Here is a 267,931-nt window from a genome sequence, read left to right as displayed (position 1 = left end):
CAGTTTGGGGGGAGGTGGAGGGGGAATCACACTTTTAGTGGAGTCGATTTTATTTTTTTGGCGAGGAAAGTGAGGTGCAAGTTCATTAGAACTCCTGTCGCCATCAAAGCAAAAATACTGCGGATGCTGGCAATCTAGAACAAAAAAAAAGCTGGAAAAGCTCAGCGGGTCTGACAGCATCTGCGGAGAGTCCGCCTGACCCAACGTCAACTTTTATCCCTCTCCGCAGATGCTGTCAGACCCGCTGAGCTTTTCCAGTTATTTTTTTTTAACTCCTGTCATGGTTGTGCCAAGCTCTGCGTGCATCACAAGACAAGACCTTCCTGAAGAGCAATGAAGCATGGGCAATAAATGCTGGTCCGCCGACTCATGCACCCTGTGAAAAGAACAAAATAGCGAGCGTGGGAAAGAGACTGAATCTGCGAGGAGCTGTGCTCTTCCAGTCACAGGTTCTGACTCACTGCTCCAGCTCCCTCAATGACAGGTTCCCTTCCCTCCTGCTCTTGTTGCTTCTCCAGAGACAAACCCTATGATTGGAGGGGCAATAGAGACGGGAGGGAAGGAGCCTGCGACTGGAGGTCTGGAAAGCAGTTATCCTGTCACCATGCAGGAGACTTTCGGTTGCATCGTCACTAGCTTAGACCCCTCGAGATCTTCCTGGTACAGGAGGACCGAGGAAAAGAAGCAAAGTACAAGATAACACATTCAGCAGAGTTTCATTGAAGCCACATTGCAATTCAAGGTTGTGTTGGGAGAACTGGAGAAATGATTTACTGTGTTACGATGAGGAGAAAAAAGATTTAAGAGAGAGGCAGAGACAGACGAAAGCAGTTTCAATAGAAGTAACAAACAATCTGTTAGTTACCAAATACAGGGAAGCCAAGCTTGAAAACTAGCAAAAGCTGACAGCTTCAAAACAGCTGGCACAGACAATAAATAGCTGGCATTTCAACAATGGTCTTGTTTCTCAGTCTATGACATGTGAATACAAGAAGTTCCATAGTCTTGTAATTTACCATGTAGGTATAATCAACTTTTATTGGGGGGAAAAAAACTATAAGTTCAATAAATCCTGAAGGGGGAAATCCAAATGTTGACGGCATAAAATTGGTGGTGAATCTCTGGGGTGAGGCAAGAGCGGTATGGGGAAGGGGCTCTGAGGAAATGTTCAGCTGTAAATTAGGAATTGTACTTAGAATCCAAATTTCATAGGAAACACCAAGAACTAAGGAAGAATTATATCTTTTATGTTAACGGCTTTGAATGACTGGGACACACTTAGTGAAAATGAAAAAGTAGCCCTGGATAACTAAATAGAAGGGGTAAGGCATCAGGTGAGGGAAGATGTGATAAATTAAAGAGAAAAGACAAGGCAAGAGAGCAAGGTAGCAATAAGGGAATTGATAATCTGAGTGTGACAGATAAGGACAGAGCATACAAACTCAAGAGTGTGCCAGCAGATAAGGCTAGAGATTGCAAAAACCATAAAGCCAATTAAAGGCATTCTATGTGAGTGCACACAGTGTTCACAACAAGGTAGGTGAATTGACAGCACAAATGGAAGTCAACAGGTATGATCTAATTGCCATTATGGAGACATAGCTGTATGGTATGAACATAGATCAATGTTGGGAACTGAAGGTTCAAGAATATTCGACATATAAGAAGGATAGGAAAAGGGGAGATAGCGCTGTTTATAAAGGATGTGATCGGTACGCTAGTGAAATAGGATATTAGATTGAAATATCAAAAACAGAATCAATCTGGGTGGAGCTAAGAAAGAGCAAGGGTTAGTAAACATTGGTAGGAGTTGTTTATAGGCCACCAAAGAGTAGAGGTAATGTAGGGCATAGTATAAATCAGGAAATTAGAAGTGCATGTAACAAGTGTCATACAGTAATCATGAGGAACCTCAATCTTCATATACACTGGGTAAAGCTAATTAGTGCTAAAGCTACGCAGAACAAATTCCTGGAACGTATACAAGATGGTATTCTAGAACAGTGTGTTGAGGGACCAACTAGGGAACGGGCTATTTTAGATCCAATTTTGTGGAATGAAAAAGGGCTAATTAATAATCTCATTATGAGGGAGTTTTGAGGGAAAAGTGACCATAATATGATAGAAATTTAAATAAGTTTGAAAGTGATGTAGTTCAATCCAAAACTAGGGTGTTAAATCTAAAGAAGGTAAACTACGAAGGTACGAGGGGAAAATTGGCTGTGGTAGTTTGGGAAACTACATCAAAAGGGCATGATGGTGGACAGGCAATGGCTAGCATTTAAAGATTTAATGCGTGATTTGCAACAAATTTACAATCCTTTGAGGCACACAAACCCAGCAGGAAAGGAGATCCAACCATAGCTGACAAGAGAAGTTAAAGATTGTATTAGATCAAAGGAAGAGGCTTATAAAGTTGCCAAAATAGTAATAAGCCTGAGGATTGGGAGCATTTTATAATTCAGCACAGGAGGACGAAGAAAGTGATAAAGAAAGAGAAAACAGAATATGAAAATAAACTAGCGAGAAACATAAAAATGGACGTAAAAGCTTCTACAGGTATGTAAAAAGAAAAAGATTAGCAAAGACAGATGTGGACCCACTACAGGCAGAGGCAGGAGAATTTATAATGGGGAATAAGGAAATGGCAGGGAACCTAAATACTTTGTGTCTGTCTTCACGGGAAAGGTATAAAAAAACCTCCCAGGAATAGTGGAGAACCAAGGGACTAGCAAGAATGAGGAAATGAAAGAAACTAGTATTCGTAAAAATAAAAGTAGTACTTGAGAAATTAATGGGACTGAAAGTTGATAAGTCCCCTGGACTTGATGATCTACGCCCTAGAGGTGCCTGTAGAGATAGTGGATGCATTGGTGGTCATCTTCCAAAATTCTATAGATTCTGGAATGGTGCCTGCAGATTGGAAAGTAGCAAATGTCACCCCATTATTTAAGAAAGGAGGGAGAGAGAAAATGGGGAAGCACAGACGTGTTAGCCTGACATCAGTGGTAGGGAAAATGCTAGAATCTGTTATAAAGGATGTGATAACCAAACACTTAAAAAATAATGGTAGGATTGGGTGGAGTCAACATGGATTAATGAAAGAGAAATCATGTTTGACAAACCTGTTGGAGATTGTTGAGGATATAACAAGCAGAATAGATAAGGATGAACCAGTGGATGTAGTGTATTTTGGTTTTCAGAAGGCTTTCGATAAGGTCCCACACACGAGGTTAGTAAGCAAAATTAGATTGCATGGAATTGAGGGTAATATACTGGCATGGATTGAGAATTGGTTAACATACCAAAAACAGAGAGTAGGAATAAACCGGTCATTCTCAGGTTGGCAGAATGTGACTAGTTGGATACAGCAAGGATTAGTGCTTGGACCCCAGCTATTCACAGTCTGATGTGTGGACCAATTGTAATATTTCCAAGTTTCGCCTTTGACACAAAACTAGGTGGGAATGAAAGTTGTGAGGAGGATGCTAAGAAGCTTCAAGGGGATTTAAACAGGTTAAGTGAGTGGACAAGAACATGGCAGATGGAATATAATGTGGAAAAATGTGAAGTTATCCACTTTGGTAGGAAAAACAGAAATGCAGAGTATTTCTGAACTGGTGAGAGATTGGGAAGCATTGATGTCCAAAGGGACCTGGGTGTCCTTATTCATAAAACACTGAAAGCTAACATGTATGTGCAGTAAGCAATTAGGAAGGCAAATGATATATTGGCCTTTATTGCAAGAGGATTTGAGTACAGAAATAAAGGACTCTTGCTGCAAATGTATAGAGCCTTGGTGAGACCACACCAGGAGTATTGTGTACAGCTTTGGCCTCCTTACCTAAGGAAGGATATACTTGCCATAGAAGGAGTGCAACAAAGGTTCACCAGACTGATATCGGGGATGGCAGGATTGCCCTGAGAGGAGAGATTGAGGAGACTGGGCCTATATTCTCCAGAATTTAGAAGAATGAGAGGTGATCTCATTGAAGTGTACTAAGTTCTTAGAGGACTCAACAGGGTAAAGGCAAGAAGGATGTTAACCCTGGCTGGTGGGGTCTAGAACCAGGGGACATAGTCTCAGATAGAATTCTCTACTCCAGAGTGCTGTGGAGGCTCAGTCATTGAGTATATTCAAGACAAAGATCGATATATCTCAAGGGAAACGGGGATAGTGTGGGAAAATGACATTGAGGTAGAAGATCGGTCATGATCGATTTGAATGGTGGAGCAAGCTCGAGGGGCCAAATGGTCTATTCCTGCATCAGTTTCCTTTGTTCCTATGTTCTGATGAAAAATAAAATGTAGCCCCTGACTAAATTAAGCTAGACGTAGTTTTTTTTCTAAATGAGACCTTGAAAAAGAATTGTTTTGAGCCCTCTTTAAGCGATATATCAAGTTCCTGGCCTCAATGACAGATTGAGTGTTGCTGACTCTCTTTTCTAACAACGTCAGCATGAGGTATCAGAGCCAAAGACCAAACAGACCTAACATAAAGTCCACAGTACAAATCCAACAAAATTCTCTGTGTAGCAATTAAAGATGCCATATAAATGCAAATTGTTGTATTGTTACAGGAATCTTGGATTATTCCCTCCCCTCCTAATTCTATGGTTGATGATGCCAATCAAAGCATTGGTACATATGAACCAGCTGCCCCAGTCCCCATCAGAAACTTGATCAACTCACAGAATGAACACATTTATTTGGGCCAGATATTCCATTCCTGTGCAAAACTGAGGCAAGAATGTTACCTTAGCTCAGCGATGCCTTTCTAGCCTCTAGGTTAGAAGCTTATCAGTTCAGGCTCCAACCCAGACTTGACTACATACACCAGGCTCACATTTAAGTACAATACTAAGGGAGTGTTGCGCTGGTGGAAATATTATATTTTGGATGAGCTGTTAAGTTGAGGGCCCTGTCTGCTCTAATGGGTGGATGTAAAAGGTCCCACAGAATGTTTGTCCTGGTCAATGTTTATCGCTCAATCAACACCCAAATTAGATTTGGTCATTTATTTGATTGTTGTTTGTGGTTTGCACAAATTAGCTGCCAGGTTCCCTACATGACAGCAGTACCTGATTATTATGTCTCAAAAGGACTTAATTTGACTGAAGAGTGCTTTTGAACATCCTGAGGTCATGAATGACACTTTATAAATGCAAGTCTTTCTTTCTAAAATTGGCCCCAATTAGTCAATCCAGAGATTGTGAAATAGGAACGAATTATTGCCAAATGAAATTCAATATCTCTAAAATGTACCCAGTACCTTTTATGTGGTTAACTCGTAAATCAAATGGACTTGTTTCCTGGTCAACAAATAACTCCATTTACCAGCAAGTTGAAAGTTGCTATTTTCCAATTCATCAATTCATAATTTACATCCAGCAATAAACTGAGCTGTCCCACATCATATTACAGTTTAACATCAACTTGACAACTTGTCCATTATACTGCTGTTTAGCTAGCACAATATCCCATAGTGAAGACACCTAGGCAGGAAGATTGAAAGAAGTTAGGGGAAGCGATCAAAAGTATAGCCAGCTAGTTAGATTTTACACAGAAAGACAGAAGGAGGCCACTCGGCCCATTGTGTCTGCACTGGCTCTCCAAATGAGCAATTCACTCCTTGCCACTCTCCCATCTTCTCCCCATAATCCTGCACGTTCTTTCTTTTTATATAGCTATCTAACTCCCTTTTGAATGCTTCAGTTAAATCTACCTCCGTGGCGCTCTCAGGCAGTGCATTCTAGAACTTAACCACTCACTGCATAAAAAAGTTTTTCCTCATGTCACTTTTGCTTCTTTTACCAGTTACTTTAAATCTGTGCCCTCTTGTTCTCAATGCTTTCATGAGTGGAACAGTTTCTCCCTACCTACTCTGCCCAGACCTCTCATGATTGAGGAAGCTTTAAAAGTTGTGGTGAGAAAGTTTAGGAAAACCATGTTGGAGTTTACTAGCTGATGGAGTAGGGGCAGAGTAGAAGCAGACTTAAGAGAAGAGGTTGGTGGGACATAGAGTTAAAGATTACAGAGGTGGAGAGGAGCAAGCCTGTGGGTCAATTTAAAAATGAGGTTTTAAATTTGATGCACTGTGGATGAGAGCCAATTGATGCTGTGACAATATGAAAATGCAGAACTTAGTATAGGATGCAGTGCTAGAAAAGTTGGCAGTTACATTACAAAGCTGATGCAGAAAGCATTGGAGAAATGAAGATGAACAGTGGCAAAGACATGGGAGATCAGTAATTGGGGATATGACAGGTCATAGAGGGGTGATTTGCAAAAATGGAAGTAGGTGATTTTATGATGAAAGGATCCAGGATTTGAAGCTCAGCTCAAGATTCATCAGGACACCAACATTGTGCACCATTTTGTCCAGCATAAATGAGTAGCTGAGAAGGGGATGAGATTGTAAATATCCAAGGATATACATCCTATTGAAAAGATAGGCAGGTTGGCAGAGGGAGTGGGGTTGCTTTGTTAGTAAGAAATGAAATTAAATCGATAGCAAGAAATGACGTAGGGTCAGATGATGTAGAATCTGTGTGGGTAGAGTTGAGGAACTGCAAAGGTAAAAAAACCATAATGGGAGTTATGTACAGGCCACTGAACAGTAGTCAGGATGTGGGGCACAAGATACACCAGGAGATAGAAAAGGCGTGTAGGAAAGGCAAGGTTACAGTGATCATGGGGGGATTTCAATATGCAGGTAGACTGGGAAAATCAGGTTTGATAGTGGATCCCAAGAAAAGGAATTTGTGGAATGTCTACGAGATGGCTTTTTGGAGCAGCTTGTGGTGGAGCCCACTAGGGGACAGGTAATTCTAGATTTAGTGATGTGTAATGAGGCAGATTTGATAAGGGAGCTTAAGGTGAAGGAACCCTTAGGAGGAAGTGACCATAATATGATAGAATTTACCCTGCAATTTGAGAGGAAAAAGCTGGAATCAGATGTAACGGTATTACAGTTGAATAAAGGCAACTACAGAGGCATGAGGGAGGAGCTGGCGAGAATTGACTGGGAGATGAGCCTAGCAGGAAAGACAGTGGAACAGCAATGGCAGGAGTTTCTGGGAGTAATTTGGGAGACACAGCAAAAATTCATCCCTAGGAAGAAGAAGCATACTAAAGGGAGGACGAGGCAACCATGGCTGACAAGGGAAGTCAGGGACAGCATAAAAGCTAAAGAGAAAGCATACAATGCGTCGAAGAGCAGTGGGAAACCTGGGAATTGGGAAGCCTACAAAGACCAACAGAGGACAACTAAAAAAGAAATAAGGTGGGAGAAGATTAAATATGAGGGTAAACTAGCCAGTAATATAAAAGAAGATTGCAAGAGTTTTTTAAGATATATAAAGGGTAAGAGAGAGGCAAAAGTGGATATTGGGCCACTGGAAAATGACGCTGGAGAAGTAGTAGTGGGGAACAAAGAAATGGCGGATGAACTGAATAGGTACTTTGCGTCAGTCTTCACGGTGGAAGACACAAGTAACATCCCCAAAGTTCAAGAGAGTTGGGGGGCAGAGGTGAGTATGGTGGCCATTACCAAGGAGAAGGTGCTAGGAAAACTGAAAGGTCTGAAGGTGGATAAATCACATGGGCCAGATGGATTACACCCCAGAGATCTGAAGGAGATAGCTGAAGAGATAGAGGAGGCGTTAGTGGCGATCTTTCAGGAATCACTGGAGTCAGGGAGGGTCCCAGAGGACTGGAAAATCGCTAATGTAACCCCCCTGTTTAAGAAGGGAGTGAGGCAAAAGACGGGAAATTACAGGCCAATTAGTCTGACCTCGGTCGTTGGTAAGATTTTAGAGTCCATTATTAAGGATGAGATTTCAGAATACTTGGAAGTGCATGGTAAAATAGGGCAAAGTCAGCATGGTTTCATCAAGGGGAGGTCATGCCTGACAAATCTGTTAGAATTCTTTGAGGAGGTAACGAGTAGGTTAGACAAAGGAGAGCCAATGGATGTTATCTACTTGGACTTCCAGAAGGCCTTTGACAAGGTGCCACCCAGGAGGCTGCTCAGTAAGATAAGAACCCATGGTATTAGAAGCAAGGTACTAGCATGGATAGAGGATTGGCTGTCTGGCAAGAGGCAGAGAGTGGGGATAAGGGGGTCCTTCTCAGGATGGCAGCCGGTGACTAGTGGAGTTCTGCAGGGGTCAGTGTTGGGACCACAACTTTTCACTTTATACATTAATGATCTAGATGAAGGAACTGAGGGCATCCTGGCTAAGTTTGCAGATGATACAAAGATAGGTGGAGGGACAGGTAGTATTGAGGAGGCGGGGAGGCTGCAGAAGGATTTAGACAGGTTAAGAAGTGGCAGATGGAATACAACGTGGGGAAGTGTGAGGTCATGCACTTTGGTAGGAAGAATAGAGGCATAGACTATTTTCTAAATGGGGAGAGAATTCAGAAATCTGGAGTGCACAGAGACTTGGGAGTCCTAGTCCAGGATTCTCTTAAGGTTAACTTGCAGGTTGACGCGGTAGTTAGGAAGGCAAATGCAATGTTGGCATTTATTTCGAGAGGACTAGAATATAAAAGCAGGGATGTGCTGCTGAGGCTTGAAAGGCTCTGGTCAGACCACATTTAGAATATTGTGAGCAATTTTGGGCCCCGTATCTCAGGAAGGATGTTCTGGCCCTGGAGAGGGTCCAGAGGAGGTTCACGAGAACGATCCCAGGAATGAAAGGCTTAACATATGAGGAATGTTTGAGAACTCTGGGTCTATACTCGATGGAGTTTAGAAGGATGAGGGGGGATCTGATTGAAACTTACGGAATACTGAAAGGCCTGGATAGAGTGGACGTGGGGAAGATGTTTCCATTAGTAGGAGAGACTAGGACCTGAGGGCATAGCCTCAGAGTAAAGGGAAGACCTTTTAGAACAGAGATGAGGAGAAACTTCTTTAGCCAGAGAGTGGTGAATCTATGGAATTCATTACCACAGAAGGCTGTGGAGGCCTGGTCATTGAGTGTATTTAGGTAGATAGATAGGTTCTTGATTGGTAATGGGATCAAAGGTTACGGGGCGAAGGCGGGAGAATGGGGTTGAGAAACTTATCAGCCATGATTGAATGGCGGAGCAGACTCGATGGGCCGAATGGCCTAATTTCTGCTCCAATGTCTTATGGTCTTATGGTTACCTGAGATGCAGTGTTTCTCGTGTAATTAAGCAGAATGGCTTCAGCATTACTGATATCAAGAGGTGTAAAGTGTTAGCTCATTCACAACTTGAAACAACACAGTCGCATTTGCGGAGTCTAGGATGGTGGGGGAGTAACATTGTTGTTATTACTGGAATTTCCACTATCCATTGTAATGAAATAAGTGACTCCTCTGCCACCAATGAGTTTAGCAAAAAAGACAATTGGCCAAATCTTGCAGGAGTCGATCACATTATGCCATACGCCATTAGTTAGACTTGTCCTGCACCTTTCAGGTCTCACACCTTAACTTGCTGAAAGTGTGAACTGATAATTGTGTGGTGAAGATAACAGTACATCTGGGACTTTAGTGAACACCAGGACCAACAATGTATCTCACAGTGTAACAGCCAATGTGATTTTAGGATTGAGAAAGAAACAGAGGAAGGACTGAGTAGAAGGGTGAACCAGAGAGGGAGAATTCAATATCAAGTCAGGTACATAAGGAAAAATAAAGAGACGTAAAAAAGATTAGATTAAGAGCGAAAGGAAAAGTAAGGAAAGAATTAAAATTGCAATAATTTAAAATTGTGAATGAAATTTACCACCTAAAGGAATGCAGTTGAGCTGTTGAAATTGTTCAATTTATGGGTCAGAGAGGTTGATTGGTGTTGCATTAACCATTATTGGCCAGATTTAATGTCAGTGGTGAAGTAACAGCCCTTGCTTCCGACCGCAAAGAAATTTACCAGAAAAGGTCTAGCAGTTTCTGTGGGATCACATTACTTTGATTCTAACCTCAGCTCTAGGGGATCTCAGAGAGCAGCAATAGCGATGTCATCAAGCAGACTAAACAGTGTCACGAAACTATAATCATTTTTATAATATTATTGTGGTTTATTGTAAAGTATGTTTAGATCTGAGTATAGGCAGAATTTTCTGTTAGACATGCGGAGACGGGTTCCACATGTCTGTGTGTAAAATGACGTGCGGTGACGTCGGGTGAGCGTCACCGTGCGTCATCACGATATTTCGCTGGGCGGGCGCGCGATGAAGTTCGACGTGTGTCGGCCATTAATTAATGGGACAGTTAAGGCCCTTTACTCTTCAATCGATGCTGATTTTTCGGCATCCGTGCGATCTTCAGGTCGGCGCACAGGTGCAATGGGCAGGCGGGTAGGAGACATTTGCATTAACCTCATCCACGGGCAGGATAAGAGGGCTCAGTGGGGTCGTGAACCTGCCCTGTGAAGTATTTATTGTTGAAAGTTTTTCAAACTTGCCTGTATGATCTGCAGTAGTTCAGAATGCATCCCAGTTGCTTTTTTTGGACTCTCAACCTTCAGGTCAGCATTCTGCAGTGAGGAATCTTTTCTGGGCCTGCAGGTTTCAGGAAGCCTTCCCTTAGCCTGGGAATGGGAGCTGAACTCTCCACTGGAGGCACCTCCTCTGAGGAGGAAGGGAGGGCTACAAGGGGGAGGAGGCCAGGATTGCACATTCAGCCTCCAGGGGAACCACCTTTGGGAGGAGAGGCACAGGCACAAGGGGCGCAGGGCCAAGGGGTAGTCCAAGGCCGAAGGGGCTGCAGAAGAAGCCACTATCCTGCTGCCAGGGTTTACAGGCAGTGAAGCAGCTACCTCAATATGTCTGAGGTGCAGTGTTGAAGGAGGCTCCGACTGTCAAGGGAAACAGTCACTATATCTGTCAGATGATTGGGCCTGAGATCTCCGCAAACTGTGTGGGTGGACACCCCATGCCAGTGGCTCTGAAGGTCACAGCTGCCCTCAACTTCTGCGCCTCTGTCTCCTTCCAGGGCTCGGTGGGTGATCTTTGTGGAGTCTCCCAATCAGCTGTCCACACTTGTGTCAAGCAGGTTACAGACGCTCTGTTCAGACGGGCATTGACCTTCATCCACTTCCGCCGTGACCAGGCAAGTCAGACACAGTGAGCCAGAGGCTTCGCGGCCATTGCTGGCTTCCCCCGTGTCCAGGGTGCTATAGACTGTACACATGTGACCATGAAGGCACCAGCGGGTGAGCCCGGTGCCTTTGTCAACAGGAAGGGCTTCCACTCCATGAACGTGCAGATAGTGTGTGACCACAGGATGCTGATTCTACAAGTCTGTGCAAGGTACCCAGGCAGCTCCCACGACGCCTACATCCTCAGACACTCCCAGGTGCCGGGGCTCTTCAGTGCTCCAGCCCGGCTGGATGGATGGCTGCTGGGTGACAAGGGCTATCCCCTCAGAAGGTGGCTCATGACGCCTCTCCGCCATCCAAGAACAGAAGCTGAGCAGCGGTACAATAGGAGCCATGGCACCACAAGGGCTGTGGTGGAGAGAGCCATCAGTCTTCTCAAGATGTGCTTCCGATGCCTGGACCGCTCAGAGGGCTCACTCCAGTACCCCCCAGATCGTGCCTCGGTGATAGTGGTTGCATGCTGCGCTCTGCACAATCTTGCGCTGGAAAGGGGGGATGCAGTGGGTGATGAAGATATTGACGCTGTGGCTGCGGCTGCACATGATGAGTCCAGCAGTGAGTCCGAGGATGAAAACGCACAGGGAAATGCTGAGGGGGTAGGTGCTGACCCGGGCAACCTCCAGGGAGGCAGGGACACCCGGGAGACTTTAATCCAATGAACCTTCAGCTAGTCCACCACAGATGGATCAGCAGGACAAGCCTGGGCTGTAGGCTCGATACTCAACACCTAAGTGCAAAATCTGCCAGGTCAGCAGCAGTAACTAAGGGCCTTGTTAATAAAGTTGAATGTCCAAAGAAACACTCGTTACACTTTTGTCAACCATACACATGCAGAAGAAACAAGGCACCCTCAGCCATGGTCACACATCTGCATTTAATGTGTGAAGCAAAATAACTTATCACAAAGAGAAAACAAGTGTTAACAATTAAAAAGAAATCAGAAGGACCTCATCTCGGGCCAACACAAAAGCACCAGTGATAAACCCATGGTGTGCCTGAGGTGCCTTATTCTTACGTTTCCAGGTGCTGCGTCTTGGTGCCGCCCCATCGCTGGGAGTGGCACTGAGCCAGCCTGCTGGCTCTGCTGTCCTGTTGGCCTCGATGACCTTGGCGGTTGTCCTCTGGCCTGTGGAGCCTGTGCTGGCCCTGCCTGGGAGGGACCTACCAGTTCCACAGCCGGTATCTCCCCAGTCGTCGCAGCCTCACCGGATGATATGGTCACTGGCAGAGGGACAGAGGAGCTGCCGCCCTCATCTGTAGCGCCCTGAGAGGAGCTCGCAGAGACAACAGGCAGCTGCTGCGCCAATGTGAGGTCACCTCAGATCTCCCTGCTCACCATGGATGGATGGGCACCGAGCGGGGAAGCTTGATGCCCAGACCAACTCCCACACTGGCACTGACCAGCTGAGGTCAATGCTGATATGAGTTACTTGCTGGTCAGAGCGCATCCCCAGGAAGCCCTGATGGGTCTCCTGGAGGAGCCTCTCCACGAGAGTCGCCACTCTCTCCATGGAGGATGCTCGCGCTCGGACATGTGGCTCATTGCTTCGGCGAGCGTCTGCGTAGACTCCTCCGCCACGGAGACCAAGCCAAGCATAGCCTCATGTATCTCCACCAGATGTTCCCGCACACCCGGCCGCATTCCCTGCAGCTGCTGCATCGCAGATGACTCCAGAGGCTCATCATCAGGCACCGACTGAGCATGTGCCTGGTCCCCTGCAGTCCTCCAACTGCTGGCACCATGGGCACTCTCTGTCTCTGCCAGCTCCTCCAGCGACTGTGAAGTGCCCTCTCCGCTGTGCCCTGGGACACTAGCGGACGATCTAATTCCCACCAAGGTGCTAGTATCTGTGCTGGTGCCTGCCTGGCAGAAATGGTGTGACGCTGGTGAGACTTCAGAGCCCTCAGGGGTGAGAGGGGGCCTCTGCTGCTCCTCCTCCCGGCCCTGCTCTGTTGATGCTGAAAGGAAGAACAAGGACAGTGGATCAGTTAACGTGGAGACAATGACAAAGTTCATCCCTGTCCCACTGGCTCATTATGCGCTCAACCTTCCGTAACCAATCACCCAGCAATGTTGCAACAATAACTGATCTAACAATCTTCAGTGCTATGGCTGTTGGGAGGATAATGCTGACCTCACTGTTGGGGATAAATACCTGGCCGTGGCACCCCAGCCTCACCGATCCCTGTAGGCCTGGGTGCATGGCGCCTCTCCAGTTCAAGGGCCTTCTGCTTGAAGCAGCTTAGTATGGAGAGCTGTGCCTGGCTGCCTCCAGCCCTCACACGCTCGGCTGTGTTCTGCACATTCTTCTCCTGAAAATGAGAGAAAAGCATCGATTAGGGCAAATTGCATATGGACTCTGTTCGCACACGGCCCACCCCAACCAGAGTGGGACATACCAGGCCTCCAGTGCCTCCTCACCCCGCTGCAGCTGATCACTCAGACAAAGATGCTAGGCCTGCTCCCCACCGCCCCCTTGGACAAATGCTGCCTATATCACATTAGGAACTACACGGCATTTCCTTCCATAGCAAGGAGGCACAAGCACGTGCAGCATAGCGGGCAGCAGATGGTTCGTTGCCATGTTAGCTTGAAGCTCCCCTTCCACCATCTCATCACCCTGACCAGGACATGTCCTGGAGTTCCAGCACTGTACCCAGGTGCAGCTCCTCCAGGTTGCCCCCAAACCAATCACATGGGACTCAGATCAGCATATGCTGCAGGGGAAAACTCATCTCCTCATGACCCACTCAGGCCGACCTCAGCATGGGCACTATCTGTTGGGCCACCAACAAAGGAAAAATGCCGACAATGATTCAATGCAGTCACGACACTGAGACTTGGGGGGAGGGGGGTGCTCAGAGGGTAAGGCTAGCTGCTGGGTTAAATGCCCAATGCCAACATGGTACTCACCCTGCCAGAGCGCAACAAATCGTTGAAGCGCTTGCAGCAATGGATCCAGGTGCATGGCTCACCACATGTGGGGCGGGCCTTCTCCTCCGATCCTGGGGGACCAACACCTCCCGCTGTGCTGCCATCTCCTCGAGGAGGGCAGCAAGGCAGTCATCAGAAAAAGAAACAAGGGGCGCATTGGCCCCCCCGCTGGCCTACCCTGCAGCCTGGCCTGCTCACCCGAACCCCTCTGCTGCAGCCTGGAACTGGCCATTGTGAGCAGCCTACAAAAGGCTGCCAGGCCTTCTTTTAAACAGGCTGCTGGGTCGCTGTTGGACCCAGTGGTCTGTGCGCACCCACCACCGCCCTTACACTACCGCTATCTTCGGGAGTTGGGAAATACGCTGGGCGGGCCTTAATTGGCCCACCCACGTAAAATGGCGGTGCGGACCCAATTGTGGGCAGCGATCGGGTCCCCCCCCCACCCCTCCTCCCCTGCCAGATGGAAAATCCTGCCTTTTTCCTGTATTGGCAACATGAAAGATTTTTATATTATGGATAAAGTACCATTTTCAAAGACATATAGAACAATGGAATTTACAGATTAAAGAGAGAGAAACATATATAAAGAAGGAAGGAAGGTGATCATGTGGGGCTATATAAGAACTAAAAGGAGTGTGTAGAACTGTCTCGGGGGAGCCTCCAGCCATGTTTGCAAACGTCTGCTGTATCCAGTAACTAAAGCTGGAGAAAAGCCTTTGGAATTCCCCTGTCGAGTGGGTGCTACGGTAAATTTGCTGGCTTGCTATTTAAATTTAAAATCTATTTTTGGACTGTTGTCTTAAAGAGGGTGCGTAGTTGGGAGTCAGTTTAATTAGGAATTTTGGGATTTATTATAATATTAAGTAACTGAAATCTTATGTATGCGCTTGAAATCTTTTCCTTTGTTAATAGATGTTTTAATTTTGTCTTTTAAAATCTCTAGAGGTGCGATTAGACTTATTACTTCTGAATTCAGTGCACAAATCTTCTCGTAATAAATACAAATCGCAGAGCTGTTGTGATAGCATAGCCAAGTTTCCCTTGTGGATTTGGTCTGCCTGACACATCTCACCTGCCACGTCATAGCAACAGTCTGTCACGCTGAAGAATTCTCACAGATAGAAAAAGCAGGAAGTTAAAAACTACTGATGATCCTTCACATTTAAAATATTTTACTCACAGCAAAATAATGATTGGGACATACATGTGGAATTAAGGTAGAAGGTGAAATATGATAAACATTTTTTTTAAACGTAATTTTATTATGTTAAAAATCTTTTTTTAATCAGGATGGGAAAATGTGACATTTCACAATGCAATAGCCTTTCACAGCCAAAGAAGATATTCAGCAATAATTATGAATTTAGAACACAGTTGAAAAGCCAAATACACCTTGTTCAACATAAAATTTCAAGGATTTTTACAACAAGACTGTTAGTCTAAAAGTAGAAGCTCACATCAATTACAGTGATTTTAAAAGATTTACATCTTCCGGGACTTCAACAGCACATCCTGAATCACAGCACACCCTGGATCCCAGCACATCCTGGATCCCAGCACACCCTGGATCCCAGCACACCCTGGGTCCCAGCACATCCTGGATCCCAGCACATCCTGGATCCCAGCACACCCTGGATCCCAGCACACCCTGGATCCCAGCACATCCTGGATCCCAGCACATCCTGGATCCCAACACATCCTGGATCCCAGCACACCCTGGATCCCAGCACACCCTGGATCCCAGCACATCCTGGATCCCAGCACATCCTGGATCCCAGCGCATCCTGGATCCCAGCACACCCTGGATCCCAGCACACCCTGGATCCCAGCACATCCTGGATCCCAGCACATCCTGGATCCCAGCGCATCCTGGATCCCAGCTCATCCTGGATCCCAGCACACCCTGGATCCCAGCACACCTTGGGTCCCAGCACATCCTGGATCCCAGCACACCCTGGATCCCAGCACATCCTGGATCCCAGCACATCCTGGATCCCAGCACATCCTGGATCCCAACACATCCTGGATCCCAGCACACCCTGGATCCCAGCACATCCTGGATCCCAGCACATCCTGGATCCCAACACATCCTGGATCCCAGCACATCCTGGATCCCAGCACACACTGGATCCCAGCACACCCTGGATCCCAGCACACCCTGGATACCAGCACATCCTGGATCCCAGCACACCCTGGATCCCAGCACATCCTGGATCCCAGCAACTTCTGCATTTCCACATTTAGTTGTACATCTGTGATCTGCAAACTTCACAGCTACGACAGTGAACTCTGACAGCTTCCTCATCATTACAACCACAAAATCCAGGCCATTATGTTGTTAAAGAGTGCTTATGCTCTTAACTTTCTTTGGTGTGTTTGATGGATAACTAGTGTGCAAATACAGCAAGCTCTTAAAAATAACAGGGGGGCTAAGGGCAAGTTGCCGTTTACGTGAAGTTGACAGGAGAGCGGCATAAATTAACCCGCAACATCTGGAGATTCAAAACTCGTGGCACAGCTCTTAATCTCCCGGACCTGCTAGCTGATTTGCACATTAATGATAATGTGCCTTGTTAACACACTGTTGTTTCTCCATTAAGAATTCGGCCTTATATAACACACCAGCAACAAGGACGATGGCTGGTTCTTCATCGTCTTCACTATACATTATGACCATTTGGTAGAAAAGCCCAAAACCTCAGGGCTTTCAAATGCCCTGAAACGTAAACTTGATCTGAAATGTGTGTGGACCTGTTACTATTCTGTCAGTAACGTGGCTCTCCTTGGCAACGTTGATGAAGCTGGTTGCCTTTTTAGCTACTTTGTTCAACAGGTGAAACCCAGAGGAAAATCATGAAAATTAATCAGTTTAATAACATAAAAATGAGACATAAGCTTTCCAAACATGTCTTCTTGCTGTTTTTGTTTCTGCTCATTATAATGGTTAAAAAATTACAAATTAGGAGCAGCAATAAAAAGCACTCTTTGGACAGATATGAGGTTGACCTTCTGATCATGATCAAACAAGGTGAAGCAATATTTGCATTGTGCAAGCATGCTGCAATGCTTAACATCGTACTCTCCAGCAGAAATTACCTATAATGAAAGAACTTGCATTTATAAAATCAATGAGGCTTCTAACCAAAAGAAACGAGAATAGTCTAACATTAAAGGGCTGCCATAGATTAGATATTGTGATAAGAAGTCATGATAAACTGTATACAAAATCATTTTTACAATAAAGAAAGCAACAGAACTCCTCAGGGTGGAAGACACTGAGATGCCAACATGCCCACTTGAAAATTATGCCAAGTCTCTTTTTGACAATAGCTTTGTACACGTCAAAGTTGTCACCAGTTGAAGTGTCTTGTCCTCACTTGTGTTAAAGTGTTAGCACTGCCAACACATCAGCCTCCTATTGCTTGTAGGTGATTTATGATGTTTGTATTTAAGTTAGTGTTGTCAGAGTTGTCTGTATGAATCATTATAGATATCTTCCCTTCTTCTCTCCTCAGATCGCAATCTTTCTTTTATTTTCAGATGAATTACTAATACGCAGATTGATGAATTGAAAAAAAAATCCATGAAATATGTCATTGTCACATAGCATTAAATGCATTTGCATCTTTAGCGGAGATTTTCTACTTAGAGGTGTTTTGTTTATATATTGAAAACTGAGCTTCTTAGGCTCATTCAGTCTATGTCTAGTCTATTTGTCAAATAAAATGATAATACAGCTAGGTGGTTACAACAGCATTTATGTAATGCCTGTAATGTAAAAAAATTCTACATCTCAGAAATCTACGCTGACTATCCCTGATTAATCCATGCCTTTCTGAGTGACAGTTTATCCTGTCTCTCAGAATTATTTCCAATAATTTGCCCACCACCGAAGTCAGACTGACCGGCCTATAATTTCCTGGCCTATTCCTCACACCCTTTTTAAATATTGGTACAATGTTCACAGACCTCCAATCCTCTGATACCTCACCTGTATCTAACGAGGACTCAAAAATGATCCTCAGAGCATCTGCTATTTCCTCCCTGGCTTCCTTCTGGGATACAATCCATCCGGCCCTGGTGATTTATCCACCTTCAAGGGTGCCAGTCCCTCCAGCACTTCCTCTCTCACTATACTTTTTATATCTAATATTTTACACTCCTCCTCTTGAACTAGAATGTCTGCATCATCCCTCTCCTTAGTGAAGGCAGAGACAAAGTATTCATTCAGAACCCTGCCCACATCTTCAGCATCAACCCACAACCCACATCTCTGATAGGCCCGACCTTTTCCTTGGTCATTCTCTTGCTCTTAATGTACTGGTAAAATGTCTTAGGATTTTCTTTGATTTTACCTATGAATATTTTTTCATATCCTCTCTTTGTTTTCCTAATTTCCATTTTTACTTCACCCCTATATTTTCTATACTCCTCTAGGCTTTCTACAGTATTAAGTCTTTTGTGAATGTCATAGGGTTTCCATGTTACCTTGGTCTGTCTGCTTCTGGATAACCAGAGGTCTCTGGATTTGGCAGCACCACCTTTTTCTTTGTGGGGACATGTCTACACTGTGCCTATAGAATCTCGCTTTTGAATACCTCCCACTGATTTGACACAGTTTTCCCTTCTAATCGCTGTATCCAGTCCTCTCTCACCAGCTCACCTCTCAGCTTTGTAAAATTTGCCTTCCCCCAATTTAGAACTTCCACTCCTGTTCTATCTTTGTCCTTTTCCATAATGATGCTAAATCTAACTGTATTATGGTCACTATCTCCAAAATGTTCCACCACTGCTACTTCGTCCACTTGCCCAGCTTCATTTCCTAAGAATAAATCTAGAATTGCGCCCCCTCTCATTGGGCTTGTCACGCGCTGGCTAAAAAAGTTCTCTTGAATGCAGTTCAAGAATTTTGCACCCACTGTGCCCTTCACACTGTTCATATCCCAATTGATATTAGGGTAGCTGAAGTTCCCAACGATTACTGCCCTATCATTTTTGCACTCAGGAATCCATCTACATATTTGCTCTTCTAACTCCCTTCCACTATTTGGGGAAGGAATTCCTAGTATTGTGGCTGCCCCATTTTTATTTCTGAGCTCAACCCATATGGCCTTAATTGATCTTTAATTTAGCATGTCATCCCTCCTCACAGCTGCAATTGATTCTGTAACCAATAATGCAACACCCCCACCTTTTTTATCCCCCTCTCTATCCTGCCTGAAAACTCTATATCCATGGATGCTGAGCTGCCATTTTTGCCCCTCTTTAAGCCAAGTTTCCATTATAGCGATGATATCATGCTGCCTTGTGGCTATCTGTGCCCTCAGCTCATCAGCTTTATTTACTATGCTCCTTGCATTTACATATATACCTTTTAACACTACCAAATTCCTGCGTTGTACACTTTTTAACCTGTGATGCTTCTGTCTTTCAGAGTCATTCACTAATTCTCCATCTCCCATTCCCTGCTCTGAATTTGCCCTCAGGTTCCCATCCCCCTGCCAATCTAGTTTAAACCCCACCCCCCACCCCCAACAGCACGAGCAAATCTCCCTGCCAGGATATTCATCCCAGTCCTGCTCAGGTGTAGCCCACCCAGCTTGTACAGGTCCCAGCTTCCTCAGAACCAGTCCCAAGGCCTCAGAAATCTGATGCCCTCCCTCCTACACCAGCTTTCCAGTCATCTGTTTAATTGATCAATTCTCCTCTTTCTATAATCACTTGCACGTGGTACTGGGAGTAATCATGAGGTTACTGCTTTAAAGGTCCTGCATTTCAATCTCCTTCCTAGCTCCCTAAAGTCTGCATTCAGGACCTCATCCCCTTTCCTACCTGTCACTGGGACCAACGTGGACCACAACCTCTGGCTGATCACCCTCTCCCAGAAGAATGTCCTGCAGCTGCTCAGTGATATTCTTGACCCTGGCATCAGGGAGGCAACATACCATCTTGGAGTCAGGTCTACAGCCACAGAAATGCCTGTCTGTTCCAATAACTAATGAATCCCCTCTTCTTTCTCCCCTCCTGTACAGCAGAGCCGCCTGTGGTGCCACAAACTTGGCTCTGACTGCAGCCCTCTGAGGAACCAACGCCCTCACCAGTATCCAAAATGGAAAACCGATTGGTGAGTGGGACCCCAGGGGACTCCTGCACTACCTGCTTAATTCTCTTGGACTGCCTGTCGGTTACCCATTCCCTTTCTGCCTCCAGGCTCCTAAACTGCGGTGTGACCACCTGTCTGAATGTGCTATCTACATAGCTGTCAGCCTCACAGATGTGCCACAGTGACTCGAGCCGCCACTCGTGCTCCGAAACCTGGAGCTCAATGTTCTGCAGCTGGTGACACTTCATGCACATGTGGTTGTCTAGGACACTGGTAGCGTCCACAGCTTCCCACATATTACAGGACACGCATTCCACACAATCAAGCTGGCTTCAATTTTCTTGCCTTGCATTAATTTTATTTTATTTTGGTTTACTTATGCAACTATATTTACCTGGCCTTAACATAACTTAATTTCCCCATTGCTTGTGTTTCTTACTTAAATGTAATTAACCCCTACTTTTAAACAGAATGTGTTTTTTAAATTCTCAACTACTTGATGATACTCCCGAACAACGGTTTCTCACCAACCAATAAACTTATGTCTCTCCTGTGATGTTAGGTGCTGCTGATTGCCTGGCTCAGGGTCCTCCTCTTGCACTCTCCTCTAGGAACTGCTGACTGCCTGTTCCAGGTTCCTGTCCAAGACAGTCAAGGAGGACCAGGCAGATGGAGCAGGAGTCCCCTGTGTGCATCTGGGTCTCTAACTGGTATTGAATACTGGTGAAGCGATGACTCCTCTGGAGAGTACAGACAGAACCAAATCCACAGCACCCTGGTTGGCTCAGCTGTACAATGGGGAGATGGAAGATAAGGAAAGCAATAGTGACAGGGGATTCAATAGTTAGGGGAACAGTTAGGTATTTCTGCAGCTGCAGTCATGATTCCAGGATGGTAAGTTGCCTCCCTGGAGCCAGGGTCCAGGATGTCACTGAGCAGCTATAAAATATTCAGTGAGGGGGAAAGTGAGCAGGCAGAGATTATGGTCTATATCGGTATCAATGACAAGAGGTAGAAAGAGGGATGAGGTCCTATGGGTCAATTTTTGGGAGCTAGGCAAGTGATTAATAAGAAGAACCTCTAAGGTTTTAATGTGCAGATTTCTCCTGTTGCCACACACTAATGAGTCTAGAAATAGGAGGGTAGAGCCGATGAATGCACGGCTGGAGAAGAGGTGCAGGAGGGCGGGTTTTAGATTCCTGGGACATTGATACCTGTTCTGGAGAAGCTGGAACATATATAGGCCAGATGGTTTGCACCTCAACAGAGCTGGGAAAATGTCCTGGGGCGGGATTGTTTGCTAGGGCTGTTGGTGAGGATTTAAACTAATTTGGCATGGGTGTGGGCACCAGGATGTAGCATGAGAAAGGGGAAACAAGGTGAACAAAGGATTGGGAGTGACCTATAGCACTAGCATAAGAAATAATAAGGCCATGGGGGAGCTCAGACTAAGAGAGAATACAAGAAGGTCTAAATTAAGTTTATAGGGCACGTGTGCTAACACACAAAACATAAGGTTCCTGAGTTGTAGGTGCAATTAATCATTTGGGAATATGACTAATATTCTCAATATTAGTCCTCCATGACAATAACAGAGACCTGGCTTAAAAAGGGTCGAACTAGATATATATTCCTGGATAAAAAGCATTCAGGAAAGAGGATGGGAAAGAAAGGGAATGGGGTAGAAGTATTGATGAAGGAGAATGTGACAGTGCTGGAGAAAGAGGATGTACTCGATAAGTCAAGGACAGAATCTATTTGGTTAGAGTTAAGAAACAATAGAAAATGCCATTGCATAACTGGATGCATTCTACAGGCCACAACTAGTGGGATAGATATAGAGGAACAAATTACAGGGAAATTGAGAGGTATTGTGAAGGAACTAAACAAGGAGGGTGAGGGATCAAGCTTAGGTAGATGTGGCAAATCAAGGGGTAGATTCAAGGCAGGGGACCATAATAGTGATATGGGAAATGAGGGCCGTAGAATAGCAGGAAGGGATGGAGACATTAAACCTAAGAATGCACCAATAGTCAAGACTAGATGTTACAAAGGTAACAAAAAGACAAAACTAAAGGTTGTGTATCTGAATGCATGTAGCATTCATGACAAAGTAAATGAACCAATAGTGCACATTGAAGTAAATAAATATGATCTTATAGCTATTATGGAGACGTGGCTGCTGGATGATAAGAATTGGGTCTTGAATATTGAGAGGTATTTGATATTCAAGAAGAATAGGGAACTAGGTAAAGGTGGAAGGGTAGCACTGTTGATCAAGGATGGCATTGTTTCAAGATGACCTTGGTTCAGGAGATCAGGATATAGAGTCGGTTTGAGTGGAGATGAGGAATAGTAGGGGAAAACGTCACTAGTGGGAGTGGTCTACAGGCCCCCTAACAGTAATCATATTATAGGACAAAATATACAAGAAGAAATGTTTGGGTGCTTGTGATAAAGGGACAGCAATAACCATGGGTGATTTTAATCTACATATAAACTGGAAAAATCATATTGGCAGTAGTAGCCTGGATGAGGAGTTCATTAAAGGCTTTCAAGATAGTTTTCTTAGAGCAGCACATTCTGGAACCACCCAGAGAACAGGTTATATTAGCCTTGGTACCGTGTAACATGATTGGATTAATTGATGACCTCAGAGTAAAGGCACCCCTAGGTAGAAGTGACCACAATATGATTGAATTTTACATCCAATTTGAAAGGGAGAAGAGCGGGTCTAAGGCTAGTATTTTAAACTTAAATAAGAGCAACTCTGCGGGCATGAAAGCTGAGCTAGCTGAAGTGAACGAGAGACTAGGCTAGGGGATAGATCAATAGAGAAACAAATATTCTGTGAGGGGGACTCATGCACTAGAACACCTAGATCCCTCTGCAATTCGGAATTCTGCAGTTATTCTCCACTTAAGTAACACTCTGCTTTTTTATCCTTCCTGCCACAGTCAGCAAATTCACACCTTTTGACATTATAATTTATCTGCCAGACTTTTGCCCACTCATTCAACCCATCTACATCCATCTGCAACCTCCTTATATCCTCTTCACAACATACTTTCCTACCTATCTTTGTGTCATTTAAGGAGATATTTCAGAATCCTCAGAATAAGTATATTCCTATTATAAAGAAAAATTCTAAGGGGAGGACCCACCATCTGTGGTTAATTAAAGGAGTTAAGGAAAACACCAAACTTAAGGGAAAAGCACATAACTGCACAAAGATGAGTGGCAGGTCAGATGGTTGGTCAGAATGTGAAGAATGGCTGAGAATGACTAAAAGGCTAATCAGGAGAAAGAAATTAGAGTAAAAGGGGAAGCCCGGTAGAAATGTAAAAACAGATAGCAAGAGTTTCTACAGGTATTTAAAAAGGAAAAGAGTAAGAAAAGTGAGTCCTCTAGAAAGTGACAGTGGGGAGTTAACAGAAGATAATAAGGAAACGGCGGATGAAATAAACAAATATTTTGCTTCTGCCTTCACTATAGAGGATACAAAAAACATCCCAGTGATAGCTGTAAATCGGGAGGTGGGAGGGAGAGAGGAACTTGGTGAAATTACAATCATTAGGGAAGTGGTACTGAGCAAACTGATGGAGCTGCGGGCTGACTGGTCTCCAGGTCCTGATGGTCTTCATCCTGGGTCTTAAAAGAGGTGCTAATGAGGTAGTCGATGCGCTGGTGTTAATTTTCCAAAATTTCCTAGATTCTGGAAAGGTTTCATCAGACTGGAAAGTAGCAAATATAACCCCTCTATTCAAGAGGGGAGGGAGGCAGAAAACAGGAAACTATAGGCCAGTTAGCTTGATGTCTGTGGTGGGGAAGCTGTTGGAATCAACCATTAAGAGGTTATAGCTGGGCACTTAGAAAAGCTCAAGGTAATCAAGAAGAGTCAGCATGGTCTTGTGTAAGGGAAACCATGTTTAACCAATTTATTGGAATTCTTTGAAGGATTAACATGCGCTGTGGATAAAAGCGGAATCTATAGACGTGCTGTACTTGGATTTCCAGAAGGGATTTGATAAGGTGCCACATTAAAGGCTATTACTGAAAATAAAAGCTCATGGTGTAGGGGGTAACATATTAGCATAGATAGAAGGTTGGCTGGCTGGCAGAAAACAGAGGATATGCATAAATGGGTCTTTTTCTGGTTGGCAGGATGTGATGAGTGGAGTCCCACAGGGGTCTGTGCTGGGGCCTCAACTTTTTACAGTTTAGATCAATGATTTAGATGAGGGAAACGAAGGCATGGTAGCTAAATTTGCAGATGACACAAAGATAGGTTGGAAAGTATGTTGTGAAGAGGATATAAGGAGGTTGCAGATGGATGTAGATAGGTTGAATGAGTGGGCAAAAATCTGGCAGATGGAGTATAATATGGAAAATGTGAATTTGTTTACTGGCAGGAAGAATATAAAAAACAGAGTATTACTTAAGCGGAGAACAACTGCAGAATTCCGAAGTGCAGAAGGATCCAGATATTTTAGTGCATAAATCACAAAAAGTTAGTATGCAGGTACAGCAAATAATGAAGAAGGCTAATGGAGTGCTATTCTTTATTGAAAGAGTAATTGAAAATAAAAGTCAGGATGTTTTGTTTCAGTTATACAGGGCATTGGTGAGACCACATCTTTTATATTGTGTGCAGTTTTGGTCTCCTTAAATAAGGAAGGATGTAAATGTATTGGAGGCGGTTCAGAGGAGGTTTACTAGATTGATAACTTGAAAGAACAGATTGCCTTATGAAGAAAGGTTAGACAGACTAGGCTTGTTTCCACTGGAGTTTAGAAGAGTGAGAGGTGACTTGATTGAAGTATACAAGATCTTGAAAGGTCTTGGCAAGCAGATGTGGAAAGGATGTCTATGACATCTTTGGCAATCTCTCCTTTGCCTCCACCTATCACTGGCCCTCTATCCAGCTTCACTTGTCCAACCCCCTTAAACAGTATATATTTCACCGCATTTCTATTTCTCTTTAGTTCTGATGAAGAGTCATATGGACTCGAAACGTTAACTTTGTCTTTCTCTCCACAGATGCTGTCAGACCTGCTGAGTTATTCCAGCAATGTTTGTTTTTGTTTCAGATTTCCAGCATCCACAGTATTTTGCTTTTACCCTGTTCCCTCATATTGGGGGGACTGAGGAGTTTCCCTGGAAAATTACAATCTAGCTAAAAACTAGTTGTAAATAAGTCTATCAGGAATAAGGTAATAATTCTGCCTGACTTCACTTCTTTAGCTGAGGTTCGAGGTTTGAGTTGGATTCAGAAAACCCAATGATGTGTCTTTGGGTCTGGCTCCCTCTAGCTGAAATGGAGGGAAATGAATCAGGAGGTGCATCGGAACTTGAACTTCATATGATCATTTAAGGTTGTAATAAGAACCATAGAGTAGTGATAATGGAGACTTCAATTATCCTAATATAGACTGGGATAGTAATAGTGTAAAGGGCAGAGAGTGGTAAGTGTTTCCTTTGTTCAGAAGAATTTTCTAGATCACTGTGTTTCTGTCCCAGACAAATTGGATTCAAAGAATGACAGGTAAAACTGTAGTCAAACATTGGGCTGGCTTTAAAGAGGAGATGGCTCAGGTAGTGTCAAGGTACATTCCCACAAAGGGGAAAGGTAGAGAAACCAAAGCCAGAGCTCCCTGGATGACAAAAGAGATAGAGGTTAAGATGAAACAGAAGAAGTCTGCTTATGTCAGGTGGATAATACAACTGAGAACCAAGCTGAATATAGAAGGTTCAGAGAATTGAAAAAGAAAATTGGAGAAGCAAAGAGAGAGTATGAGAGGAGACGGGTAGCTAATACAAAAGGCAAACCAAAAGTCTTCTATAGACATATATACAGGAAAAGGATGGTAAGAAGAGGGGTAGGGCCGATTAGGGACCAAAAAGGAGATTTACTCACGGAGGCAGGGGGCATGGCTTTGGTATTAAACAAATATTTTGCATCTGTCTTTACGAAGGAAGAAGATGCTGCCCAGGTCACGGTGAAAGAGGAGGCAGTTCAGACACTTGAAGGTTTTAAAGTTGATAAGGAGGAGGCATTGATAAGACACCAAGACTGAATAAGATGCATTCAAGAATATTGAAGGAAGTGGGAGTGGAAATTGCAGAGGCACTGGCCATAATTTTGCAATCTTATTTAGACTCAGCGGTGGTGTCAGAATACTGGAGAATTACAAATGTTGTTCATAAACATGTGATAAACTTGTTAAGTTTAAAACTTGTTATAAACCTTGTTCATAAAAGGGTGTTAAGATTAGCCCAACTTCTGTAGGCTGGTCAGTTTGACCACGTTGGTGGGGAAGCTTTTGGAAATGATAATTCAGGACAAAAATTAAAAGTCACTTGTGAAAATGTGGGTTAATTAAGAAAGGCAGCATGTATTTGTTAAGGGCTAATTGTGTTTAACTAACTTGCATGCATTTTTGTATGTACCAGAGAGGGTTGAAGAGGGTAATGCTGTTGATGTGGTATGCACGGACTTCCAAAAGGCATTTGATAAAGTGCCAAAAAACAGACTTGAGAGCAAAGTTAAAACTCATGGAATAAAAGGATAAGTAGCAGCATGTTTACGAAATTGGCTGAGTGACAGGAATCAAACATCGATGGTGGGCGGTTGTTTTTCAGACGAGAGGAAGATTTATAGTGGAGTTCACCCAGGGGACCCCTCCTCTTACTGGTATATATTAATGACCTAGACCTTGGTGTACAGATTGCAGATGATACAAAACTTAAAAGTGTTGTGAACTATGAGGAGGTTAGCGTGGAATTTCAAAAGGACATAGAGGCAGATGGGAGAATAAATGGCAGATTTAATGCAGAGAAGTATGAAATGATTCATTTTGGAATGAAGAACGCAGAAAGATAATATAAAATAAAGGGTAAAATACTAAAGGGGGTACAGGAGCAGAGGGACCTGTGTGTATATGTGCATAAATCATTAAAGGCGACAACATGAGAGTGCAGTTTTTAAAGCATATGGAATCCTGGCTTTCTCACTAGGGGCATAGAGTACAAAAACAAGGAAATTATGTTAAACCTGGATAAAACACGGGTTTGGCCTCAATTGAAGTATTGCGTCTAGTTCTGGGCAGCATACTTTGGGAAGGATGTGAGAGGGTGCAGAAAAGACTCATGAGAATGGTTCCAGGGATGAGGAATTTCAGTTACATCAAAAGATTGAAGAAGTTGATGCTGTTTTTCTTGGAGAAGGTTGAAAGGAGATTTGATAGATATATTCAAAATCATGAGGGGTCTGGACAGTTGATAGGGAGGAATTATTCCCATTGGTGGAGGGATCGAGAGCCAGAGGACACAGATTTAAGGTGATTGGGCAAAATAAGTAATGGTGACATGAGAAAAAACCTTTTCACCCAGTGAGTGGTTAGGATCTGAAATGCGTTGCCTGAGAGTATGGTGGAGGCAGGTTCAATTGAAGCTTCCAAAAGGAAGTTGGATCATAATGTGTAAAGGAGAAATTTGCAGAGCTATGGGAAAAGGCAGTTGAGTGGCACTAAGTGAATTGCTCCATCAGATGACCAGCACAGACACTATGAGCTGAATGGCTTCCTTCTGTACTGTAGCCATTCTATGTTTATGTAATTACACAACAGTGACTACACTTCCAAAAAAAAATCCTTCATTGGCTCTAAAGTGCTCTGAGACATCTGGTGGTTGTGAAAAGTACATACATACGAATTAGGAGCAGGATTAGGCCACTCGGCCCCTCGAGCCTGCTCCATCATTCAATAAGACCATGGCTGATCTGAATGTAACCTCAAACCCACATTCCTGCCTACCCCGATAACCTTTCACCCCCTTGTTAATCAAAATCCATCTAGCTCTGCCTTAAAAATATTCAAAGACTCTGTTTCCACCAACTTTTGCAAAGGGAGTTCCAAAGACTCACAACCCTCTGAGAAAAAAAAATTCTCCTCATCTCTGTCTTAAATGAGCGATCCCTTATTTTTAAACAGTGACCTCTAGTTCTGGATTCTTCCACAAGAGGGAACATCCTGTCAATATCCACCCTGTCAAGACCCCTCAGGATCTTAAAAGTTTCAATTAAGTCGCCTCTTACTCTTCTAGGTTCCAGTGGATACAAGCCTAATCTGTCCAACCTTTCCTCATAAGACAACCTGCCATTCCTGGTATTAGTCTAGTAAACCTTCTCTGAACTGCTTCCAATACATTTACATCTTTCTTTAAATAAGATGACCAGTACTGTACACAATGCTCCAGATATGGTCTCACCAATGCCCTGTACAACTGAAGCATAACCTCCCTACTTTTGTAATCAATTCCCGTCCCAAACAATGATAACATTCTATTAGCTTTCCTAATTACCTGCTGTACCTGCATACTAATCATTTTATGATTCATGCATTCAGAAACCCAGATCCCTCTGAACCTCAGAACTCTGTAATCTCTCAACATTTAGAAAATAAGCTTCTTTTTTATTCTTCCTGCCAAAATGAAAGATTTCACATTTGCCCACATTATACTCAATTTGCAAGATCTTTGTCTACTCACTTAACCTATCTATGTCACTTTGTAGCCTCTTTACGTCCTCTTCACAATTTACTTTCCTACCTATCTTTGTGTCAACAACAAATTTAGCAACCATTTCTTTGATTCCCTTCATCCAAGTCATTTATATAAATTGTAAAAAGTTGAGGCCCCAGCACTGATCCCTGTGGCACATCACTTGTCACACTCTGCCAACCAGAAAAAGACCCATTTATGCCAACTCTGCTTTCTGTTAGCTGGTCAATCTTCTATCCATGCCAATATGTTACCCCCTACACCATGAACCTTTATTTTCTGCAGCATGGTTACTAAATTGGCTGAGTGACAGGAAACAAAGAGGGGTGGTGGACGATTGTTTTTCAGACTAGAGGAAGATTTATAGTGCAGTTCCCCAGGTGACCCTCCACACCTGATATATATTAATGACCTAGACTTTGGTGCACAAATTTCAAATGATATAAAACTTAAAAGTATTGCAAACTACAAGGAGGATAATGTGGAACTTCAAAAGGACATAGAGTGCTATATAAATGCAAGTCTTTCTTTTCTTTTTTTATAGATACCCAATTGGCTAAGTGACACTAGGAAACAGAATAATGACAAATATTGTTTTGTAGACTGGAGGAAGGTAGGCTGGCGTTCCCCAGGGTTCGATACTAGGGCCACTGCTTTTATTGGTATATATTAATAAATTGGACTTAGGGCTACAGGGCACAATTTCAACATTTGACAGAAAATATGGAAGTATTGTGAACTGTGGGTATTGGGTTTGTACCTTTTGAAGAAGGACACAGATTGCAGGCGGCTTCGAAGACATTTTACCAAGAACTAAAATAAAACACACAATCTGCTGCTACAGGCATAACACCGGAACCCTCTCAAGCAGAATGAACAGTGGCCCCCACCTTCATACACTGTTGCAATACTGTATAAGGGAGCAATCAACCACACAACATATACTCTTAAAGTTAAGCAACAATAGTGATGGACTTCCAGACAGACTGCTGGAATGGGCAGACATGTGGCAAATGAAATCTAATGCAGAGAAGTATAAAATTATACATTTGGTGGGATGAAATAGAAGCAGAGGCAATATAAACTACAGGGTACAACTCGAAAGGTGTTGAGCAGAGACATTTGGTAGGGCAGGTTGAGAAAGTGTTTAAAAAGCATATAGGATCGTGGGCTTTATTGCTAGAGGTATGGAGTACCAAAGCCAGGAGGTTATGACCAATCTTTATAGAATACTGGTTCAATCCAGGCATCACACTTTTGTGAAGGCATTATAGAGGGTGCAGAAAAGATTTAAGAGAATGACTCTAGCAATGCAGAATTGCAGTTACAAGAATCAATTGGAGAAGCTGAGACTGCTCTACACAGAGAAAGTTGAGAGGCAATTTGATAGAGGTGTTCAAAATCATGAGGGGTCTGGACAGGCTTGATAGAATCTGTCCTCATTGGCAGAAGGGGTTGAAAACAAGAGTTCGCAGGTGATTGGCGAAAGGACCAAAAGTAACTTGAGGAAAAACTTTTTTAAGCAGCAAATGGTCAGGGTCCTGGAAAGCGCTGCCTGAGAGCGGGAGGCAGATTCAATTGTAGATTTGAAAAGGGGATTATAAGGGAGAAAAAAAAATTATACGGGGTGGGGGGGGAAGCATGAGGAGGCGAGTTGCTTTTAGAGGGAGTTTCTTTTGGAGGGAGTTGCTATTGGAGTGAGTTGCTTTTGGAGGGGAGTTGGTTTTGGAGGCGAGTTGGTTTTGGAGGGAGTTGCTTTTGGAGGGAGTTGACATGGATACAACAGGTGGGATGGGCTCCTCCTTGTTTTGCTGTAACCTTCCTATGATTCTATGTGAGTTGAGTTTGAACTGGGGCCACAGAGTGAAAGGGGCAGGAGGGGGGCATCCAGACTGGAGATGAGAACAGCCTCTATCCAGGTGAAGCTTGTATACAATACCCGGCGATGGAGCTGACCGCGGGGATGTAGCTCAGTGGTAGAGCGCATGCTTTGCATGTATGAGGCCCCGGGTTCAATCCCCGGCATCTCCATTTTAGTCGGGCTGCTGCGTTTTTTTTAATTGCCAGCGTGGAGAATTTTACATTTTCTCCAGGTAACTGCAGTATTTATTTTTGTTTTTTTATCCCGGCTCACACACACCATGTCGGCAAACAAGATCCCCCGACTGCGAGGGACAAGGGGAGGGGGGGGAAAGGACTCTGCGTCCAGCAGCGGAACCGCCGCCATTGCGGACGGAGGTAAACCGCGGGCAGTTTGGGGGCGCTACGTCATCGTGGGTTTGGATGACGTGAAGGAGGAGGGCGGAGGGAGGAAGGGGCGGGGCCGGACGGTCACCAGGGTAACGGCGGCGGATTGGGAGTCGGAGCAGAAACGAAGGCCCGAGTTGGACTGGGGAGGATGCAGCTGAAACACCTGAAAACCCTGCTGAGCCCCCAGGTACAGCCCGAGAGAGAGAGAGAGGCCGCAGCGGGACAGCCTCTCCCGCCACCACCCCCCGCGGCTCCTGTACCGGGGCTGGGGAAGGGGCTGCCTTTTAGTTTTGTGGCTCCGATTTTAACCGTTAATGCGGGTGATGGCAGCGCTCTGACCGCCGGCCTTCCAGAATGGGGGGGACAAGGAGGACTTGCATTGGTGTAGCACCTCTCACCGCCTCAGGATGTCCCAAAGGGTTTTTACAGCCTTTAAAAAAACATGTTCATTGTTGTTCGAATTAGTCACTTTCAGAGTTGTGCTTCACTCGGTCTGTGTGGATCTTTTTAACTCCCAGATTATGCTCTTTACTGATCAATCTCGCTTTTGTATAAAAGCAAAATACAACGAACGCTGGAAATATGATGAAACAAGTTCTTATGGAAGGTCATGGACTTGAAAGATTAAATATCTTTTTCTCTCTCTCTGTAGCTGCCTGAGTATTTCCAGCATTTCTATTTTTCCTTAGTTCTGTTGAAGGGTCAGACGGACTCGAAATGTTAACTGTGCTCCTCCCCGCAGATCCTGTCAGACCGGCTGAGTTTTTCCAGCTTTTTTTGTTTTTGTTTCAGATTTCCAGCATCCGCAGATTTTTTGCTTTTATTTGAGTATTTCCAGCATTCTCTGTTTTTATTCTGCATGTGCACAAATTTATTCACTTCGTTAGGTGAACACTTGTTCAATTTCAGGCCTGTTATATAGATGGTGAATTGGCTATTCAGTTTGGGAGAGAGTTGAGTTGTGACTCACAACTCGGCTTCTCATATGCCCTTATGTTTACTATCTCATTACTAAACCTAGAAAATTTACAGCATACACGAAGGTCATTTGGCCCATTGAAAAGGAGTTATCCAGCATAATTCCATTTTCCAGCCCTTGGTCTGTAGCCAGGTTAAGTTAAAACACTTCAAGTGCATGTTCAAGTGTCCTTTAAATGCAGTGAGGGTTTCTGCCTCTATCATCCTTTCAGACAGTGAGTTCTAGATCCCCACCATCTGCTGGCTGAAAAAAACCCCTCAACACTCTTCTAACAGTTATACCAATTAATGTTCTCCCAACCCCGCATCCTAGTTATTGACTTCTCTGCTAAAGGGAAATAGGTTCTTCCTAACCATTCTCTCTAGCCCCCTCATTTATTTTAGTGCAAGGAGTCTTGCGAGTAAGACAGATGAGTTGAGGGTGTTGATTAACACATGGGGATATGATATCATTGCTATCAAGGAGACATGGTTGAGGGAGGGGCAGGACTGGCAGCTCAATATTCCAGGGTATAGAATCTTCAGGTGAGACGGGGCAGGGGGGTTGGTGTAAAAGAGGAGGTGGCGTCGCAATATTGATCAAGGCGTTAATTACTGCAATGGGGGGGGGAATAATATCTTAGAAAGTTCCTCAAATGGGGCCATATGGGTAGAACTTAAAAAGGGGGCAATCATGTTGCTGGGAGTGTACTATAGACCCCCAAACAGTCAGGGAGAGATAGAAGGGCAGATATGTAGGCAAATCTCAGAGAAGTGTAAAAATAATAGGGTAATAATAGTAGGGGATTTCAACTTCCCCAATATTAGCTGGGATAGACAAAGTGTGAAAGGGGTTAGAGGGGCAGAATTGTTTAAGTGTATCCAGGAGAACTTTTTAAGCCAGCACACACAAAATCCTACAAGAGAGAGGGTAGTGCTGGACCTAGTTTTAGGGAACAAAGCCGGGCAGCTGGTAGAAGCGTCAGTAGAGGAGCATTTCGTTGATAGTGACCATAATTCAATAAGATTTAAGGTAGCTATAGAAAAGGACAAAGATGGACTGGAAATAAAGGTTCTGAATTGGGGGAAGGCCAATTTTAATATGATAAGACAGGATCTGGCCAAAGTTGTCTGGGAGCAGCTACTTGTAGGAAAATCTACATTAGAGCAGTGGGAGTCATTCAAAAAGGAAATAGTGAGAGCGCAGGGTCAACATGTTCCTGTAAAGGTGAAGGGTGGGTCTAACAAGTCCAGAGAACTGGATGTCAAGAAATGTACAGGATTGGATAGGGGGAAAGAAGGGAAGCTTATGGTAGATTCCGAGGGCTCAAAACAGCGGAAGCCCTAGAGGAGTATAGGAAGTGCAGGGGGTTGCTTAAAAAAGAAATTAGGAGAGCGAAGAGGGAGCATAAAAAAACACTGGTGGCTAAAATATAGGAAAATCCAAAGGTGTTTTATAAGTATATTAGGAGCAAGAGGATAACCAGGGAAATAGCAGGGCCCATTAGGGACCAAAGTGGCAATCTGTGTGAGGAGCCGGAAGACGTAGGTGAGGTTTTAAATGAGTACTTTGCATCTTTATTCGCTATAAAGATGATGTAGGCATATAAATCAGGAAGGGGGACTGTGATATAGTTGAGCAAATTAGCATTGAAAGGGAGGAGGTATTAGCGGTTTTAGCGGGCTTAAAAGTGGATAAAATCCCCAGGCCCAGATGAGATGTATCCCAGGTTGCGGCGGGAGGCGAAGGAGAAGATTGCAGAGGCCCTGACAATTTTCAAATTCTCTCTAGCCACAGGAAAGGTGCCAGAGGACTAGAGGACAACTAATGTGGTTCCATTATTCAAGAAAGGTGGTAGGGATAAACCAAGGAACAATAGGCCAGTGAGTCTGGAAACTTTTGGAAAAATTTCTGAGACAGAATTAATCTCCACTTGGAGAGGCAAAGATTAATCAAGGATAGTCAGCATGGCTTTGTCAGGGGGAGGTCATGTCTAACAAATTTGATTAAATTTTTCGAGGCGGTGACTTGGTGTGTAGATGAGGGTAGTGCAGTTGATGTAGTCCACATGGACTTCAGTAAGGCTTTTGACATATGGGAGCCTGGCCTAGAAGGTAAAAGCCCATGGGATCCAGGGCAATTAGGCAAATTGGATCCAAAATTGGCTTAGTGGCAGGAAGCAGAGGGTGGATGGTCAAAGGTTGTTTTTGTGACAAGCCTGTGTCCAGTGGTGTACCGCAGGGTTTGGTGCTGGGTCCCTTGCTGTTTGTAGTGTACATTAATGATCTAGACATGAATGTAGGATGTATGATCAGTAAGTTCACAGATGACACGAAAATTGGTGGTCTGGTAAATAGAGGAGGAAAGCCTTAGACTACAGGACGATATAGACCGATATAGGTCAGATGGGCAGAACAATGTCAAATGAAATTTAATCCTGAAACGTGTGAGGTGATGCATTTTGGGAGGACTAACAAGGCAAGGGAGTACACGATGAATGGTAGAACCCTAGAAAGTACAGAGGATCAGAAGGACATTGGTGTGCATGTCCATGGATCCTTGAAGACATCAGGACAGGTAGTCAAGGTGGTTAAGAAGGCATATGGGATACTTGCCTTTATTAGCCGAGGCATTGAATACAAGAGTAGGGAGGTTATGATGGAACTGTATAAAGCATTAGTTAGGCCACAGCTGGAGTATTGTGGGCAGTTCTGGTCCCCACACTATAGGAAGGATGTGATTGTATTGGAGAGGGTGCAGAGGAGATACACCAGGATGTTGCCTGGGCTGGAGCGTTTCAGCTATAAAGAGAGACTAGATAGGCTGGGGCTGTTTTCCTTAGAACAGAGAAGGCTGAGTTGTATAAAATTATGAGGGCCATAGATAGAGTAGATAGGAAGAAACTGTTCCCCATAGCGGAGGGGTCAATAACCAGGGGGCATAGATTTAAGGTAAGGGACAGGAGTTTAGAGATGATTTGAGGAAAAAATATTTCACCCAGAGTGTGGGGGGGTACAGGGACCTCACTGCCTGAAAGGATGGTAGAAGCGGGAACCCTCAGAACATTTAATAAGTATTTAGATGTACACTTGAAATACCATAGCATACAAGGCTATGGGCTAAGTGCTGGAAAATGGGATTAGAGTAGATAGGGGCTTGATGACTAGTGCGGACATGATTGGCCGAATGGCCTCTTTCCGCGCTGTAAAACTCTATCAATGATAATGTTATACACCTCAGTTAAATCTCCCCTCAGCTTAACATCTTTTCTTCAAAAGAAAACAACCCTATTCTATTCAATCTTTCCTCATAACTTGAGTTCTCCATGCCTATCAATATGCTTGTCAATCTTGTTATGATGTATAATTTTAAGTTGAATTTATAAATATTTGTGTGTTAAGAAAGGTAAAAATAGTTTCAGTTTCACTCAGGTTTTGCTTTTGAATCTTGGTGCCTGGGAGTCTGGATTGAATTGTGATTAAAACGTTTCAGGTCTTTTGAGTTTGTTTGTATATGTATATACGTTTGTAATAAGATTTTACAACCCCTGAAATTAAAGAAATGGGTTAAAAGGGGCTGGAAGTTCAGTGATTCTGGGAAAAGAAAACACAAAGTAGAAAAGTTTTACTGTTTCCTAGCGACAGTAATCCAGTGACACAGACACAGGAAAAAAGGCAGGAGTTGAGCGGGGGAGTGTTCAGTGTGTGTCAGAGAGAGAAGATTGGGATTTTAAGCTCTCTCAGAAGCAAAACAAAAGGCGACTGTAGTTAACTGAATAATCAGTTATAGGACTCAGTAAAATGATCAGTTTAGCAGAGGTGCTGCTGGAAGACTGAGTTTTGGGAACTCATTTGTTTGCTCAGTAGTTGAAGAAACAGTGAGTTTAGAGTGTTGGTTTTGGGTGTCTCGGGGAGAGATACGAGTTGGATGAGAAGCATCAAGTGAATGATCAAGAATTCACTGGAAGAAAGCCGTTTGCAACTGTGCCAGTCCCAAGTCAGAAGCCTTTGGGTCAAGCTAGTGGTAACTCTTCACCGGTAAAGATATCACTGGGGCAAAGGAGTAGTAGGAATTCGAATCGTTGTCTTGTGTTTGTATTTAGATCTGCCCAACCTTTTTTTGTCTTGTATATTACCTTATTTCCCTCTCCGCATGCATTACTACACACTTCTGGATTGAGTTCCATTTTGCAGTTTTCTGCCCACCTGACTAGTCCGTTGATATCTTCCTGCAGACTATAGCTTTCTTCCTCATTATCAACCACACAGGCAATTTATGTATCAACAGCAAACTTTTTAATCATGTCCCCTAAATTTAAGTCTAATAGTGCTATAACCCATAACTCATCCACAACTTAACATGCCGCTTCTACTATTCCCACATGCAAAAAACCCTCTGTTCAATTCTCCCAGCCCTCAACACTCTTCTTATAGGAGGCCATCACTGTTCACCTTGATCCCAGGACCACGCTTCCATTATCCTGGAACTTCTCTGAGTACTACCACACACTGTACCTGCAGTCTGCTTACTGCTTATCAGGCACTATTCAGATATTACACTCGTAAAAGTCAAAATCATCTTTAAAGACAAAGAAATCCAGACATGCTGTGGAAATTGACATTTAAAAGCAGGTTAAAGATTGGGAAGGGCTAGTTCATAACCAGCATCAGAATAAATATGAAGATGTTTAGAAGCTTCAGTGGATTGCCAGAGAGAGTGGTTAAGATGAGGACTCTGGTTTCATTTGAACAATTAGTGCGAAATTCTGGAAGAATAATGCGAAATGGGATTAATGCTTTTTAATGCAGTCCTAACTTGTGAACTTGAGCTTTCTTTCCTCTTCGCAGGATGGTGCTGCAAAAGTTACATGCATGTCATGGGCACCCAATAACTGCAAGTTTGCAGTCTGCACTGTGGACAGAGTTGTTCTTCTCTATGATGAAAATGGGGAAAGAAGAGATAAATTCTCGACTAAACCTGCTGATTCCAAGGTTAAAGAACATTTTCAAAAGAATTATATGTACTAGCTTAGTAAATATATAGTTAGCATATTCTAGAGAAGTGCCATTGACAGCTGTACAGTAGGATAGTAACATTGTTTACTGTAAGTAGACATTAAAAATAACCTCAGTGTCATGAAACTGATATTCCTTCAGGCGCAGTATTGTATGCGTTCTGAGCTGAATTATGACTGCTGAAAATTGACCAGACTTCTATTACAAGCTACTTGAATTGAAAAACATAGGACAAGGAAACTTATTTTGCAAAGACTAAAGAAAAATCACAGTTCTGTACACAGCTGTATCTTTTCATTCTGTACCTTTTCATTAAATTTGAACCTTGAAGTTTAGATGATTAATGATAAGTGGCAGGAATTTGTTCTTCTGTAAAGTTGATTTAAGAATGGTTTCACTAAGCTGTCATTGTACATCTCCCTTGTTTAGTAAAATATTTTTTCTTGCATTTATAATCTTACAAATGAAACTCCAATAATACTGTTTTAATTTAGTAGTTAAATATGACAAACATGTTCCACATCCAAAGCCTGGAGGTGTGTTTAACACCTTGTGAGATCAATTAGTACTGTACAAATAATGTCTTGTTCTATATGCACTGGTAGTATTGACTAGTTCATTTGTTTTTTGCAACCTGTGCTAACACTATTGACCCCTAAAGTGTAAACAGTAGTCCTCTGAATTGGTGTTTTGGAGACTACTTGTTCAGCACAGATCAGCAACCCATGCAAAATATTATCAATAGGCATAGGTTCTTTTATAGTCATTAGTCTAAAGTGAGGTTAGAGGCAATATAAGTTATAAATGATCAGCTATCTGGTGAGCTATACTTGTGAAATCATAAATTAAGTATGCTTATCAGTACTTATCTCTGTATTGCTCTAATAGAAATATTTGTGTTCTGTTCACACCGATTATTTCAAACTAATTATTTAAAACATCTGTGTCCCTTTTTCAGTATGGCAAGAAAAGCTATATGGTCAAGGGCATGGCCTTTTCACCAGATTCTACCAAAATAGCCATTGGGCAGACAGACAGCATTATATATGTTTATAAAATTGGAGAAGAATGGTAAGTTCTATTTTTGTGCGGCTTTTTTACACATACAGACCTATCATTATGTTTGCAAGTTTTAGTTCATGCTACTGAAAAATCTACACCTGTTACATTCCTCTTTTGGTGTAGTCCACTAATATTGGGCATGCAGAGCCACACAAGGCTTAATATGTGCAGAGGTGGTGCTGCAGTTTAGCCAGCTAAAAGAATACAATTTCGTAGACCAGGTCACTTAAATTTTCCTCTGCATGTCCAGCTAAAACTTCCCTACCCAATAGGACTTTGCACTGCATTATTATTTGGAGCTGAGTTTTTTTTAAAAAACAGTCTCCAGTGACATTCCTATGCTTCCAGGTTCCATTAGTAAGCTAGGTTGATCAGTATTGTGGGTAGTGTTGATGTTGTCCTGCCTGGTTCTGGTTTGCCTTTCCTTATATGTTGATTAAGTTCTACACTTAATTTGACAGATGTGTTGCCACAATTACAATGAGTCCCTCATTCTACCCCTGCACCCTCCAACCCTCCAAAGGCAGATAATATCTTTGGTTGTTAGGTAAATGTGAGTTTAAACGCTTGCGAGCTTGGCAGCACAGGCAGAGAACACCTCACGAGGAACAGAGTGAGCAGAACAACTCGACATGAAACATACTGTCACTATTAATTCAGTGTTGTGCATTTTTATTGCTTAAAACCAAATTTCAAGTACATTAAAGCAGAGATTGAATTAAATCCACAAGCAGATTTGTTGCTTTAAGCCATTTTATTTGAACTTGATTACTGATTATTATGGATTTTTTTCCTCTAGGGGTGACAAGAAGGTTATCTGTAACAAGTTTGTACAGACGGTAAGTGAACTTTCTAATATGAATGATGTGGAGCTTTCATTGATTTCTGTAATTAGTCCTCATTTTGTGCTGACGTGTTGGAGAGTATCTGTTTTTCTTGTGGCAGGAGAATTTATTCAGTAGATCAGAGTATGAACTTACAGCAACCTTAGAATCAAATTCTTCTGTTTCTGTCTTCATTATTTCTTTTCTTCTTTTAAGTAATAGAAGACATTTTAGTAGAAACTGTCATGCATTTAATGGGCCTTTGTTTATTGATGAGCATAGCAACAGTCAGGATATAATGCCAGTACTGGGAATTTTAGTAGCATTTTCCTTTCCTACCCATTTCGCAGAGACCAATGTTTGGCAGCCATCAATGCCACTCCAGTTGAGGCCAGTGACCTTGGCACAAACAAGATGCTGAACCTGGGACATTTCTAATCTGTTTTGTTCAGCAATGCAGTGAATTATATTGATAAGCATGGGTGATGGAGCACCATTTTACAAATTTGTGATTGCAAAATTATTCATGCCTGAAACTAACAAATTTGCATTTCACAAATTGGAGCTGATGTTCTATGTAGAAATACCCAATAAATTTAATCTTGAATCTGAAACCGAAGAAACTTTAACTAAAAAAGGACAAAGACAAAAAAAGAAACTGTGGCGCGGGAAATGGTTGACAATATTGCAGAAATGGAATGTCTCCTGTGTTCGTCATCCTTGATGAATAATATCCTCTATTAGGAATCCTAGCCTAACACCATTTTAGTAACCACATTGCATTAATCAAGTGCTGCTTTGACATAATTTTCACAAAAGAAGTACATTCACTAGACTCCAGCCAACCACCCTATGGTCTGCCCAAAAGGTTGTAAAATTCTATGGGGTTCATTTTCAATGTAATTGGGGTAGAAAACTAGTAGTAGCAGATCAGGCACCCACTATACAGCTTGCCTAGGAAAACTTGAGTGGGGTGTATAACAGATGACCGGTGCCCTAGTGCCAAAGTTGAAAATTAGGCCCTATATGTCAAGTCTCCAGAAGCTTTGCTGAGCTGAAAAGAAAAACACTTTATTTGTCAGATTCTTTTGTCATAATGCCAATTCTTATTTACATCCCTGGATTTATTGCTACTTTTCTGCTGCTATTGATACTGTGTGTATTGCTTGAACCCTTTTCTACTTTCCTGTTAAATTTCCTGTTGAAAGTCAATACCCACCCCCTCAATAATTAAATGCCATAAATATATGTGTAGCAAGTATAAAGTTTAATTTAGATGAACTTTTAAAAAGCTGTACTTGCCTTGCCAGATTAAGAAAAATGGCAGCGTCTCTAGAGGTTATACTTTGGGGTTCTGTTGAAAATTGATATGTGTTGGAGGACTGGAGAGCGATGAATGTATTATTCATTTTCCAAAAGGGTGATAGAGCCAACCCAGGCAATTACAGAGAAGTTAGCTTAACATCTCTAGTAGGAAAATCTTGGCATCTTTAATTAAAAATGAAAAATTTACATCAAAGATAAAGAGAAAATATTTGAAAGTAGCTATTACAGATTTCAGAAAGGAAACTTGTACTTGACAAACCTGATAAAGTTCTTTTGAGGAGGTGACGTATCGTGGATGAGAACAACTAAGTGGATGTACACGGAGCTTTTTAGAAGCCTTTGGCAACATATCACAGAGGAGATTATTGGAGAAGATAAAGGAGTATGGAATTAGTGGATGAGTAGCAAATTGGATTAAAACTGATTGAAAGGAGGAAACAGAAAGTAAATATTAAGGGAGGGTTCTGAATTGCTGGGGAGTGAGTAACAGTGCCCCAAAGAGTTCTGTTTTTCACATACTTCTGCTGATTACATACATCGGTGATTTGGATATAGGGCCAGAGAGAGTGGAGTACAAATTAGCTGATGATAGTAGAATTGAAGGACTGAAGAGGCTTGGTAAATAATTCTGAGAATCAAAGGAAGCTGCAAGGAAATATTGATAATATGGTGGAATGAGCGTAAAAGTAACAGATGGAATTCAATGCCTGTATTTGAGAGATGGCGCATTTTGTTTAAAAGAAACATGAAATCTACTTTGAATAGGAGAACTCTTCAGTGATGTGCAAGAGCAAAGGGGTGAGGCATTAGGTTTACAAGATCGTGGAAAAAAAGCCTTATGGGCAGAGACTTGGAATATAAAGTTAAGGTTTGCGAGTTGGAAAAAAAATTGCACTTTTATAGTGCCGTTTACAACCTCAGGATGCCACAAAGTACTCCATGGCTTAATGAAGAAATCCTGAAGTGTTATCATTTTAATGTTGGGGGCAAAAAGGAAGATAGTTTGCACACATGCCTCAAACAGCAATCAGAAGAAACATTTTTTTGGCGTTGTTTTAGGGAAATACTGATCAGAATACAAGAAAAACCTCTATGCTCCTTCTTTAAATAGCGCCATGATATATTTTACATTTACCATAGAGTGCAGGTGGGATCTTGGTGTAATGTTTCGTTCAAAAGATGGCACGTCCCATGGTGCAACGTTCTCTCACCACAACATTGTAGTTTTAGACTAAATTCTGCACTTGAGACTCTGGAATGGGGCTTGAACCCACAATCCTCTGACTTGGCGATGGGAGTGGATCCCTATAAAACCCCAGTGAGACCACAGTTGAATGCAGTTTTTGGCTTCATGCTATAGGCAGGATGTTGAGGCTATATAAAAGGTATAGCATAGATTCATTGGATGTTGCCTGAAAATATCACTATGGAAAAAGGCTTTTAAAAATTGGAGCCGTTTTTGTTCGAACAGAAAGGATTGTGGATGATTTTATGGGGATATTTGAAATTATAAAAGGATCATAAAGTATAGAAATGGTCTATTTCTGTTGGTTAAGAGATATGGAATGAGGACACAAAGTTCTAAGATTAAATGTAGGTAATTTAGGCTTGAGAACAGAAGAAACATTAACCTAGAGGAATGTGATACTGCGATACAATGACAAGTTAGCGATTAAAGCAGAGTAACTATGTCAACTTGTAAAGGTAGATTAGAAACATGATTGAAGGAAAGGGGGAATAAAGGGATATAGGAATAGGATTGGCATGTGGAATTGGGACTACTTTGGAGGATAATTTTTTTCATGGGACGTGGGTGTCTCTGGCAAGGCCAACATTTGTTGTCCATCCCTAAATGCCCTTGAACTGAATGGCTTGTTAGGCCATTTCAGAGATGCTGTTAGGAGTCAACCACATCGCTGTGGGTCTGCAGTCACATGTAGGCCAGACCAGGTAAGGATGGCAGATTTCCTTCCCTGAAGGGCATTAGTGAATCAGTTGGGTTTTTACAACAATCTATGATAATTTCATGGTTACTGTTACTGAGACTAGAGGTGGAATTTTCCGTGCCCGCTGGCATCGGGCGTGCTACGCAGCGTGAACAGACAATATGGCGAGAAGGCCAGAAATCAACTTCACAACGTCATGAAAGCAGTTTGCGTTCAGCCTGTCGATGGCGAGGAACGCAGCCTGCCATCGGACGTCGGGAACCTCATTGCAATACATCTGCATATCATTATAAAGCCAGTCCGCCGGAATCACAACACCACCACTGGATCAGCCAGCCACTTTGGTGTGATTGCATGCTGGTGCAGAACACGCCTTGACAAGTGTGACGTGCAGAAGTTGGGACTTGCTGCCAGGGCCTTGCTCACATCGTGGACATCCGAGGAGCAGAAGATGCTGGAGTCCGACAGCAAAGGCACACTGGAGGAATGTCCATGACATGCTGGGTGGATTCTCATGGACATGGCTCTGCCACGGAGCAGCCCACCGAAGGTGGAAAGCCACAGCTAAGGGCCTGCTCACAACGGATGATGGTTGAGGGGGTGGAGAGGAAGGACCAGCTGTGTTCGAAAGAGGAAGGTGGACCAGGGGGTGGGAGAGGAAGGCCTAGGATCGACTGAGAGTGGAAGAGGTGTCAGGGTGGGGTGAGGTTTGGTGGTGGGGGAAGGAATGAAGGTGTCAGGGTGGGCTGCGGTTGGGAGGGGTGGATTGAAGGTGCTGGGGGAGAGAGTGCGGCGGTGCAGGAGGGGGTAATGGGGAGAAGACAGCAACTGGGGAGGTAGGCATTAGGGGAGGGGTGGAATTTGTAAGGGAAGGAGTTTGGAGGGGGAAGGAGTGTGGAGAGGGGAGGGAGGGAACCCAGGGGAGGAAGGAGTGCGGAGGTGGGGAGGGAGTTCTACCAGCTACCATGGTGGGATTTGAACCCATACCCCCAGAGCATTAGCCTGGGCTTCTGGGTTACTAGCTCAGCCACATTACTATTTCACCACTATCTCCCCAATATAGCTTTGTTGACCAGAATAGCCTGTTTCTGTAATGTGATTTCTGTGTTACTAAGATTCCTCAGGCCGGATTTTTATGGAGTAAGTGGGAAGGTTGAGTAGGGAACTTCCCAATCCGGCAGACCCTTTAAAAAGGCCCCCGCCTGCTAAACTTTCATTCCAAGGACGATGGATTCAGGCCTGATGCCTCTGGAAGCAGGCCAGAGGCGGCACTGGAGACAGACAGATGGCAAGGCTGGCAGGTTGGAATGCCCAGTTCTGTTTACTGGAACATTGGCCCAGTTGTAATGATGTCAGGCCCCCAAACCCTCACCCCTCCACCCATGACCCCTCCATGCTCCAATGTATCCTCCATATTCATCACCCCATATCCACAATGGGCAGACCTCAGGAGCTATGTCTTTGAAATGGACATGAAAAAAAAGCTTTTGACAATTCTAGAACTCTCACTCAAACGTACTTCAGACTGAAAAAAAGCATTCAAAGAAGCCATTCATAGATAAGTTAAATCCCCTCAAGTGGTCAATCTGTTGTAAAATCAAACACTTATTCATTAACCACATCAAAGGTAGATAATCCTTTAAGAACCCCTAAAACTGTCAGTCAAACTGTCTACACAGCCCTCTACAGCGATGGTTCTGTAGCTTTTGAAATTCAGCCAAGAATTCTTCATGACCCGAGTTATCAAAACAAAGCATTACGAATAGAAGCAATCAAGACTATTAAAATTGCAAGAATAGATGGCTGTGGTTTTTTTTCCTAAGTTCGACCAGATGCCATATCAATCAAAGTAGTTCAGGAGTAAGTATCTTTTTTTTTCTCTAAGTGAAAGCTGCAGGCCAATTTTTATTTTCAAATTTAAAGCACAGTGGATATTTAAATCACTTCAGATCATGACAGTAGACTTCTGAAGCAGTGTCTTATTCAGTTTTGAATACTTAATACCACTTTATCCATGAAAAAGTACTCTAATGCTTGCATCTGAGCACATAAGAAATGCTGATCAATGTAATGGTCAACTTACCTTTGCAGGGCATTGCCCTATAAACAATCACTGAGGTAAAAACACATCTAACTTGCAACACAGCAACTAACTATTGAAACTGAAAGAGCAGTTTTTTTTTTTAGATTTCAAAGCTTGTCAATTAAAGAATTCCAGGAGCAGATAACTGATTTTTTTTGGTCCCCTATTTGGAATGAGGGTTTCTCCATTGTTCATGACTCTTCTGAGAGGTGTGAACCATGTATTCTTGTGGAAGGGCCCAACTTCTCAAAAATTGGAGGGAAATTTGAACTGCCCACACCCCCAATGGAGTAGGCAAGGTTGGGAGTGCTGGGTGCAGACTCACTACCCGCACCCTTAACCTGTGTCAGCGAAAATCGTTGGAACAAGAATGGGGACGGGAATCCCGGAATCAGGTCCCACTTGGTGTTTTTTAAAGGGTTTCTGAGTCAGTGAAAATCCAGGCCCTCGTGTCCAGAATCATTTGGTTGTTTGCCTCAATGACTGTGAGCAGAACTAAGCTCGCTACTCTGTACGTGTATGTCCAACAGGTTTAACAGAAACTCAGAAACTTATTAATGTTTTTAACTGCAATTTATACTAAAATGTATCAGTTTGTTAGCTTAGTTGACATGTTGGTTTGATAAGCAGTGAAGGCTTCCGTCACTATATTCATTATTGCTTTTCAAATTATAAAATCTTATGTTTTATATTTTAGAGTGCTGTTACATGTCTAATCTGGCCAGCAGATCAAGCAATTGTTTTTGGATTGGCTGAAGGAAAGGTATGTTCCACTGTACTGTTCCCCATCAAGAATAAAAATAAATAAATAAAAGAAGCAGATAGTATCATTACATTTAAGGCGAGAATTGATGCATGCATGAGAGAATAGAGGTATGTGTGTGTAGGATAGGAAAAGATAATTTGAATGGATGGAGGCTTTTGTGGTATGTTATCTCGAGGGAGGCCATTAAATTTTAAAGAAGAAATTCGAACACCCGGTTATTAACTGAAAGAATTTGGCCACAAGGCTTCACATTTTAAACAAAAACTGTTTTTGTACAAGAATTAGACAAAGCAAGAATTTAACACTACATTTCCTAAATACTTATTCTTTAAACCTGATTATCTCAATGGGTCACTCCCTGTTCTACTTTTATTTCCACCCAAGAGTTCCCCTATATGTTCAAGGATCTTGAGCGTTCCTTCACTTCTCCTGGAACTAAACCAAGGTGTGCTGCAGCTTTCAGGGATTCTCTTTGATTCTCCTCAATGTTCTGGCTGTTATCCAAGGTATAACATTTCCTGAAGTCCTCCTCCTGGCATTCAGCTAGGCGAACCTTCAACTCTTTTTTTTTTAAGCACCGCCCAATGGTGGACACCCCAGCCCAAGCACGGGCCTCACTGCTTTCTTGATCAGTGACTCCAACTCAGAATACCCCTGATTTCTAAAAGCCCTTTGCTTCAAGTCGGCAGTTCTTTTACAGCTTCTGGCAGATTCGCTCTCTCTCTCTCTCTCTCTGCCTGTTTCCAATCTTTCCCAGCTCCAGATGTAAACTACTGTTTCAAAGCTGCTCTGTGAGAAAACACACAGGTAAACCTAAAACAAAATGCATAACCTATTTCCTTACAATGTGGCATACCTGTGATGTCCCAGATAGAGAATTAAACCAATTACCTCCAACTTTAAGATAAAAACAAAATACTGCGGATGCTGGAAATCTAGAACAAAAACAAAAACACCTGGAAAAACTCAGCAGGTCTGACAGCACCTGCGGAGAGGGATACAGTTAACGTTTCAAGTCCGTATGACCCTTCATCAGAACGTCAACTGTATCCCTCTTCGCAGATGCTGTCAGACCTGCTGAGTACCTCCAACTTTAAACCTGTCCTTTGAGCTGAAAAGTGTATGGATACTTTCAGATCTTCCCTTGTTTACCCATTGCTTTCAAACCTTTCTATGATCTGGGACCCACATGAATAATTTAAACCTCTCATGAAGACAACTTTAGACATCTTGCCTCCGCCAAGAAACTCATAAAGGGGCCATCCATTGTTTAATGTTTTCCCCTTCCAGCTGAGTTTATTAAATAAACATAGGTCACCCTTTGAATGGTAATGACTCTAAGTATGTTTACCAGCCTTTCACCAGGAGCAGAATTTAGCCCTTGTCGGATGGGCTCGGCGGGGGCAGTCGGGAAGCTGACCACCGGCCGTGATCAGGGCCGGAAGGCGATTTCACGCTGGCGGGCCAATTAAGACCCGCCCAGCGTGAAACGCGAATGGCAGCACTCAGCGCTGCCTGTGTGGGCGGGGGGAGGAGGGTGAACTTCATGCATGCGTGCGAGTGCCACTCTTGAGAATCTCCCTGAGGCACAGAGTTGCCTCAGGAAGATGAAGAGTTTTCAAAAAAAAACAATGATATGAAAATTCCAGTAAGACATGTCCCCTCATGCGACTCTGTCACATGAGCAGGGACATGTTATTAAATAAATTTTTTATTTTTTATTTTATTTTTATTTGCTTTAGGACACCTCATCCTGCCTGTGGATGAGGTGTCCTTAAAAAGTGCAAGGTCGCTTGGCCTTTTTGCCTGCTAGCCAGCCGTAAAGTTGGACGGGCAGCAAAGAATGTCAGTCAATTGATACTGGAATGGCCTTAACAGGCCTTTTAATTGCTGCCGATTTCTGCGCGCACCGGCCGACCAAAATATCGCTCGACTGTGCGTTGACATCTGGACGCGCACCCGACGTCAACACAGGTCATTTTACACTCGAGTGGATTGGGCACATGCCCGCCCACCTACCGAGCTGAAAATTTTGCCTCGGGGTTTCCATTCATCTTACATTTAAAAACTTCCATCCCCTAACTAAAAGCCATACTCCTAAAATCTATGAATCCTGAAATTAGACATTTTCGCAACAGTTTCAACATTGTCATAGAGCTGTGGGTGAAATAAGCTCTTTCTGTGCTGTAGATTTCGATGTAGCCTGTAATTATATTAACACTATTACACTAAGGTTTGATTATACTGCCACCATTGTGTTGTGAATACAAAAGTGTTAGTATGACCTCCGACACTTCCTTTCCCTTCCATGACTTTTTTGTTTCTATTTCTGGTGATAGACTGTCTCCCAATATTCATTACAAGCCCATCGACTCCCACAGCTACCTTGACTACACTTCCTTGCACCTTGCTTCCTGTAAGGACTCCATCCCATTCTCCAAGTTCCTTCGCTTGCCTCACATCTGTTCCGAAGATGCTACCTTCTAAATTGGCGCTTCTGACATGTCTTCCTTTTTTTTGCGCTGAGGTTCCCCCCCACAGCCGTTGACAGGGCCCTCAACCGTGTCCGACCCATCTCCCGCACTTCTGCCCTCACCTCTTCCCCTCCCTCCCGGAACCATGATAGGGTCCCCCTTGTCCTCACTTTTCACCCCACCAGCCTCTGCATTCAAAAGATCATCCTCCGCCATTTACAGCAACTCCATCATGATGCCACAACCAAACACATCTTCCCTTCACCTCCCCTGTCAGCATTCCGTAGGGACCGTTCCCTCCGTGACACCCTGGTCCACTCCTCCATCACCCACAACACCTCACCCCCTTCCCATGGTACCTTCCCTTGCAATTTCAGAAAGTGTAACACCTGCCCCTTTATCTTCTCCCTCCTCACCGTCCAAGGCCCGAAACATTCCTTTCAGGTGAAGCACTGATTCAGTTGCGCCTCCGTCCATTTAGTCTACTGTATTCGATGCTTACAATGCGGTCTCCTCTACATTGGGAAGGCTAAACGCAGACTGGGTGACTGCTCTGCGGTACACCTGCACTCAGTCCGCAAACATGACCTCGACCTTCCTGTTGCTTGCCATTTCAATTCACCATCTTGTTCTCACGCCTACGTTTCCATCCTTGGCTGGCTACATTGTTCCAGTGCAGCCCAACACAAACTGGAGGAGCAGCACCTCATCTTCCGATTAGGCACTTTACAACCTTCTGGACTTAACATTGAGTTCAACAACTTCAGACCATGAACTCTCTCCTCCATTTTATCATTTTTTTCTACTTTTTTTCCCCAACCCCCTCCCCCACTGTATACTGCAAATGTGTAAATTTGGTGGATACTGTAGGAAAAAGATTGCAGTAGAAAGAAAAAAAGAAAGACTTGCATTTTTGCAGTGCTTTTCATGACCACTGGCCACCTTGAAACGCTTTACAGCCCATAAGTACTTTTTTGAAGTGTAATCACTGTTGGAGTGTAGGAAACGTGGCAGCAAAGTTGCATTCAGCCAACACTCTCGAACAGAAACATGACAATGACCAGATAATGTGTTATTTGTATGTTATTTGAGGGATAAATATTGGCCAGGACACCAGGATTAATGCTCCTACTGTTCTTCGCAATAATATCACGGGATCGTATACATCAACAGAAAATGGCAGATAGGGCCTTGGTTTAATGTTTCATCTGAAAGACTGCACCTGCAACAATGCAGTGTTCTCTTAGTACTGCACTGGAGTGTCAGCCTTGAATTTTGTGCTGCAGCCCTGCAGTACAACTTGAATCCAGACCTTGCAATTCAGAGGCAAGTGTGCTACCAACTGAGCCGTGCCTTGTACTGGACTATCTTACCCAGAGGTCATGAGTCAATTGGTTTGCTCATATTGCTCAGTGAAGGGAGCTTGCTCGTTTTACAAGGGCTGGCCGACCTAAGTGTAGTTCTGGCCCGAACTAAATTAGACAGATTCTTGATAGACAACAGAGTCAAGAGTTATGGAGGGTAGTCAGGAAAGTGGAGTTGAGGCCACAACCAGTTCATCCATGATCTTACTGAATGACAGAGCAGGCTCGAAGGGCTGAATGGCCTACTCCTGCTCCTAAGTCCTATGTCCCTAACTGATTGACTCTGAATACCCTTTGAAATAGCTTAGCAAGCTCCTTCGCTCCAGAAGTAATTGGTAGAAGGCATTCATCTAATTTTGGGATCCAGATGATGGTTGTAAGGTACTCAAGCTTAACTTTTATGATGATCACCTGATTGCCTGAAATTAGCTATTACAATGAATTACCTCCACGTATTTTTTGTTGTGTAAGAGACAATTTACAGCTCCTGCAGTGTGAATAGAATGCATGTTTGTAAGAGATATTCTGTGAGCTTTTCCAGACAGCTGCGCGTGGAACATTTAAATTAACTTTCATCTTAATTGTTACTAGCATAAAAAATATTTATACAAACCTGTGTAATTGGTCATTCTTAACACAAGCATAATTCTAAAATGAGAAAGCCTAAATTAATCAAGTTTTGCCTCAAAGTGGTGTTTTGAAAATAATCATTTTTGTAATCCTACTCCTGAGTAAATGAATAAGATCTTGTAAATATTCATGTGTTCTTAAAATCAATATTCTTAAATGTGTTTTTCGACCCTCAATTAATATTATTTTTGCTTAACATAGGTTCGTTTAGCTAACACAAAAACAAACAAGTCTTCAACTATTTATGGAACTGATTCTTATGTAGTTTCATTGACTTCAAAGTAAGTATTGTTTTCCATGTAACTGCCAGACATTCTATCATGGAGGAGTGCTTTCGCTTTGTCATGCATTGTAAACTTCTTTATAAATGGGAAGATGATTTTGTTACTGGTATTGCACTTCCCTACTGTGAGCCTTGCTTCAGGTTTAACATTTGACCTGTGATTTGTTAGCCTGTTTTACAAGCCACCTGGTTTACTTTTCCATTGACTTCAAGTGGAAAATAAACCAAAGTGCACAATGGGCTGCTGATAGGCCAGATCACAAAATGAGCAATAGCCAAAAATGAATTTATGCCTCTTGATTCCCGTACAATTAGCATACATTCTTGAACAGGTAAAAGTATGAATTATTTATAACTTTCATATGTTCTTTTCTCAGTTTATCAGGTAAAGGGATTCTGTCAGGTCATGCAGATGGCACTATTGTACGCTACTATTTTGATGATGAAGGGGCGGGTGACTCACAGGTATTGTATTAATTCAAATGGCATGAATAGTCATAAGATAGTATGTTCAACTTCCAGTGGGCTTTACTGTTTTTGTCAATGGTGACAGCCCAGTTACTTATAAACCTGTCAGGGACAGGTTCATAAAATGATCTGAATGAATCTACATTTAGTAGATTTCAGTAAAAGATTTTAGGCAGAATATTAGCTGCAGAACATCTCCATCACACACCACCACTCTCCTCCGTCTGGCTGAACTTGTTCTCTCACTGAACTCCTTAAACTTGCCTCACTTCCTCCAAATAAAAGGTGTGGCTATGGGTACCCGCATGGGCCCCAGTTATGCCTGTCTCTTTATGGGGTATGTGGAACATTCCTTGTTCCAGTCCTACTCCGGCCCCCTCCCACAACTCTTTCTCCGGTACATTAATGACTGCTTCGGTGCCGCTTCATGCTCTCGTCAGGACCTGGAAAAATTTATTAATTTTGCTTCCAATTTCCACTCCTCCATCATTTTCACAAGGTCCATCACTGACATTTTCGTTCCTTGACCTCTCTGTCTCAATTTCTGGTGATAGACTATCCACCAATATTCACTACAAGCCCACCGACTCCCACAGCTACCTCGACTACAGCTCCTCACACCCTGCTTCCTGTAAGGAGTCCATCCCATTCTCTCAATTCCTTCGCCTCTGTCGCATCTGTTCCGATGATGCCACCTTCCAAAACAGTTCTTCTGACATGTCTTCCTTCCTTCCTTAACCGAGGTTTTCCACACACGGTGGTTGATAGGGCCCTCAACCGTGTCAGGCCCATCTCCCATGCATCTGCCCTCATACCTTCCTCTCCCTCCCAGAACCATGACAGGGTACCCCTTGTCCTCACTTATCACCCCACCAGCCTCCGCATTCAAAGGATCATCCTCCGCCATTTCCGCAAACTCCAGCATGATGCCACCACCAAACACATCTTCCCTTCACCCCCCTGTCGGCATTCCGTAGGGACCGTTCCCTCCGGGAAACCCTGGTCCATTCTCCATCACCCCCTACACCTCAACCTCCTCCCACGGCACCTTCCCATGCAATCGCAGGAGGTGCAACACCTGCCCCTTTTGTTCCCCCCATCCTCACCGTCCAAGGGCCCAAACACTCCTTTCAAGTGAAGCAGCGTTTCACTTGCACTTCCCTCAATTTAGTCTGCTGCGTTCACTGCTCCCAATGCGGTCTCCTCTACATTGGAGAGATTGAACGCAGACTGGGTAACCGCTTTGCGGAACACCTTCGGTCTGTCCACAAGCATGACCCAGACCTTCCTGTCGCTTGCCATTTCAACACTCCACCCTGCTCTCATGCCCACATGTCCGTCCTTGGCCTGCTACAATGTTCCAGTGAAGCTCAACGCAAACTGGAGGAACAGCACCTCATCTTCCGATTAGGCACTTTGCAGCCTTCCGGACTTAACATTGAGTTCAACAACTTCAGACCATGAACTCTCTCCTCCATCCTCACCCCTTTTTGATCCCCTTTTTCTAATAATTATATATATTTTTCTTATTTTTATGTTTTTTTTATTATATTAAATATATTTTTCTTTTCCCACCAATTTATTATTATTTTTAAAACTTATTTCCATTCATTGTTTTATATCAACCTTTTTAGCCTCTTTCGATCCCCTCCCCCCATCCCACCCCCACTTAGGGCCATCTGTCACTTGCTCATCCTGCTTTCCACCCTTAATATCACTGGCCCTCTATCCAACTCCACCTGTCCCATCCCCCTTAAACAGCTTATATTTCACCATATTTCTATTTCTCTTTAGTTCTGATGAAGAGTCGTACGGAATCGAAACGTTAACTCTGTCTTTCTCTCCACAGATACTGTCAGACCTGCTGAGTTTTTCTAGCTATTTTTGTTTTTATTCCATCACACACACTGCTCAACCAGTTCCTATGTAGATCACTACCACACTGAACTTATCTCATGGCCTTATTCCAAACTGGTTGAGGGGTTTATTAAGTAGAATGATACTACATATGAGTATTCAGTCCATTGTACCCGTGCTGGCACTTTTGAAAGAGCTATCTAATTATTCCTGACGTATCCCCATCACCCTGCTAACTCCACACCTTCAGTTATTTATCCAGTTCTCTTTTGAATGTTACTCTTGAATCTATTTTCACCATCCTTTCAGACAGCACATTCCAAATCATAACAACTCTGCTTAAAAAGGAATTCATCTCTGGTTTGTTTGCCAGTTACCTTAAATCTATGTCCTCTGGTTTCTGATCCCTATGCCACTGGAAAAAAATTTCTCCTTATTTTTTCCAGTAAAATCCTTCATGATTTTGAGCACTCTTAATCTTCTCTTTTGCACAGGAAGTTTAAGAGGATAATACTAATTTCTCTAGTCTTTGTACATTACTGAAGTCCCACATCTTGGTGCCATTATAGTGAATCTCCTCTGCACCCTCTCTAAGGCCTTGGCATTCTTTCTAATTTATGGTTTCCAGTTCTGGAAACTATATTCCAGCAGGGACCTAACCAGAGATGTATTGAGATAACCTCTGAAAATGCTGACAGGCCTCTGGGAAAATTGCCCCAGAGGCAGGGCCACTGACCCAACACATATTTCTCTTAAATTCTTCTAAACACCACTGAGTATAGGCCCAATCTACTCAACCTTTCCTCATAAACAACCTGTTAATCCCAGTAAGCAACCTAGTGAACCTTCTCTGAACTGCCTCAATGCAAGTATATCCCTCCTCAAATAAAGAGGCCAAAACTGTCGGCAGTACTGTAGGTGTAGTCTCGCCAAACCTTGTAAGTTGTAGCAAGATTTCCCTACTTTTTTTACTCCATTCCCCCTTGCTAGTTTTTTGTGATTCATGTAAAAAGTCATCCAGATTCCTCTGTACCAGAATTTTCTGTTGTCTTTATCCTTTTAACTATTCTGGTTTTTTTTATGCTTCCTACCAAAGTGGACAACCTTACATTTTCCCACATTATACTCCTTCTACCAAACTCCTATAAAGCCATGTTGACTCTGATTGTACTATGATTTTTTTTAAAGTGACTTGCTGCTACTGCGTTATTAATAGGTTCTGGCATTTTCCCAATGACAGATGTTAGGCTAACTGGCCTATAGCTTCCTGCTTTCTGTCTGCCTCCTTTTTTGAATGAGATGGGGGCGGGGGGTTACATTTGTGGTTTTCTAATCGGCTGGGATCTTTCCAGAATCTAGGGAATTTTGCAAGATTACAACCAATGTATTCACTAACTTTGTAATAATTTGGCATCTATTGGGTAAAGTAGTACCCTAATAAAATTATGAAATGCAACTTTTTTTCAGGGAAAACTAGCTACACACTGTTGTCCACCTTATGCCTTAGCTTGGGCTGTAAATAGCATTGTGGCCGCTGGATGTGATAAGAAAATCATTGCCTATGGAAAGGAGGGCCATGTTATCCAACAGTTTGATTATGGCCGAGATTCCACGGAAAAGGAGTTCACTGTAGCTGCCACCAGCCCGAGTGGTCAGTCTGTAGTCATTGGCAGCTATGACAGGTAAAATGATAATGAAAGTAAATATATTGATGAGATGTTTTGGCATTTGTTCTGCAAGATTGTGTCAATAAAATATTTAAGTAAAAATCCTGACTCTGGAAGTTATATAAAATCTACCAACCATTTCTTCCCCATGTTGAATTGGTGAAAATGCTGAGCTCGGGATGGGGGAGGTGAGAATGCTAAACTATTGTGCTTCCCAATTAAAATTGCCCAAGTTCCTATCCACATAGATGAATGAATATAGGCAGGTTAGTGAAATTATGACTGTGATATGTTACTCCATTCGAGTTTAACTTCCTTTCTCACATTTTTTCTTCAACTTTTCCTTTTCTGAAAGCAATGACTCTGGTTCCTGGCCCATTGGACATTCTTTGTATGTGAACGTAGACAGTGGGATTTAAATGAGGGGGAAGCATCACAGCCATGTTTGCTTTTTTTTGAAATCCATGCATGTGCTTTTTCAGTCAGTTGTGCTGAATAATGATCAGAAACACAGCTGACACTTTTTCCTAGCATGGTTGCTTACCCTGTTCATTCAGGTCAGATACTCTGTAAAAGGGGTGCACCATTTCCATCTTGCACCTCCAGCAACTTGCAGTGAAATATACTATCAATATTAAATGGACAAGGACACGTCTAACCAACAACGGGTGCCATTTGTCCTGTCACACAAAATTTGACCAATATGTTTGAATTGAGCTAAGTTTATAATGTTGTACAATTGTCTTTTATTCAAGTCCATTTTCCACTTCATAACATTCATAGGAATCATTAGAGAATACCAGGAATTCCTAACTCTTGTGTTCAGTGATTTAGCAATAACAAATATAGTAGCAAAAAACCCACTTTTTTTTTTCTGCCATATCTTTCAACTAAAAAGGTGTTTTAAATATAGGAACTTAGGAGCAGGATTAGTCCATTCAGCCCTTTCAGCCTGCTCCACCATGCAATAAAAATAATTTCCAATAGCAGAATTTTAATGAGTTTAGAAAACATTCTTTGTTTTGGCGATGATTCATAATGCTGCACGCGCATTTTTTCTGAGTCAAGTACAGCTGTACAATTGTAATATTACATCATCTTGTATGCACGCATGACCCAGTTCTCATAGGTATGATATCAAATGCTGCAAGACTTTATGTACAATGTGATAGTGTGGCATTCTGTATTCTCTTTATATGGTAACAATTAGTTTGAAAGGGACAGCATGATGGATAACTGACATTGGTTAAAAAAAGCACAAAAAATGAACTTTAAACAATAGTGTGTTCAAGGCAGACATAGATCCATTTATTTTCTCTGGCTGATCCATTTATTTTCTCTGGATAACACTTATGATTTAGATTACAAACCATCACTGAACACAGAGTTAGGAATTCCTGGTATTCTCTAATGATTGCTATGAATGTTAGATCACATCACTTCAGAAAATGAATCATGCCAGGCACATCAAACACTGTTGACTTTAGGATAGAATGTTTGGCAGACTATACTACATTTTGGCATTTTTCTCATTGTGGTTTTGCATTTACTTGTTACGGCAAAATTCCATTCAGTAGAGACAATTACACACCGGATTTGTTCAATTTTATTGTGAAAATGGTTTTTTTTAGTTAGGAAAAAACTTGCTATAACTTTTGGACATTGTGAGGTATTAATTTATTTCTAGTCAGTGGCCTAAATTGGGAGCTTTTTTGCAGGCTCAGAGTACTAAATTGGAGTCCTCGTAGAAATGCGTGGGATGAGTCTAGACCAAAGGAGATTCCAAATCTTTACACTATTACTGCCTTAGCTTGGAAAAAGGATGGTTCCAGACTATGTGCGGTTAGTATTCAAAAATAAATCTACTACATTATGAGCTTTTAAAATACAACTTTAAGTAAATCCATCTTTATATGTGAAACTTAAATGCAATGACTAAATGATTAGTTTAAGACAAATGCTTAACTTCCTACTATAAGATATATTTATGATGGGACATATTTTTGGGTTTTAGCAGTAAAAAAAACCATGTATTTCCCATTTTATACTTGTTAGCTGTTTTGTTAAAACTACAGAAGAGAAAACATTATATGCCCTATGTGTTTAATTTTTCAGGGCACTCTTTGCGGAGGTGTGGAACAATTTGATTGCTGTCTGCGTAGATCTATTTACAAGAACAAGTTTGAAATGACGTATGTTGGCCTCAGTCAGGTAGGTAGCAAAAATTGACTTCCCTTTTACTATTGGTGTAGTACAAGAGGTGAGTGTTGGAATTTGTATTTATGAGTGAATAGTAAAAATAATTGTACATTACTAATAATTTTAACACAAAGTTATAACAATATGTAATCAGCCAAGCCCTCTTCCTCTCATATTGTCTTTCGAAAAGATTATTTTTGAAATATTTTGTTTTTCATATAGGTTTTGGTTATACCCAGCCTCATAGCACTGTTTCAATGACTTGAGCACAAAAATCTAGGCTGACATTCTAGTGCAGTATTGATGGAGTGCTGTACTGTGGGAGATGCCATCTTACAGATGAGTCATTAAAGCAAGGCCCTGTCTGCCCTCTGAGGTGGAAGCAGAAGTTCCAGTAGCACTATTTTGAAGAAGAGCAGAGGAGCTAGCCCCACATTTCTGACCAACATTTATACCTTAACCAACATCACAAAAAGAGATTAACTAGTCAATATCAGTGTTGTTTGTGAGAGCTTAATGTGTGTAAATTGCTGCATTTGTTTTTCCTTCCTTTCTTTCGTTGAAACATTCGAATTAGGAGCAGGAATAGATCATTTGGCCCCTCGAACCTGCTATACCATTTGGTAAGATCATGGCTGATCTGACTGTGGCCTCGACTCTACATACCTGTCTACCCCTATATTCTTGACTCCCTTGTCAATCAAGAACCTATCTAAAATAAAAGCAAAATACTGCGGGTTCTGGAGATCTGAAATAAAAACAAAGTGCTGGAGAAACTCAGCAGGTCTGGCAGTATCTGTGGAGAGGGAGAAACAGAGTTAATGTTTTGAGTCCAAAGAGTCCGAAGAGTCATATTGGACTCAAAACGTTAACTCTGTCTCTTTCTCTCCATGGATGCTGTCAGACCTGCTTAGTTTTTACAGCACTTTCTGTTTTTATTGAAGAACCTATCTAACTCGACCATAAAAATATTCAATGACCCTGCCTTCACTGCTCCCTGGGGAAGAGAATTCCACAGATTAATGACCCCCTCTGAGAGAGAATTTCTCCTTGTCTCTATCTTAAATAGGAAACTGCTAATTTTTAAACTGTATCCCCTAGTCCTTGTCTTTCGCATAAGGGGAAACATCCTCTCAACATCCACTCTGTCAAGTCCCCTCAGGATCTTGTCTGTTTCAATAAAATCACCTCTCATTCTTCTGAACTTCGATGGACACAGGCCCAACCTGTCCAGCCTTTCCTCATAAGATAACCCCCTCATCCCAGGAATCAGTCATGTGAGCCTTCTCTGAACTGCTTCTAATGCATTTATATCCTTTCTTAAGTAAGGAGACCAAAACTCTACACAATACTCCAGATGTGGTCTCACCAACGTCATGTATAGCTGTAGCAAAACTTCGCTACTTTTTATATTCCGTTCCCTTTGTAATAAACAACTTCCTTTTGCTTTCCTATTCACTTGCTGTACCTACGTACTAACTTTTCATGATTCATGTACCAGGACACCAAGATCCCTCTGTACCATCAAGTTCTGCAAAATCTTTCCATTTAAATATATATTGCTTTTCTGTTCTTCCTGCCGAAGTGGTCAAGTTCACATTTTTCCACATTATACTCCATCTGCCCACTCACTTAACCTATCTATAATCCCTTTGCAGACTCCTTATGTCCTCTTCACAACTTAATCTCCTACTTACATTTGTGTCATCAGCAAATTTAGCAACCATATATTTGCTCCTTTCATCCAAAGCCATTCATATAAATTGTATATAGTTGAGGCCCCAGCACTGATCCATTTAGCACTCTACTGGTTAGAGTTTGTCAATCCGAAAATGAACAGTTTATCCCTACTTTCTGCTTCCTGTTAGCTAACCGATCCTCTTTCCATGCTAATATGTCCCCCCTGTCACCGCCCCCCCCCCCCCACCTTCTGCTACACACATACACACGCACACACATATGCGGCAGCATTTTCCTGTTGGCGAGCAGGGGCGCGAGGCCCGCTCGCCGATGCGTAAAATGATGCACGGTGAGATCGGACGGGTGTCTCGACATCACTGTACATCATTTAGATTTTCAGTTTGGTGGGCGCATAGCCAACTCGGCTGCACGCCCGCCGAACTGTCAAAGGCCTATTAAGGCCATTTAAAACCTAAGTAACTCAATTTAATGAGCTGCCCATCCAACCTTAAGGTCGGCAGGCAGGAGAAGAGCCCAGGCGGCCTTCGCATTTTTCATAAAACCTCACGGGTGGGATGAGGTTTCATGAACTGTTTTGAAATCTAATAAAAATTTATTCTTTGACATGTCCCAGCTCATGTGATAGTGTCACATGAGGGGACATGTTTTAAAAGTTTATAAGTCCTATATTTAAAAGTTTAACACTGAAATAAATCTCCCTGAGGCACATCTGTGCCTCAGGGAGATCTCTGCACATGCGTGCGAAAGAGCACAGGGAACCACTCAGGGAATCCTCCCCACCCGCACAGGGAGCGCTCAGCGCTTCTGGGCGCATGTCACGATGGGTGGGCCTTAATTGGCCCGCCCATGTAAAATGGCGGTGCGGACCCGATCGGGTTTGCGCCTGCCCCTGCACAACCCCCCTGACTGGGGGGGGTGGGGGAGGAGCATTTCTGGCCATGGAACTCTTATTTTGTGTAGTGACCTTTGATGTGACACCTTATCAAATGCCTTTTGGAAATTCAAGTACACCACATTGACATGATTCCCTTCATCCATGTTGCTTGTTACTTCCTCAAAGAACTCTAATAAATTAGTCAAACGTGATTTCCCTTGCACAAAACCATGTTAATTCTGCTTGATTGCATTGAGATTTTCTAAGTGCCCTGCTAAATCGCCTTAATAACAGACTCCAGCATTTTCCCTATGACAGATGTTAGGCTAACTGGCCTGTGGTTTCCTGCTTTTTGTCTCCCTCCATTCTTGAACAGAGGAGTACATTCACAATTTTCCAATCTGATGGGACCTTTCCAGAATCTAAGGAATTTTGGAAAATTACAACCAATGCATCTACTATCTCAGCAGCCACCTCTTTTAAGATCTTAGGATAGAATCCATCAGGTCCAGGAAACTTGCCAGCTTTTAGTTCTAATAATTTTCTCAGTACCCTTTCCCTGGTGATTCCAATTGTTTCTCTTGATGGGATGTTATTTGAATTCGATGGTGAAGACAGACGCATTTTCGTGCGCATGCGCGAAAGAGCGCACTGTCGATTTTAGGCACTCCCACCCGCCCGCACAGGGAGCGCATAGCGCTTCCCTGCAGACGTCACGCTGGGTGAGCCTTAATTGGCCCGCCCACGTAAAATGGCGCCATGCCTCCAATTGGGGGCGCCGATTGGAAGCGCGCCCGCATGCACCCGCCCATCAACTTCTCCCCCCAATGGGGGGAAAATTCAGCCTTTATCTGTTTTTACATTTCCATCTAGCTTTCTCTCATACACTAATTTCTCCTTCCTCTTTTTTAGTCATTCTTTGCCGGTTTTTAAATTCTGTCCAATTTTCTGACCTACCGTTAATCTTTGCAGAATTCTACACTTCTTCTTTCAATTTGACGCTATCTTTAAGTTCCTTTGCTAACCATGGATGATGCATCCTTCTCCTAGAGTTTTTCTTTCTCATTGGAATATATCTTTGCTGAGTGTTATGAAATATCCCCTTAAATTTATGTCATTGCATCTCTACTGACCTACCCTTTAACCTCATTTCCCAGTTCACTTTAGCCAGCTCTGTCTACATGTTATGATCACTGCTACCGAGAGGTTCCTTTACTGTGAGGTCATTAATTAATCCTGTCCATTGCACGTTATCAGGTCTAGATGTAAAACATGCTGCTCTAAGAAATTGTCTCAAAATACTCTGTGAAACTCTTTTTCCAGGCTACCTTTGCCAATCTGATTTGTCCAACCTTTATGTAGATTAAAATCACCCATGATTATTGCTGTATTTCCTGCCTCCCTGCCATGATTCTTGGGACCTAATGCTTGTACTGTGCCTTTGTGATTGTAATTAATTCCAGTGTTGCATCTTAAAGTATTGTCTTACATAGTACAAACATCAGGTCCTATGAATCGTACCTTTGAAGTTATTGAATGTCCCAATGAATTGTGTAAAGTGGAAGATATTTTGCATTACTTTGACCTGTAAAGATACCTGCGTATTTCAAATACTTCATAAATTAAGCAAATAAAAGAAACTAGAAACATATTATTGTCTTTTTATCCCAATCAGGTTATAGTAAGGAACCTTTCAACTGGTACCAGAGTAGTGCTGAAATCTCACTATGGGTATGAAATCGATGAAGTGAAGATCATGGGTAAAGATCGATACCTGGTGGCTCATAGCACTGACACGTTACTTCTAGGAGATCTGGCAACCAACAAACTTAGTGAGGTATCATGCAAGTTCAAACATGGGTTTTGTCATATTTGCCAATTTTTAAAAACTTGTCGGGGTATATTGCATTTCTTTCAATCTGCATTACTTGTCATTTGTCTTGTTGTATTGCACACCAAGAATCAGTTAGCACTGAAGTTAGGTTCTTTTCTTCTCTTCAGAATCATTGGGACTGAGACTAAGAGTTGTGCCACATGCTTATTTCTGCCCCGGTACCCAGCATGGACTTGCACAGAGGATGTGCCTGATCATGTCAATGACCGTGGACCTGTGGCTGATTCTCAGACTTATTAACTGAAGCACATTTCTGTGACTGTGTGGCTCATTAGAGAAAGCCTTGATTGTCTGTTAATTTTTTAAATTTGATATTCCAAATTTTCAGCTCTCTCCTGAAGATTCTCATTGCTGGGTGGCAGTTCCATGGGAACCAGCAGCTCTTTGTTACCATGTCTATGTAAGGCAAGACGGTGTTAGCAGAATATTTAACTATAAGGGACATTACAACATCAGCCTGATTCTCTTCTCAGTCTGTTTCCGCAGAAGAATGATTTTCTACATTGGATAGAAATAGAATGGAGACTGTAACTGAATTAAACAGGCTCATTTACAACAGCATTACAAGAGGGCTGTTAAGTTCTGGTTTCAGTATTTGAAGAAGGAATACATTTATTTCCATAACAGAAATTGAAACAGGCGGCTCACCACCACCTTTCTCAAATGCAATTAGGGTTGGGGCAATAAAAATGCTGGCCTAGCCAGTCATGCCAACATCCTATGAATGAATATGAAAAAAGAAAAAAATTAATACAAAGCCATTAAGTGTTTGCACCAAAGGGCTGAATTTAGTCAGGCTGGCTGAGGTCCCAATGACAGGTTCGAAAGCTGGGAGCAAGCCCACCTTGGCCATTTAGGAGATCCTCAGCTGTATTTTAGACCCACCCGGCAACTAATTAGTTGCTGGTAAGACTTAAGTTCCTTTCGGGGACGAGAGCCTCCAAGAGTTGTCAACCTAAGGGAGGGACTGCTCCCAGCTGAAAGGACATAGCTGTTGGTGAATTGGTGAACGGGGCCTGGGCCAGACAGGCAGCCCCTGGCCTGGGAGGGTTGGAGGGGCTCGTTGATGAAGTGTGAGGATAACCACGGTGAGGGCAGGAAGAGATGTTGCCATGAGGAGGCCGTTGCTGCTAGGGGCATGTCCAGTGGCCGCATGGTGCTCGATTAGGAGGGCCTGCACCAAGCCCATAGGGAGGCTGCAAAGGTTCAGCGGGCAGTCTCCTGACGCGGTGGAGGGCCCAGTGTAGCTCGTGCTGCTGGCAATGGGGAGAGGCCTTTAATTCGCCACTTAAGTGATTCAATTGGCCTCTGGGTGGGAGGGCAGCCCTTCACCTTATCCATCGCTGCCATGGCAGAAAGAAGATGACGGTACTCCACACCCCTAACCCCTCCTTCCATCACCGATTATGGGGGGGGCCCCCCTCTGCTGCCTCCCAGCCTGTCTCTAAAGGGCTGGTAAAATCCAGCTCTAATATTGCAAGTGGTGCTTCCAAGGCGATATCTTGTTCACCTTTCTATGAAATATCATATCTGCAAAATCCCCTATGGGGTTAAAAGTTTGGTGATCATCTAATTTGAAGAGAAAATGTTTATGACTTCTGATTTGTTTTAGGTTGCTTGGCAAGGATCTGGTGGAAATGAAAAGCTTTACTTTGATAATGAAAATGTAAGTTTTGCTTCCTTTTGAAATTGTGTTAAATGCGTATTTGGTAACAAAAATATAGGGCTGAATTTTACGTTCCGCAGGCGGGTGTACGCCAGACCCAATTGGGCGTAAAATCGCACGAGAAGATGTCGGGCGAGCGTCCCAACGTCATCGCGCACTTGCACGATATTTCTCTCGGCGGGTGTGCACAAAAGTCAGAAGCGTGCCCGCTGACAATTAAGAGGGCAATTAATGGCGCAATTGTCTCCGATTTTTCATGGCCTGTCCAACCTCACGGTTGGTGGACGGGCGAATCGGCCAGGCAGACTTTGTATTTTCCATCAAACCTCATCCAAGGGCAGGATGAGGTTTCTATTATTAAGTAAAATAAAAATCTATGGACAGCATTTTTAACATCTGTATGTTCAGGTGCCTGATTGTGATGCTTTGACATTTTTTTTCTGATTTTCAAAACTTTATTTCATGGTTTTCGGGTCTGCAGCTCCCTGAGGCAGCTCTCTGCCTTCAGGGAGCTTTCTCTCAGCGCTCACCCGTGCCTGTGGAAACGTCATCGCCCGCCCTCCTCCCACCCCCACCCCGGTAGCGCTGAGCTTTTCAGCGCTGCTTCATGGCTGGCTGTCCGTTAATTGGCCAGCCAGCGTGAAATTGCGATCGGGGGCTGATTGCGGTCAGCGGTCTGTTTCCCAAGCGCCCCCTGGGCCCGCCGATCGCGCCTGCCCGCCCAGCTGAAAATTCAGGCCATAATCTTTTTCCTTACACGAATGAAACATGTTATTCTTGTTAAGCTTGTAATGAGAAGATGCTCCTCGAAGTTGAATTGATATGCTCGTTTTCCACTTCAAAATATTTGGTAATCATGTGCCTTAAAATGGAGGGAAAATTGTAATCTCAGGAAAAATTTGCTACTTACTCCATTTGGTGGCATTAAGTTTTGGAATCAGAAAAAGGCCATTCTACTGGTATATGAAAATGTAACCAGAATGGATACTTAAATTTGACTCAAAGCTGAATTTCCAGCATGGCTTCATTCACAGCAAGCATCTTGTCCAAATTAAATGGCTGCAGCGGCAGGAATCTGTGGACCTTAATTTTCATTTTCATTATTTTTAGCTGCTGTTGTCATTTAAGTAGCCTAAATTAAAGATGTAATTTAGAAGCTTTTTTTTGTAGCAGTAAACCATACCTATCAATTATTTGCTCCTCTCAAGCAGTCTAGGTCAACCTATAGTTTGTCTTCATCCTCCACTATCTTATCCACTCTTGCTACTTTAGTGTCATCTGCAAACTTTGACACAGTGGTACCAGTACCTTCTTCCAGATCATTTATAAAAATGTTAATGAATACAAATTTCAACACCAAGCCCTGCAAGACATTAGTCACCAGTCACTCCAATCCAGAATACTTCCCACTCACGCAGCCTGGGTGGAATCGTCCCAGATTTGCACTAAGTGGGGTAGCGAGCGGGTAAAATGATGTTTCACCCGCTGGCCGCAATGGCGGGCTTTCACACTGTATCATCCCAAACCTGCCACATGAGCTATGTATTCCCAGGAAACACACCGTTTCGATGGTGGGCAGGCTCTCATTCGCCTGCCACCCCATCGCCTCATTGCTTCATCAAGCCAAGTGCCATATTTAAAGTCCAGCCATGTACTCACACCTCAGTGCTTCCAGCCCACAACTACTGCAGGGAAGATGTCCAGGAAAGGCAAAAACACTGCAGACCCCAGGTATAGTGATGCGTCACTGGAATGCCTTTTGGATGCCGTGGAGGCCCACCTACCCCTGCTTTGGCCGCAGGATTATCAACCAGGCTCGAGAAGCAGTGGCTGTGGTGATCAGTGCCAATGCTGCACAGAAGAGGTTGACCTTCCAATGTGGATAGAGGATGGGTGATCTCATCTGTGCAGCCAGGGTATGACAACTATTTCATCATTCTAAACTCATACACTCAAGCCATCACACATTCACTGGCATCTCACTCACTGCAGACTCAAGGGACATCACCACCCATTCTCACACACATACCCTCACATCTCCATCTAGCCTCATCAGCCCTCACCATCTTGAGGCCCCTTGCACAGATCAACATGTGCTCCCACACACACCCTGGGTTACCCTCCTTACTGAGTATAGCCCTCGTCCTGCAGCCTCTTCCCTTGCCTGAGGCCACTTCTTCCCCTTCACCAAGCAAGCCCTAGCCCTGCAGCCATTGAAAAGCCACCCATATATGGCTGATCTGGTAGGTGGAGACCCACCCTTGAGCCCCGCCAGAAGTGATGTGGTGTCGTCTGTGAAGCCTGGCGCTGATGACTGCGAGTGCTGACCGAAGCAAGTAGGTAAATAAACCTTGAAGTCCCGAGCGAAATGCAGCCCCCAGGTGCATGTCGCTTATGTGCTGTTGTGTTTTCCCGCTGATGTGGGTGGACGATTCAGTGGGGCGGGGATGGGAGGGTGTGGGCGATTCTGGCGGGCAGGCCTAATAATTATATGCTGATGTTTACAATGAGGTTCCCGATGTCCGATGGTGGAGATCGCTGAGCGGACGATCGGGAACTGGTTTCATGCGCCATATTGTCCGCTCACGCCACCGAACACGTCTGAACCACCAGGCACGGAAAATCCCGGCCACCGACTCCTGTCATCCAAGTGCAATTGATCCCACTTCACACTAATCCCAATGCCTTTTCTGATAAATTTCTCCAATACTTTTGATGAATTACCTGATTAAAAACTTTCCCAAAATCCAATTATATTGCATCTGTATTCTCACCCTTATTTACATCATTTGTTATTTCATGTATTTTGCTTGACTGACCTCAAAAGTAGTGCATGCAGATGTGTGGAGGACAGCCTTCTCTGTGCTGTACGCTTTCAAGTTGCCATTGTGAAGAGTAAATCCGCCATTCTGCTACCACCTGTACTGTCCTTTTATTGGTTACATTCAGCCAAGTTTTTGCTGCAGGTCGTGCTCTCTGGGAAACCTTTTCATGTGCCAACAGCCAATTCAAATAAGACAGGGGGAATTCCTAACAAAATATTTGCACTTCAACTGTATGTACCATTGGCCAGCTCAGTGCAATTTCTGCCAATTTTGCAAAATCAGATCTTTGCCAAAGAACATCAAGTGATCATGATTTTGGCTTTTACGCATTAACAGCAATGACCTAAGAGCCATAAGCACAGTATCCTGAAGAAGCAGTTCAAATTATGAGCAAACATCAATACTTATAAAACATTTTATTGTAGGAAACCTTTTTTGCATCCGACATTGGAAGTTGTGTAGTTCATGTTTAAAGTGCATTCTTCTTACAGGTGTGCATGATCTTCAATGCTGGTGAATTGACACTTGTGGAATATGGCAACAATGACATTTTGGGATCTGTTAGAACAGAGTTCATGAACCCTCACTTAATCAGGTGCGACTTGTATGGATTTTTAACCCCAGGTTTTCTGTTTTGTCTCATTAAATGAGCTTTTTAAGCTGCTATTATTGTACTAATTTGTACCTCTTTGGAAAAATAGGGTAACAGATGATTAGATCTTTTAACTTTTCCAGAGGATCTTTTAACTTGCAGAACTTTAACCAGACTGGCTGGTTGGAAGTAAACCCTCACAATTAAAGTTGATAAGAATGCTGCGATCTTGGGCTTTTTTGTTCAACATCTGAATTGATACAGCTGTCACCTTTTAGCAGGTTTATGTTTCAGCATCAGACTTCTGAGATTTGAAGCTGCTGCTTTATCTTTGAAGCGTGAGTGGCTGTGTAGAATGTTGCAGATACGCATGTTGTAAAATTGACATTAGTGGTGGTGTTAATAGAAGGTATGAATTTCTGACTATATCTTGTAAACATTTCAAAACTGAAATGAATTGGTTTTCTCTTTCACTTCATTTTATAGCGTTCGGCTGAATGAACGCAAACAAAGTGGGGTAGAAGACAATAAGAAACTGGCATATCTGGTAGATATTAAGACAATAGCAGTTGGTAAGTTCTACATAAAGTATAACTTATGGCATGATAATTAACCAACTGCAATTTATTTCAGGATGCTGTCCTATTTATTTCAACGAATAAAGTAAGTGTTGTGTGTCCCCTAATGCATGACTGTTTTACTAAAATTATGGCCTGAATTTGAAATGATAGAAGTGACCTATAAAGAATTGGCTGTTTGGCCCATCAGGTTCATTACTTCCACAGGCCTTTTGTCTATCGTAGATTCTACCCAATGATAATCAGCCTTCTGAGAGGGACAATCGACCAAGTGCAGGTGAAACTATTAAGAAAATTAAATTGTCTTTCTGAAACCAGAACTTAATCAGGTAAAATTGAACTAGCCTCGCTTTCCAGCCCACAGTTTCCAACTCTGGTCTGCTACACCTCCACAGATATATCCATGTTTACATAAGAAATAGGAGCAGGAGTAGACCAATCGGCTAATCAAGCCTGCTCTGTCGTTTAATTACATCATGGCTAATCTTTGGTCGTAAGTCCACTTTCCCGCCTGCTCCCCATAACCCTTGATTCCCCAAGAGACTAAAAATCTTTCCATCTCCGCCTTATATATATTCACCAATGGAACATCCACAACCATCTTGAGGTAGAGAATTCTAAAGATTCACAACCCTTTGAGTGAAGAGGTTTCTCCTCCTCAGTCCTAAATGATCAGTCCCTTATCCTGAGACTATGCCCCCATGTTCTAGATTCCCCAGCCAAGGGAAACAACCTCTGTGACCACCCTGTCAAGCCCCGTCAGAATTTTATATGTTTCAATGAGATCTTCTTTCTTCCTTTAAGTTTGTCTATAGGCCCAATTTACTCAGTTTTTCAACATAGGACAACCCTCTCATCCCAGGAGGATGGGATCCATGCTCCATATTTGACTGCCTGTACCTCTATTTTAACCTTCAGAGCGATTCTGACTTTTTTTAAAATTTAGTCAATCAACATTATATAATTGCTTTGGTAAAATTTTTAACATGGCCCAGAAGAAATGTTGATGAAACTGTCAACATTTACCATCGTTACGACTATGATACTGATGTCTAATTCTGGTGTCTGCACTTGTGGACTTAAATGTGGAATCCCAGAATTTCCTGTCAGTGATTCCCTGCTCCTCCACAGGGTGTGTTGATGAAGTCCCTGCATGGTAATCTTATAGAAATCACTGAACTGTTGAGAACTTCCTCTTTCTCACTGTAATATCACTGCTAAAAGTCACAGAGAAAGCTATGTCTTGTTAGTGAGGTGTAACTAGATTTTTAACAACATACTAAGTCAAATATTGCTGAAGAACCTTTCTGGCCCTGAAAATTTGATTTTATTTGTGTAATATCAAATATTTCTATTATAAAAATTCCATTCTTTTAAATATTTTCTGAAGTGTGTTTATGACGTTTCAGCTTCTAACATGTCTGTCCCAAATTTACTTCGCGCATTTTTAAAATTTATAAAAAATGAAGGATATTTGGTGCATTTTACTTCCTGGTTTGCTGTTTGTGAGAATATTTCAGTGTGATTGGTTGCTTACCCTGCTTAATGACAGTGCTGTTGCCGGATTCCTGGAGATCCTTTTAACTTGGTGCCAGATTCAAATTAATGCCAAGAAAGGTGAAATCCACACCACAGAGATTGCTAGATTTTTCTGGTTAACTTTCTTTATCCAGAGGTCAGTAGTGAGTGCTGCCACTGCCTTGCTGACCATAAAATCCAGGCCAATATTTTATGGTTCCTTCCTTAATTTACTACTTGTGTCCTTTAGTCTATGATCACAGTATAAATCAAATAACCTGCTGACATCTATTTTAACCATTCCCATCATCATTTCTAAGGCATTGAATAGTGATTTGGTTCCACTGTCTATAATGAACAACAATCGAAAAAGCCTTCCTTGACCCTTATGTTGCAGCTTTATTTTTAATCTATTTAAAACCACAGCAAAAATATGGTGCAACCCTGCCAAGCTATTGATTTTAAACAATATTTTATTACTCTACATTGTCTGCTCACACCACACCAAAAATGGTTTCTAATGCAGTTTCGATGCTGACAAATAACTCATTCACTATTGCTTTCCATAAGCGCTTTCCATCAGTATTTTGTAGGATAGAATAACTGCACAAAGTATTCCAGTAAGCCTTGTTAATGAGTTGTAATGTGTTAAAATAACTCGTCATACCCTCAAGATGGATCCCAATACATCATTAGAGTTGTCGATAATATGGCTGTACTGTATTGATGGAATACTTTCAATGAATACTTTATAATCACTCCCAAATTCTTTTTCATCTATCTCTCCAAATTTTCAGTTCACTGAAGAGAAGCTTATGGGACCAAAATATGTAAAAATAGATTTTAAAAAGTGACGTTTACAGTGGCAGTTATAATTTCAAAAACAATTGAAGGCCCATTTTTCTTATATACATCCCAATACTATTTTGGGACAACATATATACATTGTACTTGTGACACAGCAGACTAAAAACCTTTGCATAGCATTGACACCAAAGGCACCATATATGCCTACATTAAAAATGGAGAAGGATGTCTTTCTACAGTTTTTACTAATGTATCAACAAAGTGACATTTTCAAAATGTTAACCAAAATGATAGAATTAATTTATGAAAATTTATTACAGCTGGGCATTCTAACTTCATCAGTCCTTTCATTTGTTAAGTTATAAGCATCATGTTGAGATTCCTCCTCTTCGTTTTAACAAAAAAAAAATCACTGAATACAAAATAAGAAGCCTTTCTTTGTATTTTGTTTAGGTAAAATTAGCAACAGAAGGAATTATATTTTATGTTTCATGAAATATTGGGGTTGATGCAACAGTGATTGGTTGGGAATAAATTGAAGTTACTAGAAAGAAACAGATTGTTTGGTCCAATCAATCCATGTCAGTGTTTATCCTTAGCATGAGCACCATATCGATGTTGGGTCACTGATTCACAGAAAAAGCAGGCATTCTTCCATTTGCCTTTAAAGGTGCGTTCTTTACTTGGATAGAGTTAAAGGAATTCCATGTGTGTGCACATAGAATTTATCCAATACTTTTTCTGGATAACGAGATGAATATGCCATGTGAAAGGACTCAAAAAAATGCAGGCCTGCTTATGTTAGTTGGCATTATCACTAAACCTATCCTGAAAAGTATTTTAGAATTATGGCCAAATAATATCAATTACTCACTCAGCTAATTTGCCCAGGTTGCCATGTTTATGATACAATCTGATGCCGATTAATTTTCAATTGTAATTGCCAGCTTGGTCTTTCTCTGGAACTTAAAAGAAAGCTGGGCCATTCCCTACAGTTACTGAGTACAAGAGGGAGAAGAGTGTAACAAAAGAAATAATATGTTACATCACTGAGGAAAAGATGGCGTTGCAGTTGTTGGGTGTTATAGGGTTCAATTCTACCATATTTACAGATGAGAAGTGCAAGGAGGAAAGTAATTAGATGCTGAAATAACTTGGAGGAGCAAAAGGTTTCAAAAATAATTACATAATGTTTCTTCTCTTCCCAGTGGATCTATTGTCTGGTTATAACTTGGCAGCCATTGGTCATGACACAAAGATTGACTGGTTAGAATTGAATGAAACTGGACACAAGTTGCTTTTCAGGGACAAAAGACTTGGTGTAAGTTCTTGCAATTTTACTGTAGAATATACAAAATGCGATAATGTCTTGTACGTTTCAAATACTCGTATAACTTTTGCAGATTCTGTATCATCTTAAGATGAGCCAGCTTCAGTTAATTTATGGCTTTTATGAATAAAGAACAGTGCCCGTGGAAGAGGTTTCCTCAAAAATCAAAAGGCCGCTTGGCCTATTCACCAGCCCGCCAACCGTAAGGTCGGATGGGCAGGGAAAAATTTCAATTGAATTAATTTATTAACGGGCTTAACAGCCCTCTTAATTGTCGGTAGATGCGCTGCCGATTCTCTCGCGTGTGCCCGCCAACCGAAATATCACGCGAGTGCGTGATGATGTCGGGACACTTGCCCGATGTCATCGTGCGCTGTTTTACATTCGTGTGTGTCGGACGCGCACCCACACGCCGAGGTGAAAATGAAACTCATGGTGCGCATGGTCCCCAGAAATTAATTACATGTAGTTGACAAGGTGCGGTTTTGACAGAGCAGCAATCTTATGTTTTGGAACAAAAAACTACTGCGGCTGCTGGAAATACAAAACAAAAACAAAATTACCTGGAAAAACTCAGCAGGTCTGGCAGCATTGGCGGAGAAGAAAAGAGTTGACGTTTCGAGTCCTCACGACCCTTCAACAGAACTGAGTATAGTTAGGAGAGGGGTGAAATATAAGCTGGTTTAAGGTGGGGGGGGGGGGGGGGGGGGGAGAGAAGTTGAGGGTGGGGTGGTTGTAGGGACAAGCAAGCAGTGATAGGAGCAGATAATCAAAAGATGTCACAGACAAAAGGATCAAAGAGGTGTTGAAGGTGGTGATATTATCTAAGAAAATGTGCTAATTAGGAATGGATGGCAGGACACTCAAGGTACAGCTCTAGTGGGGGTGGCATGTCCCCATGCCCACGCAGAAGATGCAACACCTGCCCCTTCACTTCCTCTCTCCTCACCGTCCAAGGGCCCAAACACTCCTTTCAAGTGAAGCAGCATTTCACTTGCATTTCCCCTAACTTAGTCTACTGCATTCGTTGCTCCCAATGCGGTCTCCTCTACATTGGAGAGACCAAGCGCAAACTGGGCGACCGCTTTGCAGAACACCTGCGGTCTGTCCGCAAGAAAGACCCAAACCTCCCTGTCGCTTGCCATTTTAACACGCCACCCTGCTCTCTTGCCCACATGTCTGTCCTTGGCTTGCTGCATTGTTCCAGTGAAGTCCAACACAAACTGGAGGAACAGCACCTCATCTTCCGACTAGGCGCTTTACTGCCTTCCAGGCTGAATATTGAATTCAACAACTTTAGATCTTAAACTCCCTCCCCCCATCCCCACCCCGTTTCTTCCCCCTCCCTTTTTTTTTCAATAATTTATATAGATTTTTCTTTTCCCACCTATTTCCATCATTTTTAAATCTACAACTAATACCTTGTCAGTCTTTCCACCCCACCCCCACTAGAGCTGTACCTTGAGTGTCCTGCCATCCATTCTCAATTAGCACATTTTCTTAGATAATATCACCACCTTCAACACCTCTTTGATCCTTTTGTCTGTGACATCTTTTGATTATCTGCTCCTATCACTGCTTGCTTGTCCCTACAACCACCCCACCCTCAACTTCTCTCCCCCCACCCCCCCCCAGCTTATATTTCACCCCTCTCCTAACTATACTCAGTTCTGTTGAAGGGTCGTGAGGACTCGAAACGTCAACTCGTTTCTTCTCTGGCGATGCTGCCAGACCTGCTGAGTTTTTCCAGGTAATTATGTTTTGGAACCTTTGGTAATGCATGGGAAAGGGCTGACTGAGAAAATGAATGTAACCATGTGTCTTGACACTGAAGTGAAGCATCACCATCAGAGTCAAGATAACAGGCGTTCCTTAGATCAGTACTTCTCACAAAATTCTTGTAATTGAAAGAAGTGGGTAAAGGGAATGATTTAAATTCCATCTGAATGTGCACCAGATGCTTCATTAAATCACAACAAAAGCTGAAATATTGAAAACTGTCGCCTTAAATATTTTTTTAAAATATAGAGTTGAGAATAAAAACCATTCTGCTCCTGCAATAATTATTTCTTCTATGCTATAGTTGCACCTTTTTGATATAGAAGACAACACAAAGACAACCATCCTGAATTACTGCACTTATGTTCAATGGGTACCTGGCAGTGATGTAGCTGTGGCCCAGAACCGTGGCAGTCTTTGTGTTTGGTACAATATTGATGCTCCAGAGCGAGTAACAATGTTTCCGCTTAAGGTAAGGAAAAGGATAGGAAAAAAATGACATTGTATCAAAACAACTGAGTAATACCCTATAATGTTAACAACATAAGGTTGTGATTCAATAGGAAATTGCATTGTAAATTTTACAAAAATATAAAATCTTATAATCTTGGCTGCAATCCCCTGTTTTACAGTTGACCTTGTTCCATTCTTAAAAAGATTCAAGCAATCCCTCAAAACTTAAAGTAAATCAAACCATATTGTTTTATTCATGCTTCAACATCAAATTGTTGACAAAAGAGACATGTCTAAGCTTTTTGTCTTGCACTCATCAGGACACTCACAAGAATACCAATATAATGGGGGAAAACAGCAGTTTATACTGTATGTTAAGAGAGTGCTGATTGGTTGGCAAGTAGGCCATACGTCCCAAAGACTTGCAGATCGTATCGAATAACATGTCCCAACCACTGCAACGGACAGGGTACAGACTGTACCCAACCTGCCCGTGCTAGCAAAACTCAAAACACAGTGTCCAACATTAGATATGATTCCACGATTGGACAACATTTGCTAAATAATCCTCAATGTGCCAAGAATTATGCTGACAACCAATTTAAGGTTGTCAGTCGGGCTCGCAATATGGCACATCTGCATGCACTGGAAGCTACGTATGTTAATGCACTACCTATTCTTTGCAGACAAAACATGCACATACACTGCAACTGTTTCAGCTAAACAAAATAAGTGACAGCAATCAGTCCTCAGGGAAATGCCTTGACCAATCAGGGTCAAGCTGCCTGGTTTAAATTTCAAACAATGTTTGGCAGTTAACTGTCAGTCACCATCAGTGGTGCACTAGCCATGGCAACACCACTCGCCAACCAATCAGCATTCTCTTCAAATGCAGTATAAATTGTTGTTTCCCCCTTATATTAGTATTCTTGTGAGTATCCTGATGAGTGGAAGATGAAAAGCTTATAGGCATGCCTCTTTTTTCAGCGATGCTCAAGTTCTGTATTACCAAATGACAAATTGTTTTAGTTGTAATCTGGATATATTTTTACGGTAAATAAGATTTATAGATTTGGACATTTCTCAGAATTGAACTGGGAGAAAATCAAAACAAAAACAGCATTAAATTAAAAGTCCTGTAAACTGTCAGAAAGATACAAAAATTCCAATAACATTATTGTGTCTGTGTGTTTGTGTGTGTGTGTAACTTAATTGGATTAAAGGCAGCTGGTCCGAAGGCTTTAATGTGTTAGAAAGATAAGCTGGGTTTGAAATGTTAAGTAGATAAACATGGGGAAAGTTTAAAATGTAAGGTATGAAAGGACATTTGCATTTTTAAATAAACCAGGCTAGATTGTTGAAATGTGTCACCTAGCCAGTTGAAGTTCAGAAACAGTTGTCTGGATTTTCCACACCTGCCCACCGCCGCAATCTTCCAGTCCCGCCACAAGTCAATGGACTTCTGGCCAGGGTGCTGCCTCTCCCATGGTGGGTCCCACCCACAACAGGGCTGGAAAATCCCAGCCAGTGCATTTATTTTTCCCAAAGATTACTGGTAAACTTGGTACTATGTTAAATTTTTATGATCAAGGAGGTAAAGTCCAAAGACATAGAGCACAATTTTCCCATTGGCCCCGCACACCAATGTGTAAAATGACGCGCGGTGACATCAGGCATACGTCCCGACTTCACTGTGCGCCATCGCGATATTTCAGAAGTCTGGTGTGCTATGAGTTCGGAGGCGTACCCGCCATTTAACGGGCCAGTTAAGGCCCTTGAGGCAGCAATTGAATACGATTTTTCGCAGCCTGTGCCATCTTCAGGACATTGTACGGGCGCAACGGGCAGGCGGGTAGGAGACATTTGTATAAACCTCATCCACGGGTGGGATAAGAGAGGTGAATGGGGTCATGAATGTGACCTTTCAGGCATTTAAGTGTGAAAGTTACTTCTGCTTGCCTGTGTGAGCAGGAATACTTCAAAACTTTCACCAGCTGCTTGGACAGGAGTAAAAGCCTTGGTCTGGACTCTACAGTAGAGATCATTTCTGGGGTCTGCAGCTTTCAGGAAGCCTTCCCTTAGCCTGGGAATGGGAGTTTTCCCCCCCACTGGAGGTACCTCCTCTGAGGAGGAAGGGAGGGCCAAAAGGGGGCGGAGGCCAGGAGTCCACATTCAGCCTCCAGGGGAGCCACCTTTGGGAGGAGAGGCGCAGGCACAAGGGGTGCAGGGCCAACAGGGAGTACAAGGTGGAAGGGGCCCCAGAAGATGCCACTATCCTGCTGCCAGGGTTTATAGGCGACGAAGCAGCTACCTCAATATGACTGAGGTGCAGTGCCGAAGGAGGCTCCATCTCTCAAGGGAGAGTCACCTCCATCTGTCAGATGAGAGGCCCTGAGATCTGCGCCAACTGTGTGGGTGGATACCCCATGCCAGTGGTTCTGAAGGTCACAGCTGCCCTCAACTTCTATGCCTCTGGCTCTTTCCAGGGCTCAGTAGGTGATCATTGCGGAGTCTCCCAGTCAGCTGTCTACACTTGTGTCAAGCAGGTGACTGACGCTTTGTTCAGGCGTGCATTGACTTTCATCCACTACCGCTAGGACGATGCCAGACAGACAGAGCGAGCCAGAGGCTTTGCAGCCATTGCTGGCTCCCCCCGTGTCCAGGGTGCTATAGACTGTACACATGTGGCCATCAAGGCGCCAGCAGGTGAGCCTGGTGCCTTCGCCAACAGGAAGGGCTTCCACTCCATGAACGTGCAGATAGTGTGTGACCACAGGATGCTGATTCTACAAGTCTGTGCAAGGTACCCAGGCAGCTCCCATGATGTTTACATCCTCAGACACTCCTAGGTGCCAAAGCTCTTCAGTGCTTCAGCCCGGCTGGATGGATGGCTGCTGGGTGACAAGGGCTATCCCCTCAGAAGGTGACTCATGACGCCTCTCCGCCATCCAAGAACAGAAGCTGAGCAGCGGTACAATAGGAGCCATGGCACCACAAGGGCTGTGGTGGAGAGAGCCATCAGTCTTCTCAAGATGCGCGTCTGATGCCTGGACCACTCGGGGCAGATTCCAATACCCCCCAGATCGTGTGTTGCTGACCGTGGTTGCATACTGCGCTCTCCACAATCTTGCGCTGGAAAGGGGGGACGCAGTGGACGATGAAGACGTAGACGCAGTGGCTGCGGCTGCACACGATGAGTCCAGCACAGCACGCACAGGAGAACGCTGAGGGGGTAGGCCCTGACCCGGGCAACCTCCAAGGAGGCAGGGACACCTGGGAGGCTTTCACCAAAGAACTTTAAGCTAGCACACCACAGATGGACCTTCAACACACGCCAGGGCTGCGGGCTCCACACTCAATACCTGAGTGCTAAATCTGCCTGGATAATAACATTAACAAAGGCCCTTGTCAATTAAGCTCAATGTCAAACAACTCACTCATAACATCATGGCTTCCCGTCCACTTGCAGAAGTAAGGAATCACCCTGGGACATGGCAACATGTCAAAATTTATTGAGGAAACAAACGTAACTTCATAAAGCAAAGAAAAGGTCTTCTAGAAGTTACTATGGGCCAACGTAAGAGTACCAGTGAGAAACCCGTGGTGTGCCTAAGGGGGCTTAAATTTATACTTACGGGAGCTAAGTCTAGGTTCTGTCCCCTCACTGGCACTGGCACCTGAGACAGCCTGCTCACTCTGCTGTCCTGCTGGCCTCAATGACCTTGGCGGACGTCCTTTGGCCCGTGGAGCATTTGATGGCCCCGCCTGGGAGGGAGTGGCCAGTTCCACAGCTGGCTTCTGCCCAGTCACCGCAGCCTCATCAGATGCCACGGTCACTGGCAGAGGGGCGGAGGAGCTGCTGCCCTCATCCAGAGCACCCTGAAAGGAGCCTGCAGCGATGACAGGCAGCTGCTGTGCCAATGTGAGGTCGCTTCAGACCTCACTGCTCACCGTAATTGGATGGGCATTGAGCTGGGATACTTGGTGCCCAAACCATCTCCCACACTGGCACTGACCAGCTGTGGCCAATGCAGCTGTGAGGGCTGCAGGTCCGAGTGCAACCCCAGGAGGCCCTGATTGGTCTCCTGGAGGAGCCTCTCCACGAGAGTCGCCACTCTCCATGGAGGGAGCATGGTGCTCAGTCATGAGGCTCATTGCATTGGCAATGCTCCACGTGGACTCCTCAAGCACGGGCACCATACCACGCATTGTCTCATGTATCTCCGCCAGATAGTCCTGCATACCCTGCTGCACTTCCACGGATGACTCCAGTGAGCAGGTTATTGCTAAGCATGTACCTGGCTCCCAGCAGTCCTCTGACTGCTGGCACCCTGGGAACTCTCTGTCTCTGCCCGCACCTCAAGCAAGTGTGAAGTACCCTCACTGCCATGCCTCTGGACACTAGCCAAAGATCTAATTCCCACCGAGGTGCTAGTATCTGTGCTGGTGCCTGCCTGGCTGAGATGGTGTGACGCTGGTGAGTGAATTTCCTCTGGGGCCTCAGGGGTGAGAGGTGGGCCCTCTGCCTCCTCCTCCCGGCCCTGCTCCGGTGATGCTGAAAGAAGAAAAAGGACATTTGATTAGTTACAGTGCAGACAATATCAACTTGTTCCCCCGGATCATTATGCGCTCATCTTTCCATAATCAATGTTGAAGGAAAGTTGCTAACATCAATCACTGAGCATTCAGCAGTGCCATGGCTTCTGGGACACACATAGTGACGTGAGCGCTCGCCAAACATACCTCCCCGTGGCACCCCAGCCTCACCGCCACCATTTGACTTGGGGGCATGGCGCCTCTCCAGATCCATGGCCTGCTGCTCGTAAGGTGTCAGGATCGCCAACTGGGCCTGGCCTCTACCAGTCTGCATCCGCTCTGTGGAATTGTGCGCAGTCTTCTGAAAAGGAGAGAGGAGCATTGATTAGTCCAGCCTGTACCTGAATTCCCATCGCATTCCTGCCAACCCAGCCAGAGTGGGACATTGCAGGACTCCAGTTCTTCGTCACCCCACAGCTGCCGCACACTCGCCCAAACACGCCAGGGCTGACCTCGCCCCCACCCCCACCCCCATTGCCCAAATGCTGCCTCCATCACATGTGGCACCACAAGGTGTCACTTTGCTAAACAAGGAGGCACAAGCACATGAAGCACAAACACCAGCAGATGGATTGGTGCCCTGTCAACTGGAAGCTCCCCTCCCAGCATGTTAGCATCCTGACTCTGACATGCTTCCCAGTTCCAGCTCTCTGCCTAGGTGCAGATCTTTGACATTCAACCTCATTCTATACTCTGCGTGTCAGTTTCATACATGCTGCGGATGCAGAACACATCCTAGCTCAGCTCTCTCAGGGTGAACTAGGCATGGGCAGTATCTGCTGTCACACCCAGCGAGGGATACATGACATGAGGGATTCAATGTCGTTACTATACTCAGAGTTGCGGGGGGCGGGTGACGGCTGAATTAAGTGACCTGAGGCAACATGGCATTTCCTGAGCGCAGGAGGTCGTTGAATATTTTGCTGCACAGGAGCCATGTGCGCCGCACCGCATCATGGGAGCTGAACTCTTGGTCACCTCCTCCCACGCACATTTGGTCAGGTGGGGAGGCCTCTGCCTCCCGTCCCTCGGAAGAAGGACCTCCCACCGCACTGCCACCTCCTCCAGGAGACACGAGGGGCACACTGCCCTGCTGGCCTATCCTCTCCCTGACCTGCCCCGATGGCCTACCCTCCGGCCTGGCCTGCCCCGATGGCCTACCCTCTGGACTTGTGTCGTGCACATCGCCCCTCTGAGGTGCTCTTCTCCCGGCCATTGGTCGCACCCTTTATCTTTACTGGAATATGTTGGCCCTGTACTGTCCCTGTTTCCTTCTTGAATGAGTCCCACTGCTCTGACGCAGATTTACCTATAAGTAGCTGCTGCCTGTCCACTCTGGCCAAATCATATCTGATCTTATTAAAATCGGCCTTCCCCCAATTTAGAACTCTGATTTCTGGCCCATCCTTGTCCTTTTCCATAACAACCTTGAATTTAATGGAATTATGATCACTATCTGCAAAATACTCCCCAACTGATACCTCTACCCATTGCCCGGCTTCATTCCCTAAAATTAAGTCCAGGAACCGCCTCCTCCCTTGTAGGACCTTCTGCGTACTGGCTTAAAAAGCTCTCCTGGGTGCATTTTAAGAATTCCTCTCCCTCTAAACCTATCACACTATGACCAATCCAGTTAATGTTGGGGAAGTTGAAATCCCCCACTATTACCACCCTATCATTTTTACACTTCTCTGAAATTTGCCTACATATCTGCTCTTCTATTTCTCTCTGACTGTTTGGGGGCCTATAGTACACTCCCAGCAATGTGATTGCTCCTTTTTTGTTTTTCAGTTCTACCCATATGGCTTCATTTGAGGAGCCTTTTAAGATGTCATCCTTCCTTACTGCTGTAATTGATTCCATGATCAATATTGTGATACCCCCTCCTCTTTTACCTCCTTCCCTGTCTCACCTGAAGACCCTATATCCTGGAATATTGAGCTGCCAATCCTGCCCCTCTCTCAACCATGTCTCTGTGACAGCAATGACATCATACTTCCATATGTTAATTTGTACCTTCAGCTTATCTGCCTTATTCACCAGACTCCTTGCATTAAAATAAATACCATTCAACCTTGCCAAACTCCCTTGTGCCTTAACTGGCCTATAATTTCTATGCCTTCCAGACTCACTTGCTCTCTCTTCTAATTTTGGCTGTGCATCTCCCCCTGCTGAAACTCCTCTCAGGATCCCATCCTCCCGCCAATTTAGTTTAAACCCTCCCCAACAGCACTAGCAAACCTCCCTGCAAGGATGTTGGTCCCATTCCAGTTCAGGTACAACCCGTCCACCTTGTACAGGTCCCACTGCCCCCAGAAACTGCCCCAATGTCCCAGAAATCTAAAGCCCTCCCTCCTGCACCATCCCTCCAGCCACGCATTCATCTGGATTAACCTCCTATTTCTACACTCACTAGCGCGTGGCACCAGAGGTAATCCAGAGATTACTACCTTTGAGGTCCTGTTTTTTAATCTGCTTCCTAGCTCCCGAAATTCTGCTTGCAGGACCTCATCCCTCTTTCTACCTATGTCATTGGTACCAATATGCACCACGATCTCTGTCTGTTTGCCCTCCCTCTTTAGAATGCCCTGCAGCTGTTCAGTGACATCCTTGACCCTGGCACCAGGGAGGCAACATACCATCCTGGAGTCATGCCTACGGCCGCAGAAACGCCTGTCTGTTCCCCTTACTATCGAGTCTCCTACCATTACTGCTCTTCTCCTCATTCCCCCCACACCCCCCCCTGCCGTGCAGCTGAGCCACTCACAGTACCATGAGCGTAGCTGCACTCCCCAGAGGAACCGTCACTCTCACCATTTTCCAACACAGAAAAACGGTTCTCGAGTGAGATGCACCCTGGGGATTTCCTGACTACCTGTCTGACACCTTTCTTCTGAATGATGGTCACCCATTCCCTCTCTGTCTGCACTTCCATTAGCTGTGGGGTGACCACGTCTAAAACGCTATCCACAAAACTCTCAGCCTCGCAGATACACCTCAGTGCCTCCAGCTGCTACTCAAGTTCCGAAACTCAGAGCTCAAGTAGCTGCAGCTGGTGGAACTTCCTGCCCATGTGGTCGGTCAGAGTGTAAGGAGCGTCTAGGACTTCCCACATGTTGCAGGCGGTACATAACACAGGACTGAGCTGCCCTGCCATGCCTCTAGTTAAAAAAAACCCCTTACTTTAAGTTAAATACAGTAAAAAAAAAGTTAAATTATTTATGCACTTTAAATGAAAACTAGAACTCTTCCCTTTCCTTAGCTTAATCTATTTTAAACTGGAGAAAAACACTTACCCGCTACTCACCAATCAGCTCTCACCTTTGTGCTGATGTCACTTTTTGAAGCTTCCCCACACTCGCACTGGTTCTGATCTCTCCGCCGCTCTCTCGCACTGTCTTGTGATGTCACTCTTGTTATTTTCAACAAGAACTGACTGCAGGTCACTCTTCCCAGACTGCTTCACCATGATGCTGACTGCAGGACACTCTTCCCAGACTGTATCGCTGCGATGCTGACTACAGGACACTCTTTCCGGACGTTGTAATCAGCAGGAGGTTTCCTTGCCCATGTTGGCCTAATGGAATGAGGCTTCATGGGAATCAATGTTGAGGACTCCCAGGGCAATTCCCTCCCGACTGTTTACCACTGTGCCACCAACTCTGCTGGGTCTGTTCTGCCCTGCCGGTGAGACAGGACATACCCAGGGATGGTGTTGGTGGTGTTTGGGACATTATCTGTAAGATAGTCACCCCCACAGAATCCTATGTCAGGCTGTTGCTTCACTAGTCTGTGAGACAGCTATCCCAATTTTGGCAGCCCCAGATGTTAGTAAGGAGGAGTTTACAGGGTCGAGTTTGCCGTCATCGTTTCCAGCGCCTAGGTCAATGCTGGTTTTTGAGACTTTGATAGTGGCTTGTTGGGCCATTGCAGAGAGCATTTAAGAATCAATCACGTTCCTGTGGGTTTGGAGTCACATGTAGGCCAGACCAGGACATCAGATTTCCTTCCCTGAACGGCAATGGTTTCATGGTCATTAGACTTTTAATTCCAGATTTTTATTCAATTCAAATTGAATTCATCTGCCATGGTGGGCTTTGAATCTGGGTCCCCAGAGCATTACACTGGGTCTCTGGATTACTCGTCCAATACCACTACACCATTGCCTCCTTTTGAATTGGATTGTTCAGGGTTTCATGTTTCTTTGCCTTGGTCTTTTAAAATCTATGTATCTTATGTCATGAAGCTATTAATGTATATAATATTTTCACAAACATTTTTCTTTTAAAATAGAGGTTTAGTCTGTGGGTGTGTCTTAATTGGATTAAAGCCAGATAGCCTGGGTGCTTTGATAGGTACTAGCCTTGATATGTAAGAGAGATAGCGTGCATTTACATTTTGTGAATAGAGAATTCAAGAAATGGGGTTAAAACTGACACCTTTCTAGCAGATACCAAGCCATATGTATATATTACTAATAAAGTTGGTACTATGAAAGAGGTTTTATTGTTAAAGAGGTTTAGTTCAGAGTTTGTTGATACGATGAGAATTACATTCAATGGGAGTTGTAGGTATAACAAGACAACCATTTTGGGTGTGCAGAGCAGAGGCAATGTGAGATCAAAAGCAGCTGTACGCCTCTGACTGGCTCCGCAGCAACCAAAGGGAAAAGAACCTCATTTTGAATTTGTAAGGTGAAAATACTTTGCCTGGTTAAGTCAATGGGCTGCTGTTGCCTTAATGGAAATTAATTTTGGAATTTGTTAAAAGTTATGATAGTAGTAATTTGTAGCTATGTGTGTATATATATGTATATGTATTTTTGACTGGTGTAAATTAATAAAATGTTTCATTTAGCTTAATGTAAAGCCTGAAGAACTCATGGTCTGATTCTTGAATTTAGAGTCGCATCTCAAACATAACACTTAAAATTATAGGTTATGACAGTTGTTTAAAGTTTCCCTCTAGGAATTTTAAATAACTCCACTTTACCAACTGCATCGGTCATAACACTTCCTGTTGCCTTAATGGAGGTGTAACTGGGAGTCAGATTAATTAGGGGATTTAGAAGTTGTTATAGTAGTAATTTGTAGACATATGTATGTGCTTAAAACCATTTCTCTTATTAATAAAACTTTTCTCTAGTTTTGTAAAAACCTGTAAGGCTTCGTGGTCTTATTACTACTGAATTCAAAGCCCACATCTTGAAACATACAAATTGAAAAAATAGTTTTGGCAGTTGTCTCAAGTTTCCCTCTGGGATTTGAACAACTCAGCATTTACCATCGGCTGTGCCATAACAAAACGCCTTGCTTAATTCTATGTTACAGCTTGTATTATGATATTGGCCATTTCACTGCTATTGAGGGCCGCAATGGAACTAACAACTTCCCTCAGTGACTATGACTACTGTTTTACCATTTCTCCGCCGACTAATGCTGGAACCCAAAGTTGTGATTCGCCAGATAAATCTTTGGCATATTCAGAAATATTGTGAGCTTATAGTATGATTTGTTTATTATCATTGTTATTGAGCAATATCTAGCCACTTAAAGTTGACATTTCAGGTAGCTTGTTTTGATCTCTCAAATTCAACAATAGTTTAAAAAGCATATAAATTGGGACATTGGTACGGAAGTGGAGAGAGATGAAATAATTGAACCATAGAAACTTTGTTTGATATATTGCCCTTTCTATATTTTAAAATGTTTTGCTGGTTGACCATTTTATTTTTATTTTCATTTTCTCTACAGGGTGATATTGTAGATCTGGAGCGGAGTAATGGTAAAACAGAAGTCATAGTCACTGAGGGAGTGAACACTATTTCTTACACTCTGGATGAAGGACTGATTGAATTTGGCACAGCAATTGATGATGGCGATTACAACAGGTTGGTACTGAGCATTAACGTTTCAGTTATTTGATATTGAAAATCGGCCTTATGAATTTTGGGCATTTTTAAAAAAAACTAAAACCTCAGCTCCCTCTCTTTATATTCAAATCAAAATGAATTGATATTTGATATGGAATTTGCACAGCTTTCTGCAGCAACAAGTAAATAATATCATAAATGCAATCTTGGGAAAAAGTTCTGCTTTGATACATTTTTATTATTTTCAGGTGTTGCACAATAGAATTTATTTTTCTTTGTTCTTTCATGGGATATGGATATCGCCGTTAAGACCAGCTTTTGTTGCCTATCCCTAATTGCCCTTGAACTGAGTGGCTTGCTAGGCCATTTCAGAGGGCAGTTAAGAGTCAACCACATTGCTGTGGATTTGGAGTTACATGTTTCTGAGTAAGGATGGCACCTTTCCTTCCCAAAAGGGCATTAGTGAACCAGGTGGGCTTTTACAACAATCGGTGACAGTTGTCATGGTCGCCATTATTGAGACTAGCTTTCATTTCCGAATTTATTGCATTTGAATTCCACCTGCTGTCGTGGTGAGATTTGAACCCATGTCCCCAGAGCATATGCCTGGGACTCAGGATTACTAGTCCAGTGACATTGCCACTAATGCCGCAGGCTCCCCCGATTTATTATGTAGATAGACATAATACATAATTTGTTTAAATAAGAGACATTCTTTTCAAGGTATGGCAAATGATTAAAGCATTGCACTAATAAAAACTTTGGTGTGGGGTTCCTTTTTTTTTAAAGACCTTCAAAGAAGAAAAAATCAGAGGGCAGACTTGTAAGCATAATCAAAAATTTAGCTAATCTTCCCATTGTTGCTCAGTTATTATGTTCATTTGGCGTAAATTCCTACATCATAAACTGCAAATCATACTTGATAAACTGATACAAACACTAGATTAGTGCTGGTCACATTATGTGAAGTGTGATTCTGTGATGTGCATTGGCTGAGTTTACCCCTCTGGCCTAGAAGCATGTTCTCTTCTGGAACAGCGGTGTTCAAGAGGCAAAATCCTTTCACTTAGTCTGTGGATCCTGTCTTCTCCGCACACTCGTGCGTATTGCAAACATTCAGCCTCAGCTTTTGGAATATTCTCAGGCTTGAAGGAGTAGAAAAGGCTGTTTCCTGAATGGTGAATTTAGGTAAATAATGGTGCAACATTTAACGTGAATCAGGAATTAAGTGTTAAAGAGTTAGGAAGCTTCAAGAACTGAGGTTGAAGCTTCCAAGCATGCAGCTGTCTTCTGGCTAAAGTTGGGAATGTTGGCAGAGGACACAGAAGGGAATGGTGGTTTCAGCAATGACAGTGGTAGTAGAGTGAGCAGAAAAGGTGGCACCATGAGCAGCAGGAAGCAAGCAACAACCAGGATAGTGGGCCGTGGTTGACCAGGCCAGTAAAAGCAAAATGCTAAGTAAGATATAGATTCTTAGTGCAGAGAACCTTGGATAATAACTGTTTGGCGAAGGCTTGACAATTTTTGCTTTTGAAGGGACTTGCATTTCTGTGCTTGGGATACTTGGGATTCTTTGTGAAGTGGGGTGGGATTTGCCTTTTAATTTATGGTGCCCCTCCATTTGATGTAACCATTTGCACTCAGTGTTTGTTACTTCCTGCTCCAAGAAGCTGGACATCACTATTGAACAAATTGATATTACTAGTCGAATGACAGGAAAGAGAATGTGATGTACACTTCAATGTTCTAGATTTCTAAGATTTAGAGGACATTATTTACCATTCCATACAGAAAAAAGCGAGCTCCTCATCTCCATCTGTCAAAATTCACTTCAGAAAATTAATGTTCTAACTTTTTGATGCCAGTTATGCTGCAGAGCCCAGGTAGGGAGAAGGGTGAGAAACACCCGCCAGACTTCGCTTCCTTGAAAATGTTCATTTCAGTAACTGCATAAGAAATACCAGAGCCACTGAATGTGTATTACATTTTTAACTGATAATCTCCTTGGGTTCAAATTAGAGGAAAAAAATCAATGTGTGGGGGAACACGACACTGCTTTTCTTTCAGTGCAATGAGTGTAAATATTGATTTTTTTTTTCCCAGGGCTACTGCCTTCCTGGAAACATTGGAAATGTCATCAGAGACTGAAGCCATGTGGAAAACATTAAGCAAACTTTCATTGGAAGCCCAACAGTTACATATTGCAGAGAGGTAATAATACGTGGCTGTACTACTAGGGAAACTAAAGAGGACAAGTTTCTTTTGTATTGTACAATGAAATAAATGGGTGGGTCTGATACTTGCACTCATTAAGAATTATATTCTTGTGACTTTGGGCACTGCTGCCCCTTTACTACTATAGTGTGACTGAATAGGGTATAAAATAAGAGTGACTGGCTGTAGATTCACAAGGCCCAGTTCCCTTGTGTGCCTCCCCCAAGAGGTCTTTCAAGTATGAGCCGAGATGGTGACTGCGTGCAAGCTGTTTGACCTTGCTGGGGGAGGCATTACTGTCAAACCCAATACTGACATCAGACTTGCACACACATGAGCTTGCAGCAGGGACCGCTTGATAGCAATTAGAAGTGCAAAACCCTGTCGATTTTGCTATTACCCCACCCAGGTTGCTAAATCAAATTATGATTCTTTTTCTACTGCCACCACATATGGGATTAGATAATGCGAGCAGATTTGATCTACATAGCTTCTCACAGCTAAGCTAAATAGTGAGCTTCATATTCTCTATCCTTTATTACACAAGCAAATGATGTAACTCTTTCGAGTTATCAACAGATCGCATGTAACTCTTTCGAGTACATTCACAGTTCTTGGTTTCCGGGAGTGGGACATGAACCCACAACCTTCTGATTCAAAGGCGAGGGTGCTATGAACTGAGCCACAGCTGACACCTCAAGCAAATGATGTAGGTGGACTGTGTGCATTGCACAAATAATGGGATTTATCTGGTATATAAACATAAATTATCTGCCTTCAAACGTGTTCTGAACAGCTTAATGACATGACAAATTCAAATGATCACCTTATTCTAAATATACAAAGCACAATAAGAATTACTGTATCAGATCCTTCAAAATAATCAAGAAATTGTATTCCCATAATTCATAGGAAAACCACTCTTGTAATTGAAAGTGTAAACATTTGAGAATTTAACTCAATCCATGTTGTAAAGTGAGACTTTTGTTTACTTTGTATGGTTGTTCTAGAATGGGAAAAGTCCAGTAGTTAACCATCACCAGGCAGGGTTTGCTGCTGATCTCCTGGACATGTTACTGAAAGCATACTCGGGTATGATAAAATCTTTCTCGGGTCTCAAGCTAACAATAGATATTGGCTTGGATTTTTCAATAACAATAGCAGTGACACTGTCAGCATTCACCATGATTACAGAGTAAATTGGGCACCAACATCCGATGTCCACACATGCGTGGTTAAACACAGAAATCCAGAAGTTGCTGCCAGAGATACTCCACTCCTCCACAGGGTGCACTGTTGCAGTCCTGGCCAATAGATTCGGCATTGAAATGACTTCAACAATGTCAACTTGGGATACTTGCTCACTAATTCTGCATTAAAAGCTGCTGAAAAAATTAGGGCTGGTGCATTCAGGAGTGAATGAGTTTTTAACAGCATGCTAAGTGATGATTACTGCTGAACAAGCTTTCTAACCCTAAAAAAGTAATTTTATAGTGTGGAGTCTCATTCTTTCAGAAGAAAATTAGTGTTGGAGATTTTTACAAAAAATCTATCTTTAATCTCTCTCCCTTAATTGCATCTTTACTTTCTGCACATAATTTAAATCTAATTTATATTTCCTATTTTATACTTTCTGGTTTGGACTCTGTGTCTCAGAACTCAGTGAGGACTCTTCAGTCTGGTTGAAAAACCTTGCTGTTTCTTGTCTGCTCACAGTAACAAGTAACATTTGTGCCACCCAAGTGCCAGGTAATGACCAACAAGAGGGACTCTAACCATCTGCCCTTGACATTCAATGGTATGACCATCGCTGAATCCCTCAACCTCTTAACATTCTGTGGGTTATGACTATTCACCAGAAACTGAATTGCACTAGCCATATAAATACTATGGCTACAAGAGCAGGTCAGAGGCTGGCAACCCTGTGATGAGTAACTCACCACCTTACTCCCCAAAGCCTGTCCATTTACAAGGCACAAATCAGGAGTGCGATGGAATACTCTCCACTTGCCTGGATGAATGCAGCTCCAACAACGCTCAAGAAACTTGACACCATCTAAGACAAAGCAGCCTGCTTGATTGGCACCCCATCCACCACCTTAAACGTTCACTCCCTCTACCACTGATGCACAGTGGCAATAGTGTGTACCACCTACAAGACACAAGGCAGCAACTCACCAAGGCTCCTTTCACAGCACCTTCCAAAGCTGGAGTCTTTCACGCCCAGAAGGACAAGGGCAGCACCTGCAAGTTCCCCTCCAAGCCACACACCATCCTGACTTGGAACAATATTACTGTTCCTTCACTGTCGCTGGGGCAAAATCCTGGAACTCCTTCCTAACATTGTGTGGGTATACCTACACCACATGGAGTGCAGTGGTTCAAGAAAGCAGCTCACCACTTCTCAAGGGTATTTAGGGATGGGAAATAAATGCAGGCCTAGCCAGCAATGCCTTCATCCCATGAATGAATTTTAAAAAAAAGATGCCACAGATTCCCTTTGGAGAGCACCATACTGGAAAAGACATCAGCTTAGAGGAAACCTACACTGTGAAACCTACAAAAACTGCGCAGGTGCCAGCAAGGTGAATGGCGAGAATCACTCCTTTGCCACTGACAGAAAATCTGGGCTATTATTTTACATTTTGTTCTTGGGATGAGGGCTGAATTTGTAAGGCCACATTTATTGCCCAGCCCTTATTGCCCGGTGAAGGTAGTGATGACCCCCACCCCCCTCCTTGTATTGCTGCAGTCCTTGTGGTGATGGTGTTCCCACAATGGTGGCAAGTAGGGAATTCTAGAAATTTATCCCAAAATCATGAAGAAACAGCAGTGTACGTCCAAGTCAGGATGGTGTCTAACTTGGAGGTGATGGTATTCTCGTGACGTTACTACACTTGTCCTTGGTACTAAAGGTCATGTGTAGGAGATGCTGTCAAAATGAGATTGGTAAGTTGCTGCAGTGTATCTTGTAGCTAGTACATAGTGCAGCCACAGTACACTGGAGGTGGAGGGACTTCAGTGGTGGTACAGCAATCATTTTGTTCAGAGTTATGGTAAACACCTTAAGTATTGTAGTCCCCACACCTAACGGGGTGAATGACAGATATTCCATCAAATTCCTAATTTCAGTCTGGTGGGCAGGAATTAAGGGGTCAGGAGATGAGTCACTTATTAAAAAGTACCTTGCTTCTGCTCTGCCCTTGTAGTCACAATGTTGGTGTGGCTGGTCCAGTTAGTTTTCTGGTTAAATATGATCCACAGAACCTTGATGATGGGGAGGCTTCTTGGTGGTAGTGTGATTGAAAGTCAAGGGGAAGCCTTTTCTTCTTTGGCATTGTTATTGCCGGGCACTTGTCAGCCCAAGCCAAGATATTGCCCAAATCCTTCTATAGGCTTTGTTATTGGAGGATCTATGAGTGGAATCATCAGCAAACAGCCTCACTCTGGACTTTTCCACAAAGGGAAGGCAAAGGCATTTGGTGAAGTAACCGAAGATAGTTGGGCTATCAGGAGCTTTACCATTGATATAATAGGGTTGTGATAATTAACCTTCAATAGCCATGAGCATATTTGGTCTTTGTCAGCTCTTATTCCAGGCAATGGAGGGTTTTCCTTTTTATTCATTTACGGGATGTGGGTGTCGCTGAGAGCCCCTCATTCTCATTGGATCTCTTGGTGTCAATGTAATCAAAAACAGTCTTAATGTCAAGGGGAATTACTGTCACCTTTCTTCTTGTTTTAGCTTTTGTGTCAATTTATGTCGAGGTATTGACAAAGTTTAGATCCAAATGATTTTGGCCATATTCAAACTGAGTATCAGTGAGTAGGTGAGACACTTAGGTGAATAAATGTGACTTAATGGCCCTATTGAAGATTCATTCATCACTTTGGTGATTGAAAGGAGATTGATAGAGCTGCAGTTGGGTGAGTTACATTAGTTCTCTTAGTGGGTATTTCATATCTGGGCAATTCTTCACCTTGTCAAGTAGATGCCAATGTTGTAGCTTTGCTGAGGGTGTGGCTAGTTCTGCTGTGCAGCCCTTCAGCACAATACTAAGGATGTTGTCAGGACCTAGAGCCTTTGCTGTGTCCAGAATACTTAGTTGTGACTTAATGTCACACTAGCAGTAGAATGTGCTAGAAGTGACCCGAACACACAAAACAAAACAAACAAAAAAATAGTGAATTGAGTCCTTAATCACTTCACATGTATCCCTGTCTTTTAGATGCTTTGCTGCTCTTGGGGATGTAGCTAAGGCTCAATTTCTTTGTGAGACTAACCGGATTGCAGACCAAGCAGCAAAAGAATATGTAAGTATTAAGTAAAGTTATTAACAGCAGACAATAAAAAAATGGAACATCAATCAATAGATAGAAAACAAATTTATTCAGATAAAAATTTACATGTTTAAAGAATTCAATAAATATTTCATCATATTGTTTCTGCTTTTATAAAAATAAGTGTTATTCAGTAATTGTAATAGTAATAGGGAGAGGTGGTGGCATAGTGGTATTGTCACTATTTCAGAGACCCAGGGTAATGCTTTGGGGACCTGGGTTCGAATCCCACCATGGCAGATGGTGAAATTTGAATTTAATAAAAAAATCTGGAATTCAAAGTCTTATGACAACCATGAAACCATTGTCGATTGTCATAAAAACCCACTTGGTTCACTAATGTCCTTTAGGGAAGGAAATCTGCTGTGCTTACCTGGTCTGACCTACATGTGACTCCAGACCCACAGCAATGTGGTTGACTCTCAAATGCCTTCTGAACAAGAGCAATTAGGGATGGCCCAGCTCAAGTGACACTGATACACGAGAGGACATACAGAGCACATGTTGTAAAAAATTTTTTTTCTTTATTAAAATTTTTGACAGTCAAGCAGAGCTGCCTCAGGGAGATTTCTGCACTCTTTCGCGTGCATGCGTGAAAGCGTGCAGGCCCTGACTCAGCCTACTCCCCCTGCCCGCACAGGGAGCGCACAGTGCTTCCGGATGCGCATCACACTGGACGGGCCTTAATTGGCCTGCCCATGTAAAATGGCGGCGCGAACCCGATCCCTAATTGTAAATAGTTGAGGTTCCAGCACTGATACCTGTGGCACACCACTTGTTACATCTTGCCAACCTGAAAAATACTCATTTATGCCTACTCTCTGTTTCCTGTTCGCCAGCCAATCCTCTATCCATGACAATATGTTCCCCCTATACCATGAGCTTTTATTTTCCGCAATAACCTTTGATGTGGCACTTTATCAAATGCCTTCTGGAAATCTAAGTACAGTACATCCACCGGTTTCCCTTTATTCACTGCACATGTTACTTCCTCAAAGAACTCCAATAAGTTGGCTAAACGTGGGAGAGAATTTTCTTATTAATCTTTTAGTCATCCTTTGCTTTTCCTTATATTCTGTCCAATCTTCTGACCTTCCACCTATCTTTGCATAATTATACACTTTTTCTTTAAGTTTGATAGAATCCTTAACTTTTCTAGTTAACCAAGGATGGTGTGTTCGTCCCTTGGACGTTTTCTTACTCGTTGGAATGTATCTATTCTGTGTATTCTGAAATATCCCCTTAAATCTTTGCCACTGCACCTCTATTTACCTATCCCTTAACCTAATTTTCAAATTCATTTTAGCCAGCTCTGCTCCCATGCCCTCATAATTGCCCTTATTTAAGTTTAAAAATATAGGGCAGAATTGTCCCGATTTGTACCAAGTGCAGTAGCAGGTGGGTAAAACGATGTTTTACCCGCAGGCCGCGATGGCAGGTTTTCACGCCATATCATTCCAAACCCGCCGCATTACTTATGCATTACTGGGAAACACTCCTTTTCCATGGTGGGCGGGTTCTCATTCGCCCACCACGACATCAACTCGACGCTTCATCACGCCGGGTGCCATATTTAAAAGCCCAGCCACGAACACACAGCTCAGTGCTTCTAGCCCACAACTACTCCAGGGAAGATGTCCACAAAAGGCAAAAAGACTGCAGCCCCCAGGTTTAATGACTCATCACTAAAATGACATTTGGACAGTGTGGAGGCTCGCTATGATGTCCTCTACTCCTGCTCTGGCCACAGGACGGGCAGCGGCATCACCAATCCAGCATGGTAGGCGGTGGCAGCAGTGGTCAGTGCCAGTGCTGCACGTAAGAGGTTGGCCATCCAATGCTGAGGATGAATGATCTCATCCGTGCAGCTAGGGTATGGCAACCATTTCATGACTCCAAACTCTCACACTCAAGCCCATCACACATTTACTAGCTCTCTCTCACTGCCAGCTCAGGGGACGTTACCACCCATTCTCTCACAGGTTGCCGTCACATGTCCATCTGGCCTCATCCCCTCTGGAGACTGCCTCCTCAGCCTTCACCATCTTGAGGCCACTTGCAGGATCAACCTGTGCCCCGACACATACCCTGGGATACTCTCTTACCCCAGTACTGCACTTGTCCTGCAGCCTCTTGCCTTGCCTGAGGCTACTTCTCCCTCTCCCCCAAGCAAGACCTTGCCCTGCAGCCATTGAAAAGCCACCCATATATGGCTGATCTGGTAGGTAGAGACCTATCTATGAGCCCCGCCAAAAGTGATGTGGTGCTGTCTGTGAAGCCTGGCGCTGATGACTGCAAGTGCTGACCGAAGCAAGGTAGGCAAACAAACCTTGAAGTCCAAAGCAAAGTGCAGACCACCAGGTGCACGTCGCTTGTGTGCTGTTGTGAAACACGTTGGCGTGGGTGGACGATCCAGCGGGGCAGGGATGAGTCCGGTGGGCTGGCCTTATAATGATTTGCTGATGTGTTACAATGAGGTTCCTGACGTCCAATGGCGGGAAATGCGGCGGAAGATCGCAAACTGGTTTCATGGCGTTGTGAAATCGATTTTTGGCCTTCTCGCCATATTGTACGCTCACGTCACTTTATATGCCCGACACCAGCAGGCATAGAAAATCCCGGCCATAGTCTCAGACCCATTCCACTCTCCCTCAAACTAAATTGTAAAATTCAATCATATTATGGTCGCAGCTACCAAGGGGTGCCTTCACTATGAGATCATTAATTAATCCCATCTCGTTGCACAATACCAGGTTCCAAGCTCCCATTATTTCTTCCTTTATGCTCCATCCTACCATATGGTTACTATTAGGGGGCCTGTACACAACTCCCACAAGTGACTTCTTGCCTTCATCATTTCTTATCTCTATCAAACCGTTTCCACATCCTGGTTTCCTGAACTTGGGTCATCCCTCTCTATTGTGCTAATACCAACATTCACCAACAGAGCCACTCCTCTCCCTTTCCCTCACTTCCTGACATTCCTGAATGTACTATACCCTTTAGTACTCAGGTCCCAAACCATGTCCTCCTGCAGCCATGTCTCTCTAATGACTGTCAAATCGTACTTATTTCCATGTGTGTTCTCAGTTCACCTGTTTTGTTTCTAATGCTTCATGCATTCAGATACAGAGCCTTTAGTTTCATCTTTTTGTTCTTCTTATAACCTCTAATCCTATCTGTTGATTTCCTGTTAGATTTATACTCTCTGTCCCTTCCTGTCGAGGTCTGTTTTTCAATTCCTGTAATAACACCTTTTTTTTTGCCATGTCCCTACTCTTTGATTTACCACATCTTCCCTTGCCCCCACTACTTAGTTTAAAACCCTTTCTACTTCCCTAGTTATAAGGCTCACAAGAACACCGGACCCAGCACAGTTCAGGTGTAAACTGTCCCAACGGTCTACAGATCCCATTTTCCCCAGTATTGGTGCCAGTGCCCATCGAAACGGAACCCACTTCTTCTACAGCAGGCTTTGAGCTACGCATTCATCTCCCTGATCTGATTTGTCCTATGCCAATTTGCATGTGACTCAGGTAATAATCCAGAGATTATGACCTTTGAGGCTCTGCTGCTTAATTTGGTGCCAAGCTCCTCATACTGACTATGCAGAACCTCCTTTCCCCTGCCTATGTTGTTGGTACCAACATGGACCACGACTACTGGGTCCTAACTTGTCCACTGCAAGTTCCTTTGCAGTCCCGAGCAGATGTCCTGAACCCTGGCACTGAGCAAGCAACACAGCTGTCTGGACTCATGCTCTTTGCTGCAGAGAACAGCGTCAATCCCACTGATGATACTGTCCCCTACTAACACTACATTCCTTGTAACTCCCCCCACTTGAATGACTTTGTGTAACACAGTAACATGGTCAGTTAGCTCACCAACCTACAGCACCCATTCTCATCCAAACCTGTTGGACAATTGCAAGGGCTGAGACTCCTGACCCCTGGGTCCCCTTACCTGCCTTGCTTGCAGTCACGTCCTCCTGTCCCTGACCACTAACCAAATTAGAACACTCTATCCTAAGGGGTGTGACCGCCTCCCGGAATGAAGTGTCCAGGTAACTTTCTCCCCCCACCACCCCCCTGCCCAACCTGATGTGCTGCAGTGTCTGCAGCTTGGCCTCTAGCTCAATAACTCGGAGCCGAAGTTCCTGCAATCGCAAACACTTTCTGCAGACGTGTTTGCCCTGGATCACACCTGCACCCAGAAGCTCCCACACCCTGCATTTGCAGCACATCACCTGCCCTGCCATCTCCAATATGTGTTAATTAATAATTGCTAATTAATTAATTATAATAAATAAAGCCTGCACCTCTCAATAGGTTTCGGCACTGCCAGTAAACTTTACTGCTAAAACAATATAGTGCTTAGAATACAAATAAAACTAATAATACCAGTTGCCCTTGAGAAGGTGGTGGTGAGCTGCCTTCTTGAACTGCTGCAGTCCATGTGGTATAGGTACACCCACAGAGCTGTTAGGAAGCGAGTTCCAGGATTTTGACCCAACGACAGTGAAGGAACGGTAATATATTTCCAAGTCAGGATGGTGAGTGACTTGGGAGGGGAGCTCCCAGGTGGTGGTGTTCCCATCCATCCGCTGCCCTTGTCCTTCTAGATGGTACTGGTCGTGGATTTGGAAGGTGCTATCAAAGGAGCCTTGGTGAATTCCTGCAGTGCATCTTGTAGATGGCACACACTGCTGCTACTGTGCGTCGATGGTAGAGGGAGTGAATGTTTGTGGATGTGGTGCCAATTCAAGCGGGCTGCTTTGCCCTGGATGGTGTCAAGCTTCATGAGTGTATTGGGAGCTGCACTCATCCAGCCAAGTAGGGAGTATTCCACCACACTCCTGACTTGTGCATTGTAGATCGTGAACAGGCTTTGGGGAGTCAGGAGGTGAGTTACTCGCTGCATGACTCCTAGTTTCTGACCTTCTCTCGTAGCCCCAGTATTTGTATGGCTAGACGAGTTCAGTTTGTGGTCAATGGTAACCCCAAGGCTGTTGATAGTGGAGGATTCCGTGATGGTAATGCCACTGAATGTGAAGAGGTGATGGTTAGATTCTCTCTTATTGGAGATGTTCATTGCCTGGCACTTGTGTGGCATGAATGTTACTTGCCGCTTGTCAGCCCAAGCCTGGATATTGTCCAGGTCTTGCAGCATTTGGACATGGACTGCTTCAGTGTCTGAGGAGTCCTGAATGGTGCTGAACATCGTGCTATCATCAGCGAACATCCCCACTTCTGACCTTGTGATGGAAGGAAGGTTATTGAAGAAGCAACTGAAGATGGTTGGGCCGAGGACACTACCCTGAGGAACTCCTGCAGTGATGTCCTGGAGCTGGGATGACTGACCTCCAACAACCACAACCATCTTCCTTGGTGCTAGGTATGACTCCAACCAGTGGAGAGTGTCCCCCCTAATTCCCATTGACAACAGTTTTGCTTGGGTTCCTTGATGCCACACTCGGTCACATGCAGCCTTGATGTCAAGGGCAGTCACTCTCACCTCACCTTGGGCATTCAGCTCTTTTGTCCATGTTCGGAACAAGGCTGTAATAAGGTCGGGAGCTGAGTGGCCCTGGCAGAGCCCAAACTGGGCATCAGTGAGTAGGTTATTATTTAGCAAGTGCTGCTTGATAGAGCTGTTGATGACCCCTTCCATTACTTTACTGATGATCGAGAGTAGACTGATGGGGCAGTAATTGGATGGGTTGGATTTCTGCTTTTTTGTGTACAGGACATACCTGGGGAATTTTCCACATAGCTGGGTAGACGCCAGTGCTGTAGCTGTACTGGAACAGCTTGGCTAGGGGCGCAGCAAGTTCTGGAGCACAAGTGTTCAGTACTATTGCTGGAATATTGTCAGGGCCCATAGCCTTTGTAGTATCCAGTGCCTTCAGCCATTTCTTGTCATCACATGGAGTGAATCGAATTAACTGAAGACTGGCATCTGTGATGCTGGGGCCTCCAGAGCAGGCCAAGATGGATCATCCACTCGGCACTTCTGGCTGAAGACTGCTGTGATTGCTTCAGCCTTATCTTTTGCACTGATGTGCTGGGCTCCCCCATCATTGAGGATGGGGATATTTGTGAAGCTGCCTCCTTCAGTAAGTTGTTTAATTGTCCACCATCATTCACCACTGGATGTGGCAGGACTGCTGAGCTTAGATCTGATCCGTTGGTTGTGGGATCACAGCTCTGTCTATCATTTGTTGCTTATGCTGTTTGGCATGCAAGTACTCCAGTGTTATAGCTTCACCAGGTTGACACCTCATTTTTAGGTATGCCTGGTGCTGCTCCTGGCATGCCCTCCTGCACTCTTCATTGAACCAGGGTTGATCCCCTGGCTTGGTGATAATGGTAGAGTAGGGGATATGTCAGGCCATGAGGTTACAGATTGTGTTCGAGTGCAGCTCTGCTGCTTCTGATGGCCCACAGCGCCTCATGGATGCCCAGTCTTGAGTTGTTAGATCTGTTCGAAATCTATCCCATTTAGCACAGTGGTAGTGCCACACAACACGATGGAGGGTATCCTTACTGTGAAGGCGGGACTTCGTCTCCACAACGAGTGTGCAGTGGTCACTCCTACCGATATTGTCATGGACAGATGCATCTGTGGCAGGCAGGTTGGTTAGGCTGAGGTCAAGTATGTTTTTCCCTCTTGTTGGCTCCCTCACCACCTGCCGCAGACTCATTCTCGCAGCTATGTCCTTTCGGACTCGGCCAGCTCAGTCAGTAGTAGTGCTACGGAGCCACTCTTGGTGATGGACATTGAAGCTCCGCACCCAGTGTACATTCTGCGCCTTTGCCACCCTCAGTGCTTCCTCCCGGTGATGTTCAACATGGAGGAGCACTGATTCATCAGCTAAGGGAAGTCTATACGTAGCAATCAGTAGGAGGTTTCCTTGCCCATGTTTAACCTGATGCCAATGAGACTCCATGATGTTGAGGATTCCCAGGGCAACTCCCTCCCGATTGTATACCACCATGCCACCACCTCTGCTGGGTCTGTCCTGCTGGTGGGGCCAGACATTATCTGTAAGATATGATTCCATGAGGATGACTATATCAGGCTGTTGTTTGACAGCCTGTGGGACAGCTCTCCCAATTTTGGCACCAGCCCCAGATATTAGTAAGGAGGACTTTGCAGGGCCAACAGGGTTGAGTTTACAGCTGTCATTTCCGGTGCCTAGGTCAATGCCGGGTGATCTGTCTGGTTTCATTACTTTTTTGAGGCTTTGTAGCGATTTGATAAAACTGAGTGGCTTGCTAGGCCATTTCACAGGGCATTTAAGAGTCAATCACATTGCTGTGGGTCTTGAGTCACATGTAGGCCAGACTAGGTAAGGACAGCAGATTTCCTTCCCTGAAGGACATTAGTGAACCAGGTGGGTTTTTACAAAAATTGGCAATGTTTTCATGGTCATAGTTAGGTTTTTATTGAATTCAAATTCCACCATCTGCCATTGCAGGATTCAAACCCGGGTCCCCAGAGCATTATCCTGTGTGTCTGGATTACTAGTCCAGTGACAATACCACTACGCCATCACCTCCTCTTAAAGTACTTTGAAGTACTAAGTTCAATTTTGCACCTCAGGAATGATGCATCGGCTTTGGAGGTGATGGCGTAGTGGTATTGTCACTGATTCTCCGAATTGCTATGGCGATTTAGAGGATTAAATTGCGATATAGGTTGCATAAACTTGGCTTGCATTCCCTGGAGTAGAAGATTAAGGGGTGAACCAAAATGTTAAAAGGATTGGATAGGGTAGATACAGAGAAATTATTTTATCTGGTGGAGGAATTGAGAACAAGGCGACATTGTCATAAAATTAGAACCAGGCCATTCAGGAGGATATTAGGGAGCATTTTTTCATACAAAGGGTAGTAGAAATCTGTAAGTCTCTTCCTCCAAAAGGTTATAGATACTGGGACAATGGAGTTTTCAATACTGAGATTGATAGATTTTTGTTAGGTACAGACATCAAGGTATATGGAGCTAAAGCAGGTAAGTGGAGCTGAGATACAGATCAATTATGATGTGATTGAAAATTGGACAACACTTGAGGAGCTGAATAGCCGAGTCCTGTTCCTATGTGTTGTATTTAATGGGAATTATTGTACATGATAAAATGTAAAATTGAATTTTATGTTTACAACACCAGATGGCAGACTTTATTCGCCGTGAATTGTTTTTAGGTTTGCTCCTTCCTTCCAAGAGTGAAAGCATTGACATTTAAGTCCTCTTGTGTTATTTGGTTAGGGAGTTGAATTGGCAGACATGTGCTCTCCTTCTCATTGTTTTAATTAATAATTATTCTCCCATTCTTCTTCCCAATGAGGTTGTGATTTATCCAGATTATTCCAGTGAGGTGGGAAATCGGGGTCTTAAACCTGCATGTTCCCATTTATAGCATTGACTGTCACCTAATTGTTAATGCTGGGTGACTTCATTGTTTACACGTGTAGCTGTAATTTATACTAGATTTCATCTGAAATAGCATTTAATAGAAATTATAGAGTCGAGTGCTTATTATTTGAACTGCAGCAGTTCAAGAAGACAATTAGGGATGGGCAATAAATGCTGGCCTAGCCAGTGACACCCACATCCCATGAATGAATAAGAAAATTATATGAAGACTTCAGTATTTCTGAAATAATTGTCTATAGCTCTGATGTTATATTTACCAAATGATTCGCTGTTGTGTGATCAGCAGTGAACCTTAGGGTTGACAAAAGAAGTTAAGTACTGACATCATGCCTGTTAAGGCAGATATGGAGTATCACAAAACCTAAAAGTTTCACTGTGTTAACCCGATCACTACTAGATGCTGCTTTACTTCCTGCATGGTCAATACTTCAGGAATTGAAAATTTGCTGGGGGACCAGAGATTTGTAATTATGCAAAAAATCATGCTTCACACACATAAAAAGTGATACCAAAAGGCAAGATCATGCAAAGTTCCAAATTTTCCCCCTTCTTTCTCTGCTCATCCTTCTCCAACTTTGTCCTGATGTGCCCTCCTTTGAAGCTTAACCTTTCCTCTGCCCACACCTTTTACGGTTGTACATCTTCAAACCGATTCTATTTTCTCCAATGATATTGTTGCATTTTTACCTTTTAAGATGTGAAGATGTTTCTTGTCTCTTTTGACCTGCCTATTTAACATTGCTGCTTCCATTTCAATCACAGGTAATGCTGGGAATTTCTCAGTTCCTTTACAGTACCTAATACGGGTCACTACCAGAGCCCAAAGTCCATGATATTGTGGGCCATAGGAAAAAAGCACATGCTGTCTCAAAATGCACCTTCAGTGTGCTGCACCCACAATTGCAAGCTGGGAGATGAAGATCAATTCTAGCATGTATTTACACAAATGAACTGTAAAGGAAACTCAAACAGTTTAGATAAAATGCAATTATCGTTTTTTGGAAACTGTATTTGCATGTTTTGTAACGCACACTCAATCAATTATTTTGATAGTTTAAATGTGTTGTAATATCAGTGTTTAATTATATACTTTTGTTTAGATATAGACTAGCATTTAATTGTTCTTGATAAAATAACGAAACAGCATTCTCATTTTATCTTTGTTAAGGGAGGTGATGGCACAGACAATTACCTTGTTCGTGCGCGATTGGCTATGTTGGAGAAAAATTACAAATTAGCAGAAAGTTACTATCTGGAACAAGTATGTGTGCAAAATTATTAAATAATTTAAAGTTATTATTAGAATAATATTGTGCAGCACCACTGAACTTTATTTATACATATACTGAAACTTGTACACATGGACAATTTTAATGTTGCTTAGTATATTTTTCCTCACTGTAGTCAGTACTCTCTTTTAATACATAATTTTCATGTACCTTCAAAATATTTTCATTAAATTATTACTCTATTGCATAGATTTGTAGGTTAATAGTTGGCCTAAGCAATAGATCTTTAGATAGGAAATGTGCGTCTCTGAATTGTGTTGTGTCATCTTGAATGTTATACAAAGACTGTGTCTGTGCATATCCTGACATATTTTAATCATTTGTTTAGGAATTTTACTGTTTAATATTGTTTAGCGGCTGTATTCTACGATATTACAGCCCACTGTAAATGATTCAAAAAAGCGTAAAATAATGTAATCGCGGGGAGGGATTCAGGTATTGAACTTTTGAAGGCCTACCTACTTTTTACTGCAACTCTTTTTTTGCCAGGCCTTGTGACAGAACATCGCACAAGTCTGAGATCTGCATCATTTTGATGTTTGAACTTTATTTGCAGTGCACTGGGGAGTTTCCCATGTGTTTCTGGTGGTAACGGGCAGCTCCCTTAATCCAAGTGTGGGATTTCCGGCAAGCCCACTGCCCATTCAAAGAGCCACTGCAATTCTGAACGTGTGGTGTCATTCGATTTAGTGCAAACCCATACTGCTATTCAGAGGTTTCTGGAGAACAATGTACCTCAGGCAAGCATGCCTTGATTCTTTGATAGCAGTTGAGGTGCTTCTGGAGTAGGTGAGGTCATTCTCCTCTGATGGCAGGAAAGTACCCAACAGATGCTGCAACAGGTCTGGGGTGAGGTGGTTATTAATGTCAATGTGCGCAGCATTTAATCATTGCATTGATCTCCTTCAGTCCGCTCTCCTATAATCAGTTTAAGTGATGAGCGGCAGTGCCACAGGAGTGCCAGTGGTATGTGAGTAGCACATGTTTTCCTCTCTCTAGATGGCAGTATGTCTGCTGCTTTGTCACTCCCTCGACCATAGCCAGCATGCTTTCAGAAAGCCAGAGTATATCGGCAGCTGATATGCTGCAGTCATCAACTGGTCCTTCCCTTGCTTGGACTCTTAAGGTCATCTCAAAGACCTTCATGAACATCTGCAACCTTCCACTATCCATGCTTAAATCATTGAGGGAGTACCTCATAGTAGTGGTAGAAAGGGCAAGAAGTCACTTAAGAAAAGGTTAATACATGAACAAAAGTATGATAATGGTTCTTGTGGCAGGCATGAAAAATCACAGCTTTTGACTTTACCACTTTGTCTTCAGTGTGATTTCATTCTAGTCACTGAGCCTGCAAGGTCAAGTGGCATGTATATTAAAGTTGGTCAGAGATTGGCAGTTCCTTAGTGCAGTAGTGAAAGAGTATTGGAGGTGGTATTTAGGAGTGTTAAAGTGGCAGTGGGTGATGAGGTAAGGGAGAGGAGTAGATCAGTTGGGCAGTTAGCTGTTGAATCATTTGTTTGGCTGCAAACTGATGTTGTTGCTCCTCCTCTCCCAACTTTTGTTGAACTGTGTAACATCAGGATAGTACCAAATCAACATCTTCTGCCATTCCCAATGTGAGCAACATTAATAGGTTACACAGAAAACAATTGAGGAGCATTCTGCCCTTGGGTAAAGGCAACCAGAGCGCTGCTTCTGAGTTTCACACGCATGAACCCTACAATCACAGTAAGGATGCCTATGAGAAACCCTATTCGCATGTGGTTTCCTCATAGTGTCAACTGTAGCTCCATGAGGTCCCTTAACCTACTATGACTGCTCCTGTTGCTCCAGTTTCTTTAAACACAGTAGATTGACCAGGATGACTTCTTGGGTTAAGTCTTGGATTTCTTGAAAGTTTAGAAGCAGAAGGAAAGTAAAATCAAATGACTTCCAATGGAAAGACAAGTGAAGAAATCCTGCAGATCAATTACACACAGATAGCAATAATCTGCCAACAATTGAGTGCCTATTGAAATGACGCTTCCAACTGCTATTTAATGCTCATACCACCCAGTATTACTTGGTTTGTCCAGCATTACTTTTGCTTTAGCGAGTGAAAATGGCATCACGGTCCTGTTGACATCATAAGACTTTGATTTAAATAACGTAATGAGTCTCATGTCTGTTACAAGTAAACAGCTGCTGCCTTGGTGAAAGTCTCGTCGAAAATAACTGCTTCACTACCGTGTACTCAGTGCAACACTGATTTAAAGGCCTCTGCCACCATATTCTCACTATATGGTGTGAGTTAGTGTCCATCCTCGTGTGTCTGCTATCCTTTGAAGTTCTCGACTACTTTTCAGTCTACTTTCTCCCAAGTATCCAGAACTTTTATATCATGTAATAAAACTTCTTCCACATCATTTTTAATAAGTTAACTGTGAAAGAATGTTTGCTTAAAAACTTAGAAGCCTTTAGTGGGCAGATATTTCTTGAATGAAAATATCATGCAATAACATCGTTTACAATAAAATGGAAAGTGCCAGTCAACCTACAGTTTTAATTTTAAAAATGTATATCACATTTACATTTTAAAAATATGCTATAAAGCATGGAGTGCTGTTAGGCCTTTTTCTGTATTGTTACGACGAGGCTTCCACAATTTGTTCACAGAAGACATTAAAATTGATGCAATAATTTTCTTGGCGCTTTGGTACTTGTCTTTAGAATATTGTTTAAACAAATATCAATCTTTTCCTAGAATGCTGTTGATAAAGCCATGGATATGTATCAGGAGCTACACATGTGGGATGAATGTATTATGGTCGCTGAAGCCAAGGTAATTTGTTCTTCAAATTGACCAGCATGGTGAAATCCTGATTTTTACAGTAGTTCAGGTTGGATATTAAATTGCTGGATGAGTAATGACTGAATATTTATCCAGAAAAGAATATGGGCAACATAGTGCAGAGCAACAAAAGCAAAATACTGCAGATGCTGGAAATCTAAAATAAGAACAGAAAATGTTAGAAACACTCAACAGGTCAGGCAGTATCTGTGGAGAGAGAAATGGTTAATATTTCAGGTCTGTGACCTTTCATCAAAACCTTGGTGAAGAAAAATGTGTTTTGAATTGCTTGCGCTTTATCTTTCTTGCCAAATATGAAAACATTATCATCATTGAATCAATATTTTATACTGCATTTAAGGCTGCATTGTCAGAAGTGGTGTCTCTCAGATGAGACATGAGACTGGGACTTCACCTGTCACCTCAGGTGGAGAAGAGCAGGGGAGTTTTCCTGCCTCCCTGGCCAATATTTTTTCTTTCAATCATCCTTCACTTCTTAAAAAAAAATCTGGTGATTTATCTTGTTGCTGTCTGTGGAACCTTGTATACAAATTGGAACTTCTAAAATGAAATGCAATGTGTGTATTTTATTGGATACTTACAAACATGTAATAAATTTAGGGACCTAGCCTGTCAGTGTAACAAACTAAAAGTTGTTATGAAATCTGTAAGTTTAACAGAAAAAGCAATCATTTTGTGCTGCCATGTAATATTAAGCAATATAAAAGCAAAACCAGAAATTGATCTGGCAGTTTGAAGGACCAGAGTAAGTAAAATACCAACTTTTTCCCAATTATAAAAGTCTTGTTTTAAATACTGAAAGTCATGCATATTATAAACCATTAAAATTAACAGTATTTTTGCAAGGTGCAATTTTCCTCCCAAAAGCTGAGTCCTGATTTTAAAAAATGTTCTTAAATAAACAGTGGAATGAGGATTTGAATTATCCCATCCCTTCGAGAGATGTCTGTGACTAATTGAAAGAGCTTTAAGGGAAAACTGCAGTAATTTAATTTACTATCTGATAATGTGCATTGAAAGTTTATCTTTTATAACCTTTGATTCCTTTTATGGCTGTAACAATAAATGCAAATAACATCTAAAAGTAAAAAAATGTGGCAGCATTTTTATATTGATATTTTTCATATTAAGGAGAACTAGTAATATCTCTTCATTTTTAGATCTTGCTCAGTGCAACCTTGTGTGATCTTTACAGCTGTTTTGTCTCTTCCTTTAGGGTCACCCTGAATTGGACAATCTTAGGCGGAGTTATTATAAGTGGCTGATGGAGACAAATCAAGATGAAAAGGCAGGAGAAGTGAAAGAGAATGATGGAGAATATGCTGGAGCTGTTAATCTCTATCTGAAAGCTGGCCTTCCTGCAAAAGCTGCCCGTTTAGCATTGAGTAGGAATGAACTTATGACAAACAGTGATATTATCAATAGAATTGCTGCAGCCCTAATTAAAGGGGATTTTTATGAAAGGGTGGGTATTAAGAATATCCTGTAGTTTTTACTCTGTGTTTTTATATGTTAGTTGTTGTATAAAATGCATGCCAAATTCAGGAAAATTTAGGAGTTAACTCCCAAAATCTATTAAACACTTATTTTCAACAGTTCTCTGGTTATATGCAGTGAAAAATATCTATCCAATATGTTACATTTAAGATTTAATACTTGTTTGACTGTCTTTGTGGGCATAGAAGCCATGTAATTCATGGAATTTCAGACAGGAAACTGAAACTTCATTTATAGTTTTTATAGTTTGGTATGAACAGATCTCCTGTAATGTTGCTCGTGGCAAGTTTGAGGGTTTATTAAAAAAATGCCAAGTGTTATTAGCAAGGGCACTGACTTATCTGTACTAGGATAGCTCTGAAATGTGGGAGCATTGGAAAGAGAACCCTGTTATATATAGAAGTACTGGAAAAGGCTCTCAGCTGTAAATTGAAGGGTGACCCAGAGTTTTGGAGTACGAGGGTGGTATTTCTGGGATCAGTGGAGAACAAGGTTCTGAGAACACTTTGGTAGTGTGTGGGATATGAGATCACTGCAAGTGGATCTTGGTATTTACAAGAATTGGGGAGGAGGTCTCAGTATGGGTGCGAAGGAATAGTCCTGGGACTAGAGGGGTTTGAAAGCACTTGATCTCAGGTTCTTGGTTGCTCTCGGGGAGATTGGCCTAAAGAAAGGTGTTCTGGGCTCACTGGAATTTTTATTATACAGAGTATTGGGTGTGAAATCTGGCAGCATTGGAGGGTTGGGGAGGGAGGCAAATGAAAATGGAGTCTCAACAGTTCTTATTGCTTTTTAGGCCATGTGTTGCTATTATATCACCATGTTCCTGGTGATAAATCTAATGTTGTTTGCAGCAGGCCAGGCTGACTATCAAAGTGCCAGATTGACTGAACATTTATTAACATAAATTGATCTTTTAATTAAAGCAATGTTTTAAACATACAAAACGGAAGGAAGGAAATGATCCTTTTTGTAGCTTACAATATCATCATATTGTCAAGTGAATACTATAAGTCATACTATAGGGACTGTAGTTCTATTTTAACAGGGCACTTTTAACTGGCACCATGGTATTGAAGTAAGCCTTGTTGTGTTTCCCTACTGTTGGAAAATAAATAAGGAAAGGGACAACTTAGTATCACTGCTGGGAATGACATTCAGGGAGGCTTGTAACCATGAGTTATGTGTTTGCTTAAAATTGCAGGTGAAGGAGAGATAAGCCTTAAAAGAAAAAGCATGGACCAAGTTATGGCTAGAACTAAATTAAGTGGAGAATACAGACATAAATATAGTATTGAAATGAAAGCAACCAGTTCTATTTAAGCGGGTATTACGTTGAGTACTATAGTGATGAACCATGTGTTACCAAGATATAACACCAGTTGCATACCAGATGATCAGTGCATCCATAATTTATTTTTTTTCTCTCTAGGCTGGAGACCTCTATGAAAAAATTGGAAATTACCAAAGAGCATTGGATTGCTACCGTAAGGGCAATGCCTTTAGGAAAGGTATATAGTTCTCCTAATACTTGGATCAGTATTTTATGGTGCATTAAGAATCACTGATCTAACCTAGTTAGATAAATCAGATGGTGATGATATTAACCAAGGAAAGGCATGGTTTGATATGACTCTGCATAAAATTGCACAGAATTTATAGGGAAGGAAAAAAAAACATTCGGCCCAACTGGTCTGAATAGGTCTTTATATTTCACATGACCTCCCTCCTGTTCTGATGACCTCATGCCATCCTGTCCCATATCCCTCTATTCTCTTCTCAATCGTCATGTAAGCATTTGTATTTCCGTTTTTATTCTAAATAATTACTATATGTTATGGTAGAAATTACCTTTTTAAGATAGCTTGAAGGTTCATTTTATGGTCATTTTAGTAAAATGATCAGTTTGTGCTGTTACTTTGCCTAAAGGCTTTATCAAATTTAATTCATCTGATTTCAGCGGTGGAGTTGTCTAGAACTGTTTTCCCATCAGAGGTTGTGAAGTTAGAAGAGTCCTGGGGAGACTATCTGGTACAACAGAAACAGCTGGATACTGCAATTAATCATTACATTGAGGCCGGGTAGGTTCAACTGCATGAATCTAAAAGAATACTTTCTCTAGTTTTCAGGACCCAATGTTTATTGGGGTGGGATTCCCAAGAGGAAGGAGGAATTCTGGGTTCGAAATCTAGAAGCCAGGTTCCACTGAACTCAAATGTGTGTGTGATTTTTGACAGGCTCACCCACCCGGAAGTCAGCCTGATTGATAGGCTTGTTTCTTTGTCGGCAGGGAACACTCCAGAATAGGCTGCAACCCAGGAACAGATAGGTTTCCAGCTTTTTGGGATAACAATCATGAGAAGGCTCAAAGGGAAATCAGGGGCAGAGATGAGGGTGCTGGGTGATCACAAGCCATCGATTCAATCATGGGAGAGTGGGAACAGAGGTGCTGGACAGGTCTGATGGTAAGATAGAAGCAAATTAGCTTGGGTCCTGGGTTGGGGATGGGTGGAGAACTCCTGCTCCTCCAGTCCTGCGGTTAGTTCTGGAAAAGCACTTATCTTTTCAATGCAGCTCCCTCACCTGCTTTTAGCTTTCAGGTTTCCTGAGGTCTGGGAAATTGACAGGCCAACTTTAAAGCTGGAACAGAGATAAAATCAGAAGCATGCAGCCTCATTCAAATATATAAATGAGTGATCTGCCTTCTGGAAGTGAGTTGCCTGCCTCCATTAAAACTGGGTGTGGTCTGTTCGAGGTGGTCTGGTTTGGGTTTGAGATTTTTGAAATGTTATTTTCTCATCCTATTTTGTGGGTTAAAATTACCCTCTCAGCCCAGGTATTTCAAAGGTTGGAAGTTGTCTGTAGTAACAACTCTTAGATCCTATACCAATATGCCTTGTAAATTTGTTTTTCAGATGTTCTATAAAAGCGATTGAAGCAAGTATTGGAGCTCGGCAGTGGAAGAAAGCAGTTCATATTCTAGAGCTTCAAGATGACAAAACATCTTACAAATACTATCATAAGATAGCTCAGCACTATGCCTCAGTCCAAGAATATGAGGTCAGAAAGCCACCATAAACATAGTTTTCTTCAATTAGTATATATAAGTGGTTGTTGTAAACAGTGGGAGTAGAGTTTGTCAGCTGTAGTTTCTTTAGTTAATGCGTACCTGCACTAAAATTTAATCCGCAAGGTAATTTTAAAGGAGGATTAATAGATTTATATGCTGTTGTTCATGACTAGAATTGCAATTCTGGTGGGGACTGCTGTGGAAGCATTGGTTGAGTTTATCGTGCAGTAGGAAGTTGGTTTAAAAGTAGTCAGTCTGGGCTTGAAATGGCGAGAATCAGAAATGAATGGTCACCACAAAGTTGGCAATTCAGCATTGGGCCATGAGATCATTCGAGAGGGTTGAGGGTCATGTATCCTTGATATTTCTCTGGGATTGATTTTTCAGAAGTGATTGTTTTATACTAACTATATGATGTTGTTCACATGGTCACCACGATCCAATCAAAATCTAGATTCAGTGCTTAACAATCGTATAGATACCAAACCTTTTATATGCATCTACCGTGACTACCTTTGACCTGGAAGCAATACAGTATGGAAAATTTGTAATTTCTTTAAGAGGCCTGTGGAATCTGTAATTGTTTTAAGAATGTTTGAAAAAGACATTTTTTATATCAATTGTAAAGGTATATTATTGAATAATAAGAAATATTGGTCCTTGTGACCTGGCGACCCTTGAACTGGAAGCAGTAGCAACAGGAAGAAAATTAAAGGAGCCATGTGGTTGGCGCAGACAAAGGAGAGCTACAAGCAGAGCAGCTGGAGAGGGATGCAGGTACAAAGAGAAAGCAGAAAGAGGAACACAGAATTCTTGTGAGGAGAAGAAGCTTACTATCAGGAAGAGGTCAGTTTTTCTGTTGGGCAAAAGAGGAGACACAAGCTCTTGGAGATATTGTGTGAGCTGGCTAAAAAGGTCCAAAACCTTGAAAGCTGTGCAAATAACTTGGAGATGCTAAAGAGCTGGGTGTTTTCCCAGGGGTTCCGAACCAGGGTGTTATCGGTTGCCCAGTTAAAAAGGAACCTTGGAAAGCTACACCATCATGCCGGGTAGGTCCGGAGTACTATCCAACAACTGCTTTCACCTTCGAATTTCATGGGTATGAGGGTAGGATTATCATCAGCGAGGCACACTTCAATGACCCCTTGCTTCCTCGGGTCACGACAATCCTCCCTGGTGCTTGGAGTAAGATTGGTTATCTGAAGACCGCTTTGGTCAGGTGACGGCATGATCAATAGTTCTGTTGTCCTCCTAGAATGATGTGTAGTTTGAAGCCATTGCTACACAATGTGGGGAGGGGGTGTCATTCACACCTACTTATGATTTAACTGGTTTCTGCAGCTGTCTTTGTTATGTATCGAGCTCAGGGAGCAGTGGGCCTGACATCCAATGATTTCAAGTTTTGGGTAAGTGCACAAGCAATAGGGGAAGTGTGAATTCCACAAATGATTTTTGTCGTGATATGTCCATTTAAGGGAGGCACTCCACCCATGTACATTCAATTAGGAACTTCCTGGAGAATTGAGATACTTTTGAGTCTATGCAGAAATCAGAGCATCATCTTAGCAGCCTCTTAATGTGCGTTGTTAAAAGAAAAGGCAGCTCCAGAAACTTTTATATTGAATACAATCCATGTTTAAAGTTATGAATATGACATGCCTTTATTGGGCATGACAATAATTTGTCAGACATATTTTCCCTTTCTTAAAACCATTGTCTGATCATACTGTGGTTTTCTAAGTGCATTGTTAAGAGTCCCTTGAGAATAGATTCCAGCACTTTTCAGACAACAGATGTCAGACTAATGGGGCTGTAGTTCCCTGTTTTCACTCTCCCTCTCTTGAATAGCAGTGTTACGTTTGCTAACTTCAAATCTGCTAGGATCATTCTAGAAACTAGGAAATTTTGAAAATTATAACCAGTGTACCCACTATGTCTGCAGCTACCACTTTTAGAACCCTAGAATGTAGGCCATCAGGTCCTGGGGGTTTGTTGAATTTTAGTCTGTAAGTTTCTCCAATGCTTTTTCTCTAGCTAGCCTTTGCTACCTGCTAATTCTGGTATTTAATTGTGCATCCTACTGCGAAGACAGCCACAAAATATTTGTTCACTGTCTTTGACATTTCCTCATTCACCATGATAATTTCTCCTGTCCTTGCCTCTAAGGGACCAAAGTTTATTTTAACAACTCTCCTTTTTTATATACTTGAAAAACACTTTGCAATCTGTTTTTATATTCCTGGCTAGTTTACCCTCATTCAATTTTCTTCTGCTTCGTATCAACTTTTTGGTGTCCATTTGCTGGTTTCTAAAACATGCCCCATCATCAGGCTTACCACCAATTTTTGCAGCATTATAAACCTCTTCTTTTAATCTAATACTATCCATAACTTCCTTAGTAAGTGACGGATGGATCTTTTTTTTACTAAGTTTTTGTTTTTGATTAGAATGTACTTTTGATGAACATTTTGAATTGTTTCCTGAAATATGTTTCTCAGTGTTAATTTATTATCATATCTTTTAGTCTATTTACCCAATTACCCTTAGTCAGCTCTCCCTTCAGCTTGGTAATTGGCCTTGTTCAAGTTTAAGATTCTTGTTTGAGACTGAGTATGTCACTTCCAAACTTAATATGGAATTCAGTTGACCCAATGGTTTACAATGAGATTACTAATTAACCCTGCCTTATTGTACAATACCAACTCTAAAATAGCTTTTTCTCTCGTTGGTTCCACAATGTATCGTTCCAGGAAACTATCACAATAGCATTCTACAAGTGCATCTTGCAGAGCACCTTTGCCAATTTTATAGGTCCAGTCTTCATGAAAATTAAAGTTCCCATGGTTATTTCATTGCCTTTGTTACAAGCTCCAATTATTTCTTGCCTAATGCTCTGTTCAACAATAGAATATCTGTTAGGCAATTTACAAAATATTCCCATAAGCACTTTCTGACCCTTGTTGTTCTTAATCTCCACCAACACTGATTCTAATTCCTGATCTTCTGAACCAAGATCCTTTCTCACTACTGCCCTTATGTCACCCTATCAGGGCTACTCCTCCTTTTCCATTCTACCTGTCTTTTCAAAATATTGTGTACTCTGGAATATTTATTTCCCAACCTTGGTCACCTTGTAGCCATGTCTCTGCAGTGGTGATTAGATCTAAATCATTTATCTCTATTTGTGCCAGTAGTTCATCTATCTTACTATGAATGAAGAGCCTCTAATTTTATTCTTTTACTACTATTATTCTCATGGACCTTATTTACTGATGTATTAATACCATTAATCTCACTGTCCCATCCTGCCCCACTTTGCTTGGCTTTACCAAAATTGCTACACCATTCTATTGTCTTTACTTTACCCTTTAGATTTCTAAATCTCCCTTCATCTGAATCCTTTCCACCATCTTTTAGTGTAAAGCCCTATCCGCAGTTAAAGTTATACAATTCTCCAGGACACTGATCCCAGCCCAGTTGAAGTGGATCCCATCCCAGTGGAACAGTTCTTTCCCGGGTGCTGATGCCACTGCCCCATGCATCGAAACCCCTTCTTCCCACACCAGTCTTTGAGCTGTGAAATTTATGTTCTAATCTGCTTGCCAATCAAGAGATCATTACCTTTGATGTTCCACGTTTTAATTTGGGCCCTAACTCCACAAACACTCTGAGCAGAAAATCTTTCCTAACCTGTGTCATTTGTTTCCTGTACGTACTGTGACAACTGGAAACTCCCCCTCCAGTTGCGAGGACCTGTCCTTAACCCTGGCACCTGGCAGGCAACACAACTTGTTCGTATGTTTGCAGAAAACAGTGTCTATTCCTCTATCCGTGCTGCCCCCTATCACTAACACATTCCTTTTCACTCCCCCACCAGCTCCACCAATTTGAATGGCATCCTGTATCATGATCTGTTTGCTCATATACCGGGCGGCTCTTGTTCCTATCCACATAAGCAGCAAGTACCTTGAATCTGTTGGTCAAAGTCAAGGGCTAAGAGGCTCCTCCAAACTACGTGCTGGACCCCCATATATGCCTGACTTGCAGTCACGCCCTGTCGTTCCTGACCATTGACCAATTTTGAAGTTCTACTAACCTCAGGTGTTACTTCCTCCAGGAATAAAGTGTTCAGGTAACTCTTCCCCCTCACTGACGCTCCGCAATGTCAGCAGCTCAGATTCCAATTTAGCAATTCTGAGCCAAAGTTGCTCAAGCATACAAGACACTTACAGCAGATATGGTTGTCTGGGACTGCAGGACGTTCCACAATTCCCACATGTTGTAGCTACAGCACGCCACCTACTTGATCAGTTAACTAGTTACTAATTTAATAAAGTAATAACAAGTTCCAGTCTCCTAGCTTTAATACAAAAGAAAACACTCACTAGCTAAGTATTGTCCAAATAACATCTGCTGCATTGTGTGTTACATGGCATAAGTCCTTTGGCTCACAATGAACAATATCACACATGATCTGCTGGTAATACATGTTACATTTCCTGTGACACTTGCTCCATCACATTTTCCCTGTCATATTCTGTTGATAACAGAAAAAAGTGTATCCTCCACCTCACCATGTACAATATCATGAGGCAATAGCTACTTTGTGCATATATCTATAGAGTAGTATGTAAATAGATATGAATTAGATAGTGAGTAGCCTTAATTTATGGAGTAATCCATTGGGACCCTTGCTTTTCCTGATATATATTAACGATTTAGACCTTGGTGTGCATGGGACAATTTCCATGTTTGCGGATGATACAACACTTGGGAGTGTTGTAAACTGCGAGGAGGACAGTGTAGAACTTCAAAAGGATATAGACAAGTTGGTGGAGTGGGCAGATAGGTGGCAGATGAAGTTCAATGCGGAGAAGTATGAGATGATGCATTTTGGTAGGAAGAACATAGACAATATAAAATAAGGGGTAAAATTTTGAAGGGGGTGCAGGAGCAGAAAGACCTGGGTGTATATGTGCATAGATCATTGAAGGTGGCAGGACAGGTAAGTTTATATAGGACACTTGTTAGACCTCAGCTGGAGTATTGTGTACAGCCCTGGGTGCCACATTATAGGAAGGATGTGATCACATTGGAGAGAGTGTAGAAGAGGTTTACAAGAATGGTTCCAGGGATGAGAAATTTCAGTTACGAAGATAGATTGGAGAGGCTGAGACTGTTCTCCTTGGAGAGGAGAAGGCTAAGAGGAGATTTGATAGAGATGTTCAAAATCATGAGGGGGCTGGACAGAGTAGATAGGGAGAAGCTGTTCCCACTCATAAAAGGATCAAGAACGAGAAGGCACAGATTTAAATTGATTCGTAAAAGAAGCAAATGTGACATGAGAAAATACTTTTTCACACGACCAGTGGTTTGGATCTGGAATGCACTGCCTGGAAGTGTATTGGAGGCAGGTTCAATCAAGGCATCCAGAGGGCATTAGATGATTATTTGAGTATAAACAATGTGCAGGGTACGGAGAAAAGGCAGGGCAATGGCACTGGTTCATAATGCTCATTTGGAGACCCAGTGCAGACGTGATGGGCTGAATGGCCTCCTTCTGTGCTGTTAAAATTCTGTGATTCTTTGATTCTGATTCATTGCCAAACCATCGTCTCCCAGGAACTGTGCATTAGTACCAATTGCATCATTCCATATACCTTCAGATTACACATAGCTATTTTGTCACGCTCCTTGGGCTACAACCCTCCTAAGAATGCAGGCAGTTAATATAGTCCCAGGTTCCCATGAATACAACTGCTCAAAAATTACTGTATATTGTAATGATTAATTGCTTCCAACGATTTTAAGGTGTTCATTTATGAAGTTCACAAAATCATAAAATAATTATGGTTCAAGAAGACTATTTGACACATGTAAGTTCAGACAGACACTAAATTAACCCAAATGCACTATCTAATTGTTTCTCAAATGATTCCAGAGATTTCCCCACCACAATTTTATCTGGAAACGGACCCCACATACTCCAGCCTTTTGTTTTTTAAAGTAATTTTCTGAGTTTATCTTTTCTTTGTCATTTTCTAACTTTTGTACATCTCTGTATGAGATCACCCTTGAATGCCTCCTCTGAGCTGATAAGACCAAGTTTATCCAATTTTACCTTATAATCCAGCCCTTTGTCTTTTTAATAATAGGGATTAGTCTTGTGATTCTTCCCTGCACTCTGCCCAGCACTTGAATATCTCGCTTGTGTCGCAGAGACTAGAATTCAAGATGTTTGACCAGAGAAATAGAAAGTTTGATGATGAGTTGTTCTTTCTTGTTTTCAACAGTTTTAGCTTTGTTCTCAATATTCTGTTGGCTTTGGTGATTGCATTGTTGGATGTGCTGCATGTCAAATCTACAGATTAATAGAATTTTTCATCCTATGCTATTACAACACCATCCATGGAGGATGAGTGTTGAATATTTTTCTCTCCTATGTGCAATATTTTAGACTTGTCAACATCATTTGCCATTGTTCAGTCTACTTATAATTTTGGTCAAGTTGTTTTGTAATTTCTGAGCTACCTGCTCTGGTTCTATTGCCCCTTTTGTTTTGGTGCCATCTGCAAATTTGACCAATTTGTCATGACTTCCTGAATCCAAGTCATTGATGTAAATGAGAAACTAAGTTGCTCCAAACCTGAGATGCTGTACTTATTGCTTCCCCCCACAAACATATTATAGCTCCTTTAATGAGTCCCCATTATCCTTGAGCAACTTATGCATTCCCAAAATTTACCTTGAATTCTCTGCTTTGCCATGCAGAACTTCCAATTAATTTATATCAAAGTCCCTAATTTTGTCTGCATCATCTCTAATTGGGGAGGGCATATTGCTCATGTCTTTCTATGAGAATATTTGAAGGAAACAATTGTTCAGAATTTTTATAATAGTGCTCATTCTCTGTTTCAAGTCTGTTTGCATCTTCTGTGATTCTCACCCGTTCCCTGACTGCCCTCTTACAATTCAATAGAAGAGCAAAATTCTTAATTTGCATTTTGCCTCCAGATATGCTTTTCTGGTCATCCTTTTAAATTGTTTCTGCATGTTCCTAGATTTATCCCAATGAGAACCTTCCCCTTTCTCCTTGAAATTTGTAGAGGTCAATTTTTTCCTCTTTAGTAAATTAATCTAAAATGAAATAATCAAGTTCTTGCCAGCATTTATGCTCTACTTGAGCCTTTCCTCATCTATATCTAAATCTATCAGCATAACCTTCCATTCACTTCTCCCTCATGCTTGTTTAGCCTCCGCTTAAATGCACCTTTACTATTCACTTTGACCGTTCCCTGTGGTAGTGGATTCTACATTGTTACCGCTCTTTGGGTAAACAAGTTTCTTCTGACTTCCCCATTGGATTTCTTGGTGACTATCTTCTATTGACAGCCTCAACTTTTGCTCTTCCCCACAAGTGGAAACATTCTCTCTGTATCCTCTATCAAAAGCTTTCATAACTTTAAAAAAACTGTATTTAGATCTCCCTGAAGACAGCCTCAGCGGTTGGCTCTTGAGTGCATATGCCTTGTCCCTCAAGACCTGGTTGATGACCACGGTGAGGAACCCCACACAGAGGTATTGGAGAGGTACAACTGGAGCCTTATTACCATCATGGCCCCACTAGAACAAGCTATTAGCTTGCTCATGCTGGAGCATCCAGGATTAGCACACTCATGCTGGAAGTGGACACCATTTTCTGTGCAATGGTGCACACTGCCTCAGGAAATTCTGACAGATGCACTCTCATTTCCCATTGCTGCTCCACAAGTACCCATTTGGAGCCATCCGCGAGGCTCAGCACCTGTGTCCTGTATTCTTAGACGGGGATTCTCTTCTGCTGCCTCTACCTCCAACACCTGGTCCTGCTCATATGTAATGAGCTCCTCACCATTAGCCAGCCTATCTAACTGAGATGTTGGATCCATCAAGGTGAGTGTATCTATACTTAGGTGTGGGTGTGCATCCTCAGTGCCAGTCCTCCTCTGACGACTCCATGGGCTCATCCCTCATCCTCTGCACTGACTCTGGCAATGCACCTAAGGGTGATAAAAGACATGAGTTAGTGGTGAGTGTAGGTGAAATAGGCTGGCTTAATGCAGATGATGACATTTCATTTATTGGCGTCACTTAATTTGTTCTAGGCGGAGGTGAAGCCTGCTTCGTGCATGATTTTCATACATCCTATAATGATTGGGTTTGTCCATGTGTGTTGTGGGGAAGGCACAACAGGGAGGGCCATTTTATTGTGGCTCATTGTTCTTGGTGTTTAGCGATACACCAACAGACATTGGCTATTTTTTTGTATTGCATTTTTCATTGAAGAAGAGTGTATTAGTGTGTTTGCAGGGTGGGAATTATATGATCGTATTTGACAACGGGGAGCTTTTCTGACCATGTTTCATTGAACCGAGGAAATAATTAAACATTTAATTTTTTTTTTTGAGTTTGTATGTTATATACCTATTTATAAATACTTAAAACTACCACACAGTGTAATTTTATAATTTGGAAGGACATGATAACTGATGCAGACTCAGGGGGAGCTGGTGGCATAGGGGCTAGTGGGGCACTGGGCTAGTATTCCAGAGACCCAGGGTAATGCCCTGGGGCAGATGGTGAAATTTGAATCCAATAAAAATCTGGAATTAAAAGTCTGATGATAACCATAAAACTGTTGCTGATTGTCGTAAAAACCTATCTGGTTCACTAATGTCCTTTAGTGAAGGAAATCTGCTGTCCTTACCTGATGTGGCCTACATGTGACTCCAGACCCATAGCAATGTGGGATGGGCAGTAAATGCTGGCCGAGGGCAGTGACTCCCACATCCAGTGAATAAAAAGAAATCATATGACCTTTTAAAACGCAATGCCAACAAATTAAACAAATTAACAAATTAGAATTGTGTAAAAAATCTCATTAACATATTTAGATTTTATGTAAGCACACCGAATTATTGAAGAGTTTTATGTTTTTTATGGCTGAGTAACTTAAATCAACCTATTTTCCTTCTTATCTTCAGGCTGCAGAACGGATGTATGTTAAAGCTGACCGAATCAAGGATGCCATCGACATGTACAAACAAGTGGGACACTGGGAGCAGGCCCACAAGGTTGAGTGTTGACTTCTGATTAAGAATGGAAATCTTTAAGAAGTATTTTTCCACAGTTAGTACACACTATACAATTCAATTTACCCTAATTCACAACTCAAGCGCCACTTAGCCTGGTAGAATGTTTCTTTCATGGAGTGTGAGGGGAAAAATTCCGGCGCTCAGCACCCCCTTGCTCCCTGGAACCGGCAACTTGTGCTGCAGGGTGTAATATAGCACATGTATCAAGATTGACATCCTAGTTTTACCCCATGTGACACAGGCACTTGTCATTGGCATGCTAATTAATGGAACCTACAAAGTTTGGTGGGCTCAGAGACGGAGATCTGAGGGGACACATCCCAGCACTTGCGTTAGGATATGCCACTTTCCAGCACCCATGTGCTTGGCACTCCCCAATTCCCATAATCTGTGACCTTAAGGGCCAACATGACAGTATTGAGTGACATTAAAGTTCTATGAAAAATTAAATTTGAAAATACTCTGGCTGGGAGTATGTTTTGATGTTTCATATCATGATTGATTAACACAGCAAATTTTCAGTGGTATTCACCTTTAGACTGTCTGTTCCACCACGGTTATAAACTCTGACACATTTGTGTCTGTATACAAAAGTCCATTACACAAGATAAACCCCAAAATCCATTATATACAGCAGTGTACAGTGTAGAACAGTGTACAGTGCCATCTTAATTTATAATTCATAAAGACATGGTTATAATTCTAAAGTGAAACTTTTCTTTTTGAACTGTTGTAGTTGGCTATGAAGTGCATGAAGCATGAAGATGTGGCTGTTCTGTATATTAATCAAGCGCAAGAACTAGAAAAGAAAGGAAAATACAAGGATGCTGAAAGGTGACATATTGAATATTATGCTGTTAGTAATAGAGAATTACCAAGCTTGTTTACTTGTAATTTTTGTTTGGCATAAGAAGTCCATATTAGTGCTAACCTTCCACAAAAACAGTAATCGCAATTCTATGTACCCACACACAACACCCTACCTGTTTTCCACCACCCCCACCTTTAATATCCATTTATCGCCCGTTCCTTCAACCACCTCACTAACTTATTCTTAGAATCATAGAACCAGAGAAAAGTTATGGCACAGAAGGAGGCCATTCAGCCCATCATGTCTGCGCTGGCCATAAAAAGAGAAAAAAATAAGCTAGCTGCTCATCTTTAATGCCACTTTCATCACCACTAGCCTTACAGGTTACAGCACCTCAGGTGCATATCCAGGTATCTTTTAAATGAGTTGAGCGTTTCAGCCTCAACCACCAATTCAGGCAGTGAATTCCAGACACCCACCACCCTCTAGGTGAAAAGGTTTTCCCTCATGTTCCCTCTAATCCTTCTACCAATCACCTTAAATCTATGCCCCCTGATAATTGACCCCTCAGCTTGGGGAAACATTCTTTCCTGTCTACCCTTTTTATACAACCTCATAATTTTGTATGCCTCAATTAGGTTACCTCTCAGCCTCCTCTGTTCTAAGGAAAACAACCCTAGCCTATCCACCCTTTCTTCATAGCTGCAATTTTCAAACCCTGGCAACATTCTTGTACTCTCTCCAGAGCAATTATGTCCTTCCTGTAATGTGGTGACCAGAACTGTATACAAAATTCCAGCTGTGGCCTAACCAGCGTTTTATACAGTTCCATCATTGCATCCCTGCTTTTGTATTCAATACCTCGTCCACTCCAAGGTCTCTCACTTCCTCAACCCCTCTCAACATCCTCCCATTTACTGAGTATTCCCTTGCTTTTTTGCCCTCCCCAAATGCATTACCTCACACTTCTCTGGATTGAATTCTATTGCCATTTTTCCGCCCCCTCAATCAAACCATTGATATCATCCTGGAGATAACAGCTATCCTCTTCACTATCAAGTACGTGGCCCAATTTTGTGTCATCCGCAAATTTCCCAATCAAGCCTCCCACATTCAAGTCCGAGTCACTAATATATACAGCAAACAGCAAGTGCCCCAATACTGAGCCCTGTGGAACACCACTGGGAACCACTTTCCACTCGCAAAAACATCCATCGACCATTACCCTTTGTTTCCTGTCACTGAGTCAATTTTGGATCCAACTCGCCACCTTCCCCTGTAGCCCATGGGATCTCACTTTTCTGACCAGTCTGCCATGTGGCACCTTGTCAAATGTCTTACTGAAATCCATTTAGTTAATGATACATTTACTGCATCACTCTCATCAATCCTCTTCGTTACTTCCTCAAACAATTCTTTTAGGTTAATAAGACATGACCTTTCCCTAACAAAACCATGCTGACTATCCCTGATTAATCCATGCCTTTCTAAGTGACAGTTTATCCTGTCTCTCAGAATTGATTTCAATAATTTGCCCACCACTGAAGTCAGACTGACCAGTCTATAATACCCTGGCCTATTCCTCGCACCCTTTTTAAATATTGATATAATGTTCACAGACCTCCAATCCTTTTATACCTTACCTGTATCTAGTGGGGATTCAACAATGATCCTCAGAGCTTCAGCTATATCCTCCCTGGCTTCCTTTAACAACCTGGGATGTTCAATGGCATTAGCATCACTGAATCCCCCACTATCAACATCCTGGGGGTTACCATTGGCCAGAAACTGAGCTGGACTAGCCATATAAATACTGTGGCTACAAGAGCAGGTCAGAGGCTAGGAATTGTGCAATGAGTAACTCTCCTCCTGACTCCCCAAAGCCTGTCTACCATCTACAAGGCACAAGTCAGGAATGTGATGGAATACTCCCCACTTGCCTGGATGAGTGCAGCTCCAACAACACTCAAGAAGCTGGACACCCGTCCAAGACAAAGCACTCTGCTTGATTGGCACCAGATCTACAAACATTCACTCCCTCCACCACCGACGCACAGTAGCAGCAGTGTGTACCATCTACAAGATGCACTGCAGAAATTCACCAATGCTCCTTAGACAGCACCTTCCAAACCCACGACCACTACCATCTAGAAGGACAAGAGCAGCAGTTAGATGGGAACACCACCACCTGGAAGTTCCCCTCTAAGTCACTCACCATCCAACTTGGAAATATATCACCGTTCCTTCACTGTCGCTGGGTCAAAATCCTAGAACTCCCTAACAGCACTGTGGGTGTACCTACACCACATGGACTGCAGCAGTTCAAGAAGGCAGCTCACCACCACCTTCTCTAGGGCAATTAGGGATGGGCAATAAATGTTGGCCCAGGCAGCAAAGTCCAATTCCTGTGAATTAATTTTTAAAAAAATTCTCAGAGGCTATGTGAAGATCTATGGAGTGTCCTCACTGCATGTCGTTATCATCCTCCTGCAATCAAGCCACTATTAGGGCCTCCACTGCATCTCCATGACAGGAGCATTCTCACAGAGGGTATGTGCGTTGCCATAAACTAGACTGGAGTCAAACGTTCATAGATACAATGTGAGGATCTATTGTGTCTCCTCACTGCATGTCGTCATCATCTTCCACAAATCTAGCATCCATGATGGCCTTCTGAGTGCGCCTGCCTCGTCTGGCCAGTGCAAGGGCCTCATCGCCATCATCGTCACCTTCGAGGACCTCCTCATCCCCGTGGACATCCTCCTCGTCAGAGTAGAAGTGCAGCTCCTACATCGCCTCCTCATGCAGCTTCTCCCTGTTGCAGCGCCAGGTTATAAAAGGCGCAGCAGGCGATGACGATGTGACACCCTCCGTGGACTACACTGCAGCACTCCACCATACTGGTCCAGGCACCGGAACCTCATTTTTAGCATCCTGATGGTTTGTTCCACCAAGTTGTGAGGTGCAACATGAGCCTTGTTACACCTTCGCTCTGCTGCAGTCTGAGGCTGCCACACGGGTATCATCGGCCACATCCTCTGTGGGTAGCCCTTGTCCCCGAGTGGCCATCCTTGCAGCTTCTGTGGACCCTGGAAGGTGTCAGGGATCTGTGATGGACTGAGAATGTAGGAGTTGTGCGCACTCCCTGGGAACCATGCGCAGACCTGCAGGGTGCGTTTGTGGTGGTCACACACCAGCTGCACATTCAGTGAATGGAATGCCTTGTGGTTAACATAGTTGACCGCGCATTGCGACAGAGATCTGAGCGTCACGTGAGTGCAGTCAATGGCAGCCAACACCTGTGGGAAACCTGAGATCTGGGCGAGTCCAATTGCTGTTGCATCCTGGCTGACCTGATCCTGGGCGAAATGCACAAAATTGTGTGCCATCATTAAAATGGTATCTGTGACTTCATGGATGCGTTTATGGGGGAGGCTTGTGATATCCCACAGAGGTCACCCGTGGAGCTGTTAAAGGAGCCACTGGCATAGCAATTGAGTGGAGCTGTCATTTTCACAGCACTGACAGTGGATGCCCTCCATGTCCCCATGGCACCAAATCCTGCAGCTGTGACCACCAGTTCCGTAGACCTGTGCAGTCTTCGGCGACACTGGTTCACGATCATCTGCAGGAATGAAAGGCAGCATCTATAGACCCTGGGTCTAGCTAAGCGCTGATTAGCGACAGCTCGCTGTGGCTCTTCGGCAACATGTGCAGGAGCATCAGCCGCCCCTTCTTCCAGAGGGTGCTCCTCCGTCTGCACAGCCAGGTAGCTCAGTTGCTCTCTTGTCCATCGTCTCTGCTCTCTGTAAGCCATGAGGCATACACTGGTTCACCAGGTTCCATGCTCCTAATGTTGTACTCCTGCAGGATGAAGGAAAGGGATGCGTGGGTTAGCATGGGTGTACTAAGAACCTCTCTTGGTTAAGTCTGAAGGCCCCTTAACGCATCCTGGAGAGTTCTGGCCACCACTTGGATGGCCAGAGTTTAGTGCGCTGCTTGGCTGCCCAAAACCCTACCCACCTCCACCCCACTCCACCCGACCGATTGGCAGCAGCTTTGTCCATTGGACTGTGTGCTGTGCTCTCAGCTCAGGCACAGGCATTCTCCTAACCCGCACTGAAAGGCTGCACTGTTAGCTTGAACCTTGGGGGAGACTGGTCCAAAGCAGGATGATGACATTGCAAGGGGCTGAGCACCTCCACAGGTGACTGCTACATAGCCAGCTTTTGCAAGGAGATTGTACAACATGCCCAGTTATTCAATTGTTCTGCAGTCCATCAAAACACTCATTAGTTTGCAATCTGTGCCCGAGGGGTGAAAGGCTCTGGAGCACTTGGTGGTACTTTGATGCCTCTGTGTTGCTTGAGTGGGCAAAGAAGCTCGAGGCCTGACTCCAATCATATCAATTTGGCAGTGCCTGAATTGTCTCAGCTACAGAGCATTGGTCACTTTAGACAAGGTATGCCTAATGCATGGCTGCTTCCCTCACCCACCACCCCTCTTAACCCCGCATGTGCTTGTGTGCTACCTTCAGCCGCAGGGCAGCCCTTGCACCACCCCCCCATGCACCTCAACCTTGAAGTTCAACAGGCGACCCGGGCGAGCGCTGTACAATATTACTGTGTACTCGCATCCAAGTTCCCCTCAAAGTGCAGGCCGCCAAGTGCACACCTATATACTGTTGTGAAGCATGTCAGCGTGCAATCACACCAATGTGGATGGTCCATCCAGGTCGGGGGGAGATGATCCCGGTGCGCTGGCATTATAATGATATGCTGATATATTACAATGAGGTTCCTGATGTCCAATGGTGGGGAAGGCGGCCCGCCATTGGCGAGCGGAGCAGACAGTCGCAAACTGGTTTCACGATGTTGTGAAAGCAATTTTTGGCCGCCTTGCCATATTGTCCGCTCATGCCAGCGGACATGCCTGATGCCAGTGGGCATAGAAAATCCCAGCCTAAATCTAAAATTGCACCCCCTCTCGTTGGGCTTGTTACGTGCTGGCTGAAAAAGTTCCCTTGAATGCAGTTCAAGAATTTTGTGCCCTCTGTGCTCTTCACACTGTTCATATCCCAATTGATATTAGGGTAGTTGAAATCTCCAGCTATTATTGCCCTGTTATTTTTTTCACTCAGAAATTTGCCTACATATTTGCTCTTCTAACTCCCTTCCACTATTTGGGAGTCTATAGTACACCCCTAGCAGTGTGGCTGCCCCTTTTTTATTTCTGAGCGCAACCCATATGGCCTCATTTGATGCTTCATTTAGTATATTATCCCTCCTCACAGCTGCATTTGTCCCTTTGACCAATAATGCTACAACCCCACATTTTTTATCCCCCCTCTATCCTGCCTGAAAACTCTGTATCTAGGGATGTTGAGCTACCATTTTTGCCCCTCTTTAAGCCAGGCTTCAGTAATGGTGATGATATCATTCCACCACGTATCCATCTGTGCCCTCAGCTCATCGGCTTTATTTGCTATACTCCTTACATTTACTTGGACACCTTTTAACACTGCCAAATTCCTGTGCTGTACACTTTTTAACCTGTGCTGCTTCTGTCTCCCAGAGCTAGTCACTAATTCTCCATCTCACATTCCCTGCTCTGAATTTGGCCTCAGGTTCCCAGCCCCCTGCCAATTTAGTTTAAACCTCCACCTAACAGCACTAGCAAATTTCCCTGAGAATATTCGTTCCAGTCCTGTTCAGGTGTAGAGCATCCCGCTTGTGCAGGTCTCATCTTCCCCAGAAGCAGCCCCAATGCCTCAGAAATCTGATGCCTTCCCTCCCTACACCAGCTTTCCAGTCACGTGTTCAATCTCTCTGTTCTCCTATTTCTATACTCACTTGCACGTGGGACTGGGAGTAATCCTGAGATTACTGCTTTAGAGGTGCTTTTCAATCTCCTTCCTTGCTCCCTGAAATCTGTTTTCTGGACCACATCCCCTTTCCTACCTGTCACTGGGATCAGCGTGGACCACAACCTCTGGCCGATCACCTTTCCCCAGAAGAATGTCCTGCAGCCGCTCCGTGACACCCTTGACCCTGGCACAAGGGAGGTAGCCTACCATCCTGGAGTCACGTCTGTAGCCACAGAAATGCCTGTCCGTTCCCCTAACTAACAAATCCCCTAACACTACTGCTCTTCCCTCCTGTACAGCAGAGCTGCCTGTAGTGCCACAAACCTGGCTCTAGCTGCACTCATCCAAGGAACCAACGCCCGCACCAATTTCCAAAACGGAAAACCGATTGGCAAGTGGGACCCCGGGGGACTCCTGCACTACCTGTCTAGTTCTCTTGGACTGCTTGGTGGTCACCAATTCCGTTTCTGCCTCCAGGCTCCTAAGCTGCAGTGTGACCACCTCTCTGAACGTGCTAAGCACGTGCCTCATGGATGCGCCACTGATTCCAGCCGCCGCTCAAGCTCCAAAACACGGAGCTCAACGTTCTGCAGCTGGTGACTCTTCCTGCACATGTGGTCGTCTAGGACACCGGTAGCGTCCACGACTTCCCACATATTACAGGACACACATTCCACACGACCGAGCTGTCCTGCCATTGCTTCAGTTTACTTCCCTTATGTTAACTTTAATTTACTTTGGTTTACTTACACTACTTTATTTTACCTGGCCTTGACTTAACTTTACTTCCTTATTGCTTGTGTTTCTTACTGAAATCCAAGTAGCTCCTTTTAAGAAGCATCTGTATTTCTAATTTTCAGCTACTTGAAGACCCTCCCTAACAGCAGCTTCTCACCAACCGATGAACTTGTGTTCTTCCTGTGATGTCATTCCTGGAGGTTTTCAAACCTCAGCCCTGTCATTCAGCTTTTCAACTCCTGTCTCCTGCAGGCTGAGAAAGATAGAGAAAGAATAAGAGAAGAGGACCTCCCTCCCCTCCTCCCCAAACTCCCTTCTCATCAAACTTGCAGCAATTCCACTTTGTAAAGACATAAGATTTTGAGGTTTTTGGCGAGAGGAGGGAGACAGAATGGAAAGTGAGTGGTTCGTTCGCTCCTAACCTGGCGCCCCCCCCCCCCCCCCCCCCCCCCCCCCCCCCCAGCATGGTGAATCAAGTGTCGGGATTGCCAATTAGCAACTGCCTGTTGGGAAGACAACCAACTAGTGATGCAAAGGGGGGCTCCGTGCCCAATTAGGTGTCTAGGCTGGGACATCATGTAGGAGAGTGTCAGTCATGGCCATCAATTTAAAGGCCCCCTGACTGCACAATCTTCTTATTTCTTATGGTAGGCCCAAAACAGTGAATAAATGAAGTCAGAAAACATACAGATGCTGCCACCTGCACCAGCAGACTCTGTTGCCACATGCAGCCATGATCCCATTGTCAGGCCTTTTCTTCTACCCTTGTGCTACCTCCTTATACCTGGCATAAAGTACTGTAAATGTTTTCACCTCCAACCCCTGAAAAATGGAGTGGGCAATGAAAAATTACATGGAGTTGGGTCTTTAACAAATTCAGTAGCTTGCATATAAATTGCATATTAAATGGCAAGACACAACCAAGACAGATCCCACTATTTTCTCAGCAGCCCACCCAGACGTCAGTGATCACTGTGAGTTACGAAAATCATTCAAACAGCCTTCCCCAACAGGGGTTTCAGCTCCTGTCCTTCAAGGATTTGGCCTCTGATTTCCTTTCAATCAGTGAGTTATCAGGCAACAGGACTCAAACTCAGAATGCCCCAATGACTGCTCACCTCTTAACTGCTAAATCTCTTTGCCATGACTGCATCCCACTGGTTTTACAAGGCTGTGCTGCAGCATCTAATCACTGGCACAATTCCAGCTTCCTGGTTTCACTTAGCAAAAAACCCACACCTCCTGGGTTTTTCTTTGCCCAACTCCCAGCTTCACGAAGCAGACAGCCTCTACAGCTTCACTGAGCTGACACTGCTCCCAGGCTTTTCTTGTGCCCCAGCCCCCTGGCTGCACTGCTGCCACCCTCCTCGGCACACACCCAGCCCTGTGGTCATGTTTTGGTGCTGCACAGCAGGTCATGTGAGCAAGGTGTTTGTGCCACCTCCCCATGCAGATGCACTGCTGCCTCTGGCCGAACCCTTCAGCATCTGTTCTGAGGCAGGGCCTGGAAGCTTATGCTCGCCAACTGTCACTGGAACTAAACACAATGTCATTGAGAGGTCTTCAGCAAAAACAAAAACACTTCAAGCCATCCCCAAGCAGCTGTCAACGAACACCTGGACACGAAGCATGCATGGTCTGTACCCTGTCACACACTCTGCTTGTGCCGGAGCCCCAGGCATCCTGGGAGTTGTCATCCTCGGTCTCCGTCCCAAAAAGAGACAAAATTTAAAGAGAGGTTCCCTCACACCAGTGCCTTCTCAGTTTTCACCCTTACTTTCCTTATCATCCTAGGCTGCATCCCATCAGTTCCTGGTTGCTTTATCAACTTTAAGTACAGCCAGCCTTTCTATTCCTACTCTTTATCAATTTTTAACCCATCCAGTATCTCAATTACCACCTCTTTCACTATGACTTTGGCAGCATCTTCTCCCTTGCTAAAGACAGGTGCAAGTATTCATTTTGTATCTCTGCCATGCTTTGTCTCCATGCATCGATCCCCTTTTTAGTTCCTAATAGCCCCAACTCTGCTCTTGGTAACATTTTATTATTTACCCGCCTAAAAAAGGTGTTTAGATTTCTTTTTATGTTAGCTGCCAGTCTCTTCTCATACTCCTTTTCCTTTTACACTTTCCCACTGAACTTTCTGTATTCAGCCTGGTTCTTACTTGTATTTTCAACCTGATCTCTGTCACACAGACCCTTTTCCTGCTTCATTTTACTCTCTAGCTTTTTTGGCATCGAAGGAGCTTTAAATTTGCTTGCTCTACCTTTCCCCCTTGTGGGAATGTACCTCGCTTTACCCAAATGATCTCCTCTCTTTAAAGTCCACCCATTGTTCCATTACAGTTCAGACTGTCAGTTTTTGATTCCAGTTTATACGGGACAAATCTGCTCTCACCTTAGTGAAATTGGCCCTCCTTCAGTTAAATATTCTGGATTGCTCCTTGTCCTTTCCCATAGCTAATCTAAATCTAGCGTTGCTATGGTCACTGTTCTCTAAATGCTCCCCTACTGACATTTGATCCACTTGCCCCACCTCATTTCCCAGAATCAGATCCAGCTTCTTCATTGGTCAAGAAAACTTGCTTGGATACACTTCAGAAACTTTTCCCCCTCTCTGCCCTTTACACTATTACCATTCCAATCTATATCAGGATAATTAAAGTCCCCCATTGTCACTAGTCGATAGTTTTTGCACATCTCTGTAATTTCCATGCAAATTTGCTCATGGTGTCATTCCCTTTATTTGGTGGCCTATAAAATACGGCCAGTATAGTGTAATGGTACCCCTTGTTTCTTAATTCTAGCCAAATAAATTCTGCGCTTGATCTTTCCAGGCCATCCTCTCCCTCCAGCACTGTAATATTCTCCTTAATCAATACTGCCATCCCCTTCTGTTTTTTCCTTCCTTGAACACCTTGAATCCAGGCATAATTAGTACCCAGTCCTGCCTTTTTTTTTGACCAGATCTACTATTGCTGCAACATCATATTCCTATGTGGCTATCTGCATTTGGCAGCTCACCAACCTTATTTATCATGCTTCTTGCATTCATGTATGTGCTCAGTAAACCTAATTTAGACCTTATTACATTCGCTCTTGGCTGACCCCAGCTTACTATTTCTTACTCCAGTGTTTTGTCCTTCTACTCTATTTCTTACTCCAGTGCAGTGTCCTTCCCAATCCTTTGTGCAAGTTATTTCTTCTTTCTAATGTTGCATCCTGTTGCTGATTCCCCTGTCAAGTTAGCTTGAGCCCTCCCCAACAGCAATAGCAAGCCACCCCATGAGGACATTTGTCCCAGCTCAGTTGAAGTGCAACCCATCCAACCTCCCCTAGGACCAGTCCCAAAGTCCGAGGAATCTAAACCCTCTCTCCTGCACCATTCTCCGGCCATGTATTCATCTGCTCTATTATATTACTGTACTCACTAGCACATTTCTGCAGGAGTAATCCAGAGATTGCAACCTTTGAGGCCTGCTTGCTAGTCTCCTTCCTGTCTCCCTAAAATATGCCTGCATGACATCATTTCTTTTTCTACCAATGTCATTAGTACCAATATGGACCATGACGTCTGGCTGTTCACCCTCCTTCCTCAGAATGTTTTGCAGCCATGCAGTGACATCCTTGACCCTGGCCCGAGGGAGGCATCATATGCAGTGGCAGATTCACCTGCAGTTCCGTACTATTGTTTTCCGGATCTTCCTTGCCCCCTCCGCCCCACCTGCCCCACTCCTGTATGGCTAAGCCACCTGTGGCACTATGGTGCTCTGGCTGCACTCTCCTGGAGAACCATCATTCTTCCCTGTATTCAGGACTTGGTATACTTGGGAGACTCCTGCACTACATGCCTGATCTTCCTGTTCTGCCTGTTGGTCATCCATTCACCCTATGCTTTGCACACCCTTGAGCTGTGGGGTGACTGTATCTAGACATGTGCTATCCATGTAGCTCTCGTCCTTATGAATACATGCAATGATGCCAGCTGTTGCTCAAGCCCTGAAACCCAGAGCTTGAGCTCAGGTTCCTCCAGCTATGGTTGTCCAGAATACAAGAAGTGTCCTGGAGTCTCCACATGGAACAGAATGTTCAATCCAAGGGACTGAGGTGCTCTCCCAGCCTCTGTTTATTAGACTACTAACTAAACCTTCCAGAAATGAAACTTAAGACTCAAATATTCACCAGCTACTCACCAATCTGCTTTCCTTGTACTGACATCACTTTATTTTGTAGGGAGGTTAACTTAAATGCTTTACTTAGCTCATACCTAGAGATCTCATGTTTTAATTTAATTAAAAATTAGGAATTCTTTAATGTTACCAACCCTCTTTATTTAATTTTAACTTCATCCCCCAGATCTGATTAATTAATTAAACACCTGATTGTATATTGCATAATTATCATGTTATGATATATACAACATGCTAAGTTAAGGTTTATGTATTTAATGAAATTGGCTTACTTTTCATTTTTATACTAATTGTGGTTTAGGTTATGTTATAGGACGATCAACTTGTACTTAAACTGTGCCCACGTCCCACCCACCTCATCTCCTTCTGCAGTGATGCCACAATGTTTCACTCTCTCTCTGAAAAAAATTGCAGAGACCACTACACTGCTCCCAGTCTTGTTTTCTATACGGCTCCGCTCCTGGCATAGCTCTTTATACTCTTAAGTGCCTGTATCAAAATTCCCTGTATTCTCCTCTTTCCTAATGAAAACAGGCTCAATTTTTAAAGATTGCCTTAATATTTGTATTTCTTCATACCAAGCAGCATCCTAGTCAATCTGCACTGTACCCTCTCTATTGCCTCAACATCTTTCCTATACTATGGAGTCCAAACCTACACATAGTATGCCACCTGTGGTCTTGCTAAAGTTTTATCTAGATTCACCATTACTTTTAAATTTTTATATTCTTTACCTCTTGCCATAAAACTCAATTGCATTTGGCTTTTTTTATGGTCCTATCCACTTGAGGTACTATTTTATTGTTTTGTGATCCTGAACCAACAAATCTCACTGCTTTAGCACATCACAGAACAGACCAGGCAGGTCAAGCGGAGGCGATGGTGCAGTGGTATTGTCACTGGACTAGTAATCCAGAGGTTTGAATCCTGTCATGACAGATGGTGGAATTTGAATTCAATAAAAAATCTGGAATTAAAGTCTAATAATGACCATGAAACCACTGCAGATTGTCGTAAAAACCCATCTGGTTCACTAATGTCCTTTAGGGAAGGAAATCAGCTGTCCTTATCTGGCCTACACGTGACTCCAGACCCACAGCAATGTGGTTGACTCTTAAATGCCCCCTCAACAAGACAATTTAGGATGAGTAATAAATGCTGGCCTAGCCAGCAACACCCATACCCCATGAAGAATAAAACGACATTCCAATTTCTACTGCATGGTTTCTAGTACATTATTTTTGATTTACAAAGTCTCTTCTTTAAATGTCTTGCTTTCTAAACCTGTTTTAGGTCCTGTTTATTATCTCTTGCACTCCTAGGGGATTCCTATAAACTATGAAAGTGGGTAGTTAGTCTTCAGAATGATGTATAGATAGTATCTATTCACAGTGCTTCCCCGTTTGAAGGTCACAAAATGTGTACTTGCATAGTGCAGTGCTTTTCTCCACCAGGTATGAGATGGATGTACCACTGAATGAACTGGCTAAGAACTGAAAATAAACCTAGTCTAGAAGGTTTCTTCTGAGTTATGTATTGTTAAATTGTAAATACCCTTTTTACAAAGGTATTTAAAATTTTGCCACGCACAGTACATGGAGGAAGGTTTCTCCATCTCTTTTCCATACACTGTTGGATATCATGTGATTAGATACCTGCAACCACAGGAGTACGTAAAAGGCATTATAGCCACTGTGCTGAAATGTAGTTCAAAGATTATTGCATTTGTATCTGATGTTCTATGCTAATATGAACAAATCAACCAATTTATTTCTATGTTGTTGATGTAGTGACAATTTGATTTTGCTGCAGGTTGTACATTACAGTGGATGAACCTGATTTAGCAATCACAATGTATAAGAAGCTTAAAATGTATGATGACATGATTCGACTTGTAGCAAAATATCACAAGGACCTACTCACAGACACCCACCTTCATCTTGCAAAGGTAGGGGTTAGTGAATGAATACAGGTTTACTATATTCTAGATTTACCTTTCAACAACTGGCAGCGCTAGCTCACTGCAAAAGTATACGGGTAGGGTGTTATAGTGTCATATAGGTCTGAAAACTGTAACATAAAATTGCAGTAAAAAGACAACTTATTTTAAAATATTTTATCTCCTATTTTTAAAAGAAAAAATATGGTTTTGCTATAGTATGCTCATAATCAGGTGGTTGACTGTGCTACAAACGCTTCAGATATATAAAAGATGGCATTATAAGGATTGAACCCATAAATGTATACTTTTAGAAGTAACAAATTCACATTAAAGCCTTTGCAGATGCAGTTATCCAAAAAAACTAAATTCAGAATTCAATTTCAATATTTATCTGACAATCTACAATTGTGTTGTTATAGGAACTGGAAAGTGAAGGCCGTTTTCGAGAAGCTGAGTACCATTACTTGGAAGCAAAAGAATGGAAGGCAATCGTGAACATGTACCGTGTCAATGACATGTGGGATGAAGCATACAGGGTAAGAAGATCTACTCTATATACCAGTATGGCTAAGTTTTATGTTCCTCACAAGCTGGGAGTGACGGGGTCTGGTGTGGGGTCTGGTAGCTCATGGGAAACCCGAAGTAAGCGCAGTGTGTCTGTCGGTGGCTTTTTAACCCAACCACTGCGTTATCACGTTATTTCCAATTTAGCGTGAGTGGGTCTATTGACAACCCACATGAGTTGATTTCAACCCTTGTATTGAATGGGACACTCCAAATATTGAATTTGATGGATTTTTGGAACCGGATGTGTAACAGAAGGAATTGACAGAATGGAATCCAGATGCTCAAATGCTGTGCCTCACTTTAGTGTAGCCTCTTTGTGTATGATGCCAAGGGCTGCAAGGGCTCACAAGAAGATTTTATTCCCTAATTACAGGAGGAAGAAGTATACTGGTGAAATAAAGAAGGCCTGACTGGAGGTTGCCCATGAAGTTAGCAACAGGAGTGTAGTGCCATGTTCATGGATTCAATGCTAAAAGCAGTTTAATGACCTAAGCAGGGCAGGAAAGGTCAGTCCTGTGGCACATTTACAGAGATCCTGGTGTGCGTATCACCCCATACTCTGCCTACTCAAGCCTATCCCAGTACATCAGTCTCCTCACAAATTTACCTTGCAAGTACACCCATCCCTCTCTGTCTACACATTTCCCTACATCTGTCTGTCCACTTGTGACATTTGCTCTCATCTTTATACAATGTCTTTCCCTCATAATCACTCTGAATGAATGCTCTCCATCCATCTGTTCAATATATGCCATTGTTTTCACTCTTTTCTGGCTTGTAGGATATAAGGGCACAGGGCACGAGGGAGAGGCAGCGAACTAGAGGTGGTCATCCAACCATCTCTCAACTAACAGCTACAAAGGAGGAAGCAGTAAACATCAGTGGTGGTTTTGCATGCTTGACTGTCTGAGATGGGGGCCTCCCAACCAGCTGGTAATAGAATTACATTTTTCGTATGGTTGGGAAAGCAGTTATAGTTCCATATCACTTAATCCATTCAACAGTTTCAGCTGGTGCAGTGTGAATGGTTGTGATGCCACCAAGAATGGACCTCTCAGGGCATGAGTTCACTATGTGGGAAATGGCCTGACTTGGATGACCACAATCACAATTTGAGCTGTTGGTTATGTTCCACTTGTGGAGTAAGTGGCCACATCTTCCCTGGCCTGTTCTCAAACGGTTGAGGGTTGCCCAGATTTTCAATGGAAGGTTGAAACCTGGACTTCGCTGCCCATGTCAGTTACCAGTTTGCGATTGGTGATGTTTGTAATCACCCAGGAGGTGGAGTTGTTATCAGATTATAGAGTGTGGAGTGTGTTCCAGCAGGGACTATAGGATTTCAGACTGGTGCATGGGCTTATTTTGAGGTCCTGTGTCGGTGGGACTGCTTCATTAACTGTCAGCCGATCGTGTTCTTTGAGGAGGATGTTTTACCTGTGGATATCAGAAAGTTCAATGTGATAGCGCAGGGAGTCACTTGAGCTATGTTGGTCTCAATGTTCCTGAAATAATCCTCGACTTCCCAAAGGTGGTTATCTACCACGTTTGTGAGGCGGCTCCTGAGCCAGGTTGAGCAGCAGTACTCTGCTATTGGGTAGCCCAGGGCGAGCAAAGCAGTGCACAGTGTATTGGTTCTGCTGCCCCAGGTGGTATCTGCCAGTTTCTGTATGAGATTCACTTTTGTCTTGACCCTGGCTGTGATGTTCTGGAGGTGTTGCTGATAGGTCAAGGTGTGGTCAAGAGTGAACTTCAGGTATTTTGGTGTTGGATCGTGGCTGAGTGATCGGCCATTACTCGGCCGACTGGACATTAAATTCTTCCCTGGCCTTTGAGTTCCTTAGATAGAAGGCTGAAATGGCACTATTGACAGCATTTGGTCGAAGTCTCCATTTTCTGAAGTAGGCTTCCAGAGATCTTCAATGAATGCTTTCTCAATATTCTGGCGTTCTTTAGCTTAGGAAGCCAGGGCCAAGGTGCATACGGAACTGTCAGTTGCTGATCATGGAGTTAATCAGTTGTAGGATTTTCACACAGCAGATGATTTTGCAGAGTTTCAGCAGCATGCCCATGTGTCACACTGTGTCATAGGGCACAGGATAAGTAAACAAAGGAGGTTCCTGTCTTCAGGCCTTTCTGGAAACCAGCATCAATGTGGAAGGTCAGTTTCAGGACCTGCTCTGAGCTGTTGTGGTCTGTGTGAAAATCTGCCTGTTGGAAGTCGCCATCGTTGCTTTCAGGTGGGCCTCGGTCTGTTTAGCAGGAGGTGTTCCGGGAGCTTACATGTTATTGAGAGCAGGCACCAGCCCAGAGAGTCAAACTTTGATGGTACCGGTACAGCACATGAGTTTTAACCTGGTAACTCATGAATTACAAGTGAGCAAGTGCAGATGGTGGGTCAGGGACAGTTAGTGGAGAGGATGTGGGATGCTTCAAGCTCTGTTCAGCTGGACATCAATGTACAAGGTGCAGCATCTATGAAGGGGAGAATTCTGGAGCAGCCACAATGCGCACACTTGCAGAGAGATTGGAGAAGTCTGTCTGGAGCATGAGTAACATGATGCCTCAAGCCTTTGCAATGATGTCTTCATGCATTTTAAGAGTAGCCACCTGCATGGAGCATCAAATGCTGCAATCAAATAAGCGCATGTAGGCCTTTACCAATGACTTACAAATGCCATCTTAAGTAGGATCGATGATACCCTAGCCTTGGCCGTTCCTAACCCCAGTGATCTGCAGCGGTGTTCTCCAGCTCATTCTAGCAGGGAAGTGAGGGTAGACCATGAGAGGGATGATGGTGAGAAGTGACATGGAAATGAGGACTTGGCTCAAAGTGCTTCCCACTTCTCACCCATTAACCCCTTCACAGCCAGTACCCCACATGGTGTCTTGTGTCTCGATGGTTGAGTCTGCACCTGCAAAGGTGCAGGTGGAGTAGCCTTTAGTGAGGCCCACACTGGCTCCAAAATACAGAGGATGTCAGCCCAGAACAATTCAGCTGCCAGGGCAGGGATCTAAGCAGCCTGCCTCTGCCTCTGCCTCTACCTCTACTGAAGCCACAGGGGTTACACCACATAGAAGAGCTGGAAGAGAAAGTAAAGATTTGTAATTGCACATGGATGCGTTACATGACGTAATATTAGTATATTTCTGTTTGATTTTTGAACCATATAAATATGGGCCCAAATCTTCTGAGCAGTGGCAATGCAGAAGGTTCTCACGACCCTAGGCTGCTGTGCATTTCTTCCAGAATCTTCCAATGACATACAAATGCCATCTTAAATAAAATTGAGATTCCCTAGCCTTGGCTATTCGTTACTCCATTGATCTGCAGGAGCGGAGTAGAGTCAGGGCAGACTGGACACGCCCACTTTCCACGGCACTAGCTGCCATATTCGGGAGTATGGGATCCGGACTCGGAGTTTGATTTGGTCCACTTAACAGCACATATATGCATTGAATTTCTGGTGACGATGTAACTATTCCAATGATTTTCGAGGACCCATTTCAATACGTGCTTTTCAAGGTCAGGCCCGTGGCAGGTTCTTGTTCTCATGGCATGTTTGGTCTTGAGCATCATCTTCAGGGTGGACTCCTCCTTCCATTCTTGCTCCAGTTTTTTACTAACATTAAATACCCTCGTCGCAGCAGAGCTATTTGGCGAGTTTGCAAACGTTAAGGCTTTCAGTTTGAAAGCAGCTTTGTACTTTGTTCATTTTGTTGGAGGACCCATCCCTGGTTGTCACTTGCCATATGATGTGAGCTGTGCTCTGTGTGAGCGTGTCTTCAACTTCCACGCATCTTCTTAGCAACACAACCCGTATCTGCTTGATCCCATGTGCTGACTTACAGTAAGTAAGTAATGTAGTGTAAGTAAATTGTGCATTTCTGGGATGAAAAATTGAGGTTAGTTACTAATGTGAATATAGCATTTCATAGCTGAAAACGATGGTTGACTTATATGTCGAGTAGGTGCAGAAAAATGGGGTCATCTTGTATGCCAATTGACTTATACGCCACAATTAGTGGTCCTGGTAAGCAAGCTATCAGCCAGGTTTCTTATGCATTTGTGGGTCATGACTGCAAGATCCTGCAAACGCCTCTGGCAGAACCCTGGAAGGAACCAGAGACAACAAAGTTGAGGGCAGTGATAACTTTGACAGTCACTGGTAAAGCATGGCTTCCAGATCCACTTGGCAGCAGGTCTTGTTTTGGCAGGTTGTAACTGTCTTCCACCATCTGACTCCACACCCTGATCCTCTTGAGACATTGATGGTCTAACACATTAAGGAAGCTTATCCTATGCCTGTAGATCCTGTGTGCCGGGTTTAGCCTCCTTTCAGCTACACGACTTTGCAGATCCTCCCTCTCCTGTGGAATTGCAGGTCTGTGAGCAGGAGGCAGTTGCTGTTCCTGCTATGAGTGAGCCAGAAAGTGGTAAATGGCATATAATGTGGGCAAATGTGAGGTTATTCACTTTGGTAGGAAGAGCAAAAAAAACTGAATATTCTTTAAAATGGTGAGAAACTATTTAATGTTGGTGTTCAAAGGGAACATTTGGATGCCCCTCTACATGAAACACAGAAAGTTAACATGTAGGTGCCGCAAGCAATTAGGAAAGCAAATATTATGTTGGCCTTTATTACAAGAGTAAGGAAATCTTGCCACATTTGTAAAGAGCTTTGGTGAAACTACATTTGGAGTACTGTGTGCAGTTTTGGTCCCATACCCAAGGAAGGATATACTTGTCTTAGGGAGGGTACAATGAAGGTTCACCTTGGTGTACAGGACACAATTTCAAAGTTTGCAGATAATACAAAACATGGAAGCATTGTGAACTGTGAGGAGGATAGTGTAGAACTTCAAAGGGGACATAGACAAGTTGGTGGAATGGGCGGACAGGTGGCAGATGAAATTCAGTGCAGAGAAATGTGAACTGATTCATTTTGGTAGGAAGAACATTGTTATGAGGGTGGCAAAGTTGTTACTATTGATAGAGTTGATCTGCAGACACTTCCTGGGTGGAAACATTAAGTTTATTTACAATGTACTCAGCAGCAACTACACATGTGCTTTCAACTCCAACTCAACCTGTACACACACTAACTACCGAGGTAGCTCGCGCTAATCTCCAATTAGTTACTACAGATCATGTGACCTTCCTTAACTAGCATTATTCTTAGAGGTACATTACACACTAAATAAAACTATAATTACTACATCCCTCCCCCTTTAACTCGGCTACATATATTGTATTTACAAGTACAAATTTTTCAAGACAGCATAATATTTACACTGGGTAAGGAATTTGCAAGTTCAGCCTTTGAGGGGGTTTCCTGATATGTGTGGAACATCGCAGCTTCACAACTTCAGATGCTTTGTCAGGAACCTCATTTTCCGGAGTTGCTGAACATCAGGTGCTTCGGTGGGCACTTGCAGTTCTGTATCCCCAACTCTTACAGGAACATCAGACATGTCTGTCCTGGGTTGAGGATCCTCAACAGGAAACGCAGACCTGGTCATGATCACTGGTGGAACCAAATCTTGGTGAATTGGCTCTCTCTTCCTTAAATGGTTCACATGTTTCTGGATGATCCGGCCTTCCACCTCCATGTGGTAAGATCGAGGTCCAGTCACCACTTATTTCACCCAGTAACCACTTTGGTCCTTCTCCGAAGTTCTTCATGTATAGCATCTCTCCCACAGTAAATTTCCTCTCTCGACTATGCCAGTCATATCTAGTTTTCTGGCTTCCCTGACTCCTTTCCATCTTCCCCTCTAAATTCGGCATTATTAAGCTCAGTCTTGCCCTGAGACGGTGTTTCAACAATAACTCTGCAGGTGTGACACTTGTTATGTGAGGCTTAGTCCTGTAATGAAAAAGAAAGCGTGCTGGCTTGGTTGCCAAGGAATCACTTTATTAGCTTTTTCATGCCTGCCTTGAACGTTTGAACTGCCCTTTCGGCCAGTCCATTTGAGGAAGGGTGGTACGGTGCAGTTTTCACATGAGTGATACCGTTGAGGCTGACAAACCATTGAAACTCAGCACTCGTAAATGCCGTGCCGTTATCAAAAATGACTATTTCTGGTTGTCCGTGAATGGCAAAACTTGACATAGTTTCTCAATTATAGCAGCCAACATTAGTGACTTCACCTCATATATGTCCAACCATTTTGTTTGGGCATCGACAATGAACAGAAACATTGTTCCCAGGAAAGGTGCAACATAATCAATTTGTAACCGCGCCCAGGATCTACCTGGCCATTCCCAAGGGTGTAGCGGAGCTGTTGCTGGCAACTTTTGCAGTTGCTGACATTGCACACAGTGCTCCACTAAACACTCTATTTTGCCATCCATCCCAAGCTCCATAGATAGCTGCATTCTATAGTCTTCATTTGAGAAATTCCTGGATAGGCACTGTGTAGTTCAATTAAAAGTGGCCCCCTTCCCTTTGGAGGAACTGTGACTCGTGCTCTCCACAATAGGATGCCACCCTGGCTTTTATTTCATGTCTCATGTGAAGTACGGTTTCATTTAATCAGATACGGGCTCCTGTGACCAACCATGCAGCACTTGTTCTCGTACTTGAGATAGGACTGGGTCTCGACTTGTCCAGTCTCTGATCTGGTGAGCACATACTGGTGAGGGATCTAAGAAATTTAACAGTAAAACAAGTTCCTGTGGAACTGGGACATGCTCAACATTTTCTTGTAAAGGAAAACGACTAAAGGCATCAGATTTTGCAATTTGATTGCGAGGCCTATGTACGAAAGTGTATTCATATGCTGCCAGAATTAAAGCCCTATTACTATTTCTGTATCTTCTTTCTATGTGCCACCTTCTTTCTAGAGTAGACTTTAATCTTGGCCTTCTTTTTGACTTCACTATGGCCAGACTTCTCTCGGATGCAAGCACAACTTGTCTGAACTCAGTGGCTGAGTCTCCCAAAATTTCATGATCAGTCTGCTTCTTGGAAAATTCTGCGACTTTAGCTTCCAAAGCCTCTTTGGCTTCATTTAGCTGATTCTTCAGCTCTTCCATCTCTTTTTTGTATTTGTTTGCTGCCTCCTGGAAAATTGAGCATTGTTGTGTCTTCCCTGCCAACTCATTCTTCAGTTTGTTCAGAGAAGTGCTGAATTTTTTCTGTTTCTCTTCGTACTTTTCCAGAGGTACAAACTCTGACCTGATGGAATCTTGTAGCGTGTGAAGCTCTTTTCCTGTGAAGGTTGCTCACCTTGCCTCGACCTCTCTCATCAAGCAGAGTTTCTTTGAGATTCTTTTGCTGTTCTCCTAGGTTTTGGCTTAAGACAGCCTATATTTCTTCAGGTTGTTGAGTCCTTACACTCTCCTTTTTCAAAACAGGAATGCTTCCAGCTTCCTTTTGGAATCTCTGTGACCAATCAAGGTTGATTTCCCTTAGCCAATTTCACCCTAGAAAGCTTGGTCCTCTGCCTCTCAATACCAACACTGGTAGCTGTGCTGACTGGCTTCCTTATGAAAATTTACTCTGCTTATGCCTTTTACTTGAATGTCTTCACCCATATGTGTTTTGAGATTGGCAACTGTTTCTTCTAAACCTAATTGATGTTCACCATTATTCAGATACCTGAAGGTATGTTCCCCAATTGCTGTAGTGGAAACTCTCATGTCCACTTCCATTCTAACAGGTTTGTCATTTACTTTCACTGTGAAAAATATTGGTTCTGTCTTTCCAACTTTCAGATTAAACGAGTAAATGTCTGAATTTGTTGTTTCAGGCTCTTCTACATTGTAGATTTCAGTGGGCGGCTTCTTTTGTTTACAAGCTTGCTTGAATCTTTCCTTGCACTGCCTCGTCATATGTCCATTTCTGTGACAATAGTACCATTTTGTTTTTTGAAACTGCCAATCGGTAAAAGACTGCTTGTTTCCACCTCTGTTGAAACTATTCTTCGATTTCGCTGCTTAGTTTTTTTTTATTCTTCAGCTAGCAGGGGCAGGCAGAGTCTTGCATTTTCGTGCCCTTTTCGGCTGGGGTTTCCCGCCCGACATGGAGGACGGTGCCATTTTGCACACCCTGTATTGATTTTGAATCTCTTACTGCGCTTTCCATAGCCAGTGCTATCTCTAGCACCTTCTTGAAATTCAAACTCACTTCGGACAATAATCTTTTCTGAATAGTGTCTTCATTCAAACCACACACTAAACGATCTCTAAGCATGTCGTTTAGAGGTGTACCAAACTCGCAATGTTCCCTTATCTGCTTCAAATTTGCCGTGTAGCATGCAATTGTCTCACCTGGGGCTCTATTTCGCGAATTAAACCTGAACCTTTGCATCGTGACTGAGGGCTTTGGTTGGAAATGACTCTCCATGAGGTCCACCAATTCATCGAAATTTTTCGAACCTGGTGCTGTCAAACTTCAAATCAAACCATAGGTTTTACTCTCACAGATTCTTAAGAGGATTGCTTGCCTCTTCTCTTCCCCATAATCTTGTTCGCTGAAAAAAGAACGTGAGGCATTCTATGTAATGAGACCAGTCATATCTGGCTGGTTCAAAAGGATTAATTTCCTCAAATTTTGAGAGATCATAACTTCATTTCTAACAGAGTTTGCTACTTACAATTACTGGCTGAGGTACAGTGCCAATTTCTTTCTAACTTGATTTCTTCTATTCAATCCTGTTTTATTCTCGTCGCCAGGGTGGCCGAGTTGTTGTAAGGGTGGCTGAGTTACTACTATTGATAGAGTTGATCTGCAGACACTTCTTAGGTGGAAGCCTTAAGTTTATTTACAATATACTTAGCAGCAACTAAACGTGTGCTTTCAACTCCAACTCAATTCTACACACACTAACTCCTGAGATAGGCCGCGCTACTCTCCTATTGGTTACTACAGCTCATGTGATCTTCCTTAACAAGTATTATTCTTAAAAGTACATTACACACTAAATAAAACCATAATTACTACAAATGTGGAGAGACTTTATAAAATAAACGATACAACTCTAAAGGGGGTGCAAAAGCAGAGAGATATAGGTTTACATGTGCATAAATCATTGAAGGTGGCAGAACAGGTTGAGAGAACAGTTAATAAAACATACAATAACCAGGGTTTAATTAATAGGGCATAGAGTACAAGAGCAAGGAGGCTATGTTGAATTTGTATAAGTCACTTGTTCGGCCTCAGCTATAATATTGCGTCTAGTTCTGGGCGCCGCACTTTAGAAAGGATGTGAAAGCATTAGAGAGGGGTACAGAAAAGGTTTTTGGAAATGGTTCTGGGGATGAGGAATTTCAGTTATGAAGATAGATTGGACAGGTTAGGACTGTTTTCTTTGGAGAAAAGAAGGCTGAGAGGAGATTTGATAGAGGTATGCAAAATCATGGGCGGTCTGGACTGAGTAGATAGGGAGAAACTGTTCCCACTCGTGAAAGGATTGGGAACTCGAGGGCACAGATTTAAAGTAATTAGTAAAAGAAGCAAAAGCGATATGAGGAGAAACTTTCTAACGCAGCGAGTAGTTAAGAGTTTGGAATGCACTGCCTGGGAGTGTGGTGGAGGCAGGTTCAATTGAAACATTCAAAAGGAAATTAGACTGTTATCTGATAAGGAAGAATGCGCAGAATTATGGGACGAAGGTGGGGGATTGGCAATAGGTTGGCAATCGGCCTCCTTCTGCGCTGTTGATTCCTAAATTATGGGATGAGAGGTTTGTCCTATGCGTAGAGAAAACTCTTACTCGTTCGTTCGTGGGATGTGGGCATCGCTGGCTAGGCCCCTTGTGGGGTCTGGAGCCACATGTAGGCCAAACCAGGTGAGTACAGCAGATTTCCTTCCCCAGAGGGCATTTATGAACCAGATGGGTTTTTACAACAATCGACAGCGGTTTCATGGTCATCATTAGACTTTGAATTCCAGATATTTATTGAATTCCACCATCTGCCATGGTGGGATTCGAACCCAAGTCCCCAGAGCATTACCCTGGGTCCCTGGTTTACCAGTCCAGTGGCAATTCCACTACGCTGCCACCTCCCCCCTTGAGTTTAGAAGAATGAGAGGTGACTTAATTAAAATGCAAAAGATTCAGAAAGGGCTTGACAGGATAGCGACTGAGAGGCTATTTCCCCTGGCTGGAGAGTCTAGAACTGGCGGCATAGTCTCAGGATAAGGGAAGATGGCTGTTTTGGACTGAGACAAGAAAGAATTTCTTAACTCGGAGGGTTGTGAATCTTTGGAATTGTTTGTCCCAGAGGGCTGTGGATGCTCAGTTGTAGAGTATATTGAAGATTTAGATGTCCCAGCCTCTAAATGAATTGAGAGATGAGGATTGAGTGGGAGAGTTGAGCTGTGGTCAAAGATTCACCTTGATCTTATTGAATGGCCAAGTAAGCTTGAGGAACTGTATGGCCTACTCCTGCTCCAATTTCTTATGTTCTGCTGATGCTGCTCCTGCTCTTGCTGATCATCATGTTCCTAATCTAAGGTCCAAAATAACACAACATAAGCAGCATCCATGCTGATCTGATAGACCCAATCTAAGTTGTCAAAGATACTTTCAAAGTTGTCAGATTAACTTCTTAGCACAAGTACTATGAACAAAGCCTTTCACACGAACAGGCAAGAAAGCAGCTGATATTTCAGTACTTATTGGGCTATTTCCCTGTCTCAACCCTCTCAGTTGCCTCTATGTTCTTGTCTAGCTTTCACTGGTGATTCCTGGGAAGTTCAGAAAACCTTAGGACCCACAGTTCAATTGCACAAGTCATGTTGATATTGCTGTAATCAAATGATTAACATATTGAAATTGACAGCCTGCCTCCCCTGATGGGATTGGTTGCACCCTGCCTAACACGCCATTTAACAGCCTGACAAGCTGTCAGTTTCTGCTCCCAAATCCATGTGCTCATGCACATTAAAGTTCAGCCCTGGCTAGTTGTTGTAAAATCAATGGGGCCTTTTTGCCCTGCTGTTCCAATCTCCAATCTTCCTCACTGGCTCGTTGCTGCCCCAGTCTAGTTCTGCCCTCTGTTGGCCTCCTGCTATCTGGATTGTTCTGACCAGTAAATATAATTATATAAACTACTGTGTTTTTCTTGCATATAATATATATTTATGCATTAAATAATTTAAAAAACAATGTAAAATGTATTCAGCAGTAATCCTTATTCAGCTGGATCATCCTCCTTTCATTTTGTCTCCACTTTATCCCCTTAAGAAGGCCACCTACAAAAATTCAAAGTGGAAGAAGGTAACCAGACATGGTATTAAAGAGAAATAGAGAAGATGTTTTGCTTTGGCACCAAATAGAAGTGTACATCAGAATTGAGCGCACACTAGCCCATGCTTTTCCATTCATTGAAATTAACAGATCATTAGCTGGGGTGCACAATTTTCTGATATGTACTAAAGTGAAAATTTCCACCTAGCATACCTAAACGACTTTCCCATTTGAGAAAGTAACAATTCATATTTCTAATTGGTCAAACTTTTTCATTCAAAATTTAAGGATGCCCAAAGCAGGCATTTTATTTTAGTAGGTATGGCATAATCAAATGTTTTGGTTAAAAGCTGATTGAACAGGTGATGAGATCAAGGAGCTACTTGTGAAATAGATGCATTATATGTTCTTCCGGACATTTAACAAAAACAGTTTAAAGAAAGACTCATGTGGAAGTAGCAGTGGACATACAGAAGTAGGTCAAATGTTATTGTTTACACAAAAAAATTGATAGCGCATTTGTTTATTGCAATAGTATACCAAAGCAAATGCTGCTTAAATTGTCAAATTTCTTATTTTTGTTAAACTTTATGTAGCTACAATTTGAAAGGCTTGAATTTTAGAAAACTCATTTTTTTCTTACAGGTTTCTAAAGCCCATGGGGGTGCAAATGCCCATAAACAAGTGGCCTACTTATGGGCTAAGAGCCTGGGAGGAGAGTCTGCGGTTAAGTTACTAAATAAGTTTGGTCTTCTAGAAACAGCAATTGACTATGCAGCTGATAACTGGTGAGATACACTTCAACAGAAATGACAATTTAAAATAATTTCACTTTAAATTATAATTTCCATCTTTCCTTCCTATGTCATGCCCTGGCTGACAATAGCTAACATACTTAATTGGGATGGATACACCCAACTTAATCAGAGCAAAACCCTGAAGCATTGGAGATAATTGGTAAACACATTATCACACACAGCTCACTTGGGCAACCTATCCTACGTTTAAAAGCAGCAGCAGAGAGATTTAGATCCCAAGACCCCTCCCTAGGGGAAGATATCTCCTGAACTTCTGCTCAAGAACTGTTGACCCTGTAACTCTATCTGATCACTCACAGCTCTGTGCATCATCCTGTGTGATCCCCTCTGACTTATACTCAGCAGACATTAGAATGTATGTCTTTGAGCTGGTGTTTGTTTGGGAGAAGTGGAATGTAGTGCTATGCTGAGAGAACAGGATAGGTGTCAGATGAAATTTAATTTGTAGGACCTGAGGTATTGCATTTTGAGAGGAGGAATCAGAGAAGAAATATACACAAAATGGTAAAACTTTAAAACTGAATAGTGGAGCAGAGTGAGTTAGAGCTCAAATTTGTAAACTTAAGAATGGAAAGGCGAGTTGATAAAGATGCCTTTTTATAAGAAAAAAGGAATGTGGAATTCTATGTTTCATAAATGGAGGCACTGAGTACAAATGCAAGGCGGCAATGTAAAACTTATACAAATTATTGATTGGACCTCAGCTATAATATTGTGTCCAGTTTTGGGTGCTTCACTTTCAGTGAAATGTTAGAGTGATGGAAAGGGTGTAGAAGAGATTCACTCCAATGCTAAGGATAAGAGGCTTCAGTTATGAAGAGAAACTATCAAAATAGGATTATTTTCATTAAGGCAAAGAAGCTGAAGAGGAGATCCATTAAAGCTGTTCAGCATTATGAGGTTTTGATGAGGTGAATTGTGGACAGAGGCCATAAATTTAAGATCGTCAAAGGGAGAGGTTAAAATATTTTTTTTATGTAATATGTTATTAGGGCATGGAAATGCCTTACCAGAAAAAGTGGTGAAAGCAGAATCCATAATTGCTTTTACAAGGCAAGTGGGTAAATATTTGAAAAAAAAACACACAAAAAAGTTTGGGAAATGGGATTAAGTTGATAGCTGTTTTAGAGAGTGAGCACAGACATGATGGGCATATTTACCTTCTGTGCTGTAAATTTCCTGATTCCAAAATTCAGCTCATTTATTGCAATTCATAGTTTCTATGGAAAATCAAGAAACCATGTAGGTACACACGCAATAATCACTTACACTATGGCAAAATTCTGTTTCAGCTCTTTCGACTTCGCTTTTGAACTGTCACGATTGTCAATGAAAAATAAAATCCCAGATATACATCTGAAGCATGCAATGTATCTGGAAGATGAGGTAAATGGTTACTTTTCTTTCTGGGTATTCAATTAATTTCAGGTCTGCTAGCACATCTGGATCCCATTTTTGATTGTGTTTGTAACATGGCATAAAGAGCTTGATCTAATGCTATAAATCAGATGGCTGAAGTAAAAAGTATTGTCAGTTCTGTCAACTAAAATACACCTAAGAGATTAAAAAGTCCAAAATTATTTAATATTATGTTACTTACTGACTTTTTCATTTTTTTGAAGTTTGATTTTGCATGCTTGCAATTGGGCATGGATTGCCTATGATTATGGTTAATACATTTCTAACTTATTAGCTGTTGGTGAGAGGAAAATAACATCCCATTATTTTTATTTCTGGATTAAATCCATACTTAAGTACCCAGAATTATTGCAGTTTATTGGTGTTTTCCTTAAACTTTTGATTATATTGCATCAGAAAATATCATTATAGGAATAAATTGAAAGCATATGAAACAAATTTAATAGGAAGGAAACGAGTGGGTCTGACATTTTCTTGGACTACCTACAGAGCATCACTAATCAATCAACCATTTCAAAAATACTTGCAAATCTTGTATAAATGAATGGAAACATTTCATTTGAAGAAATTGAATAATGACAAATGCAGGAACATTTTGCAGGAATGTTAAGTTCTGCTAATTTTTGAGTGCTAAATTTATCATATTTCATGTTTGTAGGGTAAATTTCTAGAGGCAGAAGTTGAATTTGTTAAAGCAGGAAAGTCAAAGGAGGCTGTCCTCATGTGAGTCTTTCTTTTATAATAAATAGTATATAATATAAAAACAGAAAATGCTGGAAAAACTGAGCAGGTCTGACAGCATCTGTGAAGAAGGGTCATCCAAACTCGAAACGTTAACTCTGTTTCTCTCTCCACAGATGCTGTCAGACCTTCTGAGCATTTCCAGCATTTTCTGTTTTTATTTCAGATTTCCAGCACCTGCAGTATTTTGCTTTTACCTGAGACTTTCTTTTGTTGGATACCTGATTATGTAAACTGATACTTTTGTGTAATTTAACGTCCAGTTTACTTTTGAAAGGTATGTACATAACCAGGATTGGGATGCAGCCCAAAGGGTGGCGGAGGCTCATGACACAGACAGCGTAGCTGACGTCTTGGTTGGCCAGGCACGCTTTGCCTTTGACCAGAAAGAATATCAAAAGGCTGAGGCTTTCCTTCTGAGGGCTCAAAGACCAGAATTGGCTGTCAAATATTACAAGGTCAGAATTATTTTTTTGTCATCACTGATTCATCAATGAAAACCATACTGAAATTTAGCTGGGAGTGCCAGTAGCTCGTGACGGAGGTAATCTTGTAAGTCCCATTGGTAAAGTATGATTGTTTCATATGTAAACATTCTTTGTTTAACTTATGAATTTAGGAATTTAAGACAGTAACTTGAACCTGAAAAATATAAGCAGTACATCTTTCTAGCGTGTGAAATCAAAGAATTGGTACAAAGAGTTACCCACGTTTATCCGACAAACAGCAGGACATGTCTTATTTTGTTTTTATGGATCATCATTGAAAAATAAATGTTCACTCTGCTCTTCTTGAAAATAGTGCATGGGATCTCTTATGTCCACCTGAAAGGCAGACAGGGTCTCAGTTTAACATCTCATCTGAAAGATGGTACCTCCAACAGTGCAGCACTCGCTCAGTACTGCACTGAGGTGTCACCCTAGATTTTTGTGCTCAGTAGGGCTTGAACCCACAACCTTCTGACTCAGACAAGACCAGTTGAACCACAGCTGACACCAAAAATAAATAAAAACCAAAGATTGTGTTTTCAATGTGTTAAAACCATTTTTACTTAATTTGTTTGTTACAGGAAGTCGCAATGTGGAGTGATGCAATTAGAATTTGTAAAGAATATATCCCTAACAAGCTGGAACAACTCCAGGAAGAATATGAACAGGAAGCAATTAAGAAAGGAACAAAGTGAGCAAATTACCTGTATGAAGTGAAAATGCTTCTATTTGTAATTATAAAGGTTATTACCAGTTGGGTGGCTGTAAAAAAAAAACAGGATATCTTCAAATCTTAGGAGGAAGAATCTATAAACTATGATTATGATTTTTTGCTATAGAAGTGTTGGTTATAAACACCCTGAGAGGGAAAATTAACGCTGTAACTTTTTCCTTCCAGTTTTACCACCTTTTCCTGCTGAGAGAATTGCTCATGACTTGTTTGAAGGCCTTTGCTAATGCTAATCTGAACCAAGATGCAAGTGAGAATAGTCATAGGAGACCCCATCCACTGATATTTTTTTCTGCCTCCCCTCATTTGACTCACCACTTGATTTTTCCATTTCTACCTTAAAAGGCATTTCTTAATGCTTAAATGGTAAAACAATTGAAAATATAAAACATTCATAAAATCTCATTTAGATGCCCACTAACTGCAGAAATCTTTCACAGTTCAGTAGCCGTGTTCAACGTGAATCCTATGCATGCCATGTTGCAGAACATTGCAAACAGGCGAAGAAGCCCCATGCCAGTGATCCTCTGCCTCTTAAATGTACAGGCGACTAGTTTGGTTCAACCTGGGAATTATTCAGCAGGTGGTTTCCTGAATTGCCTACAGGATATCCAGCCTAAATAAGGTGTTATGAAATTTAGAAAAAGTAACTAATTATAAAGTTAGAGTCTATAGCATTTGGGACAAAAATTCTAAAATGAAGTCCCTGGTCCAAATTGCACCTTTGTAGATTTTGCATGCTTCTTTGAACCATACATATTTCATAAAATAATGTGACACCCATGCAGTGATTGTTCTTCATTATATGCACTTTTTCACATATGTAGTTCAGCCATTGGGCTTGCTGACAATTTTTATGATGAGCAGAAATTGGATTGACATAACTAATGTATTTTGCAAAATTTTAAATATATTGATTTTCTGCACTCATTCATAACTATATCATATAATCACAGAGCAGAAACAACTTGTATCATTCATTCCCTGCAAAGCACTGAACTGTTCATTTAAGCATTAACATATTTTCTATCGTGTTGACCTAACTCTTGATTTCATAATTGTATCTCACAGGGGAGTAGAAGGAATAGTTGAACAGGCCAGAGAATGGGAGCAATCAGGAGAATATGTCAGGGCTGTGGAATGTTACCTTAAAGTCAAAGAGACGAATAATCTGGCTCTAATGGAGAAATGCTGGATGAAGGTAAGATGTGTGCTTCAAATGTTGCATTTGCATCAAGAGAAAAGCAACTCTTTAGGGCAGAATTTTGAGGTCGGCATGCGGGTGCGCAGCAGACCTGATTGGACACGAAATTGCACGGGATGACGTCAGGCTAGTGACCCGATGTCATCCCATGCTCGTGTGATATTTAAGTCGGTGGGTGTGCGCAAAAGTCGGAAGCGCACCTGCTGAAAATTAAGAGGCCAATTAGTGCAATTAAAGTTGTAATTGTCTCCGATTTTTCGTGGTCAGTCCAACCTTACAGTTGGCAGATGGGCGAATCGGCCAGGCAGACTTTGCCTTTTTCACGGAACCTCATCCAAGGGCGGGATGAGGTTTCCATTATTAAATAAGGAAAAATGTAAGGACAGTATTTTCATTGTGTACATGTTCGGGTGACTGACTGTGATGCGTGGACGTTTTTTTCAGAATTTAAAAAACTTACTTTATTGGATTTAAAGTCTTCAGCTCCCTGAGGCAGCTCTCTGCCTCTTCGGGGAGCTTTCATTCAGCGTTGCCCATGCCTGCACCTGCATCAGCGTCCAGCCTCCTCCTGCCCCAGCAACGCTGAGCATTTCAGAGCGTGCTTCACGCTGGCTGGTTGTTAATTGGCGACAGCGTGAAATCACGGTCGGGGGCCAATTGCACCTGCACGGCAACCTAAAAATCCTGCCCTTAGTTGAAATAGATCCAATAGCTGTTGCCTATCAAAATGTTCCCTAGACTACCAGATGCCAAATACCAGAACACAAGTATCTTCCCTTGGAGAATTCTTCACAGTAGTGAATGGCTGCTTTACTAATCATTGAATGAACTGCAGTATGCACATGATAAAAGAATTCAATATCATGGTTTTGAGACTTCTAAATTTTAAATACATGCAGGAAATGCAGAAAGCTTACCCGCAATCAGACGACTGCATTATTTTTAGTAGATTATTCAATTTGATGAATGAGTAGTTGTCTGACCACCAGAAATAGACATTGGGCTGAATTTTCCCAGAATTGCACTAAATGCGGTAGCAGGTGGATAAAATGGAGTCCTACCCGCCGATGAAAATGGTGGGTTTTCACGCCGTATCTTCCTGCGCCCACCTCATTATATATTCACTCCTGCAAAACACACTGTTTCCACGGCGGGCGGGCTCTCATTCGCCTGCTCGCCATCACCCCGCTGTTGCGTCACGCCAGCCGCCATCTTTAAAAGGCAGCCGCCAGCAAAGCGCTCATTGCCACCAGCTCATCACCGCTGCCTGGGAGACATGGCCAGCAAAGTGCTCATCGCCACCAGCTCACCACCGCTGCCCGGAGACATGGCCAGCAAAGGCAAAAAGACCCCCGCTTCAACGACGGCTCCCTCAAGCGACTGCTGGATGCCGTGGCGGCCCGCCGGGATGTGCTCTACCCTCGCTCTTGCCACAGGTTGGGCAGCAATGTCACCAACCCGGCTTGGGAGGCGGTGGTCAGTGCGAACGCCCTACAGAGTAGGACAGCCACCCAGTGCCGCAAAAGGATGAATGATCTCCTCCGTTCCGCCAGGGTAAGTCACTCTTTTCATCATTCCCAACTCTCTCACTCACAAACTCATCACACATCCACAGGGCCCTCACTCATTCCAGTGCAAGGGACATCACCATTCGCTCTTGTCACACACACCTTGCCCTCATCCTGTCCATGGGACCACTCACCACCCACACAGGCCAGGCATACTCATCATCTGGCCCGGCAGGTGTCCCGATACGCTCTCCCCATCTCTATCCATGCAGGACAAACTGGCTCATAACAGGGGGGAAAGGTCGCAGACAGGTGGAGGGATGCCGGAAATCAAAGTTCTGACAGCATTTGAAAACAGAGCCATCCAGCTGGCCGGCGATGACTGTGCTGACGGTGAGGCCAGCGCTGCTCTACCAAGTGAGGATCTCCCCTTATCTCCTCTTGCTTCCGCAGGCACATCTGGGAAGCAGCCGATGGAGTCCACAACCCAGAGCCTCCAAGCAAGCTCCGAAGAAAACTCTGAAGAAGAATCTGAAGGCACCCTCCCTGAAGTACCATCACAGCGCTCACCCACACCCTGCACCAGCGCAGAGACACACACCTCGGTGGGACCTAGCTTTAGAGTTGCCTTGGGACCACAATCTGGTGAGCACATCGCACTTTCTAATCCACAGCAGGTGAAGGCAGGGACTTCCCAGGTCCCCGGCACTCGGAGGACTGCTGGAGGCCAGAACGTTGCTGAGTCCGAGTCAGATGATGAGCCTCTGGACTTGGTCATGTCACAGTTGCTGGAGCTGCAAAGGCAAGCTCGGGAACATCAAGAAGGGATGTCCGCTGATCTACGGGGACACCTCACCTCATGTCGTCATCATCCTCCACAAATCTGGCAGCTATGACAGCCTCCCAAGTGCACCTGCCTCGTCTAGCCAGTGCGAGAGCCTCATACCCGGCATCATCACCACCGAGGACCCCCTCACCCTCATCCCCATCAGTGTCCTCCTCATTGGAGGAGACCTCTAGCTCCTCCATCTCCTCCTCAGCCAGCTCCTCACCCCGTTGTTGTGCCAGGTTGTAAAGGGCGCATCAGACGACGATGATGTGTGACCCCCTCTGCGGACTGTATTGCAGGGCTCCACCAGACTGGTCCAGGCACTGGAATCACATTTTCAGCATCCCGATGGTCTGCTCCACCAAATTGCAGCACGAGCCTCATTATGGCGTCGCTCTGCTGCGGTCTGAGGCCGCCACATGGTGTCATCAGCCAAGGCCTCTGTGGGTAGCCCTTGTCCCCAAGGAGCCAATCCTGCAGCCTTTGTGGACCCTGGAAGACTGCAGGGATCTGTGAGTGACTCAGGATGTAGGCATCGTGCACACTCCCTGGAAACTGTGCGCATACCTGCAGGATGCGTTTCTGGTGGTCGCACACCAGCTGCACATTCAGTGAGTGGAAGCCGTTGTGGTTGATGAAGTCCATCGAGTGTAGCGATGGAGACCTGAGTGCCACGTGAGTGCAGTCAATCACACCCTGCACCTGTGGGAATCCCGAGATCAGGGTGAATCCAATGGCCCTTGCATCCTGGCTGTCCCAGTCCTGGCGAAATGCACAAAGTTGTTGCCATGGAGAAGATGCATCCGTGACCTCATAGATGTATTTGTGGGTGATGGATTGTGAAATCCCACAGAGGTCACCTGTGGAGCCCTGAAAAGAGCCACTGGCATAGAAATTGAGCACCACAATCACTTTCACAGCCACTGGCAGTGGATGCCCTCCATGTCCCCTTGGCGACAAGTCCTGCAGTAAGTGGCAGATGTGAGCCACCAGGTCCCTAGACATGCGCAGTCATCGGTGACACTGGTTCTCAGTCATCTGCAGGAATGGCAGGCAGCATCTATAGACCCTGGGTGTCACTAGGCACTGACCAGCCACGGCTCGCTGTCACTCCTGGGCAGCGGGTGTGGGAGCCCCTGCTGCCCCTTCATGAGGTTGCTGCTCCTGACTTTACGCGGCCAGGTGTCTCAGTCGTTCTCTCCTCCGTCTTCTACACTCTCTGTAGACCAGGCACACAGCTATGTCACCAGGATCCATGATCCTGATATGGTCCTCCTGCAGCATGAAAGAGTGAGAGATGTGGTTATCATGGCTGTACTTATCACCTTTCTTGGCCCGGTGTGACCACCCCTTAATGCTTCCTGGACAGTGCTGGTCACCCCTCAGATGGCCATAGATGAGTGCGCTGCATGGCTGCCCTGTCAACCTGTGACTTGGTGTCACTGGTCCAAACCAGGATGCTGAGGTTGCAAGGGGCTGTGAACACCTCCAGCAGTGACTGTTACATGGCCAGTGTTAGTGAGGAGATTGTACAACATGTGCAATCCAACTGCTCCCCTGTCCAATAAAGTGGTGGCGGACTCGAAGTCTGTGCCAGGGGGTGGGGGGTATGGTATGGAGTGCTTGGTGGCCCTTTGGTGCCTCCGCGTTGCTTGCATGGGGGGCCAGGCTGGGAGCCTGACCCCAATCATATCACTGTGGCTGCGTCTGATCTGTCACAGTTGCTGAGGCCTGGTCAGTTTATACAGGTGTCCATAATGTGTGGCTACTTCCCTCACTTACCCTGCTCCTCACCTGTGTGCGGGATGGAGTGCCAGGCTAGCACTTGACACCCCCTTCAACCAGCAGTTGCCTCCGAGACTGGCCAGCACTTGCCTCCCGACGCCCCCCACTCCTTAGCAGTCATCTGCGGGGCCAGGTATCAGTTACCCCCGCCACCCCTGAGGCCATCTCTCACCTCAGTTCCCCCAAAGTGAAGGCCGCCAAGTGCACGTTGCCTGTGTGCTGTTGTGAAACACATTGTGTTTTCCGGCCGGTGTGGACAGACGATACAGCGGGACTCCAAGAGCCTGGCGGGATGGCCTTTTAATTATATGCTAATGTATTACAATTAGCTCCCCGCCGACCGATGGCGGGAAACACGGCCCGCTGTCGACGGACTGAGGGGAAGATCGCGACCTGCATGAAGTGGGTCCTGCCATATTTCCCGCGCACGCCTGCCACCAGCGGGCTCACAAAATTCCGCCCATTGAGTCATTCACAGCACAGAAAGAAGTCATTGGGCCCATTGAGTCCATGCCAAAAAACAAAATGCGAAGCAGCACCAAAAATTATTTTCATTCCTCCCACAAGTGATATTGTGATAGTGTTTTAAATGTTAAAATGTGCGTGGTCGATTGAAGATGTGTAACAGCGCACACTGTTGTCAAGTGCAGTAGTCACAAAAGCTAAGCAACTGCAATTGATGAGCATGACCCATTGAATCTATCAAGGTCGATCACTTTACCAGAAAAAGGACTGAAAGGAATAGAGATAGTAACTGAATAGTTTAAACGTAATTGTTCGTTGATATTGATTGACCCGCTCTGTGTTTCCAATTTTTTCTATTTTTTTTCAGCTTTACAACATTCACATTTTTTTTTTGATTATCCCTTTTACATCTGCTTGAATTTCTTGCCTGGCTATTATCTGTGTAGCAAAATATTGTGAAGCTCTGTCTTATTGGCAGACGTACTAAACCTAAATCCACCTGTGCCTGATAGTCTTTTGTGTTTTTTGGAGTGCAATTTTTTTCACAAGGCCTGACATAAATATTAATGGGCTCTTTGCATTCCAGGCTGCTGAATTGTCCATCAAGTTCTTAAATCAGGATAAAACGCTCGAGGTGATTCAGACACTTGGTCCTCGGCTGATTGAAATACAGAAATACAGTGCGGTATGGATTTGGATGAATCTAAATTGTTTTGGTTCTGTTATATCTGCCGAAGTAAATATACTGGAAGTAACTTTTAACTCAAATCAGAAAATGCTTAAAATACTCAGCAGATCTGTCACTGTCTGAAAGAGAAAAGATAGGTTAGTATTTTGGAAGGAAGTCCTTCATTAGTTCTGACAAAGGATCTCTACATCAAATGTTAATCTACTTTCTCTTTGTCTATCGGCATTTTCTTTTTTTTTGTTTCCATTGTAAATAACCCTTCATCGGTATGATAGCATAGCGATTAGGATACTGTACTAATAATCCAAGAGTGAGAGTTCCAATCACTTCATAGCAGTTGGTTAATTTGAATCATACCTGACAGATAATGTCCCAGGCACCACTATCACCATCCATGGTTATGTCCTGTCCCACCAACAGAACAGACCCAGCAGAGGTGGCAGCACAATGATACACAGTCGGGAGGGATTTCCCTGGGAGTCCTCAACATTGACTCCGGACCTCATGAAGTCTCATGGTATCAGGTCAAACATGGGCAAGGAAACCTCTTTCTGATTACCACATACTGACACCCCTCAGCTGATGAATCAGTGCTCCTCCATGTTGAACACCACTTGGAGGAAGCACTGAGGGTGGCAAGGGCACAGAATGTACTTTGGGTGGGGGGACTTCAATGTCCGTCACCAAGAGCGGCTCAGTGGTACCACTACTGACTGAGCTGGCCGAGTCCTAAAGGACATAGCTGCTAGACTGAGCCTGTGGCAGGTGGTGAGGGAACCAACAAGAGGGCAAAACATACCTGACCTCATCCTTACCAACCTGCTTGCCGCAGATGCATCTGTCCATGATAGTATCAGTAGGAGTGACCACTACACTCAGTCCTTGAGGATATAAGTCTCGTCTTCACATTGATCATACCCTCCATCATGTTGATGGAGGCACTACCACCATGCTAAATGGGATTGACTTTGAACAGATCTAGCAACTCGAGACTGGGCAACCATGAAGCGCTGTGGACTATCAGCAGCACTAGAATTGTACTCCACCACAATCTGTTAACTCATGGCCCAGCATATTCCCTGCTCTACTATTATCACCAAGCCAGGAGATCAACTCTGGTTCAATGAAGAGTGCAAGAGGGCATGCCAGGAGCAACACCAGGCATACCTAAAATGATGTGCCAACTTGGTGAAGCTACAACACAGGATTACTTGCATGACAAACAGCATAACCAGCGAGTGATTGACAGGGCTAAGCAATTCCACAATGAGCAGATCAGATCTAAGCTCTGCAGTTCTGTCACATCCAGTCATGAATGGTGGTGAACAATTAAACAACTCACTGGAGGGGGAGGTTCCACAAATACCCCCATCCTCAACGATGGAGGATCAGGAGCACATCAGTACAAAAGATAAGGCTGAAGCATTTGCAACAATTTTCAACCAGATGTGCTGAGTGGATGATCCATCTCGACCTCCGCCAGAGGTCCCAAGCATCACAGATGCCAGTCTTCAACCAATTTGATTCACCCCATATGATATCAAGAAATGTCTTTGCACTCAATACTGCAAAGGCTATGGGCCCTGACAATATTCCGGCAATAGTATTGAAGACTTGTGCTCCAGAACTTGCGACGCCCCTAGCCAAGCTGTTCCAGTATAGCTACAACACTGGCATCTACCTGGCAATGTGGAAAATTGCTGAAGTATGTCCTGTACACACAAAGCAGGACAAATCCAACCCAGCCAATTACCGCCCCATCAGTCTGCTTTCGATTGCATGTGACCGAGTGTGGCATCAAGGAGCCCTAGCAAAACTGGAGTCAATGGGAATCAGGGGGAAAACTCTGCACTGGTTGGAGTCATACCTAGCATAAAGGAAGGTGGTTGTTGGAGGTCAGTCATCTCAGTTCCAGGGCATCACTTAAGGCCCAGCCATCTTCAGCTGCTTCATCAATGGCCTTCCCTCCATCATAAGGTCAGAGGTGGGGATGTTCGCTGATGATTGCACAATGTTCAGCACCATTCACCACTCCTCAGATACTGAAGTAGTCATGTCCAAATGCAGCAAAACCTGGACAATATCCAGGCTTGGGCTGACAAGTGGCAAGTAACATTCGCACCCACAAATGCCAGCAATGACCATCTCCAACAGGAGAAAATCTAATCATCACCCCTTGACATTCCGTGGCATTACCATCACTGAATCCCCCACTATTAACATCCTGGGGGGTTACCATTGACCAGAAATTGAACTGAACCAGCCATATAAATACTGTGGCTACAAGAGCAGGTCAGGGGCTAGGAATCTTGCAGTTCATTACTCACCAATTGGCTCCCCAAAGCCTGTCCACCATCTACAAGGCACAAGTCAGAAGTGTGATGGAATACTCCACACTTGCCTGGATGAGTTTAGCTCCGACAACACTCAAGAAGCTTGACACCATCCAGGACAAAACCGCCCGCTTGATTGGGCACCCCACCCATGAACATTCACTCCTCCCACCACAGGAGCAGCAGCGGTGTGTACCATCTACAAGACGCATTGCAGGAACTCACCAAGCCTCCTTGGACAACACCTTCCAAACCCATGACCACTACTATCTAGAAGGACAAGGGCAGCAGACACATGGGAACATTACCACCTGTAAGTTCCCCTCCAAGCCACTCACCATCCTGTCTTGGAAATATATCGGCCGTTCCTTCACTGTCTCTGGGTCAAAATCCTGGAACTTCCTCCCTAACAACACTGTGGGTGTACCTACACCACATGGACTGCAGCGGTTCAAGAAGGCAGCTCATCACCATCTTCTCATGGGCAACTAGGGATGGGCAATTAAAGCTGGCCTAGCCAGCAACACCCAAATCTTATGAACACATTAAAAGAACTCAGTTTGGAAAAGCTGGCACCAATAAAATTAATGTTGAAGCTGTCAGATTGCAACAAAAACCCAACCAGTTCACTAATGTACTTCAGGGAAGGAAATCTGTTTTCCTTATTGTTTTGCTGGCAGACTTGCATGGTTAGCTCTTAACTGCCCTCTTGGCCTAGCAAGCCACTCAGTTGTATCAAACTGCTCAAGAGGGACAACTTAGGGACAGGCAATAAATGCTGACAACGCTTACATACCAAAAATGAATTAAAAGAAATCTTAGTAGAAATGACATGATTTGGCAAATAGACAGATGTCCCTCTGATTTTCAAATTACACACCTTTCCTTATCAATGGTATGTGGGGATCTGCTAACAGAATGAGAATTACTGCATCTAAAATGCACTCTCACTTTTTGCTGGTAGGAGATCAATGTTTTGTCTTGGAAGTGTTTCTCATGGGCTTCCCTTCTCCTTTAACTCTAATTTGTTTAATAGTTTTGGTACGTAGCAGAGTAGCATGGTGCACCCTATTAGAAAAAGACACATCTGGACTATACATCTTATCCTATTTTAACATCCTTATAAACCTGTAAACTTCATTCATAGTATTTAGTCCAGACTGTAATAGTTACTGTTCTGTCTGAATTTGATTCCGGGGTAATTTAAGGAAATACTTAATTAGATTATTAATTGGAGCATTATAAATTCTGATGCAGCAGATCTAGCACTAAATCAAAGCAATATCACCTTCAAGAGTTGAAAAATTATGATCAAAGTCATACTTTAAAGAATAGGAAAAAGCTTTGAAAGTTGTTCTTGCTTGTGTGTAATTCAGTGGCTAAGAGGTGTTCTACTGATTTTAAAAGGGAAATTGGCCGAATATGATGGGGAGAGATGTGAGCAGCATTTCACTTGGTACTTTCATCGTCCTTCAGTGTCTTGGCTTTCCTAAAAATGAGGTATTAACAAAAAATGGCCAGTGCCATCGACAGTCCACCTATTTGGAAAAAAAAAGGATTTACCCTGAAAATGATGGTGCAGTTAACATAATTCATATGACAATTCTGAAGAATTATCCTGTTATACTTTGTTAGCTGCAAATATGAAAGTAGAATATTAATAGTGTACATTACAATGTGGAAACTTTACCATTTGTAGAACTAAATGATTGGTCATAGACGTTACTTTTATCTTGTTCCAACCTGTGTGCACAGTTCTAGCTAAAGAAATCTTTCACCATAGATTTCAAAATGTTTCCCTTTTAAAATCAAAAAGACACCTCTTGGTTACTGAATTACATACGAGCAAGAACAACTTCCAAAGCTTTTTCTCTATTCTTTAAAATGTCACTTTGATCACAGGAACAGCTTTTATATTCACAAGAACTGATGGGCAAACTCTTCAGTGTGATATGTACTGTAAAATCTTAAATAGAAGTTAAGACATGTTTAAAATCTTTGACAAATCACAAATCAACTAAGCAGGTCATAAAATGTGTATTAATTAATGGCATATCAACCAATTTTGTGGGAAGTGTTTATCCTATTTCCCATAGGAAATTCTTTAATCCCCTGTAATTGTGCAACATTAAACATGACATTTTAAAAATCAGTGAAACATAAACTGCAATCAGACAATTTAGAAAGAATTAAATACAGTGAAACCTGTACAACCAGACACTCCTTAAGAAATAGACAGTCTCAAATAAGTACAAACTGCCCCTTGAAACTTCAGATAATTGCAAATTATGAACTAGAGATAGCCTTGAAGGCACCAAGTCCATTTATAACTTAAAACAGGGCTCCAGAATTAGGCACATCCCAGGTAAGGATCATAAAAAGGAGAAATGTCACAGGAGATATGATCAGTCCCAGGATATTTGGTTCATCCAGTTTACTATACATACAATAGCTATTTTAAAGATAAGGACACCTGCAAACAAAGGATGCATGATGCAAGTCCCTTAGGTGGCCCTAATTTACAGGTTTCACTATACATGGGAAAAACTTTGAAACTGAAGCATCTACGTGATCAACCCATATGCTTTTAAAGTAAATCCAGCATTTATTTCATTAAAAAAAAATTATAACCACTTTTTAAAGTTTGAAAATTGGAATAAATATAATAACATAGCTATAATTTATATTTTAAAAACTTGTGAATCTAATCAAACTGCATTTGTAGTTTTATCACTTATATTTTGTGTAGTTAGTTCAACTCCTTTTAAATGTAAAATCACACTGGGAACTCTTTGGGCTCCTGTACACTTAAGTTTACCAATATAACGCAACATATGAACCATTTTTCAGACAGTAGTCTTGACTATTATTATCATTTAATTATCTTGTAATGCTGTGATTTTCCAGGCAGCTGAATTGTACCTTAATATCGATCTCATTAAAGAAGCCATTGACTGTTTCATAGGAGGGGAAGAATGGAACAAAGCGAAACGTGTAGCAAAGGAGCTTGATCCCAGGTAACGACTTTCTAAGTTGCATTATATTCAGCCCATCATCAAGAGGTTCAGTTATAATGAATAAACCATTGTCTAGATTTTCTGGCCATTGATTATAAATAAGTCTTTCCCATGAGATCAAAGTTTAATTAGTTAGTTACTCATCTGAGTTCAGAGATAAGATTACATTGACTAAATACCATTATGCACAGCTATCCCAATAAGAAAGGCTTAAGCTTGTAGTAAAATTTTATTAAAATATTTTTATATTAATTTGTATATTATGGAGTTTGAATTACCAGATTTGCACCATTTGGAACCTGATATTTTGTACTTTATTCAATGAATGGATATGTTGTGGAGCTACACAGACTACTATACTCCACATAGTTGTTGATCTGCAGTACCCATATGGAAGGACAACAATTTTTGAGATTTTTAAAAATTTATGAATAAGTCTGATCAAAATTCATATTAACAGTGCATTATTTTCAAAACATATTCTCCATTTCTTTCTGTGGCCTTGTACGTCTGTCATTTGGTTTTCCAACTGTATCTTATTCACATAAATCTTAGCGATATCTTGCATTTGAAGTTATTTATTTAAATTGGACAAGAACTTACAAAAGAGTGTTTTTTTTCTGCAACTGTTATTGTTACCAGCATTTTACTTTTCAAATATCATATGCTATAAAGCGAAAAGAAAAATACATTTTGTATATATTCCAAATTTTAACTTTTTAACTGCGACTCTTACTTTTCTAATTCTGTATTGCTGCAGAGAAATGCAGTACTAAATTCAAGCCAAATAGTAAATCTACTAAAAATGAAAGGATTGACTTTGTTATTGCCTATGGTAGCCATAGAAAACAAGCAAAGGCTGGTCAAAAAAAAAATCTTTAAACTTAGTTTAACCCTGAAGGTGGTTTAATTTTGTAACTGTATCAAGCAACATAACTAAAATAAATTAACATTACATATATTTTACTGCTAAATGCCTTTGGCTCCGCCAGACAACCAGGTGTTTGCAGACTCAAGTTCCACTGTAAGACTGGAACGCATAAGGGGAGAAATTTGTTCACATAGAGTCGCTTCTAGTGGTGCTGTACTCACTATATCGATTTCCCACGAGCAGACAATGCTGCAGGCCACGCAGGTAGTGGCCCACTATCTGTACCCAGGGAACCAACATAGTCTGGGTAATGTTGCTTTGAACCGGAGCTACACAAATTAATTTTTCCCCCAAATCTAAAAAGCTGTAATTGGTGCAGTACTGAAGGACACTACATTATTAGCAGTGCTATTTTCAGGTTGTTCAGTCGAATGTAAAAGATCCCATGGGAGTTCTCTCTGTGTCCTGGCCACAATCGATCCCTCAACCGATACTACCAAAACTGACTTTGTACTTTTTTGTAATTGATGCGGCTGTGCTCTGTGCATATTGGTGTTTGAGTTTGTATACAAAGCACCAGTGACAATGCTTTCAAGGTAAATCATTTTTTGTGAAGAGCGCTGGGGCATTCTGAGAACTTGAAGTGTGCTGTTTAAAATTGAGTGCTTCTTTCTTCCTCTCTTCATTATTTTATCCAGATACGAAGACTATGTTGATCAACGCTATAAGGAATATTTGAAAAATCAAGGCAAAGTGGATTCAGTAAGAATTTCATTTGATTTATGCAGTAAACTGGCATGACATTGTTTATTATTATACACACCTGGGCAGTGTTTGCTTTGGAGGTTGGAATTGGAGTCTGATGTTTTCTTTTTTGAGAAAGAAGTTTTAAAAATGTAATTGAAGAGATTTGAAGAAATATATATTTTGTAATTTTTTAAAGATTAGAATGCCTTCCCTTTTGTAATCTCTTTATACCAAAAAGGGGGGGTGGAGGGGGAGGGGGGGCAATTTAACAAAATTGTGATCCCAGCAAGGAGCCTCACCTCTTATGAGTACATATCAAGAAATTGCCGAAATCATTGGCCCAGATCTTCCAGTCAGCGGCGATGCTGGGGCATTCGCAGCTGATAGTGAAGATGGCTGTGCCCTTACCTTTTTGTGTTCTTCCATCCGGGACTTGCTGTCCTGGCAACAGCAGCGATGCTTCAGTGCAGCCATTCACAGGGAGGAATGGCAAAGAGGAGCAGCAGAGTGGACATGCCCTATTTTTATTACATCGGCTAGCTGTACTCTAGTAAGCGTTTAAAGATCTCAAAGGTTTTCAGTGAGTTAGTGGATGGGTGAGTGGGTGGATGAGTGAATGGCTGCAATGCTGGGGCTGGGATTATGGACTAGGTGGAAGTGAAATGATCTATTAATTTTAACTTTGTTTCATCCAGTTTGTACTGGTACTCCTTCCATATAATTCATGCATATTTTTTATTCAAATGTTTTTTCAGCTGGTTGGAGTGGATGTGATAGCCGCACTTGACATGTATGTTGAACGAGGACAATGGGAAAAATGCATTGAAACTGCTAATAAGCAGGTAGTGCAGAAATGTTTTTTTGAGAGTATTTCTCATATTACTGACCGGAATTCTACATCTATATGATTAATATTACATTTGCACCTTTGAATGTTTCTTAAATATTTTGAAATTAATTTTTACAAGCTATAAGCGCTGGTTTGTTTATACAACAATAAATTCTCTTTATGTATATGAGTTTCAATCTGAAGAAATTGGAAAGTATTGCCTTTGTGCATTTTAATAGTACTGACTGGTACTTCATCCACATTGGATGTTTTATGAAAAATGCAATTCACTCTTGGGAAAATTATGTCACCATAGTTATTAGTTTTAAGGTTGTAAACATGGGGCAAAATTTTCCCCCCATTGGGGGGGGGGAAGTGCGGGCGTGGGCGGGCGGCCCTCCAATCAGCACCCCCAATCGTGAGGTCCACAGGGAAGCCCTATGCGCTTCCTGTGTGGGCGGGGGGAGATTCCTAAAATCGGAAGTGCGCTCCTTTGCGCATGCGCACGGAACAGCACGACAATCTCCCTGAGACTAAGTGCTGCCTGAGGGAGATCGGTTCCCAAAGTAAAAAAGTTACTGCAGTGAAAATTTCATTCACCATCCACGTACCCTCATCTGACAATGCCACATGAGTTGGGACATTGACATAACGTTAATTAAAAGTGTCTCTTAATTTTTTGATTCAGCAATGAAACCTCATCCCGCCCGTGGATGAGGTTTCACGCTTTTTCAGATGGCCGCCAGCGCTCCCAACCTGCCCGCCAACCTTAAGGTTAACCACTAATGAGCTTAATTGTTTTTTGAATGGCCTGAATAGGCCGTTGACAGGTCAGCGGGCGCGTATCCGATTTGGATGTGCGCCCGCCGAACTGACAATCTAAATGACGTGGGGTGCACGCCCAACATCACCTTATGTCATTTTACAAGTCGGCGAGCAGGCCCCACCCCCGCTTGCCGACCGGTGGATGCTGGCCATGGTGTCCTCTGAGTAGTCTCATACAGAAAAATAAAAACAAAAATTACACATTTATGTGTACCAAAATTTGTGATCTGCAAACTAATAGAAATTTCCTTGGGTTATTGTGGTTCTAAAATCATGTCATTCTGTCATTTAAAGCTTTGTAATATCGGGCTAGTTCTTTGAAGACTTCCTGAATCAACAACATTATAATTTTTATTATAGTATAACCTTTGTAGTGGTAGCAATGTTTTAATTCCACAAGCACTTAATAAATGGTCTCTCTTTCCTGGGGCCCTTGTTATTGACTCTATTTGAAGTGTTATGGAGGTGTGTACTTCCTGTAATATTATAAAATAGTTTTGGAAGAATTGTAAGTGACAAATATCTAAATAATTAGAGCAGCTTTAAATTATTCCTCAAGAAACCACTCTTCCTACTGACACTATTGTTGTATTCAGTTTTAGCCCCTGGGGGGGCTGGGTGGGGGAATAGATTATCATAGTGGGAATAAAAACACCTGCATTGACCAACTGAGACGATTGGCTTGTTTATGTGCTAAAAATTCTGTGTAATTCCAGGTATATTTGGGAGCCAAAGATGGAGTGTTGGAAACATATATTTGTATCAGCAAGTAAAATGTTTTTAGCTTTTTTACGTTGCGTTTTCAACAGTTGTGACTACACACTATAACTTGTACTAACTGGCCTGTCTGTTTTAGAATTACAAAATTCTCCACAAATATGTGGCTCTATATGTTACATACCTTATCAAAGAAGGCCACTCAGAAAAGGCCTTAAATCTGTATGTTCAACACGGTGCTCCTGCTAATACACAAGTAAGTGAAATCACAGATTAATTTTGTCATAGCAATTGTTTTTTTAAAGTGTCTTCTGTGAGGTGTTACTGAATGAATGTGAATAGTGAATGCTGTTAGATATTCTCTTAGGCTAAACTAACGTATTAAGGGAAGTAGAAATGTGATGAAATTTATACTGTTTAAGGGGGATGGAGCAGGTGAAACTGGATAGAAGGCCAGCGATAGGTGGGGGCAAAGGAGAGATTGACAAAGATGTCATGAACAAAAGGACAAAGGGAGTGTTAATGCTGGAGGTAAGGGCTAAAGAAAGTGCTGATTGTGGGATAAAGGTCAGAAAGCAGAATGTGTGAATAGGAAGAACAAGGGTAAGCACTCTGAAAAGAACAACGTGAACAAATAACAAATGGCCCTAGTGGGGGTGGGGTGGGGTGAGGGGAAAAAAGGATCAAAAATGGGATAAAAAGGGGGATAAAACAATAAATAAAAATAAGTGTGTTTTAAAAAAAAAAGAATTTTGGATACAGTGATTAAAAAAGGGGTGATGGAGGAGAGAGTTCATGGTCTGAAGTTGTTGAACCCAATGTTAAGTTCGGAAGGCTGTTAAGTGCAAATCGGAAGATAAGGTGCAGTTCCTGCACAAGGGGGGAAGGGAGGAAATTAGAAATTGGCGACCCATTTCACTGTTGAATGTGGACTATAAGGTTCTGTCCAAGGTCATCGCCAGTCGGGTCAAATCCGCTCTGGAATTGGTGATTCACCCTGACCAGACCTGCACTGTGCCAGGCAGGAAGATCTCTGACAGCCTCGCGCTGCTCAGGGATACGATTGCCTATGTACAGGACAGGGGTGTGGATACCTGCCTCATCAGCTTGGATCAGGAGAAGGCCTTTGACAGAATATCGCACACCTACATGGTGGATGTGCTCTCCAAAATGGGTTTGGGGAGGGAATTCGAAATTGGATCCAACTGCTCTACACTAACATCAGTAGCGCAGTCTCAATCAATGGGTGGGAAACAGATAGCTTTCCGATTAAATCTGGAGTCGGGCAGGGCGGTCCTCTCTCGCCTGTTCTTTTCGTGTGTTGCATAGAACCCTTTGCCGAGTCCATCAGGAAGGATCCGGGCATGAGAGGAGTGACAATCCCAGGCAGTGGAGGCACTCAGGTAAAAGCCTCCCTGTACATGGACGACGTCGCCGTCTTCTGCTCGGATCCGCTGTCGGTGCGCAGACTGATCCACATCTGCGACCAGTTCGAACTGACCTCGGGAGCCAAGGTAAATCGTGGGAAGAGCGAGGCCATGTTCTTTGGGAACTGGGCTGACCGATCTTTTGTCCCCTTCACTGTCAGGGCTGACGGCCTGAAGGTGCTGGGGATATGGTTCGGAGGGACCAGGGCATGCGTTAGAAACTGGAAGGAGCGAGTGTCTATGGTGAAAAGGAAACTGGGCATGTGGGAGCGACGCTCCCTCTCCATTGCGGGTAAGAACTTGGTCATCAGGTGTGAAGCACTCTCGCTGTTGCTGTACGTGGCGCAGGTCTGGCCCATTCCACACTCCTGCGCGGTGGCGATCACTCGAGCCATCTTCCGCTTTATCTGGAGGTCAAAAATGGATCGTGTCCGCAGGGACGCGATGTACAAGCCTCTGGATAAAGGGGGAAAAAACGTGCCCAACATCGCCCTCATACTGATGGCCACCTTTGTGTGTGGCTGCATCAAGCGGTGCGTAGACCCTCAGTACGCAAACACCAAGTGTCACTACATGCTGAGGTTCTACCTGTCCCCGGTGTTGCGAAGGATGGGTCTGGCCACGCTGCCGCGGAACGCTCCAAGTAGTTGGACCGTGCCGTACCACCTGTCCCTCGTGGAAAAATTTATGCAGAAAAACACCTTTGACCACAAGTCCATCAGGCAGTGGTCAGCACGTAACGTCTTAGAGGCCCTGAGGGAAAAGGAGAGGGTGGATCCTGTGGGATGGTTCCCCGAGCAGACTGTCAAAGTCATTTGGCAGAATGCCTCATCGCCAGAACTTTCCAACAAGCACCAAGACGTGGCTTGGCTGGTGGTGAGAAAGGCCCTCCCCGTCAGATCCTTCCTACACGCCAGGAGTCTCACCCCCTCTGCACGTTGCCCTCAAGGTTGCTGTGGTGGGGAAGAGACCGTTGTTCACCTCCTTGTGGATTGTGCCTTTGCAAAGAAGGTCTGGAGAGAGATGCAGTGGTTGCTGTCGAGGTTCATCCCGAGCAGTTCTGTGACACAGGACTCTGTGCTCTACGGGCTGTTCCCAGGGACACACACCGAGACAAAAATCAACTGCAGCTGGAGGATCATCAACTCGGTGAAAGACGCGCTTTGGTCTGCCCGAAACTTGTTGGTCTTCCAGCGCAAAGAGTTGTCCCCGACCGAGTGTTGCAGACTGGCACAATCCAAAGTCCAGGACTACGTGCTGAGGGACGCACTAAAGCTTGGGGCAGCTGCCGCAAAGGCGCAATGGGGAAGGGTCGCTGTCTAAGACCTTTCTGCCACAGTGCACCGAGGGACTGGGAACTGTTTAAATCCCCTCGGGCTGTACAGCTCAAAATGAAAGGCTGTAAATGATTGTAATATTGTTTGTACTGATGCACCTGGTGATACATTTTGTAAAAGTTGAACCAGATTGTACCCTTGTAATGGTGTTTTCGGAATGGTTTGGAATGTGATTGAAGATATTTTATGAATTAAGTATATTTTTGCAAAAAAAAAGATAAGGTGCAGTTCCCCCAGGTTGCATTGGGCTTCACTGAAACATTGCAGCAGGCCAAGGACGGACATGTGGGCATGAGAGCAGGGTGGTGTGTTGAAATGACAAGCAACAGGAAGGTCTGGATCATGCTTGCGGACAGACCAAAGGTGTTCCGCAAAGCGGTCACCCAGTCAGTATTTCTCTCCACAGATGCTGTCACACTTGCTGAGTTTTCCAGTATGTTTTTCTTTCAGATTTCCAGCATCCGCAGTATTTTGCTTTTAACATACTAAGGGATTTCAGGTCCCCTATCAATATGTGAACACCTTACTTTAAAATGTTTGGGCTTATGAATGAATACAATAGAATTGTATCCTTTAACAAACTATTACCAACTACTGTTGAAAAAAATTTACTGTGTGAAGTGGTATGCAAAAGTTCCTGTAAATGGTAGCAATGGTAGGGAGAAGTAAATTTGGGTAATGGAAATATGAGTCAAATTTTAATGCCCTATGCATAGCAGAAACCAGGTGGAAAGGCAGTTAAAGTCCAAGCAGGGTACTTGCATCTCTTTTACTGCCCCATGGTTATTTTAACACTTGACTCAGGCTGGATCCCCATGAAGAGATATAAACCGGGGGTCCCATAATGTGCATAGGACCTGAGAACTATATTAACAGCATTCTGGGCAGAGTATCCATCTTGGACACTATACTAATGTGACAATTAGTTTTGCGCTCCCAGTGCAGCAGGAGTGCCCCTGTGCATCTCGGGCAGAAATTTTGAGCCATTACCACCCTTCTGTTCTCTCCCGTCTGTATTCACAAAGTCCTCCAAAGCTTTTCCAATTATGTGCATCAGTCTCAGCGGGCTGACCTCCAAGCTCCCTGATATTTGCTGGTCAGAAGCTATGAAGCTATCTTAGTGCATCCCTGTCATTAATATGGACTGAACATCTCACAGAACCTCCTGGGCAGCAGGCTTGTGCATTCTGTTGGCAGAGCATCAAGGAGTTAAGATCTGAAGTATTTTGCCCTTAAGGTTTTCTCATTGATAGCCTGTGCTTAATAATTTGAGTCTCAGTAGCCTTTCCCGTTCCTGTTTATTCCTGTGACAATCTTTGAAAAATTAGGAAGGTTCTCAAAAATGAACATTCTTTGCATGTTTCAGTTTTGTGATCTGCTTTATCTTTTTCCTTTTGTGTGCAGAATTTTAACATATACAAACGGATTTTTATGGATGTTGTAAACATGCTAGATAAGAATAGTGCAGATGCGTACAGGACATGGGCTGATCTTCGCGACGTGCTCTTCAATCTGGTTAGTATAATACAAACTCAATTATGTATATGAGAAAAACAATATTGAAACAAATTGAGATTTATACCGAGATCTGCACGTCAGAGGGTGTTCTTTATCCTCCAGAACCTAGATAGAAAATCCAGACAGTTGGAATTAAGATTCTTGATATGTCTATTTTTGAAAAGATTTTGGGTGGAACAAATTCAGATCTGTACTCTGAAAAAATCTGAACAAGAATCCAGAGTAAAAGACCACAGTGAGAATTGGCATAAAATCAATACTGCATTCTTGCTTGTGTGGGCAATCCGGCTACATTGGCATAAAAGGATGTTCCTCTAAGATATAAGGATGGGACATTCCAGGGCTTTTTCAGAAGAAATACATTTCACCTTTTCCATACATAAATGTGAGATCATTTTGATCTCCCCAAATCGAGAAAAATACTGTGGCTTCTGCACAGACTGTTTATCTGCATTATGATTCAGCTGTCTTGACCTTTGTTTGAGCCCAGATCATAGTGTTCTCACATACTGCACTAATGGCGAACAGAAAAATTTCTCAATCCTGATGCAGCTTGTATTTGTGACCAATGCGCAAAGATAATTTGTTCTTCAAACACAACATTGATTCAAAAAATTACAAATGTTTTAAATGATTTTGATTATACTGCACCTACAATGATAATTTTGAATATTTTATTTTTCTGGTTATGTTGGAATGAAGCATTTGCATGTTGTCACTAACAATTGTTCTGTAAAGTAACATATAATTTTCCCTTGACACTAGAGATTTGACCTTTGTAGCTAAGGCTGAGTGCTAAGGGTAGCTTTGACACCTCTAATTGTCCAAATTATCTTCTGGGAAAAGGGATAGGTTGGTTCAGAAGAAAAGAATGAGGAACAATATAATATATATATTATATAGAAGAGCTGACATTGTTTTCAAAGTTTTGCCACACATTTTATGTGAACCTTTCCCGAATTATTTTCTGCTATTTTTGTCCTGGACTAAAATTTTGTAACTTGATACATATTTCTCAATAACATGATTAAACTCAACAAAGTGATTCTCTTTTGTCTTTTAATGCAGTCATTAATGTTTTGTTAGAAGGTCTCGCCCTCTCCCAAAAACATAGGCTTGGAGTTCAGAATTTTGCCCAGAGTTATGAGCTGAATTTGGATTGTGCGGTCTGAGCATGTACAGTATATCTAATTTGTCAGGATGCATCAGCACCATTCAACCAGCTGGTGCAAGGAATCTTTTCCCTTTTTTTGTAGCAATTTCAGCACCAAAGCTTTTTAAAATATTGGAAAAAGATAAAGAGGACAAATTTCAAAAACTTTACTGAGGTATAATTCAGTTTATATGAGGGGAAAAAGATGACAGCATTCCAATTGCTCACACAAACATCAATTAGTGCAGAAGTGAAAGACTGGGGTTTAAGTGACAGGAGCGAGAGAAAGAGACTGGGTCAGAGAAAGGGCATCGAAGGGAAGAAATGTGTTTTCATGTTGCGTTTTGAAGCCAACTTACCTATGATTTGTTGATAGTTGGAAAAGCTCAATGCTCATGGCTTATAGCTTTGAGATACAGATTCTAATTTCTAATATCTGTGAGACAACAGGAGAGAGAGACACAGATGGGCCTGGATTTTTCAGTCGGCGTGCGGGTTGGGCCCAACACGCCGGCGTGTATCCCGACGTCATTGCGCTGTCTCGCGATGTTTCATTTGGCGGGCACATGCCGGAGTAGGCTGTGCGCCCGCCGATAACGGATAGGCCTGTTAAGGCCACTAACAAATTAATTAATGTCATTGTTGACACTGCCCGTCCAACCTTAAGGTTGACGAGCAGGCGAAAAGGCCAAGTGGCCTTCACGCTTTTTAGGAAACCTCATCCATGAGCGGGATGGGGTTCCCTAAAGCTTTTACGAATTAAATTTTAAAAATTACTGAAATATAAAAACATGTCGCATCTCATGTAACACAGTCACATGAGGGGACATGTTTAATTAAATTTTCAATCCAGTTATTTATTTATTTATTTCAAAAGCTCTTCAATCTCCCTGAGGCAGCTCAGTGCCTGCATGCACGAAAGAGCGCTGGCCCCAACTCTCCCTCCTCCCCCCGCCGGCACAAGTAGCGCTCGCGTCTTACGCCGGGCAGGCCTTAATTGGCCTGCCCGCGTAAAATGGTGGCGCGGAGCCGATTGCGGACGGCAGTTGGCTCTGCAACCACCCCCGCCCGCTCCCGCCGAGCCCGCCCAACGCTGGAAAAATGAAGGCCATGGACAGAAGGGCAGACAGACAATTTCATTCTTCGTTCCTGACTTTTAAAAAAAGACAGTTTGAATTTTAAAGGCAAACAAAGGCTCTTTGATGGAAACAATTAGGAAAGGATGGTTTGGGGGGGGTGAGAGGAAACCTGGTGCTGACCACTTGCTACTGACCACTTAAGGGAGTGAGTGGACGTGTTGATTGGAGGATTACAGGTGGATTGGGTGAAGGGAAAGTGATGGGGTTATGGAATCGTAGCTGCAGATTTTATTTTTAAATTTAAACTAGATCAAAATGCTTTACACTGTTATAAATTGGAGAGTTCTATTTTTTTTTAGCTTGGGTCCAACTTATTTAACTGTAGAAAAAGATTTTCTTCAAAATGATCAGATTCCAGTCATGTACCAGTTAAACATTCTGTGGCTATAAATCACAGTTCTCATTTTTAAAACTTAAATTTAATAATTGGATAACTTCAGTTTTTTATTTGCTTCAGCTATCTGGCTTAACACTTGCAATCAAAGGGAAGATATGAGGTCTGCTCCTAGGCCATCAGCAGTGAATTTTGTAGCTGGCTACCTGGATGCAGTAAAGACTACCTTTCGGGACTCTATCCTCCCAATTTCCACTTGTTTCCTTCTGGGACACATTTGCACTTTGAATCCCCCAGCTTATTGTGCTCAGATCAGAAACTGAGCAGGACTTGAATCTACTTATTCCATAAATGTTTCCTGGCTCTGACCAGACCCCAAATGAATTTTATTCAATCTAAAATATGGCCTATTTAAAGTGTGCAACCATATCCGTGTTATTGTAGATAACATCTGTAATGTGTTATCTGCAGTCCTGTGATCTGTTCAGTCTTGGTTTGCATAGTAGATAAAAACAGTGTTTATTTTTGTTATGTTCTAGTGTGAAAATCTTGTTAAATCTTCGGAGGCTAATTCTCCTGCCCATGAAGAGTTTGAGCAGATGCTGCTGATTTCACACTATTATGCCACTCGTGCAGGGTCACTGGGAGTCAACCAGCTGGTAAGCTTCTGTTTCTGTATGACTACCCTAATATAGTATTTAACAAAGTTTTATGAATTACTACGCCCTGACACAGATGGACTGGTTTTTCTTGTTACATCGATTAAAAAGTGACTTTTCATTAGTTAAGTATGATGAATAATTGCTGGTTTATTGGGCATTGCTGTCTTGCATTCTGCTGTACTGTGGATATGCTACTTTGTTGTTGAGTAATTTGGCTTGTAACACTGCAATTTTTCAGTAAGAAAGGTGATTTTTTATACCTAAGCGGACAGGATCTCTATGGCTCTGTAACCAAGTTAGCTATTGTCAGTGCGTTATCTATCATAGAAGTGGCATTTATAAATTAACAAAGAATCCAATTATCGGTCTATTCAATGTTTGCTTTTCGTAATGGCAGTTTAATCGTTTCTGTGCTCTTCTTGATGTATTCTGAAATTGAAAATTGCAGTGTTTTCAACAATGAAATGCAAATGGAAGAATCGCTTTTATTGTAGGCAGCCTGATTACTAGTGTTGGGCAAGTGACTTGTTTACAGTAATCGGAAATTTTAAAAATCTGTTAATCTATTGTATGTTTAAACATTTTAAATGATTCTTGATTTCAGGACATGGTTGCAGCAAAATTATCCATCTCTTTGCTGCGGCACACAGACATTATCCCTGCTGACAAAGCATTTTATGAGGCTGGAATGGCGGCAAAGGTATATATTCTGTCTTCACTTATGATTTTACTTTTAATGGCAATATCACTATATTGTAGGGTTGCTACAAATAAATTCTGCTGTTAATGAATTTTAAAAATGAAACTGAAAAATACCAGATGCCTACAAAATTCCTCACCTAGGTACTGTTGAAAAATAATGCTTCCTGCACAAACAGCAGCTGAATTTTTTTTCAATTCAGTTAATTTTCCAACAAAGGAAAGTAATGGTATGTTGCTATTGTTTTTTTCTAACAAAAAATGAAATTTGTTAATATTCAAACTACTTTTAAGAAGTTTGGCTGAACATTTTTGGCTACTGTACATACAGTGACTGTACCTCAAAAGCAACCTTGTTGGCTTTAAGTACTTTGAGGCATCCTGAGAGCATAATGAGGCACTTTATAAATGCAAGTTCTTTATTCAGAGGAAGTTTACTTTTAACTTTTCTTCAGTATGCAAGAACTTTAGCCTGAGACTATATTAATTAGCATAAGCAGTATCATTTGACTATGCCTAACTTGGTTGTATTTAAAAAATCCATTGGGGGTCAGATCTGTGATATTATTTCTGATACAGTTATCTTTAATGATTTTAGAATTCAGGATCAGTAATCATTCAGGTTTCAGCCAGATGTGAGGTGGGAGAAAGGATTTTTCATAGTAAGTTGGAAGGAGAAACTATTTTTTAAAAAAAACAAAGAGCTAAAATAAAATCTAATGAACATAGTTAAATGCATTCAAACTAGGGTTAACTTTCTTCTTGGTCCTCAATTATCCAAAAGACCCTTAGATAAAAACAAAAAACTGCGGATGCTGGAAATCCAAAACAAAAACAGAATTACCTGGAAAAATTCAGCAGGTCTGGCAACATCGGCGGAGAAGAACAAAGTTGACGTTTCGAATCCTCATGACCCTTCAACAGAACTGAGGACTCGAAACGTCAACTCTTTTCTTCTCCGCCGATGCTGCCAGACCTGCTGAGTTTTTCCAGGTAATTCTGTTTTTGTATCCAAAAGACCCTTCCCTGGTGACGATATGGAGTACAACTTTTTTGGTAAATCAAAGAGCAAATATCTGCTTTTAACTTTAACTTTATAGAATAAAGCTTTCAGGAACACAAAACCTCCAATAGAAATTTGAGGTAACAAAGCACCCAAGGGTTACTATTTAAAATTTGGATAGTAAGACTTAATTTTGTACATTTTATTCCTGTTCAACTGCTAATGAAAGTTTCAGCTTCTTTGTATTTCTGTCAATTCATGACACTGTAACTAATTCATTGCTACAGCAGATTGGATGTGGGAGTCAGACTGCCCAGTGAATTTAATGGCAGACTCTGGAGCGAGAATTGCAGTGAGTCACAAAACCAAATGGGGATATTAAAGCATCATTCAAAACTTTCTCCTCACAGTCCCCAGGTTTTGACATCCATGCAATTTTGGTCAGTTGGCAGCTATACTTAGGTGAACTAAAAAATGTTTTTTTCCATAATAAAACAGGCACTTGGTTGGGAGAACATGGCTTTTATATTCCTGAATCGTTTCCTGGATCTTTGTGACGTAAGTGCTCTAATCCTCTAACTTCAATCTATTATTCATGTTGTTTTTAAAACTTTTCTCTGCAGTTCAGCAAAAGTAAGAAAAAAGAGGTGGCATTTCAAGCATTAGCTTCATAAACCTAATATTTGTATTCCTAACATTTTTTGGCAGTGAAATTTGTTGGATCATTCCAGTGGATTACTGGTGTAATTGCCTAGACACTGCACCAGGACCTGGATGAAGCAGGTCAAGGCCTTAGGTTGGAATTTCCAGGGGCCTTGTTTGGTTATAGAAACCCCGTACAGGCTTCTGACATAGAGGCATAGGGCTGAGAGTGGGAACCCCCCTCAGTGATGCCTAGCATATGGTATGAGGCGTGTATGCCAACTGAAATGAAGCATACCTGAAGGGTACAAAGTGTGCTGCATTAGGGGAGAGGACCAGATTGGGGTTGGGTGGGGGAATTGCAGGAGATGTGTTTTAATCAAATAATTTAAGTGACACAGACACGGGGACACCAACTACCACTTTCACCAGAGGAATATGATAACATCCACCTCCCCACCCCTTAACATTGTAAGGGTGCTTTATTGGGTCTTTAGTGGGAGAGGTTCTGCTAGCTTCTCCCCTGATCCTGTGAGCTTTAGCAGTGTGAACAGCAGAGTTCCACAGCGGGTGTAATCAGAGCATAGCAGCCTGAATCACACCCAGTGGGTGGGATCTTCTCAGAACAGGTGAGGTCTTTACTTCGGGGAGCTTTTCAGGTGGCCGGCACGCATGGATGGACGGTGAGGCTTCCCCTGGGAAATTGCCAGGAGGAGTCAATCAAGAACCGGTAGGCAGGGGAGGTGGCCGAGCAGCCTTCCACACTGCCGGCCCAATCAGAGGGTTGGCAGCACTGCAGCCTCATCCACACCACCAAGACAGGTGCTGCTGCTGAGGTAGCAAGGGAAACGTGAGAGCAGCCCCATTTTGAGGCACCGTCATAGAGGTGGCACAGAGTTTATTTTTGCCGGGGCCAAGTAGGCAGGCCCTGGTGATTGGTGGGGAAGCCCCTCCAGCGGCAGCATTGGGAATGTGAGGCTGGCCTATGCTGCTGGCGGTCACCACTTTGGGTCATAGAGCCTCCGGATCCAATGCTCCCAGGAAGCCGCAGAGAGGCCTCCCATTTGCAGGTTAGGTGGGGGGTGGCGCAGATCAGCCGCTGGCAAAATGCCATCAACCCAGGAAAATGGCTCTTAATGGAGCCTTTAATTGTCTAAATTCGTCCCCCGCCTCCATTTGTTGGGCAGCCAAGATGCTGCCATTCTTGCTGCTGGGTAACCTCCCCGGTGGCAGGATGCATCAAGAAGCGGTCCCAACATGCCCCAGCATTTCCCCAACGAGCAGGAGACCACATGTGAGCAGAAACTACAGTGTACTAAAGTGAAAGAGGTGCAAGTAAGCTGCTTTTTTTTACCTGTATGGAGTGTTCAGGGTTCATGCTTATACTCGCATGAGAAGGGAAGGGATCGTAGGAGCAGAACTAAGTATTCAGCCCATCAAGCCTGCTCCACCATTCAATTAGATCTTGGCTGACCTTCTGCCTCAACACCCTTTTCCTGCACTATCCCCATATACCTTGATATCTTTAATATCTAGAAATCTGTTGATCTCTGTTTGAGGACTGGACCAGAGTGTCATGCGGGAAATTGTCCTCATCAGAATACTGAAAGGGGAGGGGAGGAAAAGCTGTGTTTGGTGGTGAAATCACACTGAAGGTGGTGAAAATGGTGGAAGATGGTCTGTTGAATGTGGAGGCTGTTGGGGTGGAGGATGAGAACAAGGGCGACCCTGTCATGGTTCCGGAGGGACGGAAAGGGGTGAGAGCAGAGCATGGGAAATGGAACAGACATGGTCAAGGGTCCCACTGGCCATGGTGGAGGGGAATCCTTGGTTGAGGGTAGACATTTTGAAATCACAGGTATGTAAGGTGACATCATCAGAACCAGTGCGACAGAGATGAGAAACTGGAAGAAAGAAATAGAACCCTTGCAGGAAATGAGGTTAGAAAAAGTGTAGTCAAGGTAGCTGAGGAAGTTAATAGATATGGTTGATAGTCTATCCCTGGAAATAGAGCCATAGGTGTTAAGGAAGGAAAAGGAAATGGAACATGTGAAGGCAAGAGAAGGGTAGAATTTGAGAGCAAAGTTGATGAAATTTTCCAGTTCAGGGTGTTGCAAAATCTGGTTCATAACTCATATGTTTTAGATTATAACTTTTAGTTTTAGGATTATAACATTAATGTTGGAGGTTAAAGTGTTAAATGTAAGATAAGTGGACATCTGATTGAGAAACTGGTAATAACTCTGATGTAACTGCAATTCAAACAAGTCTGAGTTTATTACACTTAAAAGGTAGCCTATGTTTATCTTGAAATGTTATGGGTAGAGCTGCAAAAGCAAAAAACAATAGTTTGGTAGAGCTAGAAGGCCTGTCCTTGCTTCAATAAAAGATTTGAACTATGTATGTAGTTCCAGCTAACAGGAAGCTGAAAGCAGTTTTACAAACATGGGGTTTCTTCATTGACCCAGGAGGTCTGCAGAAAGGGTCATAAAACTCCTTTAGCAATATAAATTATTTGTATGAGTTACACAATCAGAGTGGCCTTGAAGGCAAGATAATTTGTTTGAATTTTTATTTGAACCATCCTTAAACATGCCACAATGCAGTAGAAATAATGATTCAGGGTGGAGCCTTGGTTCAAAAGCTCAACAAAAGAACGTGTCTGTGTGTGTTGGCTGACAGAAGCAAGCAGTTCAGTTTGGTAACAGACAGAGACAGTTGTAGCTTTGCTTTGGTATAGGATGCATTCACCCAGATTCAGGGAACCATCAGGAAATGATAGTCAGTTATGCCTGCACATCAAGCAGAGAAAATACTCAATTCGTCATTCACCACATGGAATGTAGGTGGGGCTCTATCTCAGTTTGGATTTCATGTGGAAAAGCAGCTGGAAGATTTGCTCTAGCTTGCAGCTAGTGGAAGTAATCTACAGTGCTCCTCACAGAGCCTTATGGCAGAAAGCAGTCAGCAGAGTTTTGGAAAGCTGTGGGAAGGCAATTGGATGTCTGCCAGCAACCTGAACAAGGAGCTGAGGCATCCACAGTCATGCAGTCGGTAAAGGAAAAGATGGAGAGTCGCATAGCCAAAAAGCTAATAGAAGGACCCCCATAGAATCTTATCTTGGGAGACAGCTGGAACACTGAGGAGAATTAAAATAAATTCTGGAGGCTGTGGCACACTTTTTTTTTATTTGTTCATGGGTTGTGGGTGTTGCTGGCTAGGCCAGTATTTATTGCCCATCCTTAACTGTACTTGAGAAGGTGGTGTTGAGCTGCCTTGCATCTGCTGCCCCTTGTCCTTCTAGATGGTAGAGGGCGTGGGTTTGGAAGATGCTGTTGAAACTTTTGGGTTGGTCTCTAGGTGGAAGTAAAAAGTAAAATTGAGTTTATAATGTACGTAGTTTATAGTGTTAAGTTAATAATGCTTACTTTGTTTAAATCTTTTTGATATGCAATAAAGTTTGTTTTTGTTTAAAAACGTGAAGCCTTGTGGTGTAGTTCCGTCAGTTAATTGGTGGGTGTTCGGATTTCTTCTTTAAATGTTAACGTTCCCTAACAGGATCGTAACAAGGGCAAGAACAGGAAATGGCACCAACATCAATGTACTGGAAAAGGAGTGAAAGAGGAAGCTTGAGTAGGAATGGAACAAAGAATGTTCTACAAAATCCACGAAAATGCATGCATAGCTAGGACCACATGGTTTCCCATATTAACCCCTTTTATTTAGAATTGACCTCCTAACTTTCCTTTTTGGGCACTAAGATAAAAGCAAAAAACTGCAGTTGCTGGAAATCCAAAACAAAAACAAAAATACCTGGAAAAACGCAGCAGGTCTGACAGCATCTGCAGAGAGGAACACAGTTAACATTTCGAGTCGGACTCAAAACGTTAACTGTTTTCCTCTCTGCAGATGTTGTCAAACCTGCTGAGTTTTTCCAGGTATTTTTGTTTTTGTTCCCTTTTTGGGCCTTGTATTAGTTGATATTGGTGACAGTTCCCTCTCTTCAGGTACTGTTTCCCCCCACCGCCCCCCGCAGCCCTAAATCTGTTGACACCACACCTCTCCTCAAAAAATCCACCCTGATCCCTCTGTCATGGCAAACTACTGCCCTATTTCCACCCTTCCTTTCTTCTCCAAAGTCCTTGGACATGTTGTCACATCCCAAATTCATGCCCATTTTTCCAGCAATTTGTTATTTGAATCCTCCCTGTCAGGTTTCTGCCCTGCCTCAGTACTGAAATGGTCATTATCAAAGTTACAAATGACATTCTTTGTGGCTGTGACTGTGATAACCTTATCTATCCTCATCCTTCTTGTCTTATCTGCAGCCTTCGACACAGTTTACCACACCATCCTCCTCCAATCCTTCTGTCGTCTAAATGGGTGGGCCTACTTCCATTCATATCTATCGAGTTGTAGCCAGAGATAATGTGCAACCTCCCACTTCCTCAACGTTGCCTCAAAACCCTGAAGGATCTATAGAAACTATCCTTGGTCCTGTCCTATTGCTCATCTAAATGCTGCCCCTTGGTAACATGTTTGGAAAACGGTGTTGGTTTCGAAATATATGCTAATGATAACCAGCTCTACCTTACTGCCACCTCTCTCAACCCCTCCACCATCACCAAATTGTCAGACTGCTTGTTTAACATCCAGTACAGGATAAGTAAAGATTTCCCCCGACTAAATATTGGGAAGACTTAAGACATTGCTTTTGTTTCCCACAACAAACTCCAACATTCCAGCAATAGTTATGAAGACTTGTGCTCCAGAACTTGCCACGCCCCCCTGGCCAAGCTGTTCCAGTTCAGCTACAACATTGGCATCTTCCCAGCCATGTGGAAAATTGCCCAGGTATGTCCTGTACACAAAAAGCAGGACAAATCCAAACCAACCAATTACCGCCCCATCAGTCTACTCTCAATCATTGGTAAAGTAATGGAAGGGCTCATCAACAGTGCTATGAAGCGGCACTTGCTTAGCAATAACCTGTTCACTGATGCCCAGTTTGAGTTCTGCCAGGGCCACTCAGCTCCTGACCTCGTTACAGCCTTGGTTCAAACATGGGTAAAAGAGCTGAACACCCAAGGTGAGGTGAGAGTGACTGCCCTTGACATCAAGGTCGCATTTGACCGGGTGTGGCATCAAAGAGCCTGAGCAAAACTGGAGTCATTGGGAATCGGGGGGAAAACTCTCCACTGGTTGGAGTCATACCTAGCACCAAGGAAGATGGTCGTGGTTGTTGAGGGTCACTCACCTCAGCTCCAGGACATCACTGCAGGAGTTCCTCAGGATAGTCTCCTCAGCTCAACCAGCTTCAGCTGCTTCATCAATGACTTTCCTTCTATCATGAGGTCAGAAGCGGGATATTTGCTGATGATTGCACAATGTTCAGCACCATTCACGACTCCTCAGATGCTGAAGCTGTCCATATCCAAATATGGCAAGACCTGGACAATATCCAAGCTTGGGCTGACAATGGCAAGTAACATTCACGCCACACAATTGTCAGGCAATGACTATCTCCAACAAGAGAAAATCCAACAATTGCCCTTTGATAAAAACAAAAATAAAAATACCTGGAAAAACTCAGCAGGTCTGACAGCATCTGCGGAGAGGAACACACTTAATGTTTCGAGTCCGTATGACTCTTCAATTGCCCCTTGATGTTCAATGGCATTACCATCACTGAAACCCCTACTATCAACATCCTGGAGGTTACCATTGACCAGAAACTGAACTGGACTAGCCATATAAATACTGTGGCTACAAGAGCAGGTCAGAGGCTAGGAATCCTGCGACGGATAACTCACCTCCTGAATCCCCAAAGCCTGTCCACCATCTACAAGGCACAAGTCAGGAATGTGATGGAATATTCCCCACTTGCCTGGATGAGTGCAACCCCCACAATACTCAAGAAGCTTGACACCATCCAGGACAAAGCAGCCCACTGGATTGGCACCACATCCACAAACATTCACTCCCTCCATCACCGACGCACAGTAGCAGCAGTGTGTACCATCTACAAGTTGCACTGCAGGAATTCACCAAGCCTCCTTAGACAGCACCTTCCAAATCCACGACCTCTACCATCTAGAAGGACTAAGGGCAGCAGATAGATGGGAACACCACCACCTGGAAGTTCCCCTCCAAGTAACTCACCATCCTGACTTGGAAATATATTGCCGTTCCTTCATTGTCACTGGGTCAAAATCCTGGAACTCCCTTCCTGTACCTACACCACATGGTCTGCAGTGGTTCAAGAAGGCAGCTCACCACCACCTTCTCAAGGGCAACCAGGGATGGGCAATAAATGCTGGCCCAGCCAGCGAAGCCCACATCCCCTGAATGAATAAAAAAAAATTTAGAGAAGGAAATCTGCCATCCTTACCTGGTCTGGCCTACATGTGACTCTAGACCCACAGCAAAGTCGTTGACTCTTAACTGCCGTCTGAAATGACCTAGCAAGGTTAGTTCAAGGGCAATTAGGGATGGCCAAGAAATGCTGGCCTTGCCATTGACACCTATACCCCATGAAAGAATTAAAAAAAAAATTCTAGCCACTGAGGTTAAACCAGAGTGTTCGCAGACTTGGTGTCATATTTGACTCTGGGATGAGCCTCCGACCACACATCTGCGTCATCACTAAGACAGCCCATTTCCAACACCATAAGATTGCCTGATTCCACCCCACCTTAACTCACACAGAATCTCTCAGTGCAGAAGAGGCCCTTCGGCTCATCGAGTCTGCACCGACATGTGAGAAACACCTGACCTACCTACCTAATTCCATTTACCAGCACTTGGCCCATAGCCCTGAATGTTATGACGTGCCAAGTGCTCACCCAGGTACTTTTTAAAGAATGCGAGGCAACCCGCCTCCACCACCTTCCCAGGCAGCATATTCCAGACTGTCACCACCCTCTGGGTAAAAAAGTTTTTCCTCACACCCCCCCCTAAACCTCCTGCCCCTCACCTTGAACTTATGCCTCCTTGTGACTCATCTGATGGTGAAATCCGCACTCATGCCTTTGTTACCTCTGGACTTGACTATTGCAACACACGGGCCTCCACATTCTAAACTGCAGAAATTTGAGGTCAACCAAAACTATGCTGCTCTATTCACACATCACACCTGTTCTTGCTGACCTAGACTGGCACCTGGTTAAGCAATGCCTTGATTTTAAAATTCTCATCCTTGTTTTCAAATTCCTCCATGACCTTGTCTCTTCCTATCTCTAATCTCTTCCAACCCTACAATGTTCTAAGATATTTGCTCTCCTCCAATTCTGGCCACGACCATCGCTGGTTTTAATCACTCCATCATTGGCAACTGTGCCTTCAGCGGAGAGGCAATTGGCAGTGGAGAGCCAGAGCAGATGAGAACCCAGAGGCAGTAACCTCACCTAGAAAAGCGGGCAAACAGAGGGCCCAGAGACAGCGATCAGCACCTAGAAGAGCTGGAATCACTACCTGGTGGTTACTGCCTGGAGTGGTGCAGCATGGGCCAACAGTGAGATCACGAGGCCACCACTGCTCTTTATGAATCCCAGGGAGAGAGGTCCTGTGGGAAGGAGAAAAGAGGGAGTGGGAAAATGTGTGTCTTTATATTCTAGGCCCACACAGTGGAGCCTGGCCTCCAGTCATCTTGGACCCCCTTGCCACTGGACCAGTGCTTTGTTGCATGAAGCCCGTGTGGCAACTGATGTGCACAGCCATCCCACGTTAAAAGAACACACAGCAGGCATCTTCCACCCCGTTAAAATGAAGTTTGGGACCTGAAATGTAAGGACACACATGGACAAACCCAACAGTGACAGACTGGAACAGCATACTCCCATGTTGCCCGGGAGCTCCGACATTTGGACATTGACATCGCTGCCCTAAGTGAGACCTGGCAGGCAGGGGAAGGCCAGGTCAAGGAACGAGGTGGTGGCTACACCTTTTTCTGGAAAGGTAAAGCAGTAGAAGATCACCACCTCCACGGGGTTGGCTATGCCATTAGAAAGGAAGTAGTTGGCCATCTCAAAGACACCCCTTGCAGGATAAACGAGTACCTCATGAACCTTCGGCTCACCCTAGACCAGAACCAATGCGCTACAGTCCTCAGCGCTTACGCCCTAATACTGGGTGTTACAGACGAGCCCAAAGAGGAATTTTACTCCAGCCTTGAACAATCCCTGGACAGAGCCCCAATGGATGATCAGTTGATCCTCCTTGGCGACTTCAACGCCAGAGTTGGGAGGGACACAGACCTCTGAGGAGATGTAATCGGCAGAGAGGGGGGGTAGGGAAATCTGTCACCAATGGCACCCTGCTCCTGACAAAATGCCTAGAACATGGCCTTGTCATTACCAACACCTTGTTCCGTCAGAGAGACAAGTACAAGGCTTCATGGCAACACCCTCACTCCAAGCACTGACACCTGCTCCTCTCTGTCATTGTCCGAACGCGGGCGTGTGTATCGCCCACTCCATGACAGGAGCCAACAACTGCTGGACGGCCCATTACCTAATTCACTCTGTCATCAACATTAGTGTAGAAACAAGTCATCCTCAACCCCGAGGGACTGCCTGAGAGAGAGAGAAACTCTTTGGAATTTCCTTCCTCAACTCACCATCTCACTATCCCCCTTTTCTCCTTTAAAATGCTTCTTAAGACCTACCTTTTTGACTAAGCTTTTGATCATCTGCCTTGATGTCTCCTCATGTAGCTTAGTGCCGAATTTTGTTTGATACCGCTCCTATGAAGTGCCTTGGGTAGTTTCAGTATGTTCTCGGTGCTATATAAATGCAAATTACTGTTCCTGTTGTTAACCTTGTTTCTCCTTGAAGTTAAAACACTAGAGTCAATAGACCCTGTGAACAAAATAGTCTTCAAAGTGCTGACTAAAGATTATCATAATGTTCTTGCACATCTTATGTTTACAGGCGATTGAGGAGGGGAATCTTGATGCACTTGATCATTCTGATTTTCAAGATACAGATATTCCATTTGAAATACCTGTTCCTGTAAAACAGCACGTTTTGGTAAGTTCAAAAAGAAATTTCATGGGTCTGTGTAATATGTGTCATGTCTATTGGCAATAATATCATGTGAATCCAAATCCATATCCTAGATCTGAATCCTGGATTGGAATTTTTTAATGAGGTGTTTCTTTTCTAGTGCAGCCTTAGTTTGTTTTTGAGTCACAGCTGCCCTGTTCAAAAGCCCCTAAGTTGAAGAGTATTTGGAATAGGTGACTTTTTATTCATTTGCAGGATGTGGGCTTCACTGGCTGGGCCAGCATTTATTGCCCATCCCTAGTTGCTCTTGAGAAAGTGTTGGTGAGCTGCCTTCTAGAATTGCTGCAGTCCATGTGGTATAGGTGCACCCACAGTGCTGTTAGGAAGGGAGTTCCAGGATTTTGACCCAGTGACAGGGAAGGAATGGGGATATATTTCCAAGTCAGGATGAAGAGTGGCTTAGAGGAGAACTTCCAGTTGGTGGTGCTCCCCTCTATCTGCTGCCCTTGTCCTTCTAGATGGTAACAGTCGTGGGTTTGGAAGGTGCTGTTGGAGGAGCTGCTTTGAGTTCTTATTAAATATGTGACTATTATTGTAATGAGAAAAATGGGCACTAATATAAAAAATGAATTTATCTAAAAAGCAGATTCACTCAAATAACAACTGGTAACATGAGAACAGCACAGCAGTTTTATCACTATGTGAAAAGAGAAAAGAGGTTAATTTCCTAGGTGTCAAGGTGACTTGGAGGGGAACTTCCAGATGGTGGTGTTCCCATCTATCTGCTGCCCTTGCCCTTCTAGATGGTAGAGGTCGTGGGTTTGGAAGGTGCTGCCTGAGGAGCCTCGGTGAATTCCTGCAGTGCATCTTGTAGATGGTACACACTGCTGCTATTGTGCATCAATAGTGGAGGGAGTGAGTGTTTGTGGATGTGATGCCAATCCAGCGGGGCAGCTTTATCCTAGATGGTGTCAAGCTTCTTGAGTGTTGTGGGAGCTGCACTCATCCAGGCAAATGGGGAATATCCCATCACACTCCTGACTTGTGCCTTGTAGATGGTGGACAGGCTTTGGGATGTCAGGAGGTGAGTTATTCGTCGCAGCGATGGTAATGCCATTGAATGTCATGGGGCAATGGTTGGGTTCTCTCTCGTTGGAGATGGTCATTGCCTGGCATTTGTGTGGCGCGAATGTTACTTGCCATTTGTCAGCCCAAGCCTGGATATTGTCTAGCTCTTGCTGCATTTGGATACAGTCAGCTTCAGTATCTGAGAAGTCGCGAATGGTGCTGAACATTGTGCAATCATCAGCGAACATCCCCACTTCTGACCTTATGATGGAAGGAAGGTCATTGATGAAGCAACTGAAGATGGTTGGGTCTAAGACACTATCCTGAGGAACTCCTGCAGTGATGTCCTGGAGCTGAGATGTGTGACCTCCAACAACCACAACCATCTTCCTTTGTGCTAGGCATAACTCCAACCAGTGGAGAGTTTTCCCCCTGATTCCCATTGACTCCAGTTTTGCAAGTGCTCCTTAACGTCACACTTGGTCCAATGCAGCCTTGATGTCAAGGGCAGTCACTCTCTCCTCACCTTGGGAGTTCAGCTCTTTTGCTGATCTTTGTGTGCTAGAGGGCCTCCCAATGGCCCTGCAGAGTTGGGAGCCTACTCACCTTCCCTGAGTGGACACTGATCCCGCTCTTTGGTCTTGAATTAGCTGAAGATTTGAAACTCCCTGTGGGCATACCTAAAGCGCACTGCATGGGGTTGGGTCCCGCAGCCAGCAGCCATGCCTGGTTCCTGATTGGAAAATCCAGCCCCAAGGTTGCCTCAGACGGTGGCCATGCAGTGGGATGGAGTTGCTTGATATGAAACAGAGCTCGTGGTGGGGGATGAAGACACCAGCTTGGATCTTCCTAGTTGGAGGAAATTTGTTCTCATTCAGCACTGGTGGACAAGTGTGAGAATTTAGAGACAGTGAGGAGTTAAGAGAGGTAGTGGTGAAGTTGAGTTGAGTGTCGTCAGCATACATATGGAAACTGACACTATTGTTGCAGATGATTCCACTTAAGGGTAGCATGGAGATGAAAATAGGAAAGGTATTGGAGGAGACCAGAGGTAACAGTGAAGTAGTGGGAAGTGAAGCCATTTTATGAGGGGAGGCGATGGCGTTGTGGTATTGCCACTGGACTAGCAATCCAGAGACCCAGAGTAATGCTCTGGGGGACCAGGTTTTAATCCCGCAATTAAAAGGTGGATTGTGTGGTGGAATTTTAATTCCAGATTTTCATTGGATTCAAAGTCTATTGTCGATTGTTGTAAAACCCATCTAAGGAAGGAAACCCTTTAGGGAAGGAAATCTAGCCTACACGTGACTCAGTGTGGTTAACTCTTAAAAGTCCTCTGTAATGGTCTGTATCAGTCAATGGCCTGTATCAGGAATGAAACCGGACGGACCACCCGGCATTGACTTATGCACAGGAAACGACAACAGAAAACTCAGTAATTGTCAACCCTGCAATGTCCATTACTAAGAATGGCTCAGTAGCAACACTACTGACTGAGCTGGCCAAGTCCTAAAGGAGGTGGTATGGGAACCAACAAGAGGGAAAAACATACTTGACCTCATCCTCACCAACCTGCCTGCTGCAGATGCATCTGTCCATGACAGTATCGGTAGGAGTGACCACTGCACAGTCGTTGTGGAGACTAAGTCCCGCCTTCACATTGAGGATACCCTCCATCGTGTTGTGTGGCACTACCGTGCTAAATGGGATAGATTTCGAAAAGATCTAGCAACTCAAGACTGGGCATCCATTAGGCGCTGTGGGCCATCAGCAGCAGTAGAATTGTCTTGAACACAACCTGTAACCTCATGGCCCGGCATATCCCCCACACTACCATCAAACCAGAGGATCAACCCTGGTTCAATGAAGAGTGCAGGAGGGCATGCCAGGAGCAGCACCAGGCATACCTAAAAATGAGGTGTCAACCTGGTGAAGCTATAACACAGGACTATTTGCATGCCAAACAGCTTAAGCAGCAAGTGATAGTCAGAGCCAAGCGATCCCACAACCAACGGAGCAGATCGAAGCTGTGCAGTGCTGCCACATCCAGTCGTAAATGATGGTGGACAGTTAAACAATTCACTGGAAGAGAAGGCTCCACAACTATTCCCATCCTCAATGTTGAAGGGGGCCCAGCACATCAGTGCAAAATATAAAGCATTTGCTACAATCTTCAGCCAGAAGTGCCAAATGGATGATCCATCCCGGCCTCCTCTGGAAGTCCCCAGCATCACAGATGCCAGTCTCCAGCCAATTTGATTCACTCCACGTGACATCAAGAAATGGTTGAAGGCACTGGATGCTGCAAAGGCTAATGGGCCCTGACAATATTCCAGCAATAGCACTGAAAACTTGTGCTCCAGAACTTGCTGCACCCATAGCCAAGCTGTTCCAGTACAGCTACAACACTGGCAGCTACCCGGCTGTGTGGAAAACTGCCCAGGTATGTCCTGTACACAAAAAGCAGGACAAATCCAACCAGGCCAATTACCACCCCATCAGTCTACTCTCGATCATCAGTAAAGAAATGGATGGGGTCATCAACAGTGCTACCAAGCGGTACTTGCTGAGCAATAACCTGCTCACTGATACCCAGTTTGGGTTCTGCCAAGGCCACTCACTTCCTGACCTCATTATAGCCTTGGTTCAAACATGGACAAAAGAGCTGAGCTCCCAAGGTGAGGTGAGAGTGACTGCCCTTGATGTCAAGACAGTATTTGACAGAGTGTGGCATCAAGGAGCCCGAGCAAAACTGGAGTCAGCAGGAATTGGTGGGGGGGGGAACTCTCCGCTGGTTGGAGTCATACCTAGCACAAAGGAAGATGGTTATGGTTGTTGGAGGTCACTCATCTCAGCTCCAGGAGTTCCTCGCCGTAGTGCCCTCAGCCCAACCATCTTCAACTGCTTCATCAATGACCTTTCTTCCATCATAAGGTTAGAAGTGGGGATGTTCGCTCATGATTGCACAATGTTCCGTCCCATTCGCGACTCCTCAGATACTTAAGCAGTTCATGTCCAAATGTAGCAAGACCTGGACAAATATCCAGGTTTGGGCTGACAAGCGGCAAGTAACACATGCGCCACACAAGTGCCAGGCAATGGCCATCCCCAACAAGAGCGAATCTAACCACCGACCCATGACATTCAATGGTATTACCATCACTGAATTCCCCCACTACCAACATCCTGGGATTACCATTGACTAGAAACTGAACTGGACTAGCCATATAAATACTGTGGCTACAAGAGCAGGTCAGAGGCTTGGAATTGTGCAACGAATAACTTACCTCCTGACTCCCCAAAGTCTGTCCACCATCTACAAGGTACAAGTCAGGAGTATGATGGAACACTCCCCACTTGCCTGGATGAGTGCAGCTCCCACAACACTCAAGAAGCTTGACACTGTCCAGGATAAAGCAGCCCGCTGGATTGGCACCCCATCCACAAACACTCACTCCCTCCACTACCACCGAACAGTAGCAGCAGTGTGTACCATCTATGAGATGCACTACAGGAACTCACCGAGGCTCCTCAGGCAGCACCTTCCAAACCCATGACCACTACCATCTAGAAGGACAAGGGCAGCAAATAGGTGGTGGCGTTCCCATCTGGAAGATCCCCTCCAAGTCACCTTGACACCTAAAAAATTAACCTATTTTCACATAGTGATAAAACTGCTGTGCTGTTCTCATGTTACCAGTTGTTATTTGAGTGAATCTGCTTTTTAGATAAATTCATTCTTTTTGTTCGTGCCCATTTTTCTCATTACAATATATAGTCACATATATTTAGTAAGAACTCAACAAAGCTCTTCCAACAGCATCTTCCAAACCCACGACCACTACCATCTAGAAGGACAAGGGCAGCAGATAGATGGGAGCACCACCCAAGTTCCCCTCCAAGTCACTCACCATCCTGACTTGGAAATATATCGCCGTTCCTTCACTGTCGCTGGATCAAAATCCTGGACCTCCCTTGCTAACAGCACTGTGGGTGTACCTACACCAAATGGACTCCAGGGGTTCAAGAAGGCAGCTCATCACCACCTTCTCAAGGTCATGGGCAATAAATGCTGGCCCTACCAGTGAAGCCCAAATCCATGAATGAATAATAATGAAAAAAATATGATTCTCTGGCTACGACTGAACTGGTAAGAATGGAGCTCAGCGAGAAGCAGTCCCATGCTACTGAATATGGTGGAGAGGCGTTAGAGGACAATGGTATGGTCAGCTATGCTAAAGGCCGCAGACATGTTGAGACAGTTGAGGAAGGATGGTTTACCATTATCTCAGTCACAAAGGATGTCATTTGTGTCTTTGATAAGAGCAGTTTCAAATCCGCAGCAAGGGCAGAAACATATTTGATCTTTCACATCTGGTTTGTTACCTGGCTCATCTGGTGTTTATGTATACTGCAGACCTTGAACCTTCATCATTTATCTAGATTACTAATCGCTTCCCAATTATGTGTTAATCTTCCTTTATAGATATTAATGAGAAAATGTTCTAAACGGAGATACCAAGTAATGTCTGCTTGAGATCACTCCTGTAACTTTTAGAGCAATGGCTAACCCATATTACAGGTTGAAAGTTTCAACCATTTATTTTAACATATTTTCTCTTCCAAACCTCATGAGAACTTCAAGGGGTGAATTTTCTCCCCGTCAAGGGGGGTTGTGCGGGGGTGGGTGCACATCCGATCGGCACCCCCGTTTGGCTGGGCACCACTATTTTATGTGGGTGGGCCAATTAAGGTCCACCCAGCGTGACGTGCGCCCGGAAGCGCTATGCACTCCCTGTGTGGGCGGGAGGAGGAGGGAGAGTCAGGGCCTGCGCGCGAAAGTGTGCACAAATCCCCCTGAGGCACAGAGGTGCCTCAGGGAGATTAGTTTCATGTATAAAACATTGAATAAAGGGAGAAAAAAATTTTAAGGACGTGTCCCCTCATGTGAAACTGTCACGTGAGTTGGGACATGTCCATTAATGTTAATAAAAAATTTTCCGACACTTAAAAACATTCATGAAACCTCATTCCGCCCGTGGATGAGGTTCCATGAAAAATGCGAAGGCCGCCTGGGCTCTTCGCCTGCTCATGAACCTTAAGGTTGGACGGGCAGCTCAGGTCAATGATTTAATTGATTGTTAAATGGCCTTAATAGGCCTTTGACAGTTCAACGGGCGCACAGCTGAGCGCTGAACTGAAAATCTGAATGACGGGCAGTGACATCGGGACGCACGCCCGACGTCACCCTGTGTCATTTTATGCCTCGGCGAATAAGGGCGGGACCCGCTCACTGAGCAGAAGATTCTACCCCAAGTGTCAGTTGTCTTGGTCAGAATGTTATCCTACACATGTGTTCTGATATTCTGAGCTAACTGCAGCTGATCAGAAACAAATGCTGAGGCTTTCTGAACTCATTTTACTAGCAGTAGTTTGGCCCTAAATTAATGTTTTATATCACGGTTCCTTGCCTAGCAAATGTAGTTGAACTCTTTTTTTTCCAGGATGATAAGCGAGAGGAAATTAGGGACTGGGTTCTCACTGTGTCAATGGATCAGCGTGTTGAGCAGGTCCTACCAGCAGATGAACGAGACACTTATGAAGCGTCTTTATTGGCCGTAAATACTGGGATACGCTCTCTTCCTTGTGTAATAACAGGTGATTATTATTTTATGTTAAGCACAGCTGGGGGTTAATTACATTTCAATTAGTTGAGGGATAACAATGATGGGAAAATGAATACTTATTTGGGGGACTTATCATCCCCATTGCTTCTTCCATAACGATGGTTGGCAAGTTGACCCATTGGCTGAGACAGTCAGCACCCTTTTCTCCTGTAGTATAAATTGTTGTGATTGTTTGAAATTTGGCATTCTTATATTTGTCCTGATGAGTGCGAGACAAAAAGCTTTGGCAACATGTCTCTGTTTTCAACAATATTTAGGTTGTATTCTACCAAGTGACCACTTATTTACACTTCTTCATCTATTAAACAATCCTTGGCCATTTATAATCTGGCTTAAAAGCATGGTAAAAATCTACTGTCTCAATTTCAACATAGCCTTAACCTGTATTGCAACAGTGAGAAATTTGGGTTTTGTCTTCTTATTTAGTCACATAACTTGCTGATACTCATTGTATAGATGCAAACATTAAAAGCAACTGCTTGGGCAAGCTGCCAGATGCCTGCCAATGCCCAATGGTAAGCTATATGTGAGAACTAGCTGGGACTAAATTGGATACCTCCTACCCTATGCCTGGGTGCTGTAGTGCAACCTCAGACTTCTCTAACGCAAGCTCAGCTTCATTGTTCAAAAGAAAAGCAAAATACTGCGAATGCTGGAAATCTGAAACCAAAACAGAAAATGCTGGAAAAACTCCTTGGAAAGAGAAACAGAGTTAATGTTTCGAGTCCTTATGACCCTTCTTTGAGTACTGCAAGGCTCTGAAGAAGGGTCATATGGACTCGAAACGTTAACTCTGTTTCTCTCTCCACAGATGCTGCTAGACCTGCTGAGTTTTTCCAACATTTTCTGTGTTCATTGTTCAAAAGCTGCAGGGTGTCACAGCAGACCAGCAATCCTTTTTTTGTGGAAAAATATACTTTATTCATAAATTATCTGAAAGAACATTACAAAACATTTCAAAATGGCCATCACAAAAAGTGCAATCTATTCAACTTTTCCACATTGATTGTATCGAAGCACTTCATGATCTATGAATATTACAAACATTTCAACATGGTCATTACAGACAGTGCAATGGTATTCAAGTTATCGATATAGATCATGTTTCACTCTGAGGTGCTTCAATACAATTATGATACATTTAGTATTCACTGTATACATTCATTGTGAGTCATACAGCCCGAGGGTTCTATACAATTTCCAGCTCCTCGGTGCCCTATGGCAGAAAGGTCTTAGACAGTGACCTTTCCCCTTTGGGCCTTTGCGATGGCTGCCCCAAGGTTTAGTGCGTCTCTCAGCACGTAGTCCTGGACTTTGGAATGTGCCAGTCTGCAACACTCGGTCGGGGTTAATTCTTTGCACTGGAAGACCAAGAAGTTTCGGGCAGACTAAAGAGCATCTTTCACCGAGTTGCTGATCCTCCAGCTGCAGTTGATGTTTGTCTCGGTGTGCGTCCCATAGACCACAGGGTCCTGTGTCACAGAACTGCTTGGGATAAACCTCGACAACTACCACTGCATCTCTCTCCAGACTTTCTTTGCAAAGGCACATTCCACAAGGAGGTGAACAACAGTCTCTCCCCCACCACAGCCACCTCGAGGGTAACGTGCAGAGGGGGTGAGACTCCTGGCATGTAGGAAGGATCTGACGGGGAAGGGCTTTCTCAGCACCAGCCAAGCTACGTCTTGGTGCTTGTTGGAAAGTTCTGGCGATGAGGCATTCTGCCAAATGAGTTTGACAGTCTGCTCAGGGAACCATCCGACAGGATCTACCATCTCTTTTTCCCTCAGGGCCTCTAGGACATTACATGCAGACCACTGCCTGATGGACTTGTGGTCAAAGGTGTTTCTCTGCATAAATTTTTCCATGAGGGACAGGTTTGTTGAAATCCTGGCCGAGATCAGCCAACTCATCAGAATTGAACCCATGACCTTCCTGCTCTCAATGGGTCAGTACCATACCATGTGGTGCATATAGCCACTTTGTCATTGGGATTTAAATGGAAATAATAATTATGGCTTAAAAACCTAAGGGAACCTTTTGTCCCTGTACATGTCATGATATCTCTGCAAACAGATTACCTCAAACAGTTCAGAACTTAAGTAAGCTAACCACTTTCATACACTGAGTAACCATTTATTTCATGATAACTTAGGTTATCCAGTACTTCGTAACAAAATTGAATTCAAAAAACCTGGAAAAGCTGCGAACAAAGATGACTGGAACAAATTTCTCATGGCAGTGAAAGTAAGTAATTGCAAAGTTCCTAAATATTCAGGATAAAAGCAGTAAGTAATAAAATGTGTAGTGGGTCTCAAGAAGATTTGAACTCGCGCTTAATGCAATTTGTATTAATTCAGCTCCTGTTCTCAGTCCACCACAAAATTAAATAAAACATAATCTAGTCTTGGTAATTAAGCTGGTCTACATGAGAAGAGAGCAATTTTTTGGCTAATAAGTACAAGTTTTCACAGGAAGTAGATAATTGACCTCTTTTGGCTTGAGTTTTACTTGAGTTCCTATATTTTCACTTGTACAACCGCAGGGGGGAGTGTATTGTTTAAAGTACTTACAAAAAAGCTGACATGCAGGCAAAATCATTTGTGCAGAATTCCTCATAAATCAACATAATTCAAATTTAAACATCTTGATTATTGTACAGCAAAAAGATGGTCAATCTATTTTAATTTATAATTATTAAATATTTTATTCCATTTCTAGACAACCCACAGTCCAGAGTGTCAGGATGTCCTGAAGTTTGTCAGTCAGTGGTGTGGAGGCCTCCCTAGTGCTAGCTTCTCCTTCCAGTGAAAAAGACTAAAGAAAATGATCGCTATATTTTCTACATTTCTATAATAATCTATGGACTCACCATAATATGACCAAAGGTCTGCATCATTATTTTCTTCCATTTTGAGGACTTTTATTTATTTGCAACTCTGTGAATAAATACAACTATTAACAACAAAACTGTGTACTGTTTGTCATTTTGAATTTGTGCAATTTTGTATCATTAAAAATACCCGTCTGTAATATTTTTGTATGTGTATGCAGGCAGTTTTCAGAATTTTTCAGATTTTCACATTGGAGCTTGGAAGTGAAACATTTTTAAATTCTCTTAATCCATTTGAGTGTTATTGGTAATTAGGCTCTGGTAAATGATTAATTCAGGAAAGTAATCGTTTGGCTAAAAAAAATGGTACAAATGTTTTAGCCAATAATGATTCTCGCAGAAACACTCAAATGGCGTCTTGCTCTAATTTAGGTTGCTGGGGGATATCAGTTATAGGATAGCGTGCTAGACAGATTCATTAGGAATAATTCTGGTCAGAAGGGGTTAAGAGCAAAACTTAAGGCCTGGCTGGGAACCAGACTGAAGCCTCCTGATGCTGGAAAACCCTGCTCAAGGCTGAAAATCTCTTCCATAGCCTCCGGGGCGGAGTTTTCCGTGCCTGTTGGTGTCAGGCGTAATGGCGGGCATGAACGGACAATATGGCGGGAAGGCCAAAAATTGGTTTCAGGACATCATGAAACCAGTTTGCGCTAATCCGCTCCGCCCATCAATAGCAGGCTGCCTTTCCCACCGCCAGATGTCGGGAACTTCATTTTCATACATCTGCAGATCATTATAAGCCCCGCTCTCTACAATCATTCCCCCCTACGCTGGATCCTGAGACATGTTTCACAATAGCACTTAAAGGCATGCGCCTGGTGAGCAGCCACTTCGAGGGGAACTCTGAGGTGAGTGCACATTAACATGGTGCAGCACTCGCAAGGGTTGCCTGTTGGACTTCAAGTTGAGGCGCAGCGCATTCAGGCGAGGGCACAGGCAAGTCGCTTTCTCCTGCCTGGCTGACAGTGCGGAGCCGGGGCAGGCTGCATGCAGGGTGCGGGGTCAGTATGGGGGGCAGGGGGCGGCCATGCATTAGGGAAACCTACAAAGTGACCATTCCTCTGCAGCTGAGACAGTTCAGGCACACACACGTTGACATGCTTGGAGTTGGGTCTCTAGCTTATCTGCCCACTCAAGCAACGCAGAAGCATGGAAATGCCACCAAATGCTCCAGAGCTTTTCACCCCTCGGGCACAGGCTGCAAACTAATGAGTGTTTAGTGGACTGTAGAACAATTGGATGACTGGGCAAGTTGTACAATCTCCTTGCTAAAGCCATGGAGCAGTCACTGGTGGAGGTGCTCACAGCCCCTTGCAATGTCATTATTCAGGTTTGGACCAGTCTCCCCCATGGTTCAAGTGAGCAATACAGCCTTGCAGTGCAGATTAGGGGAATGCCTGTGCCTGAGCTGAGAGCACAGCATGCAGTCCAGTGGGCAAAGCTGCTGCCAATCGGTCGGGTGGAGGTGGGTGGGGTTTTGGGCAGCCGCGCAGCGCACTAAACTCTGGACATCCAAGTGGTGGCTAGCACTCCATGGGATGGGTTAAGGGTCCTTCAGATTTAACCCATGCTAACCCACGTGTCTCTCTCACCCTGCTGGAGGCGCCTGGCTGGACAGAGGGAGGAGCAGCACCCTCAAGAAGGGGCAGCTGGGGCTTCTGCACACACCAGTGAAGAGCCACAGTGAGCCGTCGCTGACCAGCACATAGCTAGACCCAGGGTCTATACACGGCACTTGTCGTCCCTGCAGATGACCAAGAACCAGTGTCGCTGAAGACTGCGCATGTTCAGGGAACTGGTTGGTCACATCTCACCTGCTGCAGCGTTTGGTGCCGCGGGGCGGGGCATCCACTGCCAGTGGCCATGAATATGACCACGGTGCTCAATGTTAATGCCAGTGGGTCCTTTCAGGACTCCACAGGTGACCTCTTTGGGATATCGCAAGCCTCCACGCAAAAAAGGAATCCAGGAGGTCACAGATACCATAATCGCGAAGGCACCCAACTTTGAGGATTTTACCCGGGATCAGGAAAGCCAGGAAGTAAGAGCGCTGGGATTTGCCCAGATCTCAGGTTTCCCAGAGGTGCAGGGTGACTTCGACTGTACTCGTTTGACACTCAGATCTCGGTGGCAACAAGCTGTCAACTGCAAGGGCTTCCGCTCGCTGAATGTTCAGCTGGTGTGCGATCACCACAAACACACCCTACAGGCCTGTGCCCATATCCCCAAGAGAATACCAGAGAGGACCCCACTGCCCTTGATCCTGGGGGTGGGATGGAGGTGGATGTGGAGCTGACTGGTAGCTCCGAACTAGCCCCCCGTAATCGATACGGGGGATGGGTTACAAGCTGGAGGTGATGACCTGGAGGAGGACGACTTAGAGTCGTTGTCGGGTGAGGTGGAGGATCGCCTGGTGCCCTCCACCGATTCTCCCATCATCACTTTACGGGAGCTCCAGGATTTTTTAGCGCATAATCGCAGTCACCGAGACAGGGTCCAGTCAGCCATGGACTGGTGGCATTTCTTTTTCTCTTGCGTTCTGGTCTGCCTGCGAGGCCCTCAAGACTCTTGGGCTGGACTGGAACGCAAAAAGGAAGGTCCACATGTTTCTCACTGGGCTCCTGAAGGAGAGGAAGGATTAAAATGGTGCTCTGCTTCTTACGCTAGGCATGGTGATGGTAGCACATACTGCTGACAATGAAGACTACCGTAGCAAGCTTCAACCACAATGGCAGCAGGGACGCACAGCGCAGGTCCCAGAACTTCTCGGTCCTCAGGGACAGTGTACTTCCTGCAGGAAGCTCATTTTGTTCCGGGAGACAAAGCTACGTAGCACCTGGAGTGGTGAGGGGGTGTCTACATGAGTCACCTAGCCTCCAATTCTGGCGGGGTGGCTACCTTGAACAAAAACAAAAATACCTGGAAAAACTCAGCAGGTCTGACAGCATCTGCGGAGGGGAACACAGTTGACATTTCAAGTACTTGAAGGGGTGGCTATCTTGGCCCCACATTTTCAGCTGGAGATCTTGGTGGTCAAGGAGCTGGTGCCAGGCCGGTTGCTGCACCTGACTGTGCGCCTGGAGGGCACGGCGCTTCACTTTGTGAATGTTTACGCTCCCCTGGGCTTGCAGCAGCAAGCGAGACTCTTTGAGGAAGTGTCCACTCATCTTGGCTCCATCGACGCGGGCGAGTGCATCGTCCTCTGGGGGGGGGTGGGATTTCAAGTTAGGGTTAGGACAGGGACCCTCTCGGTGCCCAGTACCGCTCGATAGGTGTGAGTAAGTTGCGGGACCTGGTTGGCTCCTTCAACTTGGTGGACGTCTCTCGACATCTCCATCCTGACTCCGGCGTTTTCACTTTCGTGACACCTGGAGTCGGAGCGTCCGGACTCAACCGCCTCTATGTTTCCAAGGGGTTCGTGTCCTGCGTTCCATCAGCTTCTGTGCGGCAGATGCCATGCTCGGACCACCGTCTGGTGTGGGCGGAGCTCGCTCTGTTCTGCGCTCGGACGGGGTCCGCGTATGGGCACTTTAACAACCCGCTGCTGGAGGATGAGCGGTTCCTGGACTCGTTTCGTCATTTCTGGGCCGGCTGGAGAAGGAAGTGGGGAGGCTTCCCCTCCTTGAGGCTATGGTGGGACGTGGGCAAGACTCACGTCCGAGTTTTCTGTCAGGAGTACGCGAGGGGGTCGACAAAGAGGTGGAAATCCAGGATCGAGGAGTTGGAGAAGGAGGTGCTTGACCTGGAGACACGTCTCCGTCAGCTCGAGGCAGACCCGGCCCTGCGGTCGGTGTACGATGAGAAGAAGGGCGCGCTGCGGGACCTGCAACTCGTCAGGTCCCGCGTCGCGGATCCAGTTCCTTCGAGACCTAGACCATGGCTCCCTCTTCTACTCGCTGGAAAAGAGGCACGGGGTCTGTCAGCAGCTCCTTATGCTGCTGGCCGAGAACGGACCCCTTGTCTCGGACCCCTTGTCTCAGATCCAGAGGGCACCAGGGCCATTGTCCGAGACTATTACACTGCCCTGTTCTCTCCGGGGGTCCTGGGAGAGAGTATCGCGACCGGGGAGATGCCCCTCTCGTGGCACAGGGCTGTGATTGCCTTGCTGCCAAAGAAGAAGGATCTCCACCACCTCAAAAACTGGTGTCCGGCCTCCCTCAGCACCGATTACAAGATCTTTGTCACTGCAATGTCTTCTCACCTTGGCACCATGATCCACCCTGACCAGCCCTACATTGTCCCAGGTCGCACAACCTTTGATAACATCCATCTGGTCCGGGACATCATCCACTTTTCCCAGGGGACTGGTCTGTCGAGAACCTTCCTGTCTCTTGACCAGGAGAAGGCGTTCGACAGGGTGGATCACGAATATTTATTCAGGACTCTGCGAGCATTCGGGTTCGGGACACATTCTGTCGCCCGGATCCGACTTCTGTACACTGCCACGGAATGTCTAGTGAAGGTTAACGGGTCCCTGACAGCGCCCCTACACTTTGGGAGAGGGGTACGTCAGGGCTGCCCCCTGTCTGGCCAGTTGTATTCTATCTGCGCGGAGCCTTTCCTGCGCCTCTTGCGGAGGAGGTTGTCGGGATTGGTTCTGCGCGGGCCGGGCATCAGGATGGTCCTCTTGGCTCACGCCAGTGACGTGCTCCTCATGGTCACTGACCCAGCTGACCTGGAGGATGCACGAGTGCCAGGAGGTCTACTCTGCCATGTCCTCTGCCAGGATCAATTCGGGCAAGTGTTCTGGACTCCTGGTTGGTCAGTGACAGATGGATCCCCTACCCGAGGAGCACAGGCCTTTGACCTGGAGCAGGACCAGTCTCCTCTACCTGGGGGTCCATCTCTGCCCTGCTGAGGAATCCTGGCCGGCGAACTGGCAGGAACTGGAGACGAAAGTCACCGCTCGCCTGCGGCGCTGGACAGGACTGCTCCGAGTGCTGTCTTACCGGGGTCGAGTGCTGGTCATAAACCAGCTGATCGCCGCCATGTTGTGGTACCGGCTGGTCACTTTGACCCCTCCCCTGGACTTTGTCACAAAAATCCAGAGAATGCTCATCGACTTCTTCTGGGACAAAAGGTTGCACTGGGTCGCTGCTGAGGTTCTGAGTCTCCCGCTTGTGGAGGGCAGTCAGGCGCTGGTGTGCCTATGCATCCAGGTGGCGACTTTCCGCATTCAGGCCCTGCAGCGATACCTTTATGTTGAGCCTCCTCCGAGATGGTTGCCCTGGCGACGTATTTCTTCCGCCAGGTGCACAGCCTGAAATATGACCTGCAGCTCCTGTTTATAGACCTGAGGGGCCTTCGTGGCTCCTTGCAGGCGTTGCCCATCAGGACCTGATCAAAGTCTGGAACGTGGTCGCCTCGCGACGCAGCTCTCCCCCGTCAGGAGTGGCGGCTATCGTCAGAGAGCCGCTGTTCAGGAATCCGCCCCTCCGTCCTTTTCAGTGACTGGCGGAGAGGAGGGCTGTGGCTGCTGGGGTGACTAGGATCGGGGACGTGCTGGGTGGCGGAGGAGCGGGCTGGATTATTCCACAGGAGTTGACGCATTGCGTGTCTGTGGACGTCCAGCTCGTGGCCAATGCCATTCAAGACCTCAGGATGGTCGTGCTCGGCCCTGACCTTATACTGGGTCTCGAGGTGGCTCAGGTACGCGGTGGTCTTCCGTCCGAGCGTACCCCTGTCCGGACAGAATTCCACATTGGCCCCAAGCCCCAAACCCTCCCTCGGGAGCCGGTGCCCTGCAACTGGAGTCACCTCGGGGAAATGCCCTCCGTGCCCTTTAGCACGGCGAGGAGGGGTTTCCTGTACGGGCTGCTGCTGCACACCCTTCACTTCCTCACCCTCGCCCCCCCGCCCGGACACGCCCTGTGCCTTGTTGCCGTCCGGCGGCGGAGGTCCCCAGAGGAGGGGCCCTCTACGCAGGTGACCTCCCACTTTTCACTGGGGACCTTGGGGGTAGGCAGTCCCCTACAACCATAGGATGTGTCTGTTCACGAACTCCCAAGATACCTGAATCTTTTGCAGCCTTGTGGAGTCTGTGGACCATGCCTATATAGGGTGTTGTAGGCTGCACTCCCTTTTCAGTTATTTAAAAAACCTTTTTCTGTTGTTTTGTTTGCACTTCAGCCCCACGCTCCTGATCTACGGGTACCCGGTGCGGAGGAGGGAGGAGGCTCTCCTCGTAAACCTGCTCCTGGGCCTGGCCAAGTTGGCCATTAACAGGTCCAGGCAGCGGGCGATCAAGGGGGTCAAATGACCTGACTGCCTGCCCCTCTTCCGCGGCTATGTTCGCAGCCGGGTGTCCCTGGAGAGGGAGCACGCGGTGTCTGCCGGCACCCTCGAGGCCTCTGTGCTCGGTGGGCACTGTGGGGACTGGGGTGTTTTATAGACAGTTTTGCTCACATTTTGATAAGTTTCTTTTAAATTTTGTCTTTGTTTTTGCAGTTTCCCTTTAAGGGGCTGCTTTTTACTTTGTCCCTGATTTTGTTAATTTAGTTTATTTGGTTGACTCAAAAGAGTTACATCTTCTTAACCTTCCTAACCCTGCCGCTACCTCTTGGTGCTCCCCCGACATCCACAGCGGAGGTGGAGGCAGCCTGCTGACTGCTACGGCCTGTCTGTAATGACCTTGAGGGCGTCTTCTGGAGGCTGAGACCTGGATCTCGGAGTCCTGCTGGGTGGCAGTGGCAGCCTCCTCCGCCTGTAGAGCTGAGTTTAATTGGGTCACAGGAAGAGGATTCGGATGGGCCAGACACTCCCGGAGTCACCAGGGTGAATGGCCCTGGGGTGTGCACCTGCTGATCCTCCTCCCTATGGGTGCTGAGGGCCTCTGACACTTTGAGGAGAAGAGGAAGCTGGAGTGAGATTGAGCTGCCTTGCACCCCTCTTGCATGGACACGTTTGGAGGCCAACTATAGCAGCGATGGCGTTGAGCCTGCGCAGCAGTGCAGGAGCGATGTCCTGGACCAAAGTCTCCATGGCAGCCGTCATCCTACCAGTGTTGACCTCGATGCGTTGGCATTGCTGGCACTATCACCTCAGCCTGAAGGTGGATGGACTCCTCCATCGTGCCTTGCAATCCGAGGAGTGCAGCGGACATCCCTTCCTGATGTTCCCGAGCTTGTCTCTGCAGCTCCAGCAACTGAGACATGACCGAGTCCAGAGGATCATCATCTGACTCGGACTCAGGAAATTTCTGGCTCCCAGCAGTCCTCCGAGTGCCGGGGACCTGGGAAGTCCCTGTCTCCGCCTGCTGTGGATCAGATGGTGCGATGTGCTCACCAGACTGTGACCCCACGGCTAATCTAAAGCCTGATCCCACTGAGGTGTGTCTCTCTGCGCTGGTGGAGGGTGTGGTGCTCAGGTGGGTGAATGAGGGGAATCCCCACCACCGACCCAGCGTATTTCCCAGGAATGCATGATTAAAGGGGTGGAATTGGGACAATACAGTGTGAAAAGCCACCATTGCAGCCAGTGGGTAAAACATCCCTTTTCCCCACTAGCTACTGCACTTATTGCAAACCTGGGACAATTCCACCCGTGGTCTGAGGGAATCAACTATCTCCAGTAGGATTATCAGGCCAGCTCAAAGACACAGACAGAGCGGGTGGAGTTTTTCATGCCCGCTGGCGTCAGGTGTGCTTGGCGGCATGAGCGGACAATATGACCAGAAGGCCGGGAATTGGTTTCACAATGTCGCGAAACCAGTTTGCGATTGTCCGCTCAGCCTGTCGATGGCGGGCCATGTTCCCCACCATTGGACTTCGGGAACCTCAATTCTCACATCACAAACATCTGAGGAGCAGAAGATACTGGAGCCCGACAGCAAGGGCACACTGGAGGAATGTCCATGGCAATGCTGGGTGGATTCTCATGGACATGGCTCCGCTGCAAAGCAGCTCACGGAAGGTGAAAAGTCACCATTGAGGGTCTGCTCACAACAGATGATGGTCAAGGGGGTGGAGAGGAATGTCCAGCTGTGTTTGGGAGAGGAAGATGTACCAAGGGGTGAAGAGGAAGGTCTAGGATCGGCTGGGAGAGGAAGTGGGTATCAGGATGGGGTGAGGTTGGGAGAGGGGGAATGAAGGTGGCGGGGGGAGGGACTATGGGTGAGGAGGGGGTAACGGGAGAAGATGGTAACTGGGGAGGTAGGTGCAAGGGGTGATGGAAGGTGTAAGGGAAGGAGTTCAGAGGGTGGAAGGAATGTGTGGAGAGGGGAGGAAGTAAGGGTGATGGAAAATGTAAGGGTGGAGGAAGGAGTTGGAGATGGGGGTTGGAAAGGAGTAATGCTGGATAAGGAAGTAAGCCTGGAGAAATAGATGGGCGGGGTGGGGGAAGGGAGGACTGAGCAAGGTGGAGTGCTGGGAGGGGGCAGGGGGGGGTATTTCTCTGAGTCCATGACTGCCTCCTGAGGAGCGAACTGAGGGTGGGCGTGCTACGAGGGAATGATGAGAATAACGGAGGGTGGAGTGAGGCAGTTGGTTGGGAGGGTGAGGGTTCAACAGTAGTGGTAGCAGGGACAGTGAGAGTGGTTGGTGGGGACTTGGAGGCAGACAGGGACCCTGGGAGGTGAGAAGGAGGAGGTCAAGGCAGGTTAATGTGGCTGGGGGATTTTTCAGGAAAGAAGGGAATGTGCACGTTCACCTGGACATCCCCAAAAGAAAAAAGGGTTATGGCTGGTAGGTCACGGAGGGGAGAGGTGGAAGGTGCTGCCGGGGTGGGGGCCTTGGGGGCAGGGTGTTGGTGGGGGTGTGCGTGTGCATGAAAAACCCAATCCAGACCAAGTTGTTCAAATCGAAGGTGAAATGAGAGTCGTGGTGGGGAGATCAGGTGCTGCATGGGAGTGTGGTCAGTGGGTTGGTGGAGGTGCAGGTCAGCTCAGATGGACACTGAAAGAGACCCCAACAGGCAGCACTGAAAATGCTCAGAATATTGAGGTGAGTGTGGATACGGGAAGGATCCATGTGTGTGGGAGAGTGATTGCACGAGGCTCTGAGGCATTGCCACACACACACACACACAGACACACACACAGACACACACACACACACACACAGACACACACACACATACACAGACACACACACAGACACACACACACAGACACACACAGACACGCACAGACACACAGACACACACACACATACACAGACACAGACACACAGGCACACACACAGACACACACAGGCACACATATGCACACACACAGACACACACAGACACACACACAGACACACACACGGACACACACACGGACACACAGGCACACACACACACAGACACACACACACAGACAGACAGACACACACACACACAGACACACACAGGCACACACACACACAGACAGACACACACACACACAGACACACACACACAGACACACACACACACAGACAGACACACACACACACACACGGACACACACAGACACACACACACACAGACAGACACACACACACACACACTTCTCCCTCTAGAATCACTCATGGTCCAGCTGCTCCCTCTGTGGTGACAGAGGATGAGGTTGAGGAGCTCACATGCAAAGGGGTCTCGGAGGGAGATGACCCAGGGGTGTCCAGCTGCCACTCCTCCTCCCTTCATGTGCCCAGGGTCCCCAGCCTTACTCCTTAAGGGGAAAGAGCACCTGGAGGAACATTGAGGTGCCCCGTTTGCTCTGAGGGAGCTTGGCCGAACCTGCCCCCTCCTGCTGCGGACACGTGTCCGTGCAGTGACCACCAGATTGTGAACCCGAGCCTGCTCTAGGTCTAGATCCCACCGAGGTGTGTGTCTCTGCGCTGGTGGAGGGTGTGGGTCTGTGACAGGTTTTCCAGGCTGCTTATTCCCAGCTCTTCAATGGAGGAGGTGTCCTCTTGGCTGGAGGTGAGGATGTGGATGGAGCTGAGGGACTGTCTGGCTGAGGGTGTCGGTCACTTGGCAGAGCTCCCTGTGAACCAAAGTAGAGAGAATTAGTGCCTGGCAGCAGAGTCAGAAGCAGGAGAGAGAGAGAGAGCACTCACATTTGCATTGAGAGAGGGTTGATGTGGTGCAGGATCCTCATGAGGATGTTCACCGCCAACCTCACTGTCACCGCAGGGAGGGTCCACATCCTCACCAGTCAGCACGATGGCTCCTCAAAGTGAGTGAGGGGCCTAATGTGGGCCACTCCACCCCCGGTCAGGGACCTCTCCCTGCTGATGTGAGCAGGATTCTCCTGTGTGGAAACAGATGGAGAGAGTGTGAGCAGGACACATGGCCCTGAGTGGAATGTTTGTGTGGTGAGCGGAGCCATGGACAGGATGAGGACACGAACTCCAGAGGATATGAGCCTGATGGAGATGTGAGGGTGTGTGCGAGAGTTAGTGGTATTTTCCCTTGAGGTGTGAGATCCCTGTGGATGTGTGTTGGGTTTGTGAGCGATGAGAAGAGTGAGTTACTCTGGCGGAATGGATGAGATAATCCATCCTTTAGCAGCACTGGGTGGCTGTCCTCTTTGGTAGGGCATTGGCGCAGACCACCACTGCCACTGCCTCCTTGGTGATGCAGCTGCCCATCCTGCGGCCAGAGAAGAGATAGAGGACACCACTGCGGGCTTCCACAGCATTGAAAAGGCACTCGAGGGATGCACCACTGAAGCAGGGGGGGCTGCAGTCTTTTGGCCTTTTGGGGGCCATCCTGTCTTCTGTGTGGCAGTCCTGGGCTGGAAGCACTGAGAGGTGTGTGTGTGGCTGCACTTTAAATGTGGCGCCTGGTGTGATGAAGCGGTGTGGCAGGCGAATGAAACCATAATGTAATGAAACCGTAAACCATGAAACCACCATGGAAATGGTGTTTCCCGGGAATGCGTAATTAATGTGGCGGGTTTGGAATGGCATGAGAAGCCGCCATTGCTGCCGACGGGTAAAGAGTTTTACCCGCCCACTACCTCACTTAGTACAAATCTGGGACAATCCTGCCCAGCAACTTGAAGTAAAGCTGCTCCGAGATGTTTCTCTTAATTGGCCTCATCAGGACAACAAACAGGAAGGGCCCCGACTTGAGAGTCTCCAAAGTGACAATGAATTAACATTAATTTAAAGACTGCATTGCAGGGTTAGCTGCTGCTTCTGCACTCAGCCTGATTTTAATACAAAGGAAAATGGATGGCTGATCGCTATTGTCTACCTTATACCCACCCTCAATTCTGATTGGTGGATGTTTGTGAGCTATTTTCTTCTTTAACAAAAAACCATAATAGATTTTAAAATTCTGAAGCACTCCCAATATTGATTTTCATATTATTTACAATAAAAAACCAAAGCCAATAGGGGCTCATGTCTTTTGTTTCGTTGGGGGTGGCAAATAATTTAGTGACTGGATCAGCAGGTAAAGATATGAATTAGAAGGTGAAAGCAGTAAGAGCAAAATGGATATTGGATTAAAGAAAGTAATAAAGTAATTCAAAGCTATGCCTAAAGCTCATGGCATCATCAAGGAAATAAGCTCAGAAGTGGGGATGTCCGCTGATGATTGCACCATGTTCGGCATCATTTGTGTCTCGTCCGATATGAAGCAGTCCATGTCCAAACGCAAAAAGACCTGGACAATATCTAGGCTTGGGCTGACAAGTGGCAAGTAACATTTGTGCCACACAATGACCATCAACAAGAGAGAATCTAACCATCGCCCCTTGACATTCAATGGCATTAACATCACTGAATCCCCCCACTATCAACATCCTGAGGGTTACCATTGTCCAGAAACTGTGGCTACAAGAGCAGGTCAGAGGCAAGGAATCCTGCAGCAAGCAACTCACCTCCTGACACCCCAAAGCCTGTCTGCTATCTACAAGGCACAAGTCAGGAGTGTGATGGAATACTCCACACTTGCCTGGATGAGTGCAGCTCCGACAACACTGAAGAAGCTTGACAACATCTAGGACGTAGCAACCCGCTTGATTGGCACAACACCCACAAACAGTCACTCCCTCCGCCACCAACTCACAGTAGCAGCAGTGTGTACCATCTATGAGATGCACTGCAGGAACTCAGCGAGAGAGAGAGAATGCACCGCGGGAACTCACCAAGCATCCTTAGACAGCACCATCCAAATCTACGAGCACTACCATCCAGAAGGACCAGGGCAGCAGACACATGTGAACACCATCACCTGGAAGTTCCCCTCCAAGTCACTCACCACCCTGACTTTTTTTATTCATTCATGGGATGTGGGCTTCGCAGGCTGGACCAGCATTTATTGCCCATCCCTAGTTGTCATTGAGAAGGTGGTGGTGAGTTGCCTCCTTAAACCGCTGCGCTCCATGTGGTGTAGGTAAACCCACAGTGCTGTTAGGGAGGGAGTTCTAGAATTTTGACCCAGCGACAGTGAAGGAATGGCGATATATTTCCAAGTCAGGATGGTGAGTGACTTGGAGGGGAACTTCCAGGTGGTGGTGTTCCCATCTATCTGCTGCCCTTGTCCTTCTAGATGGCAGTGGTCATGGGTTTGGAAGGTGCTGTCTAAGGAGCCTTGGTGAAATCCTGCAGTGCATCTTGTAGATGGTACACACTGCTGCTGCTGTGTGTCAGTGGTGGAGGGAATGAATGTTTGTGGATGTGGTGCCAATCAAGTGGGGCTGCTTTGTCCTGGACGATGTCAAGCTTCTTGAGTGTTGTGGGGGATGCACTCATCTAGGCATGTGGTGCGTATCCTATCACACTCCTGACTTGTGCCTTGTAGATGGTGGACAGGCTTTGGGAAGTCAGGAGGTGGGTTACTGATCACATGATTCTTAGCCTCTGACCTGTCCTTGTAGCCACAGTATTTATATGGCTAGTCCAGTTCAGTTTCTGGTGAATGGTAGCCCCCATGATGTTGATAGTGGGGGATTCAGTGATGGTAATGTCATTAAACATCATGGGGCGATGGTTGGATTCTCTCTTGTTGGAGATGGTCATTGCCTGACAATTGTGTGGCACAAATGTTACTTGCCACTTGTCAGCCCAAGCCTGGATATTGTCCAGCTCTTGCTGCATTTGGACATGGACTGCTTCAGTATCTGAGGAGTCGTGAATGGTGCTTAACATTGTGCAATCATCAGCGAACATCCCCATTTTTGACCTTATGACAGAAGAAAGTTCATTAATGAAGCAACTGAAGATGGTTGGGCCGAGGACACTACACTGAGGAACTCCTGCAGTGATGTCCTGGAGCTGAGATGATTGACCTCCAACAACCACAACCATCTTCCTTTGTGCTAGGTATGACTCCAACCAGTGGAGAGTTTTCTCCCTGATTCCCATTGACTTCAGTTTTGCTAGGGCTCCTTGATGCCACACTCGGTCAAATGCTGCCTTGATGTCAAGGGCAGTCACTCTCACCTAACCTCAGGAGTTCAGCTCTTTTGTCCATGTTTGAACCAAGGCTGTAATGAGGTCAGAAGCTGAGTGGCCCTGGTGGAACCCAAACTGGGCATCAGTGAGCAGGTTATTGCTAAGCAAGTGCCACTTGATAGCACTGTTGATGACCCCTTCCATTACTTTACTGATGATGGAGAGTAGACAAATGGGAAGGTAATTGGCCGGTTGGATTTGTCCTGCTTTTTTGTGTACAGGACATGCCTGGAGAATTTTCCACATAGCCGGATATTGTATTGTATGTCAGTGTTGTAGCTGTACTGGAACAGCTTGGCTAGGGACGCAGCAAGTTCTGGAGCACAAGTCTTCAGTACTATTGCAGGAATATTGTCAGGACCCATAGCCTTTGCAGTATCCAGTGCCCTCAGCCATTTCTTGTTATCACGTGGAGTGAATCGAATTGGCTGAAGACTGGCATCTGTGATGCTGGGGACCTCCGGAGGAGGCCAAGATGGATCATCCACTTGGCACTTCTGGCTGGAGATTGTAGCAAATGCTTCAGCCTTATCTTTTGCACTGATGTGCTGGGGTCCTCCACCATTGAGGATGGGGATATTTGTGGAGCCTCCTCCTCCAGGGAGTTGTTTAATTGTCCACCACCATCCACCACTGGATGTGGCAGGATTGCAGAGCTTAGATCTGATCCGTTGGTTGTCAGATTGCTTAGCTCTGTCTATTACTTGCTGCTTATGCTGTTTGGCACGTAAGTAGTCCTGTGTTATAGCTTCACCAGGCTGACATCTCATTTTTAGGTGTGCCTGGTGCTGCTCCTGGCATGTCCTCCTGCACTCTTAGTTGAACCAGGGTTGATCCCCTGGCTTGATGGTAATGGTAGAGTGGGGGATATGCCGGGCCATGAGGTTACAGACTATGTTCGAGTACAATTCTGCTGCTGCTGATGGCCCACAGCGCCTCATGGACGCCCAGTCTTGAGTTGCTAGATCTGTTTGAAATCTATCCCATTTAGCACAGTGGTAGTGCCACACAACACGATGGAGGGTATCCTTGATGTGAAGGCGGGACTTGGAAATATATCGCCGTTCCTTCACTTTCCCTGGGTCAAAATCTAGAACTCCCTTCCTAATAGCACTGTGGGTGTACCTACACCACATGGACTGCAGCGGTTCAAGAAGGCAGCTCACCACCATCTTCTCAAGGGCAATTAGGGATGGGCAATAAATGCTGGCCCAGCCAGTGAAGCCAACATCCCATGAATGAATTTTAAGAAATGGATGATATTTGTATGGTCCCATTGGCACAGGAACCATAGTACTTTATGCACAGTTTGATCCCTAAGGTACATAATCTTCAATCTGTTCTGGAGCAGATATTTATCCGGCTCTTATGTTTTTCCAGACGAGTTAATTTAGACAAGTCTTATTGCTTTTGCTGGGAGGCTGAACCATATAGCCACTTTTGTCACTAAAATGTGATGCTGCTTAGTTTCTCTTGATTGATTTTCTACTAATCTATTTCTGAGACCATGCTACAAATTAAATAACTAATTTACACCCGTTAACATTTAGATTGGGATTGAATCCACTTTCACTCTTCCTTTAAAGTTGGTAATAGAAGTTTGTTCATAAGTAACAAGACCTAGGTCTCAACAACCTTTGCTACCCTTTGAGCCTCTTGTAATGTAACAATGGGTGGAATTTTCCATTCCAGGCTTAAGTCCCGTGGTGGGGTGGGAACTGGGAGTGTTTCCCACTGCGGAGACTGGAGGGAATGCACGCTGAACCGCCTGCCTAATCAATTATACAGCCAGGGGTTTCCTGACGCCTCACGTGTCGGGCTGGATGGTGCATATCATATCCGAGTGCTATATTCAAAAGGCACCTGGACATTAACTTACCCACCATTGAAAGAGGAGATGGCCCCACTTATCAAAGGGAGCTTCTGGCCCCTATATTCAAGATGCATCCCTCGAAATGCTGTCTCAATGCAGTGGAGACCAGGAGGAGCATCCTCTACCCAGAGGATTGAAGGAGAAGGCTGAGCCGTCACACCAACATTGCATGGGAAGGAGTCTCCAGGGTAGTCAGTGCCTAGGGTTTCCAGAGGACTGCGCTGTGGCGCCAGAAACGGATGAATGACCTGATTTGTGCTGCCAGGGTAAATGAACCCTCAACTGCTCCCACTCACCTCGCTGAATGGCAGAGGGGACATGGCCTCAGTGGCAAGGGCACCATCCATATGGCCCATGCATAAAAGAGTTACTCAATGTTATAAGGTGATGCCTCATAGCCCCACTGCAGTCCATGTAGGCTGCAGGTTGAGAGGTTATTGTGAGCCCCTGATCCTTCCACACAGCGAGATTGGATGATGACTGAGTGGGGTGGGGGAGGGGTGCAGGGATTGGCGGTGAAAGAGGGTTAGGCATTGAGGGCACCAGCAAGCACCCCTAATGGCATTCCTCTACCTGCATGGGCTCACTGCTCTGCAGGGTGCTGTCCCAGAACCCTGTGGACAATCTGCAGTGCATCAATCACATGGCACACAATCCAGTGGGTTATTTGTAAGACTGGATGCATGGGAAAGATACCTGAGTCCCAAAAGTTCTCAACCCCATCTTCATCTTCTCTCTTTGTGCAGGAAAAGTTCAGGCACAAACCGCACCCCCATGCCCGTCCACACCTGCACACACTGCCCCCTCCACCTACACTTCACCACAACCCTTTCCACCCTCCTGCTCCATACCAGCTCACCCATTCCACGACCCCTGCTTCCTCCTACCACACCCAAACTCCCTGCCCTCCTCTAAATCTCCACACCCACCCCACTTCTTCATTCCTCTCCTCCCCATCTAATCCGCACCCACCCCCAACACTGACTGTCACCGCCCAGCACTACCTCTACCAGCCGCCCATCTACCACTTGAAAATCCACCTCCTGGCAGCACCTGCAGCGCAATGATCCATGTGATCGATGCTCCACTTACCTATTACTGCATGTGGTGTTCCAGGGTCCACGGTCACTGAAGTCCTCCATCTTCTGATCTCCATATGCTGCCCCAAGCCGCCTTGCAATTGAGTACTGACGTGTGTACATGTCACGTTGGCCTGGATATGCTCCAGGCCAGCGAGATATCCTGTTGGTGGCGCAGAAAATCTGACAGCAGGACAGTTCCATCGAGCTTTCATTTGCATCCCATTAACAGGACGCAAAACAGCTTCACACTGGCCTCTGGTGGAAATGGTGACCTGCAATGATAGGTGGGAGCGCATATTCCCGCTATCATTTCATGCTGGTGGGAAACTGATTTTTTTCTGCTCCCGGTGTGTTGTTTCCCACCCCCCCTCCTGCCATTAAACCACCATGTATGGGGGGAAAGCCAGAAAATTCCACTCCATGACCTTCTGAAGGCACGGTGCCAACAGTATATTAAAATTGTTTTTCCAATTGACCTATTCATGGTTAAATGAAGATAGTTTGATGCTATTGGGATATAGCCCTGTCCTTAATTGGCTTTTGCTGATATTGCATGAATACTTTCAATGGACGATCAATGGGTACACCTTTTCTACCATTATAACCTTGTTAATGGGCACCATTGTGTACATAAAAATAAAGGCAAAATACTGCGGATGCTGGAAATCTGAAACAAAAACAAAAAATGCTGGAAAAACTCACAGCACCTGTGGAGAGAGAGAGACAGAGATAACGCGTTGAGTCCGTATGAGTCACACAGACTCAAAGCGTTACCTCTGACCATTGTGCACATGTTTTGTTTCCTATACCATTATCCACATTAAATTTCATTTTGGACCCTCATTTGACATTCTAAATACAATATATTTTCTTTTTCTTAAAGGGAAATTTCCCTTCTTTTAATTTTCCTTCTGTAGGAAGCAAGGTTTTCTTATAGGTGGAAGTCAAAATTCAAATCGCAGGATAAGAAAATGGACCTTTGGTAAGTTAACTATTATTTCATTGTATTCTGAAATAGATCTCACAAATTAACATTTATGGATGCTTTGTAAGAAAGCCATTAACAAAGCAACGTGAGTTCAGTTGTTCAACTTATTTTGCACTGCTACTGCTTTGGAGGAAAAAAAAACTGCTCAAATCAAAAATTAACTTGCGTTAACTTCCTGAGCAACCATTAACAAGGGACTTCAGTAATATCTGCAAAGCTGCCCCTCCAAGACATGGGGATATATAATCTCCATAGCTTTGCTGCTTAAGACTAATCTCTGGATCTAATGCTTTCATCAAATACGGTTTTTTTGTATCAGACTGAACACAGCCTGTAGAGTTTTCTAAAGTTACATCCATCCATTACTATGTAATAATCCTATTATGTATTTTTCCTTCTCCTTTTGATGTGTTTTTCCATCTGTTTAACTTTGCTGCTTAAAGTGGAAACTTATGTATAGTGATCAGCAACAGTACAAACAAATGCACATTGATTTTATGATGTTACCTATATTTTTCCCCAAACACAGGTCCTAAACTTAATCTAAGTGCCTCTAGTGCATGAGAACAGATTTCTCCATCAGCCATTTTGATAGACTCTAAGTGTGATTGCCAGTCTGAAAAACGGAGAGGAACTTTGTTCTGTGGGCTTGCACAAGGGACTCGGTTGAGGCTGTGCTTTGCATAGCCCCCTAAATGAAAGCAGAGAGAGGAAAAAAGCTTTTGTTCCAAAGGCTCAAACTATGTAATAAAACAGTGGGGATGAAATAGAGGCAGTAAAATGTACAGCACCTGGAAACTGCTATGCTGTGTAGGGTAACATGCCAGTCTATTGAGGGCACAGGTTACAAATTTCCAATGGGTTTGCAAATTTAAAATGGGTTATAAAGTATTTTAAAACATGCAAATAAAGCTCATTAATTGGGACGTGAGTGGGGCGGGGGGTGGGGGGGTGGTGTAGATCTCATTAATTAGAGAATCCTGCAATTCTTGTGTATTTAAAGGGCTAATAGACCTCCCATCCTTAAATACAGCTCAGGACTGGCATGAAAGAAACAAAATCTTTGCCACAGGCAGCAGCAATGAAGTTTAGCCTACGAGTGCTATAATCATCCTCAACTGAGGAGTGAGAAGAACAAAGGCTTTGGGAAAACCTGATTACCACCTACTTCAGTTAAAGGAATCGACAGTGACAAGATGAATAACATCATATCCTGGTCTAGTCGAAAGCAGGTCACACATGGGGATCAAAATAACCTGCATCCATTACACAGACCTGTTAATTACAATTATAGAATATGACAAATCATTAGCTGTAACTAAAACTGTCTTTCACTCCAGAAACTTTTATCATTGTGTAAACTCATTATGCGTAATGTCTAATTATAGATGCTAGAAATAGAGGGGATGCAAACAAAGGTGGTGACACAATTTTTCTCTCTTGTCCTTTGTATAAATAGGATTCGCGCCTGTTGTGTACATTTTATGGTCACCTCCCATTGGGGGAGATTATTGCTGTTTGATATGTATAATGAGGCCATGGGCACATGTAAGAAAAAACTAATTTTACTCTGCCCATGTTTGGGGCGATACCCCACTGTACTCCCCTTCTGATAGATGTAACGCTGGGTACAAACCCACACAACAAAACTTCAAGGGATTGGAGGGGATTTGTGGACATTCAGATTGTTCCGAGTTAATGGTGGAAGGATCATGAGAGGAAAGAGTGAAGGCAGAGAACCAGCACAAAGGCCTCTCTATTTTCCTGTAGGACACAGAAAGAAATGTAGCCAATGCTGCATGATATCAGTAACAAGCAGCTTACCCGAGTTCTAATATCCTCCCTTAGGCCTCTTAGGGTGGGTGTATCTTCATGATTGCCAGCAATAGAGTAACATGGGATGGGGCAAGATACAAGAGGCCCATGGAATGATATCCAAAGACTGGAAATTCTTAGGGCCCTTATCTGCTGATGTCTGTGCATCCGAGAGGAACTACTGCCCATCCTTGCTCAAGGATAAAGACCCCATCGAAAAAGAGACAGGGTTATCCGCATAGCTAGGTTAAACTGTTGGTGGTTGCAAGGGCATATTGACAACGGCCGCCCCAAGATCACCTACCCTTCTCAAGAAGGAGCAGAGTCTTCCCATTGCCCAAATGGAGCCAAAGAATAAAGGTTTCAAACACCTTGGTTCCTGTTAGACCTATTCTAACTAGAAGAGGAAACCTCTGCTGGGATCAGTCACTTTACTCTAAGAAAGGTTTAGGACTTTCATGTATGCTGTAAAAGAGTTCACCAGGTCTCAGTTAACATTGGTGCTCCTCAACTGACATTGATTCCATTGAGGCCTTTCAGGAATGTAAATGGAGGAATTGTTGAGAAAAACTCAAACATCCCCAAAATACCCCTTGGTGTGAAAAGTTGGTGGGTGGGTGGGGGAGTGGGGGTGGCAGTTGCCAGTCAAGTGTAGTTGAATGTTGGCCTTTATCTTCAAGGAGCTGGAATTCAAAGTGGAGGAAGTTCTGTTGCAGCTGTATGGAGCCTTGGGCAGACTCCATTGGACCACTGCCTACAGTTTCGAACACCACACCTCATGAAGGACATATAGATCTTAGAGGGGGTGTCACACAGATTCATGGGAATGATACTGGGGCTTAGAGGGTTGAATTGGAAGGACAGGACACCATCTTGGGCTTGTGTAAAGAACATTGAAGAGTGACCTAATGGAGATGTTAAAAATGTTAAAAGGATCTGATAGAGAGAAACTATCTACCCTACTTCCTCTAATGGAAAGCTTTTCTTTATTCTTTGATCTGTAGGGGTTCCCACTGCCCCTTTTAAATGGTTCTTGGATTCTAGGATTTATAAACAAAATTAGACAGTGTTTGGCTCAACCAAGATTTTGATCTTTTATTGAACCTACTAATATCCCTGATTCAGATGCTGCTATGATTGGTTAAAATAACACAGGAGAACCCCCAAATTTAAATAACCTGCTCTCAGTGTAAAATCTCCTATGGCTGGCTGAAATTGACACCCTAATTCCCAGCTAACCCAACCTGAAGTCACCACGACTTGGTTTAAAAACTTACAAAATACAGGCAAAACACTACGTCTTGTCCTGAAACCTTACAAAACCCTCAGACCAATATCACTACGACTTGGCTGAAAGCACTTACAATCCCCAACACGACTGGTCTGTCTGATTTGGATTGTAGGCCCCAAGTCAAGGTGACCAGCCCTGATCCTTCTTCTGACTGCAGTCCCTTGCTCCAGTTTCATCCTCCTTTATAATAATTCACATCGCAAATATCACAGACGCATCTCCTGTTGCCATCCTGCTGAATTGCCGTAATCTCGTAATCCTTTAGTTTATTCATGTTCAGGTCTAGACAAGGCTGTAGACCTACCCAGTTCTCATGTTATTTCCATAACAGGAAACAATGGACCCCACCCCATGGTGAGGGATCCCTGGCTCCAAAGGTGATGAGCATGTTAATGCTTTTCCTCCTTCCCTGACAGGGTTGAATGGTGCTGTGTAATGCCCATTGTCTGGGGCTGTTATGCTAATGGAATTCCCAATTTTTTAATTGGGTTATGTGATGGCAATTGTCCTGGACCACTGGATATTTAACTACCTCAGGCAGAAGCAGTTACCTTGCACCATTATAATAAACAAAAACAAAAATAGCTGGAAAAACTTAGCAGGTCTGACAGCATCTGTGGAGAGGAACACAGTTAACGTTTCGAGTCCGGATGACTCTTCATCAGAACTAAAGAAATATAGAAATGAGGTGAAATATAAGCTGGTTGAGGGGGGTGGGACAGGTAGAGCTGGATAGAGGACCTGTGATAGGTGGAGGCAAAGAAGAGATTGCCAAAGATGTCGTAGACAAAAGAACAAAGAGGTGTTGACGGTGGTGATATTATCTAAGGAATGTGATAATGGTGACATTAAGGGTAGAAAGCAGGACAAACAAGTGGCAGATGGTCCTAGTGGGGTTGGGGTGGGGGGAAAGGATCGAAATGGGCTAAAAGGTGGAGATAAAACGATAGATTTAAAAATAGGTGGGAAAAGAAAAATATATTTAAGAAATATAAATTATTGGAAAAAGTGGGATCAGAAAGGGGGTGGGGATGGAGGAGAGAGTTCATGAACTCAATATTCAGTCCGGAAGGCTGTAAAGTGCCTAGTCGGAAGATGAGGTGCTGTTCCTCCAGTTTGCGTTGAGCTTCACTGGAACATTGCAGCAGGCCAAGGACGGACATGTGGGCATGAGAGCAGGGTGGTGTGTTGAAATGGCAAGCGACAGGGAGGTCTGGGTCATGCTTGCGGACAGACTGAAGGCGTTCCGCAAAGCGGTCACCCAGTCTGCGTTTGGTTTCTCCAATGTAGAGGAGACCGCATTGGGAGCAGCGAATGCAGTAGACTAAATTGAGGGAAGTGCAAGTGAAATGCTGCTTCACTTGAAAGGAATGGAATGTGAGGAGGGGGGAAGTAAAGGGGCAGATGTAATACCTTCTGCGGTTGCATGGGAAGGTGCCGTGGGAGGGGGTTGAGGTGTAGGGGGTGTTGGAGGAGTGGACCAGGGTGTCCCGGAGGGAATGATCCCTGCGGAATGCCACCGGGGGGGGTGAAGGGAAGATGTGTTTGGTGGTGGCATCATGCTGGAGTTGGCGGAAATGGCGGAGGATGAGCCTTTGAATGCGGAGGCTGGTGGGGTGATAAGTGAGGACAACCTATTATGGTTCTGGGAGGGAGAGGGAGGTGTGAGGGCAGAGGCGCGGGAGATGGGCCGGACACGGTTGAGGGCCCTGTCAACCACCGTGGGTGGAAAACCTCGGTTAAGGAAGAAGGAAGACATGTCAGAGGAACTGTTTTGGAAAGTGGCATCATCAGAACAGATGCGACAGACGAACTTTGTACCATTGTTATGATAATGCTCTCCTTTCCAGCATCAATTGTGTCAGTTCTTGTTGCAACATTTAGAATTAACCTCTTACAAATAGCCTGTCTCTGTGTATTAGTGCTGAGGTTTGGTTTTTATTTTACAGTACTTATGTCTGTGGGTTTTTGGGATTTTCATATTCTATAATTTTCCCAGTTTGACTGAAAATACCTTCTGAAATGTGGGATTGGACTGAACTTCTGCAGATGGATTTAGATTTTGTACTTTGCTGTCATAACATTAGTCATGTCAAACATTTGATTTGTCCTGTCTATTGTTAGTTTTGATTCTAGAGCCCGTTTTATCATTCTAAATGTTGTCGCAGTTCTTCAAGACTCCCTTATAAAGACAAGAATTCACATTCAGCCTCAAATGCTTGAATTAATTTGGGATATTCAATTACTCATATTTAAGCTTTTAAAGCATTTTATTTCAATGAAAGAATATTTTAGCAGTATGAAGTTAACATTGTAGTTATTACAGCCAATCCAAATAGCAATATGACTATAATGATCAGGTTTGTTTCAGCGCCCCAGTATGTAGCTAGTGAGGCTTTCCAGTCTCGCTATTTTACTATACTGAAATCCTAGTTACAACACGGACACCGTCATTTCAAATAAAGTAGGAGTCCGAATTCCACTGACAGCTTATTGAATTGCGGCAATTCAATAATTACATGTTACAGCACGTTATGCATATGTTCCTGTTCAATATGGTATCCTTTATAATCTATGAACATATCTCTTATCTACAAAGGTTTATTCTTGAATTTCACATCTTCATTATCAATGCTTTGCTGCGAAATAATCAATCATGTGTCTTATCTGCTCAATTTCAAGGAAGCTACCAATATTTCACCAGTACATAAGCTTTACTATTACTGTCTTTATTGAAAATAATTCAAATGGATTCTTACTTTCATATACGCTGAAATTGGATTAAATACGAATATGTTTATAACCCAAGAAAAACGTACGTATGTGTGGTTTTTTTAAATCTAATTGAAATGCAGCTCCCTCTTGTGGGAAGCAAGCAATTGGCAGTGTTGTGATGTACTTGGTCCCAATGATCAGGACTGGGGCTGCTGTTTGCTAGTGATTAACTTTATCAAAATTCTCTCAGATTGAGATTTCTACTAATAATGTTTTGATTGGTTAGAATTGCAGAATTCATTTATGCTTGGATCCGTTGTCTCAAATTAAATCACTAAAAACCAGTCTCTTATTCAAGTTCATGGAGTTGAAGGCAATTTATTGACCAAATTAGGAGAATCCGTAGGTGACAGAAGGCAGATTGCATACCCATTAACCACAAATCAACGAGAAAGGAAATGGCTAGTCATGTCCCATAAGAATCTGCGCTGGGGCCTCAACTAGGCTCTGTATTTACTAATGGAGTTAATAAAGCAAGAGAGAGCCATATATCCAAGTTTGTTGATGACACCAAAGGTCAATGGCTTGATAAGTAGTGTAGATGGGAGCAAGAAATTACAAAAGGACATTGATAGATTAAATGAGTGGTCAAACTGAAGCAGATGGATTTCAATTCAGGTTAATTGTGAGAATATCTATTTTGGACCAATAAAGGATACACTTGTGTATTTTTTTTTCAAATGTTGAAAAGCTTAAAACAGTGGAGGCCCAGAGAGATTTTGGGGTCCAGGTGCACAGATCACTACACAATGCAATAGTAAAGTACACAAAATTCTTTTTAAAAAAAGCTAATGGAATGTTTGCTTTTATAACTAGAAAGTTTGATTCCAGCTAAAAAAAAAAAGCCCTGGTTTATTCACAACTGGAATATTTTTTTTAAATAATTCTGAACACTTAGAATAGACTTGTCTTGGAAAAGAGAGCTACTCAGTCAACAGAATGTTATCACCCCTCCTGGCCTTGCAGAGTTCCTCAGTCAGGAGGACATCAGACATCAGCCAGAATTAAGAGTTATCCATGCAGCCTCTGTATTCCTTCAAACAATTTTTCCATGTTAGGAAGACTAAAAATAAGACCCAAATCTGTCTGGTAGGATATTTTGGCACTGATTGATATGAGATTCCTATGATCAGACAGCATCTTAGACATTTAAATGGAAGGTATTTTGTAGACTGTGAAGATGATGTCAAGTGGCACTTGCTTAGCAATAACCTGCTCACTGATGCTCAGTTTGGATTCTACCAGGGTCACTTAGCTCCTGACCTCATTATAGCCTTGGTTGAAACATGGACAAAAGAGCTGAACTCCTGAGGCGAGGTGATAATGACTGCCCTTGACATCAAAGCAGCATTTGACAGAGTGTGCATTAGGAGAGCCCTTGCAAAAAATTGGAGTCAGTGGTAATCAGGGGGATAAAGAAAACGCTCGCTGATTGGAGTCATACCTAGCACAAAGGAAGATGGTTGAGGTTGTTGGAGGTCAATCATCTCAGTTCCAGGACATCACTGCAGGAGTTCCTCAGGGTAGTGCCCTAGACCCAACCATCTTCAGCTGCTTCATCAATGACTTTCCATCCATCATAAGGTCAGTAGTGGGGATGCTTGCTGATGATGCACCATTTGAAACTCCTCAGATACTGAAGCAGTCCATGTCCAAATGCAGCAAGACCTGGACAATATCCAGGCTTGGGCTGACAAGTGGCAAGTAACATATGCGCAACACAAGTGCCAGACAATGACCATCTCCTTTAGGAGGGAATCTAACCATCACTCCTTGATGTTCAATGGCATTACCATCACTAAATCCTCCACTGTCAACATCGCAGGGGTTACAATTGACAAGAAACTGAACTGGACTGGCTCTATTAATACTATGGCTACAAGAGTAGGTCAGAGGCTTGATTGGCAGCCCATCCAAAAACATTCACTCCCTCCACCACTGAGTCAGTGGCAGCAGTGTGTACCATCTACAAGGTGCAGTGAGGGAACTCATCAAGGCTCCTTAGGCAGCACCTTTGAAACTCAACTGCTACCATCTAGAAGGACAAGGGCAGCAGATAGATGGGAACACCACCACCTGGAAGTTCCCTTCCATGCCACTTACCATCCTGACTTGGAAATATATCGCCGTTCCTTCACTGTCATTGGGTCAAAATCCTGGAACTCCCTCCCTAACAGCACTGTAACTCTTTGTTTAAAAACAAATAAATTAAATTAACAAATCAAGGGACAAAGTAAAAGCTGCCCCTTAAAAGGGAAACTGCAAAAACAAAAGACAAAATGCAAAGGGAACTTACCAACATTAAATCAAAATGTGATTAAAGGGGTTGATAAAACATCTCAGACCCTGCGGTGCCCACCGGGCATGGGAGGCCTCGAGGGTGCCAGCAGACACCCGGCCACGGAAAGGGGCAGATAGTCAGGTCGGATGACCCCCTCGATCACCCGCTGCCTGGACCTGTTAATGGCCATCGTGGCCAGGCCAAGGAGATGTTTCACGAGGAGGTTCTCCTCCCTCCCGGCCCCCCTCCGCACCAGGTGCCTGTAGATCAGGAGCGTGGGGCTGAAGTGCAGACAAAACATCAACAAAAAGTTTTTCAAGAAACTAAAAATGAGGTGCCGCCTACAACAACCAACATACACGTGGTCCACAGACTCCACAAGGCCGCAAAAGACACAGGCACCTTGGGAGTCCATGAACAGACACATCCTATGGTTGTAGGGGACTGCTGCGTGCAACACCCTCCACCCCAGGTCCCTGATGGAAAAGGGGAGGGCACCCCCATAGAGGGCCCCCCACTGAGGACCTCCACCGCCAGATGACAACGCGGCACGCAGGGCGTGTCCGGGCGGGGGGGCGAGGGTGAAGAGAAGGGTGTGCAGCAACAGCCCTGTACAGGAAACCCCACCACGCTGTGCTAAAGGGCACGGAGGGCATTTCCCCGAGGCGACTCAGGTTGTGGGACACCGGCTCCCGAGGGAGGGTTCGGGGCTTGGGGCCCATGTGGAATCCCGTCCAAACAGGGGTACGCTCGGACGGAAGACCACCACGCACCTGGGCCACCTTGAGTCCCACTATGACGTTGGGGCTGAGCACGACCCGTCCTGAGGTCTTAGATGACATTGGCCGCAAGCTGGTCGTCCATCGATGCGCCAACTCCTGTGGGAGTATCCAGCCCACTCCTCCGCCACCCAGCTCGTCCCCGATCCTGGTCACCCCAGCAGCCACAGCCCTCCTCTCCGCCAGCCACTGAAGAGGGCGGAGGTGTGGATTCCTGAGCATTGGCTCTCCGACGATAGCAGCTACTCCTGACAGGGGAGAGCTGCGTTGCAAGGCGACCATGTTCCAGACTTTGACTAGGTCCTGGTAAAAGACGGGCAATGCCTACAAGGAGCCACGATGGCCCTTCCGGCCTACAAACAGGAGCTGTACGTCATAATTCAGGCCGTGCACTTGGCGGAAGAAATATGTCGCCAGGGCATACCATCTCGGAGGGGGCTCCATGTAAAGTTATCACTGTAGGGCCTGAAGGCAAAAAGTCGCCACTTGGGTGTGTAGGCACAGCAGCACCGGACCACTCTCCCTAAGCAGGAGACTAAAGAAACTGCGATAGGACTCGAACCTGCAATCTTCCGATTACATGGTAACTAACACTGAAATCAGATGCCTGCTCCATTAGGTCACTGTGGGTGTACCTGTGAGTATACCTACACCATATTTACTGCAGTGGTTCAAGAAGGCAGCTCACCACCACCTTAAAGGGTAATTAGGGATGGGCAATAAATGCTGACCCAGCCAGTGACACCACATCCCAGGAATGAATAAAAATGTTGGGGCCTGGATGGCTGCAGGGTTACCATCTAAAACACTCTGTTCTGAGGAACCCTGCCACTGAGAAAGCGATGAACATATTCCCTCACCAAATGACTGATTTGATATACATCAGTGGTGCTAAATTGGAAGGGTTTAATACAAGTGGCAAACTTCACACCAAAGGGAAAATTGACTGTGGGTCAGGTTTCAAGAAATCACATCCATGCCCCCTGAGCGTATCCTGTCCATGAGACCCACCTCCTGTTCTTTTGATCCTATTCCCACTAATTTCCTCTTTTGGTCCCCTTGTTAGCCGATATTGAAAATTATTCTCTCTTCGGGTATTGTCCCTCTCTCAACTCTGCCGCCATCGCCCCTCTCCTAAAGTAAACAACCCTAGGCCTCACCATCTTTGCAAACCATCACCTCATTTCCAACCTCCTGTTCATGAACATGTTGTCAGCTCCCAATTCTGTTCTCATCTTTCCCAGAATTCTATCTTTGAATCCCTCCAATCAGTATTGAAACATCTCTTAAAGTCGGATATGACTTCCTATGGTGACTGACAAAAGTAAACTTTCCCTCCTTGGCCTTCTCAACCTGTCTGCAGCCTTTGACAGTTGACCACACCATCCTTCTCCGATACTTGTCATCCATCTGGGTGCAACTGCACTCACCTGGTTCCATTCTTATCTATATCATCACAACCAGAGAATCACTTGCAATGGCTTATCTTCCAGCTCCCACCCTATTACTTCTCATCCCCCCAGGATTGAGCCTTAGCCCCCTCCTATTTCTCAACTACATGCAGCTCCTCAGCAACATCTGAAGGCACAGCATTAGTTTGTTTTCATATACATGCTGACGACACCCAGCTTTACCTCACCACCACCACCACCACCACTCTCGACTCCTCTACTGTTGCTAAATTATCAGATTGCTTATCCAACATTCAGTACTGGATGAGTAGAAAATTCCTCCAATTAAATATTGGACAGACTGTAGCCATTGTTTTTGGTCCCTGCACCAACTCAGTTCCCTAGCTGCTGACTCCATCCTTCTCCCTGGCAACAGTCTGAGTGTAAGCAAGTCTGTTCGCAAACTTGGTATCATATGTGATCTTGAGATGAGCTTTGGACCTCATTTCTTGCCATCACGAACACTGCCTTTTTCCAGCTCCTTAATAATGCCTGACTTCACCCCCCATCTTGGCTCATTTGTTGCTGGAACCCTCATTCATGCCTTTGTTACCCCTAAACTTGACTATTCCAACAATCCTGGCTGATTTCCCACATTCTACCCTCTGTAAACCAGAGGTCATCCAAAATTTTGCTACCTGATGTCTTAACCCTTAGAGGCTTTTTAAAAAATTAATAAATGTTTAATTTAGTTTTAAAAAGATGATTTTAAGCACATACGTAGGTCTACAAATTACTACTATAATATCTCCTAACTCCCCTAATTAACCTGGCTCCCAGTTACACCTCTGTTAAGGCAAAGGTAAAAACAAGATAGATTTCAACAGGTCCAGGCAAAGCCCACAATACCCTGGACAGTGATATTCAAAGCTCTGAAGAAGGGTCATACGGACTCAAAACATTAACTTTGTTTTTTTCTCTCTCCACAGATGCTATCAGACCTGCTGAGTTTTTCCAGCATTTTTTACTTTTGTTTCAGATGTTCAAAGTGAGTTTTCTTAACTTTGGTTCCTGTAGACAGCAATTTAATGCATATAGACTGGAGGTTTTACATGTGTTAAATCTTAGAATGCCTTCCCTCTTACACGTAATCTCATCCCCTTTATACATGTTTCTCCCTTTTTAATGTAAATTCCATTATTCCAATAGGTTTTTACAACTTTACTTTTCTCAATATAAATCTTTCATTGTACTCATCATCAGTAGTCTTTGGGAAAAATAAACAAACTGTTTGGCTTAGCCTCGTATGGCTAGTGTAACATCTTACCATCTCTTTGAAATTCAAACTACTCTGGTTTACCTAAAAATCGCACACACTGACACACACACATACAATAAATAACAATAATATATTTTCATGACACCCCCTCTTTACTAGAAAATACTTATCTGTATATTCACACTATTACATTACCAGATGTATACATTAACATAATAAATACACATAAATCCTTGGCACCAACAGCAATCATTCCAGTCCAGTGTCCAGGTTTTTAAATGTTCAATTTTCTCTTTCAGCTTCCAGCTCTTGACAATGCATCTGCAATTAGATTTTCTCATCCAGCCACACGTATAATGCATAGATTAAATGGTTGCAGTAATAAACTCCATCTGAATAGCCTTGCACTTGAAATTTGTCCAGAATCTTGCGGTCTGTGTAAACAATTGTTTCTAATGAATTGTTTGCAACACAAATCTCAAAATGCTGCAATGCTAACACCAGACCCATTGTCTCCTTTTCAATCATTGAATATCTTCTGTTGTACATTTCCGCTTCCGTGAAAAATACCCTTTTGGTTTCTCGTTTCCAGTGCCGTCTTCTTGTAACAATACGGCCTCAATGCCTATAATCACTTACGTCAACGGCCAACCTAAATTGCTCGGGATAATTGGTTACTGCCAAAACTGGTGTTGTAGTCAACAGTTTTCAAACTGTCAAATGCCTTCTGACATTCTTGTCCATTGAAACTTCTTGCTCTTTTTTAATAGTTCAGTCAGTGGAGCAACCACACTGCTCAAATTTGGTACAAATTTCCGATAGAACCGACTCATGCCCAGGAATTTCAAAGCTTCTTGTTTTGTTGTAGGCACAAGGAAATCCACGATAGCTTTGACTTTCACATCTCTCAGGGCCACCTTACCATGTCCAATGGTATGGCCTAGATATGTAACTTGTGCTTTTGCAAATTCATTTTTAGCCTAGTTCACCATCAAATTAGCTTCTTGTAATAGAGTAAATAATTCTTCCAGATGTTGTAAATGCTCCTCCCACATCTAACTGAAAACTATCAAGTCATCAATATAAACAGCACAGTTGCTCAGACCTGCAATTAGTTTGTTTGTCAGTCTTTGAAATGGTGCTGGTGCATTCTTCAGACCAAATGGCATGACTTTAAACTGATATAGTCCATCTGGTGTCATAAAAGCCAATATCTCCTTTGTTCTCTCTGGCAACGGTACTTGCCAATATCCTCTCAGCATGTCAATCTTTGTGATAAATTTTGATTGTATTGAGAAAGTAGGACAATCTTCCAACCATGATATAGGATATGAATCCACTTTTGTCACTGCATTCACCTATCGATAGTCCACACACACTGTGTTCCATCTGGTTTTGGTACCAGTACAATAGGTGAACTCCAGTTACTGCAACTAGACTCAATGATATCACTTTGAAGCATGAAGTCAATTTCTTTGTGCTTTTGTTAACTTTACCGGATTTAATCCTTAAGGATGTTGCCTTAGCAAAGATGAAACTTCTACACACACATCATGTATAGCTAAATTTGTACCCCCCCCCCAAACTTATTCCCACAAATAGCTTTGTGTGACTGCAATAGTTTCTCTAAATCACTGACACTTGTCTGGAAGGTAACTCAATATTAGATTTAAAATTTCAAGTACCCCCTCATCATCCAATTTGATTAGAGGAAAATCAATTTCAGAATCCTCCATTTCTACCTCTCTCTATCTACCACCACTAATACCTCCTTTTGGTCCCCTTTCCTGTCAAAGTACTTTTTAAGCATATTTATATGACACACCCTCTGCTTCTTTCTTTTATCTGGAGTATTTATTAAATACTTTACTTCACTTACCTTCTTTTCAATCCTGTAAGGCCCACTAAAAACTTTGCCTTTAATGAGTCACCCAGTACTGGTAACAAAACCAGCACTTTTCCCCCAGCAACAAAACTACAAGCTGCAGCTTTCCTGTCTACCTTCACTTTCATCACTTGCTGTGATACCTTTAAGTGTTCCCTAGCTAACTCACGTGCTCCGTCCAATCTTTCTCTGAAGTTTGATACATAATCCATGTGAGTAGTTTGAATTTTTGACCCACCAATTTCTCATGAATCAATTTCAATGGTCCCCTTGCCTCATGACCATAGATTAACTCAAGAGGACTGAAACCAGTCGATGCAATAGGAGCATCCCTAATAGCAAACAACAAGAATGGAATTCCCCCATCCCAATCCTGTGAGTCATCCTGACTATACACCCTCATCATAGATTTTAAAGTTTGATGCCATATTTCCAAAGATCCTTGTGATTCAGGGTAAGTTGTTGACTTTAGCCGTTTTATCCCCAAACTGTTCATTACTTCTTTAAACAGCTGTGACATGGAATTTGAACCCTGATCTGATTTATTTCTTTTGGTAAACCATATCTTGTAAACAATTTAGTCAACTCTTCCACAATTTTCTTAGTTGTAATATTTCTTAAAGGTATTGCTTCAGGAAACCTGTTAGACACATCCATCATTGTCAATAAGTACTGCTTTTCACTTTCAGTCTTAGGGAGGGGTCCTACACAATCAATAAATAATGACTCTAGAAAAAGGCTGGAATTGAGATTAAAGGTGCCGGCTTAATCACTGCTTGTGGTTTCCTTATCACCTGACATGTTCTACAGAATTTGACTACATCTGTATGAAATCCAGGCCAATAAACATGTTTTTGTATTTTTGTCTGTGCCTTTCTAATTCCTGAATGTTCCCCCATTGGAATTTCATGAGCTATTCTCAGGATCTCATTTCTATATCCAAATGGTATAACAATCTGATCCACTTCCCTCCAGCTTTCATTTGCTGAAACTCGATACGTTCGCCAATTCCTCATTAGCACATTACCCTTAAGGTAATAACATTCTGGAACACATACTGCCCCGGTTTGTGAGTAAGCTGTCTGATATAACTGTCTTATTTGCATATCCTTTTTCTGTAACTCTACCAACTGCCTTGAGCTAAATACCTCAGCTGCATTCCCCATTCTTTCTTCCTGAACAATCTTATCAAAAAACAGTGTCAGCCAATTGGGCTTCCACACCTTCTCCCTGCCTTTTAACTACCTGTTCTTCCTGTTTCAACCTGTGATCTTGTTATCACACAATCTGGAAACAATCCAGTTTGCTCTCTGCAATACTTCTGTTGAAAACACTTCTACAGTCTGCTCAACCCCATAGGCATCACCCACATCTGTGACCCAGCTATGTTACCCAGAATAAATTGAACCCCTGCAATGGGCAATTTTTTCACTACTCCAACAGTCACCTTACCTGTTTTCCACTTACTCTTTAAATTTACCTTGCACAATAGAATAGGTTTGGCATCTCCATGAACCCCAATTATCACCTGTTCCTGCAATACTGCCTCTGGACAACAAATATCACTATCCCATAACATTAAGGTTTGACTAGCCCCAGTGTCTCTTAAAATTAAGATCTTTACCTACACCACCCTGTACACATAGAAAGATTTCCCCTTCATGGACAAAAACTTTAAACATTTCTGAAACTGCTCCTCAGAACTCCCTTGGGTAAACTGTGCACACATTCCCAATTCTTTACCTGATTCTGCCTGTTTTAGCTGTACACAAACCACTGTTTTTTTTCTGTGCCTGAACCTCAGAACCATAGTACTTTTACTTCCAGAACTTTTCTGCACCCCAATAATCCCAACAGATTTTCCCCGTAATCTCCAACACACTGACATAGTGTGTCCAACTTTGTTAAAATGAAAACACCTCAATTTGAGTGTCACTTATATCCTCAGTACCTTCCTTTTTATTCTGAAAAAAAACCAGGGAATTTCCACCTACTCCTTCTCTTCCCTGACTACCCACCTTCCTCTTCCCTTGCCACTTTCTATCCTTCTCTGATTTAAAAAGGGTGACAAAAAAAATGTTTAGCTCTACAAACTAACTCAATCATCAGCTATCTCTGCTGCTTGTCTCACCATTCGAACCCTCTGTTCCTCCACATGAGTTCGCACTACCAAAGGAATTGGATCTTTAAATTCTTCCAAAAGAATTACCTCTCTAAGAGCTGCATATGTTGTTTCTATCTTTAATGCTCATATCCACCGGTCAAAATTACTTTGTTTTACTCCTTCAAACTCAATATAAGTTTGCCCAGGCTGTTTCCTCATATTCCTAAATTTCTGCCTGTATGCATCAGGAACCAACTCATATGCACTCAAACAGCAATTTGTTTTTTAGCCACTGACATTTCTTCTGACAGTGAAGCAATGTCATGTGCTCTACCCAACAACCTGGATTGTACCAACAATGTCCAGTTCTCCTGTGGATATTTCATCTGTTTAGCTATCTTTTCAAATGAAATTTAAAAAAAAATGCTTCAACATCTCTTTCCTCAAACTTTGGAAGAGCTTGTACAAATTTAAACATCTCCCACTGGGTTCTGATCTGGAAATAAGTCCTTCTGGTGTCTCTTTTTTAACTGCCAGCATTTTAAGCTGGAATTCTCTGTCTCCCTCTCTTTCTCTTTTCCCCTTTTCTAACCTTGCCATTTCTAATTCCCTTTCCTGTCTTCTTTCTCTCTCCTGCCTCTCTGCCTGTTCCCTTTGGAATGTCCTCTCTCCGCCTTTTTTCTGCTGATTTTGGTTCCAATTTTTTCATTTGCAACTTTGAGTTTGAGCCCATTCCAACAACCCACCCCTTGGAGAACTCAGTCTCTCAGGTATTCCTTCCAATTTCAAATACTGTGCAAAACCTTCAATTATGTCCAATTTCCTTACCCCTGCAGCTAATCTTAATTGTAATTTATCTGCTAATTCCATTATCTTAGCTTTATTTACCTTTTGTAGACCAACCAAAGTTATAATTTTAACTCACAGACAAGCCTTATCAACTGCCAAAGCCATATAGCAGTCTCACCACTTTAAAAAACTTCTCACCAACTCCTGAATTCAAAGTGTTTCTCGTACTTATAACCTTAAGATTTACCAACTCCAAACCAATCAAGGAATTTCAAAGACATCATGCAAAGAGCCCCCAATTTTGTTACAGCACAACCGATGGTAAATATCAAGCTGCTCAGATCCCAGAGGGAGGCTTGAAACAGCTACACAACTATTTTGAAATTTGTATTTTATTTCGAGATGCATGCCTTGAGTTCAATAGTAATAAGTCCTGCAGGGGCCCTGGCAGAAATATTTAAAATGTCCTTAGCCACGGGTGAGGTGCCGGAGGATTGGAGGGTAGCTCATGTTGTTCCGTTGTTTAAAAAAGGCTCCAAAAGTAAACCAGGTAATTACAGGCCAGTGAGCCTGACGTCAGTAGTAGGTAAATTATTGGAAGGTGTTCTGAGAGATCAGGTATATAATTACTTGGACAGCCAAGAGCTGATTAAGGATAGTCAGCATGGCTTTGTGCGTGGTAGGTTGTGTTTAACGAACCTTGTAGAGCTTTTCGAGGAGGTTACCAAGAAAGTAGATGAAGGAAAGGCTGTGGATGTTGTCTACATGGACTTTAGTAAGGCCTTTGACAAAGTCCCACAAGGGAGGTTAGTTCAGAAGGTTCAGACACTTGGTACCCATGGAGAGGTTGTAAACTGGATTCGAAATTGGCTGTGTGGGAGAAGACAGAGAGTGGTAGTGGATGATTGCTTCTCAGACTGGAGGTCTGTGACTAGTGGTGTGCCTTAGGGATCTGTGCTGGGACCATTGTTGTTTGTTGTCTATATCAATGATTTGGATGATAATGTGGTGAATTGGATCAGCAAGTTTGCTGATGACACTAAGATTGGAGGCGTTGTGGACAGCGAGGAAGGCTTTCAAAGCTTGCAGAGAGATCTGGACCAACTGGAAAAATGGGCCAGAAAATGGCAGATGGAATTTAATGCGGAAAAGTGTGAGGTGTTACATTTTGGAAGGTCAAACCAAGGTAGGACATACACAGTAAATGGTAGGGCACTGAGGAGTGCGGAGGAACAAAAGGATCTGGGAGTTCAGATACATAATTCCCTGAAAGTGGTGTCACAGGTAGACAAGGTTGTAAACAAAGCTTTTGACATACTGGCCTTCATAAATCAAAGTATTGAGTATAGGAGTTGGGTTGTTATGGTGAGGTTGTATGAGACATTGGTGAGGCCAACTTTGGAGTACTTTGTGCAGTTCTGGTCACCTAACTACAGGAACGATATCAGTAAGATTGAGAGAGTGCAGAGAAGATTTACTAGGATGTTGCCGGGTCTTAAGGAGTTGAGTTACAGGGAAAGATTAAACAGGTTAGGACTTTATTCCTTGGAGCGTAGAAGAATGAGGGGAGATATGATAGAAGTTTACAAAATTATGAGGGGTATATACAGAGTAAATGCAAGTAGGCTCTTTCCACTTAGATTAGGAGAAATAAACATGAGAGGACATGGCTTTAGGGTGAAAGGGGAAAGGTTTAGGGGGAACATTAGGGGGAACTTCTTCACTCAGAGAGTGGTGAGAGTGTGGAACGAGCTGCCATCTGACGTGGTAAATGCGGGCTCACTCTTAAGTTTTAAGAATAAATTAGATAGATACATGGATGGGAGAGGTCTGGAAGGTTATGGACTAGGTGCAGGTCAATGGGACTAGCAGAATAATATTTCGGCACAGACTAGAAGGGCAGAATGGCCTGTTTTCTGTGCTGTAGTGTTCTATGGTTCTAAGCCCACTGACACTTAGTTTTGTAAAGAAAACCTCCAATAAACAATTTTAAGCACATACATAGGTCTACAAATTACCATAATATCTCCTAACTCCCCTAATTAATCTGGCCCCCAGTTACACCTCCGTAAGGCAACAGTAAAAAAAAATAGATTTCAATAGACCCAGGCAAAGCGCACAATACCCTGGACAGTGATATTCAAAGTGAGTTTTTTTAGCTTCAGTTCTGGTTGACAGCAACATTTAAAAAAAAATTCATTCACAGGATGTGGGCTTCGCTGGCTGGGCCAGCATTTATTGCCCATCCCTAGTTGCCCTTGAGAAGGTGGTGCATAGAGACAGGAGGCTTTTCACACATGTTAAATCTTAGAATGCCTTCCCCCTTACACATAATCTCATCTCCTTTATACATGTTTCTCCCTTTTTAATGTAAATTCCGTTGTTTCAATAGGTCTTTGCAACTTTACTTTTCTCAATATAAATCTTTCATGGTACTCATCATCAGTAGTCTTTGGGAAAAATAAACAAACTGTTTGGCTTAGCCTCTTATGGCTAGGTGTAACATCTTACCATCTCTTTGAAATTCAAACTACTCTGGTTTATCTAAAAATGCAAATGTTCCTCACACCTCACACTCTAAAACTTCAACCATGTTTACGTATTTAGCATTTCCCTTAGCATAGTATTTGAAATTGCAAGGAGTACATGAGAGACCGAGTTCTCCAAGGGGTGGGTCGTTAAAATGGGTTCAAATTCAGTTGCAAATGAAAATATGGAACTAGAGGCAGCAGAGAAAAGGGCAGAGAAAGGGAAGAGAAAGAGCATTCAAAAGGGGAAAGGCAGGAGAGGGAAAGAAAACAGGGAAGGGAATTAGAAATGGCAAGGTTAGAAAAGGGGGAGACAAAAAGAGACAGAATTCTAGCTTAAAATGCTGCCAGTTAAAAAAAAGAGACACCAGAGGTGTGGAAGGACTTATTTCCAGATCAGGACCCAGAGGGGGAGACGTTTAAATTTGTACAAGCTTTTCCAAACCTAGCTTCCCTTTTGATAACTCAAATTGTCTTCAATTCAATTAAATCACATGTACAGAAACTAATCCAAACACCATGATTAACCTACCTTTACAATAAATCACAATAATACTATGAAAATTATATTTTCATGACAATCCCTGACTTTAGTCACTCCACCACTGGTGACTGTGCCTATCTACACTTCACTCTCCTCCTTTAAGGCAATCCTTAAAACATACCTCCGACCCAGCATTCAGTCATCTGACCTAATACCCTACCTGTGTGGCTCAGTGTCATACTTTGTTTTATAATGTTTCTGTAAAACACCTTGGGACATGCTAAAGGCACAAAATAAATAAGCTATTGTTATATAAGATTGTTAATTCCAATAACTGTATGTTGAGGAAGAAGGAGTCTGAAACTAGCCTGTATCTTAAAATTAAAAGATTTCTTTCCAAGATAGCAAAGTCACAAACTCCAGCTCCTCCCACCACTCAGTGAACTGGATTAAATACCCTTACAACGATTCCCTAATCCTGCCCCGACTGGGAACAGCAGTGCTCAATTACCAAATTTAAAGCATGCATTCTATTGCAACACAAATTCAACATGAACAGATTCCCTTCAACAGTGCATTTCCTTTTCAAAAGGAAGAAAACCTGAAGATAGAAAAAAAAAAATCACCCATTTTCAAAAAACCTCATCCTGACTCTTCCTTCTTCTAATACCTTCAACAATTTCTCACCACAGGCATTCCTTTTGATAGCTGACTGCTTGTATCAACTCACTGGAGCTTAGAGAGTTCCTTTCTCTTCTCCACCATTTATTTCAAAAGCAATTATTGCAAAATCAATTCATAATTTCTTCCACTCACACTACGTAGTGTACATTATCCCAAAGGCATCGATTGTCAATATAACACTCTACTGGGACGTTTCCTTTATCACTTCCCCCATTTCGTCTTTCCCCTAATGTTTCAATAAAAAGAATGTCATGTCAACTGCCTCAGAGAGTCTCTGCAGCCAGGGTGCTTTGTATTACTCGCCTTATTTCCCTGGCTTCCCAAACTTACCGTTTTTGCCCACAAGAAATATTATAAAACCTGCTGCACTTGAAAACCCATCAACAAGGCTTGGGCGAGAGAGGTGTCACTGAACACAATTTTATATTCTTCGGGTCACACAAAAATGGAAACTCGAGTGAGTGCACATTTCTCCATCTTCAGCTTTTTAAATGGTTTGTCCGTCCATACGATATCCTGGACCGCGGGATGTTTCATTATAGTACTCAGTTCAAGAACAACAAAACTCAACATCGGCCTCTTCCAAGTTCCCAGCCAGTTTAATTGCCCATCCAGGCTTCGCAGTTGCTCTGTCTCGTCCTTGGAGGCGTCAGCGTCTTGCGGGAAGACCTAGTCCGGCTGACTGCAATCGGGCTAACACTTTCTAAATACGATTGCTGATCCAAAGTAACCTCAGGCCTATACTGCTTTATTTCTAATCCAATATATTTAAAGGCCCCATTAGCCGCTCCCAACCTTAAAGTTTGTCCTGATCTCGTCAATAACTCTGTTTTGAAGCTCACGAATACCACCCCACAGGGAGCTATCAACATGTATCGAGAAGATGCTTGCTGGTTTCCTGCCATTCTACCAGTAAAACATGGCAGGACCTGCCTATAGTTGGAGACAACCCAATTTTAATAATACTGATCAAAGTGAAAAGCACCAGACACTAGATGCATTGTTTAAACCAAACACACACTTATTCAATTTCCAATGTTTTTCCTCCATCTCTGATGCCTCTTTGGGAGGTTTGAGAAACATTTCCCTCTGGAGGTGATTCCCCTGGAGAAATGCAGCTTTTATCTCGATGGGCTTGTACTCCCCCTGAAAATGTCGCCAAAGGGGTCAGGTCTTTTTTCCAAAATTACCTTCCCTGCTGTGGGCGAGTCCACTCTGATTTCTTTCTGTTAAGCATTCAAATCCCCGGGCCACTAACTAAGCCTTGGCCTCACTACTGCCATCCAACAGGACATTTTCCATGCAGACCCGCCTGTGATAACGCTGACTGTCCTCTTTGGGACTTCTGAATAAACGCCAACCTCCCCCCAACTGTCCGACTCCCTCTGTTTAGCCTCCGTATGGCTTTGTCCCCTAACTCATCATCCGGTACAAAGGCTTCAGTCATGGGGACTCCTGCTTCTGCTACTTTGTTGTAATGATTCAGTATTCTTCACTCTACTATGTCCTAGAGTCAGACTGCAATCCCTACATGCCTATTTAAGTCTTCCAGGCTCCTAATGTCAAATCCCCTGCTTACCCCGTCAAGGGCCCTATCCAATGTTCATGAATATTCCCTCACCCGGAATTCATCACCCGATCCATCACCATAACTTGGCCTATGGTTCCTTATTTTCCATTCTCATCCTGTGTTTTCCCAGTCCATGACCTTCCCTGCTTGTCCATCATCCTGGATATTCAGCCACCTTTTATTTTCCAGTAGATTTTCCTGCACATCTCACTTATCATTGCATCTCTCCAGTTATCCGATCCTTCTGGATGATGTGATATTCAGGAATCCACATTGGGCAGCTACCCTCTGGACAAAATAGCTCCTCTCTGTTTATCACAATCTGATTTTCTGCTGATATCTAACTCCTGATCCATTATATCTTGTCCCTCTGACTCTGCCCCACACGTTACACAGAGTGTGCTTCATCATCATCTGCCACATTGTCAGTATTCGCAAACTCAATTCATTCTGATGACCTGTGAGGAATAGGCTTTTATTGTTCGATTCCCATGTTGAATAAACAGTTTTTCCTTCATGCCTGTAACTTTCCATTCCCTTTGCCCCTCTGAACTAAATTCTGCCCCAGATGGTCTTCTGCGGTGTTGCAATGCTCTCCTAATTCTTTCAGCAACCTTTGCCTTGATGAAAGCTTTCCTTCTTGCATGCAAGGCATTTAAGTGGGCAGAAAAAACAGAGCTAATGGTAGTTCCCCCAAGAGCAAAGGGAGCATCCTAAAGCACTGAAGGGAACTTCGGAATCCTCCCGTACACCAATTGGTCCAGGGCCATAGCCCCAGCCAGTTGTGAAGAGTTCTTTGCATGCACCGCCTATGCCAACGCTACTTGCAGTCTGGTTGATCAGCCTGTATCTTAGGCAATCTGTTGTCCATCACTGTGCGGTTCTACTCACAAACCATTGCTGAACGTACTCTCAGCCACAGTATGCATAACTATGATATTAATTAGTCGTTTGGTAGTACAGAAAAATTCCATGTTGACAAAACTTTTCGTCTTGCACTCATCAGGACACTCCCAAGAATACCAATGTCAGGGGAAGAAACAACTTTATACTGTATGAGACGAGTGCACCGATTGGTTGGCAACTGGACTCTGATTGGTAGAGGCTTTGCCATGGAGAATGCACTAGTTAATGGTGAATGAAAGTTAACTACCAAACATTGTTTGAAATTTAAACCAGGCAGCTTGACCCTGATTGGCCAAGGCATTGCCCTGAGGAATGAGCAGGCGAATGGCTGTCACTTATTTTGTTTAGCTGAAACAGGCGCAATGTGTGAACATGTTCTTTCTGTCTGCAAAGAACAGGGTCCTGTGTATTAATAATGTATGTAGCTTCCAGCACACTCAACTGCGAGTCCCACTGACAATCTTAAATTGGTTGTCAGCGTAATTTTTAGCACACTGAGCATTATTTAGCAAATGTGTCCAATCGCAGAATCGCATCTAATGTTGGACATTGTTTTGAGTTTTGCAAGCACGGGCTGGTTGGGCACGGTCTGTACCCTGCCCTTTGTGAACAGCGGAAGAGACATGCGGTTTGACATGATCTGCCAGTCTTTGGGACATGTGGCCTACATACCTAAAATCACATTGGCACAGTGTGCCAATCGGCGCACCCTTCTCATACAGTATCATGTTGTTTCTTCCCCTGACATTGGTATTCTTGGGAGTGTCCTGATGAGTGCAAGACGAAAAGTTTTGCCAAAATGGATTTTTTCAGCAATAATCCTGTTCTGTACTACTAAACGACTAATTAATATCATAGTTATGCATACTGTGGCTGAGAGTATGTGAAATTCATGTATCACATTACTCATTTGAGAGGTAGGCAGAATGTCTTTTTGGCTTGACGGTATCATCCTGTTAGTGGCAAATACCACTCGTGTTGCTACTGCACTGTAGCAGCGTGAAACAGCTAGCTTCACCTGTTGCACAAATATGAGATACTTCACCCTCCCAGGGAGGTAATTGAAGGTAGACTGGGCACTTTTCTGGGCTGCAAGTAATGGCCTTAGTCCCATTCATGAGTGTGCGTAATACACAGTGTGAAATGATCTGACCAGGGTAGCCTTTGATACGCCCTATTTCAGGTGCAAGCTTGCATGGTGAGCAAATAGTTTGGGCCCTATTTACAAGGTTGCCAACAAGGCCAAACTTATAACATGTGGAACTGTAAGAATCCCAAATCCCCTAACCTGATTTCTCAACTAGCACGTCAAGAAAAGGGATTTGCTAAATAATAGTCAGTGTGCTAAAAATTATACTGAACCAGTTTAAAATTGTCAGTCGGGCTCAGTGTGACACATGTATGTGTACTGAAAGCTACATATATTAATACACAGGCCCTTTTCTTTGCAGACAGAAAGAACATATACACACATTGCACCGGTTTCAGTTAAACAAAATAAATGACAGCCATTCGCTAGTTCATTCCTCAGGGCAATGCCTTGACCAGAGTCAAGCCACCCAGTTTAAAATTTCAAACAATGCTTGGCAGTTAACTGTCAGTCACCATTAACTGGTGCATTGTCCATGGCAGCATTTCTACCTATCAGAATCCACTTGCCAACCAATCAGCACTCTCTACTTATATGGAATAAAATTGTTTCTTCCCCTGACATTGGTATTTTCTTGCAATTGTTCTAATGAGTGCAAGACAAAAAGTTTCGACAAAATGTATTTTTTCAGCAATAACTATGACATTCAAATTTTCACACATACCCCAAATTCCTCATTCACAAATTCCGCCACCCCAATATCCACCAGGAATTTCATAGGTGTTCCCAATCCAGTACCCACACATTTCTCCATGACCTTTTCCATGACCTTATCCATGGACTGATCATCTGTTTTCTTAATTCTATCAAAGGTTGACCATGGTTCAAATGCTTTCGAGAAATCATACTTTTATAAAACTTATCTAAGAATTGTAATAGACGGATCAATCCCTCATCGGTATCCAAGTCATCTGTCCAATTCCGAAAATACTTTACCCCCAATCTTACCTTTTGCTGCTAGTGACAAAGTCAAAGCCGTACCTTGCTTCTTTTGGAGTAATGAAGTAACCCGTGTTCACATCTCAACTTCATTTTTCCATTGCCGATATGGTTCCACATCTGAAAGCAACTGTGACTAGTCAGAGCCTGAGATTTTGCAATGTCCTTCCGCCATTCTGTAACTGAGTCTGTCAGCAGCAGTATTCTTCTTTTTCTCGCAGGGGATAGAGATAAAAACTTCTTATGCAGCAACCAATCACCAAAGCTTAATGTTCATCCTCTTCTACCATGTTAATTCCAATAAATGTATGTTGAGGAAGAATGAGTCTGAAGCTAGCCTGTATCTTAAAACCAGTTTATTTCAAAGACAGGAAAGCAAAGTCACAGACTCTTCCAGTTCCTCCCAACACCCATGGTTTATACGCTCCTGCAAGATTCCCTAATTCTTCCCCAGGTGGGGACAGCTGTGCTTAATTCCCAAACTTAAAGCATGCATTCTATTGCAAAACAAATTCAACATGAACACAGATTACTATCCACTCTTATTCGCCGATTCCGTTAATGGCTCACAGGAGAAAGTTACAGTATCTCCTTTCAGTCAAAAGCCCCTTTGTGGCAAATGAGATCTAATTTTAACAGGGATTCTAGAAAAGAAGAATATGAAATGGAATTATAGACTATATACAGTATATCTATATTACATGCTATGGGAGCTAAATTGGAAACTCTGAGAATGGATGTGGGGAATGTGATACCCGATTAACCCATGTCTACTCATTGAAATGCAGGCAGCATGTCAACTTTGCACTGCCTGCTTATCTGAATGATTGCTGCATGCAGCACGTTCTAGCTGCATTGCTCATTGGCTGCATGCATCAGCAGGGGGGCCCTGCGATTCTTAAAGAAAGGGGAGGTGCATTGTGGCTGGAGCAGGAGCTGACAGTGCAACAAGTGAATCTGATTTAGGAAACAGTGAAGAGTGACACATTAGCAGAGAGACTGGGATCCAAGGTTTTCAGACACTGCACTGGAGGTCTTGGTGGTGAAGGTAGGAAGCAGCAGAGATATTCTTGCATCCCCAGGAGGTCAGGCAGCCTGACAGACACAGGTTCAAAAGACAGTGGGAACAGATAGTCATGGAGGAGAGGATACCAATGTTCAAAAGGGGCTTGCAGGATCTCACAGCAGTCCAGCAACCTTTCCTCCAACAGATTACTAGGATTGCTGAGGTACCACCCCAGAGTGTGACAGCGGCTCCATGGAGGTTGGACCTGCTGTCCTCCCTCAGCGTGACATTTGTGCTCCTAACCTGCCACTCTGCAAGTGTCTTTGCTGTTCCCTGTCAGCCAGAACAGACTGCTATCGCCCATGCCGAGGGCTGCAGACTGAAGCAGGACCTCTAGGCTCAGAGTTGCTTGAAGTTGTCCTGCAAGGCCACCCATGCAACGTCTCCTCCATTGTAAGCCAGCAATCTTCCACCAGCAGTCACTAGGGTAGCACTGCATTGGAGCACTAGGACAGACAAAGACACAAAGAAGGCAGACACCAAGGGGATGCACTAGGGTGATTTGTTTACATTTGTAGATGACAAGAGTTCTTTGAAGGAGTCACATGTACTGTTGATAAAGGGGAACCAGTGGGTGCACTGTACTTAGATTTCCAGAAGGCATTTGATAAGGTGCCACATCAAAGGTTATTGTGGAAAATAAAAGCTCATGGTGTAGGGGGTAACATATTGGCATGGATAGAAGATTGGCTAGCTAACAGGAAACTGAGGGTAGCCATAAATGGGTCTTTTTTCTGGTTGGTGGGATATAATGAGTGGTGTGCCAGAGGGATCAGTGCTGGGACCTCCACTGTTCACAATTTATATAAATGACTTGGATGAAGGGACAGATGGTATGGTTGCCAAATTTGCAGACGGCAATAAGATAGGTAGGGAAGTAAGTTGTGAAGAGGACGTAAGGAGGCTACAAAGTGACATAGATAGGTTAAGTGAGTGGGCAAAGATCTGGCAAATGAAGTATTATGTGGGCAAATGTGAAGTTATCCATTTTGGCAGGAAGAATAAAAAAGAAGCATATTACCTAAATGGCGAGAGGTTGCAGAGCTCTGAGATTCAGAGGGATCTGGATGTCCTAGTGCATGAATCACAAAAGGCTAGGATGCAGGTACAGCAGGTAATTAGGAAAGCAAATGGAATATTATTGTTTATGTGAGGGGAATTGATTATAAAAGTAGGGAGGTTATGCTTCAGTTGTACAGGGCACTGGTTGAGACCACATCTGGAGTACTGTGTACAGTACTGGTCTCCTTATTTAAGGAAAGATGTAAATAGTTTAGAAGCAGTTCAGAGAAGGTTTACTAGGTGAGTAACCAGGAATGGGTGGGTTGTCTTATGAGGAAAGATTGGACAGGGTTAGGCTTGAATCCACTGGAGTTTAGAGGAGTAAGAGGCGACTTGATCGAAATTTTTAAGATCCTGAGAGGTCTTGACAGAGTAGATGTGGAGAGGATGTTTTCTTTTGTGGGAGAATCTAGAACTAGAGGTCACTGTTTAAAAATAAGGGGTTGCTCATTTAAGACAGAGATGAGGAGAAATTTTTTTCTCTGAGGGTCGTTATTCTTTGGAACTCTCTTCCTCAAAAGGCAGTGGAAACAGGGTCTTTGAATATTTTTAAGGCAGAGCTAGATAGAGTCTTGATTAACAAGGGGGTGAAAGGTTATCAGAGATAGGCGGGAGGTTACAATCATGATCTTATCGAATTGTGGAGCAGGCTTGAAGGGCCGAGTGACCTACTCCTGCTCCTAGTTCATTTGTTCATATGCTCGTATGTATTTCATTTATAAATTTGGGCTGGAATGTTTATTTTGTGTTGGCTTTTATTTTTGCATTGTGGCTAAGATGATGATATGATAAGCCTGTGATGGAGGGAAAACAGGTGCGGGAGTGTTCATGAATAGGAATTGGGTTGTATTTACTAGTATCTCACTCACATGCAGCCTGGATAGAAGATTGCTGTCTAGGTTGCTGCCTCCCTTCCTTCTCCCTCCAGTCTCTCTTCTTCCCCCCTTCTCCTTCTCCTTTCTCTTCTATCAGATTGTCTTGTTCTGCCTGGCCTCTGCTCATTCTCCCTGTCATGCTGTGCTCAAAGGGAAAGACCTATTTGAGCAACCATGCCTGACAGCAAGTGATTTTCGCAGAAGCCATTGAAGTCAGGGGAAATGTCTTAAACTTTTTCAACTTGAAAGAACACTAAAAGGCATCAAACAATTACACAACCATCAGCAAGAGCCAGAAAAAAATTAACCAGCAATTAATCTTTAATTAGTTGATGACCCCTTTTATTGCCCTGATCAGGTGTTCTTTCTGCTGCTTAACATGTAAGGTTAAGAGGGAGCATTGACTGTGGGGACCTTGAGCTGTGAAATGGCAGCACTGGTGTAAATCGACAATATGTGCCGATTGATGTAATGAGCTGTCTGCTCTGCATACTTCCAGTGCAAACATTAACGCCCTCACCAATATGGCGTCAGGTATGATTTGCCGCAGATGGGCAGCATTTTAACCCCCGAATGGCACCTGTAGCTTGCTAACAACAGGCACGACCGAGCCTAATTTCATGCCTGATATATTTTGTAATTCATCCAAAGCAATGATATTACATTATCAGAGTAAATTTTTAACACCAAATACAATTTCACAGCTGATGGAGCAAATGTAAGTGGAATGAAGGCATTTGCAACCAAAATATAACTTTTTCAGAGTTTTCATTAGATTGTTCCGCTCCTATTTTAATGGCACATGTATGCCATGATTTACAATGCACCTCCTATCAGCTCTCTAGCTCAGGTGAACTGAATGCTTATGGCAGAAACAGGAAAAGTAAATAATAGAAATCAATGATTCATAAAATATTAGCTCAGTGCCTGCAAATGGCACCAGGGATGTATTTGTTGGTTAAATTAGCAATATCTCTATCATCAACATTTTGCTTAGCAGAGTTTACAGTAAGTTTTATATGTGTCCAAAGCCAGGTGACAGAATAATTAATGTTGTATTTGAAGAGAACTGCCTAATCATTTCCCTTTAGAACTTCTTTGTTGTCCTGCCCCTCCACAACGTGCTGCACAAATGCAGATTGGGTCGTGGGATGTTGCAGCACAAAACTGTTCCTCTTTGTGTACATTTCATGTACCACAGGCATTACAGGGACAAATTTCTATCCAAATATAATTTAAAGATTTTGTTATCAAAAAAGGTGTTGATGTTAGGGAAAGATTTGATTGGTGCAGTGTGTGTAATAAAATTGGAAACATGTTCGTCGCAAGCATTTTGTTAGATCTCACTGACATGTAGCACAGAGAGGACATCTTTTGCAGAGTTTAAGCTCCTCCCAAGTCTTTTCTATTCCTTTTAAATGTAAATTTGTTCTCACATTGGAATTACTTTATAATTTCCCTAATATTTTTTCCTGTATTTCTCTCCCGCTGTCTATCCTTACATTTTTCCGTTATCTAGCATTTTGCTTTCTGCATTTTTGCTGATATGGAGGTTTTAAAAAAATGTTAAAATATGTTCCCCCTAACAGTGTGACAATCAGAAAAAGTAAACATACATTATATCCATGCACATACATGGTATTTTATATACATATTATATATATGAGCTTATAAAATGTAGATGTTTGTTTTCAATGATATCCAGTATACAGTTCTTAAGAGATTTTCAATAATGCATTCAAAACACTCAGGAAGATTAATGGTGACTGATTTTATCTTGAACAGTTGAATAGCAGGGATTACCTCATTTGGTTTACAAAAGAATTATTGAATTCATATGGAAATCTAACATCTGTTTGTAAACTAGTGAACTCATCTGATGCTCAGATTATATTGCAATTCTTTTTTTTATTCATTCGTGGGGTGTGGGCATCACTGGCTGGGCCAGCATTTATTGCCCATCCCTAATTGCCCTTGCGAAGGTGGTGATGAGCTGCCTTCTTGAACCGCTGCAGTCCATTTGGTGTAGGTACACCCGCAGTGCTGTTAGGGAGGGAGTGCCAGAATTTTGACCCAGCGACAGTGAAGGGACAGCAATATATTTCCTAGTCAGGATGGTGAGTGACTTGGAGGGGAACAGCCAGATGGTGGTGTTCCCACCTATCTGCTGCCCTTGTCCTTCTAGATGGTAGTGGTCGTGGGTTTGGAAGGTGCTGTCTAAGGAGCCTGGGTGAGTTCCTGCAGTGCATTTTGTAGATGGTACACACTGCTGCTACTGTGCGTCGATGGTGGAGGGAGTGAATGTTTGTGGATCTGGTGCCAATCAAGCGGGGCTGCTTTGTCCTGGATGGTGTCCAGCTTCTTCAATGTTGTGGAAGCTGCACTCATCCAGGCAAGAGGGGAGTGTTCCATCACACTCCTGACTTGTGCCTTGTAGATGGCGGACAGGCTTTGGAGAGTCAGGAGGTGAGTTACTCGCCACAGGATTCCCAGCCTCTGACCTGCTCTTGTAGCCACAGTATTTATATGGCTAGTCCAGTTCAGTTTCTTGTCAATGATAACCCCCAGGATATTGATAGTGGGGGATTCAGTGATGGTAATGCCATTGAACGTCAAGGGGCGATGGTCTCTTGTTGGAGATGGTCATTGCCTGATCTTGTGTGGCACAAATGTTACTGGCCACTTGTCAGCCAACCAGTCTCACTGAACTCACACGTCTTTCACACGAGGGTTTCCAATCTCAACTTTTCAAGAACTTGCCTTGGAATCTTCCCCCAAACCGAAGTTTTCTCTCAGATGCCTTCCGCAAGGGTTCACCTCCAGGGTTTCGGAATCTCCTTCCGATGTTCCTCTCCCCGGGTCACCACATGCATTCAAGCTTTCTTCCACACACTCTCACCGACTCCGCTGTAAACCGTAGACCACTGCTCTATATGCCCATAGGAAAGAGTTACAGACCTTCAGTTGTCTCTTTGGACCTTTTGGCATCTCACAAGCCTTTATCTCTTTATGCTTGAACCTTAAGAAGGTTGGGCCTAGGGCAGTACCATCTTAAGCTCGGAGCTTTTCTCTCTGCTCCATACTTTCATTTTCACAGAACAGGACCTTATCCAAGTTCCTGTCCTTCCTTTGACTAGAAGGTGTTCTTGAGACTTTCTTCTGTTCCACACCCCTGGATTTGGGGACTTTTTTCTTTATCTTGGGACTTGCTATCTCTCCCTTTTGCTCCAGTCTCTCTCTGACAGCTACTTTCAACCAGCTTTATCTTGAGACTGGTTCTCTGCCCCTTCTAGACTGCTTCTTCCTGGCAGCTGTCTTCAAAACCAAACTCAAAAACTACTGTTTCTAATTTCTTTTGTGTGTCTACGGGAGGTACCTGCCTCTCTGGACCCCTGTTGCCATGCAATAGCCCAGTTTTTCTACTCTTATGTTTGCTTAACTTTTCTTAGAGTCGTAAACTCTCATTAGAAATGCAGGCACCTATTAAAGCGAAACTAAGGCCAGGATTTTCCGTGCCCACTGACGTCGGGTATGTTCAGTAGCATGATTGGACAATACAGCATGATCAGTTTCACGACGGCGTGAAACCAGTTTGCGTTCACCTGCTCAGCCCGCCAATGTCGGGCCACATTTCCCACCATCAGACGTCGGGAACCTCATTGTAATACATCTGCATATCATTATTAGGCCTGCCCGCCAGAAATGTCCTCCCCGCTGGATCGTCAGTGGGAAAGCATGATGACATGTTTCACTACAGCATATAAAAGGCAGGCACTTGGCGGGTTGCACTTTGAGGGGAATTCGGAAATGAGTGCACAGTAACATCGCGCATCACTCACCAGGGTCGCCTGTTGGACTTCAAGCTTGAGATGCGTCGTGGGGGAGGCGCAGCCACATTGATCTGATTGGAGTCGGGTCTCTAGCTTATCTGCCCACTCAAGCAACACAGAGGCATCAAAATGCCACTAAGTGCTCCAGAGCTTTTCACCCCTCGAGCACAGACTGCAAAGTAATGAGTGTTTTAGTGAACTGCAGAACAGTTGGACGACTGGGCACATTGTACAATCTCCTCGCTAAAGCCATGGAGCAGTCACTGGTGGAGACGCTCACAGCCCCTTTGCAATATCATCATCCCGGTTTGTCCAGTCTCCCCCATGGTTCAAGCTAACAGTGCAGCCTTGCAGTGTGGGTTAGGAGAATGTCTGTGCCTGAGCTGAGAGCACAGCCTGCAGTTCTGGGGGCAAAGCTGCTGCCAGTCGGTCAGGTGGAGTGGGGTGGAGGTGGGTGGGGTTTCGGGCAGCCAAGCTGGGCACTTATCTCTGGCCATCCAAGTGGTGGCCAGCACTCTCCAGGATGCGTTAAGGGGCCTTCAGACTTAACCAGGACAGGTTCTTAGTACACCCACGCTAACCCATGCGCCTCTCTCTATCATACTGCAGGAGAAGGATATCAGAATCATGGAACCTGGTGATCTAACTGTATGCCTCGTGGCGTACAGAGAATAAAGACGATGGAGGCGAGAGCGACTGAGACGCCTGGCTGTGCAGAGGGAGGAGCAGCACTGTCTGGGAGAAGGGCCGGCTGGGGCTCCCACACACACTGCTGAAGAGCCACAGCGAGCCATCGCTGGTCAGTGCTTGGCAACACCCAGGGTCTATAGGCGCCACCTTTCATTCTTTCAGATGACCGAGAACCAGTGTCACCAAAGACTGCACATGTGTAGGGAACTGGTCGATCACATCTGCCAGCTGCTGCAGGATTTGGTGCCACAGGGTCTTGGAGGGCATCCACTTCCAGTGGCCGTGGAAGTGACAGTGGTGCTCAATTTCTATGCCAGTGGCTCCTTTCAGGGCTTCACAGGTGACCCTCTGTGGGATCTCACAAGCCTCCACTCACAAATGCATCCATGAGGTCATAGATGCCATCTTCATGAGGGCAACACAACTTTGTGCATTTCACCCGGGACCAGGAGAGCCAGGATGCAAGAGCGATTGGATTTGCCCAGATCTCAGGTTTCCCACAGGTGCAGGGTGCGATCAACTGCACTCATGTGGTGCTCTGATCTCTGTCAGAAGATGTGGTCAGCTACAAAACCCACAAGGGATTCCATTCCCTGAACGTGCAGCTGATATGCGACCACCAGAAACGCATCCTGCAGGTCTGCACACGGTTTCCAGGGAGTGTGCACGATGCCTACATTCTCAGTCAGCCACAGATCCCTGACATCTTCCAGGGCCCACAGAAGCTGCAGGGTTGGCTCCTTGGGGTCAAGGGCTACCCACAGAGGCCGTGGCTGATGACACCGTGCGGCGGCCTCAGACTGCAGCAGAGCGAAGGTGTAATGAGGCTCATGCTGCAACTCGCAACTTGGTGGAACAAACCATTGGGATGCTGAAGCTGATTTTCAGATGCCAGGACCAGTCTGTTGGAGCCCTGCAATATAGTCCACAGAGGGGGTCACACATCGTCGTCGCCTGCTGCGCCCTTTATAACCTGGCGCTGCAACGGGGAGAGGAGCTGTCTGAGGAGGAGATGGTAGAGATCGAGATCTCCTCTGGTGAAGAGGACACTGATGGGGATGAGGTTGAGGAGGTCCTCAAAAATGGCGATGATGGAGATTAGGCCCTTGCACTGGCCAGACAAGGCAAGTGCACTCAGGAGGCCCTCAAAGCTGCTAGATTTGTGGAGGATGATGACGACATGCAGTGAGGAGACCCCAGAGATTCTCACATCGCATCTGTGAATGTTTGACTCCAGTCTGGCTTATAGCAATGTACATACCCTCTGTGAGAATGCTCCTGTCACGGAGACGCAGTGGAGGCCCTAATAGCCGCTCAATTGCAGGATGATGACAACATGCAGTGAGGACACTCCATAGATGTTCACACAGCCTCTGAGAATGTCTGACTCCTGTCTGGCTGAGGGTAGCTCGCTTGCACTCTGTGATCAGGGTCATATCTTAGAGACGCAGCCATGAAACTTTAGAAGCATCTGATCCTTTGTCCGCCTTCAACACAGATGCTGAAGCGATGGGGGCCAGGCCCACCTTAACGGTCTTGTAAGCACTCAGGAAGAATGTTGGAACTCTGTGACACATCTGATGTTGTGTCCACCTTCAGCACCTCAGCCCTTCAGGAGCTGGTGCACAGCATCACTGGTCACAGATGCTGAAGAGATGGGGGCCAGCCCCATCTTAAAGGTGCTGAGAGCACAGAGAGAATGAGGGAACTCTGTGGCACCTGCCCACTACATTCTGGCAGCAATGACCAGCACCATCGAGGTACAGGCATCAGTAATATTTCCATTGAGTGTGAGGCTGGACCATCACTTTGGTCTGAAGGCTGCACAAGGCACAGGGAAGAGGCCCTGGACTGAGACACCTGCCTTTATCTTGTGCAGAAAGGTTTCACGTCTGAGTGACATGAACACTGCTCATCAGAACAAGGATCAACAGGCAGGGAGACATTGTTGGGAGTTTATTGACAGTAGTGAATATTGTGTACAAGTGGTTAACACACGTGCCCAGACTGGGTAACGAATTCTCCCAGATTGCTCTCAGCTGCATGCTGGGAGTAGGGGAGAGTTGGTTGCTGGTGTGTGCTGCTCCTGTGTGTACTCCTGCTCTGCTGACTGCCGCTGTAGTCCTGGATATCCATTGTGAGGCTGTTCCTGTTCCGCCTTCCCCAAATCCTCCATTACTGGGGACCTGGAGCCTGCAGGGCCTGAAGCCTGAGGCCTACAGAGGGGGAGAGAGAGAGAGACAGAGAGAGTCAGAGAGACAGAGAGAGAGACAGAGAGAGAAAGAGAGAGAGAGAGAGAGAGAGACAGAGAGAGAGAGAGACACAGAGAGAGTTAGTGAGAGAGAGACAGAGAGAGACAGAGACAGAGAGAGAGAGAGAGAGACAGAGAGATAGAGAGACAGAGACAGAGAGAGAGAGAGAGAGAGAGAGACAGAGAGAAAGAGAAAGACAGAGAGATAGAGAGACAGAGACAGAGAGAGAGACAGATAGAGAGAGAGACAGATAGAGAGAGAGAGACAGAGAGATAGAGAGACAGACAGAGAGAGAGAGAGACAGAGAGAGAACGAGAGAGAGAGAGAGACAGATAGAGAGAGAGAGAGAACAACTGCTGCTGCTGCTACTGGACAGGGAGGCCAGGAGGCAAAAGATTGTGGACGCAACATCCTAGGTGGGTGTCTGTACTTAAAGACTGTGTATTTTGTAGGGGGAGGGCAGAGCCATCGAGACTTGGGGGAGAAAAAGGGTGTGTGTGTGTATTGTTTAAAATCTTGCCACCACCCCTCCCACTCCATCACCACTTCTCACTAGGCCTAAGCCCAGGTAGCTGGTGCTGCCTGGTGAAGAGGAACAGGCCTCACTCCTGTGTGCCAGGCAGTACCAGCTGCCTGGTGAAGACATTGCCCTCCCCCTACTGGAAGATCATCAAGGCCCCCACCCACACTCCAATCCATCGAGAGACACCCACCTACACCTTACCCTTTCCCTCCTGTGTCTCCCTGTCTTTTGCCCCTCTCCCACCTCCCCTCTCCTCTCTATTAACATCCCGGAGGGGGAGGTTATTCCATCTTTCTCCCCCTCTCCCTGGGGAGGGATATTATTCCTGGTATCTCTCGGGGTGGGTGTAACTCAGCCCCTATGGCTGCGGGACAGTCGCCTGTTGCTGGGCCTACGCAGGCGAATGTGGAGATGGTGCTGACACCAGTGGTGGGGTCTCCCCTAAAGAAACCTATACGGGAGCAGCTGCTCCTGTGGCCCCATCACCTTTCTGCCTCCTCACTAAAGCCCTTGGGGGTGAAGAGCTACTCTCACCCCGAGATGACCATTGAGGCCTGCGTTAGGGCTCTGACTGGGGTCGCGGCCCCTCAGCCATAGTCACCGACTCGAAGATGTACGGCAAAGCCGTCTTTTTCCTGAGGTCCGGGCGGGCGGTGCACCTGGCCCTGGACGAGGGGCTCACTGTGGGTGGGACCTTTCTGGCGGTGAATCCCCTTGAGGCCACCGCCCAGAGGGTCACTATTGCCAACGTCCAGCCCTTTGTCTCCAGTGAGCTCCTCCTCCCCCATCTCCATCAACTGGGGCGGGGGGTCAGGTCCGGGGTTGTCCCGATCCCACTGGGCCTCAGGGACGTGGCCCTCACCGTGTCCACTCCTCCGGACGCCAGGTATTCGTCCACTTGGCCCGGGAGGAGTGGCTGGAGTTTGGGTTTTGGATTCAGTTTTGATTTCGAGGGGGGCCACGTACAGAGTTTTCTGGAGAGTGAAGGGTGTGCGGTGCCGGGCTGGTGAGGAGGTGGGACAAGTGAGGAAGAACTGACCCCACCCCAGGGCCACCAACTCCACCCAAGTGGCCGCGGCTGGCTCCACCCCTTCCCCCCCGCTCCCTCCCCCTCCCCTCCTCCCCCGCCCCTCCTCCCCCCGTCCCTCCACCCTCCTCCCCCTCCCCACGCCCCTCCTCCCCTTCCCCCGCCCCGCCCCTCCTCCTCCCCGCCCCCTCCCCCTCCCCCCGCACCCCACCCCTCCCCTCCCCCCGCCCCTCCTCCCCCTCCCCCGCCCCTCCTCCTCCCCGCCCCCTCTCCCTCCCCTCCTCCCCCCTCCCCCCTCCCCCGCCCCTCCTCCCCACTCCCCCTCCCCGCCCCTCCTTCCCCCGCCCCCACCCCCTCCCCCGCCCCTCCTCCCCCTGCCCCTCCTCCCCTGCCCCTCCTCCCCTGCCCCTCCTCCCCGCCCCTCCTCCCCCGCCCCTCCCCTCCCCCCGCTGCTCCTCCCCCTCCCCCCGCCCCTCCTCCCCCGCCCCCCTCCCCCCACCCCTCCTCCCCCGCCCCCTCCCCTCCCCCTCCCATCTCCCCCTCCCCTCCTCCCCCTCTCCCCCTCCCCTCCTCCCCCCCTCCCCCTCCCCACCCCCCCTCCCCCTCCCCCCTGCCCGTCCTGCCCCCTCCCCCACCCCTCCATGACGTTCATCTCCTGTTTTTTACCTGAGGGGCCTTCGTGGCTCCTTGCAGGCGTTGCCCGTCTTTTACCAGGACCTGATCAAAGTCTGGAACATGGTCACCTCGCGACGCAGCTCTCCCCCGTCAGGAGTAGCGGCTATCGTCAGAGAGCCGCTGCTCAGGAATTCACCCCTCCGTCCTTTTCAGTGGCTGGCGGAGAGGAGGGCTGTGGCTGCCGGGGTGACCAGGATTGGGGATGTGCTGGGTGGCGGAGGAGTGGGCTGGATACTCCCACAGGAGTTGGTGCATTGCGTGTCTGTGGATGTCCAGCTCGTGGCTGATGCCATTCAAGACCTCAGGATGGTCGTGCTCAGAGACCCGAAGTTATACTGGGTCTCGAGGTGTGGAGGGGTTTTCTGTACGGGCTGCTGCTGCACACCCTTCACTTCCTTGCCCTTGTGCGCCGCCTGGATACGCCCTGTGCCTTGTTACCATCCGGAGACAGAGATCCCTGTTGGGGGGCCCTCTATGGGGGGGTGTCCTCCCACTTTCCATCAGGGACCTGGGGTGGAGGGTGTTGCTCGCAGCAGTCCCCTACAACCTAGGATGTGTCGGTTCACAGACTCCCAAGAGACCTTCACTTTTTGTGGCCTTGTGGAGTCCATGGACCATGTTTCTATAGGATGTTGTAGGCTGCACTCCCTTTTCAGTTATTTCAAAAACCATTTATTGATGTTTTGTTTGCAATTCACCCCCACGCTCCTGATCTACGGACACACAGTACGGAGGAGGCCGGGAGGGAGGAGGGTCTCCTTGTGAACCTGCTCCTGGGCTTGGCCAAGTTGGCCATGAACAGGTCCAGGCAGCGGGCAATCGAGGGGGTCAAATGACCCAACTGCCTGCCCCTCTTCCGCGGCTATGTTCGCGTCTGGGTGTCCCTGGAGAGGGAGCACACGGTGTCTGCCGGCACTGTCAAGGCCTTCCATTCTCAGTGGGCACCATGGGGGCTGGGGTGCTTTATTGACCCCCTTAATCATGTTTTGATTTGATGTTTGTAAGTTTTTTTAAATTTTGGCTTTTGTTTTTGCAGTTTCCCTTTAAGGGGCTGCTTTTCACTTGGTCCCTGATTTTGTTAATTTAGTCTAATTGTTTTGAGTCAAAAGAGTTACATCTTCTTAACTTTCCTAACTCTACCACTACATCTTGATGCTCCCTGGACATCCACAGAGGAGGTGTGGGCAGCTTGATGACTACTACACCATCTCTGTGATGACCTTGGCGGGCGTCCTCTGGACAGCTGAGACCTGGAGGACCCCGGCCTGCTTACGGGATCCTGCTGTGTGGCAGTGACACCCTCCTCGGCCTGTGGAGCTGGAGCTGCTGAGGTCAGAGGAAGAGAAGATTCGGATGGGCCAGACATTCCCGGAGTCACCTGGGTGGATGGCCCCGGGGGGTACACCTGCTGACGCTCCTCCCTATGGGTGCCCGAGGACCCATAGCTGACTTCTTGAGGCAAAGGGGTGGCTGGAGTGAGATCGAGCTGCCCTGCACCCTCTCACGTACACACTGTTGGAGGCCAACTATGGCATCAGCGATGGAGATAAGCCCATGCAGCAGTGCAGAAGCGACATCCTGGACCAAGGTCTCCATGGCGGCCGCCATACTACCAGTGTTGACCTCAGTGTGTTGGCATTGCTGGCACTATCACCTCAGCCTGAAGGCCAATGGACTCCTCCATCATACCTTGCAATCTGAGGAGTGCAGCGGACATCCCTTCCTGATGTTCCTGAGCTTGTCTTTGCAGCTCCAGCAACTGTGACATGACCGAGTCCAGAGACTCATCATCTGACTCGGACTCAGCAAATTTCTGGCCTCCAGCAGTCCTCTGAGTGTCGGGGACCTGGGAAGTCCCTGTCTCCGCCTGCTGTGGATCAGACAGTGCGATGTGCTCATCAGATTGTGATCCTGAGGCTACTCTAAAGCTCAGTCCCACCGAGGTGTGTGTCTCTGCGCTGGTGGAGGGTGTGGGTGAGCGCTGTGACGGGACTTCAATGAAAGTTCCTTCAGATTCCTCTTCCGAGCTTCCCTCAGGGCTTGATTGGAGACCCTGGGTCATGGACTCTGTCGGCTGTTTCCCAGATGTGCCTGTGAAAGCAAGGGGAGATAATTAGTGCATGGCAGTGGCCTGTGAAACAGGACACATCACTCACAGCATGGTTGTCTGATGGATGTTGCACTGCTGGACCCTCACTTGGTAGAGCAGCGCCGACCTCACCGTCAGCACAGAGATAGAGAGAGTGTAAGTAGGATGATAAGTATGCCTGGCCTATGTGGGTGGTGAGTGGTCCCAGGGACGGGATGAGGACAATGAAGGTGTGTGTGAGAGAGTGAATGGTGATGTCCCTTGCACTGGCAGTGAGTGAGATCCCTGTGGGTGTGTGATGGGTTTGTGAGTGTGTGAGTTGAGAGTGATGAGAAGAGTGACTTACCCTGGCAGAACGGAGGAGATCAATCATCCTCATGTGGCACTGGGTCCTCTTCTGAAGGGCGTTGGCGCTGACCACAACTGCGGCCACCCCCCAAGCCTGGTTGGTCACACCACTGCCCATCCTGCAGCCAGAGGATATCATGGCGGGCATCCATGGCATCCATAAGGCATTTCAATGACACATCATTAAACCTGGGGGCTGCAGTCTTTTTGCCTTTCGTGGACATCTTCCCTGCAGCAGTCATGGGCTGGAAGCGCTGAGATGTGAGCGCACTGCCGGACTTTAAACACAGCACCCGGCGTGCTGGAGCAGCGTGGTGATGGCGTGGCAGGCAAAAGAGAGCTGGCGTGAATGATTTGGCGAGAAAACCCACCATCGCAGCTGACAGGTAAAACGTCGTTTCACCCACCCACTACCAAACTTAGTGCAAATCTGGGACCATTCCACCCTAAAACTCAACTTGACCTTTCCTTAACACACAGATACAGAAATACAAACCAAATTTAAACGTTAAAGCTAAAACTCATTCCTAACACCCACCAATACCAATATAACTTACTTAAGCTGTCTCTATTTCCTAACAGCTAGGGGCACAGCAAGATCTGGAGCACAGGTCTTCAGTGCTACTGCCAGAATGTTAACAGGGCCCACAGACTTCGCAGTATCCAGTGTGTTCAATGCGTTTCTCAATATCATGTGGAGTGAATCGAATTGACTGAAGAGTGACATTTGGCATACTGGGAACATCCAGAGGTGGCCGAGATGGATCATCCACTTGGCACTTCTGGCTGAAGATTGTTGCAAATGCTTCAGCCTTGTCTTTCGCACTGACGTGCTGGGCTCCCCCATCATTGAGGATGGATATATTTGTGGAGCCTCCTCCTCCAGTGAGTTGTTTAATTGTCCACCACCATTCACAACTAGATGTGACAGGACTGCAGAGCTTAGATTTGATCCGTTGGTTGTGTGATCGCTTAGCTCTGTCTATTAAATGCTGCATATGCTGTTTGGCAAACATCAACTCTGGACCCCATGAAGTCTCATGGCATCAGGTCAATTCATTTTCAATGTCTCATATATAAGCCCAACAGACTTATTATATTTCAGTAGTTTATAATCAAACATCTACAAAAGAATGGATACAGATTGGCCTGTATTGGGAACATGAATGAGACTCCCATGAATTTTGACATGCCAGCCAGTCAAACAGTGAGCAAAGTTGGAGAGAAAACCGAGTTAGTGAAGACAACTGGTCATGAAAAGAATAGATTCACTGTTGTACTGGCATGTATTTCCGACGGTACAAAGTTAAAGCCAGCTGGTAATATTCAAAAGAAAACCTTCCCAAAACAGCAATTCCTAAAAGGAATAGTCATCCACGTTTACAATAAAGGATGGATGGATGAAGGTGGCTTGAAAATATGGCTGAGGAAAGTATGGAGTTTTTGATCAGGAGGATTACATAAAGAAAAAGGTTTTCTCATCTGGAACACGTTTATATCACACCTTCTTGTTGAGTTTGCTGCTGAGGTTAGACTGTAAAACAGTGGTACTGCAGTGATTTCCAGTGGTTTAACCAATCTCTTTCAACCAGTGGATATCTCTCCAAAGACGCCCTTCAAGGATAGCATGAGAAGAAAGTGGAATGATTGGATGCTTGGAGGAGAGAAGACATTCACCAAGGGAAGCAGCATATAAGCTCTGACGTCAGCAACCCTGTGTGAATAGATCCTAGAGGCTGACATGAAATCAAAATGGAGATTGTTGTCAAATCATTTAAGAAATGTGGGATATGCAATGCACTTGATGACACAGATGATGATTATTTGTGGAATGATATGGGCAATGGTGACATAATTGCTGATGAAGATAATCTTGATGATCCATATGAGAAGATCCATTCAAGCAGCAAGTTGGGATGTGTTATTTGATTCTGTAGATGAGGAGGAGCGTGATTTGCATGGACTTTAATGCATGTTCAGTGATGCTCTGCTACTAAGTAGTATTCTTTTTCTGTGCTGTGAAACAAATTGACTGAAATTGTATACATTTGTATATATGGCTTTTGTTTTTGGTGAATTTGATAAATCTGATGAAATTAATGTACACAAATTAATGTTTGTCTCAGTGGAGGTTATTACTTATAAACAAAAATTCAATACTAAAAATGTTTTTTGGATCCTTCTGTGCTACTTTTGGGGGTGGGGTTGGTGGGAACAGTCTCCGACCTCTGGCAACTCTGGATAGCGAGACGATGGGAGAGGGTGGATTTCAACCCCACAGAACTATTACTTGTGTAAAAGTTGACCCCTGCTTTTTGGTTAAATGTTTAGTCTTAGAAACTCAAATTTTACACGAGTATATATGGTGTTTCTTGACCATCACAAAAATCCCCTCAATGGGTAGACAGTAAAAGTAAGGAACTTCTCTCCCAAATTACATGGACAGATTTAATTATTCATTTACATGAGGAAAATAAATGTATTTATTTAACTCCTACAGGAAGGTAGATGCTGTTTAAGTATTTATTTTCTAGGACTTATTCTAAATAAGTACATTCTTTTCTCTGAGGGGATTGCTTACAAAATCCTTTTGAAATTTTTTCAATGGACCCTGCCAATGGAGATATGCACTCTGTTAGACAAGACAAACACAGTGAATATGCTCTACTTGGATTTTCAGCAGGTATTTGTTCTCATTCCACATGTGAAGCTAATAAGGGTGATTAAAAATAATGGGAGTAATAGGAAACAAATTAATTAAAAGTGTTTTAGCAATAGAAAGCAGAAATGAGAATAAATCAAAGCAAGCTCTGACCATGTGATAGTGAGAAGCAGTGGAGTTCATTGGGGCATGTACACACTTCCTGTTATTCACATAACTTGAAAATGATATGGAGAAGTTTGTTTCATATATTATAACATCTATTAATAATGGGTTTTTGTTGGTTTCAAAATAAGGCATGTGTCAAAAATCCATCTTTGACTAAACCATTCCTTAGACTACATGCTTAATTTGTCTCCCATTTCCTTGCCACACAATAATAGTAACAACAGAAAAGTTATTTCAAAAAGCACTCTTAAGTTTCAGCTTGGCTTAGTTGAGTCAGAAAGTCGTGGATTCAAGCTACGCTCTATGACCTCAACTCATAACCTTCAACACTTGGAAGAGTGTTTCGTTGCTGGAGGTGCCATAATTTTAAATGAGAAGCTATATCAAGGCCACATCTGTCTATTCAGATTAATGTATAAGATCCCATTGCCCTATTTCAAGAACAGCAGTTCATCCCAATGTCTCGGCTAAACCCCTACCTGAACAAACAACTTAAAAGTGATTAACTAGTATTTAATCTCAATTGTTGCTGGTGGGACCTTGCCTTTTGCAAAACTGACTGCCAGTTTGTCCGCAAAGCAGCAGTGACTACACTTCAAAGGTAATTCATCAGCTATAAAGCCAGTCTAATTCTCAATTTAAACATATTAGTTACCCATATGGGCTCAAAGAAGTGGGTCTGTATACTTTAGAAAAGCATAGACTTAGGGGTGATTTAATCAGCGTTTATTGAATAACGAAGGAACTAGGTTGTCCCTGTAGACCAATTATGTTAACTGAATAGGGCAAGGTCATACTTACAAGTTATGCATGCACGAAACTGGGATTGGTGTTAGGTGTACCTTTTCCCGGAGGACAGTGGGATTTGAACCAGGGTGCTGACTCTGGCAGGAAGTGCTGATTCTGTATTCAGCAACGAGAAAGCTGAACCTATCCCAGGTTGGATGGAGATCACCACAACAAGAGGTAGGTGATGTAAATCAAGGCCAAGGTGATCCATGAACTCATTTTTGATCATCTAAAAGGGTTGGAGAAGAATTTTCCATATGTTTCCCCTTATTTGACCTGGATTTAGTCTGGCTTTTTGGTTCTCCCAGGAGACTACATGGCTCAGGATGAATAGGCAGTCTGTATTATGGCGCATCAATCATCATAACTGTGTGGGACAGAGTGGATGGACCAATGGATCTTATCCTGTCCATTGCTTTTGTCTGTTCATATACAAGGGGTTTGGAGTGTTCTGAAGATAAGAAAAATGTTATATAATTGCTACTTTTCTGAAATGTTTACAGCAAATGTAAGTAAAACTTTAAAAACCTTAGTAGTATTCCATTCTGAGGAACATGAGTTTAACATAAATTTATTACAAGTCTATACACGATTCTTTAAATATAATTTTGAATTAATTCCTTAATCTGCTTTCACTATCTTCTGTCCATAAATGCACACAGTCACTTTGATAAGCATGAGTTTATATTTTAATATATGTTTTCAGGATGTGGATGTTGGTGGCAAACCTACATTTATTGCCCAACTCTCATTGTATTGAGCTCAAGGGTGAGCTCATGGGCTCTAACCTTGACTTTCCTCAGTCCATGTGGTGATGATACTGTCATAATGGTGTTTGATAAGGAATTCCAGGATTTTGATACATTGACAATGAAGAAATGGTGGAATATATCCATGGAAAGATGATGTGTAACTTGGAAGGGAACAGAAATTGATGATGCTCTCTTAACATTACTGTTCTGTCCTTTTTGATGGAAGGATTGCAGAATGAGAGATGCTGTCAAAGTAAGCTTGGTGAGTTGCTGTAGTGCATTCTGCAGATGTACTGCAGCCATAATGTGCCAATGGTGGATAAGTGGCTATTGAATCCAATGGTAGAGCACTGATCAAACACATCTTTTTGTTCTGAATGATTTTGCGGTATCATTGTCATTGTGGCTGTACTCATCCAAGATGAGTATTCCAACACATGTTGCAAATGGTAAAGATGGATGAGGGATCAGGAGGTGAGCCACTTGTTGTGGAATACCCAGTGTCTTCCCTGCTCTTGCAGCTACGGTGTTGGTATGACAGGTCCAATGGAAGCTTTTGGTCATTGGTAATCTCCAGGATGTGGTGGTGCCAGTAATGCTAGAGCTGTTAAAGATCAAAGGGAGCTGGTTGGGCCTTGTTATGTCTTCTGGCTCCCATAAGTTAGAAATAAATACACTTTTGACTCAAAAATGCTAAGACTTCATTAGCATCTCTCCATGTGGGTGGTAGACTGATAGACTTTATTGCTTGGCACATGACTCCAATGCAACAGTGAATATGGCATCCTGTGATATATATTCACATAACACTTAGTTCCTTGCTCTTTACAAATAACACACTAGGCCTTTTCTTTTTGGAGATGGCCATTGTCTGGCATTTGCATTATATGATTACTACCTGTCATCTGTCAGCCCAAGCTTATATGTTGCTAGTCCCTGCTGAATTTTTCTATTATATTTCTATTTTTCTATTGATCTTAATAGCCAAGAATTCCTGTACAGTCAACGAATGGCACCTGCCGTAAGGTAGACTTGCCCTTGCCTGTTTAATTTCTATGTTATTTTGCGTGGCAAGTTGCTGGGAGTGTAAGATGGGAATGGTGTAACAACCTTTATGAAACACTTGAAATCTAAGTGAACAGGGCAAAAAACTGTGTATCTCCTTTACCAATCACGTTGAAGGATTGTGAAAGCCTCAATGCCAGGTCTGAACAAGGCAGTTGAGTTTTGTGCCACTATTTTAATTCTGCTATTTTAATCTTCACCTTTCAATTACTTGCAGTTCTACTGGTCTTCTGTCACCTGTGTGCAGTGTGTCTTGTAATAGTGAGATTTGGACATCAGGGCAAACTTTCAACTGGTCACAATAAACCAATCTCATTTATATTGTCAGCTGTTACCTCTCTTTCTGCTGCAAGTTTAATGTAGGCAAGATATTTTCATGCCTTACTAGAGATCTAAAATGGTGATATGTGGAAGTGTATTCCTGTTTTTGTTTGCATTGTGTTACCCGAAACTTGGACATCTCCAGCAAGGAACTGTCATATGTGAGCCAATTAACTGATCATATCATTGTGTAATTTCAAAAAATATTAACAATTTGACTGAAGCATAGTCTTGATGGGAGGGGATACTTATAGATTCAGATTCCAAAATCCTGGTCTTGATGAATGATGTGCCCATATCTGGATATGGGTCCTTTGTCCAATTGCTGTCTTTTGTCTGCTACCCGATTGCTAGAAAATATAATCCTAAAACAAGTTTCAAAGAAAACACTGAAAAAAGAATTCACAAATCTTGAAAACTATACAGCACTTTTGCAGTTTACTGTTGTCAGTTTGATCATAGCAGCTTCTTCACACCAGGTAGTTCACATTATAAATGTGACCTCATTTCTTGGCTCAAGGTTGTTCGTGTCCTTAAAATGCAATGAATTAAAGTGAGGAATTTGAAACTAACAAAATTGTCAAGGACAAGTATTTTGCCTCTTCTTTGCTCCAGGATTTTATCAGAGTACTATATGCCTTGTTAGCAATGCCCAGTGACATTGCACAATGACATTGAGTATTCTTAGTACATATGTTTCTCTATAACAGATGGGATATATTATGGCTGTGTCTCATTATTCTGTGATTGTTCTGAGACAGCATAAACAGAACAAGACAATGTGTATTTGATGAAGTTAAACTTTTTATCCGATCTTAATTTTTGAAAATATTTTAAATGTTGAGCTTTCATTCTTGCTTGAGAATACTTAGGAGATACTAAATCACTGATAACATTCTATGTCCTATATTAAAAAAAGTGAATGACTTGCCTTAATGTGCTGGCCTGAGCAAACTAAGAACAATAAACTTGCTTACTATTCTGAGAAAAATAAAAATACCAGCATGGAATTCAACACGTTTTGTTATTCTGATACTGCCATTTCTCAAAGAAAAGATAATATGAAATTAACAAACTTAAGAAATCTATGTTGTTAAGGTATAATATTCCAACCCATGTCACTATCTCAGAGATAAACCCTCTGACTTCAAACTGTGCAAACAAGTTTGATCCAAAGTTTTATCCCCAGTCTGTGCTGAGGTAGCTGTTCTCAGCTTGTGGTGTGGTAGAGGGTGCTGTGATTGGCCTCAGTCTCCCTCCACTAGGGTGTGGAAAATCAGCTAATGTTCCCATCCCTGATTGCTATCATAGATCCTTTATTTGGAGCATGCATGTATGGTCGGTGAGTAAATTCAGGATCAGACTCAAAGGTAATGCCATATGTGGTCAGTGCCTGTGGTCAAGACTCAAATGAAGAATGGTCCTTTGTGTGAAATACTAAAGGCGAATCATTATCCATGAAACCATAGACAATTGAGGGAGTCAATACTTCAGGAGAGTCTGGGATGAGATAAAACTAAAGATGGAAAGTATCTACAATATCCCTTTGCTCTGTAGGTTTTTATCCCTCCAATTCTCCGTCCTTTCTGTCTTGTAGACTGGGCATGCTGCATCCAGGACCTTGCCCAAATGACAGATATTCATGTATAAGTAGAAACAATGAGTGTTGGTAAATTATTTGATGGGGGGAGATATTACAGATGTCAAATCCTATCCTCACTCTATACCCACACATGTACGCATTCCAGGATAATTCACTTTGATAGCAATCAGTATTGTTAATCAGTGAACCCTACTTGATTTTCTCCTTTCTAGCCCAGGGGTACTGATGCCAATTGTAGCTTTCCCATTCAATAATTCTGCTAATGTAGCACAGAAAACAACCCTAGAACTGGCAAATATTTGCCTTGAATTGAATTTAACAATCTCTCCTGTTAAGTTTTCTGCATTATGTGTGCAGGGCTGGTGGAAGGATTCATAATAGTTTTAGGCATCTTTGGTAAATAAAGGATTAAAATGTCACCTGAGTAAGCCAAATATAATATTTATATGCTCCTTTTGAAAAGTTGGTTTGCAGTACTTAAGTTACAGAGTATAGTTGTAGGTCAGCATTTGACTGTGAGTGAAGGTGCCCCAGATAACTAGTGGGTGTGATATTCTGCAACTTATGATGCTGTTATTTTGTTCACAAATAACTTCAGGAAATATCAGATAACAAAACTGGATTATTTGAGTAACACTCTTAAATTATTCATTCAGAAACTAAATATAAATCAATATAACAAAAACATTTTAATAAATAATCTGATTATTTGAATGTAGGCTTCTAATGGGTAGCTGTCTTTAGGTGAAATGTAGCTGTGCAGTCACATGAACAAATGGACTAAGCATTAGAAGCATAGATAACGGGAGAAATGTTATCTTTGGATCAAGATTATCTATTTAGGCATTATGTTTGGAGCAGGAATTATACATAAAGGGAATAACTGATAAGAGATTTGTCATTTTTTTAATTAAAAGAGTGTACCATTCCTTTTTGACAAAATAAAGCAATTTTTATCAGGATCATACTTTAATCAAAAGAGTGCTGTAGTTTTCAAATACATTATCAGAACAGTGAACAGTTTTTAATTGTAGGCATAAGAGCATAACTGTCATATTGGTAGATGTGCATAATTCTAACTCTAATATTGGAACATGTTTTTTTTTACATAATAGAAACTGCAGATGTATCTACCAGTGATGATTATTTGTTTCAAAAAAATGCCATGTGTATAAACCCCACAAGTGACCCCTGTGCCATAAAATAATTTACATTTAGGAACAGCATTTTAGCAGGGACCTTAGGGATTTAGCTTCTTTTTCTGAACTCCCAGATCAGTACAAAATCTGTTCAGAGAGAGTAACGTATAATGCAATTTTCTTCAAACACACAACGCATGTTTAATTCATACAGACACACAAGCAAATAATAATGAAGAAAAGAGGGATGCAAAACAGAGAAAGACAAATGTGCATAGACTTAAAACGCAGTATGTAAAAACAAAAATAAAGACGCAAATCCTGGAAATTTGAAATAAAGTGCTCGAAATATCCATCAGACTGAACATCTGAAAGAGAAAGATAGTTCATTGTTTCAAGTGGGGCCTTTCATTAGAATCTTTTGTTTTCAGATGCGACTAACTGGCTATACATTTCTAGGATTTGCCATTTTTATTTTCAACATGAAAATGTAAAAGGAAACAGAGATATTAATGAAAGGAAAGCAAAGAGATGGAGGAAGCATAATACATGATGAAAAACATGGCATACAGCAAGCTATGGGAAACAGATTTCTATTTAAAGCTTTCTTCATGATAGAATATGCCTGAAATGACGTATTTCCTAATCTTTACATTCTATTTACATATTTATAATTCTACATTTTAATGTAAACTGCAAAAAAAATTAGAGCACAGACCAAATGACTATGTTGCATGCTACTGTTATACCGTACCCTGCTTTACTAATCTAAATTACATTTGTTGCACAACTAAAAATGAATCCTTTGCCCATTGTTTTATCATCTGTACCAGAAATGAAACATACTCAAACATGAAAGCACTCAAAAAAAGGAATTTTAGCTTGAATGTTTTATAGGAGTAATTCTATGAAGTTAAATATTTGGATTGAAGGCGAAAGGATTGCAAATAATCAATTTCTTGACCTACAGCAGTGGAATATTATAAATGTTTAACTTCTGGAGTTTTTTGAAACAGTTCTGTGCTTAGCTAACAGTGAGGATACCAAGCTAACACTACCAACTGTAACCTCTATGAAAAATCCAAGCTGTTTATTAAACTATAAAGCTTATTTGGTATAATGTAGAAATTCATTTACTGTTCTGATGAGTTCTCGGAGATCCAACAGTTTATTTTGTTATGTTGTAGAAATTGCATTCAAACAATATCTGCATAGTTTACTTAACTGCAGCCATTTAAGCGTCATTTGAATTTCTTAATGGGTAAGCCATGGTTTCCTTGGCACCACACTCACCTCTGAGTCAGAAGGTTTTGAGGTCTAAGACCAACTCCAGGACTTGAGTACAAAAAGCAGTACTGAGGGAGTGCTGCACTGTCCAAAGTGCTTTCTTTGGGATGAGATGTTAACCCAAGTTCCTGGCAGCCCTGTCAGGTGCACGTAAAAGATTCCATTGCGCTACTTTGAAGAAGAGCAGCGGTGTTATGTCTGGTGTTCTGACCAATATTTAAACCTCAAGCAACATCACAAAAACCCATTATCTGGCCATTATCACATTACTTTTTTGAGAGCTTGGTTTGTGCAAATTGGTTGCTGTGTTTCCTACATTACAACAGTGACTTGCACTTCAAAAATACTTCATTGGCTGTAAAGCACTTTGCCACATCCGGTGCTTATAACAGGCACTATAAATGCAAATCTCCTTCCCTTCCTACCTTTCTTTCTCCATTCCTTCCCTTCCTTCTGTTCAGATATATTTCATTTTGATATTTTGGGTTATTTAGTTGTAAGTCACATAAATGCAACTTTCAGTTTTTCAATTTAGGACTAAACACAACTCAGGCTGCCATAGCAAACTTGACTGTGCCAATGAGTTCAGACTGTAAAGGGCACAGCAAAAGCCTATAACTATGGAGCCATTAACGTTCTGTGTGCCTGAGCATTGGAAGTGGCAGCTAAACTTATTACGTATTACATGAAACTCTGCAGTTTTTTTTTGTTAAGGTAACAGTACTCAATATTACTTCTGCTCCTGGACTGTTGGAAGAACACACACTCAGGTCTTCTCAATTCTTGGTTTATCAGAGCAAGTGATTTAAAGGTGTGGTGCAAGTGTAAAATAAGTACAGTATTCTAAAATGTTTTAGAGTCCATTAAAAGCTGTCTCTCTACAAACATAAAGCTTTGTGAAATCTCATCATATACAGTACTCTGTTATAATTAGATTCCTGAAGCTTGTGATTGTTAGTTAATTGTATTTTTTCCCAATCCCCAGTGATTGCAGAAAGGAAGTATATTGGTTAACTTAAAGTGCTTAAATTTACAGATAAATTAAAACCATTGAAGGGGTTAATCTTCTACTGTCATTGTCAATAATCTCCTAGTGAGGTGGACATTTTAGTAAAAAATAACTTCCTTGTGAAGGCAAAAGGTGAAGGACTTGTTGGCAATTGGCTCACCCCATCATTTGGTACAATTGAAGAACATTCTATATGTCACCAAAGGAGTCTCCAATTCCAGTTCTAATACTTCAGTTCATAAACTTTATCTTAAAAGTTTATGCAATGAATTATTTTGTATATATTGGATATGTTTGAAAGAAATTTGACTTATTGTTACAAAATGTTGTAAATGTTTAAATTTGACCAGAAAGCATGTATGCATGTATTTATCAAACTTTTCCCTGGACTGGAACTAGGCTTGGCATTTTTTTAAACGAAACTACTAACTCAGGATAAAAGAAATTATTTGCTCCCAGTTATGTTACCACAAATTGTGACATTTTAAAAACGTCATTCTCTATTAGTTTTAGGGTCTGCTATATAAAGAAAGAGATGTTTTCTAGCATTTGCTCTTGCAGAAAAAACCTAATGAACTACTCGCACTGAAATGCCAACGAAATCTTGTGGCTTCACATGACCAAATTTTTAGCTCCGTGCTCCTCTTGTTAGAATTAAATTGTGGTAACATTCTGTTAAAAGATAGAAGTAAGCCCCTCGATGCACGTTAACTCTTATCTTTAAATAGTTTTAATAGGGGCAAGGCATTGGATATTATGATTTCGATTTTATGCCAGACACAGTACACTCTTTTGAACCTTGGGTTGATAATGATGTGGCCTGAGAAGATCATGTGTATGCTAATGAGGTCATGTGCGCATTTTTGTCCAAAGTTTAAAATAAGGACGCTTACAATCTTCACTGGCTCATATATTGGTCACAATATGGCAAACAATTGGTTTCTGGGTTGAACAGGAAATATTTCAAATGAACAGAGTCCCGGTGCCCATGACTAATATAGACGGCTTCTTACAAACCTCCAAGAATTATTTGCCCAAGCGATAAGTTAACATTTTAACGTCACTATGCCTGTGACTTGGTACAATGGATTATCTTCAAATGTAGGATTTAAATATTGTCCCATTGGGTAGCATAAACCAAAACTGATTTGTGCTTCAAAAGATTGTGTAAGGAATTTAGGTAGGTTTTAAATGAGTTTTGGGATGAATTAATTTAGCTTGTGGTGAATATAACTTCACAGCTCACTAAAATTCAAATAATTTTGCTGTTTTTAAGAACTTTGTTCAGAACTAATATCAAACATCTAGAGGTTATTGTCAAGATTCTTTCCCTGACACCATGGTGACCTTTAGAAAAGTCAACTGTTTGACAGACTTCACAGCTGTTAGTCTGAATTATTTCGTCGAGTTATTTTAATTTTCTAAAATTGCAATGATTTTATACATAATTGAAAAAGTTCAGTACTCTTGAGATTATTAGTCAAGTTTCAAACGCGTTCTCGGTTCTTTGTTTCCCAGTTGCATAAAAACGGTTTTTAAATTTAGATACAAGGGACTGGCGTTAAATGAAAGGATTGGTCCAATAAGTACAGAACAAGGAAGAAAGCGGTACATGTGACCTCAACTGATAGCAAAATAATGGGATTTGTGATTTTTGTGACGTGGGGAGGCGATTTTTAGGGTCCATCCCACCCAGTATTCCAGGGGTTATGTCCGATCGCATTTAGGGCGAAACGCGATTTATCTGAATAATTGCTTTCCTCGAAATGAAATGCCTTTCGTTGTAAAATGATTTCTGAAACGCTGCAGCTTTTTCTTTAATGGTTTTGGTTTCTATGCAATTGGTGCGTTAATGAATAGCAAAACTAAATCGCACCAGACGGGTCCGAAGCTGATCGAAACCAAACCAATCAGGGCGCTGAAAATTAAAAAAACCTGTGGTTTTGTCAATACGTTCAATGAAATGTAACGATTGGAATATGGAACTGCTAAAATAATCAACCAATGAATTTATTAAATGCAGATAGCATATCATACTTAAAGAACAAGACTTTACTAAATAGCGATTTATGAATGGAGCCCACATTCTCCACATCTAAACCTGAAAGACAGACTTAAATGGTATATAAGGAGCCAGCACTTTAGCTATGTTTAACCTCAGTGACTGCACCTGTGCACTGTCACATAAACGACTAGAATTCAGCATCACCGTAACAATTCGTATTTTAAATGTTCACCATGGCATGGAATGAGAGATTCTCCTGTCAGACCGACCTGACCAGGGTGGCGGGTTTCATTTTCTGGTAAAAATTGGAGAGATGGTATTTACCAACAAAGGATGTTGTTTTAGTCGTTTCTATTCGCACTCGCCACGCAATCCCCAAATGTTCCACGGTTGGTGGTGAGCCCTGTAAACTCAAGAGAACCTCAAAATATACCTTGAAAAACAAAATTAAAATTAACCTTTTCAAAAGATGCATTGGTAACTTCTCTTTGCCGGGGGGATATATATATATATATTTTTTTTTAATGGTCTTGCAGTTAAGCCGCATCTTTGGCTGAGCTGAATCCAGGATGTTCGGTTTGACATTAAATCTGAAAGGAGTAGCGGTGAAAGCGAACGGGAGCGTTTGGTTGGAAATGGCCCTCTGAAAATTGACAATAAAAAAATAGGGTTCCTCCTTTCCTTGATTTTGGCTGGAGCAATAAAAACAGAAAAAACTAAATAAAAAGATACCATTACCACAGGATGTTTAATCTCAATTCAAGCCAGGACCATATTGAAATCACCAATTTTGCAACGTAGGTTTATAAATGCAGTATTTACGCTAAGTCCCTACGAATGATCAGCACATTCTTATATGTCAACAAAAATAAAGCTAATGCGGCTCACAATAAACCATCACAAAATATATAACGGTGAGGCTCCCAATGCCCACTGAACAGGTATGTTTCCTTACGATAGGAAGATTATTAAAATGTCTGCGTTGCTGAACTACCTTCTGCAGATAACAGAATCATGCCCATCACATGATTTTCACTGAATTATTTATTGACCCCCCCCCAAAACTTGTTTTTGTTCCTTCAAGTCCTTGAGCTGATTCATCGAAGGCAGGTGAAGATGGAGGTCCCGGGGCGTGGGGGCTGGGAGGGGCTGGGGAGGGAGACTTCTGAATGATTTTAAGCACATAAAATGTTTCAACCCAATGGTCTACCGACAACAATGATTATAAATCTCTGCGCAGGATTGAGGATCCAGTTCGATGTGAGGCTGCACACTGTCTGTCTGCGTGGTTCCTATAACTGGTCGGGTGGGCAGCGCGTTTTTTTATATCAATCGTGGGTTATTTAATTTTCAAGCGTGTTCCCCATCTCCGCGTTTAGATCAAGGGGAGGTGGGGGGAATTAAATCCTTTGCAGCACAGTCTGAGCCCGCCTCACTAGTACATGAGGAACTTTGATGCGGAATAAAGTGCCTGTTTTAATTAGCAACCGACCAGCATTTCCAGGAGATTTTTACATTTCCAAAATACACCCTTTCCTCGGCCGCGAGTGAGTGAGTCAGTGTCGTGTTCACCTTAAAAAAAATAACGGGTCCACACGAGTAATGGCTATTTCGCACAGGGAACAATATCAGATTCAGTGGGTAGCACACGCCTGGATAAAATGCAACTGACGAGCCACAAACCGCTCACAAAAAGAGGCAATTACCTTGGTCAACGGCACAGGGTAGACAGGAGCGAGAATGAATGAATTTATTTGTAGGACAGTAGCAATTTCCAATTCAAATGGCGCCAGCATCTTAAATAGCAACAGCGGCTCGTCCGTCAACTTCCTTTCCTTACACAAAAAGGATATTGTGAGAGGGGAGATAAGGTAAGGTTCACCCCCACATACCCACCACCCCCCTCCTCTCCCTTCAAAGCAGATCTATTGAGAGCCCCCTGCCCGCTAAGCAGGTGCATTATGTCTCCTATACGAGAGGGGAGGGGAGGGGGGCTGTGAATAAGCTCCGCAGGACGAACACTTCCAACCAAGTACAGAGCATGCATGTTCCTTCCTGAGCTAAGAGTTGCAGCCTGTGTATTGTATGCATTCTCACCAGAGTCTGGATCAGGTTTGTCTCTGCTCAAGGCTCCTCTGGACGCTAAGCGGCCCCTCTCTTGGCATTCACCGCGTGCCTTAATTGTATAACATTAAATCAAGGTCCGCTGTGAACACGGAGGGCTGGGCCGATCTCCACCTCTACAGTGAGAAGAGCAAAACACCAACCGGAGAAAGCAGTCCGCCCCGGCCAGGAAGCCTTGCAAATTGTCTTCACTTTATCTGGGTTACCTCCTGCACGATCTCCGCCAAAACATGTCTGCCTTGGACCATCAGGAATACACAATGGCGGTGCCTAAAGAGGGAGGGGGGGTGGGGGGTGGGGGTGAGGGAATAAAAAAGAGTCTGGCAAAGAGAATCCACGATTAGTGGAGAAAACTGGCTGTACATTTCCAATCCCTGGCCATTCTCTACAGCTAAGCCGACGCCAGAGCAAAGGCCAGGGAAAACCGTGCTAGATTGGCGCAATTCAGCCCGGCTCCCAACCCTCCTGAGCTTTGTGTCAGGTCTCGCACACGCTAAAATGTTAATGACCCCCCAAAAATCAAGCTCTTTCTCACTTTCTCTCTCACACACAGTCAAAAATGCGCACATCAAACTTACTGCTCGCCCTGTTTTTTTTTTCATGTAGCCAGGGCCCTGCGAACTGCAGTTTTATAAAGGGTGGGGTGGTAGGGTGGTGGGGAGGGGGGTGGGGGGGAGAGAGAGAGAGAGAGAGAGAGAGGTTACAAAGCACATCCACATCCTACGAGTCCCCCCAACATACAAAGCTTTGTGCGCTAAGTATCCAAACGCGAGCCTCAGGAATATAAGCAGATGACTGCAGAGCAATCTATCCGGGGGGTGTGGGGGGGAGAGAGAGAGAGAGTCAGAGACTCGCAACACACGGTCCAGCGATACACCCACAAGCGTCAATGCTATTCCTCCTACACGGAAACAGGCGATCGGCGGCTTTGAAACAGAAAACACAATCAGAGCAGAAACATAGAGGGAGAAGGGAGGGAGAGAGAGGGAGAGGGAGAGAGAGGGAGAGAGGGAGAGAGAGGGAGAGGGAGAGAGAGGGAGAGAGAGGGAGAGAGGGAGAGAGGGAGAGAAGCCCCCACAAACACACGATGCTCTGGAGATGCAGCAGAGAGCTGGCGTTGTCTGTTTCACCAATGCGGGACGCTCTGGAAGAAAAGGATGGGAGCCTCCTCAATTTATCATTAGCGGCTCTAATCGTGGTTAGTGTCCTAACCCATCCATTCATTCCGTATGCACTTGATCCACTTTCTTTAAGGATTATTCAGCAAACTTCCCATCTGCTGATTTGGGTTCAGCACAAGCCGATTACATGATGGGACCCACACGTCATCTGCCCCATGTGCCCTCCGTTCTCAGCGATGTATTGGGGGATGTCCTTGAATTAAAGAGATCTAATACGAGGACATCACTAACCACGGTTAGCGAGAGGGAGCGAGAGAGAGAGAGAGAGAGAAGAGAAACGCTTTGCCCATAGCGCGAAAGAAAAATGATTTTCTAAAGCTCTTATTAAGCAAACATTTAACCAGATAGAGCGAAGCATTACAAGGGAGCTCTGCGCAGGCGTGCATTTCAGATATTTATTGCTAGATCAGAAAACTGATGGATCCGATGATTTCTTTTCCTTCCCACTTAGGTGGATTGTCCCAGCTTCACAGATTTATTCAGGTGTGATAGCTGTGATTTACTAGGCTTGCCCTACACCGTTACATTGCAGCCAGTCTCTGTACAGCCCATACACCTCACCCCTGTGCAGCTAGAGATTAAATACATGCAGTTTATACTGACCTACACCCTCATCAATTCTGGCTTTTTAAACTTAGATTAAAATACTTTTTTGTTTTTCGCCCAGGCAGGGAGGGGTATAGTTGGTGCAGACATCACAGGAAAAAAAAAACGAAGACATTATTTCTGTAAGATTTGCCTCTTATACACATCATCCCAGCATGTGAACAAACAAGAGAGATACACAAAGGAGCAAAGTTTATCATATTGATTTGGAATTTGCCCATTCTAACCAGTCCTCCTACTTTTGACCCGGTCACCAATGCTAAGCTGTTGTCACATCTGGGATTTGTGTTAAAGGGAGAGAGTAGGACGAGCAGCGATTCAAAGGGTAACACATGTGACCGTAAACTTCACTTGACTGTAAGAATTGAACCTTCTCACTGATTGACCTGGGACCCATTTGGCGACTGTTCCTGTTGGTTTGCAGATGTGCGAAATAATAGCTAGGCCAGGGTTTTGGGGGTGCAGCATCCTGGGTTTAGCAGGAACATCTGGAAATGCCCCCGGGACCTTCTACAAGAAAATTACCCCTGGTTTTCTGACATGAAGACCCACCTCCATGCCATTGACCACCCAGTGAAAGAAATGTGTCACCCGAATCGCCATCTCCCTCGACATTGCTGTATTTTCTGTACCTAAACCGGGTGAGCTGGGGTGGGTGGGGGGAGGTGGGTGAGAGGGGGGTGGGGGGGACAGAGAATTTGTCAGAAGGGGCCAGTTTGGAGGCTGGGTTGGCTGTACTCGGTCACATTAGCCCGCTAGGCAATGGGCCGATTTGGAGAGCATATTTCCTGGGCGATTAAAACCGTCTAGGTGAACAATTTTTTTTTTGGGGGTGGGGGGCGGGTGGGGGAGGGGGGGGCGGGGTGAGAAAACCGCTACAAATGAGGGGGCTTCAGGTATAAAGAGCTGGGAGGTAAAGGGGCTGGCAGCCGCCCTCTGATCTGTACAAGCAGGACACGTTGGTGCTGTAACCTCTGTCCCCATGTGAAAGGAGACAGTCAGGGATCCCCCCCACCCACTTCACACCCAGCCCCAGCCCCAGCCCCAGGCCCCAGCCCCAGCCCCCAGCCCCAGCCCCAGCCCCCAGCCCCAGCCCCCAGCCCCAGCCCCCAGTCCCAGCCCCCAGCCCCAGTCCCCAGCCCCCAGCCCCAGCCCCCAGCCCCAGCCCCCAGTCCCAGCCCCCAGCCCCCAGTCCCCAGCCCCAGCCCCCAGCCCCAGCTCCAACCCCCAGCCCCCAGCCCCAGCCCCCAGCCCCAGCCCCCAGCCCCCAGTCCCCTGCCCCAGCCCCCAGCCCCAGCCCCCAGCCCCAGCTCCAACCCCCAGCCCCAGCCCCAGCCCCAGCCCCCAGCCCCAGCCCCCAGCCCCAGCCCCCAGCCCCCAGTCCCCAGCCCCAGCCCCCAGCCCCAGCTCCAACCCCCAGCCCCAGCCCCAGCCCCAGCCCCCAGCCCCAGCCCCAGCCCCCAGCCCCCAGCCCCAGCCCCCAGCCCCAGCCCCCAGCCCCCAGCCCCCAGCCCCAGCCCCCAGCCCCAGCTCCAACCCCCAGCCCCCAGCCCCAGCCCCCAGCCCCAGCCCCCAGCCCCAGCCCCCAGCCCCCAGTCCCCTGCCCCAGCCCCCAGCCCCCAGCCCCAGCCCCCAGCCCCAGCTCCAACCCCCAGCCCCAGCCCCAGCCCCCAGCCCCAGCCCCAGCCCCAGCTTTCATTAGCACATTGAGAAACTGCATTTCAAAACTCCTCAAATCGGATTCAGCAGAAGCCCTCGGTTCCATTTGGCTCCGCATCTGTGCCGACCCTCCTCCTTTAAAATCAGACACGCTCCCCTTGCCCCTTTTTCAATCCCCTCCTCTCCCGATTGAAATCTGGGAGAATCCATTAGGTAAACAGGGACTGTGCTGCGGTCCATGACCCGCTCTGTCAGCTCCTTCGTTGCTTCTGCTTTAATTCCTACACTTTCATTTTTAAAGGTTTTTTGTCTGTGTGTGTGTGTCTGTGTGTGTGTGTGTCTGTGTGTGTGTGTCTGTGTGTCTGTCTGTGTGTGTGTCTGTGTGTGTGTGTCTGTGTGTCTGTGTGTGTGTGTGTCTGTCTGTGTGTGTGTCTGTGTGTCTGTCTGTGTGTGTGTGTGTCTGTCTGTGTGTGTGTGTGTGTGTGTGTCAGGTTTTTACATTGTCTGACATGCCGGTCCGAGGTCAGGGAAGGTTCTCTGTGGCCGACACAGGACTTTGAGAGAATAATGAATGTCGTCTGCCTTACGCGTGGCTTCTATAAACACGTTTGACATGCGTTGGGCACCAGATGGCTTGCTTTCTGGATTTAAAGCTGTATCATCTCTTTGTGCTGACCTACATGTCCAGTGCCACTCAATAACTTAGTTAAAGTAGCTTAGTAAATTCCATAAAATACTCTTTATATCCCTTTGGTTTCGACGTGGAGTATCTGGTTATCAGTCCACAATCTACTCGCCGGTTCTTGCGGCAAAGCCTGGTGAGGGCACATTGCAATGGTTCACACCAGAGCCAAGTGATGCTGCTCCTTCCAAGTTTTGTGGGTAGCTCGGCTGGTACCTAATCTCTCTCACCCACTGCCATTCCGATAAAGCCCCCTCCCAGCCCGAGCATTGACCCATCTTTCCCGTTCAGATTCTAACTGGCCTGCAATGGATTGCAAACAGCCTTGGGGTGTATTTCAGATTCCCGGAATTTGCGGGACCCCCCTTTTTCTCTCTAAACCCACCAAAGTTCCTTTCAATGAAACATGACATGGAGGGCCCGTCCTCTTGGGCTGCTTTTACAACGGTGAATGCGACCAATTTCATATCTGAAAAAGACAAAGAAATGCGGAGTCAATATGGATAATTCTGGATAATAACACTGGATAATTCAAATAAACTCTATTACCAGTCCTGAAACTCAGAATGTAAATGTATGGTATGTGAAACCTTGTAGCAGACACTTCCAGGCTTAAAAAAAAATCCGTGAACATTTAATAAAAATTGCATAACAAACAGAATGCATGAGCAGAGTGAATGCACCATGAGTGAGCCAACATCACTGAAACAAGCTCTTGTCGGCACAGTTCGTTTCTATATATAAACAAATGTTGGCTAGAACATCTTCACTTTACAGCATGCAATTCCAACACAGACGAGTTCAGGTTATTCCCTAATAAAAAAAAAAGGCCTAGTCACAACAGAACTCTATATTTTATTTGTTGTGATTCGACATTCGGCAATTAGGAGCCTTTCATTATATAGTGAGCGCTGTGTCTGTTCAGGAGTCCGGAAGCAACTGCTAGGTCATTACTGTCATCAAACATTACAGTGTCAGGCATATGTGGCTTGGAAGCTTGAAGTTCCTGTGAACTAATAAATAGGTTCATTTTCAATATCAAAGACCACAACGAAAATGCATTTCTAGCGCAAAATCTTCAATACAAAGGTCATATCTTTGAAAATTCGTTCCAAAATATTTTTTTTTACCATTAATGAAATTCGAAGCCGTCTCAAGTCTGGTCCTGGAACTCGCTCCCCAAAAGAACCCACATGGACTGCAGCGGTCGAACCGGTGGCTCATCACCACCTTCTCAAGGGCAATTAGGGATGGGCAATAAATGCTGGTCCAGCCAGCAATGCCCACGTCCAATTAACAAATATATATATGGGTATATATATATATATATAATGATTTCATTGGGCTAACAGTGTCAATATGGTAACAGTTGGACGTTATCGCACTGTTAGCAACATTGTGCAGTGTTACCACCCACTCTGATCGCACAACATTTCAAATAAGATGTTATGTTTTCAAGTTCTTTTATGTAGTTTCCTTTAATGTTGAATATTTCCGCTCAAACAAACACCTTTCAGAGTGGACTTATTTTTATTTATTTATTTTATTTTTTCAGATGTTTGTCAAAAGATCTTATTTACCGTATTGTCAATCCTGGTTCCATCTTTGGCATTACTCCTTCAGGGAATATCTATCACCGGGGAGGCTTAAGTGTTGTCCATTTGGGAATAACGAAGGGGAAATAGGGAGAGTGGAGACTGGGGAAATACCACGATGATTTAAAAAAAAAAATTAAATTTAAAAAGTGAGATAAACTTGCTCAGATTGGTTAAGTTTTCCCTTGGAAAGATAATTCCTAGAGTAATGGAACTCACATTAAGATCTAATTTAATTTGAGATTTAAAAACTCTGAACTGATACGTTTTATCCTCTGTTTCTCTAATAGCTATCCTCCTCACCACCCTCTTGCCATACCACAGTAGTGCTAATTAGATTATAATGGAGTAGGATCTTCGTGGCTGCAAATCAAGCATCAACATTTCTAATCAAGTAACATTAACAAAATAAACAAAAATAGTTAGTTATTGCACTTCTAATGGCTAAGGTATTAAACGGGAGATTTAGTGCTGGGGAAATGAATCAGGAACATTAACACTTCAGGCACTGCTAATAAGGTAATTTATTTCTGCAGCACTTGTTCCAACTGAACCAGAAGCAAGGTAACTTCCCAAGGGTTTGGAGGATGTTGCTTAAAATAAAAGGTATCTTTGACCTTCAATGACATATCCAGGTAAGATTTAATGTCCTTGACACTTGATTCAGCTGAATGAATGGCCAATTTTTTTTCACTAATCAGAGCTGAAATTTCAATGGTGTGGATCCCAGCCTAGGCATGAGAATCGGATTCTTGAATGCTGGACAATTAAGATTAGGTATGTGAGGTAAATTATGGTGAAGAGAGGAACACAAATAAGAAAGAAAGGATGTAGAAGTAGGAGAGAGGGAGGAGAGAGACAGATGGAGAGAATTGAGGAAAACAACATGATATGCAGAAGTAATTTTTATTTTAAATTGCAATTTTCCAAGATTATTAGGGTTATTTTAACTTAAACTGACAGGATCAGATCAGTCACCCATTTTATATCCCATCCAATTTGAGTTCCCATTGATTTTGATGGACTGTGAAGTCAGGTGGGATGTATAACAGCCGGCTGATGTGAGCAGATTGAGCCAGGTAGGTTAGGTTAAAATTAACCTTAATGTATCGGTAAAATAATATTAGTAGAACAGCAATAAAAAAGACTCTTGACACTTGAGTAACAGAGATTATTATTGCATTATTGGCATTTTTTTCCAATGCTAAATTTCGTGAAGTGGAATCTTTTTTAAAATACTGGCCAGCCCAAGGAGTACATAATTCCCTGGAGCTGTGGATGGTTAAAATACACAAGGGCTGCATTTTTGCTACCATCTGTGGCACTCCAAACTTTGCTAATTAACAGGAATTTCCAGCTTCCAAGCAATATATTCATGACAATTTAACGGTTGATGGCCCTTAGATTTAATCATCCAGGCATTTTCTTTTAGGAGACCAGCTCATTTAAAAAATGATGCCATGCAACTAAAATGTTGTTATCTTATCATATATTTCCTTTTCATCCCCCAACCTCAAAGCATCCATTCAAAATTAGCCATGCAAGGGAGTGTTCCAATGTTTGCTATTTGCGGTGAAATTGGAAGTACAACAAAAATATTTCAAAATTTCCTACAGGTATAAGGCAGTGGAAACCTTCCCTAATATATTTAACTTGTTCAAGTTGGATGGAAAAGCATGTTTTTTTTTGCCAGAGCGTAGTTTTGCAATATTCAACTGATCAATTTTATACTAATTTGGTTTTATATATTTCTTGAAAT

At 43.9% G+C, this 267,931-nt stretch overlaps 1 protein-coding gene and 1 non-coding gene across 3 annotated transcripts; both read left to right on the top strand.

Annotated features, from left to right (window-relative positions):
- Window positions 1–30,695: 30,695 nt before the first annotated feature.
- trnaa-ugc (transfer RNA alanine (anticodon UGC)) lies at window positions 30,696–30,767 on the top strand. The gene has a single exon. It is a non-coding gene; the product is annotated as a tRNA-Ala (tRNA).
- Window positions 30,768–31,006: 239 nt separating this feature from the next.
- ift172 (intraflagellar transport 172) lies at window positions 31,007–189,202 on the top strand. 2 transcript variants are annotated; one of them, XM_078541427.1, is made up of 48 exons: window positions 31,007–31,173; window positions 36,792–36,935; window positions 37,918–38,030; window positions 38,821–38,860; window positions 44,898–44,963; window positions 49,636–49,715; window positions 50,095–50,182; window positions 53,510–53,724; window positions 55,428–55,551; window positions 55,825–55,920; window positions 60,159–60,320; window positions 61,990–62,043; window positions 65,360–65,463; window positions 65,947–66,032; window positions 69,572–69,684; window positions 71,777–71,944; window positions 82,275–82,411; window positions 84,497–84,604; window positions 88,837–88,921; window positions 98,556–98,648; window positions 101,420–101,497; window positions 102,744–102,992; window positions 104,457–104,535; window positions 104,985–105,105; window positions 105,940–106,084; window positions 115,118–115,207; window positions 115,965–116,062; window positions 128,649–128,784; window positions 129,198–129,314; window positions 141,190–141,332; window positions 142,655–142,748; window positions 143,440–143,504; window positions 143,800–143,980; window positions 144,592–144,701; window positions 145,812–145,941; window positions 151,118–151,216; window positions 156,460–156,569; window positions 158,139–158,202; window positions 158,943–159,029; window positions 160,698–160,814; window positions 164,727–164,837; window positions 168,006–168,125; window positions 168,733–168,828; window positions 170,329–170,388; window positions 179,403–179,501; window positions 186,050–186,203; window positions 188,388–188,479; window positions 188,954–189,202. In XM_078541427.1, the coding sequence occupies exons 1-48, from the start codon at window positions 31,135–31,137 to the stop codon at window positions 189,041–189,043; spliced, it is 5,250 nt and encodes a 1,749-aa protein (XP_078397553.1). In that variant the 5' UTR covers window positions 31,007–31,134; the 3' UTR covers window positions 189,044–189,202. The 2 variants fall into 2 exon arrangements, with proteins under 2 accessions (XP_078397553.1, XP_078397554.1); XM_078541428.1 differs by lacking the exon at window positions 101,420–101,497.
- Window positions 189,203–267,931: the final 78,729 nt, after the last annotated feature.

The sequence above is a fragment of the Cetorhinus maximus genome, chromosome 5, assembly GCF_964194155.1.
Source record: "Cetorhinus maximus chromosome 5, sCetMax3.hap1.1, whole genome shotgun sequence".
Taxonomy (NCBI): Eukaryota; Metazoa; Chordata; class Chondrichthyes; order Lamniformes; family Cetorhinidae; genus Cetorhinus; species Cetorhinus maximus.
This window is presented reverse-complemented; position numbering and strand designations above follow the sequence as displayed.

What these genes read in the sequence shown, in the direction of transcription:
- ift172 (XM_078541427.1), top strand. Translation starts at nt 31,135, where the DNA reads ATGCAGCTGAAACACCTGAAAACCCTGCTGAGCCCCCAG. An exon ending in AAACCCTGCTGAGCCCCCAG is followed by an intron (nt 31,174 to 36,791) that starts GTACAGCCCGAG and finishes TCCTCTTCGCAG; the next exon opens with GATGGTGCTGCAAAAGTTAC. An exon ending in CCCACCTTCATCTTGCAAAG is followed by an intron (nt 128,785 to 129,197) that starts GTAGGGGTTAGT and finishes GTGTTGTTATAG; the next exon opens with GAACTGGAAAGTGAAGGCCG.